The 283,105-nt window shown below is 48.3% G+C and overlaps 7 protein-coding genes and 1 pseudogene across 43 annotated transcripts; 4 read left to right on the forward strand and 4 right to left on the reverse strand.

Moving 5' to 3' along the window:
• Window positions 1-2,962: 2,962 nt before the first annotated feature.
• Window positions 2,963-4,934, forward strand: LOC309619357 (uncharacterized protein; the record flags this gene model as incomplete). Its single annotated transcript, XM_082374463.1, has 3 exons — window positions 2,963-3,113; window positions 3,159-4,008; window positions 4,858-4,934. 3 exons carry the CDS (start codon window positions 2,963-2,965, stop codon window positions 4,910-4,912), a joined length of 1,056 nt encoding a protein of 351 aa, XP_082230589.1. The 3' UTR covers window positions 4,913-4,934.
• On the forward strand, window positions 4,836-12,183 carry AMZ2 (archaelysin family metallopeptidase 2). 5 transcript variants are annotated; one of them, XM_082370498.1, is made up of 7 exons: window positions 4,836-4,931; window positions 5,475-5,757; window positions 6,072-6,245; window positions 6,331-6,459; window positions 9,043-9,206; window positions 10,538-10,714; window positions 11,918-12,183. In XM_082370498.1, exons 2-7 carry the CDS (start codon window positions 5,475-5,477, stop codon window positions 12,089-12,091), a joined length of 1,101 nt encoding a protein of 366 aa, XP_082226624.1. In that variant the 5' UTR covers window positions 4,836-4,931; the 3' UTR covers window positions 12,092-12,183. The 5 variants fall into 5 exon arrangements, with proteins under 5 accessions (XP_082226624.1, XP_082226625.1, XP_082226626.1 ...); XM_082370499.1 differs by having other exon boundaries at window positions 11,936-12,183; XM_082370500.1 differs by lacking the exon at window positions 11,918-12,183 and adding an exon at window positions 11,075-11,898.
• A 2,393-nt stretch (window positions 12,184-14,576) lies between these two features.
• ARSG (arylsulfatase G) lies at window positions 14,577-131,711 on the forward strand. 15 transcript variants are annotated; one of them, XM_082370464.1, is made up of 12 exons: window positions 14,577-14,921; window positions 60,240-60,911; window positions 84,208-84,395; window positions 86,792-86,839; window positions 87,895-88,006; window positions 90,889-91,026; window positions 99,020-99,216; window positions 100,671-100,751; window positions 109,951-110,059; window positions 117,013-117,133; window positions 122,603-122,693; window positions 130,680-131,711. In XM_082370464.1, exons 2-12 carry the CDS (start codon window positions 60,694-60,696, stop codon window positions 130,952-130,954), a joined length of 1,578 nt encoding a protein of 525 aa, XP_082226590.1. In that variant the 5' UTR covers window positions 14,577-14,921; window positions 60,240-60,693; the 3' UTR covers window positions 130,955-131,711. The 15 variants fall into 15 exon arrangements, with proteins under 15 accessions (XP_082226590.1, XP_082226594.1, XP_082226595.1 ...); XM_082370468.1 differs by having other exon boundaries at window positions 14,577-14,754; XM_082370469.1 differs by lacking the exon at window positions 14,577-14,921 and adding an exon at window positions 43,712-43,808.
• SLC16A6 (solute carrier family 16 member 6) lies at window positions 26,198-43,603 on the reverse strand. 12 transcript variants are annotated; one of them, XM_082370453.1, is made up of 9 exons: window positions 43,181-43,391; window positions 42,753-43,023; window positions 40,450-40,719; window positions 37,935-38,054; window positions 35,910-36,148; window positions 33,451-33,594; window positions 32,486-32,614; window positions 29,604-30,419; window positions 26,198-28,425 (listed from the first exon to the last, which is right to left on the reverse strand). In XM_082370453.1, the coding sequence occupies exons 5-9, from the start codon at window positions 36,139-36,141 to the stop codon at window positions 28,175-28,177; spliced, it is 1,572 nt and encodes a 523-aa protein (XP_082226579.1). In that variant the 5' UTR covers window positions 36,142-36,148; window positions 37,935-38,054; window positions 40,450-40,719; window positions 42,753-43,023; window positions 43,181-43,391; the 3' UTR covers window positions 26,198-28,174. The 12 variants fall into 12 exon arrangements, with proteins under 12 accessions (XP_082226579.1, XP_082226580.1, XP_082226581.1 ...); XM_082370454.1 differs by lacking the exon at window positions 42,753-43,023; XM_082370455.1 differs by lacking the exons at window positions 40,450-40,719; window positions 42,753-43,023.
• A 3-nt stretch (window positions 131,712-131,714) lies between the features above and the next one.
• On the reverse strand, window positions 131,715-162,913 carry WIPI1 (WD repeat domain, phosphoinositide interacting 1). 2 transcript variants are annotated; one of them, XM_082370473.1, is made up of 13 exons: window positions 162,734-162,913; window positions 158,181-158,263; window positions 156,665-156,834; window positions 152,614-152,710; window positions 145,730-145,827; window positions 144,988-145,080; window positions 144,229-144,299; window positions 143,007-143,114; window positions 137,052-137,216; window positions 136,145-136,252; window positions 135,408-135,526; window positions 134,883-134,983; window positions 132,021-132,209 (listed from the first exon to the last, which is right to left on the reverse strand). In XM_082370473.1, the coding sequence occupies exons 1-13, from the start codon at window positions 162,811-162,813 to the stop codon at window positions 132,162-132,164; spliced, it is 1,341 nt and encodes a 446-aa protein (XP_082226599.1). In that variant the 5' UTR covers window positions 162,814-162,913; the 3' UTR covers window positions 132,021-132,161. The 2 variants fall into 2 exon arrangements, with proteins under 2 accessions (XP_082226598.1, XP_082226599.1); XM_082370472.1 differs by lacking the exon at window positions 134,883-134,983 and having other exon boundaries at window positions 131,715-132,209.
• A 6,869-nt stretch (window positions 162,914-169,782) lies between these two features.
• On the reverse strand, window positions 169,783-179,365 carry LOC309618242 (AMSH-like protease pseudogene; annotated as a pseudogene). The gene has a single exon. The product of its transcript is annotated as an AMSH-like protease pseudogene (transcript).
• A 21,869-nt stretch (window positions 179,366-201,234) lies between these two features.
• PRKAR1A (protein kinase cAMP-dependent type I regulatory subunit alpha) lies at window positions 201,235-219,797 on the forward strand. 2 transcript variants are annotated; one of them, XM_082370443.1, is made up of 11 exons: window positions 201,235-201,565; window positions 204,755-204,934; window positions 210,181-210,351; window positions 211,198-211,289; window positions 211,500-211,561; window positions 212,394-212,440; window positions 213,117-213,275; window positions 214,691-214,751; window positions 215,846-215,967; window positions 216,893-216,974; window positions 217,316-219,797. In XM_082370443.1, the coding sequence occupies exons 2-11, from the start codon at window positions 204,761-204,763 to the stop codon at window positions 217,486-217,488; spliced, it is 1,143 nt and encodes a 380-aa protein (XP_082226569.1). In that variant the 5' UTR covers window positions 201,235-201,565; window positions 204,755-204,760; the 3' UTR covers window positions 217,489-219,797. The 2 variants fall into 2 exon arrangements, with proteins under 2 accessions (XP_082226569.1, XP_082226570.1); XM_082370444.1 differs by lacking the exon at window positions 201,235-201,565 and adding an exon at window positions 201,653-201,972.
• Window positions 219,798-223,625: 3,828 nt separating this feature from the next.
• On the reverse strand, window positions 223,626-275,393 carry FAM20A (FAM20A golgi associated secretory pathway pseudokinase). Of its 5 annotated transcripts, none has more exons than XR_014238125.1 (12): window positions 269,454-275,390; window positions 236,672-236,856; window positions 235,946-235,996; window positions 234,002-234,080; window positions 229,811-229,903; window positions 228,373-228,488; window positions 227,679-227,859; window positions 226,635-226,744; window positions 226,057-226,138; window positions 225,485-225,544; window positions 224,283-224,537; window positions 224,049-224,188 (listed from the first exon to the last, which is right to left on the reverse strand). XR_014238125.1 is itself a non-coding variant. In XM_082370438.1 (11 exons), exons 1-11 carry the CDS (start codon window positions 270,503-270,505, stop codon window positions 223,967-223,969), a joined length of 2,262 nt encoding a protein of 753 aa, XP_082226564.1. In that variant the 5' UTR covers window positions 270,506-270,551; the 3' UTR covers window positions 223,626-223,966. The 5 variants fall into 5 exon arrangements, 1 of the variants encoding a protein (XP_082226564.1); XR_014238126.1 differs by lacking the exon at window positions 224,283-224,537 and adding an exon at window positions 224,853-225,081 and having other exon boundaries at window positions 224,080-224,219; window positions 269,454-275,393; XM_082370438.1 differs by lacking the exon at window positions 224,283-224,537 and having other exon boundaries at window positions 223,626-224,219; window positions 269,454-270,551.
• Window positions 275,394-283,105: the final 7,712 nt, after the last annotated feature.

The raw sequence follows: 283,105 nt of genomic DNA on the forward strand, positions 1-283,105 counted from the left end.
GTTACTGGAAGTGAGGAGAAAATGGAAGAGAGTTTTCAGAATTCTGAGAGAAAATGATTTTCGACCTAAAATTCCACACCAATCCAGGGAAACTCTCAGTCAAGGATGAGGATAGAATAAAAACATTTTCAGATAAGCAAGATTTCCAAATATTTACCTCTATGCATCTTTATTCCCAAAGGTTCTGGGGGATGTGCTACAGCAATCAAAGGAGTGAGCCAAGAAAGAGGGGGACAAAGAGTTTAAGAATTGAAGAGACAGGGGATCCAACAGAGCAGAGTGTAGTTCCAGGGTGATACCCATGTAGCAGTCCTAAAGGGGACCAGTTCAGACTGAAACAGGGGGATGGAGAGCTCCAGAATAAAGATTCCCAGAAAAAAAAAAAAAAAAGCAACTAATGTGCTATGTAGAAAATATTATTGGCAAATGTATAACAGAGATGATGACGTATTTTTTAAAAAAAATTAGATCATATGAAACTAGGCTAATTAATCTTTTATAATTTAAAACAGAAAGTAAACTAAATAATAGAAATGAAATGATTATGAACTCCAGGCAAAAATAGAGTTCTACAGGAAACAAAGCATGGTCATAGTACACTACTTGACTTTGCAGTGAACAGTGTTTGCGTCATCGTAACATAAGCACTGACTAGAGAGTCAATCGAAATTTGTGATGTGCCCACATCAAGAGGAATGGGAGGGGGGGAGTGTGCGGATGAACAAAGAAGTCAAGTCCCCATCTATCATGGCAATAAGTCAGTAGATGCTACCTTTCATCAACAGATCAAGAAGTCTCATTACACACACGCTGTGTACACATATGGAGATAAATACCAGGGAAAACAGCTGAGGAGCTGAGATCAGAAGCCTCTGGGAAGCTGGCCAACGGGCTGGGGGCTACTCCTCTTCATTACAATCCTTTTCGTACTATTTGGCTTTTAAAGACACGTACTTGGAATATTTTCATAGATTTAGTAATTTTTAAATAAAATCAAAGAAGTAGGAAGAAGAACTATAGTTGATTGTTAATGCACAAGGATCTCTAGTGGAATGTCAGGGTGAGTAAAATTCAGAGATGGTAGGGAAGATGCACTGGGGAGAGGGTGAAGGGGTACAATTAAAATGAGAGTCCATACTGGTATGTTTTAATTGTCCTGTGGTTATTTATGAGAATTTACTTGGTTCTAGAAAATATATACTGAAGTATTTAGGTGTAAATGGACATCATGTCTGCAACTTACTCTCAAATGGTTCAGGGGGAAATATACTTATATTATATTATATTATATTATATTATATTATATTATATATAATAGAGAGAGAGAGACAGAGACAGACAGGAAACATAAAGAGAGACACAGAGGGAGAGACAGTGAAAGTAAATGAAGTAAAATGTTAATTGCGGAAACTGGCTGAAGATTACATAGGGATTCTTTATACTATTCTTGCCACTTTTCTGTAAGCTTGCAATTCTTTTTTTTTTAAGAATCAATTTTATTTATTTTTGGCTGTGTTGGGTCGTCGTTGCTGCACGCGGGCTTTCTCTAGTTGCGGTGAGCAGGGACTACTCTTCGTTGCAATGCATGGGCTTCTCATTGCGGCGGCTTCTCTTGTTGTAGAACACGGGCTCTAGGCCTGTGGGATTCAGTAGTTGTGGCACGTGGTCTCAGTAGTTGTGGCTCACGGGCTCTAGAGCGCAGGCTCAGTACTTGTGGCGCACAGGCTTAGTTGCTCTCCGGCATGCGGGATCTTCCCGGACCAGGGCTCGAACCCGTGTCCCCTGCATTGGCAGGCGGATTCTTAACCACTGCACCACCAGGGAAGTCCCAAGCTTGCAATTCTTTCAAAATACAGTTGACCCTTGAACAACATGAGGTATCAGGAGCGCTGACCCTTTGCAGTCGGAAAATCTGCATATAACTTTTCAGTCAACCCTCTGTATCCTCAGCTTCACATCCATGGATTCAACCAACCGAGGATCTTGTAGCACTGCCGTATGTACTTAGTGAAAAAAATCTGTGTATAGGGCTTCCCTGGTGGCGCAGTGGTTGAGAATCTGCCTGCCAATGCAGGGGACACGGGTTCGAGCCCTGGTCTGGGAGGATCCCACATGCCGCGGAGCAACTAGGCCCGTGAGCCACAATTTACTGAGCCTGCGCGTCTGGAGCCTGTGCTCCGCAACAAGAGAGGCCGCGATAATGCGAGGCCCGCGCACCGCGATGAAGAGTGGCCCCCACTTGCCGCAACTAGAGAAAGCCCTCGCACAGAAACGAAGACCCAACGCAGCCATAAATAAATAAATAAATAAACCCCCCAAAAAAGTAAAAAAAAGCAGAGGATACGATTTAAAAAAAAAAAAAAAATCTGTGTATAGGTGGATCTGTGCAGTTCAAACCCCTGTTGTTCAAGAGTCAACTGTAAACAGTTTTGTCACTTGATCGATAAGAAAAAAGTATTGGAATGGTTTTCATTTTACTTTGAGTAAAGTTGAACCCTTTTATGTTAAATGATCATTCAAAGTACCTGTTCTTTGCTCGTTTTCATGTCATGATGTCCATCTCCTTCCTACTGGTTTGTAAAAGTCATTTAAAAACCCTTCATCTGCCGTATACTTTGCATCTCTTTAACCCGTGCTGCAGCCTTCTAATCTTGTTACAAATTTTCTTTTCGGACAACTTGTATGATTCTAAATATGAGAGCCTCTTCCAGAGGTTGCTTTGCAGCAGTAGGACAGGGGCTTGGAATGAAAAATAGGATTTAGGAGTATCTTTGAGTTCACGCTGAGAGGGCAGGAGTCATGTCTGGGGCTGGCTCGGGGGGAGCTGGGCGTCCCTTTACATGAGGTCGTGAATAAGGGTTTGAGGAAACAGGATTACAAAGGGCCAAATGTTCCCCAGGTTCCTTCCTAGGAAGCCGTCAGGACAGAGGGGCTGGTGAGCGCGGTGCGAACCTGGGGAAGAATGACGGGAGCTGGACAGAAAGGAGCGAGTGGGAGGCGGGGGCTTCTTCGGAGGCCCCCGCCTCGAAGGGAGGGGGACGCTGATGGCGCGGCGCTGTCGCCTTGGCAGCACTCGGTGGCCTTGGCCAGCCAGACCGTCCACGCGTCCCGACGTTGAGATGAGCGCTGGCCGCACGAAGGGGTAGCACACGGATGAGATGAGGGATCCTCCGCTTCGATCCCGCGACCTCCCAGGGCTGAAGGGGGTCTTCGGGATCGCAGCTGTCCCCTCTCGTCCCGCACACAGAGGCCGCAGAGCTGCTTCAGTCCTACCGCCCGCGGGCGCCTCTCCTACTTCCCAGCCCGTCTCCAGCGCCTGGAGACACCAGCGGGCGCATCCCGGGAGAAGAGAAGCGCCGCCGAGCCGCGTGTCCCGGACGCCCCCTCCGCGCCGCCCGCCAGTGGGCGCATCCCCGCGCCGGGCCGTGAGTCCACCTGCGGCCGCCGCGGACTCGCTTCCGCGCCGGTGGACTGTGTCACGCCGAGGGCTCTGCTCACACCCACGGCCAGCCGAGCACGTGCACGAGCAGCTGACCCCGCGGCGCGGGCGCGGCCGGGGAGCGGCGCCCAGGAGAGCGGCGCCCCCGAAGGGCAGGGCGGAAAGGCCGAGCGCGGGGCTGATCTCAGCGCCTCGTGGCCCCCTCGTGACCGCGCTTCGCTCGAGAACCTGGGGCCACGGCGGCCACTAGGACTCGAGCCCCGCGCCCCCGAGACTGCCTCGCGCGGCCAGGCGGGGTGTAGAGCGCAGCGTGGGGCGCGCGGGCGGGGCGTGGAGCGCGACGGCCGGACGTGGAGCGCGACGGCGGGGCGCGGAGCGCGGCGGGGGCGGGGCATGGAGCGCGGGGCAGTGACAGGGCGTCAAGGGGCGGGGCATAACGGAGCGTGCGTGCTACGGTGGGGCGTGGCGTCGCGCGAAGAGGCGGGGCACGGCGTCGGGCGCCAAGCACGGCGCAGGGCGGGTGGTGTCGACGCCCGGCGGGATGACGGTGACGGGGTGAGGGTGACGGGGTGAGGCTGGCGGGGTGGGGTTGGCGGGGTGGGGTTGGCGGGGCCGGGCTGGAGCCTCCGGGCTGGGGCTTCCTGGCCGGGCGGCCGGCTGGTAGAGGATGGAGACGGTCGCGGTCGGTGGGGAGGGAGGAAGATGTGGGAGGAGCAGCCGTGGCGGAAGCGGGGAGGACGGCGGGGGCGGGTGTGTCTCGGGAGAGCCAGGCCAGGCTTCCTCGGGTGGAAAAGACGAAGCGAGAGTCCCCGGGGATCCCCCAGGCCGCCCCCTACCGGGCCGGGTCGCGCTGGCGCGGGGCCGAGCCCAAGGAGCGAGTTGCTATGGACACCCGGCGGGGGTGGCCGTCCGGTTCCGGTCCCGGCGCGCCGGCAGCTCTCGGGCCCCCATCCCCCGAAGTGACTCCCACCTGGGAGGCCGAAGGAGGCCTCCTGACCTTTGACACCGCTTTTTTACTGTTAGGGTGAAGGCGCCACGCGCTCCCTCCCAGGCCCGGACATGCCGGTCCTTGTGAGACAGAAACTTGAGAGGGGGCCGTCCTCTCCCTGAAGGTGGGTGGAACGACAGGACGTTGTCCTGGAGGAGAAGTCGCGTTTCGGCCCATTGTGGAGCAGTGAGGACGAGCCTCTGCTCGTAGGAGAGCTTTGACGAGAGAGAGCTTTGTTTTGGGGATTTCTTCCACACTCTGGAACTCCAGAGTTCAGATGTCCAGCCAGGACAGCCATTCGCTTAAACTTTCCCATCAATTGTCTATCATTAAAGTGGAGGAAATGTAGATAATTAGAAAATATGATAGTTCCAGACAGTGACGTCCAGTTTTTTCCTTTCCTCACTCACAAAGCCTCGCGGTGGAACAGCTGTCTGACCCGTTCAAAGGGAAGGATGAAATCTCTGCGCAGGCACGCGATGTGAATGGAAGAGGCCTGTCACGGTGGGTCTGGCTTTTAGTCACCTGGTGTCTTCCTCAGGGTGACGCGACCCGGAGACGATGAACTTCAGTGGCTGAGATATATTATCAGCCCGCAGTTAAGTTACAGAAACGGCAAGATTTACATTAGTTCTCTTTCCATTTGGTCGTGAGCATCTTTGAGTCACACTGGAAAGGATGAGTATTTTTCACGTGGCCCTAATGAGTCAGTTCATAATGTTATTACCCAAATGGCAGAAGGAAATGGGAAATCAGGTCGTGTCTTGTGGTTACCACTAGGTTTTATAATAGGAGCAGGTTCCCTAAGAGATGGAGGAATGAATTTCATGGTTGTCTTTTCACTCTTCCAGAGACCCTCCCCCAAGAAATTGATTAGAAATGGGCAAAAGCAAACAGTAATTTGGAGTGATCACTCCAAGGCATTGGCAATCAATCAGTCATTCCATGCTAGGGAGAAATAAAAGATGTCTGTGGAGGACGTACATTGATTAAAGTCACCAGTGTGGATATGCATTTTACATTTGACTTCTTGTGTCTTTCTGGTAGATGCAAACAGTACGGCACTCTGAACACACACTAAGGACAGCTCTCATCTCAAAGAACCCAGCGCTTGTGTCACAGTATGAGAAGTTAGATGCTGGGGAAAAGCGTCTGATGGACGAAGCCTTCCGGCCAGACAGTGATCTCTTTGGACCCATTACTTTGCATTCGCAGTCAGACTGGATAACCTCCCATCCTGAGGCTCCCCAAGACTTTGAAGAGTTTTTCAACGATCCTTACAGAAAGACGCCTTCTCCACAGAAGCACAGTATTTATATACAGTGCATTGGTATATATTGGCTTTGGTTTGGTTTTGCAATGGTGCTGTTGCCAGGGATAGTTTGGCTTGTCGATCTCATTCAAGCGGGCAGTTTTTATAATCATTTTTGACGTTCATTCCCAAGGTGGAAGTTTTGTAGCCAAACTGCCTTAAAAGGATGTTTTGTTTCTTTCTAATTCGTATTCACCTCAGTGAACGATAGAAAGGTGTATTGAAAATTTACAGTTGGTTTGTGTCTAATTCCAAATTTCTAATTCTAGACTGAGGTAAAGGCTATTTTAATCATCTCATAGTCTGTCTTTAAATTTTCTTCCACATTATAGGATTGCTAGGAAACACCAGAAGTATCAGTGAAGAATATGTGAAATGGCTCAAGGGTTACTGTGAAGCATTTTTCTATGGCTTGACGGTAAAACTCCTAGAACCGGTTCCTGTCTCTGCAACGAGGTGTTCCTTTAGAATCAATGATAACACGCAGAACCTACAGATTCATGCAGGTGAATTAAACAGCTTTACGACGTGAATTGAGCTATACGTATATGTGTGTATTTATATATCACATGCGCGTTTCTTTTTATATAGGGCAGATCCTGAAGTTCTTAAAAAAGAAGAAACCTGAAGATGCTTTTTGTGTTGTGGGAATAACAATGATTGATCTTTACCCAAGAGACTCCTGGAATTTTGTCTTTGGACAGGCCTCTTTGACAGATGGTATTCCTTTTTGACATTGTTGGTAGACACTTCCTCAACTTGAGACTATTTGAAGATTTTGAAAGAGGGAAAAAATTCCAACCAATTACAATTTTGATACTTAAGACTGTATAGTATTTCTGGTGCGGCATCCTGCCGTAAAGGGAAGGATGCTGTTGATAGACCCCTTTGATCTGGGTTTCTCCACAGGTTGGCCGTTCAGTGCCTGTGTGACCTTGAAGCTAATAATACCTATTTCCCAGTGTCAGTTTGAGATAATTTACATAGGAGTGCTGACCCGTAAGAAGTGTGTACATATGCCTGGCACATATATAGGCGTTCGCACAACAGGTGGTAAATGTAGGTAATTCAGTGGCAAGGTGAACTAAATAAGTTAAGGATATTTGAATTGTCATTAATATAAACGAAAATCTTGCTAATTGTTTTTCAGCTCTTTTAGTAATCTTGCACAGATGAGGTAGCTGTAGACTGATTTACAAGTGTGCTTCATATCCAGTGTCTCAGGACATTTTGTTATTTTATTTATGGTCAATTTCAGTCTTTGACTTGAAATAAAATAAACTTTGACTCATTGTGAACCCGCTTGATAACACTGGGGGTGGGAAAGGATCCAGAAGCAAATCATATTTTTGCCTATTTTGTGTTTTTTTTTTGCCTTCTCCCCACCCCTCTGTTTTTGCTCTTATTTTTCTACCCTTATCCCCCAGGATCTAAAACAGGTTTGAAGGGGAAAAGTCCAGTAAACTAAGGGGCATGATTGTCCATTAGCGTTCTAGGGATGGGGAGCAAGTACCAGGGCCTGTATGAGTACAGAGGTTATAGACTGGCTGTTACATCAGCCCCAGGGTTTGCTGGGGTGGGAGCTCTCGCTCACAAATGTTTCTTCCTGTTAGAGACACTCCTCTCCTCCCCGTTCATCAGAGGTGGGGACCCCGGGTGCCGCGGAGCCTCCTTCCCTCCCAGCCCTTCATCCTCCCCCAGCCCTTCATCCTCACTCTCCATTTACATTCTTACAGCGCCAGACCCCCTGCCCCCATGACCTTACTAACACACGCTCTCGCAGACTTGGGTCACTGCTGTCCCCCTGAGTTTTTGTACGAGTTTTCTATCAGAAATTTATATGAGCTCAATCTTTATTTCCCCTTTTATTATTAACCTGATAGAGATGGAACCATTAAAAAAATTTTTAAACAATGTGTTTATCTAGATATTGTTAACTAATATATCTTACGCGTTTGAGGAGGTCAGGAAGCACTCCCCCCAAATGTTTCTATTTCTTTTTTTTTTCTCAGTAAGTTTCTTAAATATTGTGTGACGTAAGAGAAGATGTAGTAGGAGAGCAGGGTTGATCTGCCGTGCAGTGAGGCAGTATCCTACTACAAGTGACTTCATTCTCTCCAAGTTTATAAAGATTGGTATTTTAAAATTGAGAAATATTTAATTACCAAAGGAAATAATCTGTTGGTAGGATTATTAGAAGAAAAAAATGTTCTTGCTGAAGGTATTATAGTGAAATACACCCACACTTGTTTGGTCAGAGGAGGTCACTTGTGAGTAGGTTTAGTTTTTTCTTAACTTCCAGAATGCTCTCTTCCCCTAAATCTCAAATACCAAGGTGGGGTGAGGTGCATTCTTTTTGAATCAAATTAGGTTGGACAAACTTACTATGAGTTCACTTCCTTAACACAAATGTTCCTTACTACTTTCGAAGAGCAGCTGAAAGAGGCATACATGAAAGCGACAATGTAAACAAGTGGAATTATAAAGCAGTCAGTGCCCTTTAGAATGAGTGGTGCGTCAGTCTGTTCTCTGGGCAGAGATGGTTGAAACTAGCCTAGGTGTCACAGGAAGTCAGTTACAGGGGTGTTTGTTCTGGTCACCGGCACAGCTGCAGAGAGAGTTGTGCTGTGTTTACAGGGGGGGGAGGACAGGAGAGGTTCTTCTGTCTGAAGGCAGGGTCCAGACATGGTCACCAAGGCAGTGGGGCAGTGGCCGGATGTCTTCCTGTATAGCAGGGCACAAGGGAAGGACGGGACCCTCAGTGACATGCACGGCACCGAGATCTGTTTACCGTGATCTTCCAGAGTGAGGTCATGAGCCTGCAGTTCAGTCACTCTGTCGCTCCTTTTGGAGTACTTGATTTGGCTATTTAAGAAAATGACTTCTTTTTTTTTTTTTTTTGTGCCACTTGGCTTGCGGGATCTTAGTTCCCCAACTAGGAATTGAACCCGGGCCCACGGCAGTGAAAGCGCAGAGTCCTAACCACTGGACCGCCAGGGAATTCCCCCAAAAATGACTTCTTTTGTGGGGAAAAAAACTCTCTGGAACTTACAATTTCTCAAGAACTTGACGTCAAGATCACTGAGTTTTACAGAGCAGAGCAGATTGGATAGCGGAAGATTCTGATCGGGAAATCTGGGGCAGAAGTTTCCTTTGGGCAAACCTTAGCCGAGCTTAGTGGGGCTGCGGGCACTCACTGGGACCGATGGGCACTCCCCAGCCAGGTGCCCGAGCGGGCTCTTTTTTAGTCTTTTCTTCAGGAATCTTCCTCTTATTCTGTCATTGTTTGTCCTCTTTTCCTAGGTGTGGGGATATTCAGCTTTGCCAGGTACGGCAGTGATTTTTACAGCTCACACTACGAAGGCAAACTGAAGAAGCTGCAGAAGAAATCTTCAAGTGACTACTCAGTTTTTGATAATTATTACGTTCCTGAAGTGACTAGTGTTTTTCTGCTTCGGTCCTGTAAGGTGAGCCGTTCAAACCGTCCCCCAGGAGTGTTTTTTTTTTTTTTTCTCAGGAGTGTTGTTTTAAGAGATCTCGATCCCCTGAACTTAGGTATCCGCGGTCCTTAAGGTGGTTTCATAAATGAGTTTGTGTCATTTGTATACTTCTGGTGGATATTGCTTGACTGAAGTTACCAATAAAACCAGAATGTAAATGGTACCTTCATACTGAAATGTACAGTATCTGTGACAGTTTTTTGTCCTGTTAGTTACACGCGGCCTTGGCTGTACCCGTCTCCTGACCATTAGCTTAAGTCCAGAATTCTGGGCGGGTAGGGACGCCGTGCTCGTCAAGTCGGGCTAACTCCCGGGGGCCTGCGGGACCCCTGCGCTCTGGCCCCTGGCGGGGAACGGCCTTCCCCTTGGGCTCCGGGCCGCCTACTGCAGCTGCTGGTTCCTCGTGGCTCCCCCTGCCCTGCTCTGTGGAAAGCCTGTCTCCTCGTTTCCCCGCTTCTTCATAGCCAGACGGGCTTTTCCGCTTTCACCACTGCTGTGTGTCGGGGTAGAGAACGACACCTGATGGAATGACGGTTTCAGAGTACAGCCGACCCTTAAGCGACATGGCTTTGAACTGCATGGGTCCGCTGCCGTGTGGTGTTTCTCACTGACGCCATAGGTACTGCCCTACCTCAAGGGCCCGCGGAACTGCGGATGCAGAGGGCTGACTGTAAAGCCAGAGCAGGTTCTCGATTGCAGGGGGGTCGGTGCCCCACCTCCGCTTGTTCAAGGGTCAGCTGTACGTTCCCTGCATTAATGTGCTTGTTAACATGCAGTTCAAGCTCCTCCCCTCCTACCTACCAACTCGGCATCTCTGGGGGAAGGGCCTCAGAATCTAAATGTTAGCAAGCACCCCTCTGGTCCAGACCAGTGGTCTCAACCAGGGGTGATTTTGCCACCCAGGGAATATTTGGCCGTGTCTGGAGACATTTCTGGTGGTCACAGCGGGGGAGGGCATGCTACTGGCGTCTAGTGGGTAGAGGCCAGGGCTGCTGCTCAACACCCTACCGTGCTCAAGACACCCCGCCCCGCCCCCACCAAGGAATGATCCTGTCCAACGTGTGAGTGGTGTCGAGGTGGAGAAGCCCTGGTGGGGAAGTAATGAAGCCCAGAGAGGAAGGCAGTAAGACATTCAGGGAAATGAGGGTCTAAGTCTTTGGGCAGACTGAGGTTTTGGTGGTGATGGTAAGGGAGCTCATTCCTGTGAATTGGTTTCTTGGAAGAGCATGCAAAAGAAGGGGATGTACCTTGTTGCCGATGACCGTGGCGCTGTAAGCCTCCATGTGAATGTCTTGCAGACTTTAACCCATGAGATTGGACATATCTTTGGACTTCGGCACTGCCAGTGGCTCGCATGTCTGATGCAAGGCTCCAACCACTTGGAAGAAGCTGACCAGCGTCCCCTCGACCTTTGCCCTATCTGTTTACGCAAGTTGCAGAGTGCTATCGGCTTCCACCTTAAAGACAGATACAAAGTAAGTGGGGGAAGCCATAAAGGGGGAAGTGGTTATTTAAGTAGCAAACTACCATTTTCTATTAGGCCCTTCTCTGGAGGTGATTTATCAGAGGAAATTAGTGCAAAGGTAGGCAGGAAGCTGTGGTTTAAAAAAAAATGCAAAGAAATATCTTTCTTAAAAACTTTGACTTGCCTTACACTTAAAATTCAATGAGAAATGGTGGAAGAGGTTTCTGTGTCTCCCGTTCGTTTAGGGCCAGAGAGCTTGACTTCGCAGAGCAGAATAAATATTGATAAGCGAGGCAAAGTTCATGTTTAAAAATTCTATGAAGGGACTTCCCTGGTAGTGCAGTGGTTAAGAATCCGCCTGCCAATGCAGGGGACACGGGTTCCAGCCCTGGCCCGGGAAGATCCCACATGCCGCGGAGCAACTAAGCCCGTGAGCCACAACTACTGAGCCTGCGCTCTAGAGCCTGCGCGCCTGCAGCCCGTGCTCCACAACAAGAGAAGCCACCGCAATGAGAAGCCCGTGCACCACAATGAAGAGTAGCCCCTGCTCACCGCAACTAGAGAAAGCCTGCACACAGCAATGAAGACCCAACACAGCCATAAATAAATAAATAAATAAATTTAAAAAATAATAATAATAAATTTACATTTAAAAAACCCCACAAACTATGAATATGTGGAAGTGATTTATCTTTCCACATATGGGACAAGGGTATGATATTCATTAGGAGGAAGGCGTGATTTTAAGAAGGAGGGAAAGTAATCTCGATGTGCAAGTGAATGTCCACAAACATAGCGACTGCAGTCCATGTCTACATGTGTGTCTTCACATATGTATATGTGCCATGCCTATGTGTACACTTAACAGGTGTATACATATCCCCGTCAAATTACAACCACGGTATAATGCCTTGTGGAACACTTAGCAAGTTGAGAAAAGAAAATAATTATCGTCCCACCTTCAAAAAACTGTGAGGACTAAGTGTAATTCTTTCTAATCTTCTCTCCTGTGCATCCTCATGACTGTCCTGTGTGCTCACAGCTGGCGTGTTTCTGGTGCGTGCCGTTTGACAAGCATGGTCTCACCTTCATGACCATCTTTATCAAATGGAACATCTCCGTGGGGTAGCATAAGTCACCGATGTAGATAACTTGATTCGGAAGCTAATGTTTTTCTCTTGCCGAAGTCTGTTTTGCTGGGATTTGTTAAAAGGTGAACGTGTTTTTCAAGGCGCTGGTGAGGTGGGTTGATGCCGAGTCCACTGACACACCTACAGTTTCTCCGGAACGTAGCCGTGAGGATCCTCTGAGTTTGCCCAAACCTGTGGAAGCCTTTAAGGAATGGAGAGAGTGGATAGCAAAATGCCTTGCTGTTCTTCAGAAATAAGAACCTTCAAATAGGAGTAATTAAACACTTGCACTTTATGCTTTCATTTGGGTGGAGTACTGTACTGCATTGGAATAAACTGTTACACTGATTCTGCGCTGTGTCAAAGTAACAGAGTGGAATTTTTTTTTAAAGCACTGGAACTTCGAACTGAGGCTCATTTACAATGATAAAAACTCGAAACTCTTTCTCTTCTGTCTTAGTAGCCTGGTCTGTGGCAGCAAGCACAACATTTCCATTCTTCAGATACATTTATGTCTCCTGAGAGAGCTAGGGCCAGCAGTAACTAGTAAGTAACAAATCCTGTAAAAATAGCTCTCCCCATCCTGAGAAAGGATTTCCAAGGAACATAATTTCCAGAGGAGGATTTCTGGTGGTTTTTAGAAAGAGGTGCTCCGGGTCTGCTGACTGGGCCAGGTCACTTTCTCCATTCACACCCCTCTGCTGTTCTGCAGACTTTTCCGCCCTTGGGCGCTGCCTTACCTCTTCTTTTCCTTTGCTGACTGTTAGCTCATCCCTGAAAGAAGCAGCAGCTCGCTTCAGTTCTAGCAGCTTAAACTATGACCTCCTCTCAAGAACATTTTCCAGTGAAAATGCCCGTGGTACTTGCATTACGCCAGCCTTGGATGCTTGTGGGGACATTGCAGTTCTCAGCTTTAACAGAGAGAGCCCTTTGTGAGGGGTCTTGCAGATAATTTGTTGTAGTTGTTAACGAGTCCAAGGTTGTACCGCTGGCCGGCACAGCAGGCCAGTAAGTCGAGAGGAGAGTTTTGGGGGCAAGGAATCGTGACCTTATTCAGAAAGCCAGCAGACCGAGAAGATGGTGGACTAGTGTCCCAAAGGAGTTAGAATTCAGGCTGCTTTTATACCAAAAGGGGCGGGGGCGTGGTTGGTTGTTGCAAACTTCTTGGTGTCAGAATCCTTTGTTCTTGCAGCTGTCCCCGTAGGTCAGGTCACCATGTTCCTGTAAACCTCCAACAAGATAAATGTTATTCTGTTCTGCAGCTTTTCCTCTGTATATGAATGAAAAAGTGTTACACCCTTAAAGGTCAGAGCCTTGAGAATGGGCTCTTCTGTATATTTCAGGCTCTAGGCAACATTCTTAAATTGGAGCAAAAGCTGTAGAGCAGGAAGGTTAAAGTGAAAGATACAGATCCAGTATGGAGTCAGGTTTGTTCTTCCCTCTTACATACTGGTCCTTACGGTTGTGAGTGTTGCACTTTTTCTGTCGCATTGTTTCTTTGAGGGAGAGTGTCGGGTGGGGTTCCCCGTGGGTGTGCCAGCAATGCCCACCACAGCCTGTCTGGCTGGGAACATGGGCTGGATTCCCACCGTAGGGAACAGGGCGAAGACCTCAGACCTGAGAGCCTGCCTCAGCTGCATCCGCGTCTCCCGGAAATCTAGAAATTAGAGCAAAGCACATGACTGCCTGCTGAGCAGAGCTCCCACTTCTCCTTTAATCTTGAGGGTGAAACTAAAGGTAATTTTTTAACGTCGATGCCTAAATCCTTCCACTGTTATTATTTATTGCAGTATGATTTAAAGCACATTTTCGAACCGAATCAACGGTTTCTCTTCCATTCACTCTCCTACTCAATTAAACCTCCCTGAGTCATTTAGAAAATGGTGGTTTGCTGTTAAAACTAACTGGAGGGCAGACACTTGGTCATTCTGATACTGCAGAGCGAACCCAGTGCAGCGTGGACTTTGATGGATTGTATTGCGGGTTGTGTGTCTTCCTGGAGTTGTGTGCTTTAGCTCTTCTCCACTCCCGTTCAGTTTCCTTTCCTTTTCCTGCAGGGTAAGCACAGCTTTAGTCCTGTGGTCGGCGTTAGTTACAAGCCTAAAAGAACTCAGATTTGGCTGTGTGTGTCATTTGGGGGTTACAGTTATTTGGTCAAGATAGAAGCCTGTTTGCACCGCCTCTGCACTGTGAGACCAGGAAAAAGGTCTATTGAAACAAATCATTCACTCTTGTCACAAGTTGGACCAGCAGAAGTTTTAGGTCATGGGCACTTATTTAGAAATCATCACTGAAGTGTGTATAACCAATTACTGCATTGCATTTACTTTTGGAACATTTCTTAGGGTTAAATTACAAAAGATAATTTGTTTCCTGCAACTAAATTTGTACACTGTAGGTAAATCTTTGTAGTTTTTAAGAATGATTTTCACTTAGTGACAAACAGAAACCTACGCAGCTTTTGCTCTGCAAATGCTGGAGGAACAAGGTATTTGGGAGTAAAGAGAGTAATTTTCCACGGGTGAACACCATTCTAGAAGACTGGAGAGTTCACGGTGGCGCCCAGGGACTCAGCAGTGTCTCTAGGGTCAAGGGAAGGGTTACTTTTTCAGTTCAGGCTGCAGAGACTAAAGCGGGAGGCCAAGCGCGGACCCCGCCCCGCAGCAGAGATGCCCGCGCCGCGAACGAGCGCGCTCCCATCCCGGTCCCCCGACCCCCCTCCTCCCTCTCTCCCTCCTCCTCCCTCTCCCCCGCAGGAAGCGCCCGGCAGCTTCCGCCCGGGGCTCCTCCGTCCGGACCGACCGGACCGAGGGGCGCAGCGGGCCTCCCTGCTGCGGGACCGGACAACCGAGCGCAGCGCAGCCACGTGGGCCGCAGGCGGGGCTGGAGGCCGGCGGGCGAGGGGCGCGGGCGCAGAGCCGTGAGTGCATCCGCGCGGACCCAGCGGTGCCGAGGCCTGTGGAGCCTTAACCTCATTCCCTGCCTCGGTTCCGATGGGTGATCAGAGCGGCTCCGGCCGGTGTAACACAAGCCACTGTGGCAGGGCATGTTTCTAGGAGCCCCGTGAGAGCGTGCAGAGAGAAGCAGGTGAAATTAATGTAATCATGTAGTCTGCGTACTCCAGTACGTCCAGAATATTACCAACGGGTGATGGGTATAAGACTTACATATTTTGCATTCCTTGCATGTGTGTGTGTGTGTGTGTGTGTCTGGGAATAACTAAGACCTAGTCTTCTGGCAGGTTTGATGTTTATAATACGGTATTGTTGTCTGTGTCATCCCTGTACTGTGCACTAATCTCCAGGATTTATTTATCAACTAGTTGCGAATTTGGATCCTAACACCGCTTCGCTCTTGTTCGCCCTCCCCTAGCCCCTGATAACCACCATTCTCTTCCCTATTTGTATCAGTTCTGCTCTTGTAAAGCCCACGTGTATGTGATGTCATACAGCATTAGTCTTTCTCTGACTTATCTGAGAACTTCACGTTATTTTCACCTACTAAGTCTTCAAATTCCGCATGTATTTTACTGGGGCAGCGCCTCTCAGTTCCCATTGGCCGCATTTCAAGTGGTCAACAGGTCCCACGGGTCCTGGCTGCTGTATTGGACAGGGCGGAGCTCAATTAGGACCGATTTCTAGTCTGCATGGAAAGATGTCCCTATGAAGCTGAAGTAACAAGGGAGTGAGGCTTTTGAAAGGAAAAGGTCACGGGGTCTTTGGACAGTGTGTACATTCAGGCTGAAAGGTGGGGAACACTGTAAGGGCCTCTGGATTCCCTGTAGATTTGCTCTGGGGTCTTGGAGTTATTCCCTGTGGCGGATGGTTCTTTACTCTCTCCTCCCATTGCCAAGGGCCTGGTGCGTCCTTTCCACTTTTGGAAAGCAAAGTTGGGAAGTGTTTATGTGCAAACAAGCCCGCAGTAGCGAAGTAAACTCTTGTGTAGTTAGTTACGCCAATGGCAGAAATGGGACCAGATCTCCCCAATTTCAGGTTCTGCTCTGTTGTCACCGTGCTGTATGACCTCATAAGAAGTAAAATACCACAAGCCAGACACCTAACCAATTTTTTTTCACATTGTTTATAGAAGAGCTTATAAGATTAAACTTTCTTTCAACCTCTTTTCTATTCAAGTTGGGCCATCTGGGGTTGCTCAAAGTCAGAGAAATCACAGTGCTTTGCTTTAGCACCAAAAAAAAAAAAAGAGAGAGACTCAATATATAGAAAAGCACTTGCTACCAGTTGAGCCACTGGAAAAAAAAAAAAAAGCATCGTGAGGGAATTCCCTGGCGGTCCAGTGGTTAGGACTCCGTGCTTTTGCCGCCAAGGGCCCGGGCCAGGGAACTAAGATCGCACAAGCTGTGTGCGGTCTGGTGCGGGTGAGGGGGGGGGGAAGGCATCATGAAAAAAAAGTCTACTGGAAAATAGGTTAAGTTAAAACAAATTCCACACCAGCAGTATGTTCAAACTCACAGCATTCCGTTCGCATTCAGTCTCCCTGTATCTGCAGGAGGATTGGTTCCAGGACCTGCCCCTGCCCCCAGTACCAAAATCTGTGGATGCTCAAGTCCCTGATATAAGATGGTGTAGTATTTGTATATTACCTATGCACATCCTCCAGTATACCTTAAATCATCCATAGATCACTTATAATACCGGATACAATATAAATAGTTGTAAGTACAATGTAAATGCTATTTAAATAGTTGCCAGGAGTGTGGGAAATTCAAGTTTTGCTTTTTGGAACTTTCTGGAAGTTTTTTTTTTCCAAATGTTTTCAGTCCTCGGTTGGCTCCTCAGATGTGGAACCAGCAGATACGGAAGACTGACGTACCTACCCTAGTGGTGATTTCTTCCCACTGTTTGTTTAGTCTCTGATGGATTTATGTTTTCTTCCTCAGAGCTGACCTGCCCATATAGGACCTTACTGCCCTTTGAGACCCATCTCAGATGTTGGACCAGCAGGGTTTTTTTTAACAAATTTATTTATTTAGTTTATTTTTGGCTGCGTTGGGTCTTCGTTGCTGTGTGGGGCTTTCTCCACTTGCGGCGAGCGGGGGCCACTCTTCATTGTGGTGCACCGGCTTCTCATCGTAGTGGCTTCTCTTGTTATGGAGCACGGGCTCTAGGTGCGCGGGCTTCAGTAGCTGTGGCATGTGGGCTCAGTAGTTGTGGCTCATGGGCTCTAGAGCGCAGGCTCAGCAGTTGTGCTGCACGGGCTTAGTTGCTCTGCGGCATGTGGGATCTTCCTGGACCAGGGCTCGAACCCATGTCCCCTGCATTGGCAGGCGGATTCTTAACCACTGCGCCACCAGGGAAGTCCCTGGACCAGCAGGGCTTTTTTTTTTTTTTATTTAAACATCTTTATTGGAGTATAATTGCTTTACAATGGTGTATTAGTGTCTGCTATATAACAAAGTGAATCAGCTCTGCATATACATATATCCCCATATCTCCTCCCTCTTGCGTCTCCCTCCCACCCTCCCTATCCCACCCCTCTAGGTGGCCACGAAGCACTGAGCTGATCTCCCTGTGCTATGCGGCTGCTTCCCACTAGCTATCCGTTTTACATTTGGTAGTGTATATATGTCCATGCCACTCTCTCACTTCGTCCCAGCTTACCCTTCCCCCTCCCCATGTCCTCAAGTCCGTTGTGTACATCTGCATCATTATTCTTGTCCTGCCCCTAGGTTCTTCATAATTAGATTCCATATATATGTGTTAGCATATGGTATTTGTTTTTCTTTTTCTGACTTTACTCTGTATGACAGACTCTAGGTCCATCCACCTCACTACAAATAATTCAATTTCGTTTCTTTTTATGGCTGAGTAATATTCCATTGCCACATCTTCTTTATCCATTCATCTGTTGATGGACATTTAGGTTGCTTCCATGACCTGGCTATTGTAAATAGTGCTGCAGTGAACATTGGGGTGCTTGTGTCTTTTTGAATTACGGTTTTCTCGGGGTATACGCCCAGTAGTGGGATTGCTGGCTCATATGGTAATTCTATTTTTAGTTCTTTAAGGAACCTCCATACTGTTCTCCATAGTGGCTGTATCAATTTACATTCCCACCAACAGTGCAAGAGGGTTCCCTTTTCTCCACACCCTCTCCAGCATTTGTTGTTTGTAGATTTTCTGATGATGCCCATTCTGACTGGTGTGAGGTGATACCTCATTGTAGTTTTGATTTGCATTTCTCTAATAATTAGTGATGTTGGGCAGCTTTTCATGTGCTTCTTGGCCATCTTTATGTCTTCTTTGGAGAAATGTCTATTTAGGTCTTCTGCCCATTTTTGGATTGGGTTGTTTGTTTTTTTAATATTGAGCTGCATGAGCTGTTTATATATTTTGGAGATTAATCCTTTGTCCAATGATTCATTTGCAAATATTTTCTCCCATTCTGAGGGTTGTCTTTTCGTCTTGTTTATGGTTTCCTTTGCTGTGCAAAAGCTTTGAAGTTTCATTAGGTCCCATTTGTTTATTTTTGTTTTTATTTCCATTACTCTAGGAGGTGGATCAAAAAAGATCTTGCTGTGATTTATGTCAAAGAGTGTTCTTCCTATGTCTTCCTCTAAGAGTTATATAGTGTCCAGTCTTACATTTAGGTCTCTAATCCCTTTTGAGTTTATTTTTGTGTGTGGTGTTAGGGAGTGTTCTAATTTCATTCTTTTACATGTAGCTGTCCAGTTTTCCCAGCACCACTTATTGAAGAGACTGTCTTTTCTCCATTGTATATCCTTGCCTCTTTTGTCATAGATTAGTTGAGCATAGGTGCATGGGTTTATCTCTGGGCTTTCTATCCTGTTCCATTGATCTGTATCTCTGTTTTTGTGCCAGTACCATATTGTCTTGATTACTGTAGCTTTGCAGTATAGTCTGAAGTCAGGGAGTCTGATTCCTCCAGCTCCATTTTTTTCCCTGAAGACTGCTTTGGCTATTCGGGGTCTTTTGTGTCTCCATACAAATTTAAGATATTTTGTTCTAGTCCTGTAAAAAATGCCATTGGTAATTTGATAGGGACTGCATTGAATCTGTAGATTGCTTTGGGGGTAGTATAGTCATTTTCACAGTATTGATTCTTCCAATCCAAGAACACGGTATATCTCTCCATCTGTTTGTATCATCTTTAATTTCTTTCATCAGTGTCTTATAGTTTTCTGCATACAGGTGTTTTGTCTCCCTAGGTAGGTTTATTCCTAGGTATTTTATTCTTTTTGTTGCAATGGTAAATGGGAGTGTTTCCTTAATTTTTCTTTCAGATTTTTCATCATTAGTGTATAGGAATGCAAGAGATTTCTGTGCATTAATTTTGTATCCTGCAACTTTACCAAATTCATTGATTAGCTCTAGTACTTTTCTGGTAGCATCTTTAGGATTCTCTATGTATAGTATCGTGTCATCCGCAAACACTGACAGTTTTACTTCTTCTTTTGCAATTTGTATTCCTTTTATTTCTTTTTCTTCTCTGATTGCCATGGGTAGGACTTCCAGAACTATGTTGAATAAAAGTGGTGAGAGTGGACATCCTTGTCTTGTTTCTGATCTTAGAGGAAATGCTTTCAGTTTTTCACCATTGAGAATGATGTTTGCTCTGGGTTTGTCATATATGGCCTTTATTATGTTGAAGTAGGTTCCCTCTATGCCCACTTTCTGGAGAGTTTTTATCATAAATGGGTGTTGAATTTTGTCAGAAGCTTTTTCTGCATCTATTGAGATGATCATATGGTTTTTATTCTTCAATTTCTTAATATGGTGTATTACATTGATTGATTTGCATATATTGAAGAATCCTTGCATCTCTGGGATAAATCCCACTTGATCATGGTGTATGATCCTTTTAATGTGTTGTTGGATTCTGTTTGCTAGTATTTTGTTGAGGATTTTTGCATCTATGTTCATCAGTGATATTGGTCTGTAATTTTCTTTTTTTGTAGTATCTGTCTGGTTTTGGAATCAGGGTGATGGTGGCCTCGTGGAATGAGTCTGTGAGTTTTCCTTCCTCTGCAATTTTTTGGAAGAGTTTGAGAAGGATGGCTGTTAGCTTTTCTCTAAATGTTTGATAGAATTCACCTGTGAAGCCATCTGGTCCTGGACTTTTGTCTGTTGGAAGATTTTTAATCACAGTTTCAACTTCATTCCTTGTGATTGGTCTGTTCATATTTTCTATTTCTTCCTGGTTCAGTCTTGGAAGGTTATACCTTTCTAAGAATTTGTCCATTTCTTCCAGGTTGTCCATTTTATTGGCATAGAGTTGCTTGTAGTATTCGCTTAGGATGCTTTGTATTTCTGTGGTGTCTGTTGTAACTTCTCCTTTTTCATTTCTAATTGTATTGATTTGAGTCCTCTCCCTCTTTTTCTTGATGAGTCTAGCTAATGGTTTATCAATTTTGTTTATCTTCTCAAAGAACCAGCTTTTAGCTTTATTGATCTTTGCTATTGTTTTCTTTGTTTCTATTTCATTTATTTCTGCTCTGATCTTTATGATTTCTTTCCTTCTGCTAACTTTGGGTTTTGTTTGTTCTTCTCTAGTTCCTTTAGGTGTAAGGTTAGATTGTTTATTTGAGATTTTTCTTGTTTCTTGAGGTAGGCTTGTATAGCTATAAACTTCCCTCTTAGAACTGCTTTTGCTGCATCCCATAGGTTTTGGATCATCGTGTTTTCATTGTCATTTGTCTCTAGGTATTTTTTGATTTCCTATTTGCTTTCTTCAGTGATCTCTTGGTTATTTAATAACGTATTGTTTAGCCTCCATGTGTTTGTGTTTTTTATGGTTTTTTTCCCTGTAATTGATTTCTAATCTCATAGCGTTGTGGTCAGAAAAGATGCTTGATATGATTTCAATTTTCTTAAATTTATTGAGGCTTGATTTGTGACCCAAGATGTGATCTATCCTGGAGAATGTTCCGTGCACACTTGAGAAGCAAGTGTAATCTGCTGTTTTTGGATGGAATGTCCTATAAATATCAATTAAATCTATCTGGTCTATTGTGCCATTTAAAGCTTGTGTTTCCTTATTAATTTTCTGTTTGGATTATCTGTCCATTGGTGTAAGTGAGGTGTTAAAGTCCCCCACTATTACTGTGTTACTGTCGATTTCCTCTTTTAGAGCTGTTAGCAGTTGCCTTATGTATTGAGGTGCTCCTATGTTGGGTGCATATATATTTATAATTGTTATATTTCTTCTTGGATTGATCCCTTGATCATAACGTAGTGTCCTTCCTTGTCTCTTGTAACATTCTTTATTTTAAAATCTATTTTATCTGATATGAGTATTGCTACTCCAGCTTTCTTTTGATTTCCACTTGCATGGAATATCTTTTTCCATCCCCTCACTTTCAGTCTGTATGTGTCCCTAGGTCTGAAGTGGGTCTCTTGTAGACAGCATATATATGGGTCTTGTTTTTGTATCCATTCAGCAAGCCTGTGTCTTTTGGTTGGAGCATTTAACCCATTCACGTTTAAGGTAATTATTGATATGTATGTTCCTATTACCATTTTCTTAATTGTTTTGGGTTTGTGTTTGTAGGTCCTTTTCTTCTCTTGTGTTTCCCACTTAGAGAAGTTCCTTTAGCATTTGTTGTAGAGCTGGTTTGGTGGTGCTGAATTCTCTTAGCTTTTGCTTGTCTGTAAAGCTTTTGATTTCTCCATCGAATCTGAATGAGATTCTTGCTGGGTAGAGTAATCTTGGTTGTAGGTTCTTCCCTTTCATCACTTTAAGTATATCATGCCACTCCCTTCTGGCTTGAGATTGTCCTCAATTCTTTTCATTCTTTTTTCTTTACTCTGCTCTGCGGTAGCTATTTCCACTATTTTATCTTCCAAGTCACTTATCTGTTCTTCTGCCTCAGTTATTCTGCTATTGATTCCTTGTAGAGAATTTTTAATTTCACTTATTGTGTTGTTCATCATTGTTTGTTTGCTCCTTAGTTCTTCTAGGTCCTTGTTAAACATTTCTGGTATTTTCTCCATTCTATTTCCAAGATTTTGGATCATCTTTACTGTCACTACTCTGAATTCTTTTTCAGGTAGACTGCCTATTTCCTCTTCATTTGTTAGGTCTGGTGGGTTTTTACCTTGCTCCTTCATCTGCTGTGTGTTTCTCTGTCTTCTCATTTTGCTTAACTTACTGTGTTTGGGGTCTCCTTTTCGCAGGCTGCAGGTTTGTAATTCCTGTTGTTTTTGGTGTCTGCCCCGAGTGGGTAAGGTTGGTTTAGTGGGTTGTGTACGCTTCCTGGTGGAGGGGACTGGTGCCTGTGTTCTGGTGGATGAGGCTGGATCTTGTCTTTCTGGTGGCAGGACCACATCTGGTGGTGTGTTTTGGGGTGTCTGTGACCTTATTATGATTTTAGGCAGCCTCTCTGCTGATGGGTGGGGTTGTGTTCCTGTCTTGCTAGTTGTTTGGTATGGGGTGTCCAGCCCTGTAGCTTGCTGGTCATTGAGTGGAGCTGGGTCTTAGCGTTGAGATGGAGATCTCTGGGAGAGCTTTCGCTGTTTGATATTACATGGCGCTGGGAGGTCTCTGCTGGACCAGTGTCCTGAACTCTGCTCTCCCGCCTCAGAGGCACAGGCCTGACACGGGGCCAGAGCACCAAGACCCGTCAGCCACACGGCTCAGAAGAAAAGGGAGAAAGAAAGAAAGACAGAAAAAAATAAAATAAAGTTATTAAAATAAAAAAGTTTAAAAATTATTAAAAATAAAAAAATTAAAAAGTAATAAAAGAAAGAAGAGAGCAACCAAACCAAAAAACAAATCCACCAATGATAACAAGCACTAAACACTATACTAAAAAAAACCAAAACAAAACAAAAAACGGACAGACAGAACCCTAGGACAAATGGTAAAAGCAAAGCTATACAGACAAAATCACACAAAGAAGCATACATATACACACTCACAAAAAGAGAAAACGGAAAAAGAAATAGAAATATAAAAAAAAAAGGAAGAGCACAACCAAATCAATAAACAAATCTACCTATGATAATAAACTCTAAATACTAAACTAAGATAAACATAAAACCAGAAACAAATTAGATGCAGAAAGCAAACCCTAAGTCTACAGTTGCTCCCAAAGTCCACTGCCTCAATTTTGGGATGATTCGTTGTCTATTCAGGTATTCCCCAGGTGCAGGGCACATCAAGTTGATTGTGGAGATTTAATCCGCTGCTCCTGAGCCTGCTGGGAGAGATTTCCCTTTCTCTTCTTTGTTCGTACAGCTCCTGGGGTTCAGCTTTGGATTTGGCCCTGCCTCTGCGTGTAGGTCACCTGAGGGCAGACAGGACGGGGTTAAAGGAGCAGCTGATTAGGGGTCTCTGGCTCACTCAGGCAGGGGAGAGGGAGGCGTACGGAGTGCGGGGCGAGCCTGGGACCAGCAGGTTTTGAGCACAGTGCTTTCAGGCCGTCCAGCTGCTTCATAGAAGCACCAGCCTCTTGAGTGTAATCGTAAATAGGTACCATTTTTTTTTTTTTGCTCTTGAAAAAGTCAGTGAAAAATGAGGCACTCATTAACTCATCCATTCAGCAGTATTTTTGGAGCATCACCTACAGTGTGTCAGGCCCTGCTCAAAGCCTTGGGAATATAGCGGTGAACAAAAAACTGCTATGCCTTAATGATAATAAGTGAGTAAACAATACTTTTATAACATCAGAGTAAAGGGGTAGAAACAAGTGTTGTTTTGGATAGGATATTCAGGCATGCCTCCTCAGGGGGGTGACTTTTGTGGGGGGGGGGACCAAATTGAAGGCTCATGTCATGTGCACATCTCAGGGAAGTGGGACCAGGCAAAGGGAACCACAGATGCCAAGGCCTGAGGCGTGTGATTTCAAGGAACAATAATAAAGCTGGTGCAGTGAGAGCCGGGCAGAAAGTACTAGGCTCAGGCATGTGGTCGTGTACATTCATGCTTTAAAAGGATTGTTGCAAGGCTTCTGTCTGGAAAACGAAGGCCAGGGTGGGCTGGGGTACATGTGTGGCGAGAGCGGAAGTGGGCAAACCTGCTGGAAGACGATTGCAGTGATCGAGCGAAGATGACATTGACTCGGATCAGGGCTGCTGGCGGAGTTGGCAAAGGCAGTCAGGTTCTGGATATATTTAGAAAGCAGAGCCAGTAGGATGTGGGGAGGAGGATCAAGGCTTCTGCTGAGAGACAGGTTAAGGTGGCATTGCTGCTCTCACACAATTGGGAGATGCGCGGTGAAGTCGGGACTTAGCAAGAGAGTCCCCAGTGTAGAGAAGGTAAAGTTTGGGTCGAATTCTAGGGGAGTAAGTTGCTAGGATGGTCAGCGTGCTTGTTCTCTTCCTGAGTTGCTGGAAAGGTAGATAAATAATGTAAATTCATGGCCACAATTTGTATTTTTTTCCCATAACCTTGGGTGAGCTATATTTTAAAAGCCTTTATAGATAAAGTGTTCTGGGGTATCAGTTTTGCTGTCCCATTTCCCCTCTAGGAGATCCATAGTCACTGTGGTCATTGTGATTTGGCCGTGAGAGTTTTTCGTTCGTGAAAAACGAAATTTTGCAAGTTCCTGACCTTGGCACTTCTCTTGTTCAGCACCCTCAGGCGGTCATGACGGACACTGAACACCAGGGGGAGCTGGTTCCCTTACTTATGCAACAGAGTCTGGCCCACCTGTTGGAGACTGTAGGCCTCCCGTGTATTAACCATAAACCTGAAACCCAGGACAGCTTCTCTTTTTGCAGTGAGGTGTATACTTATAGGAGTGATCTTTTAGCGTGTACCATGTCTGAATTGTCTTTAAATTGGTCGTTTTAATTAACGCTCATAACCATTTAAAATTTTAAGGGCAGTGGCTTCTAAACTCTAGGTGTATTAGTGAGCCCCATATCTGGGAGCTTTTAAAAATAAGGATTCATGGGACTTCTTTGGTGGCCTAGTGGTTAGGATGTGGCGCTATCACTGCCGTGGGCTGGGTTCAATCCTAGTCGGGGAACTGGATCCCAGAAGCTGCGCGGTGCGTTGCGGCCAAGAAGAGAAAAAAAAAAAGAAAGAAAGAAAGGATTCATGATCATTTCTGATTTAGAATATTTGAGAAGTACAGAAATCTAAATGTAATAAATACCTCAAGTGACTTGAATGGATGACTCGGCCATGGAACTCTGAGTTAGAATCTATATTTTATCACCAGGTATTGAGCTAAAGGAAAGGCAAATAAACGTGCAAAAGCTACCCTACACATTATTAGAGTGGAAAATTGATAACCTGGTTAAAAAGCTTGGAAACATTGTATCTGTTAAGGATGCATTTGTCTTAAAAGAACACATGATCTTATCTCATTTTTACAACTGGAATGATTTTATTTTGGGAAGGGAAGTGGTCTACATTTGTAGTGAAATTACTTCATCAGTAACGTGGAAGCCAAATCTCTTTAATCAAGGCAATGAAACCTGATAATGTGCTAGCAGCTGTTTGATCTTTCCTATCTTTGGCACCTGTGATCTAAGGCTCACTTTGACCACGATGATCCTTTCCCATCAGTTAGGACAGCTAGTTTACAGTTTTGCTACTGGTGGTACCTGTCCGATCAGTGTCCCAGGTGCGTGGAGCAGGCCCGCAGGCCCAATCCGGTCCACTGCCGATTCTTCTTGACCTCCTGCAAACTAATAATGGCTTTTACATTTTTATGTGGCTGAAAAAAATCAACAATATTTCATAGTATGTGAAAACTCTATGGAATTCAAATTTCAGTATCCATAAACTTTTATTTAGACAGCCATGCTCATTCATTTACATTTTGTCTATGGCTGTTTGCGCCCTACAGAGGCAGAGCTGAATAGTTGTGACCAAGCCTGTGTGGCCCGCAAAGCCTTAAATAGTTACTATCTGGACCTTTGCAGAAAAAGTTTTTGCAGACCCCTGGCATGGGAAGTCCGTGCTGTTTACTTACAGGTTAGAGCAGTTCTTAGGCCTGTTCTGTAACCACGTATGGTTAGTCTTAACTATTTTCACTTATTACTTTTGATAGGCTGAGCTATCTCTCTGTGGCCACCAGGATATCATTTCATTCATTTATTTATTTTTAAATTTTTTGCCATGCTGTGTGGCATGTGGGATCTTAGTTCCCCAACCAGAGATCGAACCCGTGCCCCACTGCATCGGGAGTGTGGAGTCTTAACCATTGGACCACCAGGGAAGTCCCCATTCATTTATTTTTCATTTATGAAATAATGATGTTCAACTAACACGTCTTGGAAACGTTTATGCGTCTCCAGTGCAGTTAAAAGATTTTGCACAAAAGGTTTTAAAAACGTTATTTGACATGAATCTTACTTGAGTTTTTATAACTTTAACTGGATCCAACAATGAACGCCAAGGAGTCAATAAAAAACCGAATCACTCTCTTTAAATAAAAAAGCCATACATTTATTGCAAATCTAGAAGTACCAGAATGTCACAGAATACAGAACAAATCAGCAATCCTGTTTTCATTTTCTGCCAAACATTTAAAACCTTGATTACTGACATACTGAAATTGGCATACATTTTTTTTTCCATGCAATTAACAGAATGGACGTCTTGAGCAGATCGCTCTGAAACCAGATATAAATACTAAATTGTATTGAACATTCATAGTAAAAAATGCTGTAAAGTGCTGAAGTCATGAAGTCTGCAAAAGTGCCACAAGCTCCAAGTCCTTCTCTGGTAGTGACAGAGATTTGCTACATCCAACTTGTTCTAGGTGTGTCTGTTTTTGACAGACACGTTGTCATTTCCTCCCCAGGTCCTCCCCAAAGTTTTACAGATTGTCCTATTTCTATGGCTGATCAAACACTATACAAAAACGTAGCAGGTGGTGATGAACTATGCCACTTTCATTTCAGTGCAGAGAAATATTCAAGCTTGTGTGTACCTGTAACCAAACTAGGCAAACTAGGCTTGTTATATTTTTTTTCCCCCTGAGTTGTCATAAATTAACAGTAAATGAATAAAGATGGAGCAGCGGTACTGACCGTCACCTGTGAAGTGAGATTCAGGACATTATGAGTACGTAGCCAACCTGTTACCCTCATACTTGCCCTTTTACAGAAAAATGTGCACATGAGAAATACTATACATGTAATGTAACTCCAAAAAAAAAAAACAGTGACCAGTTGCCCCGATAACTCTGGTAACATAGAGCAATCAAGGTTTATAGGATATAACTCATGATGGTAAAATAAATGTCTCTGCTATCCCACGTGAAATACAGAAATGCTTCAACGGTGAGATTAAAAAAAAAAAATCAGAAATGCTTCAACAATTCAATGAAATATAATTCTGATCAAAGAAGATCCTCAAGTATTCTTAGGTGATAAAACAAACCATTTAAAAAAGCTACGGCGATTTATTTGCTCCTCATCGTTGTGGCCCCCTTTAAATGACGCACGTCGTCTTTCATCAGACTGAAGAATCCTTACAACTTGGCCTTTTACGAGAGTCACTTTACAAGTTAAGAAGTATTCTTTCAGGCATGTAAAGGATTGCAGAAAGGGGGTAAAAATTCTGCTTATGTCTCAGATTTTCTTTCTTTTGATTACTTTATTCATTCTAGAATAACTTAATAATAAATAGTGGTTTAAATTAAAGACACTACAATCACATATTTCTGAATAATTAAAAGGAATAGGAAACACATTTTTGAATGCTGTGCTGTGTATTCTGTATTGAAATACTTCTGGTAGTGACTGGCCATAAAAAGAAGTGGTCATCTTCACATTTATGAAGTTCAAGTTACATATATTTTTAAAATTTCCGTTTACTAGCCAAATGTTTGGTCTCAAACTGTACTTCATTTCCATGAACTATGTGGAAAATTCAGAGGCCCTAATTTGTTAATGGAAACCTCAGTATTTTTCAAAGGGTTTTAAACAATTTGTTCATATTTCTGAAAATGAGAAATGTTTTAAATGATGTAAGATTCTTTTTTTTTTTTTTTTTGGAATGGCCAAGTTCATTTCAATGGCCTTGGCCAGATGTCCTTTTCCAAGATAGTAGTTTATCACATGTGAGAGCTCTTAAAACCACTTTGCCAATTCATGTCACTCTTTTAAAACCGGAATGCGAATCCGAGAGTCCTGTGCATCTTCGTATTGCTACTGAATACAGCCAGGTTGATGTACGGAAAGGGTGTTCAGTGGTTTTTGTTTTGGCTTAAAAAACAAGCGAAAAGGAAAACTTACAAGAAAAAAAAGAAGGATGTTGGTAGTGGTGTTCACGCATACATTCCCTTTAGAGTGTAGTCTGGAAAGCGGGTGGGTGGTCCACGTCTCTGCTGCCCTGGGTCCCCTGTCCCCCACCCTCTGCAGCCCCCAGGGAGGCTGGTGTGAATGACAAGCGTGTCACACGGGCTCCGTTTTCATAGGCGCTCTGTGCTCAGTCTTCCCCAGGTCCATTTCAAGAAAGTCTTCTGGGATGTCTTGTAAAGCTTTCGCACGGTGACTCTCGGCCTTCCCTTCCCCGGCTCGGGGCCGGCGGCACAGCCCCCTTTTACAGGGTCTCACGAGGGCGAGGCACACAGCGGCCACCAGCATCCCAGCCGCGCAAGAGTAGAAGGCTCTGCTGTAGATCCTGCTCTGGTCCACCAGCAGCCCTGCGGGAGCATCGGCACGTTAGCCACGAAGACCTCACCCCCCGGCTCCCCCAGACTCAGCCACTTCTCAGGCTCTCTACCTTCCTTGTTCTGTCTGGGGTTTTTTTGTTTTTTTTTTTTAAGAAAAAAACACGTGGAAGGTAGGAGTCTTTTCTAGACGGGAGAGAAGATGTAGACAAACATACAGCCTACTTAGCACCTGAGAAAATTCTGTCACTCAGATGTTCTTCGTGGGCTGATCTGTCCTAGCTGACAATCTAAAACTTGGGAACGGTGAGATGCCCACTTCTTTGGAAAGCTGACATCCTCTCCTAAGAGGAAAGAGCTCTATTATTTTCACTCGAGTTCACTTCAGGTATCTTTTCACATGGAGTAAGATTTCTAATCACAATAACCTCAAGGACTTATTTCAGGGCTAAGATGTAAAACAAACCTATGTCCTTCCTACAGGGAAATATTCTGTAGTGATGAGTGAAGTTCTCTGCAGAGTGCAGCTCTAGGTTCAGTTCCCTAAAACCCCTCCCTAGAAGGGAAGCTGGCTTACGGAAGACCCTTGGTTCTGTTATCCCAAAAGTCAGGGTGATGAGGTCAGAAATCCAAGTGTTCCCCCCGCCAAGCATTTTTCAAGGCCAACTGGTAGAAAAAGCCCGGGCAGCTTGGTCTGCAGACCCAGGTTCTAATCCTGACTTGGTCACTGATTTACCATTGGGCTGTAGGCTGACATTCTCTGGCTTTCACTTTCCTCATATTTAAGTCAAGAGAGGTGGCTCGGGTAATCTCTATCCCAACACCTCTAAAATTCTCTGCAAGTATAAAAATCAATAGTTTTTTTTTTCATTCGACTCAAATAGGAAGCTGGCATTAATAAAAGGACAGCATCCTACAGGTGGAATCTAAACTGTGACACAGATGAACTCATCTACGAAACAGAAAGACTCATAGACTTGTGGTTGAGAGAACAGACTTGTGGTTGCCAAGGGGGAGGGGGATGGGGGAGGGATGGAGTGGGAGTTTGGGGTGAGCAGGTGCAAACTCTTAGATACAGGACGGACAAACAACAAGCTCCTCCTGTAGAGCACAGGGAAGTATATTCAATATCCTGGGATACACCATCATGGAAAAGTAAAGTATTGTAAAAGGATAGCAGACAAGGGTTTTACTTTGTGTATTCAACTTACCTGCAAGGGGCGGTCCAGCCAGTCCCGCGATGCTCTGGAAGAAGACGTAGACGCCAGCCGCTGAAGACATCTTCTCGATTCCCACGACGTCGTCCTCAGCGAGCAGTGGGATGTGGGTCCCTGCCACCGTCCCGACCATAATCCCGGAAAACACGCTGCAGGACATGAGACCCCAGAATTCAGTGGCAAAAGTGAAGGCGAACAGGGACACAGTCAGTAAGACGACGCAGATGAGCTCGATGTAGATCTTGCGGATGGGCTCTCTGTTCAGGACCAGCCCAGCCCCGATCCTCCCGAACACTTCTGCGATCGCCATTGCGGACAATAAGAGAGCAGCGCGGTCCCGGTCCAGGCCCAGACTGAGGCCCAAGGGGATGATGTACAAGGACGGGGCGAAGAACCCCAGGGTGACGAAGAGACCGAAAAACGCGTAGCAGATAAAACTTTTCTCTTTCAAAACGGAGAAGTCCAGCAGCGGGGCCTTCTGGCGGCCGGGCGTGCAGCCGGGCTGGCCCAGGATCTGCTGCAGGTCGGCCGTGGGCTCGAGCTCTACGGTCGTGTGACCAGGCACGCTTTTAGGTGAGGTAGTTAGTTCTACTCCTGAGTCAATGGAATCTATCGAGGTGCGGGTTTTCTCGTTCTCAAGCATGTATTGCGCTTCTTTCCGATTTTCGTGGGCGGTGGTTTTGGGGGTCCCGGGTCCTCTGATGATGATGGGTCTGAGCAGCGCCCCGCAGACCACGAGGTTGAGCTGCAGGAGGCCCACGAAGAGGAGGCTGTACCTCCAGCCGATGGTCTCCTTCAGGGCCGTGATGGCTTGGGTGGGCAGGAGCGAAGGAGAAAGAAAAGCCAAGGTCAGAAACGAACTCCAGACCCGGGGGTGGGGGGAGTGGGGGGGGGAGAAGAGCGAGAAGAAACGCGGACTGGGAAACAGGTAAACAAAAGTTACTCGGCCGTGGGAATGCAGTCGACAGGCACTACCCTTTCTTCTAGGTTTGGGGGCTGTTAGGGCTCGAGAAGGAGGAAGGTGCGTAAGGATGAGTAGAGATACACGTTTTCAGCCCAGGCCTCTGAAAGAGCTCTGGTGGGTGCCTTCCGCCAGGCAGAGACTCAAGAGATGAACTAAGTCCGTGACCCACGTCGAGGTTCGGCAGACAGCCGTCTGCGGGCCAAATCCAACCCCCGCTGCCTGTTCTGGATGATAAACCTTGACTAGAACACAGCCGAGATCATTCTTTAATGTCGTCTACGGCTGCTTCTGTGCTGTCACCGCAGAGATGAGTGGATCCGACAAGGACTTGTCCATGAGGCCTGAAATATTTCCTCTCTGGCCTCTTCAAAATAGAATTTCCACCCTCTGAGCTAGATCGTTCTCCATCCACTCCTTCAACCCTTAGTAGTAACAGATGAAGGAGAAGATAAACTAAGAATCTAAAAGCTCATAGGATTATCCTGGAATTAAGACACTTATTTTGTGGATACAGTACAGTCCTGTGCAGTAACTATATTGCTACAGTTCTCCGCTTTCTACTTTGTGGAATGTTCTAACTACCTTCCTGCCAGCCCAGAGGCACCCCGGAGGGGAGGACTGGACCCTGGCTGGGGTCCTCTGGGGGTTGAGGGGTGTCAGGCCAAAGGGGGCTTCAAGCCCCCTAGTGACAATAGGATAATGCAGGCCCCACGAGACCTTCAGGAATTTTCGTCATCATCCCACAGAGGTGAAATGATGTTCATTAGAATTTCATTTCACTAGATTCTCATTCTCTGAGAGCTGACAGTCAGGTATAAGAGACATGGTAAGTTGGTTCCCTAGAAAGAAGATCAGCTTAGCAAGACAGCCCCGAATTCCGGGGCAGGGGGTCTCCATTTACCTTTGTAGCATGCTTTGCTCACACCTCTTTTCCCCCTGTTGATATGGAAAGCTCAGAATTGCAAAGTCTTTCAGGCTTGGGTATTTCAAAGTGCTTTCCCCGCCTCTGGCAATGATCGGTCTGCTCTTCTTTTCTCCAATTCACGTTCCTTGAGTGCCTGCCTACCAGGTGCCAGGGATGTGCTAGGGAACAAAGCCGACCAAGATGCAGTTTCTACCTTCAGGGCGTGCACACGCCACTGATTCTCCCCTCAATGTTTTGTTCTGAAAAATTTCAAACGGACGGAAAAGTGCGAAGAATGATACCTGCCTGCCTGCCCGCACTTCAGTGAATTTCAACAGTTAACATTTTCCTCTGTCTGCCTATTTATAGGCAAGCATACATTAATTTTTCTGAACTATCTGAAAAGCTTCAGACATGACATGTCACCCCGAAATACTACTACATGTATCTCCTTTGAACAAATCTGCCGTGATCCACTGACACATTCACCAAGAAACGGCAGAGTAAGAGGTTAATCTGTCTCCAAGGTGATTTGTCTACCACTGGCTAGTGAAATTCACAGGTTCTCGTTAAGATAGGGAAATAAACCAGGGATAAAAATCTCCCTGTGAGATTATCCACACACGGTTAACGAAAGGGACTTTACTAGCACAATTTAAAGCCGCAGTGAATATGGCTCTTTTGACCAAGGAGAGAAATAGAATAATAGGAACAATCCGAAATCATTAAATCATCTATTTTGGAATGGCTGTTTCAAGCCTTACCACTGAATATGTGCCATTGTATATTCCTATTTATGTAAACTTGGACCAGTATGAAAATGTTTGAATTCCTAAAATCGGGGTTAGGGAAGACAGATCCTGAAAATGTGCTGGAGAAGAGAAGACAATTAACCTTTCCTTCTGCACGCAGTCGAAGCTGTCAATCTATTAACTGACGGTTGGCAAAAGTTAGTGTAGCAAGAAGAGCTAGTTCACGTGAACACGTAGACCGTAGTCATCCACTTACCTGGTGCAAAAGCAAACATAGCGAAACATTCTCCTGTAGAAGCAACAGCCGTGACCACAGAGCGTCTTCTGTCAAAGTACTGTGACAGAATGGTGACAGTTGGGAGAAAGCTAAAGCAGTATCCCAGACCTGTGATGGAAAGTCAAAAACGATAGAAAGGACCACATCCTCATTGATGCTAGAAGAATGCATTCAAAGATCTGGGATTTTTGTGTTCATATTTAAAATGATAAGTTCTGGGAGCCCAGAAATTCATTCTGGAAAATAGTGCTGGAGCAAAAAAAAAAAAAAAAAAAAACAGGTTTCATCAGAGGTCTGGGGAAACTGCAAGAGCTGTTTTGGAAAGCTAGGAGTTAAAAAAACAAACAAACCTGTTTTCTTTTTTTTTTCCCCTACTTTTCTGCAATTTTTTCCCCCCAAATTTATATAATCCACAATGGACAGAACTCTTATCGAATATAGTTTTTATACATGACTTCTATTTGGAAATAAATGAGTTTTGGTATGTGTAGAAATATATGAAAAGATTTAAAGTGTTTTGAAAGGGAAAAAAGTTTTCTCAGACCCCTAAGAATAAGTCCAGCACAGACCCCTCCCCTACAGCTCAGGATCCTCACAGCCCGACTTGGGAAATCTCAGCTAAAGAAATTCAAACCTTACTTTGTGAAAATGATGTCTTTTGGCTGCAAACTATCACAAAAGAGAAGTTCTCTTTCTCATTGGTAAATATTAAAAAAAAAAAAAAAAAATCAGAAAGTCCTGGGCATTGAGAAGAGGTTCCCAGGGGAATACCTGGAGCCCATACAGCCCAGTTCAAAACGACTGAGCTGGGACGTTATTAATTTTAAAGAAAAAAAGAGAAAGGGAGAAAGAAATACACTTTGGATTTGATTCCCTCCCCCCCCCCCCCCTTGTTCTAGAAGCTAAGTCTCTGGAGAATGAGGGAGCCCAGGAGAAGTGCTTACCAGAGATGATGCCGATGGCAATGTACATATGGTAGACCTTCTGTGAGAAGGAGGCGATCACCATGCCCACGCTGACCAGCAGCCCCCCGACCATCACCACCAGACGGTGTCCAAACCCAATGCTCAGGACAGTGGACACAGGAGCTGCAGAAAGAGCAAAACGGGGTCTCAGCTCCCAGAGGCAAAAGCCTTAGCCTCCCTAGGACTCCTTTTTTAAAAAAATTTTTTAGCATCTTTATTGGAGTTTAATTGCTTTACAATGGTGTGTTAGTTTCTGCTGTATAACAGAGTGAATCAGCTCTACATATACCCTAAGATTCCATCTTGTTTAATTTTACATTTTCTAACGTTTAGTGAAGTGTAGTTGGTTTACCACGTTGTGTTAGTTTCGGGCGTACAGCCGAGTGATTCAGTTATACATACGTGTATATACACTCGTGTTTTAAAAATATTCTTTTCCCGTATGGTTTATCCCAGGATGTGGAATGCAGTTCCCTGTGCTACACAGTGGGGCCTTGCTGTTTCTCCATCCTGTATACACTCATTGGCACCTGCTCACCCCACCCTCCCTCCCCATCCCTCCCCCTCCCCCTTGGGAACCACACGTCTGTTCTCTGTGTCCGTGAGTCCATGGTAAGATTCCATCTTTTAAGCCTTGAACATGGAGGTGATGATGTAAGATACAGAATACATTTTGTGCAATGGTTCCTTAAGTCAGTTCAGGACTTATTTTACTATTTGCACAAGCTGGACAATATATTTTGGGGGCTCCTTGAAGAGAAATCAAGAGTCATAGTATAAAACATATCTTTCGTCTCCGATGAAAGATTTTGACTCACCAGGAGCCCCTATAAAATTGGATATGCATTAAATTTATGTTATTCTGTAATAAAAATGGGCTTTTCCTGTGATTGTACGAGGCTTTTTTTTTTTTTTTTTCTATACTCGCTGCTTTGGATTTTTTTTAAAAGGCTCCGTTTAGGGTCAAATTCCAGCTAAGTTCCATTTGACTTTTTTGCAAATGGTATGAAAGTATGGTGAATTCTGTTATGCATACCAAAAGGAGGCTAGCTATGGGATAGATAGTTCAAAGTGGCTGATGAATTACAATTGGCGTAGCTTCTGTGCTCTGTATCCTCCAGGACATTTAAATCTGGAAGATGAGCTTCCTAGTTAGATGCTACTTAGGTTCCCACTGATACCGCCTTGAGTACAATGAGATAAGGGAACCCTCCAGAGTTGGGGGGAGGAAGAATTTTGTTGGGGTTGGTGCATACCTATCTCTTATGTGAGTTGAATGTAAACTAATATATTAATATAGCGAATAATGAAATCACTAGGATCATTTTTAGGCAGTGTGTAGACTCAAGGCATTAATGACTAGAATAACAGCATGAAGAACAATTATCTTCTGGTATAATAGTATTAGCTGGAAATTTCTTGTTGACTATATTATCTTTGGTTAGAAAACGGCTAAAAGTTCAGCTTTGGGATTTTCGTTTTATTTTGGTTACCAAATGTAAAATTTTGGTTCTAATTCATGTAAGTTATCTTTCCATGAAAGTAAACATCCTGCCAATTAAGAAATTAAGTATCTTAATACTCAAACCGGAACTAGGAGTACTTCCATGAACCGTGTAGGAGAGAGTATCAGGGCTAACGGGAGAAATTCTGACTTTACCCGGTAGCAAAGAACAATGGAGCTACCTTTGTGAGACAGTATAGGGCTGAAAACTAAGTACCTTTAAAGACAGGCTTAGAAAACTTCAGAGGCAATGGTTCCATGACAGGATATTAGGGTAAAGTTAGGGAAGCTGAAGTTCAGCCCCGTTAACTGTCAGCGGTAAGTTCAATGGCCTTGCTTTCTCAGAAGACCCTGGCGCGGCCCCTGACAGATGGATGAACCGTCATGAGACCTCAGAGATGTGTTGAATTAGGTCTGAATGGGACCAAGTGAAAATTAGAATGTTAAGAATTATACTACAACCCCATTCATCTGATGCTGTTGGATCTGGGAGCTGGGCAGACTGATTAGCCAGTGAAGTCCTTTAGGGAAACAGGTGTTTGGAATTCAGAATATCCTCTCTGGACAATATGGGTAGTTTTCCCATATACCCTTTTACACCTTCCATCTTTCTTCTTCATGTAGCCACATTTTCATGTTCCCAACCTGTTTCCTCAGCTTGTTTTTACGAGACCAGGACCCAGGATGCCAAGAACTTTTAATGCTGCTTCTTTAGGAAATGACCACATTCCCATTGAACCGGGGTTTGCTATTGTCCTCAAAATAATCTACAGTATCCTAAGAGAGTGCATACAGTAGGTGTTTAACACATGTGCATTAAATGAAGGCAGTCAAGTCTGGCAAGCAGACTTTTTCCTTCAGCGCCTCTTACATAATTAGGCAGACTGAAAGAGGCATATGCTTATATAGCTCTTAAGCTGGAAGATGTACTAACCTGTAAATGTTAAGACAAACACACAAATGGATATTATCCATGAGATCCTGCTATTGGATTCATCAAAACTGTCCATTAAGTCATTGAAGAAGACACCAAATGACTTGATGATGCCATAGGTGAAGACTTCAACGAAGAAAAAAGAAACAGCTACCACCCAGCCCCATCCTCCATCAGGCACTTGAGTATAAACATTGGCTCTGGAACAAAGCTGTGATTTCTTTTGGGTCATTCTTAATCTAAAAGAAAAAGTTAAAAAAAAAAAAATTAGACCAGCAATGGCATGAGGGTGGATGATTCTAATACTCAACATAACAGATGAGAACTACTTACTACATTTCTTAGGTTGATGAATATTTAAATCATGTGCAGTTAGTATAAAGTCTTTGAATAATACTATCTATCTATCTATACATCTATGTCATCTTTTATCTATCATCACATTTATATCATTATCTGTCTCTGTCATCTATCATTTTATCTATCCATCTTATCTATCTATCTAATGAACTAACTATGTTTGTATTGTATATGGAGCCCCTAAAGATTCTGGGAAGGAAGACTTCCAAGCTATGGCAGTTAAATGGAAAAACTAACCAAAAAAAAACATAAAGAATCTGGGCAGAATATTTAGAGGCACTTTGGAGGACAAAGAATGGCCACCAGACCAAGGATCAGTGCTGACCTTGAACCTGAAGACAAGTTAGGTAAAGGAAGATTGAATTGACCGTAAGGAATGTGGATCAGAAATGAAGCCTAGGGCTTCCCTGGTGGCGCAGTGGTTGAGAATCTGCCTGCCAATGCAGGGGACACGGGTTCGAGCCCTGGTCTGGGAGGATCCCACATGCCACGGAGTAACTAGGCCCGTGAGCCACAATTACTGAGCCTGCGCGTCTGGAGCCTGTGCTCCGCAACAAGAGAGGCCGCGATGGTGAGAGGCCCGTGCACTGCGATGAAGAGTGGTCCCCGCTTGCCGCAACTAGAGAAAGCCCTCGCACAGAAACGAAGACCCAACACAGCCAAAAATAAATAAATAAAAATAAATTAAAAAAAAAAAAAAAAAGAAATGAAGCCTAGGAAGAGAGAGGCTCAGAGGCCACCTTGCAGGGGGCAGCTAAGTGCTGGAGACGTCCTGCATCTCTGCTTGATGCCCCTGGTCATTCAGACCATCCTACTTCCTACTCAGCAACATTCTGATTATGGTCTGGAGTCCCATATGGCTGTACCTACGGGAACGGAATGTGGCTACAAATTAAAATTTGGGGATTCTGTCTTCTGGGTGTTGGTTTAGCATGAATGAGTTCCTCAAAGTCAGTCACCACGTGGTGTATGAGAAATGGAATTTCTCCACACAGGACCAGTACTCTAGGATATAGTGACCAAATAAGGCACTACCAATTTGCGGGGTCTGGACAGCCAGGGAACTTAAACCAAGTTACTCCTGACCTCGCTATGCTTTTCCATTCAGGTTGCAACAAACATCAGAACATCAGATCCCTGTGCCGTATTGCCACTAAGGGGAAACAATATTTAACACTGGAGGCAGGGTCGTTTAAGGCTTCTGCGGCGGGCTTAAGCGCATAAAACGCGGACATTTTCAAAACCTCTGCAATTACATACACTTTGAAATAGTGATGTGTGTTTTTAACCCAACTAAAAATTAATACCTATAAATAACAAATGAGTCTGTGGTCTCCGCGCTCTTAATGGCAATACACCTTGAGTTTAAGAATTCTCTACAATTATGCAGTTGTATCCAGGTGAACTTTCAGGATGCGTGGGTGGCCTAGCCGCGAGTTGTCGTGCTCACATACTAAGGCAGGTTTTATTGAAAATGGAGAGCAATTGAGAAATAACAGGACAAAACCTCATCTAGCCAGTAGACTTTCCAGTTTCTGATACGGGGATCCAGTATTCGGAATCTGCTCTGAGAATCTTACAAAGCAGCAAATCTGACCGAATTTCATATTGTTCAGCCTATTGATAGCATGGTAGCCTAGTACTCTGAAAGGACTGTATACTCACTTTTTACTCTCTGTTGGCTATTTGGTTGCATAAATAGGGCATAAGATGCTTTAAGACGCTATGCTCCCTGCAGCAAAGGCCTCTGCATTTTGATGTGTGTCAACGTGTCATGCCTGAGAGCTGAGGGCAAAGGTGGGAAGAGCACTTAAGTGGCTCTGGGTGTAGGGTAACAATTACACACCAGTTTGTCATTCATGTTCCCAACACGGAAAGCGGCTGATTTAACATGGGAACCCCGAGCCCTCCAGCAGCTGAGGTTTTCCCAAGTCCCCTCCTCCGTTAAGACTTTCAAAGTTTGCTCCCAAGATGAGGCAGCTGGGGCAGAGGAGCTGACAACGGTAGTGGGCTTAAGATTGAGAAGGAAAAAAAAAAAAGTACATGCCGGTGTTGGCTTTGGAACCGTGTTCAGCCCTAGGGAGCGGGGTAGGAGGGAAGGAGGGGGAGGGCGGGGGGGAGTCCACAGCTCAGGTCACCCTCCCATCTCGCCCCCCCTACTGGGCCACTCCTTTGAGCTTCGCCTTGGAAGCCCAAGACTCCTTCACTGGTCTCTCAACTGTCTGGTACGATTAATCTTTCTGAAATGCTGCATCGTCATGACATTTTTCTGCTCGGACTTTTTCAGTGGCTTTCCTCTTTCTGAAGGACAGAATCCACGAGCTCAGCTTGACTTTCAAAGTCCTTCCTAATTGGGAGCCCCTGCCCCCCACGGATCTCGGCAGCCTTCATTCTTCCTGCTCTGTCACTTGCCTGGCCAGCCACCTTGCCTGTGGCCATGCCCCTTCCTAAGGCTGGAGGCCCCCCTCCAGCTGGCGCCCATGAGGGCCTGCTCCGTCACACCCTCCTGCTCTACAGGCTTCCTCTGATCCGCTCAACCAACCGAAGGAGCCCTTGTCACGTGACAGGCACCCTTTAATAACGGGGTACTGTTTACTTGCATGCGTTTATCCTATTTGCTCAGTTAAATTGCAAGCTCACGGAAAACAAATCTGGGGCCTATTTCTCTTTGCATCCCTTCCCCCCCCGCCCCAGGTACCTTGCACACAGCTTTAATTAATTCTTTCCAACAAAGTAACTGCTGGGTGCCAGGGCCTACGCTAGGGGGGACAGTGAAAATAGAGAGATGGCCTCTGCCTCCATGGATGAAATTGTTTGTTGATGATAATGATAAGGAACCTTAAGACTGAAATCCCATCACATTTTAAAACCATTCAGCCATGTCCTCCCGGAGCTCAGGACATTTCTGACAAGCAGTGGCGACTAAGTCCAAGGCCACATTGGCACGATCTGACGCAGAAGGGTGCCCATAAGATCTTAGCATTTTAAGAGAGGGCTCGGGGCCAACCTGAATAAAAACACATTGGGCTAAAATTGATAAAGGCCCCAAAGAGACAAACAGAAGCCCTCTCTAGCCTAAAATCACTGCAGGACCAAGACACAGAATCTTTCTGTTGGGTTGCATTTTAGAGGATCAAGACTAGACTGCAGTTTTTGTACAAAGACGAGGTTTCCTACTATCAGAAGGCCCTGGGTGAGGCCAGCGCTTCAGTTCTGGTGATGGGTGCCCATCTCTCTCTTTCTTTGCCTGTTGCCGTTGGTGGTTTGAATGTGCAAGATGGGTGGGGCTGGAGGCCCCGGGGTGGGTGGAGTTAGAATTACAGAATGTTACAACCAAAATGGGATTTGGAGCCCATCTGGGTCCATCTCCTCTTTGTAAAATCCCACTCATTTTGCAAAATGGGGAAACCGACCCCCAGAGAGGGGAAGGGACTGGACCGAAATGGTCCAGCATCTGATCTCCTGTCTCCCCGGGGCCCCGCTGTATTAGGATGCAGAACAACATTCTGAAGCCCAGGGAGGGGACGCTTCCTATAGAGATTGTGAGGACTCTTTCACCACGTCACTGTGTGACCCGGAGAAAGTCACTGCACCTCTCTGGGCCAGAGTGCCTCACTCGTCAAATGAAGAGGTTGGCTTTGGGAATCCTTAAAGCTCCCCCAGCTTTGGCAGCTGACAGACACTTCGGTATTCAGCACTGAGTTCTCAACCACCTGATTGCTCAGGTTAAACCTACTGGCCCAAGGAGAGCTGGGAGCCGGGAAGAAAGTGCAAGTGCCAGGTGGTTCTTGCAGACGTGGGTGTAAAGGAGCCGGACGTTGGTTAGATCCGATCTAGGACAGCTGGCTCGAAGATGGCAGCTGTCTGACTGCTTTCCTTCTGTTTACTCTCTGAGCTCCTTCTGGGTGTTCAATTCCTTTGTTTCTTTAAACTTTACATCTGGGCTACTCCCCTGGAGCTAGATCCAAATATAACTCTCACCTGCATTCTTAGGTTTGGGGAGGACAGCTTTTTTATTGTTTTACTGGGATCATCATAAAAGAAAGATGACACCCCAGAACCCACTGATACTCCCAAGTTTACGCCTTCATCATCCTAAAGCATCCTATGCCCTGGTATATTGAGCTTTGAAGATCACAATACAGAATGATAATAGAAGAACTGGGTTTCTGTAACATACAGTTGAGGACGCCTTGCACACAGGGCAGTCGGCAGCTCTTTCCAGACCCAGTGCCTGGCAGTGTGTCTGGCACATAGTATGTGCTCAATAAAAGTTCACTAAACAAAGTATTCGTCTTGGGGCGCTCCTGAAGCAATGCACGGCTCTAGCCTCCTAAAACCCAGTTGTCAAGTGAGGAAGTCCCTGCTTGCAGAATAAATCCTTCCCCTGGACTCTTTCCTTTCTGCCATCCCTTCAGCAGGCCGACTGGCTTAACTAACGGGTTGGCCTCTACAAACGAAAGAGAGAAAGGCCTGTGGCTTCAAAGGCTCTAAGAATTCCAGAACATGGAAATAATCTGTTTTGGTTTTATGGGCATGTGAATTTCTCTGACGTGACGGGATGGGATATTCGTTTTACTGTGTGGGGATATAGCCAAGCGAGGAGCGACCCCACAGCCTTGGGAGAATCACCTTGCTCCTTGATTTTCAGTGTCAAGAGGTGAACAAGGGAGTTGAACTAGACAGAGGTGATCTCAGATCTCTGCCTGCCCTAAAAATCTACATTTCTCTGATAGCCTTTGACCCCCACTTGCTCCAAGTTACCCTTTCATCTTTCTCAATTCATTTTTGAGTCCTTTGACGCAAGGTCCACAGGTCTGTCTTCGTGAGGCCCTTGTGCGTTATTTGTTGAATTTCTATTTACCATTAACTGGCTGCACACTCATGGGGAAATGACTTTGTTCCTGAGTTTCATCCTCTACGAGCAGGGGTGAGACACGGAGGTCTGGAGGGTAAAATGCTGCGACTCGGAGCGGGGGTTCCTGGCAACCGTGTCGCCTTCCCCCTAATGTTCTCCCAAAGGAAGCAGAACGGACAAAATGCACTGGGTCGTTTGGAATGACTTCCTATGAGCATTTGGTTGTCTAATCTTAAATAAACGAGAATCCTGCCAAGGCTTGGGAATCTGCTATAGCTGGGACTCCCTCTGCGATTTGATTTCTTGAGAAAAGCTGTCCCCTGGAGGCACGAAGGACGCAAAATACTGGACTGTGATAGACCGTCAGCGTGCCAGTCCAGGGTCAGGTCAGAGCAGGGTTCAAAACGCAGGCTCTGGGTGGGCAGCGGTGGCAGCTGCTGGTGTGGCTGGTGTGAACAAAGCCTCAGCGAGCCACTGCCAATCGCCATTCTTCTTAAAGGCGTAGCCTGGAGAACAGCTTTCGACAAGTTGTTTCCAGCCCTAGTTGTCAAAACCAGTCTGTATTTAGGTGAAGCTCACTTCAGTTCTCTATTTTAAAAAAACAAAACAAAAAACAAAACCCCCAAACCTAACCTGGACGGCAGCCTCAGCTGCTCTGAATCCCTGGAGAGCACCGATTCACCCCCTTTTACAAGATCGTGATGTAGAAACCTAACCCCTCATTTAAGTGTCGTCCTCAGGAGTTCCACCGAGCAAAGTCCTTTTTGGGAAACCACAGAAGGAAAACTCAGGGTTGGTGGTTCTCATAGAGAAGGAGCTTTTCCACTTGGCTGCACTGTTTATATACATACTGGAACTATCTTGGACACTCTTAATGATGAGAAGAGGTATTTCTGTATCCACCAGGCAGGATGTATTGTTGATCGCCCCCCCCGCCCAGTGACAGGGACTGGTGCTTGGACATGGGCAGATGCATCACTTCGAGATCTCTGCATAGCACTTGGGATTGTTTTTGCAAACAAGACCCTCCACCCAATCCACTTAGTATGATTTGCAAAATAATAAGATCACCGAGAAATCCCATTCCCCGGGGTAGAAACCGTCTCCTTTGAGAAAGAGCTGGCCTGGTGTGTCTATAACCGAGCAAACAAAACCAGCTTCCAGGATGACAAGGTGTCATTGCTTGCTCTTCCCCGCTTGGCTCCGGGGAGCTTTTCTCTAAGACTGACGCCCCCCGTGTTTGGTGACATGTTACATGCCACCTAACAAACTTCTATCACCTGTCTGCTGGGAGAGTGTGGCGGTCTAGTTTAAAAAAGAAACAGAAGGAAATAACCCATTTCCTCTGCAAAACCATCCTCCCTGGCCACAGCGCCGCTCAGCTACCCGGGCGCTTTCCCGTGGTTGGCAGCCCTGGGAACCTTGGAAGTTGAGCGGGACCAGCCGTCAGCCGCTGACGGCCCTGACGGTCAAGGTGGACGAGCTGCTCTCGGCGGGGACATGCCTGCCTCCCCGTCGGCCGCCCCGGGTGCGTGTGTCAGGCGTGGGGAGGCCGGGAACCCCGCTTTCCCTGCGCTGTCTGCGGGGTCGCCCTGCGCGCGCGCGCGCGAGCCTGGGGACGGTACCTCTGACATTTCGCTCCTGTGACGCGCGGGCAACTTCATGCGGAAAATCCATGCAGGGGGCTCACCGCGGCGCCCCCCTCGCCCGACAGCCCGGAGCCCCTCGCCTGGGCCGGGGGGCACCCAAAGGCCAAACCTGCCTTTACGTGTTTTCCGGACACCGACTGTACCCGGGCCACCGACAGGCAACTCTCGGCTGCCCGCACTGGTGAGAGCGCGCCATCCCGGTGGACCCGGGCATTCCCAACTGTCAGAGAAGATTCGGGGAAATAACCTATCCAAAATGTTAAGCAGTTAAGTGGTTTCCTCTTCCTCCCTCCAACCTACCCCCCCACCAGCCCCCAAAAGCTCCCAACATAGCTTAAAAAAAAAAAACCACCCACACCCCACCATCAAACTTTTAAACATGTAAAATGATAAAACCAACTCACCAAGTTAGAAGGGAAGAGAATAAACCCCAAAAGGCTCCCAATAAGGCGGAGGCCAGGCCGCCCCCTCCTTATAAGCCGCTCGGGAACACGAGAGAGGATTAACCCCTTAGGGCGTGGGCCCGAGCCTAGGGCAAGTTGGCTCCGGCGGGCGAGCCCCGGGCGCCCGCCCCGCCGCGCCCGGCTCCGGCCCCCCGCCCGCTCCCGCGCCTCGGGCCCCCGCGCCGCGCCCCCCGCCCCCCTCCCCGCCGCCCGCGCCGCGCCGCGCCGCGCCTATAGCCGTGCGTGCCGCCGTCCGCGCCCCGGCCCCGCGTCGCTGCCTATCGCTTATCCTATACCGGCTGCAGCCGGTCTCCGCCGGCCTCGGGGGCGCGCCGCCGACCATGTGCTGCGAGCGCGGAGCGCCGCCAAGGAGGGGGCCGGCCCGGCGTGCGCGCGCCGGCCCACGTGGACGAGGCCGTGCCGGGCCCGCGCCCGCCCAGGGCCCGGGTCGGGGGTCACGGAAGGTAACGGCCTCGCCGTGCCAGACCCCAGACCGGCCGTGGGGTCCCGTGGGGCCGCCCCCCACCCGCCCCGGCCCCGCGCATCCTGGCGCGCCTGGCCCGACCGGACCCAGGCGCTCGGCCGCACTGTAAGCGGGGCGCGCCGGCACCCACTCTGCGGACACGTCCGGCCGGACGTGCGGGGTCCCCGGGCCGCCTCCCTTCCCGCCGGCCCCGCCCGCGCCCGGAGGGCTTGGGCTCCCGGCTGCGGCGGCTCTGCGCCCGCCCCGGGCAGAACAGGTTCCTTCCAGTTCGGGTGTGAGCTGCGCGCGCAGCGCCGCGGACCCCGAGTTCCTCCTCTCGTGCCCGCTTCCCCCGATTTCGTCAACTCGCGCACCCCAGCGGTTCCCCTTGGGGGGGGGGTGTGGGCCCTAGGAAGCTCGCGGCCGGCTGCCACGGGCGCTTTGCTTTCCCCCCTTTGCTGCAGAAGCGACAGCATCGCGTTGCGCGCGAGGGATGTGGGCGAGCAGCCGGGCTGAGTCAGCATCCCCGGCCCGGGGCGCGCGCGCATCCTCCCCGCCAAGCGGGAGGCGACGTCCACACAGGTGCCAGGCTGCAGAACTCGCGGGGAGCTCCGGTGGGCGAGGGACCCGGACGTCGAGGGGGTGCGTGCCCCTCGTCCCGGAGTCCCGGACCCCAGGGTCACAGGGGGCTCAGCAGATTATGCTCGGGAACCTCAGTAAGGAGCTCGTCACGGGGACAAAGCCATGTGTCGGGTCCCAGGCGTTTCGGAGCCCGCGGGGGCACAGACTCGCCCGCCTGGTGTCCACCTCACGTCCCCAGGGCCTCTTTGAGAACTGCTCGGAAGCAGAAAGCCTTATTCTCCGCGTCCCCCTGCCGACTCTGGCACCAGCCGCTCCCTGCATTGGGTTCGGAGAATGTGCTTCTGATGTGAGAAACTCGGGAGAGCCTACTTTGGGGGGTGCGTGTACGGAGGGTCGCCACCGGGAGGAGTCGGCGGTCTGAATCATAACAAAAAGCCCTTTGCGGTCGCTGCCTGATTTCTCCCGTGATTTTGGCATCGGGTCTACTGGGTTAAGTGCCATTTTGTGCTGTTAACAAGCTCTGGCGTGGGTTAGGGGAGCAGGTGTGTTGGCGCAGAGTGCCTGCTTACGACCGGGACGGTACAGCCGGGGGCCACTGATGAGCTTTGCAACCTTGCCCGAGAAACCTAACCTCCTGGAGCATGAATTTCCAAATCTCTAAAATGGGGACAATCATGGTATTCCCAGAATCAAAGGATTTAATTGATGATGCCGGTGAAGGACGGATCACAGCGACTGGCGTTGTGTATGGTACGCCCTGACTAGCCAGTAGCTCTTATTGTTACTGCTGTTTGTGGCTTTCCAAGTCCAACAGCTGACTGCAGCACACATCCTGCACGCGGTCCTTTTTCGAGCTGTTCTTCCAGGACTCCACACGTAATGAAATTTAGAATGTGACTTTAACCACCGGCATGAAAGCACTTAATGCTAAAATAGGAATGCCTGTAAATATAATCTTCCATGTTTAGGATCTTACAGTGCCTTGGGACCTGTCCCTGCTCTGAGTGTGGAAATGTCATATTTAACATGACACAGCACATTACTGTATTGAGATCTGCTTAGGAACCTAGGTGTGCAGTCCATTAATTATAGCTGAGTGACTCCAAGCAAGTCACCAAAGATCTTGGTGCTTCAGCTTCTTGGTTTTAAAAATTAGACAGATAATGCAGAAAGCCCTAGGGGTGAATGAACGTTTGGGAAAGTCGCATCTGAGTGTTTGACCAGGTGAGATGAGTAGCTGTTGGAGGAGCATGGCTGTAGTGATAATAACAATAATAATGTAATGCTATTTTATTCATATTAATTGTACCTATTAGTATTTTTTTTTGCATTTTTGCTTTGTTCCCTGTATTAGGTGCCGTTCATGTGATCTAATTTTAAGCCCATCAGCAACCTTCTACAGTTGACACTCATCTCCATTTTACAGATTAGAAAAGTTGAGGCACAGAGCACGGAAGGGATTTTCCCCAAGGTTCAGACACACTGGCTCTTTTTGCAACTGAGAGCTCTTCCAAGTATGACATTTGCCACCTGCGTTTGGATAACAGCAAGCTGTCTGGAAACCCAACCTCTGTCCAGTCTTGCCAGCCACAAAGCAGTGACATTTGTCCACCGTGGTTAGAGGCTGGCTTCACCTTGTTCCCTGAATCCTAGTGAGACCAAGTGTGAAAACCCCTGTTTTTCTCTCTCTTCAAGGGAAAGCAAAGGAGGGAAAGCAAGGCATTACCATGCTAATCAATTACCTCCCCCCCCCACCCCCCCAAAAAAGAAAAACAAAACTAACTCTGTTTAGTTCTAAATACGAACAAAAGGACCTTTACAATCTAGAGTACAGAACCAGAAAAATCAGGAAATTAAGTTCAGGGTTCAGCTCCCCTCTTAGCCTCTTCTCTTGTGTCTGTCGCAACCCAAGTGGCGGCAGAGCCCCTAGGGCCCTTCGTTTACAGGGGGCAAGGCTATAATGATGCCTTTAGAAAGTCCCACAACATCTCTGGAAATCGTTGGCTCCCGAGAACTGTCCCCACTGCTGTCTCTTTTCTAGCCCTCCTGTTTTGGCTCATTTGCATGAGAACAGATTCCTTTGTGCAAACTTGGCCTGCCTGGTCTCTGTGGACGTTCCGAGTCCTTCTAGTCTTCATGTTGGGTTGCTAGGCAGATATGACCCTGGCTTGCAAATAAGCTCCCTGCATTTACCAGCCCGTGAGAACTTCAACTTGGGGTAAGTAGGCTGAAAGGCATCTTGTCTGGAGCTCAGGGAAGTATAAGCCTGCTTTTAAGGGCTGGGTCTTCAGAGCAGCCAAGGAAGAGGGGGAGCCCTGGAGGGGCTTGTAGGGAGGCCTGGACGGCCTGCCCACCTGCCCACTCTCCTCCTTCCCTGTCTCTGCACCACGTGCCTGTCTTACCATGAGTATTCGATGAACTCAAACTCCTGCTTTAAAACTTTAATATCTGCTTCTCCGGACAGCACAGAACTTCACAGACTTTTCCCTCTAGGAATCCTGACTTTCGAGGCGGAGGTGCTGGGTTTATCTTGAGGTTTATAGGATTTCCCCCAACCCTGACATTTGATGGTTTGAGGGAAGGCAGGGCCCTTCAAACAGAAATGCATGTTTTGGGGAGAATTTGAAGATTTCCCAAGGGGAAAATCTGTTCTGAGGCACAGTTTTGGGGGAATCACTTTTCAGAACATCAGCTCTTTCTTGAAGCTGATTTGTCTGAGAACCCACCATGGGGCAGGCCCGCTGTTGCTTTATTCCTGCCTGGTGGGCCTTCTCTTGCTTAGCCAGAGCCAAGATCTCACTAGGGTGCCCTGCTCTAGCTGTAAACACCTCTGGGGGGAAGATCAAAATATTATGTCAGGGAAAGCTCCTTTCTTCAAGTCAATATGTCCCATCTCCCAAGTGCATCTTGTTAAAGATGCATTTCCAAGAAAGTTACCTTGTGCCTAATAATAATTTGTCAAAATTTATAATATATGTTGTTTGATTATCAACGATTACTTACAGTAGTAATGATAGTGGCTCGATCCAGAAGGGATTTTTTTTTTTTTTTTACACTTGGAGCAAAGCATAAGCAATTAAATTTCAATTTCTACACAAAGTCTGTGTTCCAGAAAAGTAGGATAAGGTAATTCAGTACTTCTGAACATAAAGTTCTAGTATATTGAGATAGAATGGAAATACAGTTTTGAAAAAAAGAGAGAAATGATAGAAAATTTCCAACCTAATGAGAACTCTTCTCAAGTAATTTTTGAATGAATGATGGTGAGAATTCCCTGACGGTCCAGTGGTTAGGACTCGGCGCTTTCACTGCTGGGGCCTGGATTCAATCCCTTGGATTGGGGAACTAATCCCTTGGTCGGGGAACTAAGATCCTGCAATTGCTCTGGTGTTTATAGGACATTGGATACATTGAAAAGCGTGGTTTAATAGTTTTGTTATAAAAGTCAACATTTATGGATACAGTTGAAGTGATAACTTTTGCAGCTATTTAGAATTGGGATGAAACAATGAAGGTAACTTAACACTGTGAGGGTTTTAGGGGCTGAATGTTTGTGCCCCTCACCATTCAGATGTTGAAGCCCCTCCCCCTCCCCCCTCCCTCTTGCAATGTGACAGTATCTGGAGGTGGGGCCTTTGGGAGGAATTAGGGTTAGATTAGGTCATGAGGGTGGGGCCCATATGATGGAATTCTTGCCCTTATAAGAAGAGGAAGAGAGAGAAATCTGTCTGTCTCTCTGTGTCTCTCTCTGTGAGCACACACTGAGGAAAGGCCATGTGAAGGTGCAGTGAGAAGACAGCCATCTACAAGCCAGGAAGGGAGCCCTCACTAGCACCTGACCGTGCCGGCACCCTGATCTCAGACTTCTGGCCACCAGAACCAGGAGAAAATACATTCCTGTTTTTTAAGCCACCTGGTCTATGGTATTTTGCTATGGCAGCTTGAGTTAATACAGAAGGGGTTTTTTGTTTTTCCAGATTCTTTTAGAGGCTACCCAAGCAGAAACATCTGCAGGCCAATGAGGAGGATCCACGTTAGTACGAGGACAAGAAAGATGTGGTTCCCTGCCCTCCCGGATAAGTTCTCCCTGGAGAGAGAAAACAAACCCAGGAGTCACCATAGCGGGCTGTGAAAGGCAAGGGAGGGGGCTGTGTCATTGAGAGGTTTGGTGGAAGATGCTGTAAGTGGTAAGGTGCACGTGAACATGGACTCCAAGGCCCGACTGGAACCCCAGGTCTGCCCTGGTAGCTGTGTCACCTTTGGGCGAATTAACCTCTCTCTACCTCAGTCTGCTCATCCGTGAAAGGGGGATGGTAATAATAATAATACCTCCCTCAGAGGGTAGTTGTGTGGGGAGCTTAGTGCTGTGTTGCTACGTTAACTGAATTAACCTGTGTAAGGGGCTGGGGGCGTTGAGGAAGACGGAGCTCGGTGGGCCTAGAACGGGTAGGAAAGATCTTGCAAGCACTGGCAAGGCGGAGGGGTGAAGGGTGAAGAGAATGAGAGGAAGGTGGTAGTGGGGGGGAGAGCATGCTGGTTTTGGGGACAGGGAGGTCACATCCCCACCCAGGGTACCAGGGGCCTCTGGTGATCTGAATTCTCTCACGTCTGGTTACCATTCTGGGCAGTGTTGATGTCTCACTGTGTGCATTGCGTTCACTCTGGAGTCACTTTTACTTGGATGTCAACACTGGTATTTGTCCTTTTTTGTCCTCATTGTTTACTGCTCCTGTAGTTTTGTCATCTTCTCGCTGCTTATAAAGAAAAAAAGTGAGAGAACAGTGGCCTTGAGGAGGCCTCTATAAATGATCTCAAGCCTGTTGCAAAAGTCCTAAAAACAGAACAAAACAAAAATTAAAATTCTCGGAACCAAGTAATTTTAATCACATTGCTTTCAGGAACAAATACATGTCATATTAGACTCTTATGGCACGGTTGTGAGTCATGAAGTTTTGGAAAGTGCTGGGTGTGGGACCACTGGGTTTTGTCCCCAACCAAATCAGGCTTCCTTTGGATAATTGTTGAAGTCCCACCCATCATGTTCCTCAAAGTCCAAGGAATGAAAACCTGCTCTCCTGCTATGTTTCTTGCCTAAAGGGAGATGCTGGCTTTCCCCATCTTGTCTAAACATGCACAGCCGGTCTGGCTGCCCCCTGGAACAGGACACACTGTTAAGCTGCTATTTTAACCCTGTCAGAGCAGCGCATCCGTGCATTTCCAGGCGGCTAGCGGGATGAGGCAAAGAAGCTAGACGGATGCTCCAGGACTGTGTTAGGGGTTTGAGGCAAGCAGGGACCCTGCCCTGCCGTGGTCGGTGGAGGGCTCTGGCCTCTGTGTTGAGCTCAAATGCTTAGTAGGGATCCGGGGTGGGGCTGGGTACAGGGAACATCCATCCATCCTTCCATCCCACGTCCATCGCTCCTCTGTCCGGACAGCCTCTGCTCATACAGCCCACTCATGCGCACTGGCAAGTGCAGTAGTTTCCCAGGCCACAAAGCCACACCTCGGAGGATGTGGTCCATACTCTCAAAGTGTTTACTCTCTAGTTTAGGAGAGAGGACACATATGTGATTATCACCTAAAGCAGCACCTCAGCAAGGGCGCTTTTGCAAGTGAGAATCTCAGAGGCAGGGGAACTGAGAAAGGTCATCTGAATTTAGGGAAGTGATGAGATGAAGCTGGGTTTTCAGGGTGGAATGGAGGCTCGGCCGTAGTGGTTCAGGTCAGATGCACTCATTTGGCAAATATGGGTTGAACACTTCCTGGGTTGGGTAACCCAGAATTATGCAGTGTGTGAAACAGATAGACATCCCTGCCCTCATGGAATTCACATCTTCGAGTTGTGGTGTTTTCTTGTTGGAGCAGTTAGCTCAGTGTCATGGACAGATAATCCTTTTGGATGTTTCTGATATTAAAATGTAATTCCCACTTTCTTTTTTTAAAAAATTTTATGGGAGTATAGTTGATTTACAATGTTGTGTTAGTTTCAGATGTACAGCAAAGTGAATCTGTTATACATATACATATATCTGTTCTTTTTCGGATTCTTTTCCCATATAGGCCATTACAGAGTATTGAGTAGAGTTCCCTGTGCTGTACAGTAGGTCCTTATTAGTTATCTATTTTATATATAGTAGTGTGTATATGTCAATCCCAATCTCCCAATTTATCCCTTCCCCTGTTACCCTGGTAACCATAAGTTTGTTTTCTACATGTGTGACTCTATTTCTGTGTTATAGGTAAGTTCATTTGTACCCTTTTTTTTTTTAGATTCCACATATAAGCGATATCATGTGGTATTTGTCTTTCTCTGTCTGGCTTACTTCACACAGTATGACAATCTCTAGGTCCATCCATGTGGCTGCAAATGGTATTACGTAATTCCCACTTTCAATTGGCATCATCAGCAAAGGACGATTTCCCTCACAGCCCCTCTACATCTTGACCTCGTACTGTTACGTTGTCCAAAACCAGATTTGCTGGTAGGCAGTGTACTCCAAGGACCATGCTAGGTGTCACCAGAGTCTGCCCGGGACAGAAGGACCCAGCTCAGGTTTTCCCAAAACAGCACCGACAACCATGGGATTGTGTGACCAGGAACTATAGTTTGGAGCTTTGGAAATGCAAATCAGGATGACTCTTCACTTTCCCTTTGGCCTTGTTGTAACCATAGTGTTTGTATCTTTTACCTTTTCTGGGTTCAGAATCCAACAGCCAAGAATGCTGACAGACAGTTATGACAAAGACTCAGCCAATAGCTGCAGGGAGTCTGGTTTCACCGTCTATACTCGGAATAGTTTTGCTTAATATTAATTGTAGTAACGCTTTGGCTTTGCATGGTACTTTTTCAGAGTATTCTCATGTTTGTTATCTCTTTATCCTCAAGCCATTTGAGAGAGGGGAGAATAATAGTCCACATCTCTGAGCGCTTATTGGGAGCAGGCACTCGTGCTGGGTTATTTCATCCTCATGTTGGGTTTGGGGTGGAGGAGCTCTTCTATGGCTCTGTTTTTCAGGTAAGTGGGGAAGCAGAGGCCCAGAGAAATTCCATAACCGATCCAAAGTCACGGAGCTAGGAAATGACTCTTCTGGATCCTGGAGACATATTCTTCTGCAGACAGGCCATCACATCCCCAAAGCCAATTCTCCAAAAGGCAGATTTGCCAAGTAACTACTTCACTTAATTGAGCATTTTTTTTTCTGGCCAAACCACGTGGCTTGTGGGATCTTAGTTCCCCGACTAGGGATCGAACCCCGGCCCATGGCAGTGAGAGCACAGAGTCCTAACCACTGGACCGCTGGACTGCCAGGGAATTCCCTGAATTAAGCATTTTTTTCCCCCAAGTTTTGGTCTTATCCTTACTTCTGCCCCTGCTTCAGCCTCAGAGGTTCTCAGATAAAACTTAGCTCGGGGACTTCCCTGGTGGCTCAGTGGTTAAGAATCCACCCGCCAGTGCAAGGGACACAGGTTCGAGTCCTGGTCCGGGAAGATCCCACATGCAGCGGAGCAACTAAGCCTGTGCGCCACAACTGCTGAGCCCGCGTGCCACAACTACTGAAGCCCACGTGCCTAGAGCCCGTGCTCCGCAACAAGAGAAGCCACCACAATGAGAAGCCCGCACACTGCAAAGAAGAGTAGCCCCCGCTCACCGCAACTAGAGAAAGCCCGCACGCAGCAATGAAGACCCAACGCAGCAAACATAAACAAACAAACAAATAAATAAATTTATTTTAAAAAAACCAAACTTAGCTCGAATCTCTCTTAGCAGGCTTGGGCTGCCGTACCAAAACACCACAGACTGGGGGCTTACACACAGAACTTTGTTTCTCACAGTTCTGGAGGCTGGGAAGTCTAAGATCAAGATGCCGGCTGATTTGGTTCTTGGGGAGGACTCTCTTCCCGGCTTTCTCACAGCTGCCTACTTGCTGTGCCTCCATCTGTGAGAGAGAGAGAGAGAAAAAGCTCTCCCCTGTCTCTTCAAATAAGGGCACTAATCCCATCATGAGGGCTCCCCCCTCAATGACCTCCTCTAACCCTGATTGTCTCCCAAAGGCCCATCTCCAAAAACTATCCTATTGAGGGGTAAGCTTCCAACATAGGAATTTTGAAAGGACACCATCATTCAATCCATAATGGAATCTAACATATTTCATTGTAGAGGTGCAACAGATCTGGGGAAAGGATAAATCTGCAAAAATAGAAAAGACAGTAGGTAGCATTTAAGAGAAAGTTTTCCCTCTTCTCATGCAAAAATGACACAGGAAAAAATGAAGCTTTGACACATGAACCCCAATCAGTCTTCTTTTTCTTTTTTTACACATTTATTTATTTATTTATTTTTGGCTGCGTTGGGTCTTCGTTGCTGTGCACGGGCTTTCTCTAGTTGCAGTGAGCAGGGGCTACTCTTCATTGTGGTGCGCGGGCTTCTCACTGCGGTGGGTTCTCTTGTTACAGAGCACCAGCTCTAGGCACGCGGGCTTCAGTAGTTGTGGCTCACGGGCTCAGTAGCTGTGGTGCACGGGCCTAGTTGCTCCGCGGCATGTGGGATCTTCCCGGACCAGGGCTCGAACCCGTGTCCCCTGCATTGACAGGTGGATTCTTAAACCACTGCGCCACCAGAGAAGCCCCAATCGGATTTTTGATGATACTAACAAATGATTGTTTATTTTAAAAATGGGGGCTTTACTAGAATTGCAATTATACTCTATTTTATTTTTTAATTTTTGAATGTTTTTTAAAGCCTTTATTGAATTTGTTACAATATTGCTTCTGCTTTATGCCTTGGTTTTTTGGCCGTGAGGCGTATGGGATCTTAGCTTCCCGACCAGGGATCGAACCTGCACCCCCTGCATTGGAAGACGAAGTCTTACCCACTGGACTGCCAGGGAAGTCCCTGTGATTACATTTTAAAATAATTCTTATAATTTAGAGAGCCACATAGAAATGTTTGTTGATGAAGTTGTATGATATCTGAGATTTGTTTCCAAATAATCCAGTATAAGGGGACGATAAGGGAAAGACAAGTAGGAGGGGAGATGGGTAAAACTAGACTGGCCCTGTGTTGATAACTGTTGAATCTAGATGTTGGGTAGGTATGTGTGAGTTTCTCAACTTCTGTATTTTGACAACTTTCATAACCAAAAGTTTAATAAGTAATAATAAACACTGCTTTGTAAAAAGTCCTTAAACATTTGGCAAACAGGCTTTAAGGGAGTGGATTTCAGGTAATTGACTGTAAGCCCTTTTCATTGGATCCCACCCCTCATGATTTTTCTTCTCAAGTGGAGGATGGAGTTTTATAGGAAGGATGTTATTCAGAGGCCCATCTACTCTCTCTGTTTTTCTGACCTGTGTTCAAGGACCCAGATATAATTTCTGCAGGGCTACTGAGTTTTAGATGCGTGGTGTGATGTCACCTCTGCTCTCCCAAGTTGGCTCCTGCCACGTGGCTTCCTTCTGGGACAGTCCCAATAAGTGGTTCCAGCCTAAAGCCAGGCAGGATGTCATCTGTCCCTGTGGATGAGTTTCCTGGCATCCCTGTGGTCACAGAGGTTGATATTCCCAGCAGGGTGCGGCTATAGGTATTCAAGCTTAAAATTTTTTTTAAAAATTATCTAAGTGGAATTGCTCTCCCAGTTTGGATGGAGGTATTCAAAGATTTCTTTTGCTCCAGTTAGAAGATAAATGAGTCGGGGGATGTAACGTACAACAGGATGACTATAGTGAACCTGCCGTGTGGAATATTTGCAAGTTGTTAGGAGAGAAGATTCTCAAAGTTCTCACTACAGGAAAAAAGCATTTGTTTTTCTTCTCTGTCTCCCTCTCTCTCTGTCTCTCATTTTCTTGTATCTATATGAGATGATGGATGGTAACTAAATTTACTGTGGTCATCATTTCACAATACATGTATGTCAAGTCATTATGCTGCATGCGTTAGACTTACACAGTGCTGTACGTCAAAGATATCTCAATAAAATGAAAAGAAATAAAGATGACAGAAAAAAGATTTCCTTTCCATCCTCTGTTGAGCTAAGACTGAGGCCCCGCACATATGCTCTAAGAAATCTTTCCGAGTTGGGCCAGCCCCAAACTGACATGTTGGGGTCTAGAGGCAAAGGGAAGGGGCCTTGAGGATGTTTAGTACACATAGACGTTAAATGACCATCTGATGTTGGCCACCAAGGTAACTGGATTCTCCTCTGCCCTTGGGCTTGGATGAGGGCGAGGCAAAATTGAAGGAGGTGCTCACCATCAGGGCTGCGCTTACACGGTCAAGGCACCTGAGCTGGAGCGCCACCTCCTTAAGTTCTGCGCCCTGGGCACTTGGCTTGCCTCACCTGGACTCACCTGGGCTCACCTGGGCTCACCTGGACTCACCTGGACTGCGGCAGTGACTCCTAATCTCCCAGTAGAGCAGCCAGAGGGATCCTGTTACGCTGAGTCGGAGCTTGCTGCCCTTGCTCAAATCCTCTGGCTCCGGGGAGGCTGTCTTCCTCCCGATTCCAGCTAATCCGCGCCCTTCCTCACTCCGAGGCTGCTCCTGCGGCTTCTCGGCTGCCCTCACGTGCCCCAGCCCTGCGCCCTGCTGGGCTCTCTGCCCGCGGTGTCCCTTCCCTTCCCGACTGAACCTCCCAGCGGTGCAAAGCTTCCTCCCCTTCTCTCCTGGATCCACCTAGAAAGACCACCTTATCAGTGAGGCGGTCCCTGCCCTTCTTCTTTAACTCGCATCTGCTCACCAGCTCGCTCTCCCCAATCCCCCTCCTGTGGTGGTTTGCTCCCTGATGCGTTTCCTGGGTCCATGTCTTCCCCTCCTCCCCGCAGCAGGTAAGTGGCAGGAGGGCAGTGGGTTCTGTGTGTTATTCACTGCCGAACGCACAGCGCCCAGATGGAGACCTGTGCCTCGGTCCCCGTTCGCTGGGTGGATGACTGAAGGCACGGGGTTGGAGGGGGGGGATCATTTCCGACAGACGTGGGCAGCTGGTGCCCTGGGACCCCCGCGTGACTCCTGGCTGCAGCCAGCGCCCCCAGTGACCGTGGTCTGACTGGGCGGGTGAAACCACAGAGCTCTGCAGCCGGAGCTCACACTCCCTCTGCGCCTCTGTCTTTCTTGGCCTCAGCTCATCCGAAGCTTTGTCTTTGGAAAACCAACAGAGCCCTCTGCCAGAAAGGTCTGCCCGACTGTCTTGTTGCTTCAGCTGTTTGCAAGGCGCTCTTGCGGGCTGCTTGGCCACGGGGGGCCCACGGGGAGCCAGGGTCAGGTGATGGGCAGCCGGCCCAGGTGTGCAGCCTGCAGAGCGCATCTTCGGGGCAGCTCCTGCTTTCCAAGGCTCAGCCCTTCTGGCCCACAGCCCGCCTGTGAGTCGTTTCCGTGATGAGTACCCTTCCCCATCAGCAAGCCCGGAACCCAAAGGGAGGCCCAGCGGCCTTGCTCTACGGCGGGGTCGTGGAAAAGAGCGCAGACCACCGCAAAGCTGATTGGCAACCGGAGCTCCTGAGGACACGGGCAGGGTTGGTGCTCGCGCCCAGCAGAGTCCACCCCAGTCAGCTCAGATGGACCTGCCTTGGCGGTGTGTGTGGAGCACCTTCCAGCCCAGTGGAAAGAGCGGTGAAGGCTGTATTTGTCAAACGCTCCCCCTTCTTCCTAAGCCCCCAGGAGTGCTCCTTGCCTGTGTCCACTCTCCCTTCTTTTATTTACTTGGCTGCGTCGGGTCTTAGTTGCAGCGCGCGGGCTCTCTAGTTGTGGCACGTGGGCCTAGTTGCCCCGCGGCATGTGGGATCTTAGTTCCCCGACCAGGGCTCGAACCCGTGTCCCCTGCATTGGAAGGCGGATTCTTTACCACTGGACCCCCAGGGAAGTCCCCACTCTCCCTTCTGAGATGGGGAGTGTGATGTGTAAAGAAAGTTTGGGAAAGTAACCTCAGATAAGACACTGAGCCCATAGTCCTTAAAAAAAGATCTTTAAAAAAGATCTTGGATCTTTAAAAAAAAAAAAAAAAAAAAAGCACAACTACCCAGCTTTATTGAAGTAGGATCGACAAATAAAAATTATATACAATGTGATGTTTTGATATACACATACATTATAAAATGATGACCACAATCAAGCTAATTTAACACATCCGTCACCTCACATAGTTACCTTATAAATTTTTTTGGTGGTGGAAACATTGAAGATCTACTTTCTTTGCAAAATTTCAACTATGTAATACAGTTTTACAAACTCTAGTCACCATGCTATACATTAGATCCAGTCACCATGCTATACATTAGATCCCCAGAAGTGATTGATTCTTTTTTTTTTTTTTTAATATTTATTTATTTATTTGGCTGTGTCGGGTCTTAGTTGCAGCACGTGGCATCCTCGTTGCCCCGTGTGAGGTATTCGTTGCGGCATGCGGGATCTTTAGTTGTGGCATGCGAACTCCTAGCTGTGGCAGGCATCTAGTTCCCTGACCAGGGATCGAACCTGGGCCCCTTGCGTTGGAAGCGGAGTCTTAGCCACTGGACCGCCAGGGAAGTCCCAGAAGTGATTGATTCTATATAACTGTTTGTACTTTGACAAACTCCCTTCCACCTGCCCCACCCCCCAGCCCCTGGCAACCATCATTCTCCTCTCTGCTTTTGTGAGCTCTACTTTTTTAGATTCCACATATAAGTGAGATCATGTGGTATTTGTCTTTCTGTGCCTGGCTTATTTCACTTCACATAGTATCCGCCAGGTTCATCCAGGTTGTTATGCATGGAGAAGAATCTCCTTCTTTTTTAAGGCCCAGTAATTCCATTATGTGTGTACAATGCACACAGCACATTTTCTTTACCTATTCACCCATTACTGGATACTTGGGCTATTGTGAATAATGCTGCAATAAACATGGGGGTGCCAGTAGCTCTTCAAGATATTAATTTCATTTCCTTTGGATATAGACCCAGAAGTGGGATTGCTGGATCATATGGTTGGTCTATTTTTAATTTGAGGAACCTCCATACTGTTTTCCATAATGTCAGCTTGGATCTTAATCAAGGTCTGTGGCTTGAAGTCCATTCTTTGAATGTCTGACTTGCTTTTTCCCTTTAGTTAAAAACAATAAGTGGGGAAAGGATTAAGTGTCTCCCTGGAGGTGTGGGCGTGAAGGCTAGGGCAATGGTGTACTGGCTAAATTAGCTTATTTCCATGCCATAAAAATTTTAAGTATTAATGATTCTGTTTGAAAACCTCAGAGGAATGTTTTATCCACAGAATTCTTAAGAAAAACAATCTGTTTACTTATGTTCCCACCTTAATTTTAACTTCCTTCTTAAGTGGTTTTTTTCTGCCCCCCCCCCGGGGCGTTTTGTGTTGGGTCATTCTGCAATGCATTGTGGGTGAAGAATGAGGCCGCTCTGGTGTTCCAAGCTAAGTAGCTTTAGGAAGAAAAGCTCCCTGCCACTGTTGCTCATGGTCAGAAGCCAGTAGAATAAGGCAGGTCAACAAGTGTTTGTTAGGCACCCTGCTTGTGCAAAGCCTCTTTCTTCTAGAAAGGGAGAAGTCTTTGGGGCCTCAAGATCAACAAATACCAGTTGAATCTAATTGAGTTTGAAATAATAACTTTCCTTTTGGAAAACAGAAGAATTTGCGTTGCTGAACAATTGATTCATTGCCCTCCAGATGACATGACTGTTGACTCGGAATTCCTTTTATTTTGATTAAGTGCATAGCTGCCTATCCTTTTGACTTTATCTGGATCTTCCAGAACTTACATACCTCCAACCACTCCCATCCATCTGGGTTGGCCACTGGGTTGGCTGGCTGGCTTGGTCGGCTGTGCATTCCTTCCTCAAGGGCAGGGATACACAACTGGAAATGGCATCTGTCATAACCCCAGCCCTACTAGCACCTTTATATATTAGTATTACTGTTATTTTTTGAAGAATGTGACTGTTCATTTATTTATTTATTTATTTATTTATTTGGTTGTGCTGGGTCTTAGTTGTGGCTGGCGGGCTCCTTAGTTGTAGCATGCGAACTCTTAGTTGCGGCGTGCATGTGGGATCTAGATCCCTGACTGGGGATTGAACCCGGGCCCCCTGCATTGGGAGTGCGGATTCTTAACCACTGCACCACCAGGGAAGTCCCGCATCTTTATATATTATAACTTGGTTCTCCTTTAATGGGTTGGGTGTTCCATGGAGGTTTTTAAAATCTGATCCAGAATTTCAAGTCTATGTCTCCTTACTAACCTAGTCAATTTAGGGCTTTTAGGTGAACTAGGGGTAATATGGTTTTATTCTGTGTTTCCATTTGCAACCTGCAGTTGAAAGCATAACCTTCCATTTCTGTCTTTCAAAACTCAACCTGATTTATTGTTTTGTGTTTTTCCGCTGAAGCTGAATCATCTCTAGCTAGGTCTCTAGTTAGGTTAAGTATCAGTTAGGTTAATCACCTCCAGTTATGTTAGTTTTCTTCTCGGACCAGAATCTGGATATTTTTTCCTAAGCATCTTGCTACTCAAAATGTAATCTAAAGGCTATGTTAGAAATACAGACCCCAGGTCCCAGCCTCACCTACTGAATCTACATTTTAATAAAATCTCCAGCTGATTTGTATGTACATCTAAATGTGAGAAGCACCGGTTGAGCATGTTCTTAAGATTTTCTTATTAAAAATTACATTGTCGGGCTTCCCTGGTGGCGCAGTGGTTGAGAATCTGCCTGCTAATGCAGGGGACACGGGTTCGAGCCCTGGTGTGGGAAGATCCCACATGCCACGGAGCAGCTGGGCCCGTGAGCCACAACTACTGAGCCTGCGCGTCTGGAGCCTGTGCCCCGCGACGGGAGGGGCCGCGATAGTGAAAGGCCCGCGCACCGCGATGAAGAGCGGTCCCTGCACCGCGATGAAGAGTGGCCCCCACTTGCCTCAACTAGAGAAAGCCCTCGCATGAACCGAAGACCCAACACAGCCAAAAATAAAATAAAATAAATAAATAAAGTAGCTATAAAAAAAAAAAAAAAAAAGTGCAAAAAAAAAAAAAAATTACATTGTCAAGATGTAAAGGGACACATTTCCGTTAAACATTTTTTGGACATTTTTTCCTAACATTTTATTATGAAACATTTCAAACATACAGCAAAATGGAAAGAGTTCTACAGTGAGCTCCCTAGACTGTCCACCTAGATTCTACCATTAACTGATTTTTTTTCCTTTCCTTTTCTTCCCAATTAATTTCTATCAAGAATTTTATATAGAGGGACTTCCCTGGTGGTCCAGTGTTTAAGACTCTGAGCTCCCGCCGCAGGGGGCCTGGGTTCAATTCCTGGTCCAGGTACTAAGATCCCTCATGCCACACGGTGTGGCAAAAAAGCAAAAACAAAACCAGACTGCTCCTTTATTGGGGAATTCCCTGGCGGCCCAGTGGTTAGGACTCAGCACTCTCACTGCCGAGGGCCCAGGTTCAATCCCTGGCCGGGGAACTAAGGTGCGGCCAAAAAGAAAAAAAAAAAGAATTTTATATAGAAATGCTAGTTTACAGCATGACTGTTAGAAAGAATCATGTCTTGGTAATAAGGTAATAAGGGTCTCACCCTTTCTTCTAGAATCCTTGATGGTTTTGACAAGGTCGCACTCAGTTTGGGAATGTCTTGTGAATCAGAGAAGCACAGTGAGGTAGGAGTCGGGGACCAGGGGGATTTCACACAGTGCGGTGCTGGTCCTTGCCCCTCTGTCCGGAACACGGGGCCTCAGAATGTTCTCCTCTATACGGTGAGCGGGTTATGAGAGATCATCTCTACTGTTGCTTCCAACCCTGTAATTATAGGTCTATTGCAAATATCAGCATCACTGTTTCTCAGGTGGAGAAAGCAATGAACCTGTTCAGTAGTCGAATAAGAAGGAAAACATCTGTCGGCCTGGAAAAGTGATTATTTCCTAAGCTACTGAGTAAAACACAGCTGCGCTGGCAGTTTTAACTCTGTTTTCTCATCAATTTCTGTTCTTTCAGGAAACCTTACAGACACACGAAGCCTTCAACCATCTGGAACTCAGAAACTCAACTGGGACTGACTGTGGCTTCTAGACTGTCCAGGTGTTCTGCAGATGTGAAAATTTATCCCGCACTCGCCAGCTGGAGCCCCGAATGGATGCAAGGCTTGTGCTCCGGCTCTCACATCTCTGAGCACAGAGGGGTCATTTCCTAAGTGGCCAAAGAGCAGTTGTTGACACTGAGGTCTGATTGCTGCACACGACCCGTCACCTTACGGGGCTGGGCTGGAGAAAGTCAAGTTCAGGGTTGTGTGTTTCCCGACTCTCTTGAATCACGATTCCAGACGGGGGCCTCATTTCTGTAGCGCCCACCATCCCTGTGGGCATCACCACCACCACCGTCACCGCCAGCAGCTTCTTGCCAACTCCACCACTGCACCACTCCACACAGCTGGAATCCTCCCCTGATCGCCATGGCCTGGCCTTTCCTAAAGGTTTTGTTGGTGGGGGTGAGTTTCCTGGGATGTCTTTATCCTCTCGTGGATTTTAGCTTCAGTGGGGAAACAAGAGACCAGAAACCGAATTTCGTGATCATTTTGGCAGATGACATGGGGTGGGGTGACCTGGGAGCAAACTGGGCAGAAACGAAGGACACTGCCAACCTTGATAAGATGGCTGCAGAAGGAATGAGGTGAGTCCTGAGATGCCAGGAGATGCCAAGCCAGCATCTCTTTGGATATTTTATCCTGACTCTTTTGGGGGGAGGGGGCCGCATAAAGCACTTAAAGAGCAATTGATGGGTCCATGTTGATTTAATTAATTGATTGATGGCTTTGGTTTGAAGCCAGTACAGCATCATGAAGGAATCCATCCATCCATCCGTCCATCTGTCCATACGATAACTGTTCTTTATTTGGCCACGCTGCACAGCTTGTTGGGATCTTAGTTCCCTGATCAGGGATCGAACCTGCGGCCCCGGCAATGAGAGCACTGAGTCCTAACTGCTGGACTGCCAGGGAATTCTGATAACACTTATTCTGTGTGTGTCTGTGTGTGTGTGTGTGTGTGTGTGTGTATTAGGAGCTGGGAACACAAAGGTGAACAAATAACAATCCTTGCCCTCAAGCTCTCATAGTGGAGACAGGTTGAAAGGAAAGTACAGATTACAATCTAGTCCGAGAGGCTGCATCAGGAATTTTTGGAGTCTGTGGGGAGGGTGTGGACCCCAGCCTGGGGGTGTAAGGGAGAAGGTGCCCTTGAAGAGTGACTGAAAGTCAGCGGGGCGCATGAAGGCCAAAGGACTTTCTTATCTGTGAGCGGACAGGACTTACTGGTCCATTTAAGGCGCACTTAACGCTAAGGGACCACAAAAGGGGAGGAGGTGTATATCTGAACTGGTCGAAGTTTTATGAATATTTTAGATCGGTTTTCTTCTTGGGCTGACGTTGATCTGACTGGCCCGCTCAGATCCCACCTGCCTGGGTTAAACCCCTCCTGTTGGCTCCGTGGGAATCATCTCAACCGGCTGGTTAGGACAACACATGGGGTGTCTCTGGAGTTTCAGCCACTTGCATCCTTAAGCCGGGAGCTTTCCCCTGAGATAGGGACCCTTGGTGTCCCTGCGTCTGGTCTCACCCTCTCCAATCCGTCCTCCTCACCTCAGCCAAGGTGAACTTTCTAGAAACACTTCTCTGCTTCCAATCTTCAAAGGCATTTGGTGACCCTAAGAATAAAATCCAAACTCCAAAGAACAGTGTACAAGCCCGGCCCATCCTCTGCACCGGTCCTCTGCACTGGTCCTCTGCACGGCCCCTCCTGTCTGATGGCTTCTTTAGCTGTTGCCTCCCTCTGTTTGGGCCTCACCTATGTGATTAGTTCTTCTTCTTCTTCTTTTTTTTTAAATTTAATTTTTATTTTATATTAGAGTATAGTTGATTTACAATGTGGTGTTAGTTTCAGGTGTGCAGCAAAGTGATTCAGTTATACATATACATATACCCATTCTTTTTTTTTTTTTACTTAAAAAAAAAATTTATTTATTTATTTTTGGCTGTGTTGGGTCTTCGTTTCTGTGCGAGGGCTTTCTCTAGTTGCGGCGAGCGGGGGCCACTCTTCATCGCGGTGCGCGGGCCTCTCACTGTCGCGGCCTCTCTTGTTGCGGAGCACAGGCTCCAGACGCGCAGGCTCAGTAGTTGTGGCTCACGGGCCTAGTTGCTCCGCGGCATGTGGGATCTTCCCAGACCAGGGCTTGAACGCGTGTCCCCTGCATTGGCAGGCAGATTCTCAACCACTGTGCCACCAGGGAAGCCCCTACCCATTCTTTTTCAGATTCTTTTCCTACACAGGTTATTACAGAATATTGAGCAGAGTTCCCTGTGCTGTACAGTAGGTCCTTGTTGGTTATCTATTGCATTGATACATATAGTGATTAGTTCTTCTTGATGCACTTTCCACTACTCCTGTTTTAGTTTCTACTCACCATCTGGTTCCTAACTCCACATGAGGTCCTCAGGAACCCTTTCTTGGATGCCTCAGGTGTACCTTTGCTGCTCTCCATGGTGACTGCTTAGCCACTTGTGTTGGGTTCAACAGCGTCACCCCCAAATTCATGTCTACGCAGAGCCTCAGAACGTGACCTTATTTGGAAATAGGGTCCTTGCAAATGTCGTTAGTTAAAGACCTCTGTGATATCCTACTTGATTTAGAGTGGTCCTAAATCCAACGACCGGAGTCCTTGTAAGAAGAGGAGGGGACACAGAGGGACGTGCAGCAGAGAAGGTGACGTGAAGAGGGGGGCAGAGGATGGGGTGATGTGCCTACAAGCCAAAGTCACCACCAGAAGCTGGAGAGAGGCCTGGGACGGACTCTCCCTCTGAGCCTCCAGAAGGAACCAACCCTGCTGCCATCTTGATTTCAGACTTCTCGCCTCCTGAATCGTGAGAGAATACATTTCTATCATTGTAAGCCACCCAGTTTGTGGTAATTTGTTATGGCAGCCACAGGAGATTATACACTGCCCTTCTAGCTCTGGGCTTCAGGAAGAAAAATGCCTCGTCTCTTCTTCCACCCTTGTATTCCTAGCACGGTGCCCGGCACCTAGTAGGCTATTCAGAAGTATTTGTTCGTTAGTAAATGGGCTTCAGGAGTTCAGGGTGCTTTGAAATGTCACCCCAAATTTTGCATGTCAGATTTTTTTTTTCTCCCTAGGGTTGAGTGTTAGTGCAGAGCATTTAACAGATCCTCAAAGGGAACTGGGTTGCCAAGTGCTTAAGAACTTCTGCTTTTCGTGTCGAGTGGGTTTGTGGGGAAATATCTGGCCCATTATTTAAACCGCAATTTGTGAGCCTCGGGATTCTTCTTATGAGCTGTCCCCACCTGCACGCTCTCAGCTGAGCGGAAAGGGCATCTCGGGGACCAGAGCAAACACAGTTGGGTGGGCTCTGCTACTTCTTCCTCCCTTGGATGAAAATATTCTCTCCATCGGAGTCTTGTGACTGTGGCCAGGCAGACAGCCCTCTGGCCTGAGGTTGACGGCTTTTCACCCTGTGCTTTGTTGACAGGAAAGCAAGCTTCCTGTGAGGCCAGGGATTGATTCATCACGGGCTTTTCCCTGCCTACTCACCGCCAGTGGGGAACCATGACTTTCAGAAAGAACGCTTATTGCCAAACAGGGGCTAAGGGTGACTTGAGAAACTATCTTTTCTATTGTCTCCCTTTTATTAGTGTGTTCGTTTCCTAGGACTGCCGCAACAAATTACTACAGATTAGGTGGCCTGTGTGAAAAAGAACGAAATATTGGGACTTCCCTGGCGGTCCAGTGGTTAAGATTCCGCGCTCCCACTGCAGGGGGTGCGGGTTCGATCCCTGGTCAGGGAACTAAGACCCCACATGCTGCACATGTGGGATCTTAGTTCCCACGTGTGGGGAAAAAAAAAAAAGAATGAAATAGTGCCATTTGCAGCAACATGGATGGACCTAGAGATGATCATACTAACTGAAGTAAGTCAGACAGAGAAAGACAAATACCATATGCTTTCACTTATATGTGGGATCGAAAATATGACACAAATGAACTTATCTACGAAACAGAAACAGACTCACAGATGTAGAGAACAGACTTGTGGTTGCCAAGGGGGAGGGGTGGTGGGGGAGGGATGGAGTGGGAGTTTGGGATTAGCAGATGCAAACTATTATATAGAGGATGGATAAACAACAAGGTCCTACTGTAGAGCACAGGGAACTGTATTCAATATCCTGGGATAAACCATGATGGAAAAGAATATGAAAAAGAATATATATATATATGTATAACTGAATCACTTTACTGTACACCTGAAACTAGCACAACACGGTCAATCAACTAGACTTATAAGAAAAATTGGTGGCCTCAGATGGGCCACTAGTCATATTTATCCTCTCAGAGTTCAGAGGCTGGAAGTCCCAAATCAAGGCATAAGCGGGGTTGGTCCTTCTGGAGGCTCAGAAGGAGAGTCCGTTCCAGGCGTCTCTCCTGGTTTCTGGTGACTGCCAGCAGCCCTTGGCTTGCAGCCTCACCCCTGCGTCATCCACCTCCACAGCTCACATACCTCCCTGCGTGTGTGTCTAAACCTCCCTCTTGTAAGGACACCAGTCATTGGCGTTAAGGCCCATCTTGATCCAGTATGACCTCATCTCAACTTGGTCACGTCTGAAAAGACCCTATTTCCAAATAAGGTCACGTTCACAGGTTCTGGAATGATATGAAATCTGGGGAGACACGATTCAACCCAGAGACATTACTGCTACACATATAATTTGTACTACACCCAGAATACTATGATTAGCCATTATACGACCCATATCTGTGCCTCTGCTCCTAACATAGTCTGAAACGCAGCACCTACTCATGAGATGTTTGTTGCTTTGAAGATTAAGCATCCTGCTTAAGAGGGCAGGCTCTGGTGCCACATGGCTTGGGTTCAAATCCCAGCTCTAATACTTTCCACCTGTATGACCCTGGACGGGCCACCTCATTCCTCAGAGGTTTGCTTTCATTTTTTGCAAGGGGGCAATGGTAGCACCCACCTCATAGGATGTTGTGAGGGTTACATGAAGAATTAGCTATGTAAGCATTAGCACAGAGCCTGGCACACCATAGACGCAGATAAATGTTAGCTACGGTTATTTTTGTTATTGTTATGAGAAACAATATCCATCTGCATTGTCAGTGTGAATTTGCTACTCTGCCTATGGAAAGGTCTAAGTGATAACTCATGGAAGGAGGAACGGGGTCCAGGGACAAACCCCAGTAAATCTCTACGTGGACCGTGCACGCCGGGCCAACAGCTGTATTTGAATCAACCCAACAGCTGTGACAGTAACTAACCCGTACCAGTGCTTGCAAGGCACCAGGCTCTGGGCATCGCCCCGTTCAGGTCGTTCAACCACCTGATGCTTCTCTTCTTTCACAGATGAGGAAATCCAGGTAGTAACTCGCCCAGAGTTAGCGAGTGGCTGAATCAACGTGCTCTCACTCTAGAGCCTTATCGTTAAGGGCTGGGAGGTTGAGGTGAATTTACCGAGAGTGTCCTTCAAGGCCTGGGCTGGCTTTGCCACGAAGAGGGAAGGAGGCCGTCAAAGGAGGTGCAGATTAGAGTCTCCATAGTTCCTCTCCTTCTGGAGCTGACAAAGGATCTCTGTGCCGTGAAGGTGGAAGAGGCAACTGAGAGACGTGGTTGAGATGTCAGTCACTGATGCAGCCGTTGGACAGGAGACTCCACCGGCCGAGAGCGTGTGGTTGCCAAGGCTGCAGATGCCTGCGATCTCCCCCTGCTGGCTCTGACTTCATCTCCAAGCCCCTCCCCACGTTCCGTCTGCCTCAGGGCCTTTGCACTGGCTGTTCCTTCCCTCTTCCTGGCAAGCTCTCCCCTCAGGCTCTGAGTGGCCGGTCAGTCTCGGCTCCAGTGTCACATCCTGGAGGAGGCCTCTCTGACCTCCCTAACCCTTCACCAAGCGTGTCTCTCACTTTTTCTCCTGATTTGTTTCCATGACCCATATCACCACCGACATGATCTTTGTTTACTTCTTTATTGCCTGTCTCTCATCCTGGAATGTCAGCCCCCTAGAGGAACCATCTAATCTATCTTGTTCATGGCTCCAGTGCTTAAAACAATGCCTGGAGCATGGTAGGTGCTCGACAAAATCTGTGTGCCTGGGTTCGGACTTCTGGATCTAAGCTTCTGGACAGGCAGAGGCGAGTTAACCGCAGCGGGACTTGGAACCAAGCTGCCCGACTCTGTCACTTACTAGCTCTGGGACACCAGGCTCGTGACTAAACTTTGCTGGGCCTCAGTCTGACCATCTGTAAGATGGGACAGTAGTGGCATCATCGTGGGTCATTTTGAGGAGGAAATGGGTTAAGTCCTGTAAGACGGCAGCAGGTCCCTGGTAGGTGTGGGCGCTTATGTGTCCCCTGAACCTTGGGCTCTGCTGCCCTGGTCTCCTCCCATCCCCCTCCCTTGGCTGGAGGGTCAAGCATGTTGGCTCAGCTTTTGTTCCAGAAGCTCCTCCCTCTGTCTGTGCTGGACCCTCATCCTTCCCCAAGCTGGGCCGTGAGACTCAGCTGTCCTCTGGGAATCTGCTTGATTCTGCTCATTCCTCCACCAAGTCCCCAAGTCATTTTTCTTCCTTCCTCCCTTCCTCCCCTCCTTCCTTCCTTCCTTCTTCCCTTCCTTCCTTCCTGCCACGTGGCACGTGGGATCTTAGTTCCCCGACCAGGGATTGAACCAGGGGTCCCAGCAGTGAGAGCGCTGGGTGGGAGTCCTAACCACTGGACCATCAGGGAAGTCCCCGTTCATGTTTTTTTCAATCTATGGTCGATGCAATTTGCCAGTTTTGTGGTCAGAAGAGGCACCATTCACAACATAATTATGATGTCATCATGGTTGCAAGAAAAAGGAATCCTTGGGGAAAGAAAATCACAATTTGGGACTTCCTGGGCGGTCCTGTGGTTAGGACTCTGAGCTCTCACTGCTGGGGCCCCGGGTTCAATCCCTGGTCCGGGAACTAAGATCCCACAAGCTGCATGGTGCGGCCGGGGGAAAAAAAAGAAGCAACATTTTCAGAGCCTTGGTTTTGGGGTCCCTTTTCAGACTTCCTAAACTCCAGTTCCACGGAGATAGAATAGGGGTTGCGGCCTAAGACCCCATGGCCTTGAACTCGTTTCCAGCAGCTCACATCGGAGAGCGCCCACATCACACATCACGTGGGGGAAACTGGGGCCCAGAGAGAAATGAAGAGTTTTTGCTCTTACAGTCAGCTCTCTGACATGTAGGTGCGGGTTATCCAGCTTGCAGATTCACCACATTAAACAATTTATGATGATGACGATGAACAATTTTTCTTTTGACTAGCATTTTTCGGGATCCACTTTAATGAGGTCCAGTTTACATATGATCAAATGCCCCCATTTTATTTTTATTAAGAAAAACATTTTATTGATTGATTTAATCTTTGGCTGCGTTGGGTCTTAGCTGTGGCGCATGGGATCTTTGTTGCGACCCGCGGGGTCTTTCACTGTGGTGCTCGGGCTCTTCATTGCGGCGTTCGGGCTTCTCCATAGTCGAGGCAGGCGGGCTCAGTAGTTGTGGCTCGGGCTTCATTGCTCCGCGGCATGTGGGATCTTAGTTCCCCGACCAGGGATCGAACCCGCGTCCCCTGCATTGCAAGGCGATTCTTAACCACCGGACCACTGGGGAAGTCCCAAATGGCCCCGTTTTAAAAGTACATTTTGGTGAGGGTTTTTTTTTTTTAATTTATTTTTTATTGAAGTATAGTTGACTTACAATGTTGTGTTAATTTCTGCTGTACAGCAAAGTGATTCACTTATACATATACATACATTCTTTTTCATATTCTTTTCCATTATGGCTTATCACAGGATACTGAATATAGTTCCCTGTGCTCTACAGTAGGACCTTGTTGTTTATCCATTCTATATTTACCAGTTTGCATCTGCTAATCCCAAACTCCCAGTCCATCCCTCCCCCATCCCCCTCCCCCACCTTGGCAACACCAGCCTATTCTCTATGTCCCTGATTCTGTTTCTGTTTCATAGATATGTTCATTTGTGTCATATTTTAGGTTCCATGTATAAGTGATATCATATGGTATTTGTCTTTCTCTTTCTGACTTATTTCACTTAATATGATAATCTCTAGTTGCATCCATGTTGCTGCAAATGGCATTAGGTCATTCTTTTTTTTGGCTGAGTAGTATTCCATTATATATATGTATGTACCACATCTTCTTTATCCATTCATCTGTCGATGGACATTTAGGTTGTTTCCATGTCATGGCTATTGTAACTAGTGCTGCAGTGAACACTGGGGTATGTGTATCTTTTTGAATTATGGTTTTCTTTGGATATATGCCCAGGAGTGGGATTGCTGGATCATATGGTAGTTCTATTTTTAGTTTTCTGAGGAACTTCCATACTGTTTTCCACAGTGGCTGCACCAACTTACATTCCCACCAAGAGAATGGTAAACAATTTATTTGTGAAACACATGAAAGCTGCCGCATCTCTTTCTCAGGGGGCATTGCTGTTTGGGGCTCCCTATGTCCAGAGATGGCCCACATGTGCACTGCAGCGCAGCAAGGCCTCCTGCCCTTGTCAGTAGCTTCAACAGCCAACGTGTCTCGCCTTCGACATTGTGGGCTCCCGTTTTGCCAGTGTCCTGTGCAAATCTGAGCTGGGCAGTGCTGTTGAACATTTGCAAGTTTAAAAATGATATGATAACCAGAAGAAAATCGAAATGTTGGAATTTCAGTGACAATGCCAGGGACTTCGTAATCCACTAAAACCTAAACTTTTCAAGCACTTAGAAAACTTGCATCACAATAGGGGTTAGAGGAGTGCATTGCTCATACTTTAAAAAAGAGAAAAGGACAAATACCCTTCATGGGCATCTCAGCCAGCATTTCAAGTGGTCTGAACAATGTTTAAATCTCTGCGAGAACCCAGTGGATGAGCTTGATAATGCGGCACTAGTTTGGGTCTTGCCCACAGAGCATCCAGGGAAAGGCTGGTGCTAGTTTTGAAACAGGAGGGAAGGGGGTAGGGCAAAACCTTTAAAAGAATGACATAGTCCAAGGACACTACATAAACTGATTAGAACCAAATAGGTCCAAGATGGCAGACAGGTCGACTTCCACTTGACCTTGAGCCTCAGTATACACTCACTGTAACACATCAGCAAGCTAAATGACACACCCACAGGTGCAATGACAGTTCCAAGGCAGACAAGTTGACCTCCACTTGACCTTGAGCCTCAGTATACACTCACTGTAACACATCAGCAAGCTAAATGACACACCCACAGGTGCCATGACAGTTCCAAGGCCGACCATAAAGATCAAAAAGTGGGGGCAGTGGCCCAATTTCTGGAAATCCCCACCCCTTCCCCAAAATAACTGGAATACTCCTCCCGCTCATTAGCCTATGAAATTACCCACCCCTATAAAAACTGACAACCCCATACCCTGGGGCTGCTCTTGCCTTCTGAGATGGCCCACACTCTGGAGTGTGTTTCTCTCTAAATAAATCCACTTCTTACTTATTACCTTGTCTCTCACTGAATTCTTTCTGCGATGAGACATCCAGAACCTGAGCTTCATTAAGTCCTGAGACCAGGTGTGTGATCTCGGTTAAAAGACCGTGCGTTCAAGTCCCAATGTGAGTTGTGTGGTTTCAGTTTCACCTGTGATGAGCGAGCAACGTATTTCTTGAAAACTCTTGGGTTGAGAAGTAACTTGAATAAGTCTCCTGGCTGGGTGACTGGGTTCAAGCAATGCCTTAGGCTGTCCAAACTGGGGTTTGAGGACCTGAGCGGTTATGAGCCATAGGTGTCTCGGAGGGAGGAGGATGACCAGTGACAGTGGGACAGCAGTGGCCCCACCGGCGAAGCCCAGATACCGTCCACTCACTTAAGGTGTCTGCCAGGCTGGCTCAGAAATGAAGTTGGCAGTGTATCGTTTCTTTTTTAATTTTATTTTTCTTTTTTCTTCCAGTGCTACTGAGATACAGCACTGTATGCGTTTAAGGTGTACAGCATGATGATTTGACTCACATCATGAAATGACCACAGTGAGTTCAGTGAACATCCATTGTCTCACAGAGATACAACATTAAAAAAATAGAAAAACATTTTTTTCTTTGTGATGAGAACTCAGGGTTTTGCTCTCTCAAAATACATAACGTATATAACGCACAGCAGCGTTAATTATATTGATCATGTTGTACATTCTATTCCTGGCACTTATTTATCTTGTAACTGGAAGTTTGTGCCTTTTGACCCCGTCATTCAATCTTTGGCACACACTCCCTCCACCCTGTAACCACAAATCTGATCTCTTTTTTCTGAGTTTGTTTTTGAAGTACAATTGTTACTGAATGCAAGCTTGTGTGCCCGGTGCCCAATGAGGCCAAACCAACCAAAAAGTTCAGATGCCCAAAACACAGGGAGGCCAAACCAACTGAAAAGTCAAGAGTTGGAGCAGAAAAAGGTTTGTTACAGGGCCAAGCAAGGTGAACGGGTGGCTTGTGCTCAAAAAACCCGAATTCCCTGATGGTTCTAGGGGAGAAGTTTTTACAGGCAAAATTCGGGATGAGAGCTGCAGGGCGTGTGGCTTTCTTCTGATTGGCTGGTGGTGAGGTAACAGGGCAGGGCTCCAGGGATCTGGTGCTCATCCTGAAGTTGGCTAGGTGTGGGAGTTCCTACAGAAGAGCTGGAAGATATATTGTTATGTATATTGTTTGAGGGAGAACCAGGACCTGCCCCAAGGCTTCACTACTCTTTCTTGACTGCCCCTCCCTTGCTTCTGCATCCCCTCCCTTCCCTGATTAACAACTATTTGAATCTGACCTTTGGAACTCAGGGAAGGTCAAGGAGGCTGGATGAAGCCTATTTCCTACAAACAAGAAATGGGGGACATGGAAAGGCTTTTGTGCCCAGGAGTGCCCCACGGGTTCCTGCTTGTTTTCGTAATTCACCTACAAGCCTATGTTATTTCCTGGTGCACAGCAGAGCAATTTGCTATTTCTGTACATATCGAAATGATCATCATGATAAGTCTATTTGTCATCTGTCACCACACAAAGGTATTACATAGTTAGTGATTATTCCTCACACTGTACTTTTCATACCTGTGACTCATTTATTTTGTAACTGGAAGTTTGTCCCTCTTAATTTTCCTCACCCATTTCACTCATCCCTTCTCCCCTTGGGCAACAACCTGTTTGTTCTCTGTATCCATGACTCCGTTTCTGTTTTGTTATGTTTGTTCATTTGTTTTCTTTTTTACATTCCACATATAAGTAAAATCACACAGTAATTGTCTTTTTCTGTCTGACTTACTTCACTGAGTATAATATTGTCTAGGTCCATCCATGTTGCTGCAAATGGCATTATTTCATTCTTTTTTATGGCTGAGTAATATTCCACAGTGTGTATATACCACATCTTCTTCATCCATTCCTCTGTCGATGGACACTGAGATTGCTTCCATATCTTGGCTACTGTAAATAGTGCTGCAATGAACATAGGGGTGAAGGTGACAGTATATTGTACATACGTTTCCTTCTGTAAATTGATGTGTAATCTGTTAACTGTGTACCTTGATTTCTCTTCCTCCCTGCTTCACGCCTTCTCTGCCCTCATTTTAATTTTGAGTCAAGTCCCGGCAGCACTGAGAGTTCTAGGCAGTGGCTGAGCCTGGAATCAGAGATCAATGTTCACCCCGGGTAGGTCAGAGGCTCCAGGCGCTTGAGGCGGTTTCTCTAAAGGGCCCCCGTGAGGAATGAACTGAGCTGTCAATGCAGTCAAAAGCCGGGTGCGACTTCTTTTTTCAGAATTGACTTTTTGCAGAAATTCATGTACTATGTTACCTCTCAGGACTTTCTCAGCCGTTCTGCTGCCTTTGGGATTTTGCAGGAGCCAGGCTGGCGCTGGAAACTGCAGGGGAGTGAGGTCTGATAGACGCCCCGAGAGCGAGGGCAGAAAGAACTTTCTGAACGAGACATATCAGCAAGAGAGAGACCCTCCCCCCACCATGCCATCCCCTTACAGCTTTGTCCACCCCACCCCCTGACCCCATACAGTAATTCAGGTTTGGGGTGCAGGACCCTCACTGGGGAGAAATCCTCTTGTCTGTGATCTTCACCTCTGAGCTGTTTGCTCTGGGACGTCCCATCCTGTCTTCCCCTTGTAAATGCTCAGCATCACGGGACAGGCAGTTTTACCTCTTTGTTCTTGGGTAAGTAGGTCAAATAGACATAAAAATCACGTGATGCCCACCTATCCACTGGGGCAAGGTGAAGACTGGGGGTTTTATCCTTGTATAGCAGACGGGGACGTGCAGGAATGTGGTGATCTAGGTGACAGCCAATCTCAGAGAAGAGGAGCTGAGATATTCTCCAGTGAGACCTTGGTGCCAGCCTGCTTCACAAGTGTCGGTGCAAAATGGCGTGTCCAGTGGCTGCCATTTGTTCTGTTTTTAAGCCTCCCAACTACAGTAATTCAACAGCAAATCTCTACTAAGGGCAGGTCATGAGTCACACTGGGAGACCTCAGCCAGCTCTGCCTTTAAGAGGGTTACAGCCTGCTGGCAAAAAAAAAAGACAGGAAAGCCATCCTTTAGAAGGAAGAGCAGGAACTCTTGACGTCTCTCCCACCCCTGGGGCTTTTATAAGCTGAGTTGGACGTAGTTGAATTGACATTCCGGGGGACAGAATTAGCACATTACGAATACATCGGTCACAGGCGCAAATGAGAAAGGTCCATGCTGGGCTTCTCACCTTTTGGACGATAAAGCTCGGAGCAAGAAGCATGTGAAAGATAGTGCTGTGGGACCATAGGAAAGAAAGACCACTTCTCCAGAGGGAAGCCAGGAGGGACTCCATAAAGCTTATTGGTTAGGACCTGAACGCTGAGCCCTTAAGGGTGAGTAGGAATCAGCCAGAAGGGGGACGAGAGAGTATTGTAGGCAGAGGGAAAAGAAAGGGCAAAGACCCAAAATTGAAAGGTGCCCATTCACTCAACAAATATTCGTAGAGGGACCCCAGCCTGCAGGCACTGTCCTAGGTGCTGCAGATGCATCGAAACAATAAACAACCCTCACTCTGCGGGGTCAGGCTGGCATTCTAGTGGGAGAGGACGGCTGGGATAGGGCATTTTAAGGCTGGACCCGTGGACTGAGCAGCTGGCGAAGGGCATCCTGTGTGTCCTCAGACGTCTGGGGGGCCCTGAGTGCTGAATTCTTTGGCTGCATTTGGGATGGCCTGCTCCACTCGCTAGGCCCGGCCCGTGCTGGTGGCTGGGAGGGCAGGGGGCGTGTTTCCAGGATGGCTCAGCTCAGGGTTGTGGCAGTGGGCAGAAGTGTCCCATCTAGGAGGCCCCGTGATGCCTGTGTATCCATCTTGTTGTTGCATATCTTGTTGGTGTCCTTCCTCGAGAGTGAATGCACACATGTCCACTGCAAGAGTGTGGAAAGGGAAGGGGAGACTTGCCAAGGATTATACCAAGCTTGGCTGGCAGGAGCCCTTTTATTGAAAAGAACGAGAGTAGGAGTGGATGGTTGGATGGATGGATGAATGGATAAATGAGTGAATGAGTCAGCAAAACACACCAAGTTGGCTATTTGCTGCCACATTTCTTTTAGCTTTTTTTGTTTGTGGTTTTTTTTTGGTGTTTTTGGCCGCGCAGCTTGTGGGATCCTAGTTCCCCGACCAGGAATCGAACCTGGGCCCCCTGCAGTGGAAGCGTGGGGTTCCAACCACTGGACCACCAGGGAGGTCCCTGCTTGCAGTTTCAAAGGGCCTTCCTATTGGTTGTCTTAATGGTCTCACTTAACATCCTTCCCATTTAACAGAAGGCAACGTGGAGGTTGAGCTGAGCTGGTCCATCTAAGTCCTACTCCAGCCTTTTCCAGGTCTCACTACCCACCTGTGTCCCTCTACACGCAAAGGCCTCAGCAGATGATTTTAAAAACCCATTTCCACCTCCAAGCCTTTAAATTATGAATGGAGCACAGACAGCTTTTATTCCAGTCACATAGCAATTTAGAGAGTGGCCACAGCAGACCTCATCCTTTGTTTTAAATTCCTTATAAATGAAGGCTGGACACGCTTCGCTTCGCAACGTTATATCTCTCCGAGGCTTTTGGGGCGGCGTTTCCTGCGCTCACGTTCCCCGATTCTAATATGCGTAATTGATGCAATGGCGAGTTGCTTTGGTTTCTGTCTGGCTGTGTGTTAATTTGCGTTGCTTTTCCTGCTCACGGGCTGCTGTAATGTCTGGCTCTGTATTTCTAGCTTCGCTTTACAATGTCGTTTCAGACTTTAATTAGGACCCCTGTTGGTGAACGGGTCTGAGCCTGCCCAGATAGATTTGGGGAAAAACAAAGGAAGCTTTCCAAAGAGCAAGACCATTTTATTGCTTATTAATTAGTCCCTGCCCAATGCAGGCAGGGGCGGGGAGGGGGAGGGTGACACGGAGGTCAGTGCATCGAGCTGTGTGGGGTGTTGGTAGGTATTTTGGAGAAGGAGGTACAGCCAGGGCTCGCTAAAGACTTGGAAACAAAGGACGTAAGATTGTTCCTGAGAGTTAAGCTACGAACTTTAACACAGAGTGGGGAAGGAACTGAGCCCTAAAAGCATCAGCTTAAGCGATTATGTGGAAAATGGACTAATGTGTCTTTTCCAACCAGATGACGGGGGCCTCTCTCTTCAAGTTTTGTTGGTTCATTCACCAGATTTTGCTGGGGCGGCCCTGTCCCACCAAAGCACTCTGTTTGGGGCTGGAGTTGCCCCTCGAAGCCCCATCCTCGTAGAACCTACAGTCTAGGGAGGAACTCAGAGTTACATCTTGCCATAGAAATATGCTATAGCATATAGCTATATGCTAGCATATAGCTATAGCATATAGCAAAAGGATGGCATTAACGTGTTCAAGGAGAGACCATGCTTAGCACAGGTGGTAAAAACAGGCAGGCATGATGGTATCCAGGAAAGGTATTTTTGGCACTGCCCAGGTGTATCAGTCAGCTTGGGCTGCTGTAACAAATACAACAGTCTGGGTGGCTTAAACAACAGACATTTATTTCTCACAGTTCCGGAAGCTGGGAAGTCCAAGATCAGGGTGCCAGCTGGGTCAGGTTCTGCTGAAGGCCCTCTTCCTGGCTGGCAGAGGGCCATCTTCTCCCTCCATCCTCACGTGGCAGATAGAAAGCTCTGGTCTCTCTTCCTTTTCTTATAAGGACACTAATCTCATCATGGGGGCTCCACCCTCAGGACTTCATATAAAGGGAATCACCTCCCCAAGGCCCCACCTCCAGATACCATGATACTAGGCAGAAGGGCTTCCACATATGTATTTTTTGGAAGACACAAGCATTCAGTCAGTAGCACCAGGCAAGAAGAAGTGGTGGTCACAGCCTTTGAGCATCCCAGCCCCACTGGCAAAGGTCAATCCACGGTGGACAAAAGTTCCCTAAGCTTAGCACACAAGGACTTTTTCTATGACCCATTTGAACTCCCTTTGTGTTCATTAACTCCACACTCCCCAAGGCAAACTTTGGATTCTGATTTCGTGTGCAGGAAGAAGACACACTGACCTTGCTGATGCTTTGGTTCCTCTGTCTGCCCTTGGACGTCAGCTGGGAAGTAGGCATTCCGATGTCCCTCACGAGCTCACGTATTTTGTGTGGATGTGAGTCAGGCTGTCAGGGTTGGCACCAGCAAGAGTGAGTCTCAGAACTGTCCCAGCCCAAGACCAGTGACTAGTTTTAAGGTAGTTCCTTCTGTGGACCAGCCCGGCTGCAGCCAGCCTTCTCCCAGATGGAAAGGGACCTGGGAAGAACATGGTATTTGGGGCGGGCTGGCCTGGGTTCAAGTTCTAGCTCTGTCATTTCATACGTGTAGGGGTCTACGGTCTTTGATACTGAACAGGGATTAGACAGAGTAAGGTGCATGTTCATGCCAGCTGCATGGTCTTGGGAAAGCTACTTACATTCTCTGCTTTACCTTCCTGATCTGTAAAATGGAATTCTGATGATTTGAAATGATATATGTAATATGATTAGGGTGGTAGCCACATGATAAGTGGTAGCTATTTTTAGTATCCTAAGACAAACATACATAAAGTTAACGGATATTTATACTGTATTTATTTATTTTTTTATTGAAGTGTAGATGATTTACAATCACTTATACGTGGAATCTAAAATATGGCACAAATGAACCTATCTACAGAGCAGAAACAGACCCACAGACACAGAACAGACTGGATGTTTATACTTTGTGTGCATCTGTAGGTCTCAGCTTACACGAAACTGTCTTGAGGAGCGCTTGACCCTCAGAGGCCCCTCACATGCTGGGATTACCCGCCTCTGACTCTGAACCATGTGCAGCTTGAGGGCAGAGATTGACCTTCTTCTGTTACCTGTTGCGTTCCAGGCCCCTATCCTGTTTCAGCTACAGTGAGATAGCCAGGAGTCTCTGGTTGTAAACAACAGAAGTGCAGCTCAACCAGCCCAAGCACAAAAGGGCACAGCTTTGGCTCATGAACTAAACTCTGGAGAGACTCGGTCTTCCGTCTGGCCTTCTGAGCCAGTTGACCCATTCTTTCAGGCTCCTGGTTAGGGGGAGAGGTGAGGCCCTTGTCCTTCTGGGATTATATCATTTTAGCTTGAGATTCGAGGCGGGGAGAAAAAGCTATTCCTCTCTGCCTGGTTCAGAAAATGCCAGTTTGGGATTCTGAATAGCCCTGCTCAGGTCGTGGGCCCGGTCACTGAGGAGAAGGGTGTGCTGCTCCGATGGGCCCACGTCGGGGTGCGTGGATGTGAGGGCCGGGATGGGCACCAGCAACCCCACGGAAACCCCTCTAGTAAGCGCCCAGATACCGTCAGATGAACGTCTGCATTCAGGCTGCCAGGAAGGTTCAGGAGCTCCAGAGGTCAGAGTCAAGACCCATCTTTCTGGGGAATAAGGGAAGACTTTGTGACAATGGGAGGCTTTGAAGGTTAGGTAGGGATTTGGAGGGGCGGGAAGAGAGGCCGGGCCTGCTGGCTGAGATACAGCCAAGTCGGGCATGGGGCTGGCGAGCTGCACGTGGGGTGCGGGATGGCAGGGAGGGGGATGGGAAGTGTTCCAGGAAGAAGAGTCCTGTCGGGCTGAACTTCGGGGATTTGTAGGCTGGTGTGTTCGTTTCCAGGAGCTGCCGTGACCAAGCACCACAAACGGAGGGGCTGAAAACAACAGAAATGTGTTCTCTCACGCGGTTCTGGAAGCTGGCAGTTAAAGGTCAACGTGCTGGCTGAGTCACGCTCCCTCTGAGGCTCTAGAAGAAGCTCCTTCCCCCTCCACCGCCTGGTAGCCCCAGGCATTCCGTAGCCTGTGGCAATCCAACTCTAGTCCTTGTCTCCTCAGTCACTTGGCCATCTGCCCTCCGTGTCTTCACCTGCAGGTCTCCTCGCTGTGTCTCTCTCCTCTTTTCTTTTTTTTTTTTTAATTTTATTGAAGTATAGTATAGTGATTCAGTCATACATATATATATATATATATATATATTCTTTTTCATATTCTTTTCCATTATGGTTTTTAAAATTGTTTTATTTTATTTATTTATTTTTTAAATTTATTTTTGGCCACGTTGGGTCTTCGTTACTGCATGCGGGCTTTCTCTAGTTGCGGCGAGCGGGGGCTACTCTTCATTGCTGTGCGCAGGCTTCTCATTGCGGTGGCTTCTCTTGTTGTGGAGCACGGGCTCTAGGTGCACAGGCTCAGTAGCTGTGGCTCGCGGGCTCTAGAGCGCAGGCTCAGTAGTTGTGGTGCACGGGCTTAGTTGCTCCGCGGCATGTGGGATCTTCCTGGACCAGGGCTCGAACCCGTGTCCCCTGCATTGGCAGGTGGATTCTTAACCAGTGCATCACCAGGGAACTCCCCTCCATTACAGTTTGTCACAGGATATTGAATATAGTTCCCTGTGCTCTACAGTAGGACCTTGTTTCTCTCCTCTTGTTTTAAGGACACCAGTTACATTGGGTTAAGGACTCACCCCACTCCAGTATAACCTTATCTTACCTAATTACATCAGCAATGACCCTGTTTCTAAATAGGTCGCCTTCTGAGGTATAGGGGTTAGGATTTGAGCTTATCTTTTGGGGAGGACACAGTTCAACCCATAGCAGGCAGGCAGGCAGGCAGCAGTGGCTCAGGGGCTGGAGAGGGAGGTTGGACCTGTGCGTGGTGAGTTACAGTGGACAAGCAGAAGGAAGTCACTGAAGACCGGGAGCCGGGGGCCGGCATGACCCATCCGTGGGCAAACCCGGGCTGGAGAGAGCGTACCTGGCTTCTCGGAAGGTCGCTGAGGTGATTCAAGTGGGGGGACAGCAGAGGGACTCGGAGGTGATGCCAGGTTGACTGGAGGGGGTGGACGCTGGCTCTCGCAGGGAGGATGCATGTTGGGGCCGGGGTGACCTGCGAGGTACGGACTTGCGGCGCGAATAGGATGCCCGAGTGGTCCCGCCAGGAGCCGAGTGCCACCACCCCTAGGATTCCATCCGTTTATACCTGGCACGCTGCTCCCCTATCACACCTGAAACGCGCTTTTCCTCCCCATTTAGCTAGTGATGGTAACAATCACGCAGACTACGATGAATTAAAAAATCTACTCTGACCCCGGAGCACCGCTAAAGGGCTTGATGCATATCGTGCCATCAGATCCCTCACATAACCTGGTGAGGTTGGTCCGGCTGTGCCCACTTTGCAGATGAGGATACTGAGGCCTGGCTGGAGTTACCTGTCTTGTCTCACACTAGAGGGAGACGGGGCCAGAGAGGAACCCACGCCTGTTTGCCCGCACTTTTATCCCTCCTGCCCTCCACCTCCCATACCTCACTCACTGTGTCTCTCTGACCAGGCTCATCGTATTTTGTCTGGTTACCCACATAGGTCTTGACCCTTCTGCTAAAGGGTACGCCTCTGATGGAGAGGGCTGTGGTCCCCTCCCTGTCGTCCTTCCGCCAGGTATGGCTGGTGGAACTAAGACCAGCAGCTCAGAGTGAAGGGTTTGGGCTGAGCGGTGCTGTGCATGTGTGTCTGTTGAGAGGCACAGACGGGTGAGGGCAGGAGTGAGTGTCCACTGGGAGTGTTTCAAAGTCTGGTTCCCGCAGGGAACCCGGTGGAGGAAGCCCTAGTCCCCCCAGATGGGAAGAACCATCTCACCGGTGGAGTGCAGGACTCCAGCTGCCCAAATCAGAGAACCCGCCTTCCTGAGGTCGGGAACCAGCCCCCGGCGGGGCGGCGGTGGGAGTGGGCAGACACACGCCGGCTCTCGGGGACTCCATTCTAGAGGGGCAGCCGGGCAGCGAGCAAGGAGACCAGTCCATGAGCAAGTTGAGGTCCGAGTGGGTAAAGGCTCAAGACGGAATAGAACAGCGATGCAGTGGAGAGTGGTCAGGTCAGGAAAGCCCTCCCCGAGTAGGTGAAATGAGAGCTGAGACCCGGATGAAAAGAAGGGGCCCGTCGTGCGGAGACCAGAACAGAGCCTTCTGGACGGAGGGGCCGTGAAAAGGGCCTGAGGCAGGGACAAGCTCGGGGTGACCTGGGAAGGGCCGCTCTGGGTGGTGTGGCTGCGGCGGGAGCCTGGGGTGAGGACAGCGACGATGATGCACAGGTCCAGATCCCCCGGGGCGTGGCGTTCCCACCTTTCCGCATGCTGTCAGGACCTCTGCACCCCGTTCCAGGGAACTCCACCCAGGCTCCTGGTGGTTGGAGGCGGCCAGCGTGGGACTCCCACAGGGATGCCTGGCGCCCCACCTGCAGGGCTCTCTCCGTCCTCTGCTCTAACGGGATCGCTCCCCTGGGACTGTGCAGGGCACGGGTGCCCAGGAACCTCCAGTTGCCCGGGGCCCCGCCTGGCTGCCCCCTGGGGCTGGGAGGAACTGGATCTCAGAAAACCTACTAGTTATCAGTATTTGGCTGTATCTGTGTGCTCCAGCTCCCTGCTTGAGAAGCTCTGCTGGAGAGCCTGTAGACCACGACCGTGACTTGGGATTTACCTAAGTTGCAATGAGAACTTATTTGTGGGTTTCCAGCCAGGAATAATGTTAGCTGATAAACAGTTTTTAAGATTACTTTGGCTGCCCCATGGAAAATTGGGAGAGGAGGAATTGGGGGCAGGAAATGTAAATGGGGAGCAGGGCTGCCGCGTACAGGTGGGCGGGTTGCGCACTATTCAACTCCGGACCATGGTGTGGATGGTGGGTTACTGCTCTGCTGTCGCCATCTTGAAATGCTTGGTAGGTTTTGAATAAGGGCCCTTGCATTTTCATTTTGCACCGGGCCCTGCAAATCGTGCAGGTCCTCCCACTGTTGTGGATAAAGAGGTGACCCCAACAAGCTTGGGTCAACCCATACAGAACTACACCTGCAAACCAGAATGAGTCCAGGGACAATGGGTGCTCATGACTTAGAGAAGTGCCTGGATTCTAGAAGCTTGATGAGCATTAGCTGTGAGAGTAATAAAAGTTGCCGAGTGTATAGTAACGTAGTAGTAATCTAGTCATAGTAATAGTCATTATTATCTTAATTAATTTATTTTTGGCTGTGTTGGGTCTTTGTTGCTGCGCGCTGGCTTTCTCTAGTTGAGGCGAGCAGGGGCTACTCTTCAGTGCGGTGCGCGGGCTTCTCATTGCGGTGGCTTCTGTTGCTGTGGAGTACGGGCTCTACGGCGCGTGGGCTTCAGTAGTTGTGGCTCACGGGCTTAGTTGCTCCGCGGCATGTGGAATCTTCCCGGACTAGGGCTCGAACCTGTGTCCCCTGCACTGGCAGGCGGATTCTCAACCACTGCGCCCCCAGGGAAGCCCCAATAGTCATTACTATAAGGAACATTTAGGAGTGTGAACTAGGAGGCGGTTTGTGCTTTAATCTTGGGAGGAAAGGAACGGAAGAGGCTGGGTACAGATGAACGTTTTCTTGGGAGAAAAGTATGAACACTGAAGTGCAGCTCAGTTTGGGATTCCAAGGGTAGCAGTTGCCAGCCACATGCAGCATCCAGAATCCTGGATTTTGCCCCAGGAATTGAACTCCCTGCGGCCCCAGCATGTGGGCAGTTGGGGCTGCTTTGAGAGAAGCCGGTGCCTGGGCAATTACCCAGGGGACCAGCAGTCGATGGGCAGAAGGGAGGCTGCACGTGCTCCTCCGGCCCCAGGGGACGGAGAGACAGGAAGGAGGTGCCAGCAGGGGTGTGAAGCCAGAGCCGGGGGCCCTGGAGCTCCCTGGGGCTGGAGGGAGGCCTCGCCCAGCACCCGCGCACCCAGCATGAGCGCTGGAGCACTTCGCTCCCGTGCCCTCATTCTGTCAGCTGGAGGCATCGCACGTCTGCTTGAGGAGCACGGCTCCAGGGCCGGGCCGGCGCTTTCCGGCGGGCATCGCTGGGACCTCTCGGTGCGTGTCACTGCTCTGTGAATTCACCCATCCTCTGGGACTGAGGCCCAGGTCTCTTCAGCAGAGACTCACCATGTTGTACAAAAGCAAAGAGTACGGTGGCATCACCCTCTCCACAGGCGCTGGGTGGTGCCCACCTCGTGCTGGGCTGAGGACTGAATGGTCCGGAGAGGATGGTCCAGTGGGAGACAGAGGCTGCTCTGGTGGTGAACTGCTGGGTAACAAACCATCCCCAGAGTCAGCAGCTCAAAACAACAACCATTGTATCCCGTCTCATGGTGCCGAGGGTCAGGAATTCAGGCATCTCTCGGTTGGGTGATTCTTCACCGTGTTGTGTTGACCAAGGCGGCTCTGGTGAAATTCAGCAGGCAGATGGCTGCGCTGGGAGGTCCAGGGTGGCCTCACTCACACGTGTGACGTTTAGACGCAGTGGCCTCAGCCGGGGTCGTTGGCCGGAGCACCTACAGGTGGCCTGTCCAGCTGGGCAGTGTTGGGGGAGTCGATTTCTCACCCAGCGGCTCACAGAGTGTTTTGAGGGAGGAGATGGAAGCTACCAGTCTCGTAAGGGCTGAGCCCAGAAACTGGTGCAGTGTCACCTTCACATCGTTCTGGGGGTCAAAGCACTCACAGCGTCAAGGGCGGGGCGACCTCAGACCCCGCCTGTCCCTGGGAGGCCTGTCGAGGGATTCGTGGCCATCTGGAAGCTGCCCCAAACAGGAAAACGAAGAATTAGAGTTCAGTGTTGTAAAGGAGATGCCAAAGGCTATCTAATCACGTAGAGAAGAGGGGGCCTTGATTCCACGTGGGGTGGGGAGGTGCAGATTGGTTGGGGGAGGGGAGAGGCGGGGGGGATGACCTGGGGGGTAACATCTGAGTCTTTGAGCGGGGTCTTGAAGACGACTGGGACTGGTCAATGAAGATAAGGTGGGACACTGGGGGGAGGGCTTGGGGAGTGGGGGAAGAGCATGGGCAAAGGCACAGCGGACAGGAGTAAGTGGGGGGTTGGGAGGATGTGAGGAGGCAGCTCAGGCAGGAGGGGGGCAGCAGCTGAGCCCCGAGAAGCAGGCAGAGGGAGATTGTGTTTTCCAGTAAGAGACTGGTGTGATCCGATTCCCACTGTGGAAGGACATTTGCATCAGTGTGGAGGATGATTTCGGAGGCGGGGAAGAATGGGTGAAGGTGGTGACGACTTCTGGGCGTAAGTCATGAGACGTGATGCACAGCATGGGGACGAGAGTCGACAATGCTGTCTTGTGTATTTGAAAGTCGCTAAGAGAGGAGATCTTAAAAGTTCTCATCACAGGAAAAAAGTTTGTGACTATGGGAGGTGACAGATGTTAACTAAACTTTACTCTGGTGATCATTTCATAATATGCACTTATATCAAATTATGATGTTGTACCCCTGAAACTAGTACAAGGTTATGTGTCAATTATATCTCACTAAAACCAGAAGAAAAAGAATAGAAACATTCTCCCACATGGCCATAATCCTGAAAATGAGCGATAATCCCCTAATATCATTTTATATCCAGTTCATATTAAATTTCCCTCCCTAATTAGCCCTCAAATGTGTTGCCAGCTCTTTTGAACTGGGATCCAGTAAGATTCATGTATTGCCCTTGGTTCTATCCCTCTAGTCTTTCCTTATGTAGACTATCGCCCCATCCATCCCATCGTTCCCTCAGATGTTGACTGTTTGAAGAGATGGGACTGGTTGTCTTATCGAACGTCTAGAGAATGGTTTGGTAAAGTCTTTTCTTGTGGGGTCATTTAATTTGGTCTTGCATTAGCTTTTTTTTCCTGTAATGTGGAAATTAGGTCCAGGGGTCTGACTAGATTCAGGTTAAACATTTTGGGTAAGAATCCTTGGTGTTATGAATTCATATTGCATCCCATCAGGAGACACATGAAGTCAGGTTGCCCCTTCATTAGTGACATTCAACTTACTCACGTTCCTTGAGGGTAAGAAGATGGCTAGACTCCTCTGTTTCTCCACAGTGTCTGAAAAAGGGTTGGGCTTAATATGAGGAGTAATAGATAGTCAGCTCTCGTATCAGCAGTGGTGACGTTCTATAAAGTCCCTGTGAACACTGGATCTGTGAGAGCCCAAACAAGAAGGTCACCTTGTCCAACCTCGGCTGGAAATGTGCCAATTTTCACAGGTCTGCGTATATCCATGAACTATCCCTTAAGAGCCACGAGTATTGATTCTGGGGGTTACAGATACATTAAGTGAGTAGGTGAATTCAAAATGTGGAACCTGCAAATACAGGGGATCCATTCAATATGCTGGATCAAATCCATCTGAATTAGCTGTGTGACCTTGGATTAGTCGCAGAACGCGTCTCTGGGCTTCATTTTCTTTACCTGTCCCACGACTGGGTGACCCTGGAGCTTTTCCCCAGCCCTGGAACTCCAGGAGCTGAGACCCCGGGAATTGAACTTCTCTCGGCTTGGCTCTCTGTGGCCGGGCAGACCCCGTTGCTTCCCTTTCCGCGCAGGTTTGTGGATTTCCACGCGGCCGCGTCCACCTGCTCGCCTTCCCGGGCCGCGCTGCTCACCGGCCGGCTCGGCCTCCGCAACGGCGTCCCTCGCAACTTCGCAGTCACCTCTGTGGGGGGCCTTCCGCTCAACGAGACCACCTTGGCCGAAGTGCTGCAGCGGGCTGGCTACGTCACCGGGCTGATTGGTAACATGGCCTCCACCGCCCGGACCCCCGTCCTCCCTGCATTTACTGTGGCGGCTGCTTTGTGTCTGCAGGGCTGCCGCCTCTCCTGCTCGTGTCCGCTGTTCTGCTCATTTCTTTTTTTTTTTTTTTTAAATTTATTTATTTATTTATTTATTTTTGGCTGTGTTGGGTCTTCGTTTCTGTGCAAGGGCTTTCTCCAGTTGCGGCGAGTGGGGGCCACTCTTCATCGCGGTGCACGGGCCTCTCACTATCGCGGCCTCTCTTGTTGCGGAGCACAGGCTCCAGACGCGCAGGCTCAGTAGTTGTGGCTCACGGGCCCAGTTGCTCCGCGGCATGTGGGATCCTCCCAGACCAGGGCTCTAACCCGTGTCCCCTGCATTGGCAGGCAGACTCCCAACCACTGCACCACCAGGGAAGCCCCTCTGCTCAATTCTTGCTGTAGCAGTTGGGAACGCTTTCAGCTCTAAGCAACTGAAACGACCTACCAGGGGACTAAACTGTGTATGGAGCTAGTTTCCCCTGGTCCCCCCCACAGAGGCCAAGGCCACCCAGCATCCCGACGGCATCCTCAGGCTGTCTGTGCTTAGGATCCGGGCTCTCCAGGAGCTGGGCCCGGCGGGGTTCCCCCCTCTCTCCACCACGTGAAGTGGCAACGAGGGTCCCTGTGGGGATGTCCTCGGGGCCCCGGGCTCCCCGTTAACCTGCAGGAAGCTGGCATTTCTGGTGCGTCGGCCTGGCTCCTCCTCTGGGTCAAGGAGCCTGACATACTTTTCAGAAGATCAGACTGCAGTGTGGCCTTCCTTGTCCTGGGAGGACGAGACCATTAAGGTCCCAACCGGCTCTCCTTTTCGCCCCTTTCTCTCCGTACCCGGAGGTACGAACTATTCTGAAGCTCTCACTATGGGCCGAACATCCTCACCCGCCCTCTCCCACATCCATGTAAGACTCCCAGCCCGGGGGGCGGGAGGGCTTTGGTCCCTGGGCTCTCTGACCCTAACACTTCATGCAGTGTCAGGGGCACTGGATTCTTCTCGAGCTGGGTTCTATCTCACTTGCCCCTCCTTCTTCATGCCTTTAAATCCCAAGAAGGCAACTGATTACAGATCGACTGGTCACCACTCATGACACCTTTTGCTTTTCTAGGAGAGGATATTGAAGCGTATCTCCTTGTTGAGATCGTGAATTTCCTAGAAGCACGCTTACAGGGAAAATGAAAAACCTGCTGAAGGAATACCGAGTCCATTGACAGCACTCACTGTTTGCTTCTAATCTTGCTCTGTGTTAATGTGTTTGTCCCTAGTTGTACATGTTATCACTCGGCCCTACTTTTCTCCCCCTCCTATTATTTTTCTATTTCCTGGTGATATAATTTTACACGTTTATTATAATTTTAGAAGTAATTTAAAAATTGTACTATAATTTTATATTTCCATGTCATGCTGAATCTAAGCATTCCACATAATGCTTAATCCACTTCCCTCAACTTTTTATTACATTTGTTTTCAAACCTACAGACCAGTTGCAAGAAGGGACTCCTAGACCCCCATATACCCTTCACCTCGATTCACCGTTGTTCGTTTTGGCCACAGGCATTTGTCTTGAAAAGATGGTTTGGAAGTATTGTACTGAGGCCACGTGAGATAATTTACTGAGTCAGACTCCTGTGGTTGCCTGTTCATTTCCGTCCTTGGTGTTGTTTCACGCTGCCGCCGTTTCGGTCTTCGCACCGCATTTTTGATTCATCCCCTCGCCTCGTAGCTGACTTCCCTGGGATCTTCACCCAGAGAGCAGGTCAGGGAGTTCCAGCCTCGCCTCGCGTCCCCCAGTGAACGCGTTTACAGAGCGAGGAGGAGCGGTGCGGCTGAGGTTCCTCATTGCTGGCCTGCGCTCCGGCGGGCGGCAGCAGGGAGGTGGTCCCCCGCTCAGCTTCTGCAGAGGAGGAGGATGAAACCAGGCGGGGACGGCATCTCTGGGACTGTCTGGGCCGTGCACCTGCTCCTTGGGTCCTTTGCAGGGCCCCAGGCAGGAGGGCCGAGCGGAAGGTGTGGTGGGCCCCGGTGGGGGGGGGTTGCCGTGGGCACTGCACCCTCTTTGGGGGGCAGAAGCCCAGCCTGCTCACTTCTCTGCGCTCCCGGTGATGGCTCGTCGTCCCCCTTCCCTGCACGCGTTCCTGCCTGGGTCGTGAGTCATCCTTGCTTGCTTTCTGTCTCCCTGGGGACTCCCTCTCGGTCCCAGAGAACGAGGCTTGGCTGTCACACAGCATGTGAGCCTCTCTTTGCTTGTCCTCGGGAACGGGCAAAGCTGGTGGAGACCTGAGTGTGTGATCAGCTCCGCCAAGGGCCTGGGAGCCCCCACGGGGATTCCTCTCAAAGTCTCTCTCTCTCGTTTTCCTCCAGGCAAGTGGCATCTTGGGCACCATGGCTCTTATCACCCCAACTTCCGTGGTAAGAATTCTTTGGAGGATTGGTTACCTGGGAAACAGAAAATAAAGGTCTCTGTGTTAAAGGACTCTATGAATGTTTAAGCCATCCTGCCCCTGAGGGACGTCTCTCCTGAGTCAGGACACCTTCGTTCACAGGGTCACTTGGGTGGGTTTGAGGTGCCAGGGTTGCCTCTGTTTGCACATCCCTCTTGCCGGCACCTTTCCCGGCCCCCCTCTTTGGTGCCTGCCTACCCTTCGGGCTCCCCCAGCCTGAGGCCATCAGTGTTCTCCTCGACCCAGTCCTTCACGTGTCCGGGAACACTTGGCCCCCGAGAGGCCCCGCGTGGTAAGAAGTAAAAATTGTTTGATGGGTTCACTGAAGCAGGGGCTCGGGGGGGAGTAGGGAGTTCTGTGGGAAACTTCACACTGAAGTTGTGCTGGAGAAGAGATGGGATGAGGGAGGGTCTCAGAAAAAAGTCAACACAGGGATTTCAGGTCTCAGTTTGACCCTCACATCCTCCCTCCAATACCCCTCCCCCCTCTCAAGCCAGCCCTGCCAGCCCTCCGCGTCCAGCTGACGTGCCAGCTCTGCTGAGAAGCACGTTGAGAGTCCCGTCTCAACCACATCCCACCCCCAGCCTCCAGGGGTAACGTCCTCTGACCCCGCTCATGGGCTTGCTGATAATCCATCTCTCAGAGCTGAATCTCTACTTCTTACCCTCCCCCTCTGGAGGGCAGAATATATTCTTTTATCCCTCAGAGCGTCATGCAGGTAGTAGATTTTCACCAGGTATTTCCCAGCAGTGTCCATCATCGCACTGGGAACAGGAGGTGTTCAAGAGTTCTCGCCACTTCCTTCCACGCAGGGTTAACGCTAATCACAAGATGTTTTGCAAATCTAGTCTTGCAGCCAGAACCCAACAAAGTGTTTTCTTTGCGTACTACAAAGGGATATTAGTCAAATCCTCTTTTAATTACATACTCCATAACACTGCAGAATTAAATCATGGAAAATTAAATTTCTGTCCTGGGTGTAAGAATGCAGGCTCATAGCCTAACCCGTTCCTTCTCTTCCAGGGTTTGATTACTACTTTGGAATCCCGTACAGCCATGACATGGGCTGCACTGACACCCTCGGCTACAACCACCCCCCTTGCCCGGCATGTCCACGGGGCGGTAGACCGTCAAGGTAATCCTAGCCAAGGCATCGGCTCTGGGCTCCAGAGCAAGGTGAAGTCCTGGGGGTGTGGTCCATCAGAAGGAAATGAGAGAGGCCCACGGGGATCAGTTACAATAGCAAAAAGGGATCGAGTACCTGGGACTTCTCTGGTGGCGCAGTGGTTAAGAATCCGCCTGCCAATGCAGGGGACACGGGTTCGAGCCCTGGTCCGGGAAGATCCCACATGCCGCGGAGCAACTAAGCCCATGGGCCACAACTACTGAAGCCCCTGTGCTCTAGGGCCCTCGTGTCGCATCTACTGAGCCCGCATGCTGCAACTACTGAAGCCTGCGCACCTAGAGCCCGCGCTCCACAACAAGAGAAGCCACCACAATGAGAAGCCCATGCACCACAACGAAGAGTAGCCCCCGCTCGCCGCAACTAGAGAAAGCCCGCGCGCAGCAATGAAGACCCAAATGCAGCCAAAAAAAAAAAAAAAAAAAGATCGAGTACCATTAGTGCAAATTTAAGTGCATTATTTGCATGGAGTGCAAGAACACTTTTCATGAAGATGAGGTGAACAACATTTTTTTAATTGGCATTTTCCAGGTTCCTTGGACTGTTTAGCTCAGCTGGGGAGAGGCTGGTGCGACCCAGGGTCTCATGCAGGTGGCCTCCCTCCTCTGCCTGCTGGCTTTGCTCCTGGACCACTCATCTGGCCCTGACACCGGACATAAGGAAGGAGATAGAGAGAGAAAAAGTCCACAGGGCTCCCTATAAGCCCCACCCCCGCCCTGAAATAAGCCAGCGTTTCGACATTGGAATGCTGTGCAGGCACTCAACAGGATGTTTTAAAAACGTATTCAGTGAAATGGGAAAATGCTCACAATAGAATAGTAAGTGAAAAAAGCAGGAAACAAATCATCTACACTGTGACCTGAACTACCTCTGTATTTATGCCTTTAATAGCCCTGAAGGAAATACGCCAAAATGGTAACCATGGTTCATTCACTCTGATTGTGGCATTAAGGAGTTTTCATTTTTTTCCCCTCCCGTATTTTCCAAATATTCTGTAATGAGCATGCAGTACGTTTATTATCAGAGAAAGGTAATAAACCTTATTCAGGTAATAAAGCAGCCGAAACCAGGTGCTGTGCTGTTCAGATGGTGTACTGGGATTGTTTATAACGTTGCAGGTGTCTGAGCCGCCCGGGGAAAGCGTGTCTCAGGTGGCTTATTAATAACACAATAGTTAGTATAATAATGGCCATTTGTTGAGAAATTGTTACATTCTAAGCACTCTGCGCTCTTATCCGTGATCCACCGGACCACTGAGTGAGGCAGGTGTTTCTCCTGACTGTCCAGGGAAGGAGGCTTACCTGGTGGCCCAGGTCACAGTGGAGTCCTGAGAGGGAAGGATGGAGAGTCCCGTCTGGGTCTCTGAGTGTGGAGCTCAGGTCCCCTCTCTCCTGACCACTCGGAGGGTGGTCGCTGGACCAGCATCATCTGGGCGCTCGCTAGAAATGCAGGTGTTCAGACCCCTCCCCGAGGGCTGCCTTTTCACCAGATGCCCAGGAGATGCAAGAGCCTGTTGGCAGTGGGAGGAGTGACGTCGCCACGTGAGAACCTGCCACTGCTCTCCTCACCGCCGGGCGCCTGGGGCTCACACCTGTGGCACCCCTGCCATCTCGTGCTGTGATGACCACAGCCGCCTGGTCCCTTTTCCATCTGTGTTAAATCAAATAGAAGAAAAGTGTTGGCTGAAGGAGGAAAAGGGGGAGAAGGTTAGGGATGATAGAGCAGCCACAAGATCATTCAAAGCTGGAAGACTGGACACGAATGATGAGGTTAGCTTTGTGACACCTGGGACAGCACTCTTTTTCTCTTTTTAAAAAATTGTGGTCCTTGGTGATTATTTACCCATCTGACCTTGTCTCTTAAGCTTCTGGCACAAGTCTGTGTGCACATAGATGTGTGACGGGGGCTTTCATTTCTTCCCAAATTCTTCCCTGCAGCAGGAGGACAGTTTCCCTACCCAAGAGGCCCCCCCGTGACCACCCTTTTCTCTCCATTGTTCTCAGCTTCTCTTCCGGTTCTCCGTGGCCCTCAGGACAGAGGGCTTGAGTTTTTACTGCATTCCTAGTGTGCTGAGTAGTGTGAATGCTAACCGCTCCTTATCCCTGTAAGATGCCCGGGCAACCCCGCACTTTCCATACGGAAAGTCAAGCTCTGAGAGCTTAGGTAACTCACCCAAGATCACAGCCGGGGTCATGATTCAGCTGCTCTGCTGGGCCATTCGTATGTCAGATGCATTTCCATCTGTAAGACCAAGGACTGAGTTTGTTTTTTTCCAGGAGATACAATTGGTTTGACCCTCACTTTTTCCAGTTGCTAAAGTTTCTCCAAATTCTCCAAACATGGTTTGAAATTCCAAAGTTGTTCCTAACCATCTGTCCTCTTGTCAGACGTCTTGTCACACAAAGTCCTGATTGTTGACTTGGGAAAATACCAAGCGTTGTACCCCATGGACGGAAGTCATGATTTAAGGGGGTCAGTGGAAAAAAACAGGGCTACTGATTGCCTCTGGGACTCTGCTGTGTAATGTAGTTTGTTTAACCTCAGTCTCTCCGCCAGCAAAATGGGTATAATCATATCCCTAGCTCAAAAAAGTCGTGAGATTTACGGAATGGCCAGGCTTGTCCAAGGAGCATACACGTCTATTCAAAGGGAATAGAAGAAGGTATTATATTGGTTTTGCACTTGGAGGAAATGGCAGACTGGAAAAATCATTTGAGGCCAGGCTATTAAGTGTTTGGTATTTATGAGCCTCAGTGCATTAAAGCGTTTTGTTTGACTCCATGACTGCTTAGGTCGTGGGAATGAGTGCTCTACCATCTGTGATTTCCACACAGGAACCTTGAGAAGGGCTGTTACTCTGACGTGGCCCTTCCTCTCTATGAAAACCTCAACATCGTGGAGCAGCCCGTGAACTTGAGCGGCCTCACTCAGAAATATGCCGAGAAGGCTACCCAGTTCATCCAGCGGGCGAGGTGAGCCCCCCAGGGTTGGCCACCATGGCGGAGTTCCATTGCCTGACAAAGATGCATGCGTGCATGTCTCCTGGAAATAAAGCTAGAAAACAGTCTGTCCTGGGGTCTCCAGGCCTGGGTTACAAGTGCCTCGGGTAAGTTCCCAGGGTCCCTGCTCAGACCACACTCTGCCATCATTGTCAGGTGTCCTCTCCTGCTAGCGTATCACCTCCCTGAGGGCAGGGTCCATCCACTGTCTTCTGGGCATTCAAGGTGTTTGTTGAGTTCATTAGTTGACAGGCTATGTTCGTTTCTTACGGCTGCTGTTACAAACTGGCCACGAACTTACTGGCTAAAACAATAGCAATTTATTCTCCTACAGATCTGGAGGCTGGATGTCTGAAATGCGTCTTATGGGGCTAAAATCAAGGTTATCAGAAGGGCTGTTTCCTTCTCGAGGCTCCAGGGAGGATCGTTTCTTGTCTCTTCCAGCTTCTGGTGGCTGTTGGCATTCCTTGGCTATGGCGACATCATTTTTTTTTTGGCGGCACCACTGGGCTTGCGGGATCTTAGTTCCCCAACCAGGGATGGAACCCGGACCCTGGGCAGTGGAAGCATGGAGTCCCAACCACTGGACCACCAGGGAACTCCTGGCCACATCATTTGAATCTCCACTTCTGTGGTTCGCTTGCCTTGTCCTCTTGTGTAGTCAAATCTCCCCCTGCCTCCTTCTTATAAGGACATTTGTGATTACGTTCAGGGTCTACTGGGACGATCCAAGATAATCCCCCTATCTCAAGATCCTCAACTTAACTGCATCTACAACGTCCGCTTTGGGGACACTCAAAGATTCCAGGGATTAGACCCTGAGTATCCTTGGGGGCCAGTTATTCAGTATAACACACAGGGGTCCAGCATCTACAGGGCCCAGGTAACCTGCAGCGGGAAGCAGGCTGACTTTGAGGCAGTAGGGAGTGGTGGGGCCTGTGGTGAATTTGGAGCACCTGTCCCATCTAAGGCCGCCTGCTGCTGCTTTGTGGGAATGGGGGCCTGGCTTCTCAGGCCTTTCCATTTCTCAGGAAAGACAGGCTACCTGGCCCTTGGCAAATCTCCTGATCGCTAACTGTTAGCAACCACTAATTGCAAATAACAAAAAGCAGAAACCCCAGAGCCATACCACAGTGGGTCTCTAGCAAGCTGTCTCTGTGCAAGAGCTGCTGGTTTACAGCCTCTGTCAGATCAGAGATCAGCACAGAGAGTAGATTGTGCGAGACCACAGTCAGCTCCCAGATGACATACACTGACCTTGGGGTGCATGTACATAGGTGGCGGGGTGCAAGCCCAGACACACACACGTGCACACACGGTCACCCCACCTGCTGCCTCTCTCATGTGCACTGGTGCATCTTTTTTTTTTTTTAAGATTTTTTTTTAAAATTAATTAATTTATTTGTTTTTGGCTGTGTTGGGTCTTCGTTTCTGTGCGAGGGCTTTCTCTAGTTGTGGCAAGTGGGGGCCACTCTTCATCACGGTGCGTGGGCCTCTCACTATCGCGGCCTCTCTTGTTGCGGAGCACAGGCTCCAGACGCGCAGGCTCAGTAGTTGTGGCTCACGGGCCCAGCTGCTCCGCGGCATGTGGGATCTTCCCAGACCAGGGCTCGAACCCGTGTCCCCTGCATTGGCAGGCAGATTCTCAACCACTGCGCCACCAGGGAAGCCCAACACTGGTGCATCTTTCTCCCAAGATTGCATACTCTCTCTCTCTCTTTTTTTAGGCCGCGCCATGCGGCACACGGGGATCTTAGTTCCCCAACCAGGGATCGAACCCGTGTGTTGGGAGCATGGAGTCTTAACCACTGGACTGCCAGGGAAGTCCCAAGACTGCAAACTCTTCAAGGGCCGGGGAACACTTTCCAACACGTCCTTTGGTATTTTGCATGGCCTTTGCCTAAGTGGGCAGGAGAACGTGTGCTGCACACCTGTCTACTTGCGCAGAATTAAAAATAGACTCCACCTTGGGATAACTGATCTCATCATCTCCTTGAATGTGCAAGAATTCCCCCAGCCCCTCGCTCCACCACGCTGGACTTTTCTAGGGAGAAGGGCAGCTGGGAGGGTGGAGGTATAGCCATGTAGTAGATCCATTTCTGGTTGATCACACGACCTGCTAAAGGCCCACATTCTGAGAGCAGCCCCTTAGGGCTTCAGAGATTGCATCTGACCAGTTTTTCAGGGCTTTCTGAGAAACACTGTTGTGTTGGTTTGTTCATTTTTGTTTTTTCAGATGGTTGATATGAAAAGTGCAAAGCCCCTTCTCCCACCTGGGGGTTTGAGCACGTATATGCTCCCTGGATGGCTTTGGGCCCCGGTGCCCTATGACAGGTGGACGGTCTGTGGCTGGTGAGGAAGGTCTACCCCAGCTTTTGCAATGAAAGCCCGGTGTTCTCAGGGGACGGTAGCGGGTGGCAGCCGGCTGGGGACTGATTAACTCTGAAGAGGACATGGTGCTGTTCATCTACCACTTAATTAACCAGTTGAAAGACAAATCAGCGAACAAACTCTTTATCACAGGAAAGAGGGGAAGAGTTTGCTAATTTATTAATTAGTTATTAAGTGAAAAGTCACATGAATCCTGTTGGCTTTTTGCTTGACAGAAAATAATCCTCAGGCATGTTGATTTCTTTAGGATTTGACTTGCCAATTCACCCATGATTTTTGAAGTGTCAGCAGAAAAGCCCCCAGATCTGTGCCGTTTTCTCCGCCATGACCCCTTACACCACCTTGACTTGTTTGTCAAAACTACCGGGGGTCCCTGGAGTGTGGTTTCCTGCCCCTGCTCGGCAAGAGGGTCTTCTCTGAACGTTTTTCCTTGGGGCTTCACTTGAATTTAGACCCCTAACCTAGCAGTGATGTTGAAGGCTAATTCCTAAAAAAAAATTTTTTTTAATTGAAGTACAGTTGATTTACATTTTTGTGTTAATTTCTGCTGTACAGCCAAGTGATTCAGTTATACATATATATACATTCTTTTTCATGTTCTTTTCCATTATGGTTTATCCCAGGATAGTGAATATAGTTCCCTGTGCTCTACAGTAGGACCTTGTTGTTTCTCCGTCCTGTATATAATAGCTGACATCTGCTAATCCCAAACTCCCAATCCTTGTCTCCCCCACCTCCCCCCACCCACTTGGCAACCACAAGTCTATTCTCTGTGTCTGTGAGTCGGTTTCTGTTTCATAGACAGGTTCACTTGTGCCATATTTTAGATTCCATATACAAGTGGTATCATGTGTTATTTGTCTTTCTCCTGAAAGCTAATTCTTGATTCGAGTTTTTTAAACAGCAGGCAAAGCTCCGAATTGGCAAAATAAATAAGGAAAAGAAAGGAGGTAGCGGATGGCCTGGGCGTCTGGGCTTCTAGGTCATGGAGCTGGCTGGTCCTCTGCTCCCTACAGGGTCTAGGACGGCGCATTGAACCCGAGTTGGGAATACAGGGCTTGATGGGCAGAGCGTATTGGGGTAGGTGTGAGGTGTAGTTGAGGATGTTTGAAATCGGAGTGTATGGTCCATATTCCAGGGAATTCCGCACTTAGAACTAGGTCCTGGAGAGGCGCAGAGGACAAAGAAGCCCCAGCCTTCCTGGGCTGGAGCCCGGAACCCACATCAAGGGCTTGATTCCTTCTTCTCCTTCACCCAGCCCCTCCCCCTGCATTGCTCTCCCCCTGCTGGTCTAAGCCTCCTGCCCCTCCTCATCTCCATCCTCACCATCTCCCACCTAAAGCGCACCACCTGCCACCCACCTCACGGCTCCGGGTTCAGCCTGAAGATCATTCTGTCCTCCTGACCCCTTCTCTCTTCTTTCTCCTGTTTGGGTGTTCCGATGAATAACGGGTGAGGACATGAGTGACTGCACGCACCTCTGGGCAGTGGGACGGCCGTCCTCCTCCTGCAGCCTCTCCCTCTGCTGTTCTGTCTGCCTTGAAGGGCGACCATGCACTGTCCCCCTGCAGCCCCCCGTCCTTCGGGCCACACTGTCTCAGAGGTGCCTGCCCTCTCCCCCTCACCCCCGCCCAGCCTGGGTCCCCTGTTATGCTCCTCCACAGAACCCCGTATTTCTCCCCCATCATCCCTACTACTTACTGTACATCTGTAATAATGATCTGATTCATTTCTTAGTTACATCTTTCTCTCTCCTGTTTCCAATTGGATGTGAAGCTCCAAGAAGGTGGAAATCCTGCTTCTGTGTTTATAGCTCTCTCCGCAGTGCCTGGGGCTTGGTTAGCGCTTAATAAGTATTCATTGAATGAGTGAATGAAGAGTGAGTTGCTTGATCTGGCGCCAAGCGTGTGCCGGTGTTGTGTTGGGAATACACACGTGGATTAGATCTGTTTCGGCTTTCGAGCGTCTCCCAGGCTAGTGGGGAAACGGATGATGTTCAAAAGCTGGCTTTCGCGTAGGCTGCATTATCAATACTGATCAGTTCTCTAAGGGAGGGGCAGCAGGGGCCAGGGAAGAGGAAGCCACCTATGAGCCACGAGCAGAGAGGGATCTTGATGGCTTTGGAGTGGGATCTTAATGGATTAATGGATTAAGCGTTTGCAGGCAAGATACCAGGCAGGGTCCTGCCGGGAGAGGAGTGAACAGGCGCAGGAGGACGTGAGGTGGCCCTGGAGTGGGGAGGACGGCTGGGCTGGGCTGGAAAGGCCGCGGATGCCGGGCTGCGGGGTTTGCACTGCGCGCGGGCTCACGGAGCCCCGGTGGGCTTCTGACCCGGGAACTGTCAGGCCCAGTCTGGGTTCCAGAAGGTTCTCTGTAACGCTGGGGCCCAGAGGGTGACGGTGAGATTGGGGAGGCGGGGGCGAGTGGCTATTGCAGCGATGCGTTCCAGAGAGACTCCTGGACCGGTCAGCCCCGGGGGCCGCTGCGGGGGGAGCCGAGGGAGCCCGGGGGCAGCGGGGGGAGCCGAGGCCGCCCGGCTCGAGGGCAGCCCTGCCACCACCTCCAGGCCTGGCTCTCCTGCCAGGAGCCCACTGGGGACACTTCCTGAGAGGTGGGCGTCCCTCACTTGCCATTTGCTATTTCAGGTCAGGAGATTTTCTCCAGACTTGGCTTCCCCAGGTCTCAGTCTCTGTGCATCTCCACACCGCGCCCCACCCCCCCTCTGCTGGAATGTCCCCTCCAGCGTCTTAATCCCTCTGATATCTTAACCCCTTTTGTTAAATCTGAACGTGTTCTTCTAGCCTCCTTCTGTGCTGGTGAATAAACACACACACACACACACACACACACACACACACACACACACACGTATATATCTATATTTAAATAAAAATGAAATCATACTGCCTTATAACTGGCCTTTTTTTTTTAAAGCACCAAGTCTCCTCCACTTTTTTTTTTTTTTTTTTTTTGGCTGGGCCGCATGGCTTGTGGGATTTCAGTTCCCCAACCAGGGATTGAACCCGGGCCACGGAAGTGAAAGCCCAGAACCCTAACCACTAGGCCACCAGAGAACTCCCCATCCTCCACTCTGTATTTGCCGTTCAGCACAGGGGTGGCTCAGGGGATAGATGCCCCCAGGGAGCTAGTTTGTGTGGTTCCTGCAACGTGCCATCTTTATGAGTTCTAGCATGGTGTTAGGATGCAGGGAGAGAGGTACTGCCCTGGGTACCACGGATGCTTACTACTGCAGACTCGTATTATTCATACTTATTAATAAAAGGTAGCACTTACGAAAAGCTTACTACGGCATTAAATACTCACAGCTGTATCGGGGAGGCATAGCTGTCCCCACTGTGGAGACGACAGAGGTGAAGTGAATTGCCCAGGGTCAACACGACCATGAAATAAAATTCCAGGGATCCGGATGCCGGTGTCCAATGCCCGTCTTCCCTCACCTTCACAGCCCAGGGTGCTAACAGGATTTTGATAATGGGTGGGAATTTGCAGGATAATGATGGGGGTGGGAAGAGGGTGGGTGATGGGACCGCGCCCCCAGCCCATAGGTGGCGATGAGCTGATAAATGTTTAACAACCAGCACCCAGGAAAAAAGCCCTGATTTGCCCATTTCTGTGGCGTAAATACTCTCACTGCGGCTGAATTCAAGATATCAATGAGATGTCGCTGACCGTGGGGTTGGGGAGAGATGTGCGGTAGGACCGCATCACACGGTATTCCCACCGCACAGATTCAGTGGCCGCAAAGTAAACTCCAGGGCATAGATAATATTAAAATGTGGTAGAATAATTAGGATGTGATAAATCGTGCAAGTTTATTACCTTTGGGGTTTTTTTTTCAGTTGATTTACAATGTTGTGTTAGTTTCTGTTGTACAGCAAAGTGAATCAGTTATACACATACATATATCCACTCTTTTTTAGATTCTTTTCCCATATAGATTCTTTTACAGAGTATTGAGCAGAGTTCCCTGTGCTGTACAGTAGGTCCTTATTAGTTATCTATTTTATATATAGTAGTGTGTATATGTCAACCCCAGTCTCCCAATTTATCCCCCCACCTTTGTTTCTAATATCATTTATTTAATGGTAAGTTGACTTCATTTAATTTTTAATGGCAGCCATGTTTAACAACTGGCCTGCAAAATTCCCGAAATCTGAGCCAGCTCCACCCAGCATACTGCTGCCATGTGGTATTCACCTGCAGATTAGGACAGGCATCCCCGCTGAGTGTATGCTGACGTGTGCCAGAGTGCCCAGCTCAGCCAGTGGATTGTGGGCTGGCATTAAACTCCCATTCGCTCTCTCAGCAGGATGTCCTCATGCTGAAATTGTGCACAACCTACACAACTGTACATGATCGTCTTTGGGAGATCAGGCAACAGACACTCTTAAATCAGCACCATGCAATAGCGCTCTCTGCAAGGAAGAACATGTTCTCTCTGTGCTGTCCAGGATGGTAGCCACTGGCCTGAGCATTGGAAATGTGGCTCAGGCAACTGAGACACCAGATAGAAGGATAGGGAAAGAGATAGACATAGATAGCTAGATAGATAGATAGACAGATAGATAATAGATATATGATAGATGATAGATAGATGTAAACTATACATAGCATAAAATTTTCCTTTTCAATATATATATGTATAACTGAATCATTTTTCTGTACACCTGAAACTAACACAGCTTTGTAAATCAACTCTACTTCAATTAAAAAAATTTTTTTAAAAACATCTTTATTGGAGTATAATTGCTTTACAATGGTGTAAAAGAGTCGCGCTTCTGTCACCACCCTATGGACTCGCCTGAAGTTCCCCCCTTGCCCTCCCTGTGTCCTCTGAAAGATCCCCCACAGGGGTGGGCTGTGGGAAGGGGCTCCCTGAGGGTCCCTGCTGCTGCCCTTGACCCTGCCCCTGGCCTGGGAATGCAGGTGGGGAGCAGGCAGGAAGCAGAGGCCCTCCCAGGGGAACCTGCAGGATCAGAGCAGGGGCAGCCGGGAGCCTGGCCTCTACCAGGACCTTGATCTAGACGTTCCCAGCTATGGCCTTGGAATTCCCTGTGGTCCATTTCAGTCATCCGTTCATCTCCTAGAAAGAGCCAAGGCTGGGAATGGAAACGATGGCCTGGACGCTGCGGAAGAGCAGCTGAAACTTAAAAATATGTTTGCACCGGACACTAGACTGACGCTGCCAAGAGCCAGGGCTATGCTCTCAGCCAGACCTTAGTTTAAGCCCAGACTGGGTCGCTTACTAACCTTGGGTAAGTCTCTCAGTTTCCCTGAGCCTCTGACGCTTCATCCGGAAGAGGGAACTTGGGGGGTTTTATGAGGATGAGTTCAGGCAACGTGAGTCATGTTTAATAAGCTCTCGGTAAATGCTAAAGGGCAGAAGCAAGTATTACAATTACTCTCAGTCTTTAACTAGCTTTATGCCCCCATTGCCTTTGCAGGCTGTAGACGGATGTGTACTTCCTGAGCACACAGGGTGGAAGGGGTTCTGGGCTCTTCTCTGAGGCCACGGGACCCTTCTGGAGAGTCACCTCCGGCTCTCTCGTTTCAGTGCCAGCGGAAGACCCTTCCTGCTCTACGTGGGCCTGGCCCACATGCATGTGCCCTTGTCCAGGAACCTGCTGTCAGCAGAAGCCGGGGGTCGAAGGCCATACAGCGCGGCTCTCCGGGAGATGGACAGCCTCGTGGGCCAGATCAAGGACAAAGTTGACCTCACAGCTAAAAACAACACATTCCTCTGGTTTACAGGTGAAGTAGTAAAACCCAGCCAGCCTCACTCGGCTCTAATGGATAACCCCACACACGCCCCACTCCAGAGCAGAGTCTGGGCGAGTGACCCTCTTCAGCTGGGCAGGGGGCTTGCCTGGAACTTGGGGCCCTGCTCGCGTTCGTTGGCCTGCGTGCTGAGCACCGTCCATCGGGGCCACCAGGGCTGTGCCCCTGGGAAGGCTTGCACGGGAGAGCGGGTGCCCTGCTGGCCCCTTGGGTGCTGATCAGGGCCGTCTGGGTATTGCCCTTAATTGTTAATGAGTGACTTTGACATTGTGGACCTCTGTAATCCTTGGGCAATTCCAAGAGTCCTTCTCTACCGTCTTCCCCCATCCCAAAGGTTGCCACCGGTCAGCAGGTCACGTCTTCTGGCTGAGAGGCGCTGGACTAGTGAGCTGTTTAAAGGGCCCACACAGGCATCACTGGTCTCGGGTCCCTGTCTGGAGCGAGAGTGGTGGACACTTGGGTTTGAATCTCTACTCTTGGGAAAGTTACTTTATTTATTTTTTATTTTTTATAAATTTATTTATTTTTGGCTGCGTTGGGTCTTCGTTGCTACCTGCAGACTTTCTCTAGTTGTGGCGAGCGGGGGCTACTCTTCGTCGCGTGGGCTTCTCTCATTGCGGTGGCTTCTTTTGTTGTGGAGCACAGGCTCTAGGCGCGCGGGCTTCAGTAGTTGTGGCTTGTGGGCTCAGTAGCTGTGGCTCGCGGGCTCTAGAGCGCAGGCTCAGGAGTTGTGGCGCATGGGCTCAGTTGCTCCGCAGTATGTGGGATCTTCCCGGATCAGGGCTTGAACCCGTGTCCCCTGCATTGGCAGGCAGATTCTTAACCACTGCGCCACCAGGGAAGTGCCGGGAAAGTTACTTTAACCTCTGTTAATCCTCTCCTTCCTCATCGGCAGAATCGAGCCAACAGTCAAATCTATTCCGTAGCACGTTGGGGCATCAGGAGGTGATGTATGTGGAGCGCTGTGTGCTTCACAGGGGCTCAAGAAAGAGTTGCTGGGCCTTCTCTGCTGGTGCAGGGGTCAGGACTCCGCGCTTCCACTGCAGGGGGCACGGGTTCGATCCCTGGTCGGGGAACTAAGATCCCACATGCCGTGCGGCCATAAAAACCCCCCAAAAACAAAAGGAAAGAAAAGAAAAAGTTGCTGGGCTGAAGATAATGGTAATGGAATTGCTGAGCCCATATCCAAAGGCAAAAGCCTCAGTGTGGGGCGAGCTCGGGGCAGGACAGCCCACCTCTCTGAAAGCCCATGGGAGGCAGCCCCCTCTAAAAGATCCTTCAAGGGTAGGGTTGCATGTGTTTTCACAGGTCCTTTTTCTCTCCAGTCCCCTGCTGCGCACAGGGATGTGGGACCCGAGAGAGAGAGAAGCGGGCGGAAGCATCCTCCAGCCTGTTGACTGCTGCGTGTTGCTTTTTTTGGTTTCTAGGAGACAATGGCCCGTGGGCTCAGAAGTGTGAGCTGGCAGGGAGCATGGGGCCCTTCACTGGATCGTGGCAAACTCGTCAAGGTAGAGGCTCACAGCTGGGGTTGGGGCATCTCCCCGTGGGTGCTGAGTCCAGGCTGGGGCATGAGATCCGGCCTCTGGGAGGACCAGTTTATAGCCGGGTCTTGGGACATCATTGTGAAATAGGGACAGATTACTCACAGCCACTAGCTCCCAGAAAAGAAACAATTTGGAGCGGAGAAAGTTCATGTTCACCCGGGGGGGTTCCCTTTCCTTCCCTCCCAGGGCATCGGCCCGCTCCCTGACAGGCCAGTCCAACAAACACGCTTCACCTTTACCTTCATCCTGATGCCCTTGCTCTTCCTCCTTCCTTTCTTTTCTTTCCTTTTTTAAAAGTCATCCCTCCATCCATCCAAACATTAATTCATTTCATTCATTCAAGAAATATTTAATGCACAACTATGCAAGGTTTCTATATGCATTATCTCTAAACCTTAGTGAAAGGCAGGTAGTAATCACTCCATTTACAGCTGAAGAATGAGAGAGGCTAAGTAACTTGCCTAGAGTCACACAGCTCGGGGGGACGGAGCCAGGCTTGCTACCAAGTTAAAGTTGGTGATCTTCCCACTACACCGTACTGCCTCTCTTGATTTAAACATCCTTCAGCCCTCAGCTCAGCGCCCATCTGCTGGGAAGGTTTCCCCAAGAGGACCTCACTCTCTGAAAGAGCAGTCCTGCTGGGGCCAGTTCGGCAGCATGGACCAAAGTCTTGAAGAATATGCATGCTGGACGATGCATTAATTCCTCTTTTAAAGAACTTGTCTTCAAGAAATAGTAAGCCCAGTGCACAATGATGTGTGTAAAAGAATGCTCGTTGCAGTAGGTTTTTTTTGAAAAAATTAGTTAGACATAACCCAAGTGTCCAGCAAGAGAGGAGTGCTCAAAGAAATTATGATTCACGCATTTAGAGAAACACTAAGGAACCACTGAAAATGGTGCATATGATTGACCTGGAAACAGTTACATCAAATACTTTCCAGTGAGTAAAGCAGGTCACAAAACCATATGTAAAGTACGATTTTATTGTATAAAACTAAGTGCATGTATTCTCGGAAAAATCTTGTGAGAGGCAACAAAAGGTATCGATAACAAAAGATTAGCAGTGATTACCTCTGGGTAGGGAGGAAGGGTTTAAGTGTAGTTTTTCCCACTTTTTTTTTTTTTTTAACCAATTAAAAAAATTTGTTTTTAATTTTTTTAAATTAATTTTTTTTTTTTAGTGAAAAAATTAAAATAAAATTTTCAGAAGGTGCTTGTATCCGAGGGGTTCAGAGGTGGACTTGGCAAGATTACCCCCTGGGGCTGGGTTTGCCCTGCTGTCTGGCTGGCTTCTGACCTGTGGCCCCAGCTGTGTCCAAGTCGGAGGACACGACTTCCCTTTCATATTAGTCTGGCAGAATATTCGTAGTTACCTAGAAGCTAGAATTTTCGTGTGTCCCACAGCTAGCTGTGAGAAGGAAGTGCTTTACCCTGGCGTCCCTTGGATCAGATCCCTTGAGAACTTTCCAGGTGAGTGGCTGCTGAGTTGTGGCCACATCTCGTGTGTGGACATAAGTGGTGGAAGTCAGGAAAACGGGGTGCTGCCCAGTGACCAGACGACTTCGTCCCACTGGGTGCTGGCGTTCCTCTATGCGTGGATCTCTCTGGCCCATCCAGTTCAAGAGCGCTGTAATTTAGTTCTGGTTCCTGGAGAGCTGGACCAGGAAAAGATGCTAGGACCAAAAGTGGTGGAAATGTGTCCGGTAGCTGCAGCCACAGCCTAGAGAAATACAGTGCCAACTGGGAGTGGTTTTTTTGCATTCGCTGATGATAATTCCTCCTCTCTGTACCTGGGGTACCCTCGGGCCAGGCTGCCATCTTCAATGCTCAGTTAGAAGAGCCTGGAATTATTTTTACTCTCAAGAGTAAAAGTCCTAAAGGCACAGAGACCAAGGTTGAGGGGATAAAAATCTGTCCGTAAGTGGTCCCTCTGTGGGGATCTTTCTGTTTCCTAAGAAGACGACCTCTGGTCTCCTATCTGAGGACCTGCCTTGTCCTTTCTCTTCTCCCGCTTAGGAGGCAGTTTTAAAATAGTGAACCAGTTTACGGGTGTGGACTGTAGCCCATTCTTCGCGGGAAGAACTTTATGAGAAACACATGTATCAGCAGGGCAGAATCCTCCTTTCCTTCTATTTCCTTCTACTTGTTGAGCACCTACTATGTGCCAGGAACTGTGCTCAGTGCTGGGGACACAAAGATCAACAAAGCCCCGGCTTTAAAGAATGACGGTCTAGAGCAGTGTTTCTCAGACTTTAACGTGTAGTTGGTCCCCTGGGGATCCTGCACCCAGTAGGTCTGGGTTGGTGATGCAGATGTCGCATTTCTAACCAGCTCCTGGGTGATGCTGGTGCAGCTGGTCCAGGGACCACTCGGAGAGCCACCAATTTGGGATATCCACATCTGGCGTCCTTCGAGTCTAGAACTTTCAGATCTAGACCAGGGGGTTATCAGGTGAGGTCCCAGGACCAGCAGCATTGGTACCCCCTGAGAACTTGTTAGCAATGCAGATTCCAGGGCCTCACCCCAGACCTACTGAATCCGAAGCAACGTTGGGGATGGTGTGGACAAAAAGGAGTGCAAGTTGGTGCAGCCACTGCGGAAAACGGTACGGACGGTCCCCCCAAAATTAAAAGTAGCGCTACCACGCAATCCAGCAATCACACCGTTTATCTGAAGAAAATGAAAATACGAATTCCAAAAGATACATGCACCCCTATGTTCATTGCAGCATTATTTACAATAGCCAAAATATGCAAGTGACCTAAGTGTCCATCAGTAGATGAATGGATAAAGAAGAGGTGGTACATGTATATAGAGACATTTCTATTGAGTCAAAGACGATAAATAAAGGGAAGCGAGTGGCGGTCTGCAGGAACCTCCCCGCATTCAGACAGTGCCAGGGGGGCCTCAGCGAGCTCTACTCCAACTATCTTGTTGGCCAAATGAGGGACCTGGGGCTGAGCAGGGCAGAGGGCTTCCCCGGGGCCAGCCATCGACTGAGGGGGCCACATGGTCTGACCACCACCCGGCTCATTCCTCAACCCACGTTATCACTATCCTCACGTCCTGTTACACCCGACTGACTGCTCAGCTGTCTGCAACGTCCTGTCCTACTTCTTTGCCCCCTCCGTGGTTGTCAGGGAGAACCTCATCAGCCCCTGTGACAGTCTGAGTCTTTCTAAATCTATGGGAGGCAGAGTGGAGAGATGGAGAGAGGGCTTTGGAGGCGTGATTCTCGACTCAGCTGAGGACCTGGTGCCCGGCGGCCCCTGCCCCTTCCAGCCCTGCGTCCTCCTCAGTGAGGGCAGTGGAGACCCACCTCGCGGGACGGTGCAGGGCCAACTGGGACACTGGCCGGGAGGTGCCGCGCCTCTGCTACCCCCATGCAACTCCATCTCTTCACTCCCAGCCGAAACAAACTGGGGTGGGGGGGTTGAGGGTTCCCACAAAGAGAATAATTGGAAGAAATGCCCTGAGAAAGATTTTCCTGCTGAAGTACATGGGCACCTTAAACAACATAAGGATCACTTCCCAAGAGTTCTGGGCCTCTGGTTTGGAAAACTGTGCTCCGAGGCTGGATTTCCTTCATGTCAAGATGACACCCTTTGTGGGGGGCAGGGCCTTGCACAAATGTTGTGTCTGGATGTGGTATCTGTGGGACACAGCACTTGAATTTGTGGTGGGACTGGATCTGGTTACCTTTTTCTTTTCCCAGGAGATCCTGAAGACGCACTTTGCGGAGGGGTAAACGCTTCCCCTTCCTCAGTCTCCAAACTGGCTTCCCGTCAACCTCTCCTCACTGCCCAGGCCACTGCTGGGGGCTCCGGGAAGGCGGGCAGAGCCCTGGGTGGAAGGGGCATGGCCAGGGGGCCCGGGTCACGGGGGAGGGGCTGGGGGTCCCTCTGGACCACCTGCTCTTCTTCGAGCAGGTTCCTTGTCAGTGGGATGCCTGTGTATCCTGCTGTAAACGGGGCCAGTCTCGGGAGCTGGTGAGAGAGAGAAGACAGTCAGTGTTTTCGCAGTGGAGCAGGACAAACAGTACCCAGAGCCCTGCTTCTTTCTCGCCGCAGCCGCCCCGGCGCATCAGGCCACACGCTGCCTTCCCCTGTGCCCAGGGCCCCCGGGCCGCCCCCCACCCCCTTTCCTGGCTGAACCGCTTTGCTCAGCTGATGTGATGAGGCAGCGTCTCTTGCAGTCATCCCTTCATCCCGTGCTGGAGAGAGGCTGCTCCACCGGGCTTGGCGTGCGTCCTGTCGGGGCGAGAAGAGACCGAAGCGGGGGCCAGCGGGCACAGCAGGGCCGCTGCCGACCCCGAGCCCGCGGCCCCCCGGTTCCCAGCCGCCGGCCCTCCCTTCCCTGCTCCAGACCTATTTCCTCTCCGGGACAGAACCAACACCTTGTTTGTCCTCTAACTGACGGCTCCTCTGTCTGGAAAATCTTTTCTTGTTTTATTTGAAGAGCAGAACTGTTCCTTCCTCCCCCCCCGGTGATGAGGAAACATGCTGTTGAATTTGGCATCCTCGGCTTCTAGGAGACCTTGGTTGTCACTTGATGCTGTCAGGCGGTTACATAACCTTTCCCACTAGTGTGCTCTACATCCTGGGCCTTCTGTCCATTTGGGGCAGCGGTGGGACGGAGAGGGGTCGGGGTTGGGGGGACTGGGGAAGGGAGGGGGGGCAAGGGAGGGGCTCTCGGCCCCAGCTGGGGGCAGGGCCAGCTACTGGGGACCCAGTGGAAGTCAAATGATGTCCCCTGCCGGGCTTGGAAGTCCCCATCCCCACACTCACGGCCGCCCCAGGGCAGCCAGAGTCCTTGGCCCCAACAGAGGCCTGACTGTCCTGTGTTTCCAGAAAACTAGTGTGTGCGCTCTGGGCAACCTTGGCAAAGGCGTGTATTTATATTTAGAAATGAAGCCTGCTTCTTTAGAAGGTTATAGAACGTGTGCTCCTCAGAACACACGTGTTCCATCCGAGTCACAAATATAAATGCCTCGAGGGGCCAGGCAGGTAGTGTAAACGAACAACTGTTTGTTTTTGTCCATTGTGGCCAGCATTAGGGACTCGGCAAATCGGATCGAGGGCTCTGTCTAATGACATTCAAATTTAGTTTAAAAAGAAATACGATTCGTGCCAAACCAAACTGTCAGGGGGCTGAATTCAGTGTATGTTTTGCCAGCTTGCAGCTTCTGCTATTTTCTATCTGTAGGTAATTTTGTTTTGTTTTTGATCTGCTTGGGGTTTCTTTGGATGGCATTTATTGGGCGCTTCCGTGGCAGGCACTATGCCAAGGGACCTTGCTTGGAACTTTGTATACATTATCTTACGTCACTTTCCCACCATCCCGTGAGCCCAGTACAGTCACTTCCCCCTTCACGGCTGAGGAGACGGACGTGCAGTGACATTAAGAATTCTGCTCGAGGCTTCACCGTGAGAAGGCGTCCTCCCATTTCCCTTACTAATACTTCTCAACTTCTGGTCCTCAGAGACTGGTGTCAGAATGACTTGGAGTCAGACCCCACCCAAGACTTACTAAATCAGCATCTCTGGGTGTCCTTCTGGCGGCTCCATGTACTAAGAAGTTTGCCAACCTCTGTATTAGCCACACTGCCTTTCTGACTCAGGCAAGCATCGCATTTGGGTCCTTTCTGGGAAGGAGCTCTATTCCTAAGCGTAGGTCGTGGTGAGCCTTCCTCAGGCTGCCCTTTTCTCCATGCATCATGGAGTGGCATTTTCTTCTGTAGCCAGGGAAGAACAAGCAAGCAGTTTCATGAATCATGGTTCTGTTTATATTTTGGTTGCTGAGGCTAAATATTGATTGCTTTAAGTAAGAGGTTCTGCCTTAAGTAGAGTCATAACTAACCGCAAGGGCACTGAAGTGCGTTTTCATGACCATCAGACTTGCGCTTCTCAACAGAAAGCCAAACGCAATGGACCCTTTTGATGTGCCACTGCCGCTGATCAAAGTATGAACGTTGCTCTCAACTAACGAGTAGCTTTTGAAATTAAAAAGTGCCTATTTGACTTTGTGGACTTAACCATTGTTCTTACTCACTGTAACATGTAGGGTCACATTCACGCTCCGATGGCGCAAAGTTATAAAGCTGTGGGCCATATAAAACCTGTCATTAAAAAGCACATAAGCTACAATTAGTTTCAAAATGCATTGTGTCCACTTTCTGACTCTGCCCCTTGCTCTCTTCACGCTCGGCCTGGAACTGGGCACGCTCTACATTAACTCACCAGGAGAGCTTTACAAGGTACTGGTATCCAGGCCCCACCCCCGGCCAATTTAAATCACAATTCTCTGGGAAAGGGACCTTGGCATGGGTATTTCTTAAAAGCTAGTGATTCGAATATGCATTTGGGGATGGGAACTGCTGTCCTAAAAGGTCCTAGAAGGTTTAATGGCTGAGGGTGCTGGCTGTGTGGTTAGACTTGGATTCAAATCCTGACTCTAGTGTTTCTTTGCTGTGTGACCTTGGGCAAATTACTTAACCTCTCTGAGCTTCAGCCTCCTCATCTGAAGAATGAGGATAACAGGGCTTAGCTCACAAAGTTGTCCTGAGGATTAAGGGAGATGATGCCGGGAAGCACTTAGCATTATGGGTAGGTGCACTTAGCTTGGTGCTTAGGAGGGGCTCAATCAATAGGAGAAATTATTGTTACTGTTATTATTGTGGTTAACGGAGGATGAGTTTCCATTAGTAGGAGCAGGTATCACTGAAGGGCATCAGGGGACCAGGGCCAGCTGCTGTGGGTTTCAGTGTTTGCTGGTGCAGATGAACCACAACAAACACTGTTAGATGTTTCTGATAATCAGATGCTTGGTTATCAGGCATCAACCCTGGGGACCCACAGAGAATGCTGGTCGGATCTTTTAAAGTTGGCCCACCCCTAGCAGTGCCAATGAGATACTGGAATTTGGAGTGGGAAGGTGTCCACGCTCTGGGGGATATATTTTTTATAATTGCTTACCCACACTCTGGACTCTTTTAAGATAAATTCCTTTTGAGTACAAGGATTGTGGGCATGGCTGGAATATATAATCGTGTCTTTCTGGTAAAGCCAGAACCCAAGGTACAGCCAGGTACCAGCTGGCCAGTCTTGACAACATGGAGGAGGGATTGCTCTCCGCACCCCAAGTGTCCACACCGAGCCGCTTCTCTCAGCCAACATTTTCCTCTCTTTGTCCCAGTTCCTGGTTCTTTGCAGGGCACTGTCCACTCTGTTGACGTATACATGTTTTATAACTGGCCGAATTCCTTCTAACCTCTCCAGCTTTCAACTCTCTGCTGAAATAAGGCAAACGCATTGACATATTTTTCTCTGAAAACGAATTAGGAAAGTTAATCGTCTGAAAAAGAACAGTACAAAAAGATTATGGCAAATGAGCAGAACCCCTAGTGGTGAAGACCAATTAGCAGATTTATTAATTAGGGGCTAGTGTACCCTTCTGGAAACACCCTGGAGTCGGGAACGCAATCCTGGTGCTGACTCTGGACTCTGGCGCCTGTGGCCCCAACACAGTGCAAGCCCTCAGCTTGGGCCTTCTGGTCGACCCTCAGAACCATTGGCTTGTTTCTTCGAATTGAAACCTTTGCTTTTCCTTAGCATCTGGCCTCAAAGGCTAAGCAAGTTCGTTTGAATTTTGTGCTCCATGGACTTGCAAATAAATGGACTCCATATTTTCACCCACCTATTCCCCAAGCTTCCGTAGAAACGCCCCTCATGGGTGGTGGTGGGGATTATCTGCAGAGTTCCCGCACGTGCAATGTTAGATGCTCCCTGCCCGCTCCTTGGCCTTCAGCTGAAGCATAAGTCATGCATTCCAAGGCCACGTGGGAGTGCGATTTACGCTTGCTGTAGCTCTGGAGTCTCTGTTCCATATGCGTGAATAATTGGGAGTGGGCTCTAGGTATTTATGGGCGGCGTGGCTCTGGACGGGAAGAAAGTATTTGAGACATTTTGGGCCAAGTCAAAGAGTTTCCCATTCGCCCCCCACACAACTCCACTTGGTTCCGAGAGCCCCACCCCTAAACATAAACGGTCCATAGACATGAGTTGTTTTGTGTATCGTTTCTGACTTCAACACTTGGGGGGACTCCAAAGCTGGTTATGAGAAAATTACAAGAATGCCGAGCATTTCTGGTGTCATGTGCTGGGCCAGGGACATCAAAGGTTCCGTTCTCTGCAGGGTGAGTGAAAAGTGACGCAGCCTTGGTCTTCTCGCCCCCTCCCTCCCCATCGTTGTTCCCGCCAGCCAAACATAAGGATGTTGCATGACCGTGGTATGTGTGAGACACACACAGCATTTGCCTTGGAAGGGCTCTCTACACGCTAACCGTGTGGAATTCCTGGCTCAGCTGGGATGAGGTCGGGGTGTGTGTGGGAGGGATAGGGATGGTCATGGTTAATTCAACGCAACACGTACTCAGGATGTTTCCATAAAGCATGACCTCATCCCTTCCAGCCTGCTGGTCATCGTTACACTGGTGGTCACTTTTGACTTGGTGGTTACAAAAATAATTCCTTTAATTACCCAGTGGAAATTCGTAGATTGCACGTAGATTGTTCTTACCACCCCCTGAGAGGCAAGAGGTCGGAGCTACCACAACATCGGAAGAGCTCATTCATTCAAAAAAAAAAAAAAAAAAAAAGGAAATCAAAAAAAGTAAAGTAAAGCAGAGTGAACAAAATACAACAACAAAATCTATGCCAGATCAGTTGTTGGGCAGATCGAATAACTGTGGGAATTTCCGCCTTTATCTCATTTCAAATAGTTTTATGTTTCCATCCTAAACATGATCTGTAGGAAGACACATTCATTCATTCATTTATTCAACAGATAGTTGTTGAGCACCTACTATGTCTCGGGTGCACAGGACTGATGCCAGTCTGTAAACAAGCCAGACAATCTGAAGTGGCCAAAGTGGCATGAAGACACTAAGTGACGTGATTCCCTAGAGAGGGACAGACACAGCTAGTTACGCGTGTTGAATCCGGTAAAATAAAAGCACGTATTGAAAGAGATTAACTACATGAATAAAAATAGCTCGTTGCTAAAGGAAGTCATTGCTTTGTTGGAATTATCAGAAGCTCTTAGAGAGTCCCCGTGGAGAAAGACTGTTTTCCCAGAGAACCAACTGTCTCCCCTCTTCTCACAGGGGGAAGTCCAGCCAAGCAGACCACCTGGGAAGGAGGACACCGTGTCCCGGCTCTGGCTTACTGGCCCGGCAGGGTCCCCGTCAACGTCACCAGCACTGCTTTGCTAAGGTACGAGACCCAAATTACCTTGAGATGTAGGAAAAAGTCATGGATGCTTGCATAGCTAGAGACCTCAAACATCACCTGGCCTGGCCGGGTGTCCCCAGATACTTCCCGAACTCAGATTGTAGCAGCGTGGAGCTGCCTGTAGCAGTCGTGCAGTGGGACACTTTTCAAGCCATCCTCTGGGGGGCCTGTCTCTGGGAAGAGGGCGCTGGGGGCCGTCAGTGCTGGGTCGTGCTGGTGTGCACTGAGGACAGAGGGGCTGCAGAGAGGCCAGGGGTGTCCTCACCACGTTTGGCCTGGGCCAAGCTGACAGGGGTGCGGGGAATGGATCTATTGGGCCCGAAGGATCCCTTCTCTGGGGGTAGGGCAGGTGTCCTGGCAATGGCTCTGTCAAGCATGTCACTGGTCATCAGATGGCACAAGAAAGGAGTCTAGATGTTGACGTGCCCCCGAGGGGAGGGAGAAGGAAGCTGGATCCACCGGGCTGGGAAGGAAAGGATGAATCCTTGGGCGAGGATCTTCTTCCTACCTCTGGCAAAGAAGCTTCTACAAGGAAGGACGATTGTAAACGTGAGCACATCTCATGATTACTCTGATCTCCTTATTAAGGCAGGCTCAGGAGGCCATCTCCTTGGCACAGAACTTGGCTGTGATGTGCCATCCCGAAAGCAACACCACGCAGCTCTGCAACCATGACTTATAACGAGGGCTTCTCACTGGCCTGGAGGGCCCGTCGTCTCCGTGGTTCTGCCCTGAATCCATGGACAAGGGGGCCCCTCCGTAGACACAGGTGCTTGCTCACACGCTCAGAGGTCTTATTCTGGTTAAAGACTAATTTCCTAGTTCCAAAGGTCCTTCACCGTTAACCAAGTGGGTTCTGGCCTAGAGAACACAGCCCAGTAGAGGAAAGCAGGCTTCACTGGTTTCCTCTAGCATCCCAGAGGGGAGGTGATGGGGAGAAGGCGGGGAGACTGAAGCCCGGGGTACAGGAAGGGTAAACAGCGGTGACAGCCAAAGTCGGGGGTGAGTAGGCACTGTCCCTGGCAGCCTCTGGGCCCCCAGGAACTCCCTGTCAGCCCCGTACAATCAGGGGTGGGTATGGGGACGGGGTGCTGCCAGCAGACGTGACAACAGCAGCTCCGGCTGGAGTCTGTGATGTCAGGCTGGCCGGGAAGAGGGCCAGGCGGGTGCTTTTCATGGGCCTGACTTGCTGCAGTCAGGCCAAGGGTTCACGGGCTGGGCTGGACGTGCCGTCTCTCAAGTGACATCACCGGAAACCAAGCTCGTGCTTCTCAGTTGAGAGTGGCATTCTCACCTTCAGTCAACTACGGCTCCGTGATAAAATTGCATCATTTTGTTGATAATTCCGGGCTTCAGAGGTGACAACTGACTTAGGGGATATTTTGGTGAGTGTCCAAAGGAAGCCAGCCTTGGTACGAGGTAACATTTGCTGGGAATTTTACCAGGACACTACCGATACACCAGATCAGCCCCTCTTAGGATATTTTTGGTGTTAAATTAGTCCTGATTGCAGCAAGACAGTTTGTCTCCATACAGTTCATCCTCTTGCTATTTTCTCACGTGAATCCATGGAAAGCAAACTTGGGTGGAGCGCCCTGAATGCCAGGGCCCCCTCAGGGTCAAGTCTCAGGAGGAGGGTGGTGTGATCGCTCTTCAAGAAGCTGATGCTATTATGCTTCATGTTCTTGGAAGCCCAGGCAGACACTCCCACGTATTAGGTACTTAATCACCTCTTCTATCACTTAGTCTACTACTTTATTCCCCAGAGGATATACATCTCCTTCCAGATCAGAGATAACTCCCTCCAGCCACTCTGAGCTGAGGCCATGATCCCTTAAACCAATATCCCAGTGGCCCTACGGGATTACGGACACCAGAGAGTAAAGTTGATGTAAATACTCACGTGAATACAGAAAAAGTAGAAAGGTGTGTTAGGGGGTCAGGGGAGAAGGGGTCGACACTAATCCTATTGGTTACCTTTAGACGTAACTAGTGTGTTAATAATCAGGTGTGCACTGAGGTGATGTGATAAGATCAAAAGAAAGGTCTTATAGATGCCCTGGCCCCAAAGCCCAGTGACACAACTGCAGAATGGGGGAAATTCATTTATTCAACGGAGATGAATTGTTGGGTCCAGGTATGGGTCAAGCATGGCTCCAGGGACCGGGGATGTAAGAACGGTTACATGGGACAGAAGGCTTCTGTTGTTGAGGAGCTGACGTCCCTTCAGGAGGGCAGCACGTCTGGTGATTTGACCCTAAAATTCTAGAGCGGGGTATCTCAACCTTGGCACTGCTGACACTTTGGGCTGGACCACTCTTTGGGGTGGAGGGTGTCCTGGGCATTTAAGGACGTTTACTAGCATCCCTGGCCTTCACCCACTGGATGCCCATGGCTCCCCCAGCCCCAGTGTGACAACCAGAACGTCCCCGGGCGGCTCCAAGTGTCCCCTGGGGGGGACAGACTCATGCTGGTTGAGGGTCACAGCTCTCAAGTGATTCCTCTTGGTCATGGACAAAAAGGGGCGGGGCCTGCTCTGCCTCTGAGCTGGGAGGCCCCCATCTCTGTTCAGAACGGAGGAACGCTGTCTTGGAGGTTCTTGGGGCAAGCCTACAGCGACTCGACGGGTACGGAGGACTTGCAGTAATCTCATCTGAGAAACAGCTAAAGGTCTGCTTCGCCCGGAGAGCGGATGCCCCACTGGGGGACCCCGAGGCTGTCTTCCCATATCCCAAAGGCAGGCAGTTATGTGGAGGGCGATTCGGCTGGTTCTGGGCTGTCTTGAGGCACAGAACTGAGTCCCGGGAGTAAATCTGCAAAGAGACGATGCTCACGCCGGTGTCCTGTGGGCTGGGTGTCACCGCCCCCCAGCGAGGCCCAGCTGGCATCTCCTCTCAAGGCCCCCCGCCCGCTGCTTTCCCGTATCTGGCAGCGGGTTATGGGGGGAGATGGGCAGTGGACCCTCCCTCACCCGCACTCCTACGTCTCTCTGCTCTGTAACGGACACGCACTCTTTGGTGTTGGGGCTTCCTGGTGCTCTGGGCCCCCCCGTGCTCCCTGCAAAGTTGCTGCCGGGCCCTGCTGGTCTCCAGGAGGGACCTGAGGCCGGGGGCCTGGGGGACCTGCAGCCTCTCCAGTCTCCGCAAAGGGACTTAGGCCAGGAAGGGGTGGGCGCCTAGCTTTCCCGGGAGGTAACGCGAGCGAGTTTCCCGCAGGAAGGAACTTACAGCCAGAGGCTAAGGAGCTCGCTCGCCACACCCCAGGACCGTTCCCACTCTTCCACGGCCTGGAGGGGCTCTGCTCTCCTCTCCCTCACTCTAGGCCCGGAGCCCAGGCCCGCACACCCCAGTCTACACTCCAGCGGCCCTGGCCCGTCTCACTTCCCGTCTTCAGATCACACCGGCCACTTCCCAGATGTAATGTCCGCGCTTCTAGGAAACAGCCTCCCTTCCGCCCCCGGCACCCCAGCAGGCACCCCAGGGCCATCGACACGTGCCCTGAGATCCAGGCCAGGCCCTCGCAGCCCTGCAGCTCCCCGCACCCTCCTCGCAATTGCCCAGGCCCCACACGCAGCTTCTGTTGGCAATTCCTTGGATAAAAACACAAATATGCACACTTCCTCTGAAGAGCCTTCAGCGCCTTGGGCTGGCTGAAGCCGTGTGAAGAAAATCTTCTCACGGGGGCAACAGAACCTGCAGTGCGTGCCCCCCAGAGCCGACACGCTCAGATGGCTCTCTTCCGGGTCGCCGTGCCTGCCTGGCCGCCAGCAGGCTCTCGACGGCCCTTCTCGTAACCAAGGCCTCCAGAATCCAAGGCCCACTTGCCCATCAGGGCCGGAGGCGCGGTGCTGGGGGCACACGACCTTTTCATTTTCTTTGAAACCAGAAGAAAAAACAAAAACTTTTAGGTTGAAGAAAAATGGCTTAATATTTCCTCTTTATATATTTATCTTTTTTATTTTTTTTTAGTTTATTTATTTATTTTTGGCTGTGTTGGGTCTTCGTTTCTGTGCAAGGGCTTTCTCTAGTTGCGGCGAGCGGGGGCCACTCTTCATCGCGGTACGCGGGCCTCTCAGTGTCGCGGCCTCTCTTGTTGCGGAGCACAGGCTCCACGTGCAGGCTCAGTAGTTGTGGCTCACGGGCCTAGTTGCTCCGCGGCATGTGGGATCTTCCCAGACCAGGGCTCGAACCCGTGTCCCCTGCATTGGCAGGCAGATTCTCAACCACTGTGCCACCAGGGAAGCCCCTATATTTATCTTTATGTCAACAGAATTGTAAAATATAATTTTGAGTATTTTATATGGAATAAGGAACCACAAAGGCAAACGGACTGAGGTTCCATGAAAGTCAGAACGCGCCTTCCCAGGTATTAGAATGAACTGTGGAAACTTGAAAATTAGGTTTGGGGTTTTTTGGTCTCTTTCCCCAAGGTTTCCAAGACTCCCGGGACCAATTTCTTAGGGAGGGTTTGGAGTAGCGGGGTCCCTTTGGTAGCCTTTGCAGGACTGATGCTTTCTCCAAGTTCACGCAGGGGCCCAGGGTCTGGGGCTGTGTGTCCCGGGAGGATCTCCCTCCTCCAGGGCTCCCCTCGGGGGCTTGGTTTCCTCCTTTACATAAGGAAGGACTCTTTGGTAGCCTGAGCTTGGACTGGCAAGTCCTGGAGATACAGAAGCTTTTCTCACGGACCCGAGCTTTCCTCTGTGCTCTGGAGGCTCCTGCCCGATTCTGAGACACGAGGACTCCATGAACATTAGACTCCGTGCTGTATAATGAAGATGCCAAGCCTCACGATGACGGAGGGGGGAATAAGACGGGAAAAGAAAATGTACCACACCCCCCCCAAATCTAAGGCAGATCCTGTTCTTCTGGCACCGACCTGACCCCTCTGGGAGGCACGCCTCTCTTAGGGGTGCAACTGAGAGAAAGTGCCGAAGCAGCCGTACCAGCCGCCCCGGCCTCTTCAGCCTGCATTGCAGTCCTCCGGACTGCCTGGTTTGTGGCAGGGACCTTGGACTCTGGACAGGTTTCTGGACTGTTCTGTACTCCGCAAGGGCTTACTGCGTACTTCTTGCACTTGCCTGTGCGTGGGGTGCCAGCTCCTGGAGCGTGCATCGCAAGAGATAAGCCACCGGCTCTGTGGACTGTGGAAGCCAGAGGCACACCAGAGACGCTCTGTACCGTAGTCGAGGGAGAGATCCTGCTTGGGGCTGTAGACAGAGCCCCGGAGCAGAGGAGAAGGGGAGGCGGGCACGTGGCAGGTCCCTTCCGCGGCCCATCTTGGGGGGCGAGCCTCCGCTCCCCGGACCCTGGGCTGGGGAAGCAGCAGGTGGGGCCTGGAGGCCTCCCCACGAGCCCAGCCTCAGGTGGACCCTCTTTCCCGGGATGTCCAGCCTCGTGCGGGCCTGGCCCTCTGGCTCCGTCGAGTCCCACCGACTCTCCGTTAGCCTGGCCCTCAGATAAACAGCTCTGTTCTTGCCGAAGAGTTTTTGTCTGACCTGAGCACAGCAGGCTGGAGGGAGATGTGCCCTAGAGTAGCGGGAAATGGTACCACGTGACTTCAAAGAAAATCAAATTCACAAAATCCACCAACGTGTTCACAGTGGCTGCCTTCGGGTGAGGGGCTGTGTGTGTGCTGCTTCTTCATATTTCTGGATGTTATGCTTTTTCCCACCCTGAACACTGACTATTTTGTAACAGGAATAAAAGAGCTAAATGAAAGCGGATGGAATGTGTCACACATGACGGCATTCTAGACAAAGACTAGCTATTTGCGACACGGAGACCCAGGGTGGGAAAAATGAAGGAAATGTTCTCTTGCAGACACCTGTCACACACTGTTCCCTCTCAGCGGGTGGCAGTGGCCTAGGTGGTGACAGGTAGAGCCCCTTGGTTCTTTTTTTTTTTTAACTTTTATTTTATGTATTTATTTTTTAATTAATTTTTATTGGAGTATAGTTGATTTATAATGTTGTGTTAGTTTCAGGTGTACAGCAAAGTGAATCGATTATACATATACATATATCCACTCCTTTTTAGATTTTTTTGGCATTTAGGTCACCACAGAGCATGGAGTAGAGTTCCCTGTGCTATACAGTAGGTTCTCATTAGTTATCTATTTTATACATAGTATCAATAGTGTGTATGTCAGTCCCAATCTCCCAGTTCATCCCACCACCCCCCTCCCCGCCTTGGTAACCATAAGTTTGTTCTCTACATCTGTGACTTTATTTCTGCTCTGCCGATAAGTTCATCTGTACCGTTTTTCTAGATTCCACATGTAAGCAATATTACACGATATTTGTTTTTCTCTTTCTGACTTACTTAACTCTGTACGACGGTCCCTAGGTCCATCCATGTCTCTGCAAATGGCACTATCCCATTCCCTTTTGTTAGAGCCCCCTGGCTCTTAGGTAGGTCTGCAGGGATGTCCCTGCGAGTGACTCTAACACAGACATCCAGTGAGCACCCTGAGTGCCAGGGCCTCTACGTGCATTACCTGTGTCTTTCATCCACGCTGCCACCCAGTCAGGCAGGTACTATTGTTATCATGCCCATTTTATTTTTATTTTTTTGGCCACACTGCGAGGCTTGCTGGATCTTAGCTCCCTGACCAGGGATTGAACCCGTGCCCCCTGCAGTGGAAGGGCGGAGTCCTAACCACTGGACCGCCAGGGAAGTCCCCTATCATGCCCATTTTAGAGAACAGAAAACTGAGGGCTAGAGAGACAGATGGCCGAGCTGAGATTGGAGCCCAGGCAACACCTGGCTGCAGAGCCTAGGTGCTGCCCCTGTAGGAAATGCAGGTGGGGCCTGAAGGCGGAACAGGTAGGCAGAGGGGGCTCGGTCTGGGCTGGGCTGGGCGGCTCTTGACGCCAGCACGGCCAGGGAGAGAGCCTGGGGGCAGCTGGGGCCAACACTGTCTCGATCTTCCTGCAGCGTGCTGGACATCTTCCCCACTGTGGTGGCCCTGGCTGGGGCCAGCCTGCCCCGAGGCCGACGCTTTGACGGTCTGGATGCCTCAGAGGTGCTGTTCGGCAGGGCGCAGGCCGGGCACAGGGTAAGTGGAGGTGGCGCGTGTCCCACCTGGGCTTCTCCGGAGGCGGGGCGGGCCCCCTGCCCCTCATCGGGGCCTGGCTGCCTCCGTGCAAACAGAGCCATCGTCAGAAGATGCCGGCAAGCGGCCACTGGAGATGCAGTTTGTCAGCCGCCGAGGGGTCATTCCTTTGGGAGGAACGTGTCCTTCCGCTCCCCCCTTCTTCCCGAGTCAGTCCAGTTCATCAGTGCAGATTTCTGTGCGGCAGTTTTGGTGTAGGGTGGGCGTCCGTTGGGGCTTATTCCCTATACCGAATGACTTTTTTTCCCCTCACCATCATTTAATTTTCTGACATGCCCTAGGCACGCGGCACATCTTTGTTGGATGGGGTGCATGACCTGCGTCTGTGCGTTGTGTATTGTGGGGCTCCCCCGCCAGAACGGAAGCTTCCCAAGGTCAGGGAGCTCACCATGGAATTCTCAGAACACCTAACACAGGGTCTGGCGTCCGGCCAGCGTGCAATAAACGAGAACTGGATGAGTAAACAAATGAACGAAAGATGCCCTGGGTGGCAGGGCCGGGTCCTGGAGGGCTCAGCACACACACGGCCCTCCAGCCCCCAGGGTCCCCTCTTCGGGGTGCTCTGAAGCCCTCGGTGACAGCGACAGCCAGGAAGTGTCAGGCCGGGTGGCCTTTCCCTGTCTTTCTGTGTGTTTTACTTTTGCCAAAAGGAAGAGGAAGTGGGAGGAGGGAAGGAGACCGGCGGAACCCGGAGCTCTTCTGGAAGGCCCCGTGAGCCCGGCTCCTCAGTTAGGGACCCACACATCAAAGGGTTTATTTCTGGCTTTACTGCGGGTCACATGGAAGTGAGTCAAATGTCCTGGGGCAGTTCCTGAGGCTGCCCTTCCCCACGGCCGGCACACTGGTCCTGAGCGGCCACCAGGGCTTCTCCGCGATGCTCGGAGTGGCCCCTGGAGCAGGATGGCTCCTCCCGGCCTACCTGACCCCCTGGAGCTGCAGCCCCTTCCAGGCCGAGCCCTGCTCCTGCAGGACAACCAAGCAGGAAGGTGGCTTCCGCCTCTGGCTGGGAGTTCGCAGTATGTGACCCTGGGGGGTTATCGACGACGTCAGCGGAGAGATGCTCCCGCGTGTTTATGACCACGGCTGCGCGCAGAATGATCGGGGTCACCAGGAAGCGCTTCAAGGACTGTGGGCTCCTTGACGTTGTCCGTCCACGGGGGGAGGCCAGCGCCCGGGCGCGGAACTTCCGCTTCCAGACGGCAGAGAGCTCGCCGTCTTCCTCAAGCCGCCGCTTCCCGCGGACCCGCGGAGGCCCCGCTCGGGGCTTCGCCGTTGCTGGTCTGGGCCCCCAGGGGACTGGGCCCAGGGACCGGCAGGAGAGCCAGATACGAGCCGCAACACCGGCTGGGGTTTTCGTGGGGACATGTGATGTGTGTGGGATACCCCGTGGCCCAGGAGGGGACAGCTGCCACTCGCCGCTCGCCCAGAGCTCTGGTGGCACCTTCCAGGGTAGAGGCACGTGGGCACTGGCACCTGTGGGCCCGGCCCAGCCTCCCAGAAGACTGGACTCCTGCAGCGTTAGTCCAGACACCTTAGAGGTCAACGTAGGTCGCCGCTGGCCCCAGATTCAGCCGCTACGGAGACAGGAGTACGTTGTCTCGAGTCTGCTGGTGGAGGGCCAGGAGGGAAAAATACATGAGTGACTGTAGAAATATACATACCTATGCACACATATACACGTGGGTACACACACACGAGCACACATTTGCGTGCTTTTTGTCTTTGGTTTTTGGTTTTTGGTTTTTGGTGAAGCATGCAGGATCTTAGTTCCCCGACCAGGGATCAAACCTGGCGCCCCCAGAGTTGAAGCGTGGAGTCTTAACCACGGACGGCCAGGGAAGTCCCTTGTTTTTGTTTTGGTATTCAGTAATCATTTATTGAGTAACTATCACGTGCAAGGCACTGTATCATTCTGGGACATCCAACTGTGTATAACCTTAAAGCCTTAAAGGTTAGACTTAAACATTGCCACCTGTTTGGAACATTCCTTAATACTCAAATTAGAATATATTGATTAGTTCCCACAGCATACACATATGTATTTTAATAAACACAGCTGTGTTCACCCTTAGGTATATGCTGGGCTTACAAGATTCGAGTATGGGTTGGTTTAGAAAACCATTCCAGTTTCAAGAAGCTCAAAGTAACTCCTAGACCGTCATCTCAAAACAATATGCAAAAAGTCTCAGCGGTTGGGTTCTTCCCTATTTTGCAAACGAGTAACGGAAAGTCGAAGAGCTGAAGCAACCTAGGGCCACGTAAGCCCTGGCACCCTCCCCAGGTCCTGCGCGGAGAGGTTTACAAGCAAATGCTGGGCTGTAGGTCTTCCTGCTGAGCGGTCTCACCACCCACTTCATGGACAGCTAGGGTCGCTGATGCCATGCTGGGTATTCCTACACCTGCAGACCGTTCTGCTTCTGATCTGGAGGGGTCTGTGTCCAGGCAACGAGGGCAACCACAAAGGGGGAGAGGGGAGCGGGCAGGAGAGGGTGCACAGCCTGGGGGCAGGCATCCCACTCTAGGCTCGCCTGCTTCCCAGATGGAATTTGGAGGTTGCAGCTCCACTGCTGGTCAAGTCCTACTACCTCAGCCCCAGGTTGCCATGACCGAGTCCAGAAACTGTCAGCCGAGGGAAGGCTTCTTAATGGCTCTGCATCTGTCCCGTCACGACCAGTCTGGGGCTGTGTGGTCATACAAGGCTTGGTCCATCCCTGGAGACCATACATTGTAGAAACGGAAGTCGGGTCTTGGTCTCTGCACCGCTGATCACTTCTCTTAGGGATAAGGGAGGCCCCCTAGTGGCAAAAGATGCTGTCCGGAGCGGCTGGCATGAGGCTGACGGCCTTTGGAGACCTGGGTCTGTGCACCCCGACCTGAAGGGGTGGGAGACCCCTCCTTCTGGGGTGGGCACCAGCCTCCAGAGAGGTAAGGAGGTGCTCCCTGCTTGAAAAAGCAAAACAAAAGAAAACAAAGCAAACAGGTAAGAAAGGCAACCAAGAAGATGCAACATGTTTGCAGAAGATAAAGTTATCTTTGAAATTCGGACCGGGTGTCCTCTGGAGAGGAAATGTCTTCAGCTGTGATTCATGTGTAAATTTGCCAGCCTCCTTCCTATGTTGATATAAACAAGAACGCCATAATCAGTCTGCTCAGAGGGGAAAAGAAGGGCATATACAAGTTCTCCAAAATCCATCCGCCCTCCTGAGAGCGAGCCATTCTGCTTGCTCTTGGATTCTGGAAGTGGCGCCTGGTAACACCAAATGAATGTCCAGCACACGGCAGCCCCCGCTTATGGAATTTCTGTTTCTGTTACTGAGCCATAATGTCAATGGCTCGAACCCGCGGGCCTGGACTCCCATCTCCTGGATGTCTGAGTACATCCTAGATCTGTTGACAATAGATTTCCCAAGTCCCCCACTTCCTGCCCTCTCCAGAAGGAAACAAAACAGCCTCCTGTGGTGAGAGGCTTGGCTTCCTTCAGGGTTGGAAGAAGTGAGGGTTTTGAGTTACGACTTCTCTTCCTGTTTGGAAGGAGCCTGCTGTCATCACGCCGGCTGGGGACCTGGCAGGCCCTGTCACAAGAGCACGGAAGCAGCAGGTGTGGGAGGAGCCCCACCCTCGCTGGCATCCTTTCAGAGCCGGGAAACTTGGGGGGACAGCTGTTTACCGCTCCAACAGATGTTTCTCATTTTTTTTTTTTTTTTTTTTTTTTAGCTCCATGGAAACTTTGAATCACGTAAGCGCCTTTCCAGTGATATATATCGGTCATGATTCATACCAAGGCGGTCTCACGTTTCCAGCCCAAAGCCACCAACTTACCAAGGATGCTGGTCATTTATTTTCTACCACACCTTGTCCTTGGGAACCCTGAACTAGGTGTTTCCATTCTGGAGGGTGATTCTTTTTATTTTTTTATTTGGGGGGCCACGCCACTTGACTTGCAGGATCTTAGTTCCCCGACCAGGGATCGAACCCGTGCCCCCTGCAGTGGAAGCGTGGAGTTGGAAGGTTTCCTTCATTGATGACTTGCTCGGTCTGAGTGCGGTAGGACGGAGTCAAAGGTGATCTGTGTTTGGAGGGAAGGCCGTGCCCAGTTCTGGAGAAATCACACGGAGACACCCTCACGTGAGAGTCAGAGAGTCGACTGGATGCTGAAGAAGCCGTTTTTCAAATAGATCCAAGGATCACCACCAATCTGTGTCAGGCTCCCTGGGAATATTTCTAAAACATGCAGATCCCAGGCCCCGTCTTGACCCTGAGGGGTGGGGCTCAGGCGGGGGCCGGCCTCCTGGGTGGGTGACCCCTGCTGTCACAGAGGGACCCGCACTTAGAAGGACCCTGTGTTTGCTTTAAAGCACATGTGCTGTGGCCACCTTGAAATTCTTAATTTTTTGTGTGTGTGTGTGTGTGGGGGGGGTAGTAATTAAAAGAAAATAGCTTTTTAAGAAATTTATTTTGGGACATCCCTGGTGACGCAGTGGTTAAGAATCCGCCTACCAAGGCAGGGGACACAGGTTCGAGCCCTGGTCCGGGAAGATCCCACATGCCGCGGAGCAACTAAGCCCGTGCGCCGCAACTACTGAGCCTGCGCTCTAGAGCCCGCGAGCCACAACTACTGAGCCCACGTGCCACAACTACTGAAACCCACGCGCCTAGAGCCCATGCTCCACAGCAAGAGAAGCCACCGCAATGAGAAGCCCGAGCACCACAACGAAGAGTAGCCCCTGCTCGCCGCAACTAGAGAAAGCCCATGTGCAGCAACGAAGACCCAACGCAGCCAAAAATAAATAAATAAATGAATAAAAATTTTAAAAGAAAAGGAAATTTATTTTGCTGAAGTATAGTTGATGTACAATGTTGGGTTAATTTCTGCTGCACAGCAAAGTGATTCGTTTATACACGTATATACATTCTTTTTCATATTCTTTTCCATTATGGTTTGTCACAGGATATTTAGTATAATTCCTTGTGCTATACCGTTGAAATTCTTAATTTTTGGACAAGGTTTCTCTCATTCTCATCTTGCACTGGACCCTGCAGATGACATGGCTAGTACTGGCCTAGGAATCCAAGCAGAGCTGTAACCCACTCCGATTAATTGACTAGCAAAAACAGCTCTTTCACACAGGCTCCCGGGAGTTGGATGGTGTAGACCACAGGCCTGTGTCTGTGTTTGGGGCTGGGCTGGGTGTCAGAGGGTGGGTTTGGCGGGTGATGGGGAACAGGGACGCTACAAAGAAAGTAATGCTGAGACTTCCCTGGCGGTCCAGTGGTTAAGATTCTGCGCTTCCAATGGAACTAAGATCCCGCGTGCCGCGCAGCGCGGCCAAAAAAAAGAAAAAAGAAAGTAATGCTTTCCAGGGAGCCTCTAGCATGGTTTTCTTATTTGTAAGCCCTGCCCCCCTTTCCCAGGTGCTGTTTCACCCCAACAGTGGGGCGGCCGGAGAGGACGGAGCCCTTCAGACTGTCCGCCTGGAGCAGTACAAGGCCTTCTTCGTCACCGGTGAGTTACTGAGGGGCCCTGTCCCACCCAGACTCTCGCTCAGGCCTCCGGATGATGGGGGCTGCCCCCTTTCAGGGTGCTCTCAGCATCTCCGATGGTGCCGCCCCAAACCCGGGCCCAGAAGGAGGGCTCAACACACAAGGGCCCTGCCCAGGCCCTCTGTACCTACAGGTACGCTAATAAGGCCTTTCTGCTGTTCGCCTAGGTCTCCAGCCAGCTCAGAGCTGGTCCAGCACATCCACAATGTCCACTTTTTCACATGAAAAACATTTCATCCCACGGTTATGCTTTCAATGCCAGTCTGGCTGAACATTCAGTGCGAGCTTAGAGATATTTTGAAGCAAGAGACTGTTTCAGAAAATAGATGTTAGAGGTCTATTTAGCAAACCCAGGTCTCTCTCCTTCTTGGCTCACCCTGTGACCGTCTTAAACGTATATTTTAGAAAGGTGATAGCAGATCAGCATGGTTCTCAAAGTCTTGCAATGGCTTTTTGCTTCCAACTGAATTCGGACTCCCTCCACCCTGGGTCCCTATACTTTCCTAGTCTTAGTTCTCCAAGAGCGACGGTCCTTTTCCTTGGCCTCCAGATTAAAATCCCTCTCAGCTTTTAAGGCCACCTGCATTGTAGAGCTTCTCGTCTTCCCAGCTGGGTAGGATATGGAGAACGCCGGTATTTACCACATTCTGCCATATATGCCAGTTATTTAAGTACATCTTTTATTTCTTCTAGTAGCTTTAAGCTCTCTAAACTCAGCCTCTGTAAGCTCTTTAATCGTTGTTGTCTTGACATGCTTGGCACAGAATCTTGCATCTGGTAGGAACCCTAACACTTTTTTTTAATGAATGAAAAACAAGCTCCCTCCAACGCCCCACACCCCCCCAAAAAAAACCCTCACCCAAATCTGGGATCTGATGTGGATTCCAATTTGATTCAGTTATTTATTCTTTTTAACTCAATTTCTTTTTTTAAAATGAATTTATTTATTTATGTATTTATTTAATTTATTTATTTTTGGCTGTGTTGAGTCTTCGTTTCTGCGCACAGGCTTTCTCTAGTTGCGGCGAGCGGGGGCTACTCTTCGTTGCCGTGTGCGGGCTTCTCATAGGGGTGGCTTCTCTTGTTGCGGAGCACGGGCTCTAAACACACGGGCTTCAGTAGTTGTGGCTCTCGGTCTCTAGAGCGCAGGCTCAGTAGTTGCGGCGCACGGGCTTAGTTGCTCCACGGCATGTGGATCTTCCCAGACCAGGGCCCGAACCTGTGTCCCCTGCGTTGGCAGGCGGATTCTTAACCACTGTGCCACCAGGGAAGTCCTGATTCACTTATTTAAGGTTAGAGCTTTCCAAAGAATTATATAATAAAGAAGAAAAATTTATTTGCCCTGAGGGTGAATAAGTGACCCCAAAGAAAATGTGGCATAAAAACCAAACAAGTTCTTTGAGTTCATCACTTGAAGGATATTAAAAATGCCACAAGAATCTTCGACTTTCCAAGACCTAAAGTGCAAACCAGTGAGATGTTTGTTATTCTTTCAGATGGAAAGTGTCTAGATTACAGCCCTTACATTACTCTGTCTCAGAGGTATGGTCTCTCCAGGCTGAGTTAATTTCAGAAGTCATAACCCAGCCAGAAAGCCCTTGTCTTCACGGTGCTGGGATCATAAACGCTACTATGAAGTAATAGGACTGTTTGAAATGATCACAGTCAGACAGGAATTATGATACCCAGGGGAGGTCTGTTCTTCTGAGGCATCACCAAACTCCCAGGAAAGTTAGCAAGGGAAGAATGGAAATCTCAACAGATGGGAGGCGAATAGGATGAAATAGGATGAAGCCTGGATGTGCTCTGATTCCTCCTTTCCCCCATCCCCGTCCCTGAAAATCTGCGTGCTAATTACATAAAACTGCTTTGGGATAAGTGAGGTGAACTGACATCTACTCCATTAGATCAGAGAAAGATGTGTGTGTCCCTCTATGATGAGGGTGTGATTTTTGGGGTCGTGAACTAGGAGCAGCTTTAAAAGGCAGCTAGTCTGTTTTGGTGTGTGGCCTAGAATTAAGTGATCTTATTGTTTTTTCCTTTTTCAAAAGAGTAATTGAGGAAAACTTTACACACAGTGAAAGCCACAGACCTAAACGGCATGATTTGATGAGTTATTATAAATGTATATACTTGCATAAGGACCCTCTTAATGCTGTGAATTACATCGATTGGTTTTCAGATGTTAGGTCAACTTTACATTCCTGGATAAATTCAGTTGTGATGTATTCTTCTTTTTATATATTGATGGATTTGATCTGCCGAGATTTTGTCTGTAATTTTCCTTTCCTGCAATGTCTGTCGGGGTTAGGTATCAGGGTTTTGCTAACCTTGGGAAATTAGTTGGGAAGTGTTCCTTTCTCTGTTTTCTGGAAGGGGCTATAGGAGATTGGTATTATTTCTTTCATGTCTGATTGAATTCATCTGTGAAACTCTTTGGACCTGGAGGTTTCTTGATGGAAAAATTCTTGGTTATCAATTTAATTTCTTTAATAGGTATAGGGCTATTCAGATTTTTAATTTCTTCTTGTATCAGCTTTGGTAAGTTGTTAAAATAATTTGTCCATTTCATCTGAGTTGTCAAATTTACTGGCCTAAAATTGTTCATAATATTCCCTCATTATCCTTTTAATTAATCTTTAATGAAGCAACTTTTATCTCTGTTAATTTCCTTTATCGTTTTCTATGTCATGATTCCTGCTTTTATTTCCATTCCTTCTTTACTTACTTTACTCTCCTTATTCTAGTTTACTAAAGAGGACATTTATATAATTAATTTTAAACCTTTCTCATGTTCAAATATAAGCGTTTATAGCTACAGTTTTCCCTTTAAGCATTGCTTTATCTGTATCTCCCAAATTCTGTGTTTTACTTTCATTATCTAGTTGGAAATATTTTCTAGTATCTTGTCTAATTTCTTCCTTGACTCATAGGTCATTTAGAAAGCTGTTGCTTAATTTCCAAATTTTGGGGGCCTTTTTTAGCTCTCTTATCTTTGTCATTTCTAATTTAATTTTATTGTGATCAGAAAACATACTCTGGAAGTTTTCAATCTTTTGAAACTTACTGAGACTTATTTTATGGCCCTGCAGATGGTCTGTCTAGGTGAACATACCATGTGGAAGTGAAGCAAATGTGTATTCTGCAGTTCTTGTGTATAATGTTCCATAAATTTCAATCAGGTGGAGGTGTTGATAGTTGTTTAGATCATCTATATCCCTCCCGGCTTTTTGTCTAGCTGTTCTATCAATTATTGAGAGAAGCGTTTTAAAAATCTCCATTTAGGATGTAGATTGTCTATATTTCCCTTTAGTTTTGTCTTCCTTAAAAACTGACTCTTGATCCTTGTGAAATATCCCTCGTTATCTTGGTACTCCATATCGTGAAGTATGTTTTGTCTAATGTTAACATAGCCACTCCAGTTTCCTGTGCTTACTGTTTGTGTGATATATCTATTTTGTTCCTTTCAACTCAACTGCTTTTATATTTAAAATGCATCTCTGTAGGCAGGAAAGAAAGGAATCTTGCTTTTTCACCCAGTTTGATAAGGCTCTGCTTTTAAACTGGAGAGTTTTGACCATTTGCTTTTCTCTATATAAGATCATTTCATCAACAAATAGAGGTGGTTTCACTCTTTCCTCCCCAGTCTGCATGCCTTCTGTTTCTGGGTCTTGCCTAATTTCTCTGGCTAGAACCTCCAGTACAATGTTGAATAAAAGTGGTGACAGTGGACATTCATGTCTTGTTCTTGATCTTAGGGAGAAAGCTTTCAGTCTTCCCTCACTAAGTATGATGTTAGCTCTGGGTTTCCCACAGATAATTTTTTTTTATAGAGTTTTTTTTTTTAATTATTTGCTTTATTTATTTATTGTTATTTTTAAAATTTTATTTATTTATTTATTTATCCATTTATGGCTGTGTTGGGTCTTCGTTTCTGTGCGAGGGCTTTCTCTAGTTGCGGCAAGTGGGGGCCACTCTTCATCGCGGTGCGCGGGCCTCTCACTATCGCGGCCTCTCTTGTTGCGGAGCACAGGCTCCAGACGCGCAGGCTCAGTAGTTGTGGCTCACGGGCCTAGTTGCTCCGCGGCATGTGGGATCTTCCCAGACCAGGGCTCGAACCCGTGTGCCCTGCATTAGCAGGCAGATTCTCAACCACTGCGCCACCAGGGAAGCCCCTCACAGATAATTTTTATCAGGTTGAGGAAGTTCCTTTTTATTCCTAGTTTCTTGAGTGTTTATATCATGACAGAGTGTGGGATTTTGTCAAATGCTTTTTCTGCATCTATTGAGATGATCATTTTTTTGTCTTTTGTTCTATGAATATACATTGCTTTACACTGACTGATTTTCATATGTTGAACCAACCTTGCATCCGTGGGATAAATCCCACTTGGACATGGTGTATAATCCTTTTTATATGCTGCTGAAATCAGTTTGCTAGTATTTACCGAGGTTTTTTTGTATCTCTATTGTCTGCAAGCCAGGGAAGAGAACCCTCGCCAGAAACCAAATTTTCAAGAACCTTGATCTTGGACTTGTAGCCTCCAGAACCATGAGAAGATAAATTTCTATTATTTAAGCCACCCAGTCTATGGTATTTTGTTATGGCAGCCTAGGCTGACTAAAATAGCATTTTAAGGCTTCTCCACGTCTTTTCATGGCTTGAGCTTATTTGTTTTCAATGCTGAATAAAATATTCTCTTGCCTGGACGTACCACAGTTTATTTATGCATTCACCCACTGAAGAAAATCTTGCTTGCTTCCAAGTTTTCACAATTATGAGTAAACCGTTTTGACAGTTATGCTGTAAACATCCACGTGGGGGTCTTTTTGTGGACATAAACTCATTTGACTAAATAACAAGAAGTGTGACTGCTAGATCGTATGGTTAGAGTGTATTTATTTTGTAAGAAACCACCCAGGTGTCTTGCAAGGTCGTGGCACTCTTCCGCATCCCCCACAGCAGTGAGCGACAGTTCCTGCTGCCCCACAGCCTCACCGGCGTTTGGTGTCGCCACTGTTTGTCGTTTTGGCCACTCTAATAGGTGTGTCGTGGGGTCTTATTCAGTTTGCAACCACTGATGATGTACAGCGTTGCGCACCCTTGCATACGCTTGTCCGCTAACTGCGTGTCTCCTTGGGTGAGGTGCCGTTCAGGTTCTCCTTCTCACCATCCTGATTGTTGAGATCGAAGAGTTCTTTGTGTATTTTGGATAACAGCCCTTTATCAGATATGCCTTGTGAAAAAATGTTCTTCTCGTCTGTGGCTTGACTTCTTGTTCTCTTGACAGGGTCTTTCTCAGGGTCTCTGAGCTTCCTTGATCTGCGGTTTGGTGTCTGACATGAATTTGGAGGAAATCTCAGTCATCATAGTTGCATAGATTTCTTCTGTTCCTTTCACTCATTCTTCTCTTTCTAGGGTTCCCGTTACACTTTTTGTAGTTTCCTCACAGTTCTTGGATATTCTGCTCTGCGTTTTGCAGATTTTTTTCCCTCTTTGCTTTTCAACTTTGGAAGCTTCTTTTGAGATACCCTCAAGCTCAGAGATTCTGTCCTCAGCCGTGGAATCTACGAATGAGCCCATCAAAGGTATTCTTATTCTTATTTCTGGTACAGTGTTTTTGATCACTGGCGTTTATTTTTTTCTTTTTTCTTAGGATTTTCATCTAAAAGATGACTCCCACCCCCCCATGGGGTTTTTAACTCTTAGACTCACCCACACTGAGCCTCCTGCCATTTGTTAATCACAGTTCGGATTTTCCTACCAGGGCACTGGTTCCCAGAGGTGCCTGCTTGTGGGTTTCTGCTCTGGTATGTTGTGATTCTCTGTATTCACCTGTCTGTCTCCAGTTTGGGGGGCAGAGGTTTGCCCTGTGACCTCACTTCTCTGATGGATCTAAGAAGAGTCACTGACTTTTTAGTTTTGTTCAGCTTTTTACTTGTTAGGATGGAGGGCTGACTTCCAAAGCTCCAAATGCTGGACCAGAAACTAGAAGTTTCCTATTGAGTCGTTTTTAAAAACTGGACATTGTGTGTGATGCATTGTAGAGATTCTGACTTTCAGTCTGAGGAGTGTTGACTTTGGTTCTCACGGGCAGTTAATTACTGCCTAATCCCCTTAAACTTGAGGAGGCTTGATTTTATGCTTTGTCAGAACTGGGCTCTGTTGGATTTTATCCTTAATCTTAGGTAAACGCCTTCATTCCGGGATACAGTCTTTACTCCTAGCATGAACCTTTTGGGACTTCAATGGAAAATATGAAGTGTTTATCAAGCCTTTCTAATTTAACAGAATTCACACTCTAAATTCTACCTTCCCTGCACTGGGTAGCACAGAAATGCGTGCTGGGCTCTTCAGACTTGTAGCTGTTGCTAGAATCTGTGCATGCCCAGCTCAGGGGTCAGCCAAGGTTTTGAAGGGAGTTTATTTGCAGATCTTAAGCCTTCCCCTCTCCGGCTCTCTCCTTCCCAGGATTTTGCCCACCAATTTTCATCCGTGGTGGCAGCTCTGAACTCTGTCCCCTGACACCTCATGCCAAAGAGACCGCAGCCCCCTCCTGGGGCTTTAGCTGCTCCACGCTGCTCTGACTGGGTGGGTAGGGGGTTGTCCCCAGGGGAAAACACTTAAACACAGACCCCGCCCCGTGCGGCCTCCTGCTTTCAAAAATCAAATTCCTTTCTGCCTGCATGGATGATTTTCTGGTGCCTTCAATTGGTTGGGTTTTTTCCGTATGTTGCCTAGAACTTAAAATTGTCATCTATGGGAGGATGAGTTTTATGTGAGCTACTCCACTATTCCCTTAAGTGGAAGTCTTTACTTTTTATAAGAGGAGTCAGTCCCCACCTTCGCTTGACTGATTGCCAGAGCTCACGTCACCTCTGTTTATTGGCAAAGAAGAAGAGCCAACTTCAGCTCCAAACACTAGGCAACGACTCTCTCTCTGTTGGACAAACTGAAACCCATCCCAGGAGGAGAAGCAATACCAGAGGGCTTCCTGAAGGCGGCGTGATCTACCCATTCTTCCCTCTCAGTGTTTCACACTTTACGTTTCTGTTCAGATTGGCCCAGAGTGAAAGCTGCGTCCTCCCGTGGTGTGACTGTGGCTCCTCCGTGGAGATTTGCTTTTACTGAGTTGCACTTGGGCTTCAGGCTCTCAGCTTGTAGCGGGGGGTGGGATAGAAAGTTGTCAGCTGGACCGTCCTCATCACACAGCTGTGCTTTTCGTAAGGATGCTGTCGAGCGTTCCATCCCACAGGGTCCCCTGTAGGAGGGGCCGGTGGAAAAAATTCTCTCACCCCTCAGGGCTCTGCTTCCCCCTGAGCGGCTGGTGAACGTCTACCTTGTTCACGTTTCCCTGCTAAGGGGACCAGAGGCAAAGGAAATGTTCAGGATTGCCTGTGTGTCCCAGGGCTGTCCTCTGCCTGAATTCCTTTTGTTGATATAATTATATTGTATTTATTCCTGTCAGAAGTCTTAACTACTTTTAGTACGGAAAAGGGGGGAAAAAAAAGTCATCTGAATCATTAACAGCCCAGGAGGCGGCCATCGCTCCAAACGTTTTCGTCACCCGTCTTCGGGGACCGCCATAACAGCCAGATTCTAACTCAGGCAAGAAGCTGAACCGCAGCCTAAAGGGAAACGACTTCCCTGGCCTCCCTGCCTAATTTGCCAAATTGAGTGTCCTGTGGACTCAAGAAATCAATTTTCAAAAGACACATTTACTCCCAGAGGGTAGAGGGGACAGATACTTGAGTCAGTGTCTTAGCGGCTCTGAGGCAAGTCCCAGGAGCAGGTCCAGATGGTTCTGGATGATGGAGCATTACGGATGCTCGAGGCAGTTGCTCTGGCAGGGAGCGCGGTCGCTGCAACACTGGAGTCCTGCTGTGTTTGCACTCGCTTGTAATCAGGCGCTGGGCTTGACGGGGTCTCTGTTGTCACCCGCTCCAGGTGGGGCCAGAGCCTGCGATGGCAGCGTCGGGCCCGAGTGGCACCACGAGCCCCCCCTCATCTTTAACCTGGATGGTGATGTCGCAGAAGCCGTGCCTCTGGAGCGGGGCAGTGCCGAGTACCAGAGGGTGCTGCCCGAGGTCAGAGCGGCTCTCTCGGGGGTCCTTGAAGACATTGCCGGCGACAACATCTCCCGGGCGGATTACAGTCAGGACCCTTCCGTGGCTCCCTGCTGTAACCCCCACCAAACCGCCTGCCGCTGCCAGGCCGCGTGACGGAAATACCGGGAAGCGAGACGGGCGGGCTCGCATCCCGACTGCGGTTTTGCCCGCTTCGCAGTGATGTGTGCTGTAAAAATGAGGCTCCGAAGTTTGTTTTGAAGCCACCACTCCGTGTCCCCCCCCCCCCGCCCCGTCCCTTCCGCGTGCCGGCGTGAGGGCATGCCGAGCCCGAGCTGTAAGGAAAGGCACCTGGGCTTTGGAGTCAGGAGTCAGGCCAGGTCCAAGCCCCAGCTTTTGAACTTGGGCCATTATTTAACCTAACCCGCAGGCTGACCTTGAGGATGAAACGGGTGACACGTGAAAGCGCCTGCCTGGCACGTGACGTGACGCCGAGCAGGCACTCGGTACGTTTTAGTTGCCGTTTTGTTTTACACGCGCTCAGTTCTGCCGGTCGTTTGAGCAGAGGCGCGTCCCGGCGGCCGTCCAGAGCGGCACCTCGCTGTCTTCCGCAGGCGCGCAGATCACCTGGGAGCTTGTGACCGTGCACACTCTGACCAGGTGGGCCGCGGGGCCTGAGGGGCTCCGTGTCTGGGAAGCTCCCTGGGGGTGCTCCCCTGAGCAGCACGGGGGGTGCAGACCTGACAAGGTGAGAGCTGCTTCCAGGTCACGAGCAGCAGGGCCCACAGGAGTCCGCGGCCCTCCCCACCTGCCACCACCCCGTGCGACAGGTCAAACGGCTGTATTTTAAAGATTTTAGGGGTGCTTCCTGCTTTCTGAAACCACAAAGAAGTAAAGTTTTAAAGCCTCAAAAGAGATTGCCATGGTTTTATTATCAGTGTCCTAAATGGGACTGAAAGGTCATAAATGATTTATTCCAATCACTGCAAAAACCTTTTGCCTGGCTAAAATAGCCTCTCTATGTCATATACAAGAAATACCGTTCAGAGAGATTCTCCTGTAAGTACATTTTTACGCAGCATACGCTTTCGAAAGGATGCTCTTTGTAATATAAAATTAGGGTTATAGACCAAGATGGTTCGTCCACGTGGACGCTCTGGCTGGGACACACTTGCGACAACGGCAGGACGTGGGTTCGCAGCAGCTCCCGCGCCCACCGGCCACCGGGGCTGAGAAGAGCCTGCTGGGCAGCGAGCCGCGTCCCGGGTTCCTGACCCCCCGTTCTGCTCACACAACCGCACGCCTCGCATCCGCCTTCCCCGGCGTCTCCAAAACCGCCTGGCGGGGGCGGTCTTGCTGCTCATCAGGACTGCTTCGTTTTGCCCTTCTGATCGCCGCGGCACAAGATTATCTACCGAAATCAAAACAGAACGGCCTTACTCTTTCCGGGAAGGGGCTGGCGGGCAGGCTGCACCGCCAGCAGACCTGTGCCCACGCGGGGGCGGCGGGGGCAGGCCGGGCCCGGCACAGCTTTCCCGCCTGTGTCCACAGGCCGACCCTCGCGTGTGGTCACGGAAGAGTCACCCGTCTTCTTTAGGTGTAGACGAGGTGGCACAGTTTCTGAAAATATATGTGTGTATGGATATGTATGTGGGTTGCTTTTTGTTTTTTGTTTATTTTTTTTAAGGCTCATCTTACTTGTAAACACAGACTGCTAAATCACCATGAAAATGTCAGTAAATACCCTTGGTCCCAAGAGTAAGACGAATGTCAGAATATATGCAGACTTGTCAAGGTTGGCTTGTTACTGAAACCAAAGCTACTCCCTTCCTGAATACAACATCTTTCTAAGGGACCAGAAATGATCAATTCTGTTTTCTCTCATTGTGCTTGGAGCAAAGTAAATCCCGAGGAGATGAGAGGGATCATACCCAGGTTAGTGTCAGTGTATTTGAAAAAGAAGACCAGCAGTGATGACCCAGCGAGCCCCTCCGGAGATTATCCGAGCAAACCTAGGCTCGTGTCCGGGAGAAGCTGGGACCCCAAGATCCGTCAGGATCCCGGAAGGTGTTAAGGAATGTGGGGAGAGATGAGGATTCTGGACAGATGTTTGCAACAGGCATGACAGTTCAGAACCGAGGCAGAGAGAGGAAGTTGCTTAGCGTCTCCAGCGGACTCTTACTGCCAGTGAGGACATGACTAATATGGTCCCTCTTGCGAGAACATCCCGGGGGCACTCAGGCCCCTGATCCTTGTGCGCTGAGATGCAGAAGCCCACCCGCTACCCCATCGCTCTGCCTGCAGGCATGAGGGCAGGGCTGGGGTCTGATGGTCTCCGAGACCCCTACCACCGGCGCTGCACACGGGGGCTGCTCCGAAATCGCTAGGGCCTAGCGACCATTCTGGGGAAGCTCGTTCAGTGATCGACACTCAATGGCAGGAAGCCTTCCTTCTACATAAATAAAAATCAACGCAGTTTAAACCGACTTCCACTCATTTGGTCCTTACGAGGGAGACAGGACGAATGGCTTGTACCAGGCTTCCTGGCACCGAATAAGCAAACAGGCCTTTCATTTTAGTGCTAGTTCTTAAGCGTCTCCAATTTTTTTTTTTTAAACTCCAAATGATCTGCATGGTGTACGTATTATCTGATACAGGTTTCTTTGGCAAGGGATCACCCTCTGAATGCCGATATCCAAATTCTGTAAATACAAGAGGTTTCGAGGTCTACTCTGATTACAGTTAAGTATCTAACAATCTAATAATCTTTTATAGCAGTCACAGACTTTTACCAAAATTGCTGATTCCATTAGATTCCACATGTATACCCACTGCATCTGACCTGCTCTGGTTCCCGGAAGATACAACTTCAGATAAATGACCACCAACTTTTGGGGGGCGGACAGAAAAGCTCCCGCTATAGCGAGTAGGGGCAAGAGAACCCAAAAGCAAAACAACTGGTCTCTTGGGAGGGCTACTGGGAGACGTTTTTAAATGTATAATTAGTATTTTTAAGAATGACTGCTTTCCACCCCTAAAATGTAAACTTTACTGGTTGGCACTGTATTTGACAACCTATTAAAAGCCAGAAATGCCAATCTTAAGCTGCAACCCACAGAGCCCTTTGGAAAGTCAGGAACACGGCCCTGCAGTCCTGCACGAAGGGTCCCACAGCAGCTTTTGTTTTTCTTTTACTAGACTTACTAGATTGTCCTATGGATCTCTGCAAGAGAGAAGCCAGACCTGCACTCCATCCTTTGGCAAATGGAATCCAACTGACCCAAAATCATGACCAAGAGAAAACACTGCAGCCCAAGGTCTATGCCCAATGGCTACTTCTCTCTGCTTCCAGGAGGGACAGTCAGCTGACTCTCCAAGCCTTGGCCTAAACACTGCTTCCGTCTTGAAACGACTTCAAGTGGACCGTCTGGGCTGTTTTCCGACTGAAGCTCCTAAGAGGGGTCCCTATGTTGCCCTGAACGGAAGCTTGAAGAATCAGAAGCAGGGGGACAAGCTTCTCTCCACCCCAGGCTGCTGAGAGGAGGCACGCCCAGCGCCCGGCTAAGCCTGGGCGCTCGCTGCCAGGAGGGCTGAAGCAGGACGCTGGCGAGCCCGGCCAGAGGTGCCCGGGGGGCTTCCCACCGCCGCTCCGCTCTCCGAGTGGCTGCTAAGTAACAGGGGTCGGTCCCGCCAGAGGCGGAGGAGGGCGAGCGCCCAGCCCTGTCGGAGCGTCACCTTCAGCATCACAAGAGCAGCGATACTCTGCTCAGAGCACCTCAGGAACCGCGGGAAACTAAGGGCTTAGGCGGACAAGTTTCTCCCTGTGAGCAGCAGAGAGAGTGCCAAAGAAGCAAAGGCAAGGGGTCCGGGCCTCTGAACGCGGGGAGGCCGCCAAGGCTCCCTGGGCGAGTACGTGGCTGTCCTACTGTCGGGGGGGCTAGTCTGGGGCGCTGAGGCTTCCCGGGTGTTAGGGGAGGAGCAGCTGTTACAGACGGGACAGCAGGGAGAGGACTCGGCCCCGCGCACAGGCGCGGCTTCTGTCTACGCGTGCGGACTGGCGCCCTTAAGGGTTCCCGACGCTCACAGGCGGGAACTCGTTCTCGTCATCGAGACACACCGGCCCCGCCGCAAACTCGTGTTCGGGGATGACCTCTCCTCGGAGCGCCCCGCCATCCTCAGAATAACCTGGAAACCAACAGTGAGACGTGAGAGAAGCCACGGGGTCTGTTCTTAGGCCGCGACCCCGGGGCCGGGCCCCAGCAAAGCGAGCACCCGGGGACCCGCGGGACAGACTGTGCTTCCGATGAGTCCGAATCCTCACCGTTTACGGCCCGAAGCCCCTGGGCGGCTGGTCTCCTCCACCCGCCCGCCCCCGGCTCCTCCAACTTTCCACCTGATTACAAACCGTCCAGGAGGCAAAGGGTTCCCACTACTTGTTGGGGAGGCGACCACTGGGGGCTCTGCCGGCCCTGTTCTGGGACCCGCGTTTAAGGCTATGCCCACGGCCTCATCTGGAGGAGACACGTGGTTCGGGGGAGCGCTCCGTCCACAGGCAGTGGTGACGGGAGAAGAGGGCCGCTGTCACACAGGTCCCCCCGTGCCCACTCACCTGGCACCGTGGAGGCTGCAGATGGGCTTGGTCTGGCTACAGTTGCTGCATAAGACTGAGGTAATGAAGGTCTGAGGTCATTTTCTTTATTCTCGTCGGCAGTTCCTGAGCCAAGCAAGCTAATTGCAGCAATGAAGGGGGGGAAGGAAGAGACAAAGAGGTCACCTCACGCCCAGGACGCTTCCAACAGGCAAAGCACCCGGAAGCCCGTGCTGGGCCCCTGGAGTTCAGGGCATACACCTGTCAGTTCCCTGCCAGGTCAGTGTGGACCAGCCTGACCTTCACCTGCCAATCACGGGATTTCTCATCTCTGGCGTTCAGTAAACCGAGATCGGTCCTGTGCTTCTCCTGGCACGCGCAGGCAGGGGCACCCGGGAGCCCCAGGTGAGGGGGCAGTGGCAGCTCGGGGCACCCTGTCCGCAGCAGGAGGTCGCCCTGCCCTCGGCCGCAGAGGTCAGGAGAACATCTCAATTCAGTTTGGTACACGGCTCTGAGCGCCTGTTATGTCTGAGGGACCCCGGGAGGAGGAGGGCCCAGCAGGGAGATCCCATTTTGCATGCTATTGAGCCCCACGTGAGCCCAGCACCGAGCAGGGCCCCCTCTGGCTCTGCCCCTGGGCCCGCCCCTGAAGGAGGAAGGGAAGCGAGAGCCCTGAGGCTGGTCGCTCTTCTGGACTGAGGGGCGCACGACACAGCCGGCTCTTGAAAGGCCGGCTTTCTGAAAACTGGGCTCTTCACCTGTGGGTCTTGATGAAGACGCAGTCTCCTCCATCCTGAGGGTCCAAGTTGTAGATGTAAAGGTGTCCACTGGATGATGCCACCAGGAGCCTCGGCAGCTTCTGGATCCTAAGGGCCAAGAAGACATGTGCTGGGACGACAACGTACATGGCCGCAGACCCGCTTCCAGGGACGAAGCCCCCCCCCCCCCAACCCCCCTGGGAGCATCACCGGCGTCTTGTCCCGACATCCACAAACCCGCAGCCCGCTGACCCCAGAGTCTGGGTTTCTGGTGATTTCCTTGCGTTGTGTCCTAGTGATCTAGCTTGAGGATGACTTCTTGTCTTTGACCATAATTGTGTGGGTGAGACAAAAGGATATGCATACACCCTGCTGCTCTGTGAGGTTCCCCTGCCAACAAAAGCGTCCGCCTACCTGCCTTATGTGTGTCTCTGCCTTTAACAGCAGAAGGAAGGACGCAGGTGCAAAACTGGCCCCCATCTTTGCTGGCTAGTTTTACAAAATTTTTCAAATGTTCGGCTTTAATAAACACTTTTTAACGTCTTAGATAACACACCTGTCGACCCCATAGGTATCTGGACCTAGACTTTGGAACCAGAGCCTTTTTACATAATTCTGTAAAAATGGGAACTGTCTTCAAGACAGTGTCACTGGAACGAGAGGGTTAAAATTCCCATGGCAGCTTCCAGCTCAGCTTCCCAGCCCCCGGAGAAAGGGTCCCACCGGACGGGAAAGCAGCTGGCCGGCCACGGGGTGTGCCGTGGGTCCTGACCTTGCGTGCCCTTCTTGGCTCCCTTCTCTTGCCTTTCTTCTAAACCTGTGTGTGTGTCTGGGGCAAGTAAACCTGTGCTTTGGGGAAGCAAATCTGTAATGGTTTGTGCCTGATGAGGGGTGGCGCTGCACGTACGTAGAGAGGGTACAGATGTTCCTGTGCCCAGAGAAGCCCAGGCGCCCGGTGGCAAAGGCCCTGTCCTGGTTCATCATGTCGGACACCTGGGTGGGGAGGTAGTTGGTCGCAGCCATGAACATCTTTCCCACGTAGCTGGTCCAGGTCGAGGGCTCCTCTGGTTGGCTGGGGAGCAAGGCACAGGCGAGGGTGAGGCCGAGCCGCCCCCTGGCAGCCGTCCAACATCCCCGGCCGACGCTGGGAGCCGCGCTCACCACAGCAGGAAGGGACTGTGCCCTGGCATGACGTCTGCCCACCCGAACGCTCGGGACGTGCCATTCCGGCCGTACCCAGAGGGCGTCAAGGGCTCGTGTGTCCTTTGGAAGAGCCATTGCCCGGCCGTTAAGAGGTTCCCGGTGCGACGGCCTTCCTGCATTAAGCGAGCTCAATCTGACCATCAGTCTGATTTCTAGGTCCCTGGAAGGGGGCTGGGCAGCGAGTGAGCTGGAATCAGTCCCTGCACTCTGTAACCTAAGCCCAGGCCTGTTCTGGGCTCACGGAAGAAAAGAACAGGCCGATCTCAGCGTCAAGGCCTCCCAGCCAGACTGCGTGGGAAGCAAACCTCCGGGCACAATGCTTGGACAGGTGTTTGGTTACAGCCCTCGAGCCACCTGGGTGGGTGCTGGCAACGCACAAAGGTGGGGGGAAATCAGAGGGACCCGGTGTGCCCCCTGCAGTCCCCGCGCCCCATCCTGGGGTCTCTGGCAGACAAGGGGGACGGCTCTGTGGTGAGACGCGGGTGCGCAGGGTGGACGCTCGCCTCTGCGCCGAGCGGCCCGGCGATGACCAGGGTGGCCGCGTGCGCCCCAGGCACCCCGGCCGAGAGGCCACTTGTCCGGGGGACGCATCCTGGCGAGGGACACGGCCCGCAGCTCCGAAGCCCTGGGGCTTGTTCCTCCCTGTGGCCACCTGGACAAACCTCCCTGGGCCTCGAGGGTCTCATCTGGGGGCGACGGGCACTTCCAGGCTCCGCCGTCCCCCTCACCTCCTGAGCGCTGTGGGACACACCTGCGCGGCTCGCCCTGGCGCGCTGCGCCGAGGGTGGGGTGTCACCGGGAGGTACCGACCACACCCAGGTCCTGCATCCGAGGCGGGGCGCAGCACAGATGTAGAAGGGAGGAGGCGTGAGTGCCCCAGGACAGGGCCCAGGCCGGGCGACTCCCAGACCGCAGAGGGGGGAGGGGTGGAGGGCGCTCCTTCCCCCCTCACATCCCGCCGTCCTCACTGGGGACGACGGGGACCATCAGGGTCCCCTGCCCGTGAGAACTAAAGCGGCAGTGCAGCATGGGGCTGGTGCATGGCGAGTGCTCTCGCATAAGATGGGGTCTCTGGGGCTGGCGGGACTGAAGAGGCTTGGGGGGTGGTCGCCGGGCTGGGCCCCGAGGCAGGTCTGTCTCCGAGCGGGGTGGGGGCAGCAGGAGGAGGGCCCATCAGAGGCTCCGGACACGCGTCCGAGAGTCAGGGCCACACTGGGCCGGCCCAGGGGGCAGAGGCAGGGAGGCCTCAGCTCAGGCAAGGTGCGGCGAGAAAAGCCTCGATATCATACGGCGCTTGCTGTTCTTTCTGACTCACTTCGCTTAGTCTGACCATCTATAGCAATCTAAACTGCGACCCAGATGAACTCATCTACAACACAGAAACAGATTCACAGACACAGAGAAGAGGCCGGTGGTTGCCGACGGGGAGGGGTGGGCAAGGGATGGGGTGGGAGGGTGGGGTGAGCAGGTGCCAATGAGTGTATACAGGATGGAGAAACAGCAAGGCCCTACTGTAGAGCACAGGGGACTGCATTCCACATCCTGGGATGAACCGGAAGGGAAAAGAATATGAGAAAGAATGTGTGCGTGTGTGTGTGTGTAACTAAATCACTGTGCTGTACAGCAGACATTAACACAGCATGGTAAATCAGCTCCACTTCGGGACTTCCCTGGTGGTCCAGTGGTAAAGAATCCGCCTTCCAATGCAGCGGACGCGGGTTCGATCCCTGGTCGGGGAACTAAGATCCCACATGCCGCGGGGCAAGGAAGCCCACGTGCCGCAAATTACAGAGCCCATGTGTTCTGGAGCCCGTGCGCCGCAACGGAAGATCCCGCGTGCCGCAACTAAGACCCGATGCAGCCAAAAATCAAAAAACCAAAGAAACACTATACTTCAACATGTGTTTGATATCTCTATAGTGATTGGGAAAACAATAATGCAGATTAAATTTTTAAGTGTGTTATGTCTGTAGCCATTACGTTGTGAATGCCAAAGACAAAGAAATATTCCTCTAGTTGTTTGGGAAAAGGGAGGGAGGGAGGGAAGGAGGGAGGGAAGGAAGGAAGGAAGGGAGGGAGGGAGGCCTCGAACGCCAGGCTGGAGGATCTGGGACTTTACTCCTGAGGGCAAAGGGGAATGAAGGTGTCTGAGGACGCAGGGGCATGTTCCAAGGATTAGTCCAGCAAGAAGACGTATGATGGTCAGAAGAGGCTACAAGGAGCGAGACCAAGGAAGGGAGGCCCGGGTCAGGGCGGTGGCCAGAGAGGTGGGAGCGAGGCAGAGGCAGAGGCGTCTCGTGCGGGACGAGTCATCGCTTCATGGACGGGGCGGGCTGGGGGGATGTGGAGAGGGACGGAAGGTGTGTTCCTGGTGACCTGAGACGGACAGAAGCAGGTGAGCCTGGAGGCGGAAGTGAGCCCAAGTGGCCGTTTCCCACCTTAAGCACCAATAAGAGACTCGGATGGAGATGTGACCAAGGCAGCGGCGTGGGGTCCCTGGATCCCGGGACCTGGGGGTGGCAGGGCGTCCGGCTGGTTCTGCCGCCACGGGGGCCCGAACCCAGCACGACTGAGGACGGATTAAAGCTCCGGCAGAGAGTGGGGCCTATGGTGTAGAGGCTGTCCGAGAAGGGATAGAAACGTCCAGAAGACAGATGACATCTATTTAAAAGCTTAGAGGGCGAGCAGTGTGCTGTAGGGCACGCGCACACGGGGGCGGGCGCTGGAAGGGCTCCAGGCGCAGCGAGGAGCGAGGGGGGCAGCATCTCGTGTTTCACGCCCCTGCGGGGCCAAGGTTCCAGAGAGGACGCGAGAGCAGCCCCTGGCCAGCGGCCGGAGCCAGGGCCCAACGGTCACTGGGTGCCCCGGGAGGGAGGGAGGGAGCTCCAGACGGTGTGGGACAGAGGCCGGCACCATGTCACACGCACACAGACACACACACACACACACAGATACACACAGACACACACACAGAGACACAGAGACACACACAGAGACACACACACAGACACACACAGACACACACACAGATACACAGATACACACACAGAGACACACGCACAGACACACACAGACACACACACAGAGACACACACACACAGACACACACACAGAGACACACACACAGACACACAGACACACACACACACACACACACAGAGACACAGAGACACACACACAGACACACATACAGACACACAGAGACACAGAGACACATACACAGATACACAGATACACACACAGAGACACACACAGAGACACACACAGACACACACACAGACACACACACACACACACAGCGGGGGCCGGGTTCTGTATCTCCCTGAGCCGGTGGAAGGGCTCTTCCCGTGGAAGCCCCACTCGGGCGGGGGAGCCGGCCTCTCGTGGTACCAGGCGAGGCCCAGCAGAGGAGGCCACACCTGGGACACGGAGCTGAGCGTCGCGGAGTCGCCTCCTGGCGGGGCGAGATGCGGCGCTTTCACGCGGACCCCGGGTTTGGAGACGGAGGCCGGCTCCAGGCGAGACGCGGAACTTCTCTGAACCCGTTCCCTCAGTCGTGAGGCTCCCAGCCCGCCTGCCTTCTGGGAGCGCCTGGGCAGCGCGGGGCCCGAGAGGGTCGGGAGGCGCCGCGGGACCCGGACAAGCGGCCCTGCTGCTGAGGCCACCACCGCCTTCTGGGCGTCCCTGAGCTAACCGCTAACACTTCACGTTTCCATTTCCTACAGCGACCCTGGGGGGGGTGTCAGGAGACACGCGGTGTCCGAAGGCCCCCTAGGAAGGTGTGAGCCGTGTCCTGGGCTGCGCGGGGCAGGGTCTGGGCCCCAGGGGCAGGCTGGGTGACGTGGCACTGCCACGGCCGAGGCCTGGGTGGAGGAGACCCTTCACCGCTTTCCCGGGAGAAACGGGCTGCACCTGCGCTGGTGCCCACACGACAGCGGGCGGAACCCCTAGGAGGGGCCCCAGGGTGCCACGGCCTGGTCCCCGGAGCCTGTGCCAGCGAGGAGGCCGCAGCCCCGTGACTGTGTCACGTCGTACGGCCCAGGTGACTGTGGGGGGAGATGACCCAGATGGCTTTAGCCAATCGCACGAGCCTTAAAAGCAGAGGGCTTTCCCCAGCCAGAGGCAGGAGGGAAATTCAGAGGAATCAGGAGCTTGAGAAGGAATTGGCGCGACCTTGCTGGTTTGAAGGCCATGTGAGGAGGGACGAGGAGCCGGAGGCCATCGGGGGGGCAGGGGCTTCGCTGCTGCAACGCGAGGGCCTGAATTCCTGCCGATGACCAGGACGACCCGGAACGGGGAGGGCGCCGAGCTCAGGCAGGCGGCGGGCAACACCTGCACCGCAGCCTCGCGACCCTGAGTGCAGCCCGAGCCCTGCCACCCCGGGCGGCCGACCCTGCCTGGCGTAAGGCAGCACCGCGGGGCCGTGAACGCGTGCTGCTTTACGCCATGAGGTGTGTGATGATCTATTGCAGCGGCAACAGGAAACAGACACGCGCACCCCTGGCTGCAGCCCAGCGCACGCTGTACGCTGTCGACCCCTCTCCTCTCCTCTCACGGGCACAGCAGCGGCCCTGGAAGGGTCTGCCAGGCCCCCAGCGCTGGGCGTGACGAATACACGCAGACCCCAGAGACGCTGCGGGGTCGGCTCCAGATCGCAGCGATAAAGCAGGTCGCACACGTGCGTATAAAAGTGATGTTTACACTATCCTGCGGTCTAGTAAGCGTGCAGTGGCATGATGTCTAACAAACAACGTGCGGGACTTCCCTGGTGGTCCAGTGGTTAGGACTCCGTGCTTGCATTGCAGGAGGCATGGGTTCAGTCCCTGGTCGGGGAACTAAGATCCTGCATGCCTCACGGCACGGCCAAAAAAGAAAGTACAGTACTTGGAGCCAGATTACAGAGATTCGTATCTGAGCCCCACCTCAAAAAAACTCAATTTGATAAAATAAAAAAAAAATGTGCATTCCTTATTTCTGACCATCATGTGGGCCTTCAGTGAGTCGTAATCTTTTTGCAATGGTAATGTCAAAGATCACTGATCACAGGTCACCACGACAAATAGAATAATCATGAAAAAGCTTGAAAAATGTTGAGGATGATCAAAACGTGACACAGAGACATAAAGTGAGCAAAAGCTCTGGGGAAAATGGCACCGATGGACTTGCTCGAGGCAGGGCTGCCACAAACCTTCAGTTTGTAAAAAACGCAGAATCTGCGAAGCACAACAAAGCTCGAAGCGACAACACGAGGTTGGCCTGTGCATCACGGTATTTGTAGCGAGACTAGCAAACACTCTCTAGCGTTTACTCCGTGCCCAGCACGACGCTGCGTGCCTTCAGCCCAGGCACTCACAACAGGCCTAAGAGGCGTATATGATCATTAATATTTTAGGTTTGGCGGACGAGGAAACAGAAGTACAGACAGATTAGATCACCTGCCCGAGGCCTCGCCGCTCACACGAGGCAGAGCTGGGCTGCAAACTCAGGAGGGCGACCCCAGCTCACATCACCTAGTCTTTGCTGACACTCACTCCCCACGTTGGTGGGGACAGAACGAGTAAAGCCAAGTCCGTGGCGTTGACAGAGAGAAGAAGTCACGTGCGCTGGTCGGACACCCAGGATCTGACTCCTTTAGTGTAACGAGCGTTTCGTGTCCTACCTGTTGGCGAGGTGCTCCAGCTTGAAGATGTGTACAGTCTCCGTGTTGCTTGAAGCACAGAGGAGTTGCGAGTCCATGCTGAAAGCCAGAGAGCTGATCGTCACGTACCTGGAAACACAGTCACACAGGGATGGGTGAGCCCGGGGAACGAGGGTAATAGCCTGAGAGTACAAAAGTCAGCTCCACGTATATGTGTAAGAAAACCTACATGTATCCCGAAGAGTTTGAGCACAGGCAGACCTCGTTTTATTGGGCTTCGCTTTAGGATGCTTCGCAGATACTGCGTTTTTTTTTTACAAACTGAAGGTTTGTGGCAGCCCTGCCTCGAGCAAGTCCATCAGTGCCATTTCCCCCACAGCCTTTGCTCGCTTCGTGTCTCTGTGTCACGTTTTGATCACCCTCAACATTTTTCAAGCTTTTTCATGATTATTCTATTTGTCGTGGTGACCTGTGATCAGTGGTCTTTGGTGTGACGACTGCAAACAGATTACGACTCGCTGAAGGCTCGGATGATGGTCAGCATTGTTTAGCAATACAGCATTTTTAAAATTAAGGCATGTACATTTTTTTTTTTAGACTCATGCCACCATCGCACACTTAACAGACTGCAGGATAGTGTAAACATCACTTTCATAGGTACGAGGAAACCAAGAAATGTGCGTGACGCGCTTTATGGTGATACTGGCTTTACTGCGGTGGTCTGGGATGGAACCCACGCCATCTCCGAGGTCTGCCTGTGTTTTCTAAAATCCCTTTGACACTGTATCGTTCATACTTTGAAATTAACATCGGAAAGAGTCACACTGGGTCGCTTCTCAGGTGAGAAGAAACCAAGCACTGCCCCTTCTGGTCACGTTGGAAGTCTTCCGTCTGCGAGCCCTACAGCGGATAGGACCCAGACCATCACACTTCTCTATTCCGCGGGGGGAGGATCCGCAGTTACTTTCGGGCCGCGACTCCCTCGCTCGTCTCACTTCTCCGCGACGGGCCGCCCTTGGGCGCGTCAAGAAAGGGCTCCCCAGGCTGGAGGCCCAGGTCACAAAGCCCCCCTCGGCTCTCAGGTGTTCTGAGTGCTCAGCGGGGCCTCTAGTCAGTCACCTGAGAAAGGACCATCATCCCTCCTCCCGGGCAGGGCAAGGGGCGCACACAGCCCCTCTGTCCTCTCCCCGGACGGCTGACCCCTGTGCGTACTCTACAATGGGTTCGTACGACGAGCACAGACCTTTTCATGCCTCTCCGAAACTCATAGAGCTTCTGCCCATCGGGAACCGAGAACACCCGGATGACAGTGCCCTGGAAGAGAAAGCAGGTAGGCGTTTCGCACCGTGAACGGCTTCAGGCAGACACGTCCCTTTGGAGACGAGCCTGTTTGCTTGGCTTTGAGCGTCCGTCTCAGGAGAGGAAGCAGCCAGGGCCGTGCACAGAGGCTCTTCTCCGTGCGTGCTGCATAAACCGTTCTTGGAAGGCGAGTGGAACAGCCTCTGTCTCCCTGCCCCTCCCCACCCGAGCCCAAGGCGCTGGCGCGCCCGTTCAGTCTGCTCTGGCCCCCGCAGACATTCAATCTCTGCCCGTCAAAAATACACCTGTTTTCCGTGGCATCTGAAATTCAACTCGATCACCTTCCCTGGTTATTCCAGACGGAAGATGTCAGTCTCTCCTGCTGAACAGCCAAGCGTTTTGTTTCTACTGTGTTTATGGAACGCGGCATCTCTCCGTATCTGTGATGATGGGCACGCACGTTTCTTAATCAGACCGCAAGGTTCTGGGCAAAGCGGCTTGTGCCCTGCACAGCAGAGGCCCTTGGTCGGCCGAGTTAATAAATGCAGCGCCTCACGCAGGGGCCGGAAGGCCTCCCTCCGGAGTGAGGTCTGAGCGCTGGGGTCACCGGGCCCCTTCCACCAGCTCTTTGGGGCCCAGCGCCCCCGGCACCCCGCGCCCCCCCTCCCCCAGCAGGAGGCGGGCGAGCCCCTGAGGAACTCACTTTCTCCGAGGCGCTGGCCAGTCTGGAGCCCGAGGCGTTGAAGGCAATGGCGGCCAGCGCCCCCTCGTGGGCAGCAATGGTGCAGACTGTCTTCTGTTGGCGAAAAGGAAAACGGAGGTTGATGCTGGGGCAGAGGGAGGACGCTTTTCGTCTCCTCTCCCTCCTCCTTCCTTCCGAGACACCCTCCCTCCTCTGCTGGGTTCCCTGTTTCCCTCTTTCCACCAGGCCGTATGCACAGAAGCTGCACGTGGCTTCCCGGTGTATCTAGAGGCTGCTGCAAGGGCTGCTGCGTTTCTGTCCCTTTTCCTGCCCTCGGGGAGATGGGCGACCAGCCGCGTGGCCAGAGCGGCGATGTGACCGTGCTCTCCGTGATGCGGCTCTAGGGCCCGGCTTCCTGCAGCAATCCTGCCCGCTCTGTGAAGCTCGGAGAGCAGAGGGCAGGACATGGGACACGGCTGCACGCTGTCGCAGGCCGCGCCACGGCCCGGCAGGACGCACTCAACCCCGCGATGGCCCCCAGCTGCCACGGCGTCTGTCCGGGCCTGGCAGGCTGCCTTGTGGCTACGTGGACGGACGGCGATGAGGGCGAAGGGCATGACCTTCCCGTCCACACCCCACAGCGGTGGCCGGAGCTGCTTGCGCCTCTGCACCTCGCCCCCCGGCCACCGAGCCCGCCCCTCACCTGAAACTGACCACGAGGCCCGGCAGGGGGCTGGGCCGGCCGGGGTCACCGCCAACTCACCAGGGCGTGTCCGTCGTAGAGCACGATCTCGCCTGTCGTCCGGCTCCCAGGATAGGCCACGTAGGAATTGGAATGGTTGATGGACAGGGCACACAGACCTGGCGGAGAGCAAACCGCACGTGAGAAGCCGGCGTCCACGCCCGGGAAGGGCATCTGGACACGGCACCACCACAGCGCCACCTGCTGGCGAGGGGAGGAGCGGCCCTGCAGACCTCGACTCCCAGTTGATTCTTCTAATCCAAGGACCCTGATCAAGTAAATTCCCGGGACGACCTCGTGATTGGACACTGACCGTGTCCACGCCACAGCTGAGAGGTCGGAAGTGAGACTATTTTAAACGTTCTTCTTCGCACTGTGCCCCAGGGCCCTGAAGTAACATCTACTTCTCTTCCAATTCCGTTACCCTCTGGGCTACAAGCTCCTCACTGAAATAAAGGGCAGCTTGTGGTGGCCTTTCTGCAGGTGATTAAATGTCATTTTAAATTGGAGGGTGGGGAGGCTGGGTGGCTTGAGGGGAGGACCTATTTATAAATTGTTTCAGAGCCAAATGTCCTGCCTCGATAAGGCAAATGGGCCCCTCCAGAGGGGAAATTCACTTGAGGGCAGCGAAGATGGTGTGTCTGCCGTCGGGACAAACAAAAGAAACAGGACATGTTGGATTTAAGAGGCTTCAACAATATTCTGGAAGAGTAAACACCAAGTCAAACCACTGAACCAAACCTAAGCCATTTTTATTTACATGGGGATTGGAGGGGCGGGGGAGGATCCTAATAGCATTTAAGAAAAGGATTTTCACAACAATGGTTTCCATTCATAGGCGTGTACGTGATAGAAGTGAATTCACGGAATTACCCGAACCAGAAGCATTAGCAGAATAGGAACTTCGAAATCAGGCAAGAGAGGCCCTTTTTAAATAGAAAAGGTAGCTTTGTTACAAGTTAGTCTGTTAAATGGGTTTCTTGTAAAAGCATAAGAGAAACTTCAGATCAGGCTAAAATGGACCTGACCCTCATCTGTTGGGGGCAGAGCAGAGGTTAAAACAAAAGCAAACGTCGAGAATGGGAACCAAGGTCCGACCTCCTGCTCGGGCTTTGCCGAGGACCCACCAGGCTGTGCCCTTATCACCTGCCAGGCAGCTGTGGGAGGAGGGTGACAGCCCAGCGCCCTTTCCCGCAGGCTCCCTGCAGCTCTCTCGCCTGTACAGGGTCACCCGGCCTTAGAAGAGACCACTCATGCCTTCTCAGTTTTGCTGAATGTTACACCCCCATGACTTATTTTTTAACTGAAAGTTTGTACCTTTTGACCCCATTCAACCATTTCACACCTCTCTTCCCCCTGACCCCCAGCCTCTGGTAACCACCAGTCTGTCCTCTGCATCTGTGAGCTTGTTTGTTTTGTTTGAAGATTCCACATATAGGTGAGATCATATGGTATTTGTCTTTCTCTGCCTGACTGAATTCACGTAGCGTGATGCCCTCAAGGTCCATCCACGTCATTACAGTGGCAAGATTTCATCCTTTTTTATGGCTGAGTAGTATTCCATTATATCTATACGCCACACCTTCTTTATCCACTCATCCATCGATGGACACTTAGGTTGTTCCCATGTCTTGCCTGTTGTAAATATTGCTGCAATGAACTTTGGGCTGCAGATATCTTTTTGAGTTAGTGTCTCCATTTTCTTTGGATAAATACCCAGAAGTGGGATTGCTTAACCATAAGGTAGTTCAGTTTTTAGTTTCTTGATGATCCTCCACACTGTTCTCCACAGCGGCTGCACCAATTTACATTCCCACCAACAGTGCACGCAGGCTCCCTTTTCTCCACACCCTTGCCAACACTTGCCTCTTGTCTTTTATTTATTTATTTATTTATTTATTTATTTATTTATTTATTTATTTATGGCTGTGTTGGGTCTTCGTTTCTGTACGAGGGCTTTCTCTAGTTGCGGCGAGCGGGGGCCACTCTTCATCGCGGTGCGCGGGCCTCTCACTGCCAGGGCCTCTTTTGTTGCAGAGCACAGGCTCCAGACGCACAGGCTCAGTAGTTGTGGCTCACGGGCCTAGTTGCTCCGCGGCACGTGGGATCTTCCCAGATCAGGGCTCGAACCCGTGTCCCCTGCATTGGCAGGCAGATTCTTAACCACTGTGCCACCAGGGAAGCCCTTGTCTTTTTGATAATAGCCATTCTAATAGGTGTGAGGTGACCTTCAGAGTTGTATATTAAAATGTAAATATTTCCAGAAAGGAAGGAAGCTTAAACTTCTTCAGCTAACATGGAACTTCCTGTAACACCTAATGGAGAGTGAGTTGACACGAGATTCTGACAAGAAGGGACCAAGGATGGTAGCGAGGGCAGGTACACCCTGCCACGTAACCACGTGCCTGACAGCTCTGCCTCTGGCTCGCACCTCGGCCAGCCCACCTGAATGTAGCCAAGGGGCCGTGCCTACCAACCTTTGCAACTTAATGACGGTCCCCAGAGATGCTGAACGTGAGCTCCTTTGGCTTCCTGTGTTCCAATTCTCAGACAAATCCACCCAGCTCTAAGAATGTACTTTATTTCTTGTGAAGCCCCCAGGAAAGTAGGAAGACTTTGCTATAGGCTTAGATATTCCCATCCTACTCGTCTTCTGTTTCTGTCACAAGTGTCCCCTGAAACCCTTTATAGGAAGGGAAATGAGCCTTTTCTTTTTTTTCTTTTTTTTTTTTTTTAAATTTATTTATTTATTTATTTATTATTTTTAGCTGTGTGGGGTCTTCATTTCTGTGCGAGGGCTTTCTCTAGTTGCGGAGAGCGGGGGCCACTCTTCATTGCGGTGCGCGGGCCTCTCACTATCGCGGCCTCTCTTGTTGCGGAGCACAGGCTCCAGACGCGCAGGCTCAGTAGTTGTGGCTCACGGGCCCAGTTGCTCCGTGGCATGTGGGATCTTCCCAGACCAGGGCTCGAACCCGTGTCCCCTGCATTGGCAGGCAGATTCTCAACCACTGCGCCACCAGGGAAGCCCTTTTTTTTCTTTTTTAAAATAAATTTATTTATTTATTTATTTTTGGTTGCATTGGGTCTTCATTGCTGTGCGCGGGCTTTCTCTAGTTGCGGCGAGCGGGGGCTACTCTTTGCTGCAGTGTGCGGGCTTCCAATGGCAGTGGCTTCTCTTGTTGCGGAGCACGGGCTCTAGGTGTGCAGGCTTCAGTAGTTGTGGCTCACGGGCTCCAGAGTGCAGGCTCAGTAGTTGTGGCGCTTGGGCTTAGCTGCTCCGCGGCATGTGGGATCTTCCTGGACCAGGGCTCGAACCCGTGTCCTCTGCATTGGCAGGTGGATTCTTAACCACTGTGCTATCGGGGAAGTCCCAGCTTTTTCTTTGATATTATTTTATAATATAAAAGTGATAGTATAAAAAATTTGTAGAGCCCAGAAAATATAAAGAAAGAGAAAAAAAAAAGCACCCATAATTCTAAAACCCAGAGGCTTTTCACTATGCTCAATATTTGAGTATATTTTCTTCCGGCCTTTTTCTTCTTTTCTTTTTTTTAAATATAAGGAGTTAGGTTTTGATGTGGCTTTTGGACTTCAGACTTGACACACATTTTCATAAATCATGGTCAGCTAAATTCCACTGAAATGGTTTGGCTGTAATCCTTCTGCAGCTGGAGAAGAAAAATGCCTGATTTCCATTCAAGAACCAATGGCACCATTGGCTGGAATTACAAGGAAATCCTGTGATTCTAAATCATTCTTACCTTGGTATTTATAGTATTATATGTCAAAATTAAAACAAGTTAACAGTGATTTAAAAAATGCAGTTCCCTCTGGGTTGATTAATGGAATATGCTTTCCAGTTTTTAAAAATAGAAAGGGGAGAAATCGTCTCTGTACTTACAGATGCTCTATGCTACCATTTACCCCCACCTGCATTACATTTCCAGAAAGAGCGCTCTCTGGGGAATAAACGGCTACTCTGTCCCATTATACACATTGCTGTGTGGTGTAGACTGTTCCCCCAATACTCCAGGAAAGCCTGTAAGACCGACAGCATCCCCAAGTTCTGCCGTTGGCGGATTTTTTTATGGAGATTTCCACCTTCAGCTGCTCAGGGCACAGACTGCTGTGCTAGCAGGAAATTAACTTCGAGCCCCGTCTGGCCAAACCCTTTAAAGGAAGCAGCCTGCGGTCTTTGACACAACAGGAATGGGCATGACACAAACAGACAGAAGGAAGGAAATTTACAGCCGCGGCCGGTACTGAGCGTGAAGCAATCACAGGCCTCTGTATATATCACGTATTCGAAGTTCACAAGGTCAAAAGACATTCAGAATTTGTGTGGCTAAGCCAGTCAGCCAAGAGGCCCCATCTCCCTGTGCACCCACGAAGATTCATCAAATCAAGGGCCAGAGTTTCCATCTTACAGCTTTTTGTTCAGAAAATACATGAGAGGGTGGGAACAAATAAAGGAGACTCCTGGCCTCTGAGGATCTTATCTTCGTGGTTTTGGCCGCTCAGAGTCTGCTGGGGGTCCTTGAGCGAGGGACGGGTCATGTCACTGCAGGGAAACTCTGACCTGTCCCGAGCCTGCCCTCCTGGCTGGAGATGGACATGATGCATGGAACCGGCCGGCGGGTGAGCCTGGCCGAGCCTGGCTGAGCCTCGTGTGCCCAGCAAATGGGACTTTGCTCTCACCCCCTCCCCGCCCTCGGGGAATCCTCCCCATAATAACTCTGTGGGGTAAAAAGGATCGTCCCCATTTTACTGAAGTAGGAAGAGCTCAGGGAAAGCTGAGAGGATGATTATAAATGTCAGGATTTGAAACTGTCTTGGTCTCTCTCTCCAAAGAACGTCAGAGGTGTAATAAGACACACGTTTTGGTCTTTCAACCCATCCCTGGGCTTTCAGAAGGAAAGGCTAAATCTCTCCCCCAGCCCACTGGTAATGTTTACCTGAGGACACCTCCCATCATCTCTAAGTTGTCTTGAGATAAAACGATTCCCTTTGTGAGGCGCACACATCCTAACAGGAAGCACAAATGGCCCTACACCTGCAAACCTCCTTTCTCCCTGTTTAAACTGCAAAACTGAGGCCATCAGTGCGTTTTCTGAGCTAAGACAAATGGCTGCATTTGCTCAAAGTTAAGAGGAGACGGGCTTTTCGCCAGAGGAACGGGTTTGGCCCTGGAGGCAGGCAGCACCATCCCCTGGGCTGAGCGGCTGACGGTGTGACCGCAGGAGTTAGGGGGGCTGGCGGCTGCCCTGACCTGTGGGACGCCCGCTCGAAAGGCCGCTGACGGTGCCCGGCTCCCCTCCTTTCAAAGAAACGGAGAGTCACAGGCAGCTTGTGAGCTTTCTGCCCACCTGGCATTGTCCCCTGCCCCCCTGAGATGTCCCCTGCCTGCCTGGAATGTCCCTGCTCACCTGGCATGTCCCCTGCCCCCCTGAGATGTCCCCTGTCCAAAGCCGCCAGGGTCCAGCCCAGGCCCGCGGCGCCTGTGGGTTCTGTTCGGACCCCATTCACCTCCCCCCCGCCGTCAGAAGAGCACATCTTCCTTTCAGCCGTCACCCCCTGGGTCCCAAACCTTCCAAAGACACCAGGGCACTTGTGCACCATGTCCCATGGGTCTGGGGTTCCTGGTGTGTGGTCTGTACCTACAGTGCCTGCTATGGTCCCGGGCACGTAGCACGTCTGCAATAAACACTTTTCCAGATTAGTTCAACCTCTCATTCCTGAAAAACAGCACAAAACAAAACTAACCCCCCACCCCCGTCCCCGGCCACGGTTCCTTCACTTACCACCCTCCACCTCCACTTGTGAAACAGGCTTTAAAGTTGTTCTCTCACAGAGCTTTCTAACGGCCTCGATGGCTGTGATCTTTTCAAACACAGTACCGTTTTGTCAGGGCTGAAATTTTAAAGCACTGAAGGCAACAGCAAGGGCTATCTGTATAACTCAGATGGAGAGAAGGAAATGAGGCCAGAGGAGGAATTACTGCCCAGCAGGCCGTGAGCAGGTCACCGCCACAGACGCCACCCCTGTGAGACGGGGGTTACTGTTCCATTTTACAGGTGAGGAAACTGAGGCTCAAAGAGCCTAGGTGACTGAGGTCGGGCCACAGGGATCTTGAAATTCAGTGAAAGTCAACGAATTAGAAAACTGCAGTGAACTGAAGCAATCATTTAACGACACTAAGCTGGAGCGCGATTCACAAATACTGCCCTGAACCATTAGACCCGCAAACTGTTCTGGTTCGGTGGCTCCTGTCCCACCACACAACTTCCTTCTCGTTTACTTCTGCTGCCAAGGGTTCACAGGATGTCATCGTCTGCCATTTCGACCTGACCGATCCCAGCTGCTCCCATTCTTAAATCAGGAAAATGTATTAAACAGTGTTACATCTGAGAATTTAATACAGTCCAACCTCCTAGCATATCACCCACGTGGAGAGAATTGTCTGTAACGTAAGAAAACACATTTCTTTTCAGTTTGGATTGTCTGTCTCCCGGTCAGGTAGAACCCACTTTTCATTATGACGTCTGCTCTATACTGAACAACCAGCAAAGAAAACTAGGGGTGAACACCTTGCAACGTCAGAGGCAGGACATCTCCTACATGTCTGCCTAAATGCTTTGACACGTTTGCTGAGAACGGGTCCCAGGGGAAAGGAGTTTCTCCCAGGCTACAGGGAAGGTCACACGGCCTTCCTGCAGGACGCATGGCCTAATAAAATCTGAATCTGCCGCCGTTAAGACAAAGCTTCAAGGCAAACACCACAAAGATTTATAAAGCAATGAAGGACAAACGCTGCTTCGGGTTTTCAATTTGGGTGGAAACACAGCTGGTGCAAAGGAGCGCCCGGACACGAGATCTGGGGGCACCTGGTCCGGGCTGGGGCTCACCTGTCGGGTTTGGAGGAATATCCAGGATGGTCTTCAAAAGCTTCATGTCCTTAATGTTGTGAATGTAAATGGACTCCTCCAGGCAAACGAGCAGCCTCTGAAATCACACAGACCCATCAATCTATCGGGGCTGATTCCTCGAGAAGGGCCCGACCATCCCGAGATCACTCCTCTTTCCTGTGAATCCTAACTCGATCGTAAGCCGAAAGGGGGAGGAATTTTCACGCTCAGTTTGAAGCTTACGTTACGTGCGCACAGCCGCGTATATATCACCATCCACCTGGACGGAAGCACTGAATACAGGATCTTAGGAAATTCCACTTAGAAATTGAGATTTCCTTTTGATTCTATTTTTTTTTTTACTTTTCCCTCTCCTCAGTCCAGGGAATCCTGGACACTTCCTGGTCAGACTCCCTTTGCCAGTGAAGACACTTTCGGGTAAACTTTTCGGTTCCCCTTCCCATCAGACGGGCCCCCTTCGATGTTCAGGGCCGAGTCCCATCTTGTCCGGATGTGGGTTCCTTGGCCCCCTCTGCATCTCCCGGGGTTACGTTCCCCCTCCCCACGTGACGCCAGCTGGAACTACGATCCACCCAAACGCTCGCCCAGACCCACTCGTGCGCCCTCGCTCCAGCCCCGGCGAAGGGAACCCGAGACACCCTCCAGCCCTCACGGGACACCCCGCCCAGCGCCCCTGCCCCGCGGTCCCCCTGGGATGGGCTCCTCTCCCCGGGGCTCCCCCTCCCCAGTGCCCGGACACCCTTCTCTTTTTCTTCAAAGGAAACTTGTCAGGTTTCAAGTCTCTTTCCGAGGGCCCCGCGGAAGCAGGCCTCGGGGTTAAGGTGTCAGGTGCCTAGAGGAGCAGAAAGCCCGGCTCCGCACAGCGCAGGTGCCGGGTGCGAGCGCGGGGCCCTTGGGAAGGGGCTTTTGGCGCAGGGGCTACTGCCCTTCCACAGCCCCCCCTGCTCCTGCCGCCTCGGCTTCCTTCAGGCCGGCGCTTCTCAGACCCCGATGAGCGCCTGGCATCCCAGGGGCAAGGCCTGGGCTCTGCCTGGAGACCCTCGTCCGGGGGGTTTCAACACGGACCCCAGACGTGAGGACCGCTGCTCCCGGGCCAGATCCTTTCATCCCAGGGAACAACTCTTGGAAAGGAAGGGACCTAAAAATACTACTAAGAAGCGGCGGGTTCCCCTTCTGGGAAAAGCCTGCGGTGCTGTTTTCCCAGTAAGGCTTTTCCCAGCTCAGAACTTTTCGGGAGACTGTCACTTGAACCAAGCGGAAAGATAACATTGAAACACTTTTCTCAGGTTTATTTAAGGCTCTGTGGCCACAGCGCTGGGTGCAGAGGGGTGATAAAAAAGATTCTAAGATTCTAACAGGGTCTCCAAATTGATGGCATATATCAGTGCTTCTCCGTAAAATATACAGTCCCTGATTTACCGCACCGCTTTGCCTTTCGCCTGCACTTGCTACGGTTTGGACTAGAGTGCTCTATGCTTGTTGATGTTTGTGGGTTCGGGTTCGCTCCTGTGTCCCCGCCCCGAGCCCCACGTGCGACCCCAGAATTCGGGGTCTTCACCGTGCCCCTTCCTGCAAGGGCAGCCTCCACTCCTAGCTTCTCTGGCCTCGTCTGCATCTTTCCCACCAGCTCTTACAGCACCATCTGCTCTGTGGTCCACTCGGCCGGAGGTCACCCCCCCGCCAAGGGAAACACAGAGGGAACAGTGAGGGGCAAAGAGGAGGCACTTCGTCTGTGTTTCACGTGAGGGCTCGTTCCTGGTGTGAGCGCAACCCTGGCAATGGCTCCCTTTACTAATCAGTCTCCGGTCTCAGGAGAACCCTGGGCTGGCCTCCAGCTCAGCTCATTCCCTGTCACCCTGGCTCTCATCTACTTGTCTAGGTCCTAGAAGTAAAAACTCCTTTTGTCAACTAGAGAATTATTTACAGCGTCTGCCCTTGGAGGCTTCCATCCAATCAATCTCCATCTGGGTAACGAGGGCCCCTCGGAACAGATGGTCAAAGAACTGTGGACATTTACAAATCCAAATACATCTGGTTTATTGTCTTTATTCCACAGAATACCTTTCCTCTATTAGTAGAAGGGGATTAACAGCAACTAAAAATGAAACAGATCACAATTACTGAATATTCTTCCTTTCTACAGATTCAGAGGATAATAGGGGTTTTCTTTCTTCTTAACTCCCCACACAAATCTTGGACTTTTTTCCTGTTTTTCAGAAAGGAACTGCACAGCCTGAGGACCTGATGAAATAGACAGAGCAGCCTCTATTTTCACGTCCTCCGGGGGCGGGGGGGGGGGGGGGAGCACCAGGACCCTGGCCTAGCAGGGAGGGGACTCTAGCAGCCCCGTAAACCAAAAGTGAAGTCCCAAATCTGAATGTTTTTAAGAGAAGCAAACCCCGAAGACTTCCCAGACCTGTTTCAAATCATCTTCTTAGCAGAAGAAATGCTAAAGGAAGAGAGCCCTGCTCGGCCTGGGGTCCAGTTGGCTTGGCTGTGAACAGCGGAGAAGTTCTAGGTGCCGTGATGTTCTTTAGGAGATGCGGCAGGGGAACTTTGAAGTTAATGAGTGTTTTATTGAGGAGAGGGCGGCACCTAAAGGTTAACAGTCCCATTTGCTGATGAAGATATCAGAGAGCAAGCAAGAGAGACATTATACAAATAAATACCGTGGATACCATTTGAGGGTTCTGATCATTACGGGATATTTGCCTAAACAGTCTTAATTTTTATACCCTGGCCATCAACGTATGCAAAGATAAAACGTCCTGCAAAGAAATTTAATGTGCAACCAAGAGATTTCAGAGACAGCACTGGAGCCAAGAATTGTGCTTAAAAGCCTTCAAGTTGAAAACCCTCAAACTGCCTTTCCCTCTCTTGCCAAGAACTGGGCTTATCTTCTTTATCTCCGGCTACTCCTTGCTTTTAAAAAACGTCGTATTCTATTTCTCAGGCCATTTTCTACCGCCCTGCTTTATACAGACTTGAATGGATAGGCAGTCAAAATAGTGGATCAACCCAAAGAAACAATCTCTTCCTTCTCATAAACTTAAGACAGCACTTTGTCTCATTTGTTTAAAAAAAAAAAAAAAAAGTAAGCACTTAATAGTTTAGGTACAAAGGAGAAAATGATGTCCTCAGTGAAGGCAAGGACCTCCAGCACCCTGGGAGTATTTAATTGAATACACAGATCTGCTCTGTCATATAAAGAACCGATTTATTTGTTTTTGTATTTAATAGGCAGCCAGGAAACAGATATTCACTGAGCATTTTTCTACCAGACACTGTCTTTTCTACCAGGCCTTACCGTAGTGAGTAAAATGGATACAGTCGCTGCCCTCAATGGATTTAAAATCTAATAATTCAAGGGAAACTCGGCTAATACCCCCAAATGCTTATTTAACAGGAACTTACAGTTTTCAAAAGAATGTATATTGCACGTTTGAGATAAGACTAAACCTTCCTCCAACAAAGAAAACACCACCAGAAACGTCTTCAAGGGTTAGCCGGGAGAAAGAAAAGGAGCGGCCTGGGACTCGGTCCCAGCAAGAGGAGGGGCAGTTTCACCGACTTTAGGGCTTCAGCACTAACCCAGGAGTCCCACGCTTTCTCTCCAGGAGCTTATTCTGACAGGAGTGACCACCAGCCGGCAACGAATGCCACCATCTAGGGCCCAAACCAGAAGGGCGTCCCTCTGGTTTAAGGTGCCCCTGCAGTGGCTCATGGGACAGATTCTGAGCCAGGGTTCCACCCAGCCTGGCTCCTGGGGACCGCGTTCGCCTAGCCGGTGGCGGCTGTTTGAGAAATCACACCAGGCGGAAGCACCGGGGCCCGGGGGCGGTCTCACCGCCTAGACAAGTGTGTGCGGCGTAGACTCAAACCACGTCCGCATAATCCTCGGCCTGAGTTTTAAACCCCCCGACAGAGCTGGATGCTGGCGAGAGATGACCATCCCGAGAGGTGCTCCTCTTTTTCCTTGGTCCCCAGCGGCGGGAGCCTTGCGACCCGGAGGGACGCCCCAGCCCCTTACCTGCCGGTTCAGCCTGACGGACAAGACGTTACTGGAGTAGCCGTAGCTGCAGATCTCCGTGCCCTTCTTGAAGTGGTACACGTTCATCTGGCGAGGCTTCGTGCGGCTCACGACCACCACGAGGCTGCTGGAGAAGAGGCGCTCCACGATGCAGACGTCGGGGATGTCATCTGCGGCCGGGGGGGCGCACACGTCAGCCGGCGGCCTCCTCGGGGTCCTCCCCCCCCCACCCCCGACCGCCTGCCTGCAGAGATTCCCCGCCCCTTCCCTCGACAGTGAACTTTAACCCGTTTCCCAAGTTCCCAAGCCCTTTCCACCATCGGCAGTCAGGCAGACCCCGGCGATCAGAACATAAAGCCGGGCTTTCCAGAACATCCCCCGATGCCCTCCGCGGCTGGAATCACAGCCCCGCCCCCGGGGCCGCTGTCCTCTCCGCAGAACATATCTGGGAGGTTTGGATCAATCCACTCTTTCTCCACGAGAGGTTTCAAAGTGGTAACTACTCTGCCGGGAGGCTCTGCTTTCGGAATTCTTCTGGTCCCTGTTGCTAAAAGGTACAGGTGCCACCATGATGGGGCAGGGGCGGGGGCAGGAACACAGTGAATTCTGTGCCTCGTGCCCGTCTTGCTGTGCTCCCTGACTCTCTCCGGAATCCCTTTCCTGTTGATAATACCCCGGACATCTGTGCTATGACCAGGGAAGTCCTTCTGCGCCCAGGAAGAAGGTAAATCAGGAAGCCTCTTGAGCGCCTGTAGACAGGAGGCCTCTGTGTCTTTCTGGGAACATTCTTTTCACATGCCTGCCTTTCTTGGGCTCCAGCAAGTCCCATAGGGAACAACGCAGGACAGATACAGAGCAGAATCTTCACAAAAATGTTATAATAAAAATAACATCTTACAAATGAATTGGGAGCCTAAGATATTATTTGCCAAGCCACTTTCTTTCCAGGGAATCCAGAGTGTGTTTTCGTCAATATGATGGTGGCATAAACAACAACCTTCCCTGAGACAATGAGAGAGGCACATGTCTAAGCTGGACTTGTTTTTAATATTCACAAGAAGTACTTCAATGTCTTTGATATGGACTCTGTGAATGGGAGACTACTGCTTTATTAAAACAAGGAAAATACTTACATGACTGAATGAATGTTACCAATATTCTACAGTGCCAATAAAAGGGCAAAAAAAAATCGTAAGTGAACTTTCAGTTCGACAGTTATAAAAACTGATAACCGTGCATATGAGTATACGAAAAAGTGTCAACAATACAGTTTCAAAGGATTTCTTAATGTAAAAAGAGAATGTGACTTAAGCTATTGCCAAATCTTACTAGTGTTTCATGGTGGTGTGTTTTTTTAAAGCAAGTGGAAACAATGATTTATATTTAAATCTGAAAAACTACTGACTCTGTAAGCTTGAGGGTTAGTGGAGGAAAACACAGAAAGCTGAGAAGCGCCCCAGCTTAGAGTCTAGAGGGCAGATTTGGTGCCCTGAGATTCTCACACACACACACTTACTGCTTCCATGGACGTGGTCAAGCTGCTCCACAGAACTCAAAGAAAACAGCTTATAACCAGATTTGGTTCCAATCGCGAGGGATCTGTGAAGGCAAGGACAGCCTGGGAATGACAACAGGTACTGAGTCCAACCATAGGTGGGTCTGAAGAGAGACACCCTCCGTCCCTCGAGCCTCATAGGGGACAGATAAACATACAGCCTCAGGAGCTGAGACATTTGATCACTTTCTAGACGGTGAAGCAAGCATGTCTTGTCAGGTGGGCAGGTCCAGTCGAAAGGAAGAAGTCAAAGACAACTACATACAAGCATGTGAAATGGTTAAGAGACCTGAAACTGAATGGGCTCTATCGTCAAATGAAGTGTCAAACCCACCAGGGACCATGCTTTCCCAGCTGGGCAGAAATAGGAAAAATGGCACGTTTGACAATATTCATCACAGTGGTACCAAGAGGTAAATTATTTTTTTTCTTTCCTTCCTTCCTTCCTTCCTCCCTCCCTCCCTTCCTTCCTTCTCTCCTTCCTTCACTTTCTTCCTTCCCTCCCTCCGTCCTTCCTTCCTCCTTTCTTTCTTTCTTTCTTGCTTAAAAAAGAAATACGTGGGGCTTCCCTGGTGGCGCAGTGGTTGAGAATCTGCCTGCCAATGCAGGGGACACGGGTTCGAGCCCTGGTCTGGGAAGATCCCACATGCCACGGAGCAACTGGGCCCGTGAGCCACAGCTGCTGAGCCTGTGCGTCTGGAGCCTGTGCTCCGCAACAAGAGAGGCCGCGATAGTGAGAGGCCCGCGCACCGCGATGAAGAGTGGTCCCCGCTTGCCACAACTAGAGAAAGCCCTAGCGCGGAAACGAAGACCCAACATAGCAATCAATCAATCAATCAATCAATAAATAAATTTAAAAAAAAAAAAAAAAGAACTACGTGATCTTAGAAGACACAGTAGGTCATTAGCAGGCAAAATTTAATAGATGCTTCCTTCCATCACTTTGCATGAAAGCATCTCAGATACTTTATACCAGTGGTTCTCATCCCTGGCTGCACATTAAACTCACCTGGGAAGTTTTAAGAAAAATACTGATGACTGTCTACCCTGCTCCTCCAACCCTGTGCTTTTTATTTAATTGGCTTTCTTTCTTTCTTTTTTTTTTTTTTTCAGTTCAAGTACTTTCATGGGCAGCCATGGTTGAGAACTCTGCCTTATCCTCAGCTCCACAAAGCCAGCACTGCCACCTACCAACAGAGCAAAATCTAAACCTTATCTGGGACAACGGGGGCTAAAAGAATTTTTTTTTTTTTTTTTTTTTAATTTTTTGGCCGCGCAGTGCAGCATGTGGGATCTTAGTTTCCTGACCAGGGATCAAACCCACGTCCCCTGCATTGGAAGTGCAGAGCTTTAACCACTGGACCGCCGGGGAAGTCCAGAATCTTGTCTTCTTTAGTTTTCACTCTTCAACCGATAGATACAGAGTGTGCACCCAGGTTTCCTTGGCCCCAGGATGAAAGCAAATGGGTCAGTTTTGTTCGGCAGCTGAGAATTCCTATCCAGCTCTCTCCTGCTTTGCCCTCAACACCTCAGCGATGATCAAAATCTTACCCAGAGCACCCTCAGAATAAGCCATCGGACCCTGACCCCTGGGAAATTGGATGTCAGGGCTGAAATGGACCTTAAAATGGTCCTACGTAGACCTAACAAGTAGTCCAACTCCCTCATTCAAAATAAACGTATGAAAAGGTGAGCTTCGCTCTTCACAGGGAGACATAGACTAAAATAAGCAGCTTACTGCTACAAGCCTGGATGGCCAAGGCTCTTGTTTCACTAGCCTAAAAAAGAGAAGGTCATATGATTCTCCCTGGAATTTTTTTTTTTTCAACCCTAACATTTGTTCTTCCCTGGGATGGCAGTTGACTTTTAATCAGCAAGGTGGCTGCTTCTGCCGCTTCGCCCCCCGTGCCCCCCCCCACAACTGACCTGCTGAGCAGCTAACCTGGGGGATTAGACGTTTGCATCAGGCAACAGTGCGCTTAGAACTGGGGCTTGGCTTCTAATGACAACAAACTCGAAAGGCCAGCCAGCCGCATCTTACAACTTCAAAATATACATACTCCATAGGGATCACTGCTCCTAAACCTTCTTCCCATAAACTTTTTTCACATAAATATGTGTGCATTTAGTTGCAAACCAAGGTTTCTAAAGCTTGCAAGTAAGGGGAAAAATGTTGTAATTAGAGTCTTATAATATTAACCAAAAGATCTGGCAACTTAAAATAACTTTCAAACATATGCCCTGCTCCACACGAATTTTAAATATGGGAAATGGCAGTGTGATCACTGTTGTGCTTTAAATGGTTGATCAATGACCACAAAAAACTCTGAATCAAGGAATTCAGACTAAACCCTTATTTCATTCATAAGGCCTTTTTGTAGGAAGAAAAAAAATTCTCATCACCTCTCATGAAAATGGGATTTGGGACAAATACATACCACGAATCAAATGAAAAAACACACCCAAATTGTCTGGCACAGGGCCAAGCAGGAAGGATGAGTGAAGACTGCTAAAGGTTAGTTGTCTTCTAACTAACCTTCTCCAGAAAAACTGGGCCCTAAATTTGGCCTATACTTATAGAAAAAGACACGCTGACACTCCGAAATGTATTCGGCAAGGGGCTTGACTTATTTTAAAATCCAATGTCATACCCTCTGAGGCTCAAAGCAACTGACTGTGACAAAAACTTTTATTTATAGGTGCAATAGAGCTGCCCAGCAAAGCCAGGAAGACAGAACTGACCGTAGGGACTAAGGAAATTAACTTCCCAAGCACCCCACGGTTTTGAAAATAACATTCTTATCCAACTGCTATAGAAAGCTGGGACTTACCTAGAGTAAAAATTAACATCCCTTTAAAAAAATGTAATAAACAATGCTACAAAGCAGAATTGAGAACATTTCCTACTAAGAAGCAAACTAGCTAGCTCCCCTCCTTAACCTGCTTTCAACTGGGAAGGCAAACGCCCAGGCATTTCAACAGCCATCCTCTCTTGCAAAATGTTTCTTACAAAACATCAGAAGTGTATCTAGACCATCATTTTTGTAAACTGTGGCTCTCAACCCATGAGAAAATAATTTAGTAAGTCACGAATGGCTTTAAAAAAAAAGAAACACAAAATACCAGAGGGTATTGCACACATTAAGAGTAAACAGCATGTTGTGAATTGCTTTTCAGTGATATTATACATATATATATGTGTGTGTGTGTGTATATACACACACATCTATATCTGGATATTGGGTAATGTTGTAATATGTATTTCTTATTGTGGGCTGTGGTCAAGGAAAGCTTGAAAGTCCGTCCTCTAACCCAGTTGCCCAGCTACTGGATTACACGATTACACATACAGCTTTTTCGAACAAAGGTATATTGTTTGGCATAGGGTGTTTTTAAACAGAAACACAAAGGGAATGGAAGCCAGGGTTGCTTATGGTACACGATGGCCTTAATTACACCACTGAATGTTCAGTATTAGCATAGCCCAGGCACAGACGGCCAACACACACCTGAAGCCGACTCCAAACAAGGAGCACAACAGAGACTGGTACAGCAGGAAATGGGAAACTGGGAAGAGGTCATCACTGCCTAATGCTCTGGGTGCACATTCCAAAGAGATTATTCCATACGGTGCCCAGAGCTGGCGTCTAACAATCCCATGAAAAGAGGTAAGGGAGCAGGAGTTTTCTTCTAAGGGACATCTTCCAGATGTCTGAAACACAGTTCAGCAACTCCCGGCTCTCTGGCCAAAGTCCCAATGGGAACATCAAGGTGAAACGTTAAAAATCCAGTCAAAAAGCAACAGAGTGGAGCTCGTGCTTCTCCCGGAAGGCAGCCTGGGCCCGGAAAGGGCTCCGGACTCCCAGGAGGCGGCCCGGCCTCTCCAGTGGGCTACGTGAAGACACACTGAGAGCAGTGGAGAGGTTCCTGACACCCAGATCCGGCGGGCGAGGTGCCCTGCGCTGGGGCTGGGACCGGGGCTGGCCTGGCCGCAGGGATAGGCTGCCTCTGAGTCACTGGCCCTGCCCAGATGCCACGTTGAGATGCTCAAGGACAAATGGGAAAGTTTTTCCTGTACTCCCATCTTCCTGGGCCCCAACTACCTCGCCTTGGGTCAGCTTGCAACTTCCCCGTCCTCTCCCATCTCCTTTGCTTTGGCCTCTGCCCCTCCTTCCCCAGACCCCCACTTTGGTCACTACCCCGCCCCCCCCGTCCCCCCACGTACCTTAGCCTCCTTCAGCCCCACTCCCCCGGCTAACTCCCTCCTTCTCCCCCGGCCGGGCCCTCCTGGCTCTCCGCCGGCAGCGGGCGATGGGGGTGCTCAGCCCCCTCCTGGAGGACGGGGAGGCCGAGGGGGCGGTCCGGGGACCCGCACCGGTCCGGGCAGCACCGGCCGTCCGCCGAGGCCTCTGGGGGCGTAGGCCCGCGCCTCCTGCACAAGTTGCCAACTGGACGACACCCCCGATCGCGACTTTTCTCCCCCACCTCCCGGCAGGGCAGGCGCCTCGGCTTACGTGCAGTCCTGGTTGAAAGAGAAGCAGCTGAGCGCCTCCTCGACCCCGCCCGAGGGGCCGTCTGGGGCCCCGGCCTCCATCAGGGGCTCGACCCGGGAAGCCGCCGCTCCGAGCGGGGGACAGCCACCTCAGCAGCCCGCTGGCGCCGGCCCCGCGGGCCGGGTTGTCCGCCCCCTCCACCCCCGGCCCCGCCCCCGGCCCCGCCCGGGCCCCGCGTCGCCCCGCCCCTCCTCGCTCAGCTCCGCCCCACCCCGCCCCCTCCTGCCGGTCCCGCGGACCCAGCCACCGAGCGGGCGGGGTCCCCACTGCCGGCCTCCATTGGTCGTGAGCCCACGCCCCGGCTCACTCTTGGCCAATTGGCGACGGCTGTGGGCGGAACCGCCCTGCTGGCGACCCGCCCCCAACTCCGAGACACGGCTTGCCATTGGGCGAAGGCGCGTGACGCCAAGGCTTCAGGCCACGTGGCGGTGTTTTCATTGCCAGGGCGGCGGGGCAGCTGGGCCCGGCCTGCAGGCTCCGGTCCGGCGTCTGCGTCGCGGCCGCGGCAAAGCAGACAGGCGGGCGCGCTCGTTCCGACCCCACCCAACCCCGTGTCCTGGGTAACACTCCGTTTATTAAACTTACAGTTTAGTAGAGAGCGTTGGACGCCAAAGCCCCACCTTCTCGTAGAGTCTTCAAGCTGCTTAGAAAACTGTTTCTAACAGGAGGACGCTGAGGCCAGATAGGTAGGACGTCATCTTATCCATTGTCCGTTGAGAACTCTTACCACAGGTCAAGCACCGTGTTAACAATGTGTATTATCTCGTTGAATTCTTACAAAACTTTGGGAGGAAAGTATAATTATGCCCAATTTAAAGAAGCCGTAACTGAAGCACAGAACTGCTAAACAATTCTGCCTGAAGTAACACAATAAATGGTAAAATGTGGTTTTGTCTGATTTCAAGACCCGTGCACCAACGATTCTGCTAGACAGTTTTTGGCAAAACCTATCTGATCTGTAGCTGAAAAAATGAAAGAAAATGTGTATAGGATGTTGTATTTTATGAAAAGGATGAAGTCTTGAAGACAGCACAGTAAAAAACTCATGTAATTCGAGGTGAATCCAAACGGTCTCTCTTCCCAAGATGAATACATGTTGCCATGTAGAATTATCAACACGACTAATGAATCAGTAGCTCTGCTAGTTTTGGATGTATATAATTACTGACGAATTTTTTTTTTAAGACTTTCTTTTTTAAATTAATTAATTATTTATTTATTTTTATTTATGGCTGTGTTGAGTCTTCGTTTCTGTGTGAGGGCTTTCTCTAGTTGCAGCGAGCGGGGGCCACTCTTCATCGCGGTGCGCGGGCCTCTCACTATCGCGGCCTCTCTTGTTGCGGAGCACAGGCTCCAGACGCGCAGGCTCAGTAATTGTGGCTCACGGGCCCAGTTGCTCCGCGGCATTTCGGATCTTCCCAGACCAGGGCTCAAACCCGTGTCCGCTGCATTGGCAGGCAGATTCTCAACCACTGCGCCACCAGGGAAGCCCTACTGACCAATTTTTAATTCATGCTTTTCAAATTTTGAGACGAAATGATATTTTATTGCTGTTGTTGTACGACTGCATTTCAGACTGGTATAATTCAAATTTTCTATTTTGTGACAAAACTGTGTATATATATATAGGAAACTTGGACCTACAGTGGGTGAGCGAAGAGCACTGTTTCTCTTAAGCTTTTCTGGTTGACTCCTGGTTTTGGTTTTCTGAAATGCAAATATAACAGTTTCTTCTTTCAGTGCTATTATTCTTTCTCTCAACTGATGTAAAAATAGTTCAGCTAACACATCTACAGATGTCGATTGCTCTTTAGTTGATTGTGAGGTGTTGTAAAAATCATCGTAAGGGAAGGAGCTGCTGCTTGGATGCTTTAACTGTGTTATCCTTGTAACGTCTCAGCTCAGAGGTGCTTTCCCTCTCCCCTCCCAGCTCAGGCAAATGCTGCAGTCCTTTTTGTTCTATTTAGAAAGCAAAAAGTCTGACATTCTAGTTGTTAGGTTGTTGGGAGAATTACATAATGTGCACAATAGGTTTTTAAAGTGGAAGCTGTTATTACCAAGAATTTGGACTTTATGGGGTAGAGATGGGAGCTGGTGTTAGTTTTTGAGCAGGAGCGTTTCATGATAAAAGTAGTGTTTTAGGCAGATAAACTCAGCCCGGGTGTGCAGAGCAGATTAGAAGGGAGAAAAGCCTAGACTAATGTGAAATTTTAGGAGCAAAAGCATGTGAGAAACTAGGCTATAGGTTGGCAGCAAGGTCAGAAAGGTTAGGACAAAGCCAAGAGAGATTCTTTTTTCTTGAAATGTATTTGACATATAACTTTGTGTCAATTTAAGGTGTACAACGTGTTGATTTCGTACATTTATGTGTTGTAACCTGACTGCCATTGTAGCGATAATTAGCACCTCATCACCTCATGCGAAGAGATGTTTTGAAGGGCGCTGTCCAATAGAGGGATAATGTGAGCCACAAATGTGAACCCCAAATGTGATTAAAATTTTTCAAGACGTGTCATTTAAAATTTTCTAGACCCCATGTTAAAAAGGGTAAAGAGAAATGGGCAAGTTAATTTTAATAATATTTAACTAGTTAAATATTATTTAATATAACCCAGTACGTCAAAAATATCATTTTAGTAAGTAATCCACGTAAAATTATTAATCAGCCAGTTTGGATTATCATTATTTTTTAGCATAAATATTTAAAATCCCGTGTGTCTTTTTCACTTACGGTATATCTCAATTTGCACTAGCCACATTTTAGGTGCTCACGTGTTTGGTAGCTATCTTATTGCCCAGTGGACTTCTGAGAGCATAAGCCTCGGGGCATGGCAGCTGATGGGGAAGGAGGGGTGGCAGGGAACAAAAGCGAAGACTTAAAGCCGATTCCATGGTCGGAAGGCGTACTGTGCTGCCTTCAGAAACCAGATGTCTGGCAGGTATTTAGGAAGCTGCATTTAGTTTCAGACACGTTGAGGTGGTAGAACTGAATGCTCACTGGAGTTAAGGTTCAGACCTAGAGATGTAGATCTGGAAGAAAACAGGTCACCTTCCCAGCCCCAATTTTTCCTATGAATGATCTCTCTTGTATATTTCCTACTGGGTTAATGGTTCACATCCCCCAAGGACCCATGTGGAAATAACATCCCAGGGCTGCCTCATCTGGCTTTATTTTTCCCAAGACAATACAGAAATCTGTATTTTATGTAAATGTATATTTATAGAAATATTTATTTCATAGAAACCTGTATTTTTACGTACAAATGTTAAACGCTGACAACTAATTCTTCTTTTTAAAAAACACTATGTGAGCCAAACTAAATACATCAGCTGGCTGGATGTGGTTTGTGGAGGGCCAGTTTATGACTTCTGTTAGAGGCAGAAGGAGCCACTTGGAGAGGTTCCACCCTCAAAAAAAAAAAACAGTCCCAGAAATCCGTTTGGATAAAAGGCCAAGGAAAAGGTTATAAATAAATTCAGAGGTGCTGAATTCATTTAATGCCAGGCTGGTTTTTCTTTTTTTAAGTCCTAGTTCTCATCTAGGTTCTATAGGAGTGGAAACTCCTGATTTGAATATCAGGCTTATGGCATCTTAATCCTTCCACATTTTTGGAACAGAGATTTCAAGGCTAAATATCAGAAGCAAAGGAATTTTGGGGGAGGGGCAGAGAACACAAAGTTTACTGAAATGGGAACAGGATTTTGACTCTTTCTCTTTTTCCCAATTGTAATTCCTACGTGTCCATCTTTTCCCAGGGAAAATGTCCATTCTTTCTAGGGAAACAGTAAGTCAGCAAAATCTTGGGAGAATCAAGCCAGGGTCTGGGAATCAAACATCCTTTGTCAGATAAAATTGCAGGCCACAATTCAGCTAATGGGAAGACTTCCTATTTGTGTAACAGTCAGGTTGTAATTTAAAGATGCTGACCAGGGCATACACAGGGCATTAACAGGGGAAGTTGGAAATGAGAAATCCTGTCTGATGCAACCTTCCGGTCACTCAATATGGTTGCCTGTGACACCCAACCGTCTATAATTAGAGTAACTACTAGGTGAGTGAATACCACTCCTGGCTGCTGCTTCCTTATATAAAATCCATTCTATTTTTATAAAATCAAGTCACAGGAAATAATCTCCTTTTTCTCTTCTTGTTGATGTGTTTCAACACTCTGAATGTGAGCTGAGAAAGAGTAGAACCACAACGGAGAAGGGTGTATGGTAGTACTTGGAGAAAAGAGGAAAGGAGGAGGGGCAATAGAAAATAGGTAAGCCTTTGGGGTTGGGGAGAGGGAAGGGCGATGGGTTGTGACATGAAGGAAGCTCAAGAAGTTAGCCCCACAGTTCTAAGTAGGAGAGGAAGGAACAGGCTGTAGGGTGATTTCTGGGAAAGGAGATGGTCCCATGGGATTGGCAATCAGGAAGTCCCCGGCCAAGGGTCTGGTTGAGCAAAGGCACACCTGGGCTTTCTTGTTACTCACCATGGGCACCGTCTGTGTGGGAGAGGGGTGCTGCAGTGAGTGAACAGCCCCTGGGATGTGCCTTTGTTCCCCAAACGGAACCATTATTTCTGGTTTTTCCGCTTGAAAAAAGGGAGGGCAGGGAGTAAAAATTAACAACCTTTCTAATATTCCTTGACTTACGTATTTCCTCTCAAGGGTAAGAAACAATGATATTTCACTGAAGAACTGGTGTCTTTGTCTTCACCCCCTCCCCGATCTGTCATATTTTGGCTTCCAGAATAATCTTCCTAAAACACCAAAGCAAATCACAAGTTCTCCATAGATAGTTGCTGGTCAACTGACATTTACAAAGACAGTAGCTTTCTATGCCTGCATTTGCAGACTTACCTTGAGCAAATGGTCTATTATTCAACACAATGTGGGGAGGTTCAACCATCGAGTTTCTGTTCCCTGGGACATCTGAAGACCAGCCGAGATTACAGACATGGGTTCATCAGATCAGCCAATCACCCTGGCTTAAGTGTTAGAGTACCTGGAAATGGAAAACAAAGCTTTATAGAAAACTTGGCTTGAAGCCTCATACAGCTTCACGTAATGCTCACTACATCTGTTCTGTCCAGGACATTTTATCCCCATCATGCAGCCATGTAAACCCATCTTGAGAGACGTTGGATAAGTTTCTCAGGGACCCAGGAGATGTTGTCTTCACTCAGTTCCCTCCACTAGATTCTCGGGTCACCATTTCATGCTGCCTCTCGCATTGCTGTGGCTCAAGGTTGGAAACAAAGCTGGAATCTTAAGCTCTACCTCATTGGCTAGAGAGGCAGGGCAGAGAGGAAAAGACAGGATTGTGCTAAGAAGGCCATTGGTCAAGCTCAAAGGGGAGGCGTGGAGTCCTGCAACTTTTCAAAAAGGTCCAAAGCTTTGCTTACGTTTGCCAGGGTACTACTCCAAGTAGAGTTGGCCCTCTGTGTCAGTGGATTCCGCATCCATGAATTCAACCAAACTTTGATCGAAAATATCCCCCCAAATTTAAATAAATAAGGAAATAAATTCCAGTTTCAAAAGGCAAAATTAGAATTTGCCACGTCAATAACTATTTACATAGCACTTACATTGTATTAGGTGTTATAAGCAAGGTAGAGATGGTTTGAAGTATTTAGGAGGGTGTGCCTAGGTTATGTGCAAATACTATGCCGTTTTACATAAGGGATTTGATTTTGATATGGGGCAGGGGTCCTGGAGCCAATCCCTGCGGGTACCCAGGGTCGACTGCACTAAAAATATCTTTTGCTCCCAAGCAAAGTGTTAACCTGTGCTCCTGGGTGGGAGTGGCTAGTTGATAAATGATGCTGTAGGACTCTGGGTTTCTTCCTGGTCTAGAGAGATGGCCTAGGGAGTGGTAACCATTCCTTGGAATACTTGTCTCTAGGAAAAAGGTGATTTCCGAGGTCTTAGGACGGCGGGGCGACGGCTAAGAATCCAACGATGCGTGGTGAACAGCGCCATCTAGCGGTCCACAGTATTCGGTTCCAGGCTGGTGGGTGGGTTTTGAAGGAAAGACTGACTTCAGGGGAAAGATCTGGGGATTTGATTCTAAAGCTTTGGAAGAAGAGTCCCCGAGGCTCCCCATGTGTTCTTCCAAAACCTCTTTACTGTCTGTACATCGAAAACGCAGAGGCCCCACTCCCCACTTCCTGTGCTGGAGGAGACGTTTGGAAGGGGTTTGCATATTCACTCATTTGAAAAATCTTTATCAGGTGCCTACTATGGGCTTGCCACGGTTCCAGGCCCTGGGGATGCACCACGGGACAAAATCCTTAAAAATCCTGCCCAAAGATCTAAACAGACATCTCTCCAAAGAAGACATACAGATGGGCAACAAGCACATGCAAATGTGCTCCGTATCACTAATTGTCAGAGAAATGCAAATAAAAACTACAACGAGGTATCACCTCACACGGGTCAGAATGGCCATCGTCACATCTACAAATAATAAATGCTGGAGCGGGTGTGGAGAAAAGGGAACCCTCCCACACTGCTGGTGGGACTGTAAAGTGGTAGAGCCACTATGGAGAACAGTATGGAGGGTCCTTAAGAAACTAAAAATAGAACTACCATATGATCCAGCAATCCCACTCGTGGGCATATATCCTGAAAAACTATAATTTGAAAGGTTACATGCACCCCAATGTTCATTGCAACACTATTTACAATAGCCAGGACATGGAAGCAGCCTAAGTGTCCATCAACAGAGGAATGGATAAAAGTGTGGTACATATGTATTGATACAATGGAATATTACTCAGCTGTAAAAAAGGATGAAATAATGCCATTTGCAGCAACATGGATGGACCTAGAGATGATCACACTAAATGAAGTAAGCCAGACAGAGAAAGACAAATATCATATGATATCACTTATATGTGGAATCTAAAAAAAAATGATACAAATGAACTTATTTACAAAACAGAAACAGACTCACAGACTTTGAAAACAAACTTATGGTCACCAAAGGGGAAAGGTGGGCGGGAGGGATAAATTAGGAGTTTGGGATTAACATACATACACACTACTAGATATAAAATAGATAAACAACAAGGACCTACTGTACAGCACAGGGAACTTTACTCAATATTCTATGATAAGTTATATGGGAAAAGAATCTGAAAAAGAATGGATATATGTATATATGTAACTGAATCACTTGGCTGCACACCTGAAACTAACACAACATTGTAAATCAACTCTACTCCAATATAAAATAAAAATTAAATTTTAAAAAATAATAAAATTTTAAAGATTTTTTTAAAAATTAAAAAAGTCCAGCCCACATAGGCAGAAAGACCACAAAGAAAAAAATAAAATAAAGTGCAGAATACCTTAGATGTAATGAGTGCTCAGAAGAAAAATAAAGCAGTGAAAGGGCGTCTGGAAGAGTTGAGGAGGGGGTTGATTTCACGGAGAGAAAGCAAGGAAGGCCTCCCTGGAAGATTCCCTTTGAACAAAGGCCTGAGGAGAGGTGGGAACGGTTTCCACAGGCCCGTGGGGAAAAGCATTCCGGGCAGAGGGAAGGGAAGTGCTCACGAAACACGGCGGAGGCCAGGGTGGTTGGAACAGAGAGAGGAGGGGGCAGAATCCGTAGGCAAAGAGGTCAGAGTGGAAATGCTCGGGGTGTGGGAGAAGTATGAAAAACCACTGGACGTTCTGACTTACATTTGAACAGAATCAGGCAGCTGTGTTGAAATAAATGGCCGGTGTTTCAGGAGATTCACAAGTCACCTTAGCGTGTTCAAAGCTCCCGAAAGCCCAGTATTGTGTTTATTTACTATTGTTTCACAGGCTTATTTAGATCTCTTGTTTTCCAGGAACACCCACTAACTTGTGGGACTTGAGAAAGTAAAAATCAGCCCCGATAAGCCGGCTCAGATGTTCCCGAGAGTCATAAACACGTCCCGTGCGAGGCCACAGCGCAGCTGCAAAGTGCCTGTGAGTGGCTCCTGTGTTCTTATCACTGCCTCCCTCAGAGGTGCTTTGCTCCTGTCACCCCCGGGACAGAGATTTTGGAGATACCCAATGGTTAAAGCACGCCGCTTCAGGACCACCTCCAACCCTGACCTGGCTCCTGTTTCCCCTACCCTTCCCACCTTAGAATCACTCAGCACAAACCCAGGTCCTACAGAAGCCCCTTGCCACACAGCCTCTTACTGAGACAGCCCATCTGGTGTACACCCGCCCTTGCTGCAGTAAGTGAATAAAACCAGCACTGACTGGGTGAACCTGGTGGTCTTTACCTCGAACGGTTAGCAGACCCCAGTGTTTTGTAGACGAAAGTTGGAGAAAAGCTGGACAGAATGATTACTTCCTACACTGAAGTTCCTCGAGTCTAAAGCTGAAGCGTCGCATCCCACCTGAAATGTCTTATGTACTTGTTGGAAAACAGTGCGCGGTCAATGAAAGGGGTGAGGACTGTCAAATATTTTTAAATTTTGTCAAATATTTTAGAAATGGTGAGTGGGTATTCTTTTCATTAGTTGTCTCTTGTCTGTCTGGTCCCTCCTGCTGCTAACATTTTTGGCTGAGCATTTGTGCTACAGACCCTCTTGGCTTGATTGGGGGCTTCATACCCACCCCTCCTACCCGGGGCATTTTTCAGACAACACTCGGATGTCCAGAGAAAGAGCAGAGTGGTTCTAGGCAAACACGTCCACGTCCACACCTGAGTCACAGGGAGAGTGTACGCAAAGGTGATTCGCAAAATCGGGCTTGCACCTTAGAAAGCTCATTGCAGAAGTCGAGGGTGGAGCAGAGACAGAGATGAGGCTGGAGGCTGGTCCATCAGTCCCAGCTGGAGGTGATGAGACCTGAACTCAGGTGACAGCTCGGGGGGAGGTTAGAAGTTTCAGGACTCAGTGGCCTATTAGACCAGATGCTGGTGTCCATTGTGACAGCACCAAAGTTTCCTTGTTCCTTTCCCATACTTTTTCTGCTTTTAGTAAAATGGTCATTTATGTTTTCTCTGATCTTAGGTTCATGGGGTGAACTACATTGATTAATTTTTTTAAATTGAGGTGAAAGTCACATTCGGTTAACCCTTTTGTTTGTTTGCAGCACAATTTATTATCTGGTCATAGTATTTGGGTATATTACTAGACATAGATTTAACACCATTGTGACTCCTCTTGAGACAGAACAACCCCAAAAGAAAACTTCAAATTGTGCAAGAGCGATAAATACCAAACTTTCTGGTCTACAAATGTGTACATATAAAATGCCAGCCATTTCTGGAATCATCCAGCGACCACGTGTTCACGGCTAGGTATCTGGTTTTGGCAGTGCTAATTGTTGGAACACGTCACATGCGTTGGCCCCAGTTATTTTTATGTCATTTACCAAACATGTTTGCGGGGACGGGACAGCCTCGGGCCCTTGGTGGGTGAAAGCCCTTCTTTTTACAAGCAGAAACCCCAAGCAGCTGGCCGCTCTGGTGAGCCTGAAGGTGTCACTGTCTTTATGCTTTGGTGAACAATCAAATGTCAACAGCCTCTGGCGACCAGGGCGGGACAAGACTGCAGTGTGGGTCGAATGTGTCTGGATCCATCCTGTTGACCCTAAACACGGAATAATTCTTCCACTTTCTCCGTGTCTCAATTGTCTGGTCCCGCAGACTGCTTCGGCATGACCACATGGATAACAGTAAATTCATCTTGTGTCAGTTTCCACAGGTTTCCATTCCTCTTGCTGCATTAGATCTGCCAGCTGCAGAATGTGTGGCCAAGATCTCGTGATAAAACTGCACATCACAGCCCTTCAACCGCTGAATGATGTGCAGCACTCAGATAAGCAGCTGCTTTAAGGCCCTGTTTAGGGGAGGAAACTGACTAGTGTAATTGATCGCATCACTTTTATCGGGCTGATCTGCAGATACATTCAGCAAGGAATTGTTCTGGGTTGGGCGAAAGCAGGACAAAGCAGTCCCATGAATCTGCTCGTGAATCTGCTCTCACAGAGAGGGGTCGGGGGAGTGGGGGGCTTGGGGGTGCCGTTCCTGGCTCCCCTTGTAACCGCGGGCTAATTCTTGCTTCTTGAGTTGATCTTCAAAAACCAGAAACTGCTCCCATTCAAGCTTCTGCTGGCGCATCTGAGCAGTTTGCTTCCTTTCTGTCTCTGTCAATCTCACAGGTGTCAGTTTTTTTGAAAATTTCAGCTTTATGTTTGTTTTGCTTTGCAAATATTCTTGATATTCCATGTTATATTTCTTTAAAAGGTCCCTTTTCAATTCATCTGTCCTTGGGAATGCAATCTCCTTCAGTTTCTTCATAATATCCTGCTGTTCAGGTACTCCACGTTGCTGGTAATCTTAATACCTGGGAAGCCTTTCTACAAACAAGATAATAAATTGATTATAAAGAACAAAGGCATTTTCCAAGTTTCCTTCCTTCAAATACACAAATGCCATCCTCTCCATTTCTATTCCAGATATAAAGTAGCGCCCCCTCCCAACAGACATGGAAAACAAACTTAACGTTACCAAAGGGGAAGGAAGGGAGGGGATAAATTAGGAGATTGGGATTGACATGTACACACTACTACATATAAAACAGATAACTAATAAGGATCTACTGTATAGCACAGGGAACTATACTCAACATTTTGTAATAACCTATAATGGAAAAGAATCTGAAACAGGATAGATATATATATATGTATGTATGTATTACTGAATCACTTTGCTGTACGCCTGAAACTAATACAATATTGTAAATCAACTATACTCCAATAAAAAAAATAATTACCAAGAAAAAGTCATGGCCTGGAGTGATATTTTCATTGATGGTAACATTACAACCAAGGTGGCTCAGAACATGGACTCACTCTTCTGGGCTGAGGGGAACATCTCATTGTGAGGCATAGATAGCAGCTACTTTTTCCCCAGAATTCACAGAGAATTTCTGATCCGTGTTGTCCTGTCTAAAAAATGAAGGTGTTCACTGTTTCTTCTCAATTACGTCATCATATTACTTCAATCTAATCAGAAATATAGTGGGCCATAAGAGTTAGATCACCCATTTATTAGGAAAGGATGTAACTCAGGAACAGGCAGATGGAAGAGATGCTTCAGGCGAGGGATGTGGGAAGGGGCTCAGAGCTCCCCTGCCCTTTCCACACGCTACGCTCCCAGCACCTCAACATGTTCACCAACCTGGAAGCTCCAAAATTAACCTTTTTAAAGTGAACATTTCAGTGGCATTTAGTACATTCACATTACTGTGCAACCATCCCCTGTATCCAGTTCCGGAACATTCCACTGCTCCAAAAGAGAACTCTGGACCCACTAAGCAGTTACTTCCTATCCCCCCTGCCCCCATCTCCTGCCCATTGCCAGCCTGTTTTCTGTTTCTATGGAATTACCAATTCTGAATATTTCACATAAATGGGGGTCCTACCATATGTGACCTTCTGTGTCTGACCTCTTTCACTGAGCATAATACTTTCAAGGTTCATCCATGTTGGAGCATGTACAGTATTTCATTTCTTTTAATGGCTGAATGATATTCCATTGAATGTATATACCACAATTTGTTCATCCATTCATCAACTGATGGACACTTGAGTTGTTTCCACCTCTTGGCTATTGTGAATAGTGCTACTCTGACTATGTGTGTACATGTAATTATCTGAGTACCTGTTTTGAATTCTCTTGGGTATAGACCTAGGAGTGGAGTTGCTGGGTTATATGATAATTCTATGTTTAAAATTTTGAGGAACTGCCAAACTATTTTCCACAGATGTGGAACCATTTGACAGTCCATAACAATGTATGAGGGCTCCAATTTCTCCACATCCTTGCCAACACTTGTTATTCTCCGTTTTTGTTTTCTTTTAAATTACTGTAGCAGGCCCCATGGATGTGAAAAACACTGAAGTTTTGTGCCATGTCTGCACAATTGCAAACACCTGGGACGTCCAAGTAGTGCTGGATCCCCCAGCTGAGCCAAAGCTGCGCTATATTCTCAAGTTTCCCATATCTATTCTGGGTCACACTCTGGGCAACAAAGCTTTGTGTCATATAGAAAGTCGTTCAGCTTCAACACGTAAATTCAAATGTGAATCCACGGGGCCAAGTCAAGGGACCAATATCTGAAACAGATCCTGCGCTGCCACCTCTAGCTTGTTCTTTCCATTCTGATCTTTTATTCTCCAGGTAAATCCTCTTGATGCACCACTGATTCTCCAGATATGCTGGGACGCACTCCTCAGATAAGCTGGGGTATGGTTGCATCCCAGCTTTGGTTCAGCCCGGGGATCTCTGCTCTGTAGGTTTCTTGTTAGGGTGGAAAGTAGTGCCAATCACAGCTGATACAGGAGGACAAATCGCTTTGGGAACCAGAGACTTTGGTTCCTTTGACTGTAAAGATGCTGCGTGACATCAAAGAAGGAACGTCTTAGAGGTAGCTGCTACCTGTATCCCGGGCATAGGGTAGAAATATGGGATGGAGAGAGAGAGAGAGAGAGAGAGAGAGAGAGAGAGAGGGAGAGGGAGAGAGAGGGAGAGAGAGAGAACCAGATCATTGGCGAAGAGGTAGTGGCTGAAGCCATGAGAGCAGGTAATGTGTAATGGAACATGTGTCAGTTGGTGAAGAACTGGAATGAAATGTCCTGGTTTGATGTTTGGAGTATTCCTTTAATTTTAGTTACACTATCAGGAGGGAGGCTGGCTTGTGTGCTGAGCCGGTCAGGGCAGCTCTAAGTCACACATTGCTGATGAGTGAGAACCTCTGTTATAAATGGAAATGTGAACTGTCAAATGCACCTTGGCTGAAACTAAGTGCCGCACAGGATCGCCTATTTTCCTTATTGATTGCAAATACACGCAGGGAATAAAAAGCTGGTGTGTCTTCCAAAAACACGACTGAGAGTTTTCACGGCTGCATATCTGAAGTGGGTGTGATTTAGACGTTTCATGATTTCTCTGACACCAGAAACATCCTTTGGTGGGGTTCTAATTTCTTATGGAAGTTTGGTTCCAGAAGCTATTTAAGAGCCTTTAGGAAAGACATCAAGTGGATAAGATGTATCTTAAAATATTGAAAGTGGCAATTTCCTAGGTCCTCATTTCTTCCCTTTCTGGTCTCTTCCCAGGGATCTGCTCCCACACTTGCCGGTTTAAGTCAGCCTCTATCTACAGTTGACCCTGGTCTGACCTCGCTCTCTGGAATTCTCTGCATGTCAACATGCACTCCGATGGCATTCCTGACGAGCTCTTGAAAGAATCCTGCTTCAGCAACTCCCAGGGAATGGTGGGAGAGGTGTTTTTTAAAAAGAGATTTGTCACACACCAAGGACAGCAGTCATTTACTTTGCACCCTTTTATGCACGGACTATTTGCATGGTAGGCTGTTCATTTCCATTCTCCTATTCTCCCAATCCATGAACATAGTATAGATTTTGAGATCTTCTTGACCCAGGTCTGAAATTTCTCATGAACACATAGCCCAATGCCTTACACCCCCCAGGGATTCTTATCACATTAGCCTGTGTATTTCTTTCAAAGCAGTTATCACAACCTGAAATTATCTTGTTTATTTACCTGTTTACTGTCTATCTGCTCCATCTAGAAGGTAAGCTCCATGAGAGCAGGGTCTTCTCCCAGCATCTAGAGCAATGCTTGACCACATAGTAGGAGCTCGTGAAATATTTGCTGAATGACTGACTTACAGAATCAATAATTTTAAAATCATATAAAACTTAATTAAATTTATAAATTTATAAATTAAAGTTAAGCTTTCCATTAACTCATCATCAGTGTCTTTTTTTGTCTCTCTTAAACAATGATATTGTCCAAATTTAATTGGTATTATGACCAAATGTCAATTAACTATATTAGTGGCTCTCAAAATTTTTGGATTCCCTTGACACTCAACAATTATTGAGGGCTCCAAAGGGCTATTGTTTGTGTGGGTTATATCTATCATTATTTGGTGCAATAGAAATGAAAACTGAGAAGAATTCAAAATATTTATTAATTCATTCATTAAAAAATAATAAACCCATCATATATTGACATTAATATCATATTTTTTCTGTTTCCAAAACAAACAAAAAATGGGGATGAGGGGCTTTGTTCTACATCTTTACAAATCTCTTTAATGTTTGGCTTAATAGAGGACAGCTGGATTCTCATAGCTACTTCTGCATTCAGCATGTGGTGACATCACATATCGTGTAGCCTTCAGCAAACCCCACTGTGCACTTATGAGAGAACAAGAGTGAAAAAGGTGAGTCATTCCTTGGTATTATTCTGAAAATAGTTTTGAGTTCACAGGTGCCTCAAGAGATTCTTGAGTGGCCCCAGGGATCCTTGAAGCACATTTTGAGAACAAATGAACAGTATTAATGGAGAAGAATATACTTTTCTTTTCCTTTGAACTGCATCACCTTTAAACACTGTATCTTCCTCTTCAACATCCGTAGCTTAGGTTAGTATTAAACTGCTTGTATTCCTCAAAAATGTATCATTGCCAAGGGCAGCCAGGATGCATAGTGAGGGATGAATGATGGAAAAACGAACCAAAGGTCAATGTTTATTGCACTCTGACTCATTCACACAGAAACAGAAACATCAATTATAAAAACATGAGCCTTTGCTGCATGGTCCATATTCTCCAAAGACTGTCTCTACTCTTTATAATAACACTTCCATGTAGGAATTACTAACCTCATTTTATAGACAAAGAAAGGAAAGCTCAGAGAATGTAAACAATGTGTCCGAGGTCACCAAGCTAATGAGTGACGGAGTGCTGACTCTGGTACTCCAAAAGCATTTAGATTTTTATCATCAAATACTAGATTACCATCACATGGGGAGAAAAAAACACCGAAGCAATGAAGAGTTCACTGTATAAATGAATCAAAGAATTTTAAAAATACAGTTTTTTCTTTCTCTTTCAATGATGTGTAACTAAAAAGAAGTCGATGCTTTTTTTTCTCTGATCTGAAAAGTAATACATCTACAGCAAGACTGAAGACCAACAAAATATCCATCGATAGAAGACAGGTTACATTCACTGTGGTCTGTGGATAGATAGACCATGATGCAGTCGTTAGAAGGAGGAAGGCACCTCTATGGGTACTGATAGGGGACCATCTCTGAGAAATGTTCTATGAAAAAATAAGGTAGCGCAAGGTCTGTTTCTATTTTAAAAATGTGTGTCTTAACGTGCACAAGTCACCAGTGTCTTCCATGAACTCAACAAGAGGACCAACAGGAGACGGCTTATTTTTCTGTGATTCTAGTCCCTTTCTCCCCCATGTGCACACCTCGAGGTATTGTATGGGCAGATCCGTAACTTTTCAGGTCCTTCCAGAGAGTACAAAGTGTCCCTCTCACAGCCAGTTCAAAACCACCATCTCTGCTTTTTCTCCTTCCCCACCTCCTCCTTCCCACTCCATCTCCATCTTTTTCTGAGCTGGGACCAGGAGAGATTAGGCGACTGGGGTGAAGTCTGCATCAGAGACATCCCTGTAGGTTTCCCCAACCCCCCACCCCTCGCCCATTAGGGCAGCATCTCCAAATGCCTCCAGAAGCCTGTCTCTCTCAAGGGCCCCATCTGTGGTTACTCAGAGGGCCTCTCACGGGACCCCCGCACTACCTCCTTCCTGATCTGGGTGATGTGCTCTTTAGCAGACCTCCCATGGCTCTCCTCCTTGGCTTCTTCCTCCAGCACCCATCCACAGCCTCTCTCTTCTGTTGCACGGTCAGGTGGCAGGTGGAGCCCTTCAAGTGGCTTCTGCCTTTCTTATCCCATATACACCACTATATATAAAATAAATCATCAACAAGGATCTATTGTACAGCACAGGGAACTCTACTCAATACTCTGTAGTAACCGATATGGGAAAAGAATCTAAAAAAGAGTGGACATGTGTATATGTGTAACTGATTCACTGTGCTGTACACCTGAAACTAACACAACATTGTGCATCAACTATAATATAAAATAGAAATTAAATTAGAAAAAGAAGAGATGGCTTCTGTCTTGACAACTCCTCCAGCCTCCGTTACCCCGGGAGCTCACCAGTCCTCACCTTGACACGGCTGGTGTAGAGACTTCCCCACCGCTACCCTCCCTCCACTCACCCTGCTGGTAAGAAGCAGGCACTAGGCTCTGTATGCCTCCATCTTTCTCTCCCATCTTCTAGGGGACCCAGGCCAAATTCCCGAGAACATTCCCGCGGTCTCTGCTCAGACGCACAGGGATGGTCCTGAGAGTCTTCCCAACACAACCAAGCTTCCAACCAGGGCCAGTGACCTAATTTTCAGGACCCAGTGCAAAATGGAAATGCAGGGTCCTTTGTTCCAAAAGCAAGGAAAAGTACGGTTAAAGGCACTAAACTATAAAGCTTTTTCCTTTAAAAATGTTTTATTAGTTATAAATCATAATGGGGATAAGAAAGCTACATGAGTAGCAATGTAACTTACAAATAGCAAAAAGTACCATTCTGGGGTCATAATTTTATCTAACGCAATAATTTGCTAATGTGATATCTTGATTGATCATTAGGATTTTCTGGCTCACTTTTCTGCACATTAATTTATTAAGTCATCGAATGTTATACTTTTAGTAACTTCATTTTTAACTGACATAATTGAAAGTGATGTCAGTTGCTCTTGGAAAATGCCTGACTGTAAATATAATTTTTAATTTTGAGAAGGCTTATTCTGTGGATGCAAGTTGCAGTTGCTTGTGTGATCCCCATAAGTTACAGGAGACATCAGATGAAACATTGAAATCGTTACTGTGCAAATTTACATTTAAACTTAAATTCAGACATACTCAGAAATGCTTAACATGAAGAGATAGAACTATTGATCTAGGTGCTGATCTATAACATAAATTTACCCATCAGTTGGCCTATCTCTCTTGGATATGCGTTGTTGATTTCTGGAAAGAGGGGGTGATTTCCGGCTTGCTTCCCATTCCCAAAGCCTTGGAGATTAGGAGGAATGGAGTGAAAAGGAGCTTACTCTTTTATTTGTAGGATTTGCCACTGTTTTTTTTTTTTTTAATTAAAAAAAGTTTTAAAATTTTTGTTTGGCTTTTTAAACATGGGCATATCTTAATTGTTCAATAAAAAAACTCGTTAACAAGAAAAGGAACTCTTTAAGCAAGAAATGCGCGGTGACTTACAATCTCAGTACTTGGTTGCTCATTGGTAATATTTTGATTCTTGCTAGTCTTTCCAACACCTTGAATGGTTACATTTTTATAGTACTCTTTTTATATTAGACGTAGCTATCTATAGTCCAGCATCTTCAATTCAGCTAAAAAATGGTAAGCCTGAAAACTTGCCAACTGTAGAGCACTGTCAGATCAAGTCTGCTTTTTCCTGGGGCTAAGTTTTTGGAAAGGTAAGGAGTCATCTGTCATTTTGGTGGTGTTTTTTAAAAAGATAAGGTGTGGGGCTTCCCTGGTGGCGCAGTGGTTGAGAATCTGCCTGCCAATGCAGGGGACACGGGTTCGAGCCCTGGTCTGGGAAGATCCCACATGCCGCGGAGCAACTAAACCCGTGAGCCACAACTACTGAGCCTGCGCGTCTGGAGCCTGTGCTCCGCAACAAGAGAGGCCACGATAGTGAGAGGCCCGCGCACCGCGATGAAGAGTGGCCCCCACTTGCCACAACTAGAGAAAGCCCTCGCACAGAAACGAAGATTCAACACAGCCATAAATAAATAAATAAATAAATAAATAAATAAATAAATAAATAAATAAAATTAAAAAAAATAAAATAAAAATAAAATGCGCTTTATTTAAAAAAAAAAAAAAAAAAAAGATAAGGTGTGTTTGCTAACGAATGAAGAGGATGCCACCAGAAGGTTATTTCCTGCGCTGGACGTTCCGTGTGTGCATACAGGAAGAGTCAAGGGCCGGCTGCTCTGGACAGCGGTACCCCAGGGGCTGCGTGGTCTCCAGCTGCCTGACGTCAGGCACGGCGAGAAGGCTGGCACCAGGCAGGCAGGCAGGGTAGCCCACGGTCGCGTGAAGCAGGGGCAGCTGCAGCAGGGCGTCAGGTGCTTCCTGTCATAGCTGTTCCCCATCAAGGCCTCTCCGCTAGCTCCTCAAATAAAGACCGAAGAACACCGACATGCAAAATCAAACCCCCTGAGTTTTCCCATTTGCTTAAATAAATAAATAAATAAAACATTTAAAGTGTCTTTTTAAAAAAGTTACAAAATCCATCAGATTTATTTCTATTGATTTCCATTTTCATGGAGTATCTTTTTCCTTGCCCTCACTATCAGTCTGTATGTGTCCCTAGACCAGAAGTGGGCCATATATGGGTCTTGTTTTTGTATCCATTCAGCCAGTCTATCTGTGTCTTTTGGTTGGAGCATTTAATCCATTTACATTTAAGGTAATTATCGATACGTATGTTCTTGGTGCCATGTGTTGATTGTTTTGGAGTTGTTTTTGTAGGTTGGATTTATTTCTATAATGAAAGGATGGTTTCACATTCAAAGACCAGTGAATACACTTAATGCAACTTTAACGTATTAACGGACAAAGTAGGGGAACATAATCCTCGCGATAGATCTTCTGGTCGATTGATAAATTCCAATTCATTCAGGATACGAATTCTCAGCTAGCTAGGAATAGCAGGGAATTTCCTTAACCTAATAGAAAGTATCTACCAAAAACTTCCAACAACTAGCGTACTTACGGTATAAGCATGGCAAGAATTTCCTAGGAGTCAGGCCTGCATGCCCTGTGTCTCTGCGTAGCAGTTAGATAGATGAGATAATCTTCATCGGTCAATAAAGCCTCAAGAAACATAATGCTGAACAAATAAAACAGGCAACAGAAGGATGGGCACAGCATGAAACATCGCCTCTAAATTCTGCTTTAGCTTCAGACCAGCCATTTCGATACATATTTTTGTCATCCTGCTCGTGTCAAAACATGTTCTAATTTCCATTATGGTCATATATATATGTGTGTGTGTGTGTGTGTGTGTGTACATATGTACATAAATATTTAAAGGAATGCTAAAAATTTTACTTTTTTAGTATTTATATATGTATATATATATATATATTTTAGGAATACTGAAAAATTTCTAAGCATGTCAAGTTTTTATTTGTTGTTGTTGCTATCTTTAAAGTGGATTTCAAATTTTACAGAGAACATGATGATGTCATGTTTATTTGGGGGTCGCTTGGTTTTCTTCTAGCTTAATGCATCTGTGTGTGTGCGTGTGTGTGTGTGTCTGTGTGTGTGTGTGTGTGTGTGTGTCTGTGTGTGTGGCCTGGTCAATTCTGGTAAATGTTTTATAGCATTTAAAAATAATCTGAGTGCACTAATTGTTGGGTCTAGAGATCTCTCCATATGTTCATCAGATCAATCTTTGAAATTGCTCAAACCTTGTATTTTCTTGCTAATATTTTGGGTTGCTTGATCCGACAAATACTAGGAGACAGGATGTTAAAAAATCACTTGCTATGGCTATAAATTGTCATCACATTCTATTTAGCATTACCCGGTATTTGTCGCCCAAAGGACTTGTGGACATCTAGTCTGTCACATTGGGGAAAGTAGAAGTGTCTGTTTTCTCCCTTCTTGATTATAAGAGAGATTTTTGGGGGAGAATAGATAATATATGCACATGGCTCATAATTTGAAAGTACAGAAAGACACGTAGAACCCCAGTCTCTCTCCCTGGGGGCATCTAGCATTACCCATTTCTTGAGACTCCTTCCAGAGATTGCCTGTCTGTCTGCCTTTCTCCATGTCTAACATAGTCATTACCACTTACAGTATAGATGGTTCTCTTTTCTCGACCTTGTTTATATTTTTTATTTATTTTTTATTACTTTTTAAAAACATTTTATTTTTTTATATTTATTTTATTTATTTATTTGGTTGCACCGGGTCTTAGTTGAGGCTCGCGGGCTCCTTAGTCGTGGCATGCAAACTCTTAGTTGCAGCATGCATGTGGGATCTAGTTCCCTGACCAGGGATCGAACCCAGGCCCCCTGCATTGTGAGCGTGCAGTCTTAACCACTGCGCCACCAGGGAAGTCCCTCTACCTTGTTTTTAATCCTTTAGAGATGTTCAGTGAAAAAATCTCACCATATTTGCCTCATCTTTTGAATGGCTGCTTTTTCCATTGTGAGAAAAATATATATCTTTATACATTATATACATTATTATATGTCTTATATCTTATATGTATTATTTAACTATCTCCCATTAACGGCTATTTGTAGTGTTTCTAATGAATATTCTTGCACCCATATCATTCCTGTGTGTATCTGGCGAAAGCATTTCTATGATAAGAGCATATCAAAGGCATGAGCATCTTAAGTTTTTCTGGATGACTGGCCAATTGTCTCAACATCATTTATTGGGTAGTTCATTTTCCCCTCATCTATTTGAAATGCTGTCTTTATTGTAAGTGAAATTTCTATGTGTTGGAGTCTATTTTGATATTTTTCTATTCTGAGCCTTAGTTGTGTGTTTGTGTGTGTTTGTGTGTGTTTGTGTGTGTCTGTGTGTGTGTGTGTTTGTGTGTGTTTGTGTGTGTTTGTGTGTGGGTATTGATGGGCCGTGCTTGGTAATAAATTAATATCTGGAGGGGCAGTCCCCCCTCATTATTTGCTAGACTATTGTTAATTTTTCCAAATGAGCCTTAGAATTAGTTTGTCTACTTCTGCAAAACAAAATCAAAACATAAAACAAAACTATAAAACTTTGTGGTTTTTATTAGTTAAATTTAGAAATTTATTTAGGGGTCATCAACACTGCTGTGATGTTGCAGAACAATGAGATGCTTTCCATTTGTTCAAAGCTGCTGTGGGGTCCTTCAGGGGTGTTTCTAGTTTTCTCCATGTGGATCTGTCATGCTTCTTGTTAAACTGATCTGCAGGTCCTTCATGCCTTTGTCACGCAGCTTCATACATTTTCAGGCCATGTGGTTAGGGATGTACCAGTACAGAATTATTACCTCTTCTCTTTTTCTTGCTCTTTTATCATTATGTAATATATCTCTATTTCTAATACTATCTTTTTGTCTTAACTACTGTATTTTTCTCCAGTATTAATAGAGCTGTATTAGTTTTTTTTGACTAGTATTTACTTAATATACCTTTTCCCCATTTTTGGCTTTCAACTTTTTAGTGTCATTTTTAGGTATACCTCTTTTTTTTATTGCGATGTAATTGATATATAACACTATATATTCTTATTTATTTTATTTTTTTATCGACGTATAGTTGATTTACAATGTTGTGTTAATTTCTGCTGTACAGCAAAGTGACTCAGTTATACACACACACACACACACACACACACTATATACTGATATATATATGTACATCCTTTTTCATATTCTTTTCCATTATGGTTTATCCCAGGATACTGAATATAGTTCCCTGTGCTCTACAGTAGGACCTTGTTGTTCCTCCATCCTCTATATAATAGTTTAGCATCTGCTAATCCCAAGCTCCCACTCCATCCCTCCCCCAACCCCCTCCCCCTTGGCAACCACAAGTCTGTTCTCTCTGTCTGTAAGTCTGTTTCTGTTTTGCAGATACGTTCATTTGTGTCATACTTTAGATCCCACATATGAGTGATATCATATGGTATTTGTCTTTCTCTTTCTAACTTACTTCACTTAGTATGATCATCTCTAGGTCCATATCCACATTATATTAGTTTCAAGTATACAGCATGATTTGATATTTGTACATATTACAAAATGATCACCACAATAGGTGTAGTGAACATCCGTCACCACACAGAGTCACAAAATTTCTTCTGTGTGTGATGAGAACTTTTAGGACCTACTTTCTTAGCAACTTCCAGATGTACACTAGAGCGCTGTTAACTACAATGGCCATGTTGTACAGTACCCTCCGCGTTTATCTTATAACTGGACGTTTGTTCCTCTTGATTCCCTCCATCCATTTTGCCTGGCTGGGCAACCACCAATCTGGGCTCTGTATCGATGAGTTTTTTGTTTTTGTTTTTTTTAGATTCCACATATAGTGGCATCATACAGCATTTATCTTTTTCTGTCTGACTTTTTTTACTCAGCATAATGCCTTCAAGGTCCATCCATGTTGTTGCAAATGGAAAGATTTTCTTCTTTTTTATGGTTGAATAATATTCCTTAGTTTCCTCTTTTAAAAAAAATTTAAATTGAAGTATAGTTGATGTACAGTAATATTATATAAGTTACAGGTGCACAATATAGTGTTTCACAATTTTTAAAGGTTATAGTCCATTTCTAGTTATTATAAAATATTGGCTCTATTCCCTGTGTTGTACAATATATTCTTATAGCTTATTTTATACCTAATAGTTTGTACCTCTTTATCCCCTATCCCTATATTGCCACCCCCGCTTCAATCTCCCCACTGGTAACCACTAGTTTGTTCTCTATATCTGTGAGTCTGTTTCTTTTTTGTTATACTCACTAGTTTGTTGCATTTTTTTTTAGATTCCACACATAAGTGATATCATACAGTATTTGTCTTTCTCTGTTAATATTCCTTATTTTCTTTATCCACCTATCCATGGATAGATTCTTAGGTTGCTTCCACGTCTTGGCTATTGTAAATAATGCTGCAATGACCATGGGGGTGCAGATATCTCTTCAAGTTAGTGTTCTCATTTCCTTTGGATAAATACTCAGAAGTGGAACTGCTGGATCACAAGGTAGTTCTAGTTTTAATTTTTTGAGGAAACTCCATACTCTTTTCCAGAGTGGCTGCACCACTTCACCCCAGAGATAACATTATTCTGGGACTATTTAAAAGGTTAATTGATCAGTTCAAGAGTTCCCAGACAACCCCGCTACTATACATTTGAGGCCCAAATCCACTTGAGGCTGGAGGTTTCAGGGGAAATTTTCCATTTTACCCAGAACTCAGAGGAAGACAAGCTTTGCCTTTCTGAGCTAATGGATAGTTTTTCTCCCTTCTATAGGGCGGGTAGACCTTCAAAGACCTTGCTTTCATGCAGGGGTCTTAGTTTCAGTTCCCTGCCTCATGTAGGTCTGAGGCTTCACCTCCCATTTCTGTGCAGGCTATGCAATCCAAGCCTGCTGTTTACCAGCTCTCGTAGCCTGTCTCACCCTACCACTCACAGCATCAGCTCGCCCCCTTCCAGGTCTGCCCTTTTTGTTTGTACTTTTTTTTTGCCATGTTTGCCTGTGTCATGTTTTGGCTCCTGAGGTTTCCCTGTCCTTATTGAGAACTTAGTCATATGTTAAAAACGTTGTTATATGGGATCCAAAATTTCCGGGTGATGATAACCAGAAATTTTCCCTTTTATCATAATCTTCCATCTTGATTGTTACTCATCCATCCAGCCATTCATTCATTTATTCATGTGCCTAATATGTGCCAGGCACTGGTGATACAAAGATGACAAGAATACCTAAAACCTCAGGAGTTAAGAATCCACCTGCCAATGCAGGGGACACAGGTTCAAGCCCTAGTCCGGGAAGATCCCACATGTTGTGGAGCAACTAAACCCATGCGCCACAACTACTGAGCCTGCACACCTAGAGCCCGTGCTCCGCAACAAGAGAAGCCACCGCATTGAGAAGCCCACGCACCACAACAAAGAGTAGCCCCCTCTCGCCTCAACTAGAGAAAACCCGCGCGCAGTAACAAAGACCCAATGCAGCCAAAAAATAAATTAAGAAAAACCAAAAAAACCCAGCGTCACCACACACACACACACACACACACACACACACACACACGGTCACTATATTAGTGATGGCTGTGTTAATTAGCTTGATTGTTTAATCATTATATAAGGCATACTTACAGCAAAACATCACATTGTACAACTTAAAAACATGCAATTTTTAAATTTGTCAATCATACCTCAATGCAGCTGGGGGACAAAAAGACGATAGAAGCTTGAGTTGACAAAGAAACCTTTTTGGAGGGGGTGGAACTGAAGCTGAATCGTGAAGATTAAGGGCAAGGAGACCGAGGTGTATTGAGTGCTCATTGTGCTGGGTGCTGCCCTAGGTGCCGAGGTACAAGATGGGAGAGAAGCTCTACCTTTAAGTAGTTTCTAAATGAGTGGAGAGAGCCGGAGATGGTCGAGGAAATAGGTCCTGGCAGTGTGGCATGGGCCATGTGCTCCAGTGGGGAGGCATAGACTGCCAGCGGAGCAGAGGAGAGGTCTTCAAGGAGATGTTTAAGTTGAATTTTGAAAAATGAGTGGCCATTCGCAGGATGAAGCCATAATGAAAGAGACTAACAGTTTTGACTGCATACAATTGAAAATTTACATATGAAAATAATAACGGTTGATATTTATTGAGCATTTACTATGTGCCAGCTATAGGTTTTTCAGCATTGCGCTTTATCAGGTTGAGGATGCTCTACTTGGGTCAGTTTTAGAAGCTCATCAACTTAGATAGAAAGGGCTGATCATCAGAATAGTGTCCTCCAATAGAGAACAGACTTGTGGTTGCCAAGGGGGAGAGGGGGTGGGGGAGGGATGGATTCGGAGTTGGGATTAGCAGATGCAAACTATTATATATAGGATGGATAAACAACAAGGTTCTACTGTAGAGCACAGGAAACTAGATTCAATATCCTGAGATAAACCATAATGGAAAAGAATATGAAAAAAGGACATATGTATATTATAAGTGAATCACTTTGCTGTCCAGCAGAAGTTAACCCAACATTGTAAATCAACTCTACCTCAATAAAATAAATTTAAAAAAAAGAGAATAGTGTCCTTCACCAGAATGCAGCAAAGCACTAACAAATCAGTGGTCTAGTTTGTAAGAGACTGCTGAAATATATTAAGACATCACAGATACATCTGTTTTGCCAAGGACTCAAAGAGCAGCCTGAACTTTTATGATTTGCTGGATTCATGGACAGATGATGGGCTGCCTTTCTGCTGATTAGATTATTTTACCCACCAAATCGTCGTGGAGAAATCCTGAGAAGAGCAGTAGCTTATGCACACAGTACTATTTGTCTAGAGGCAAAGGTAAGCTCAACAGAGAAGGAGAGTGGGAGACCATGACCAGCTTCATTTCCCCAAAAGTTGGATGCCAGGTGACCTCTTAAACCAGCTATTGCTGTCTGCACCAGGATATCATCGTAGATCTCGGAGCGACTGCATGTCCGTGGATTATGTTGTATTAATACAGCAGTGGGTTTGCTTTGTGAAAGAGGGAGGGAAGAGTAAAAGGGAGAAGACATCTGTTACTTCTAGTGAGTTAAGCCTTCTAAAAATATTTCTTTTTTAGTGACCACTTGTTCTTTTGACCCTTTGATCTTTTACTCTGAATATAGGGCCTTTTCAACTCCCCCACTTTTTCCTCTCTGTGTTTGTAAAATGGTGATAATGCCTGAACCACAGAAGGAGAGACTTCACTTTGCATCCACATTTTTTTGGAGATGAGAGGTTGTGGCGATAAAGGAAGAAACCTTCTGATTCTTCTTGCAAAGACGGAAGAGCTTCATTCACAAAAATTGTGTTCATTCCATTGATTCTCAGGAAACACTCTTGAAGCTCCGTGATCAAGTCTGACATATTTAGTGATTCAGTGAACAGCTGATTGATCAGCGGGAGAGAAAAGATTCTCTCAGGAACCAGCCAACTTTGCAATCAATTTCACATTCGTCAGGCTGACGTTGGGACTGGGCAGAGAAGACCCCTCGAGGTTTTGAAATGTCTTCATGAGTATGGAGTCTTGAGAGCGTCAGTGGCTTTCCAGGGGACTGTCCTATGAAGGTCACTGGGCTGTAGTCTGCTATGATGTCAGGAGATGCACGCTCTTGATTTTAAGGAGATGCTTCTTCTCTGTTTTCCTCTCTCTCTTCCTCTTCCTCTCTCCTCCCTTCCTTCCCCCTTCTTCTCCCCTTCTCCCCTTTCTCCTCTTCCTCCTTCTCCTCTTTTTCTTTCTTCTTCTTTTAAATAAGAGTTCCCCCTCCCTCTTCATATTCTAAGGATAAATTATGCTCACCGTGGAAAGCAACAGCACGGTATGGCTGTTGCTCCAGAATCAAGCTTGAGTTAGAAATCTGGCCCCATTATTAACGAGCTGTGTCAACTTGCAGAAGTCACTCATCTGGTCCACCCCGGTTACCCAGGTGTTAATGGGTGTACTCAGGCTAGTTACAGCCCAGAGCTGACGTCATATGGATTTCACCAGACTTTCATGTTCACACATATGTGCCAGACACATAGCGAGAGTTCCAAATATTGTGCTATTAATAAAAAATCCAAAAAACACAGACAACTAAAGCTACCTATAATTCGATGGCTGGGAAATACATTTTACCTGCAGGTACACTTTTACCATCTAAGGTTTTCAAATGAAGGTCAACCAGATGAGTTAGTGAATAGTTATTTAGCCAGACACTCTGCTATGTAGTGAGAGGCATGTGGTTGTAATTTAGTCAACGTTTTCTGACTTTCTCCTGAGCTAATCATCTTTCTAGTAGTCATTCATTCATCACACTCTTTCAAAGATATTTTTAGCACTTTTTGTGTACCAGATGCTATTCTAAGTATTGGAGACACAACAGGGATCAAAGCAAAAACTTGGCTCTTGTGAGACTTACGTTTCTGTGTGTGTGAGAGAGAAGAAGGGGGAGAGACTAAACAAACTAGCAAAATATATATAATAAGTCATACGGTGGTAAATATGGAGTAATTGTGTGTAGGATAGGCTTCGTGTTGGAGGTGGGTGGAAGGTTGCATTTGGAATAGGACAGTCAGCTGGCATTTGAGCACAGACCTGAAGGAGGTGGGGCTCGAGCCCTGAGGCTGGGGGGGTAACTCAGCCTTTCAGGTGGACCGAACGCCAGCACCGAGGCGGCTCTGCCTCGTTTGAACAGCAGCAAGGACGACGATGTGGCCGGAGGGTGTGCAGGCGGGAAAGCAGAAGGGCTGAGATCAGAGGGCCGTGCAGGCCGCTGTGAGTCTTCTCTGCCCCATTTCCAGAGTCACTGGCCCGAGATCTGCTTTGACCAGTGAAACGCAAGAGGAACTGATATGGGTCTTTCCTCTACAGAAGCTTTAGGAGCTAATGCTTCTGTCCCGCTGCCAGGATGTTCTAGAAAGAGGCCACTTTTAAAAACTGAGATCTGGTGTGAAGATAATATGGAACCATATTTCGGGCCACCTGGTAGATTTGTAGTGTGAGTGAGAAATAAACTTTCATATGGCTCTTTTTCCAGGCTGTTTCTGGATTGGGCTTGTCCTGAAGTTGCATTTGCAAAGCACTTTGTATAGCATTTTTAAAAGTTATATTGTCTATACCCAAAAACGAAGTGGGGAGAAGCTCCTGGAATCAGTGGACCCTCCCCTTGCCCCTCTCCTGCTTTCTGCAGCCAAGCCTGGGGGGTCATAGCCTCCATTACATCAATAGCAGCCCAATTTGTCTCCCTGCCAGACTCTTCCCACACTGAAGCCAAAGTAACATTTCAACATGCAAATTTAATACTGTCTCTTTCCTATTTAAAGTCCTTCAGTGGAAAAGAAAAAAATAAGTGGAGGGTCTGAAAAGGTGAAGTGTCAAAAATTTTAAAAGGGAATTCTTCACAATGGTATGTGAACGTTTCTGGGTAGTGGGGTTGCGGGTGATTTCTAATGTTCTTTTTTGTATTTTTCCACACTAAAAATGTTTTTAAAAACCCCGCATAGTCCAAAAAAGAAAAAAAAAGCCCCTGTTTCTAGATGTGGCAGATTAAAGATGGCCCAGGAGCTTTGACACACCTTCCATTGAGAGATTGGCTTCAGCGCCCTTCCCTTTGGAACCGGGCTGGCTGAAGTCTTGTGTTTGACCAAGAGCATGTGGCAGGAATAAGCTCTGGGACTTCCGGGTTAGGTCATCAAAAGCCACGCAGATTTTGCCTGGCTCTCTCGGGATACTCTCTCTCTCTGGGAGCTCTGGGCCCTCGTGGAAGAAGTCTGGCATCTTGAGACGTCCGTCCTGTGAGCAAGGCCATCTGAATCCTTCAGGCCAGCCCATCCTCTGGCTCAACACCACCCAGTGACCTCAGTGGACACCACACGGAGCAGAAGAATCACCGAACCGAATTCTGCCAAAATTCCTGATCCACAAAATCAGGAGATACCACACTGCGATTGTTGCTTTAAGTGCTGGGTTAATTCGTTCGGTGGTGATCAATAAGTAGAATTCCAGACGACAAAGAAAGGCTTGTCAGCAGGGCTGAGGTCCTCCCACGTCTGGCTCCACCTACGTTTCCCCTCCTCTCTCCCTTCCCCTCCTACCGAGCTCTCTGCTAATCTCGGACTTCTTATAGGTTCTTGAACCCGCTATGGTCTTCACTCTCCGTGCTTTTGTCCATGCTGGGCCTCTTTTTTTTTTTTTTTAAACAACAGCTTTATTGACGTCTAATTGATATTAAAAAAAAAAATGACATGTTTAATGTATGTGCGTGTGTGGTAAGAAAGCTTAACGAGATCTACCTTCTTAACAAATTTTTAGGTGCATAATATTTTAACACTAGACACAAGGCTGTACAGTAGATCTCTAGAATTTACTCATCTTTTAAAAAAAATTTTTATTTTATATTGGAGTAGAGTTGATTGACAATGTTTTGTTTCATAAGAACTTACTTGTCTTGCATAATGGACCCTTTCTACCCACTGAAGGACATCTCCCCGCGTGCCCCTCCCCCAGGCCTCCCCGTTCTAGTCTCTGCTTCTATGAGTTTTGACAGTTTAGAATCCTCCTAGCAGTGGCATTTTACATGCTGCGTGAAATAAGCCGGTTTCAGAAGGACAAAGCCAGACGATTCCACTTGCATGCTGGGCCTCTTTTCTCCTGTTTTCCATCTGCCTGGACTGCTCGTGCTAATGTTGTACGTTGTACCCGCTTCGGTGGTGCTCGTCTACGCATCACATCTGTTCCCAGGTCCTTCTCTTCCGTTGGTCTGTGTATCAGTGCCTGTTGCTGCTGTATCAAATTACCACAAACTTAGTGTCTTAAGACGCTGCAAACTTATCTGGAGTCCTGGAAGTCAGAAGTCCTGAGTGGGTCTCACCAGGCTGAAATCAAGGTGTTGGTAGGGCTCCCTTCCTTTCTGGAGGCTCCAGGGAAGGATTTGTTTCTTGCATTTCACATTGTCTAGAAGTTACCCACGTTCCTTGACTCGGAGCCTTCTCCATCTTCAAAGCCGGCAATGGCTGGTCTAGTCTTTCTCACGTTGCATCTCTCTGACACCGGCTCCTCTGCCTTCCTCTTCTGTATTTAAGGACCCTTGTGACTACATGGGGACCACTCAGATAATCCAGGATAGCCTCCCTATCCTAAGGTCATCTGCAACCTTAACTCCGTGTGGAACCTTGACTCCCCTTTGCCATGTGATATAAAATATCATAGATTCTGGGGGGTAGCAGGTGGACATCTTTGGGGGCCATTATTCTGCTGACTACAGTCTGTGAGCTCTTGCATTACAGAGGCTGTGACTTCTGCGTGACTCTCCTCCAATGTAGAACAGGAGCCTGCTGCATAAGAGACACCCACGAATAGGTATTCCAGGATATGGACCTATAAATAAAATAAATAAAAGATGGGAGATTTGTCCAGAAGGAGCTTACATGCTAGAGCAAGGGTCAGCAAACTACGGTCTATCCTTTTTGAATAGCTCACAGGCTAAGAGTGATTTCCCCCTTTTTAAGTGGTTGAAAAAATCTGAGTAATATTCTGTGAAATGTGAAAACCATAGCGATTCCAGTTTAAGCATCCATAAATAACGTTTTCTGAAACGTAGCCATGCCTGTTCATTTACGCATTATCTGTAGCTGTTTTGATGCTACATTGGCAGAGTTGAGTAGTTGCAGCAGAGACCATATGACTGCAAAGTCTAAAATAATGACTGTCTGACCCTTTACAGAAAAAAAGAAAGCCAATCCTTGCTCTAGACCCGTGTCATCCAATATAACTTTCGTGACAATGGAAATGTTCTATATCTGTCGTTGTCCAATATGGTGGCCACCAGCCACCTGTGGCACTTGACATGAGGCTAGTGCCAGTGAAGAACTGACTTTTACACTTTATTTTAATTATAATTGATTTCAGTTTAAAGAGTCACCTGTGGCTACTGCATTGGACGGCTCAGCGCTGGGAGAAGAGGAGACAATAATGGGGATGAAGATGCCGATAATTCAGGTGCCAGGAGCCCTACTAAGAGAACAAGGACGATGTTCTTCTAATGCCCATTTTACAGATGAGAAAACTGAAGCTAAGGAAAAGGGAGTGATCTGCTTAAGGTTACATGGCTTGTCAGTGTCAAAGGTAGAACCCAGGTAGGTTGACTGTGAAGTTGTCACCCTAACCACAAAGCCACCTCAGTAAGATGAGACATGTACACATTGAATTATAACGTGGAATGTACTGAGTGCTATGAAATAAGGGAAAACAAGGCAGGGAAATACAGGAGGGGAGAACATCTGCCCAGGGAGGAAAGAGGCAACTTCATCGTGCCAAACTCCTTAAGCTGAGCTTTGACATTTGGGCAGGATTTTGACTGATAGCTATGTGCTTGTAGGCAATGACCTACATCAGCGCGTGGCCTTGGGAAAGCAGAGGGCGCTAAGGTCCTGGAGGGCAGGGCCGTTGTAAAACCCATGTCAGAACTTCGCTAGCCAAGGGCCACAGAAGTTTCTCGACAGATGGGTGCACTTCCTCTTTTCTATCAATAACAGCCATGTAAATGACCTTGTCTCCCTTTCACTTTGACTGGAAGCTTAGCATCAAACTTGAACTTGACAATAGCAGCAGTAGGAGAATCTTACAGCTTGAATATTTGTGTTTCATTGTCACTCTCCCGCAACCCAGCCTGATTTCTGCCCTTCATTATGGTTTTTTTTCTGATCTTAATATTTGTTCTTATTCACGTTCTAACATAATTCTGTTATGTGCTTATTTGTCGCGATGCTCTTTCAATCGTTTCATGAATGTGTCTGGGTATAAATAACAGAGTAGGTCCTAGTTGGATGAGGATAGAAGGTGAATTCAGAAAGTTAAGCTGGAAAAGATAAGTTGGTGTCAGGCCCCCGGGCAGTCAGACTCAAGCAGGCTGCTGGCTGTTTCTGCCTTGAAGAAATAGCCATGAGCCAGCCCGGTCAATCCCCTGCAGCCTTGGCTGCCATCGGGGCAGATCGCCACTCCGTTCTTAGAAACCTGGCAATTGACCCCAAAACTGTCGCGTGCTACTGCCCCCTTGCTTCCTGGGCTGGCTCTGATGTCTGCTGGCATCTTCTTTGAGGGTTAACTCCCAAACATCCTTGGTTTCCGCCTCGTTGTTGGCACCAGGGAACAGGAGGGCATCGTATACTCTTTCTATAGGGACACCCTGATCGTGTCCCTCCCCTCCCTGAAGGACTCAGGTGAAAGCCCCGGTGCATTAGCTTGACTCAACGTCCTGGCTCACACCCCAGCTCTACCTTTCCTGCTATACATACAACTCGGGCAAGTTCCTTAACTTCTCCTGCCTCAGCCTCCTCATCTGTAAAGTGGGAATAACAATAGTACTACCCACCCCAGAAAGTTGTGATGAGGATCGGCTGAGTCAGCCTGTGTAGAACACGAGAACGGTCTGGGGCACAAAGTACGTCCTCTGTGTGTGTCGGCCTTATTGTTGTGAACTGCTCAGACTCATCTTTTACTGGGTCCCCCCCACAGTTTCTGGATCCACGCATCCTAAATTACTTGCCGTTTCCCAAATGCCCTCCAGCTGGTTTCCCTCTCACCTCTGGGTGTTTTGTACACGTTTCCTCTGCCTGAAAAGTGTTCTTTCTCCACTCGTCACCAGCTCTTCCTTATTCTTCTTATCTCAGTTTAGATGCCACCTCCTCTGGGAAGCCCTCCCTGCTTACTCTCTGTCCTCCCTCACCCGTGTGTATTTTTCTGTCTCTCCCCCTAGAGACCAGGGACCATGTTTGGGACCCTTGTAAGGACGATCACAGTTCCTGGCAGAGTAGGTTCACATTAAACTGTCATTGAATGAGTGGTCAAGGCAAAGCATAGTAGAGACAAAAATATATGCGTTAGTTTGATGCAAATCTAAATAAAATGACCTAAAGTTCCAGCCGCATAATTTCAAAGCTGGAGCGAATCCTAAGCTCTGTTTATACTATTGCCACTTGGTGGTGCCAGTTTAGTTGGTGCCCGACAACACCCACCAGCCTTCCTCAGGATCAGTCTTCAGGAATTTGTGCTTTGCATAAAATGCTAACCCCTTATACTCCGAACTAGGGCCAAAGAGAGCTGGGTGGTAGAAAAATAGGGAAGAACAAGGGAATGCCAGGACAGGAACTCAGACTATATCAAGGGGATAGGAGGATAAGACGGGTCTGTAAGAACATGGGCCTGGAGGCCAGCTAGCTGCAAATCCAGAATCCCAAACTCAGTGCAGGGGGCAGGGATGTTATGGGGGCAGGAGAGAGAGGACGGAGATGGTTGAGGATATATGACCAATTCAGCAAGAAGGGATAAGAAAACATTCAGACATGGGGCACCGATTTCCATCCTGCAATCCAAATCGAAGAGCAGGCAGGGCTGGGGAAGCAAGCCAGGATTCAGTCCAGAAGGGCCAGCCATGAGAGCTGCTTAGTAAAGCTCACCCATAACCACGATTAAGAGGGTAGAATGTTTATTTCAAAGTGGAAAAGACACACAGGGTTTCTCAGTGTAGGCGCTGAAAAATTGTTCATGCTTTTCTCCAGCTTAGAGAGGAGAATCTTTTTGTGTCCATCCTCTACAGTGGAGATGGCCCCTGCACTGTAGAGTGAAGAGTTGTTCAGTGATGGCCCCTGATCGGCGCTCGCTTCTCTGGCTGCCACCTTCAGGAATGGGTGGATCAAGGGTTGACTAAAGTGTGGCCAGCCAGCCTGGACCCTCCACGCAGTTGTGACTTTTGACTGGGTGACCACAGTCACCGTCCAGTGGTTTGTTTGTTTTTTTTTCCTCTTGGTTGACATGAAGACTGCACATTAACGAATAGGTCATTTCCTAATTATCCAACAAGAGTCTGGAGATTTTTATACTGTTATTTTCCAGGACAGGATAAGGGACATATCACTCAGAGCTCTTTTATGTAAGCAAAGAAACAAACCCTTGATGACATAAGTAGAAAAGGAATTTATTGAACGTATATTGGGTGACTCACAGGACTTCTGGGAAGGCAGGAGAACCAGGCTCTGGCAATGTGCCAGTTGGGGACAACACCCGAAATCACAGTGTAGAAGTGGTTGGGTGAGAACACCATCCAGGATTCCCTCCACGGGATGTGAGTAGGAAAGCAGTTGATAGAAACAATGCAGTCTTGACATTCTGTGTATTTTCCCTCTGCCTTTGGAGGGATACAAGTTTCCAACGGCTTTAATCAGCCCAATAGCCTCATGATGATCTATTCTCTCATCTCTTGCTGGCTGGTCGTGCAAAGGAGTCCACGTGGAAAAACAGCTCTGAGCATCATTTCCCCCTTGATTGCAGGTCAGAAGTGTCATCTTGGTTCCTGGTGCTGTGAATCGCCCTGACCCTTCACTTCTTATTCTGTGTCTTTGCAGCATCTGTCTTCTTCTCGAAACACTTGCCCCCCTCAGCTTCTGCGACCCCCATGCTCTCCTGGTTTGCTGCCTGCTTTCTAACATCGCTTCTTCCCTTTATCTTCTTGTTCTCGGTCTTCCTCATGCCATCTTCCTTCTTCCCTTTGCTTCTCTCTCAACACCTGCTACCGGGAAGGATGTCATTCACGCCCATGGCTTTGAAATTAATAAGCTGATGATTTCAAAGCCCTTAACTGTCTCCTGAGCTTCCAACCAGCACACAACTGACAGCCCCTCGTGGATGACTCACGGCCCCTCACCCCGCCCACCCCCGCTGCTCCTCCCTGCTTCTCTGACTCAGTGAAGGGCAGCAGCATTATTCATTGGCTAAGACAGAAACCTAGGGGTCATCCTTGAGTCTCCCCTCCTCCTGATGCTCCACAACAATCCCTAGGTTCCGTCTCTCCTAGTTCTTTAGTATTTCTGGAATAGGCCCAGCTCTACTCACTTGCATCAAAATTTTATTAGTTTAAGCCATTCCCACCCCTCACCTGATTCTGGCAACAAACTTCAGCAGGTGTCTTTGTTCCAAGCTCCCTCATACACCCTGGGCCTGCCCTCGCTTCACTAGAGTCAGAGTGATAAAGTGTGTACTTGACCATGTCTCTTCCCCGCATGCGACCATTGTATGATTCCCCAGTGGCTCTAAGAAGAAAACCCAAACTTCTAAGGCAGGGCTTGCCAAACTATGACCTGTGGGTTGACTCTGGCCCACGATATGTTTTTGTACAGCTCACAAGCTACAAATAATTTTTACATTTTAAAATTGTCGAAAGAAAGCAAAAGAATGTGACGTGAACATTATATGAACTTTATTCAAAATACACAGAGAACTCTTAAAAGTCAACAATGAGAAAACAAACAACCCAATTCGAAAATGGGCACGAGATCTTCACGGGCACCTCATCAAAGAAGATACACAGATGGCAAATAAACATACAAAGTGAAGCTGAACATCATAGGCTATTAGGGAACTGCAAGTTAAAACAGCAACGACATACCACTACATACCTGATAGAACGCCTAAAATCCAAAACGCTGACAACACCAAATGCTAGTGAGGACGTGGAGCAACGGGAACGCTCCTTCACTGCTGGTGGGAACGCAAAGTGGTGCAGCCACTTCGGGAGACAGTTTGGAGGTTTCTTACAAAAGTAAACATACTCGTACCGTGTGATACAGCGATCGTCCTCCTTGCTTTCGAGGGCGGGGCCATAGCTCATCCCTCACCTCCTCTGTATTCCAGGTACCTAGGGCCTGCCCTGTGATGCTCAGGAAATACCTTTTAAGGCTTCTGAACCTGACGTCCAGGCATGGATGAGCGTCGGTATCTGTGGACCCACTGAAATCAGACGATGAAGGTCATATGTGTGTATGCTTGGCATATTTTCTGGGGAGAAAGAAAGCCCTTGTTTTCATGAGCTTCTCTGAGGAGACCATGACTAAAATTGTTTTTATTGAAGTGTATTTGATTTACGATGTTGTGTTAGCTTCAGGTGTACAGCAGAGTGATTCAGTTGTTTTTTTTTTAAATTATATTCCATTATAGCTTATTATAAGATATCAAATAGAATTCCCTGTGTTATACAGTAAATTCTGGTTGCTTATCATCACTATCTTTTTTTTAAAGCCCTAAATCTGTGAACTACTGATTTCGGGTTAGCATGAGTTAAAACTAGCAAAGGCATAGGAGAGCCATATCTGGGAGAAGAATATTTAGAAGAGATTCATGCAAATATCTGGGCTAGACTTGACTCATGCTTGTGATGATTAATTTTTACGAGTCAACTTAGCTAGGCCCTGGTTCCCAGTTTTCGGTCAAATACTAGTCTGGATGTCGTTGAGAAGGTATTTTTTAGACGTGATTCACCTTTAGAACAGTAGTCTGTAAGTAAGGCACATTACCCTTTGTAAACGCCTTAAGAGAAAAGATTGAGGTTCCCAGAGGAAGCATTTGGGCCTCCAGACCCTCTTCAGAGTCAAGGCTGCAGCATCAGCTCCCCCCTGGACATTTGCCAGTGAGAAAAGCAGAAAGACTTTTGGCATTGGAATGCTTGCTGGAATTAGGTTATCTTTGAAACCACAACCTTGGGTTCCACAGGAAGCATATATACTCAGCACAAATAGGTGGTGATAGTCTGAAAACTACTCCTTGGAAACCTGAACTACGTGCATCTGGCCTCACCCAATGGAAACTTGAAACATAAGAAACACTAAGAAATGGCATGCCAAAATATTCCTTCCTTTTATACACTGGCTTTCTTTTTTTAAAATTTTTTTTATTGGGGTATAGTTGTTTTACAACGTCGTGTTAGTTTCTACTGTACAGCGAAGTGGAGTTCCCGTGCTATGTGGCAATTTCTCATTAGTTATCTATTTTATACATATTAGTGTATCCATGTCAATCCCGATCTCCCAATTCATCCCACCACCACCCCCTTCCCCCCTTGGTGTCCATATGTTTGTTCTCTACATCTGTGTCTCTATTTCTGTACACTGGCTTTCTTAGTTCAACTTCTGCTTACTAAAAGCATTACTGATGTTTATTTTGCTTTTAAAATTGTTTGCTGTTGTTTGTTTCACAAACATTGTAACAGCAATTAAGGAATTCTGTTTTGAAGAGAAAAATTTACTTACAACACCACTACCGTAGAAACTCATTTTGTGGAGCTTTTCCAAGGACACAGATTAAAAAAAAAAAGAAAAAAAAAAAAAAAGGGCTGACAGACCTTGGAATCCAGGGCTGAAGGCCTCTGGAGAAGGGGAAACCACACAAACTAGGGTGGAACCACTGTCATTTCTGAAATGAATTTGATGAGTTGAAATTCTCGCAGCGGCACAGCCGGCTGCGCTGAAACAGCATTCGCAGCATTGGGAAACCACCGAGGCTGTTTGGCTTTTCGCAGCAGCTGTCTCAGTGAACTCTCCCCAGGCTCAACTATCTCCTGCACATTTCCCTTTTTGTCTTTCAAAGCCCTAGCCTAGGAGGATTTGGCAGCTAGAACAAGGTTGAGTGCGACGGACACAGGAAACGACGGCCCGTGGCTGGAGTGGCGCCTGAATGCAGCTGAATGGGGACACAGAGCCAGGCCTCAGCACAGAGTCAGCTGCCGCTCAAAGCACAGGCTCAATGTCACCAGCTTGCTGGTTTCCCTATTCTAAGCGTCTTGACTCTCTTAGGAAGGTAACACTGAGAATGGGACACAGTGCAACTCAGTCTTAACCTAGTGGTGTGGGTAGCTCCCGAGGAAGGGGAGAGCAGCCAGGAAGCAAACAATATTTATCTATTGTATCCCACCCTGTGCTGGGCACTTTCTTTACATACAGCGCTGCAAAGGGCAGTGATTACGCTCACTGCCTAGGTATGAAACATAGTAGTCGCTTAACTGCTCCAGGCCTCATTTTCCTTCCATGACAATAACATCATAATAATACTGATGCTAGAGTTTATTATGAAGATTCAATTAATTATTATGAGTGAAGCACTTAGAACACGGCCAGGAACACAGCAAGTGCCATAGACGTGTGTGCCGTTATTATCTTTATTGCTTCATTTTAGCACAGCCCTGCTCATCCTTTATGATTGAGGAAACTGAGGCTCATGGGGATTAAGTCAATTACCGGAGATGGCAGAGCCTGAAACCAAACTCAGATTTATCCGACCGCAGTGTTTTCCTCTCAGAACGCGACCGGGCCTGCTCAGTGCTATCGAATTCCCTCTCCTGCTTGCCAGCTTAGGGTTCAGTTTAATTAGCCTTTCTTTGTACTGACAAGGGTGAAATCGTATATATACGACTGAGGCTGTGCCTTTAATCTCCCATTCCACCCATCCTTGGCGAATGTCCCATGGGGGCGTAGGTGGGAGAAGAAACTTTCCCCCTACATTCCCCTCTTACAGGCCTAATCTGGCCTTTCTGATGTTGTCTATGCTTCTTCTGACTTTCAGAAAGCCCGTGGGGGGGGGGGGGTGGAGCGGGGGAGAGATAACCACAACTAAATAAAAGAAATACTCTGATAAGCAGGAACCTTATCGTACTGGCGGATTTAGGGTTGCACCTGGCCTGTTAGGACAGTGATGTCCAACAGAAATACTATAAACACGAGTCATGGAGGAAATTAAAAATTTTCTAATAGCTATATTAAAAAGGTAAAAAAAAACGCGAAATTAATCTTAATATTTAACCGAATATATCCAAAATATTACGGTTTCGGCCTGGAATCAGTATAAAAATTATTAGAGGTATTTATATATTTTTTGTATTATGCGTTAAATCCATTGTGTATTTTACACATACAGCCCTAGAGCTATATACCCCAAGGGTACAACAGGTACCAGCCAGACACAAAGATACGTGTGTTGCAAGGGCCTTCTTTATTCATTTAGCGACGTCATTTGTCCGAAAGCGTCCCCTGCCTCCCACCCCCTTTCCTCTTCCGCGGGCGGATACTTGCATGGGGAAAAAAATGGCTGAAGCAGTAAAGAAGTCGCTGCCCCGCCCTCCCCTCCATCATCCCCGATGAGGGCAGTTTTTACAGGCGGTTGAGATTTCTCGGTCTGTGCCCACCTACACGTTTTGTACTTCTCATTATGCGGGGTCGGGGCGAGGATGGGGGCATTTCAGGAGCTAGAAGGACTCAGGCCTCTCTTGGACTCCCACAAAGTCCTTTCCAGCATTTTGTGCCCACTGGGACTGTGTGGCCTCCACTTGGCGACAGCACCCCCGAAGGGGAGAGCGGCCCGCTTGGCCAAGCAGACACTTGGCAGGGCTCGGATTTCCTGGACCGGATGGCGGCCCGGAGGCCGCGGCGCTGGCCGAGCACAGGATACGCGGCGGGCGTGCGCATCCCGGGATCCGCCCGCGCTCGGCCCCTGGTGCAGCTGCCGCGGATCCGCCACCTCCTCCGGGGCTTGGAAGCGGCAGGAATTCCCCCTCCCCGGCCCCGCGTCCCCCTCCGGCCGGGGCTGCGGGGCGGAGTCGCCCACCTGTCATCCGAGACGCCCCACGTGGGTCGGCCTGGGTGGGGGGCGGGGGTTGAAGGCAGGGAGAAAAGGCGGAGGCGGCGAGGGAGGTGGGAGTGAGGGTGGGGAGAAGAGAGGAGAGGAGGAGAGAGGGGAGCTGCCCACAGCCGCGCGGAGAGCGAGCGAAGAGCAGCAGAGAGAAAAAAGAGGACCTGTGGCGTCCAGACTGGAACAGGTAAGGGGCGGCAGGTGTACAGAGGAGGGAAGCCCCGGGCTAGAGACAGTGAGGAGAAGACCAGAGGCAAGCGCGAGGAGGGCTGCGGACGAGGGACGAGGCAGGACGGAAAGAAGAGTAGAAGGGGGACCATTCTAGGCGGAGGAGGGGCGAGGGTCCTTCAACGAGTGGCGGCGGAGGACCCGGGGCCGCTGCCCCTTTAAGGTTGCCAAGGCGACGGCTCTGGCCAGAGCGAGGCGCATTGACGTCAGCAGCCGGGCGCTGATTGGCTGCGGCGCGGCCGTTTCCGGTGGAGCCGCCGCGGAGCAGCTGTAGCCGAGTGCATCCAAGCTGGGAGGGGAGCGCTGAGGTAGCTCCGCCGGCCGCCGCCTCGACCGCAGTCCGAGCCCGCCGCCGTCCGCCCGCAGGTGAGAGGCCTCGGCGGGGGCCCCCGCGCGCCCAGCTTCGCCGCCAGCCGCCCGTTTGGGGGCGCCGGGCCGATCCAAGATGGCGTCGCGGGGAGCGACCTGCGGGGGACGGCCGCACCCCCTGCGTCTCCCGGCCCGGCGCCTCCAGAGGGCCTCCCGCGTGCCTCGCTCCCCGGCCTGGGTCTGCGCCCCCCAGACCCCCCGGGCCCGCTCCGGCCGCCCCGCCCCCGCGGCCTCCCCGCTCGCCCTCCCGCATCTCCTGAAGGACGGTGGCGAGATGTCCCCGGAATCCGCCATCGCCCCCCGGCCTTTCCGGCTGCTCCGGGGACCCGGCGGTCCTCGTTTTCCTCCGTCCGGCCTCCTCCCCGGCCTCTCCCGCGGGCGCTTCCCCTTCCTTCCCGGGATTGTCGCCCCGCCCCCGCGGTGGTCGTCGCCCGGCCGCTCCGTGGCTTTCTGTCCCCTCTCCCCTGCCCCCCTTTCCCGGTCCCCGCCCCCCAGGTCTCCCCTTGGCCTTCCGACCAGAGCGGGATGCAGGATGGGCCTCCCTTCCGCTCGTCGCCGTGACTGTGGCCTAAGTGGAGTGAAGGGCACTTCCGTGTCCTTGCCCCCGAAACGTGCGCGGTACCTGTGACCCGCCCCCCCCCCCCCCCCCCCGGCAGCTCAGTGCAGGCGCGACGCCGAACGGCGTCACCGCCGGAGGGATGCGCGAGAGATGGGTCTTCTCGGTGCTCCGAGGATGACCCCCAGGAAGGGCTCCTGGCTGGTGTGAGGGTCTGCGGCCTGAATCCGCGAGTTTCTCAAGGTGTCTGACATAGCGCCTCGCATGTGATCCCTTTGAAACGGAATTGTGTCACAACCGACTTTCCGAAAGAAAGAATCTCAGTGTCTTCTTAGGAGGAGAGGCAGTGCGGTGTACGTTTTGCAGCAGTTAAATAATTGGGGGCGGGGGAGCTAAATTGTTAAGCTTTTACTACCAAGTACGAGGACGGGCTTAATCTAGGCATATTCGATTAAAAAATTAAGACTGTGAAATACGGATATTCCGGGGTGTACACGGTGACCTGACTGCGCCAGTCCTGGGGCGTTTACGTTAATATGCTACCTTATTTCCGTTGTCCTCCTTTCGGTGTTTTAAATACATTGTTGCAAACAACAAACCGGTCTCACCGCTTAGCCCCAGGTCTCGCATTTCTACCACAGACCTGATCTTCGAATGATTTCTCTGATCAGTTGAATACATGTATTGATATTCCTGAGATGGCTCTGAATGTTTTGAAGCATAAAAAGATCTGATTGATCATTGTTCTCGGTGGCTTTCAGTCCAGTATTTTTTCAAATGCAGAAAATCCTACTGAAGTGGATTCTCAGTTCATGTGGTTGTCTGAGCTGGAAAAGAGGCTGGTGTAAATCTATCCGAAAGTAACGTGTTTTTTTGTGTTTGTTTTGTTTTGTTTTTTGTGTTTGTATTAGAGTGTTTATTTCTGAAGTAGCAGCATGAGTCTCTTTCTGTGGCCTCTAATTTACGTGCTTGTCAGGGAGCTACAGACTTTCTCATGGTCTGTTAATTAGTTTACTCGTTATTGACCCTTACCATGAAAGTTGTCTAAAACAAGATGCCTAACAGCACGTAGCTCTTTACTCTGCTGATTCTTTCTCCTTTGAAATTTACAGTGTCAGCTCAGTGGTTTTGTGTGTATTATATTTGAAAAAGACCAATTAGTGTTGAATTTAGTTGCAAAGTGGAGGAGACCTCACTTTTATCTTCTAATCTTAATTACTTAATAATTAGGAGTTGAAAGGAAAACAGTTTATGGCTCTTTTGTTAAATTAGTAAGCTTTTAATTCCAGGGTAAGGTTAGCTGCCCATTCTTATATTTGTTTATTTTACTTCACATCGAGGTAGTTTGAACCGTCTAAAATTCACTAAATGCAGTTTTATCTATTGAGTGTTCATGTGAGTTTCAAACTTAATGTTTTAACATTTTCCTGTCCAGATGAATAAAATGTTTTTTTTCCTGTCCAAATCTTTTATCGTTTACTTGGTAAGGTGTTTTTTCATTTATGTGGTTTTGGTTTTTGTTTTTTTCTATTAAGGATTTGCCCTCTTACTAGTGGGTAAGTGTGTTATCATCTAGAGCTGGAATCTGGTAAAAAGAGTCTAGGATTAAAAGTTGCTTTTATAACTCATCTGGGGTTTCTTTTGTGTTTTAAAAAATGTTGATTGCGCTAGTAGTTGGCTAACCAGAGCCTTTGCTCCAGTGGTTTGCTGGGTGAGATTAGGACACTCCCCTGGGATCCGGGTTACGTATAGGGAATGTCAGATGTTCTGTCTTGTGCTTTCTTGCTTTCACTTAGAGCTGACTTGTGTGCCCTTGTAATTCTCTGTCCCGTTTGCCGTGTACACACTTCGCACGGCATCATGATTTCTTCTGTAGGAGGAGAATTGAATGAAATTCCCTTAAGGGCCTGCCTCCTCAGCACCCCGCCTCTGCCGGGGATAAGTGGCTCATACTTGCTCCCGGGAGCCGAGGTTCTTCTCACTGTTGCTGCCTGCAGAGCCTAGATCCTGTGCAGCAGGACCTCAGTGAAACACGACTTTGAGAGAATGCTATTTCTGTACCTACTTTACTCCCTAGGCCTCACCTCCCTGTTTTAAAAAAAAATCTACTTAGAAAGAAATCCTTGTGAATCAGTTGCCTAGTGAATTTGTTAGGTCAAAGGCCAGATTGACATTTGCTCTCTGTAAACAGTTTTCACAAGCATCTGTGTGTTTTCCCCACAGCGAGCCATGGCGTCTGGCAGCACCGCCAGCGAGGAGGAGCGCAGCCTCCGGGAATGCGAGCTGTACGTGCAGAAGCACAACATCCAGGCCCTGCTCAAGGACTCCATCGTGCAGCTGTGCACCGCGCGGCCCGAGAGGCCCATGGCGTTCCTCAGGGAATACTTTGAGAGGCTGGAGAAGGTAAAAATAAATGGGGCAGAGCATGAGCTCACCCTGACGATTGTTAAGGGGGATGCCGTAGCGTGTCGCTGATTTGTATCCTTTGGAAGAAAAGGAATTCTGACCAGATAATAATTGATCATCATCATCATCATCTAAAATAGAACTTCAGAAAAGAAATGTAGTTAACACACTTGAAGTAATTTTTAACTTTGTAATCAGTAGAATTTATCAAAACCAATCTGTATGCTGAGTTTACTTGGCTAACAGGTTTTCGTTTTCCAAACATAGTTCCTTGTAACTATTTAAATTAGTACATAAAACTGACTAAATGAAATAACTGACTAGATACAGTTGATCAGAAGTAGTGCGGCACTGTACCGCAGAAACTAACACAGCATTGTAAATCAGCTATACTCCAGTAAAAATTTTTTAAAAGTAGTACAGCAGTGGTATGAAGTGAGAAATTCTACAGTACTTGAAAGCATTTAATGCTTTTTTATTCAGCAAAGCAAGTGAACTTGTAAGTTTTATCCCACCTTTTGAAATCACTGTAATGAAACAGTTGAGTCTAGCTTGTGACTGAAATTTCAGAAACTCTGAATTAGTGAAGTGTGTTTTACTGTAGAATATGTCTCAGGTGAATCGACTCTAGAGCAGAGAGATCAAGATTGATGGTTGTCAGAATTTTACTTCACAGTTTTGGTCAGGACTTGTTTCCTCTTGAAAAAAAATTAGTGCAGTTCTTAGTCGTTGTTGTTCACCCTCATTCTGTGTATGTCAGTGGGACCTAAGCATGTGGTGTGTGCTTTTCTAAGCAAAATGATCATTTTTCATCAAGGTCGATGCTTCACTTCACTTCCCTCAAAAAATGATGAATGAGAAAGTTTGGATTGTTAAATGTTTTGAGTAGTTTGGTTTACTTCTGAAATTCAGCGAGATAAATTTACAGGTTTTCTTAAGCATATTGAAGTTTTGATGTGGTTCGTAATGATTGTGAACCAGTTGGGAGGCATTTTCTTAGGTATATGATTGTTAATTATCTAATTGTATTGCAGAAATATTTGTAATGTATCCCACTGGTTTGGACAGTTTCTTAACCAGCATAACTTACTAGTAAAAGAGTCTGTTTTACTAATGTTTAAAAAATGTTTGGGTGGCTCAGTGATGAGGAATTTTCTACTGTTTTCTTGAAAAGCTGTTTGTTGAAATTGGTGTCTAGTACCATGATTAGATTAATCAAAAACAACAACAACCAAAAACTAACCAGTCCCGGTGAACGTAGCCTTGCTGTCTTGGAATTGTGGTAGAAAGTCTGGTTTTCTCTCATTTAAGCAGTTTCCTGATAGTGAAATGCTGTAGCGCCAGGCTGCTGTGGGCCTTCCCTGTTTTGAAGTGAAGCGTGTTGCTGGAGACCTGGTTCTGAAATTGGTCACTGTAAGGGGATCCCTCTTCCCTCTGGACATCAGTAGAAGCCGTCTGATGAGGGGTGAGGTTGGTGAGACGTGAAGGGCGTGTCTTTTTATAGAGAGTGTTGAGTGTGTGGCGCTCATTTCAGAGCCTGTGCTCTCATGGCCCTGTTGAAGCACTGACCAAGGGGAAGACAAGAAATGATCATTAAAGTAGTTTCTTTGCACGTGGGATTTTTTAATTTAATGTGTGTTGGCTTCTTTGCCTTTTATTTATTTATTTATTTATTTATTTTTGGCTGTGTTGGGTCTTCGTTTCTGTGCGCGGGCTTTCTCTAGTTGTGGCAAGCGGGGGCCACTCTTCATCGCGGTGCGCGGGCCTCTCACTGTCGCAGCCTCTCTTGTTGCGGAGCACAGACTCCAGACGCGCAGGCTCAGTAATTGTGGCTCACGGGCCCAGCCGCTCCGCGGCATGTGGGATCTTCCTGGACCAGGGCTCGAACCCGTGTCCCCTGCATTGGCAGGCAGATTCTCAACCACTGCGCCACCAGGGAAGCCCGGCTTCTTTGCCTTTTAATAAAAGTCACAGCTTGACACTTTTTCCTATAATTCAAGGATCTTTGTTCATTTGCATACATTCCTTTAGCCAGGGTTGAATGTAAATATCTGGACTTTAAAGTAACTAGGTTTTCGACTTTTCAACAGGTCATTGTTCTGTGCATTAGGTGTTAGGTTATATGTGTGAAAATATGGTCACACTCTTGTCACCTCTTTCCCTGTGTTAACCAGGGGTCATGTTTCTGCTACCCTCAACTGCTCAATAACAAATGCACCAAAAAACTCCATTGAAAGCTTCTGCGTTTTATTTCAGACTGTTACCTGTAATTTGAATCCTCTTTTCTGCATATATTTATTAGAACCTCCCTGTCTGATAGATCAGAGGAATTTCAATAGCTCCGACCATGGAGTGTCTTCTGTGTGCCAGGTACCGTGTGAGCACTTTACACACCTACACACATACTCATTATTCCAGTTGTGTGAGGTTGATGGTCATCACCATTTTACAGAGGTAGCAGGTAAAACTGAGAGAAATCAGGTAACGTGGCTGTGTTAGTAGCTTTATGTTGCAGTACCATACGACCCCCAAATTTCAGTCGTTTACTACCAAAGTCCTAATTTCTTGGTCATGTGCAGCTCTTGTGGGCTCAGCCCATCTTCTCTCCTTGGCTCCATGTGTCTTGTCCTGAGGTCGAGTGGAAGGAGCAGCAGGGAAGAATGGAACGGCAGGGGCAGGGAGGGGACAAATAGCGATGGTTGAAAGCATATTAAGTAAGCGGTGGGCACAGCATCGGAGCTTAATACTCGAGGATGTATTGACAGTAAGTGGACTGGGAGGGGTTCTTTTGTCTGTTCTTGTTTTAATAAGTGAGAGAACTGAGGAGGGAGGAGACTGACCGAAGAATGAATGACAACAGCAAGAAAAAGGGCGTAAAAATGTATACTAGAAATCGGTGATCTCAGTAATGGCTCTGAGTCATCAGGATTAGGTTCTAGCTGATAGCTATTAAAGATGAAAACCCATGGAACAGTGTTAAAATCAAAATGCTTTTGGTACTTCAAAATTGTCTTAAAAATTCAGTTACAAGACAGTTCCAAATGAGATATTACTTGTGAAACTTTACATGAAATTTTTGTGAAATATCAGTGACAGATTTTGGGGGTAGAATTTGTGTTTCCATTTATACCCTTGAACTTTAGACTTTGGGGAGACTTGAGTTTTAAAGTTCTCTGTTAATATGGAATGGGAAAACCTTACCTGTTTACTGGAATTACCAGAATGAAAATGAAGTGGGTTTTCTTTAAAAATGTATTTTTTAAAAAAATGGTTCTCTATTTGCACATGGTTCAAAATTCTGCAGGTGCAAAAGGATATGACAATAAAAAGTCTTTTTCCCACTTCGTTGTCTTCCTAGAGTGCAGCCTGTGTTCCAGGGACAATATATGGGCACTTACAGATTCGTATCCAGCACGTTCTTATCCAGCATGTGCGTGGTATTCCACTGTATGGATGTACTACAGTTTATTTAATCACCATGTTGACGACCGTTTTGGTGGTTTCCAGTGTTTTACTATTAAAAGCAATGATATAATAAATAACTTTGTATATCTGTCATTTCACACACATGCATATTTTAGAATAAATTCCTGGCAGTAGACTTACCGGATTATTTGGTCAACAGGTAAGTGCATTTGTAACTAAATATGCAAATATATTAAAGTCGTTTTTGTTATAGGCTTTTCTTACTGTGTTTTTAATTGAAAATTAGAAAATCTAGAGAAATGAGAAAAATAAAGCCAATTCCTCCCTCCAAAAAATAAAAAAAAAAAATCAAACATGAGTCTGTAATAGAGATAAACACTGTTAATGCCTTGATTGTTATCATTCTAGACTTTTCTTGCTGCGTTTATATGTTCTTTTATTTGTCTTGATGCCAAATGCAGAGCCGAGTACCATGCAGGAGAAAAAGTAGGCAGCTCCTTAGTTTCTTTTTTATCAAAAAATTTTCAGAAATAGTAAATGCTGAGTTCATTTAGAATTTGAAAGACGGCTTAGAAAAATAATGGAGAGTGAGTCAGATGAATGAGAATGTAAATAGCTCACCATTCTTGGCTTTTTTCATTCTGATTTTACGTCAGGCATAACTCATTCTTTACTGAAGACCTGAGAGGAATTTCGTTTTAAGGTCCTAGATCTGAAAAATAAGAATGTTAAGTAGTTGATATCACTTTTAAACGGATTGGTTTAATAAGTTTTTAAAAGTGGGTAAACTTTTTTTTGTTTTAACTTCAAGTGTCAACCTTGACCGTAAAGAATGCTTCCAGCTCTGTTAGGAGAAGTATTGTTGCAGCCGGTCTTAGTTAAATTCTAGGTTGCCGTCACGTTTTATGATCTGTTTATAACTGAGGCTCCAGCTAGAATATGAGCTCCACAGGCTCGGGACTCTCTCCTATTGGTTTTTTGTTTTTTTTTTAATTTATGTATTTATTTATCTATGGCTGCGTTGGGTCTTCATTGCTGTGCGCGGGCTTCTCATTGTGGCGACTTCTGTTGTTCCGGAGCCCGGGCTCTAGGCGCGTGGGCTTCAGTAGCTGTGGCTCGAAGGCTCTAGAGCGCAGGCTCAGTAGTTGTGGCGCACGGGCCTAGTTGCTCCGCGGCATGTGGGATCTTCCCGGACCAGGGCTCGAACCCGTGTCTCCTGCATTGGCGGGAGGATTCTTAACCACTGCGCCACCAGGGAGCCCTCCTATTGGTTTTTATATTCCCCTTGCCTAGTGTAGACTTGGCGTGGCAGATCCGGAGAATACATATTGAATTAATGGAGTAACCCAGTGATCTAGACATTCTTCTATCACTTTGCTATGCCTGAGTGATTATTCCTAGATGGCATTCTTGGACGCGGCAGGGATCTCACACTAATTTCCCAGCCTTTTGTTTTGCAGTTCATTACTGTTGAGTGCATTACAAATCATTGTCAGTATATTATCATAGTGAGTATATAATTTTTTATTTGCATGTTACGTGCCCTGTACCAGTGGCTTTTGTTCATTAATAAATATAGCATCTGTTACCCTCTGAGAAACAGTAAAGTCCTTTCAGAGTATTTCTTTTCAAGCTTGACTCTCCATTTCCCCCCCACCCCATTTGTAATTGACCTTTGCCCCTTAACTTTCACCTTGGTAATAGAGGGAGAGATCTGAAGTGACTGAGAAGGACCGTCATTGGAGTATGAGAATACCAGCTGAAGAATACCATGCTGAAGGGTCTCATTTTATAAACTTATAATTTTTTTTTTTCAGGAGGAGGCAAAACAGATCCAGAATCTGCAGAAAGCAAGCTCTCGTGCAGACTCGAGGGAGGATGAAATCTCTCCCCCTCCACCCAACCCGGTGGTAAAGGGCCGGAGGCGACGAGGTGCCATCAGTGCCGAGGTCTACACGGAGGAAGATGCCGCGTCCTACGTTAGGAAGGTAGTTTTGATAGCTGAACACTGAGGAAACGGCTTTGGGACCCACGTGGTAGCCATCCAGTCTCCTCTGACGAATGCGTGCACTATTTCGAGGAGTAAAACACAGACAGGATGGATCGTACTCCGTCCTGGACAGTTCCTGGGTACTTGGGGAACAGGTTTCTGTAACAACATGCCATCAGAGGAAGTAACTAACAGTAATTATAAAACAGTGCATAAGTGAGTTTTGGGGGTTTTCTTTTGCATGTTGTTGTTTTGCAGTAGAAGAGCAGGCAGTACTCCTTTTTCTCTTGAATCATGGTGTCAGTTTCTTGACATCCTGTAATTCGTGTTGTGGCTTTTAACCTTTTACCCCACAAGCGTCATTTGTCTCAGTTAGAGCCAGTCTGCCATTTCGAGTTACGCTGTTAGCCTGAAGGGGGAAGAGAATTGTGCTCGCAAGAGGTTGTGAGACTAACAGTACGTGATCACAGTTTAGAGGTTGTGAGACTAACAGTACGTGATCACAGTTTAGAAAATGACCAGTTGTCATAAAATGCTTAGTTTTGCCTCACTAATCACCTTGGGCAAGGTGATTTTGGTCTGTTCCTTTAGTTGTTGACTAGGAACCAAATACTAGCCTTTAAATACAGGCCTAGATGTAGGCAAAGGGGATTATTGAGTCAATATTTGTTGAGTACTTTGTGGATCAAAGACAGTGTGAGAGTGTTGTGTTGAAAATGTTTCACTCAGGGCAGCTTTGTTTAAATACCGTGATGTAGCTTGACATTTCATTGTAATTTAGGTTGCAAGCATGAAGTGGTCTTGCTTTATGGAATTGTCATTTTGCCTTTCTGTTCTTTCTTAGGTTATACCAAAAGATTATAAGACAATGGCTGCTTTGGCCAAAGCCATTGAAAAGAATGTACTGTTTTCACATCTTGATGATAATGAGAGAAGGTAGGTACAGGTACTTTGTTATACTATTTTTCCAGTACAGCTGGTGTCCCAAACTAGTCTCATCACTGTTGCAAGTTTTAAGGCTCTTAGTAATTGTTCACCTGATAACAATCCAGGCTGAAAATCTGGGAGCTTTAACTCTAAGGTTAATGTTTGAAATCCACAGAAGCAGCACATGAAATGTAACGCGAGGCCTTCTCTCCCTTGCAGTGACATTTTTGATGCCATGTTTCCGGTTTCCTTTATTGCTGGAGAGACTGTTATTCAGCAAGGTAAGGGTTGCTGCTTTTATGGCACGCACTATGATTATTGAAGTTTGTTTTCCTCTTTAAGCCTACCATTTTCCTTCTGTTATACCACTGGATTTTCTTATTTCTTTTAATTAAAATCTTCTGAGCTAAAAGGCACACTTTGCCTAAGGGACTAATATTTCCCTAACATCTGATATAGTTTTGTTTATGGTAACTGTTAAAGGGAATTCATGCATTTTTACTTTGTATGGAGTTCCAGAACCTCACTTATTTCATATATCCTTTATATTGATTATTAACCACTTACAAAGTAAAATAAAGTAGAAAATAAGCAAAACACTTAATATTCTTCATCATCTAGCCCGTCTCTTTATAAGGTTCTGTGCCTTCTACTGATGCTTGCCTTTTTTGACCACATATAAGTAACATGGATCTCATCTTTTGGTGTCCTCTCTTTTTTCCTTTCTTATTTACTCTCGATATTTTCATGGGTCTTCATCATCCATATATTTTCTTGTTTAGTGACAATCTGATATTTGTTGCTTACTATTTGAGTTGTTTCTTGTTTTGTTATAGGTGATGTAGTGTTTAGTGTCTTTGTACACACAAGTGGCTTTTTTTTTTTTTTTCAGAGGCATTCTTCACCACGAGATGACTAAAAACTCGATCAGTTTTATGACTTTTAAAATAAATTGCTGGACTTTTTTTCTTGAAAGGTTCTGTTAATTTGTAATATACTCTTTTCTCTCACAGCACCTCTCTAACATAAGTTCATTATTTTACATTAATTTGGTTTGATTTGTGCTTCTTTAATTAATATGCTTCTAACTTTTTTTACTCTCCTCGCTTTTAGGTGATGAAGGGGATAACTTCTATGTGATTGATCAAGGAGAGATGGATGTAAGATTTAATAATTGCAAAAATATGTTGATAATCTTAAAAGTCAACTTGTTGATATTTATTGCTTCTAAGAGTTTCTGAAGGGCTATTACATCCTTGTATGTTCGATTCCTTTTGCCAAATATTTTACTGACACAGATACTTTCTAAAGGTAATTTCTTCAGCTAGACCTACAGTTCAGAACTTTTGCCAGATTAGTGGTTAAGGTGCGTGTGTGTGCTGTGGAGTAAGACAGGTGTCAGGGAGAGTCTGGACCGGTCGTGAGCTGGGAGACTTGGTACAGCTTTCTTGGTTCTGGAAGTCTTGTTGCTCCCGTAAGATTATTAGAAAACTCGGCACCTCCTGCAGGTAAAGTGCTTGCTTAGCCCGGTGCCTGGCACCGTGCTCTGTAAGTACATATAGTTAATATTAATGCTTAGTTCACTTTTTTTGCCCTGGTCATCCTTACAGAGAACCTTTTTCTTATCAGATAATTAAACTAGGTAAGCTACAGACACTCTGAACTTACTTAACTCATTGTCAGAAGTCAGCTGTTTTGCTCCGTTGTGTACCGAAAATGTAACACATTTTATTTTTTAAAACAAAGTTCAGGATTCTGACCTCTTAAAAAGGTTTGCAGGTTTTTAATACTTACGTATTTGTCTATGTAGAAAAAAACAATGCTTTTGTATTTTAGGTCTATGTCAACAATGAGTGGGCAACCAGTGTTGGGGAAGGAGGGAGCTTTGGGGAACTCGCTTTGATTTATGGAACACCTAGAGCAGCCACTGTCAAGGCAAAGACAAATGTGAAATTGTGGGGTATCGACCGAGACAGCTATAGAAGAATCCTTATGGTAAGATACATGGGTTTTGGAGTGTGGCTCACAATCCAGACTGTGTAACTAATGTTTAAATAGTATCACCACATTAAAATGAGAATATTTTTTACTTTTAACGATTGAATGCTTGTATTAAGCCCAACTTAGCATCATTCATTATACCGTTTGAGACAGTGATCTTTTAGAACAAAGCTTTGGCCAGAAATAACATGGGAAACAAATGTGGTGTATACGCAGTGGTCAGCTTATGTTTGGGAATCTCTCCATTCGTCAGTCAGTGCATCTTCCCTTAGCTGATCTTTACACATTACAGTCGGCCTGAGAGGTGCTGCTTCCGAGTGCATGACGTTATTGAAGCCCACTCAGAAGCGATCAGCTTCTCTAAATGGAAAGGAGGTTAGCGGTGATGCACGTTTCATGTCCCCTCTCACTGTAAAGGAATAAACGAAGTAGTGAAACCATTGGAACGTTCTGCTGATGTAATTAGACTCTATGAGAACTTTCTGACAAATTTATGGAGTAGCTTGGGTGTTTAAGTCCCAGTAAATGGCATTAGTCATCTTAAATGGCTTTCTTAAATTTATGTATTACATGTCTGATTATTTGACAGTACGCGGTTGGACGTACTTAGAAAATTTTCTGTACTGGGGGATGGAGATACGTATATCTATTGTGTATATACTTATGTATATGTAATAGATACATATTATATAATAAATATTAAATACGTACTTAGAAAATTTTCTGTACTGGGGGATGGAGATAATGTGTATCTATTGTGTATATACTTATGTATATGTAATAGATACATATTATATAATAAATATTAAATAATATAAATACATATTATACATACATATTTATAAGTATATAAATTGCCAAGGCAATTTACTGTGTAAGGGATGTTTATTATAGAGGAACTGTGTGTTTCCCCCGTTCTGTCCCCCAGATATATTTAGCAAACCTTGCAGATAAGACATTTTGGTTTAGTTTGGGGTTACGGCACTTTTTTTTGTCAGGGTGGGGTGTTGTTTATATGGTAGCAGTTGTATATCCTTCCTTCTGTGGAGAATCGGGGTTGTGGAAAAGGACCCTGGGCTGGAAATATATTCAGCCGTAGTCACATATATTACTTGGGTTTTTGTGTTTTTGTTTTGTTTTTTTTGGAGAACTGATTGTTTGCTTTTTTGACATTTCACTAACTCGTGAATTCTTTGGGCATATGCGTGGTGTCTCTTTTAGGAGCAAGTTACTAAGAGCTTTTGATTGCACTGAACAGAGGGCTTACCGTCTTCAACAGGAAGAAAACAATCATGTATCAAGCAGCAGCAGCAAGCGTTGACTTCTCTGTTGTTGTTGTTCATTTACTTGAAACAGTATTTCTTACTCCACAGCATTACGTGAATTACACTTTCTTTTTTCATTTATAGGGAAGCACGCTGAGAAAGCGCAAGATGTATGAGGAGTTTCTTAGTAAAGTGTCTATTTTAGGTAAGTTTTGGAAGACTGCATGGAGAATTGTTAAATTGAAGTGTTAGTAATGCTTAAGGAAACTGATTGTATTTCATAAAGATTACTCCAGTTATCAACTCTTTCTCTTTTTTTAATGGTAACAAAAGCCACATGGAATGCAGAGTTGAAGTTTGACTAAGTTAGAAGTAATTTAAAGTGTGTTTAATTTGCTAGTATATGACAGCCCTCTAACTCAGAAGTAAGTGTTACTTACTCCTCCTGGAGAGACAGAGGACTGGAAGTGTTCTCCTGCGTGTGGACTCCCACAGTCAGTCCCCCGGGACTTGTTTCTCTGTTGCTCCATCAGTGAGTTTATTGGTTCAGGAAAGTGAGTATTTCCAAGAATGCATTTCCTCTGTAGAAGGAATAGGTGTCATTTGCTTGCTTTCTCTGAAAAAATGCTAGAAGTGTGGGGGAATTTAGAGTAAAGTAGGGTAATTGGAGGCATTTCTACATATTTTGTTATGTGGACTTAGAGACATTATTACAAGCTGTTCTTCATTGGGAGGGGAAATGGCGATTTTTATAAGGTAATATAGTCTTGAGTCGTTGCTTTGTTATAGTGAATTGACTTTTTTGCTCTTATTTGTCCTTTCTCTGGAATGGTTACATTTGTTTAGTGTCTTGGGTGTTAGTTTGGCCTTTGGGAACAAAAGTTATTTTCTAGTTACTCTTGTTGGTTTTGTAAATAAATTCTACTGAGGATTTAAATTGATAAATTATTTCTCTTAATCTCTGGAACTATTACTTTTGGGTCCTGTAATTGTAGGTTCGATTTGCATTGATGGCAGTCTTTAGGAATACTTAACGATTACATTTTTCTTATCCCTGTACCATCGGATGCAGTTGGTATAGGTTAACCTGGCTGGCCACTGGGCTACTGAAAGAAAGCTCTGGGGTCATCTGTAAGTAACAGGAGGATCTTGGTGAGACAAGAGGTAGTTGAAGACAGGTGCCATGTTGGATTAGAGCCACTACTAGAGTATTTTGGTTGACTTCTTTATACCTTTTGTTTTGAGATTTTTAGCAATACCAAATAATGCAGAGAAATTCTTTTGATTCTTGCCTTTTAGAATCTCTGGACAAGTGGGAGCGTCTCACGGTAGCTGATGCGTTGGAACCAGTGCAGTTTGAAGACGGGCAGAAGATTGTGGTGCAGGGGGAGCCGGGAGATGAGTTCTTCATTATTTTAGAGGTAAAGATGGGGCAGCACCGGGCGGGGAATAAGGGGGACACCAGTTCTCATTTACAGCTACCGTTCTTAAGATAAACAGTTTTATTTAAAAATGATCGTTCCCTTTGAAATGTCGTTGTTTGGTTTTCGGCCAGGCCACCACATTTTAAATGAGGGCTTTGCATGAAGTAATAGCCGAATTCTGACCTACTCGAATTAATTCTCCTCACAGAAGCCAAACAGAACTCAGCCATTTAGCACACAGGCTGTGATGTACTGCACCGTTCTTGTTAAAATCATGCATTTGGGCTAATTTGGCAAACAAGGATCAAAGGCAGGTATTTAAATTCTAAATGTTACCATGTTTTATATCGTCACAATCCATGGAAATGTATAGCAGATACTCTTGCCAGCCAAGGAGATCCACAGAGCAGATTCGCTGTGAATGTGGCTCAGTAGATGCTAATCGGTGTTGTTTAAACCAGGGGTTGAGGAACTCTTTCTGTAAAGGGCCAGACAGTAAGTAATTTAGGCATTTATGAGCCATAGTGTTTCTGTTGCAGACTCAACTCTTGTCATAGTGGGAAAGCAGCCATGGACAGTATCTAAATGAATTGGTGTATTGTTCCTATACAATTTTATTTATAAAAGCAGTGAGCTTGGATTGGCCCTCCTGCAGTTTGCTAACCTGCGTCTGAACCCTCAAAGTACCTCAGCGTGATGAGAAGTATCTCCTAGCAGGAACTGCTGGGGTAAATAAGGATCAAGCCTGTAGTGACTCTTTTCAATTACCTTTTATCACATGAACGCAGAGGATTTGAAATAACTGCTGAGTCCTTTTTTTTTTTTTTTTTTGCAGAGTAGCTAAAATTGCATGGGATATTTAAAATGCCACCCAGGATTTGAAAGTATTAATGCGTTTTGCGTTTTGGTGATTTTGTTATAGGGTTCAGCCGCTGTGCTGCAGCGTCGTTCAGAAAATGAAGAATTTGTTGAAGTGGGAAGATTGGGGCCTTCTGATTATTTTGGTATGTGGATTTCCTCACAATAAACACATAGTTTCTGTAAGTCACTTCTCAGTGAGCTATCACAGTCTTTCATAATCTTGTCTTTTCTTCTCCTGAATTTTATTTTTTATTTTACTTTTTCGGCTCTCAGAGAAGTAGTGTGAGATTTTGACCTTGACTCAGTTAATTAAGTTATTGATTGTCTCATATCTGTCAGTTGGTTTTTTCCTGAGGTGCAGATGTAGTGTGGCCTGTACTGAGTTACTAGGAGGAAAAATACGGTTTTCTTCTCCCCGGAGGGCGCCCCTCAGAAGACGTTTCTGAGGGAGCTAGCCTACTCTCAGCCCTTTCCCCTCCTCCAGGCGAAATCGCGCTGCTGATGAATCGTCCTCGCGCCGCCACCGTGGTTGCCCGTGGCCCGCTGAAGTGCGTCAAGCTGGACCGCCCGAGGTTTGAACGTGTTCTTGGCCCGTGCTCGGACATCCTCAAGCGGAACATCCAGCAGTACAACAGTTTTGTGTCCCTGTCCGTCTGAAAGCCGCTTCCCGTGCCTCCCTTCCGCCTCTCCCTGGCCAGGCTTCCCCACGCAGACTGCTCTCTGGCCCCTCTTTGCAGCGCCACGTGGCCACTGGCATCGCAGCTTCTTGTCGGTTTCTGTTCAAAGTTGCTCTTATTGCACCGTTTTTATTTTGGAGCATTAACTGAGTGCTCATACACAGTTAAATAAATAGAAAGAGTTCTGTGGAGACTTGGCTGTTCCTGCTTCTCTCTGTGCAGTGTTAGTGTTCGCCCTGGGCCGCGCGCGCCGTGCTTCCTGGTGAGGGCAGACCCTGCGCCACGTGAGTTACCGTAGAGTCATGATGTCACCGTGCAAGATTGCCTTTCAAGTGACAGAAGTTTCCTGTTATCATAAGCAGATTCTAGACTGTGGCCATATATGCTGTATTTCTTTATAGAATAAACGATTTCTCATTAAGCTCTGAGGATTAGGAAAAACAGATATAGAAAAATCTTAGTATAGTAGAAAGACATCTGCCTGTATTTAAACTAGTTTAAGGGTGGAAAAATGCCCATTTTTGCTAATTATCAGGTAGAAATGATCTGTTCAGTTCTTTTTCTTTTTAACAAGAATTTTTATTTGTCAAGCGACTTTGCCTGGTTTTGTTTATATCTTCTTCTTAATGTTTCCTCTCCAATTCTAAAATATGTTGAGGTGTGGCTATCTATACCTACCTGCCTTTTAAGGTTCACACCAAATCATAAGCTGCAAATATTGGGTAATGATTTAACTGCATCTGCCTCAGCTCACAGATTCTGATTCCACCCTCATTTACCCCGCTAGTGCCAAATGTTGATCATCAGATGCTGAATTGACAATAAGAATTTGAGGTCTGCACTCCCGGTTGTTAACTTAGAGGTTTTGGTTAATGTATATCCTTCAGTTGAGTCCAGGATAATAATCTCTTATGGTCTTTAAGCACTGATTCCAGGAGATTGGATTTACTGGGAATAGACAGACTGAATGTCGTAACCGAAAATGGAGGTGGGCTTGCTGAAGGGAGAAACGGCAGGGGGACAGAGTTCAGCGTTGGGAGCTTTGCCCCACTCAATTCCCTGGGGCGGGAGGTGTGGGAAGAGGTTTTTTACTTTGCTTTAACCTTTCCTCCCCTTTTTACATCAACTAGAATTTATGGTGGGTTGGGGGGTGGGGTAGGATGTGTCTGTGTTTCAAATTGGTCTAAAAGGCCATCCTACTGAAAAGTTCTGCTTTCCTATCTACCACCTTACTTCTCTGGCAGACTTTTTTGTGTAAACGTGTGTTTTGAGTCTTAACTGTATTTCAGTATTTTCCAGCCTTATCAAGGTTATGTGTTGTTACATTATTCCATGTGCACCAATGATACCCAACTGTTTATTTTTATTACTGTTATTTTTTGAAACAAAATTTCACAGTTCCATAATGTAGGCACTTTTATTTGCATTGTGATTTATATAGTATACAGGGTTATACTGGGGGTGACTGCAAGCGTTTTTTCCATCTGTGTGCATCTGGCTCTGATTTTTAATCCCCTCTCCTTCCCCTTTCCCAGGTAATTTAAATTGGTCATGGTAAATTGTTTTCATAGATTTGAACAGCTTTTGGGTTGTTACTAAGTTTGGAGTATAAATCTGGGAAAGAGATTTTATTTACATTTTAGTGTGGGATAGAAAGCCACCTTATTTCAAATTTTTTATTTTTCAAAATAATCTTTACTAAATGAGGATTTTCTGGTCTGTATTTTGTGTTTAGCTTTTTATATTTAAAAGATTAAAAATAAAAATTATGTTCTTATTAGCTTAAAGCTTGATTTGATCTTTGTTTAAATGCCAAAACTGTACTTAACTAAATTATTTAGAATGCCATAAATGTGCAGTTTCATATATGTATATAATCATGCTCATGTATATTTAGATTCATAACAATGCTTTCTAAATGAGTTTTGTTCTTAAGTCATTTGGCTTTGCTGTTTACTCCCTTTTGTAGTTTTTAATCTAAGAAAATTTAAGTCTGAATTTAAAAATGATCACATTTAAAGCTTTATCTTTGTGCAGTCTATGTGAGAAATCACGATTGGCATCATTTGTCTCAGTGGATATTCAGGGCTTCAGAAGGCATTATTTCTGGGCTTGGTGAGTGGGTTTATGAGCTCCACTGCTCTAGAAAGCATAGGTGGCCAAAGGACCATTTTGTATTGTTTCCTGGTCACTAGCCTGATTATACTGTGTGTGCTGATATACCCTCTTCTCTTTGTTATAGATTGTCTTAATGGTAGGTCAAGTAATAAAAAAGATTAAATAATTTAATTCTCTAACGAATCAGTTTTTCTTCCCTTTCTCCTTTGCTTCTCTTCTCCCTCTCCCCGCAGCCCCCGAAGCTGCTAATTGGTGGGCACGAATGAAAATCGAAAGTGAATTAGGGGATCGGTGTTTTGAAAGAATAATATGTTTGTTTTCAGTGCTTTCCAATTCAGTTTGTCAAAGAATGAATCTAAAAACCTTACTTTAAGGGTAATTGAGATGTAGCAGATCTGTACTGAGCAATGGAAGGAAAAGAGTAAATCAGAAGTCAAAGGTTTCCTTTTTATTGAGGGTAGACTGGTTCTCTGGCTTTGGAACTTTCCCAGACTCAATGGGGGAATGTCATTTCTAGGTCAGCATGCTCTTTGGTTTAAATTTAATATGTGCATTCATATATTTAGGTATGCTTCTATATTTTGCATGCATATAAAGTCATTTCTAACATTTATTTCTCAGATTTCTTAGGCGGGGACGATTAAATTGAATTCATTCGCATATTGGAATTAATTTCTTTATATCCAGTGAAGTTGAAGATAATGTTGTACTGCCTAGAACATTGCTTAAGTTGTGCTGCTTTGTGACACGTGCACTTTGTCCAGATTCAGTAATCCCCTCCCTCAACCCGCTGGAGTTGGAACCTTTTGAGTCACAACACAATATAATTGAAGAAAATTTTCCTGGGTTGACTGTACTGGTTGTAGTTTAATTTTCCCTCTAAAACACTGGCTTATATGAAATCCCTTTTTGTTTTTTGATGACTTAAATATTGACAGTATAAAATTGAAGTAGTATGATGTTAGTTTTCTTAATATTGCTTTATCTCCAACCACAGATGAACAGCTGAACCCTTTTTGTATTTTTGTTAGGCCCTGGCAGTGTATTTCTAGATGGGCTAAAACTAAAACAACATGGAGAAGCAGTGTGTCGATCACCATCATAATAGCCATCAGTAAAGACTGTGGAGAGGAGAACATAAAAGGGAGAATGGTAAATCTCTCCCTTCTTACCCTAAGGAATTTCACACAGCAGTCAGTGTTACTGTGTACATATAAAGTTGAAATTTGTGTACTGACAGAAGTCCAGAGCTGTGACTTCATCCTGATGCTGCCTAAAAACCCAGACCACTAATGAGCAGAATTTTTTCGTTTTGCGAAAGCTCTCTGCCAGTGTAGCTTAAGTAGCTTTGTGGTTTTCTAAGCCACCACTAGATGGAGGGCTTTTTATCATCTTTGTTAGCCTCAAAGTCAGTTACAATTGGTCCTCATTATTCACGGATGCTGTATTTGCGAACTTTGCAGATTTGCGTACTTGCTGAAATGCATTTGTAACCCCCCAGATCAGTACTCCCGGCACTGTCACAGTCATTCCCGGACTTGAGTGGAGAGGGGCCCGCGTCTCCCGACACGCAGGTGCCTGGCGGAGGTCAGACCAGGCCCACTCTGCCTTCTAGTTTCAGCTGAAATCAGGCGCCCTTGTTTTGGTCTATTTAGTGCCACTGTGTTGCATTTTTGTACTTCCTGTTAGTGATTTCTCTATTTAAAGTGGCCCCCAGGGAGTGCCCGTGCCCTGGCTGGGGTCCCGAGGGCGAGAAGGCGGTGGCGTGTCTCTAGAGGGGTGTGTGTGAGCCAGCTTCTCCCAGGCGTGAGCGGTAGCGCCGTTGGCCGAGCTCAGGGTCCGTGAAGCAGCAGTGGATGCTAACTGAGGTGTCTTCAACACACCGTAACACAGGACTCGAGATCGTTATTGGTTGGTTGACAGAAATGTCACCAGAGGCTCAGCGCACAGGAACCTACTACCCTGTATTTCTTCTAGGGGCAGATGGTTGTCTCCGCCAATTCCGTGTCCTTGGTGACCTCATCAACCATAAAACTACCACAGATAAGAGAATCAACTACCCTTTTTACCATCTTCAGACTCAGATTGTCCTCCTGACTTTGGGGGAGGCTAAGTGAGTTCCTCCAGACCCCTTCCTCCACCAGCTCGTGGGCTGTCCGTTCCCTTTCATTTTTTAGTTTGCTAAAACTAAACATGAAAAGTTCTTACATAGAGACAGGAGAGTTTTTATGTCGTGGAATATTGAACAGTGGTCCAAAATGAACGTGTTGGAAGAACTTGATAGTTCTAAGACTGGGGTCTTTTGCTTTCTGGTATTTTTGACAAATGGTAGAGGCTTAATTTTGGTATTAGTGAAAAAGTAATGAATGGGTGAATAATGAGATATCTAGGTACGCGACATACTGTGGTCAAACTCGGTTCTGTTACTCTCAGTCTGTAAAGGACGCCAGCATTTTTATTATAGGCCATCTGAAAACTAGTCCGTTGTCACAGAAGAGGCTGGGTTAAGGTGGAACTGGACTTAACTTCCTGAGGCTCTGCAGTTTGGAATTTCAGACCATTTTGTGCAAGTCTTTGAACACCTTTGCCTGAATATTTTCCTCTCGTCCCACTGTGTGTAATTACCTGGCTCCCCCTCCAAAAGGAAATGTAGGCTTGAAGTAGAAGAAACCGTTTGTGAAGTGGGAAGCCCTGAGCGGCAGTAGAGACACCAAAGTAACGCAAGGCTCTGGGATTAAGATTCCTCTATTAAAGACTGATTTTTGTTTTAAAGCCAACGAATACAACTTCATAAATTGGGTGAGTTACTGTTGAGTTTTTGTGTTACAGTGGAAAGAACGCTTTGGGATAGTTTTGAATCATTAAGTTGCGTGATTTTAGTTAACCTTCCTGAGCCTTAGTTTTCTTGGAGGTACACTGGGGGTCAGGGATTCTGCCTGTCGGGGAGGATTGGAAGCCTGCGTTTGATTTTCGCACATGGAGAAGGAGCTCCGTGAATGGAAGTGATGTTAGTATCATGGGGACATAGGTTCGGGGCAGTGTACGAGTAATGGGGGGAGCCAGGGTGGGCCAGAGGAACCTCTGTCTCTGGGCACACGTCAGAGGTCTTGGATGACGTCTAGAGGCATCTTGACCCGATACCCACTTTAGCGACAGCTTCTTCCCACCCCACTCGTACTGGTATTTGTGCCTCTGGCCTGTACCAGAAAAGCTGAGCTGATGAAATCAGCCGTTTTTACTTGCTGAGTGATTAATGTGAATACACGCCTATCCCGTGTGTTTTCATGGATTGTTGAATAAGAAACAGCCTCCTATTCAGACACGAGCAGGTCAGCAGGGAGGAGGCTGAAGAGACAGGAAACCCCTGAGATGCCCACTTTTGAGGGAGGCTTGGAAAGTAAACTTGACTTAGTCCTTTCTGAGTGAGCGGTGGAGGGGAGTGGCACCCAGAATGTCAGACTTCTCCAGATAGCCTTGCTCCTCTTGGGGATGGGTGGGGGACAATTCCTGAATCTTAGGGGAAGGAGGGCTGTCACTGGTGGGCCCTGGTCGGCCCTGGCTGTTCTGCTGTCTCAGTGCAGGCTCATGTGCCTGCTGGACCCATTCTTCTGCTGTCCCACCTTCAGGGCCACCCTTGTTTTGCCTTCTGTTGTTACTGGATGCTAGCTTTGACAGCCTTGATGTTATTTCAATTGATGTTTACTCTTCGGATTGAAATATCCCTTTTCTGGTACTCTGAGCAAATCCCTATGTTATTTTCACCTCTTGTAATAACGCTTCTGAGAAATTACTTTAGGACCAGTCAGTAGGGATTATTGTGTTCAGACTGGGCCACAGTGCTTAGAATATGAATAGAAAGTGTGCAGACTACTTTGAACCAGTTGGAGAGTTACCATATTTAGGTGTTTTTTTTTGGTCTGCTTGTGAGATGCCAGGTGTTTATTAATCTGGGTCGGGAATTATCCGTGTAGATCTAATAAAGACCTGGGCGTGTCCACCTGATGTCCCGTCATTTTATTTGTGACAGTTAATGCTCTCTCCCGGGAACCAGGCTTCCAGGCCGGTCCCGCGTCCAGATTTCCCAGTGGGCTCAGCAGGTGGTGTGTGGCCTTGAAGCAGAGCTTCTGGGGAGAGAAGGAGCCAGGGCAGTGCTCCAGGGAGGAAAGTGCAGTGGGTCCCACTTCTTTTGCTCTTTGGGAATCATCCCAGTGCCCTGCCTGCTTCCTGAGCTCCTGACCCAGGCCCCAGCCTGGCCGGGGCCCGCGAGGACACTGTGGTCCACACCCCAGAGTCCACCGCGGGCTCCAGGCGTAGTTTCCGAGGTTGGACTCGTCCAGCCCCTAGCTGGGGCCGGAGTCGGGGGCCGACTGTCCCGTGGGGCCGTTGGCCACGACGCTGCGCTCTCCGTGGGCCTCTATACAGCCCCGCACGGTCCTGAGGACAGTCTGGAGTCTGCGATCCAGGGCGAGGAGGTGCGGCTCTGTGAGCACAGGGGTGAGCTGGTCTTGCAGCAGTGACTCCCTCATTACGTCGCTGAGTCTGTAGTCGGCTCGGGCCAGCAGCTGCAGGTGCGAGAGTGTTTTCCTTTTTATTCTGGAAGGACAAAGTCAGGGGACCAGGTAAGTAAACGCAAAGAAAGAAACTTCTCGAACTTACTTCCTTCCCCGCCGACAGTGCTGGGGGCTGACGTCTGGAGAGCCTTGGCCCCCAGTGTCTTCTCAGGCGCGTTTTAGTGCAAACCCGGTAAGAAGGGAGTGGATGAAGGGTGACGGCTAGGACTTCGCGGTTCTTGCCCGAGTCGCCCCGCCAAGCATCTGTGCTCTAACAGCTGTGACGCCACAGCATCGGATGCTCCTCGGGGAACCCGGACAGAAGTGCCATGTAATAGTGACTTCTCAAGGACACTGAAAGCTAACGAGAGAAGCTTCCAGTAGGTGAAATGGTGAAGACGTGTGCCGTCTCAGAGGCCGCGGGTACCGCTGGGTTCCAAGTTGTTTCTGCTCGACTTTGTAATTCTGATTTCTCTGTGTCAGATTCTAAAATCAGGGATGGAAGTGGGGTAGGGCCAACCTTGCCTTTAGGAGTTTGATTTCTTTTTATGTGGGAATGTGACTTGGACTCAGATGTGTAAGCAGCTTAGGTGTCCACGCATCGTCATACACAACTCCTGCCTTTCCTACTCGGGAGGAGAGGAAGGGGATAGGGAGGGAGGCACACGTCAGTTACCCCAAGAAGTGGAGAAAGAGAGTTCCAGCTCTGCTCTGAGTTTTCCAGCTGGAAATAGAGACCGTTCTGCTACGTGTGGACCACATATTTCTAATTAGCTCCGGACCCTGCAGCTGTGCAGGTGGGCCATCTTGACCAGCTCGGCTGCAACACCGGAGAGGTGTAGAAGCAGGGCAGAGATTCTCTGGAGAAGTGTTGGCCAGGCAGGGGCCTGAGTACTTCCTCTAACCTGACATGAGTTCATGGGACTTCAGTCAGGATTTTGATTTTGCTTGGCCGGCGATCAGGCAGTCACACTTATGCGCTCACGTGAGTGCGGGGCGCAGCAGAGTTCTGGTTAGTCCTGTCAGGGGCCGCGGGGCTCTTCGGAAAGTGAGTGATGATCTGAGTGTGTTATTAAAGCGGGCGACCGAGAGGTTTTAAAAGATTAGATCCTAAGTCATCTGCTGAGAGATGAGGGTGTGCGAAGTGCTGGGGGCGGTTCTGTGGTTGTAGCATAAGGAACGAGGTCGTGCCTGTCATTCCACCCACCCGCATCCTCGGGCAGTGAAAACGGATGCAGACCTGCGCAGCTTGGTGGCAAGCAGGACGAAGTGTCACAGCTGTGACCCGTCCCTGAACGGAAAGCTCACCGGCAGCACTGCGAGAGCGGCGAGAGGATGGAGATTTCGTCGTGGGAGTGCCGTCCGAACCTGCGGGGAGGAGAGACAGGCTTTCACGGGGGCGCCGGGGGCGGCGGGGGGCGGCGGGCACCACCTCCCGCCTCAGTGCTTCCTCCTGCCTCCCCCTCTGCCGTTTCTGAATCCCAGCTTGGGGTAAAATGCCAGGGGTCACGGCGGCTGCCTCTCCAGCCCTTCTCCTCCATCAGGTCACAAGAGCCTCCGTCCACAGCTGGCAAAAGCAAGCGTCCGTCCGTTCCTTTATTCACCGGCCGCAGAGGCCAAGGCCGAGCACGAGGGTGAGCCGCGCGCTGGGTCTCCGGGAGGGGAGCGTGGGGTGAGTTACGGAAAACGTGGGTCCGCTTCCTAGCGCGCTCAGGCTGGAGGAGAGTCAGGCGGCGCTCAGCCGAGATCAAGAGCAGAGGAAGCGGGGCCCGCAGGGCCCGGAGCGGACGGGACGCGACCGCGGAGGCCCTGGCTCGGGCCCGCCGCCCCTGGGCCGCTGCACGGCGGCGCCGCCGGAGAAGGGCCGTGGGCACGCTCACCCCCTGGCGTTGTCGAGGTGAATCAGGAAGCCGTCGTCCCCAAATTTGCTGAACGTCTCGTAGTGGTGCCGGTCCATGTTTCCTGTGGAGGAGGGAGGCGTGGGCGCGGGCTCCCGCCCCGTGAGCCCCGCGGGGCACGGAGGCCGGAGCCGGAGCCCGGCCGCCAGCTGTGGCGCCCCCAGCGTGGCCGGTGGCATCGCGGAGGGAGCAGGAGGGAGCCCGGCAGGCGGGCAGAGCCGGTGTGAGCTGCTGGCCACTCGGGGGCTTTGCCCCGGCGCCCCCGCTCAGGCGCGGCCCGGGCTCCAGAAGCACACGGGCCGCCTCCCGGGGCGCACGGCCGCCTTCCTGGCGCGCCTGCCCTGGGCGCCTCCCCGCAGCCCCCCGGCCGGAGCGGAGCCCGGCCTCTCGGGCAGCTGCGTCCCCGCCCTCACAGTGACGTCCCCTCCCGAGGGCGGCCCGCTCGCTCCTGTCCCCGGGGCCTCTACCACTTGGAGCCCGTGGGTGGCGCGACGTTACTGAGGCCGGTGGCCCAGGCCACCAGGGTCCCCGCCCGGCCGAGCCCCGCGGGCAGCACCCACCCGTCAGGAAGTCGAAGATGGCCATGTCGATGATGTTGAGGAGACGGCCGCTGCCGCTGTGCGGGTAGACCTGCTTCACCGTGTCGCAGTAAAGAGGGTTGACCTCCCACCTGGGGGAGAAGAGGACCTGGGCTGCAGAAGCCGGGCGGCAAGGCGTCCGCGCCCGCATCCAGGCCCCCCGGTCCTGCCCGGGCCGCTGGCGGCAGGCGCCCCCCGGAGGACCTGGGCAAGGACCTGGGCAAGGACCCGCCGGAGCCGCGGACTCGCTGGGCCAGAACGGCTGGGGCCCGTTCTCTGCGCGTTTCCCGAGCGCCTGCCCGGCTGGGCGCTGTACTGCCCGTGTGCCAGGGGGGCACCTGCTCCCTCTGCGGCCCCCCGCCCAGCCTCTCGGGCGCTGGCCCTCCACTCTCCCAAGCTGCTCGCAGCGCCCCTGCCAGCCATCCTCTGCCATTTCTCTGCCACATGGGCTCCTCCGCCGAGAGTGCCCCCAGGTCCCTTTTCGTCTGGGGGGGGGGTCTTCCTCAGCCTTCACGAGTCCCTAAGGATCTGTCACATCCCCCAGAGATTCTGGCCCGGTTACTCCTCTTCCCACCACGGTTGGGGTGTCTGGATCAACGAGCCCATTCATTCAGTCGCCTCGTATTAACTGAGGACCTGCCCTGTGCCCGGGAGTGTGCCACGCCCTGGGGAGCAACCGTGAGGTCTCGGCTTCACGGCGTGGGCTCAGCAGGCCCGGTCCCTCCCGCGGCCTCCCCGTGGGCATCTCTGCGGGACAGCAGGTGGGTACTGCGTTCCCACAGCCTGGCCACCGTCTGCCGCCCCGCTGGACCGCAGAGCTTCTTGAAGGCACAGCCCTGGTCTGTCCTTTCTGTCTCCCCCAGCATCTAGTGCTGGGTACGCAGTGGGCTCTTTATAACCAAACGCGTGAAGTAAAGGGACGGAACGGACAGCGGGCCCCACGGGAGACGAGGCAGAGGAGGACCGAGGCAGCGTCAGGGCTCCCCGAGCCAGGCGAGCAGGTCCTTGGTCCAGGGGCCCACTCACTCCTCTTTGCCCACCAGCGAGTAGGAGCGGATCCAGGGGCTGGGGACGGACAGCCGGGGGGCCAGGTTGAGGGACGGCAGGAACGCAGACAGCGAGCCCTCCAGCAGGTGCGGGTTGCCGCACACGGCGTACTCCGTCTTGCACAGGTACGGGCACTTGGCGAAGAAACACACGTTGCTGGCTAGAGGCAGAGAAGGAGCTCAGTAAGAGGAGGACGCACGCCGTCCTCCTGCCCCACGAAATCCATGAGGCGGGAAGGGAAACCCAGAACCCACGGCTCGGGGGGAAAAGGCCGGGGAAGAAGAAAACAGACCTCTTCCCGACGTAGGGGCTTGTGGATGCTGTTAAACTGAACATCCTGGGGACCAGCTCGCAAATGTCTCAGAGTAGAGACAGTGTGGCGGCAGCCTCGCTGCATTGCGCCCACGCGGCCAGCCCGGCCTTCGTTCGGATGGGTGGCATCTGACTCGGGGGCGGCCAGCATCAGAGTTCAGGGCCCAGGGTGGTGAGCGTCTCATGTCCAGCCGTCTCCCATCCCCACGTCACCTTGTGTGATGCCCAGGTGGCCCAGGGTGCGAGTGTCTGATGGCAGCATGTAGCCGCCTGATAGGGGATGGGGCCACCAGCAGGAGGTCAGACCACACTGGCCAACCACATTCTTAGACCCAGAGTGTTGCTTTGGCCAGAAGCCTACCTGGAGAGATAAAGAAAACACTCTGCAGGATTTCATTCTTGGTGACCTCCAGGATTTCCTTGGTGACATTGACTAGCCTCCCTACGGTCGGTGGTACCCGTCGGAAGTCCAGAATCCTGAAAGAGGGGGAGCCCAGTTCAGATCTGGGGAATGATCGCCCATTAGAAATGGACCTGCTGCGAATTCCCTGGCGGTCCAGTGGTTAGGACTCCGTGCTTCCACTGCAGAGGGCACGGCTTCGATCCCTGGTCGGGGAACTAAGATCCTGCCCTCAAGCCAAGCGGCAGGATCCAAAAAAAAAAAAAAAAGAAAAAAGAGAAAGAAATGGACTGGCCTTCTGACCACACCCAGCCGAGGGCGGGGGTCTCCGCAGTGCAGAGCTGACCGTGCCGAGGGCAAGCCTGCATCTAAGGGGCTGGGAGATGGGGTAGGAAAGGAATCCTTATCCCATGAGGCCTCCTGGGCAAAGCTTCCGCCCTCCAAGCTGTGTCCTAGCTCAGTGCTTCTCAGGCTCCAATGTGCACATGAGTCACCCGCGATCTTGTTCAGATGCAGCTCTGAGTCAGTGGGTCCAGGGTGAGGCTGAGAGTCTGCATTTCTGAAGAGCTCCGAGGGGGTGGCCAGGCTGCTGGTCCCCAGACCACACCTCTAGTAGCAATGACAGGCAAACAGAGGGAGCTAGGAAACTGAGGAAGGTGCTCTCACCTTTTAGTATCGTGACCTTGAGACCCTTTGGGGAAATGGCCGTGGGCACATTCTCCCCACTTTCAGGGCAGGAAACTAGAGCCAAATCACAACGTCAGGTTCAGGTGTAGCTTGGGCAGTCTGGCAGGGTTAGTTTTCTTACTAAGTGACTCTTTTCATTACATACAATAAAAGGGCTTGTGGGGCTTCCCTGGTGGTGCAGTGGTGAAGAATCCGCCTGCCGATGCAGGGGACACGGGTTCGATCCCTGCTCTGGGAAGGTCCCACATGCCGTGGAGCAGCTAAGCCCGTAAACCACAACTACTGAGCCTGCGCGCCCTAGAGCCCGTGAGCTGCAACTATTGAGCCCGTGAGCCACAACTACTGAGCCCACGAGCCACAACTACTGAGCCCACGAGTCACAACTACTGAAGCCCGTGAGCCTAGAGCCCGTGCTCCGCAACAAGAGAAGCCACCGCAGTGAGAGGCCCCCGCACCGCAACTAGAGAAAGCCCGCGCGCAGCAACAAAGACCCAACACAGCCAAAAATAAATAAAATAAATAAATAACAAAAAAGGCCTTGTGATTTTCGATCCATGGGGTTGGATGGGTCGTGTTGGGTTTGAAGGTGTTGGGACCCACGAAGAAGATGAAGTGCCAGGAAGAAGTCGGGGGGGGGGGCAGTGTCTCCCTGGGGCGCCCTCTGGGGATTGGCCTCTGCAGTCAGCGCCGCCTCCCTGGGGCCAGACCCTACCTGTCCAGGTGGAAAGCTGCAATCTCAGCGTTGTGTCTCTGAAAATCAATGAAGTAGAAGAAGTCCTCGGGCGTCTCTTCATCTCGCAGCTGTCTAGAAGGAAGGAATCACGCCCCGGACTCAGACCTCAGCTGGGGGCCTGAGAAAAGAGCTGACACTCATGACCAGACAGAAAGGAAGACACGCCTTTATGCTTTTCAGCGAGGCACGGATGATGGGACAGCACATCAGGAACAGCCCGTGGCTCCCTCGGCTGGGGAGACCCGCAGGCGGGAGGAGCGAGGCTTCTTGCAAGACGCGGACCATCCTGGAGGCCCCCCGGTGCCAAGCCTCCTTCTCGAGCAGCTCTGGTGACGGCCGCTGATTCTCTGAAAAGCCCAGTGGTTGGAGGGAAGAAATCCACTCTTCCGCAGAGACACAGAAGGCAGGGCACTGGCTAACACACCAGAGGTTGTGTACACCCGGGGGCCAAGGATTAAGAGAGGTGGGGCACGAGACAGAACTTTATAAAAGGAAAAGTGCCCTACAGGTGCGATTTAGCATGACTGACACGGAAGAGCGAAAAGTTCTGGGTCTGTGCATCGACCGTCTACTCAGAGGCACCTCACCTGGGTCGTGAGAGCGGGTCCTGCCAGAGATTGAAGGGAGGCTAATGCAGAGGATATGTACTTATATACAGTAAAGAATCCCTACTAGATTCCTGCAAAGCACCATCCTGCCTGGTCATGAAGGGCCGGCTGGCTATGTACGTTTAGGTGCCTCCCAGTAATATGAAGGGCATCCCGGCTGCTGGGCCCAGGTTGACTGGCCTCAGTGCTGATAATCCTTGGAAGAAGGATGATCTTCGAATAATTTTATAATCCACCGTGCGGGGCTGCACGAGGGCTGCGAAAGCAACGTGAATGTAAATCAGCGTAATGTTGTGTAATGAGCTGTAAGTGCGTGGCGCCCGAAATGGAAACAGTGACGGGCGCTTCGTCCCAAACACCAGCCAGTCCTGGAAACCACGGCAGGGGGCTGTCCGGAGCGGGCACTCTCCTTTGAAAGGTGCCGCCACACTTAGAGTACAGCCCAGGCCTGACCCAGGGCTGCTTAGAGCATGGCCGAATGTCCAGGCCAGCAAGGACTGTCCGTGTGTCCCCAGCTCGTTTGCATTCCTGAATTCTCTATGTAAGAATACACAGTCTGGGAATTCCCTGGCGGTCCAGTGTTTAGGACTCGGCACTTTCACTGCTGCGACCCACGGGTTTAACCCCTGGCCAGGAAAAAAAAAAAAAGGTAAAGAAAAAATAAAAATAAAAAAAAAAGAGAGAATACACAATCTCTGGGGTGCCCTTTAGCATTTTCTAAACCATCATTTCTTCATTTTTGTATGGCATATTTAGGCATGATTTTAAATTTGAAAATCATTTCTCCTTTACGTTGGTACTTCCCAAAGCTTGAGAGCACAGATGTATTTCTTATTGCATCCATTGAATTATATTACATTAAAAGTATAATCTTTGTGGTCATAATTTGTACTACCCAAAGATAAATTTCTACTTTCCTTTTTTAAAAAGGGACAAATGCTGTTTACTTGTAGAAAAAAAATGCATGCTTTTTCAAGAAATACATTTTAAAATGATAATGTGGCTTGGGACTAAATTTTAGAAAATGCAGATTAAACTTTGTGTTATGGCGTGAGCATAGATCAAATGGCTTTTGTGACCTAATGTTGGAAGCTTTTGCATTATACTCAGGGAGACAGCTGGTTCAGTTGAGCACTTTTTGCGTTTTGTTCATAATTGACAAGGCAGAGAAGAGATTTCAGGCCGTTACTTCATGGGCTTTCTTGCAAATAAAACACTACAAGTGTGAGTAGTTTTTCCTCCCCCAAATAGAGCTCATCCACTTTCCATTAGCTTCCAGTTTTAAAAAATTACAGACATCTTAATGTGCCACATATGAATTTTTCTCAGAGAACGCAATTGGTGGATCTGGCAATAAATGGTGAATTTGCAGATTTATCATTATTTTGACGCTTCTCTTTAACGTCTCGTGTTTCTACATCAGTGTTCCTTCTGCTTCCTCTCTAACTGATGCTCAGTTAGGACTCTACATTAAACATGTACGACTAACCATAACGATCATTTAAAACTCTCCAGTGGCCCAAACACGACGGTGGCTCTGTGTTCAGCTGAGTGGCACCCAAGAATCTTGTGCCTGCTTCTGGACCTGGGCTGATTGCCCTGTGTGTGCAAAGCTGTCACTCTCTTTTAAAAGGAACACAGTTCTTTTTAGTACTTGATAGGCTTGAATATAAGATGAGACCCCCCCCACCCCAAACTGTCCCTCAGAAAAGGGAGTCTTTCCATATTCAAGGGCTCCCTCTCAATTTCTTTATTTTGTTTGGGACAGATTCATTCAGCTGAGATGCTGCTTTTATTACCTGACTGAACTGGTTAAAACAGGCTGCTGGTGGTGACAGGGCAGAATTTAACATGGGTTTAACATTGACCCCAAACTCGACTCCAGCGATGCTGAGGACCAATGTCAAAAATTTTGGACGAGTGACATGTGAGACTGGGGTGGGGGGGAAGCAATATTTCCAAATCTCGGTATTGTTTTATATGATGAGATTTTTCTTCATCGGTAAATTAAATACAGGCAGACATTCCCTTGTTTCCTGTACATCATTATATATTTATTTATTTATTTTGTAGTACTCCGTTTCTTTTCTTTTTTGAATTTTATTTCTTTTTAATACAGCAGGTTCTTATTAGTTATCTGTTTTATACATATTGGTGTATATATGTCAATCCCAATCTCCCAATATATCGTTATATATTTAAATTGACCAAATAACTAGATTTTTGGATTTTCACATGGAAAAATGGAGGATCTCCTCGTGTGGCAGTGGTTTTCAAGACTGTCCTTGCCTTGGGATTAGAGGGGGCCCCCAGACCAATCCTATTGGACCCCCTGAGGGTGGGATTCAGGCATCGGGGTTTTTCAAGGCTTCCCAAGTGATTCAACGCACAGCTGATGTATTATAAAGCTCTCCTTAGTACTTTATATGCCTAAGTATGTAAGTGCTTAGTGCTTAATAAGGGTTTTTGCTAGGGCAGTGCAGGGATCAGAGCTAAGACTCTTTATTTAGTGCTCATTCGACCATCAGACCCACCTACAGGGCCTTCAGTATGCCTCTCCGTTGACGGAAGTTTTGGAATCTAAGTCAGCCGAATGGGATTCCACCGGAAGACCGTGCCTTCTGGCAGAAAGCATGACTTGGGTAACGGGACCCCTCCTGGGCCATTTTCTCTTGGGCGTGTCGTGTCCAGGGAACCATTCCTGATTCAGGAATCTCAAACCTCTGCTGCAGACCCTTTGGGGGCCAGGAACCCATACGCACACCAAGCTCTGTCCATAGATTGAATACATATTATTTCACCCACATAGACACACTACAAAATTTTAAAGGCATGTGTTTGCTGTTGTTACGAATAAAATAGAAATTAATTTAAAAGTGTGATTGGCTGTAGAGAACAAACGTATGGACACCAAGGGGGGAAAGCGGGGAGGGGGGTGATGGTGGTGGGATGAACTGGGAGATTGGGATTGACATATATACACTAATATGTATAAAATAGATAACTAATAAGAACCTGCTGTATAAAAAATAAATACATAAAATTTAAAAAAAAGTGTGATTGGCTTCAGGGGAGCCTTTCTTCATGGTCTAGTTTTTCAATCAAAACAAGTATTATTATGTAGATACCTCTAACCTTTTTGAGGGTCCTAGCCCTGGAAAAAAGCGAGGCTCATTTCTGGAGGTAGAGTGTGAATCTGGAAGTCCAGCTGCCTGGTTTGAATCCTGCTTCCACTGCTTGCAGCTGGGAGGTTGGGGCGAGCTGGCCTCTCCCGGCCTCAGTGTCTTCATCCATAAAGTGGACATTATTAGCAGTCCCCGACTCAAAAGATAGTTGATGATCCAAAGGCACAATGCATGTCAAGTGTGTAGCAGAAATACTAGCAAAGACCCAGCTCTTACTATTTTGAATCATTATCACCAAAACAGCTGTATGCTTGTGCAGATGGCCCCAAAGAGAGTCTATAAATGCTTGGCTTAGACCACCTTTATTCATTTTTGGCCAGAACTCCCCCAGGGCTGCCACAGCTGTGCATATGGAGGTGAGGGAAGCACTCACTTACCTCATAGGTTTGAACATGGCCTTCCCGAAGTCCGAGAACCTCAGAACCAGTTTGAGGTGGACCCCGCTGGGCTTCACGACTGTTTGGGGAGAAGGGGGAGTTAGCGATGCTTCTGGGCCCAAGCTCCGGGCTGTGATCATTTCCTCATTCAGTAAACCCAGCCCATTGCTTCTCCTCGCCCTTCTTCCTTGAGACCCTAAAGGGCAGGATTTGCTCTCAGAGCCGGCAGGGTACAGTTCATCGGGTCAGGCCGTGGAGAGTGTGTCCGGGGACTCAAGACAAAACTTCCTCTGCTGTTACAGGGAAAGGGCAAGACAGTGCAGCTTTCCCCAGAGGGACACTCGCTGAAAACCCCAAAGGATGTTTTCCTAAGAAGAGCTGACCCCTTCCTCTTTGCTTCAGCTGTGCCTTAGAGACTCTGATTATGCCCCCTGTTACATGGCATTAGACTTGGTTATTGATATCTCTTCCTACGTAAAACTGGCCACCTGGGCTCTGATGGGGCTTGGTGACACCTGAGGTGCACGTGCATGATCTTGACAGTGGGTACTGCCTCCTGATGTGTGTCCTGGGCACCGCACTCGCCTGGCCCTGCCCCGGCCCTGCCGTCAGCCCTGCGAGGGGCGGGATAATGCCTCCCTCACCTTTGCCTTCTAAAAAGTGGCAAATGGCAGGGGCGAAACTAAAGAAAACGGAAGCCCCAGGCCCTACAAACTTGTGTCTTTAACAAGTCGTGACACACGGAAATTTCTGACGTGTGCTCAGTTCATCGAGGTCACTGGAGGGGGCTCCTCGTGGCCGGCAGTGGCTGGTGGGACCTCAGTGTCCAGGCACACCTGTACCCAAGTCACAGCGCCCTGGCAGGGACCGTGGTGTATCTCACGTCTATCTTTTTGGTTCTACTCATCATTTACCCCAGGGGGTCTCAACCTTGGCTGCATGAGGATCACCTGGAGCGTTTTTATATAAAATGCTGATGCCTGGGCTTCCCCCTGGCAATCGAATCAAAACCCCTGGGGTGGGGACCAAGACGCAGCAATTTTTAAAGCTCCCTGGGTCACTACTCTGCCGCCGGGTTGAGAACCACCGTCCTGCACCATTGCTTCTTAAATCTGAAAATGTACTCTAGTTCCCTGAGGATTTTGTGAAAATCCAGATTCTGACTCAGAAAATCAGGGCGGGGACTGAGATTCTGCATTTCTGACAAGCTCCTGGATGGTACGGAAGATGCTGGGCCAAGGACCGCATGCCGCCCAGCAGGGTCCTACCCAAGAGCTCCTCTTAAATGCCGTTTCTTTTGTGCGGGGAGGTGGGGAGAAATGCAGGTTCTCAGAGATGAGGCAGAGGGACTCATGCGCCTCAGCTCCTGACGGATCCCCATGGAGGGGACAGCTGGACCTCCACGTTCCTGCCAGGTACTGGGGATCACAAGGCAGTGAGGGGATGGAGGGGGATGGAGGTGGGGCGGGGCCACGGTTGGGCCAGGGCATGGGCGTGGCGTGACTGGGGCGCGCGGCCAGGGCCTGGGGCGGGGCTGGGAGTGGGGCAGGGCCGGGGTGGGGCGGGGTTGGCGATGGGGCGGGGCCAGCTCCCGGGGCGGGCCGGGCCAGGGTGGGGTGGGGCCGACGATGGCGCAGGGCCAGGGCCCAGGGGTGGGGCGTGGCCGGGGATGGGCGGGGCCACGGCATGGGCGTGGCGTAGCCGGGCACGCGGCCAGGGCCGGGGGCGGGGACGAGGCCAGGGGCCGGGGCGGGGTTGGCGATGGGGCGGGGCCAGGGCCCGGGGCGGGCCGGGGATGGGGCGGGGCCACGGCATGGGCGTGGCGTAGCCGGGCGCGCGGCCAGGGCCCGGGGCGGGGGCGGGGGCGGGGCCGGGGATGGGGCGGGGGCGGGGCCAGGGCCCGGGGCGGGCCGGGGTGGCCGCGGGTGGGGCCAGGCCACTTACTCTGGGTGCAGTCGCAGGCTCCAAGCAAGGCTTTCTCGTCCTGACTGTAGTCTGTGAAGGAGGAGCAGGACGCTGAGAACCCTCGACTCTGGTTCAGACCCCAGAGGGGGAAGCCTGGAAGGCAGCCTGGGGCCCTTGCGCATTCAATAGGGGACCTCCCCGAGCCCCATTTGGGGCCGCAGCCTCCCAGCCTGCTGCATCCAGGCCCCATGCTCTCTAGCCCTTCCATGGACGCTCCAGCAACAGCTGGTGGGGAAACCGGTGCTGGCTGGTGTCTGCAAATCCCTCAGTGTGTCCCTTTGGCTGGCGTAGTGCTCGAGGCCTCAGGCAGCAGGCCACCACTGGGTCCTCGGCCAGGTCACTTTTAAACCGTCCGAGCCTCAGTTTTCCCATCTGTAAAGCGGCAGTGATAATGTCTACATCACGAGATCACTGTGTAAGAGGGAGTCGCCAGATTCAAAAGGAGCACTGGATCGGTGGTGGCCATCGCCTTTCTGTAAGCTACGGAACACCTCCTGTGCCTCCCTTATGGGGTTGTGATGAGATCACGGTTGTAAGATCTCTTTCAAAGGGAAAGAGATCACTGTCTGTGTTTTTCTTCTTCTTTCTCTCTTGGGTGTCAGAATCAACCCTTTACTCTTTCACCCTGGAGCCTGGCCTGATTGGGGTTTACCCAGCCTCTCTGGGAGAGAGTCAGTCCATCCCGCCTGGTCCTGTGACCCTCACCAGCGCTGATGGTGGGAAGGTGCCTCATGTCGTGGAGAAGTTTGCTGACGACAGGACTGGACCGGGAGTACAGGCCGTGGCGGCTGATCCCCAGGTGGAACTGGACCCAGCTGGTCTCCAGGCGGAGCTGCAGCGGGGGATCCAGGGAAGTGAGATTCAGCTGCTCCTTGTATATCTTGTGTCTCCTGAAAGAGCAGGAAGAGTTTTTCTTCAGCTGGCGGAACAAGGGCGCAAAGACCTGCCGAGGCACCTTGTCTGGACTCTCCGTTCTTTCATTCATTTGGCAAGAGTATGAAGCACCTGATATGTAGGAGGCTTGATGCTATGCTTAGGGTACCATGGGGGACAAAGCGGCCACAGGGCTTCCCTGCCCTCAGAGAGTTTACAATCCAGTGAGCGAAACAGGCAAACAGTTACACAGTGCCACACACACACCCACAAATACCTAACCACAGACCATGACGAATACTGTGAAGGAAAACGGCAGACGGTTAAAAGGCAAATTAGGGTCCTCGTATAATCTGGGATCTCAGGGAGTGATCCTGGGCCTCCTCCGGCACTTTCCCATGAAAAAGTCTGTATTTTATATTTCCCAATATTTCCTGACCTTAGGAGTCAGGAGGTAGGAGAGAGAAGGTAATTGATGAGAATGAAAAGAATGAGGGTCAGGATTGTTAAGGAGAGCTGGAAGCTGAGTGAGATTAATCAATACGTCCTATAAGAAAAGAAGAATTGGGCTTCCCTGGTGGCGCAGTGGTTGAGAATCTGCCTGCCAATGCAGGGGACACGGGTTCGAGCCCTGGTCTGGGAAGATCCCACATGCCGGGGAGCAACTGGGCCCGTGAGCCACAACTACTGAGCCTGCGCGTCTGGAGCCTGTGCTCCGCAACAAGAGAGGCCGCGACAGTGAGAGGCCCGCGCACCGCGATGAACAGTGGCCCCCGCTCACTGCAACTAGAGAAAGCCCTCGCTCAGAAACGAAGACCCAACACACCCAAAAATAAATAAATAAATAAAATTTTAAAAAAGAAAAGAAGAATTAATTAGCCATATACTGTTGGTTCTGCTCAGGACACTTTTCTGCCAGGGTAAAAAGAAAAAGCTGAAAAACAATGCCACTGCCATGCAGAGGCTCAGAGCCCAGTCTGGGAGACAAGCGGTACATCTGTGAAATCATCAGAGCAAAATATAAGGCAGTTGTAATCAACTGCTGGACATGTGTTCAGACAAAAACGCCTTAACATTTTGGGGAAGGGAAAGACGATTATATGGTGAAGTAGTCAGAGGAAGACTCCGATGGGAGAAAGTGGACTTCAGCTGGATCCACATGGGTGGTGTTTGGATTGAAGGGGAGACGTGGGGTGTGCTCCTGGATTGGGGACAACATGGACATTACGAGAGGCAGGTGAGGGACAGGTATATCTGAGGATTAGAGAGGAAGGATGGAGAAAATAGATGGCTGAGTGAAAAGATGGAGGTCTTCTGACTGGAAAGCAAGGCGAGTCGGCACGTGTCATCTGGCGAGGTGAAGCTGACCGGGGCGGGCTAGGTGGGATTATGGGGCAGGGTTTGGGTGTCCCTATACATCCATATTTCTCAAACCGTGATACCTTACCTCTGAGATCTGTGGTGGGGTACATAACAAAACAAACACGGCCGATATTCTTGGCGTGTCAAATGTTCTCACTGGTAAATAGTTTTAAAAATTCCTTTTATATTAAAATAAATATAGACACGTTATGGGGAGGAAAACGAAACAATCATTTTTAATAGAAAACAGTAGTTTTCCAAGAAAATTTCACTTGGTCACCTCAGACTTTACCTCCAAGAGTCCAGACCCTCAGGAGGGAATGGAGTTTTGTTTTGTTTTGTTTTGTTCTGCACTCATCTCGCCCTGTGTGAATACAGTCAAATAATAACGCTGTCCTGGGTGAGAGTCAATTGTCTTGAGGAAGAGGCTCAGTTTTATAAACTGACGTGGAAGGAGGGATGTCTGGCGGCTCTTGGTCCTAGCCTTCTTGGTACCTGCTCCAGGGTCCTGGTGGCCTCTGGGTGCCCCTACTTTTGGAGACCTTCGCCTTATACCATGTCAAACATATTAAAATCCACCCCTCATTCAATATTTTTTGCTATCCCTTTTTTTTTTTTTTTAATTTTTATTTATTTATTTATTTATGGCTGTGTTGGGTCTTCGTTTCTGTGCGAGGGCTTTCTCTAGTTGCGGCAAGTGGGGGCCACTCTTCATCGCGGTGCGCGGGCCTCTCACTGTCGCGGCCTCTCTTGTTGCGGAGCACAGGCTCCAGACGCGCAGGCTCAGTAGTTGTGGCTCACGGGCCTAGTCGCTCCGCGGCACGTGGGATCCTCCCAGACCAGGGCTCGAACCCTGTCCCCTGCATTGGCAGGCAGATTCCCAACCACTGCGCCACCAGGGAAGCCCCTGCTATCCCCTTTGAGAGTTTTCTTTTATCATTCTGAATCTGTTAAGAATAAAGTATCAAAGTAAACAAACAACAACAACAAAGAATAAAGTATCTAGTAATATAACCAAGTCAACAATACCGGGCCAAAGTCTTTCTAGAGCTTCCATCAAGGAGTCCTGGCTCTATCCCCTGGATTTATGCAGAACAAATTCCTTCCTTACATTGTAGCCTTGTAAATATTTGAAGATGGATGTCACGTGACCTCAGTTCCCATCTTCAGGTTGAGTTTCTGCATTCCCTTCACCACCTTCCCAGAACACGGTGTGAATCCATTTGTGATTTTGGTTATGTGGATCTGTTTCCCTCTTCTTTCTTTCTTTCTTTTTTTAAATATTTATTTGGCTGCATCGGGTCTTCCTTTCGGCACTCGGGATCTTTCGTTGCGGCCCGTGGGCTTCTCTCTAGTTGTGATACATGGGCTCTAGAGCACATGGGCTCAGTAGTTGCGGCGTGCGGGCTTAGTTGCCCCGCGGCATGTGGGATCTTAGTTCCCCGACCAGGGATCGAACCTGCGTCCCCTGCATTGGAAGGCGGATTCTTAACCCCTGGACCACCAAGGAAGTTCCACTTCCCTCTTATTTCTGACACCCAGAATGAAATGCAAGAGCCCAACATGGATCGCCCAGTGCAGAGCAGAAGAGGATAATTACCACCCCCATTCAAGATGTTTTCTTTCTATTAAGGTAGCCAAATAATGAATAAATGTGGAGAAACCACATCACATATCTCTGAGAAAATAGAGATGTTGTGGTTGGCAGAATTCTAGAACTGGCCTTCAAGGTTCCACGCCCTCATCTCTAGAACCTGTGAACATGATGACCTGTCACTCCCAGGATTATTCTATGTTGCCTGGCACAGTTGACCGGGGATGAGGAGATTATCCAGCAGGGCCTAATGTAGTTACATGACTCTTGAAAGCAGAGAGTTTTCTCTGGCTGGTAGCAGAAGGAACCGAAATGTCCGTCGATGGATGAATGGATAAAGAAAATGTGGTATATACACACAACGGAAGATTATTCAGCTTTAAAAAAGAAGGAAATCCTGCCTTTTGCAACAATATCAGTGCACCTGGAGAACATTAAGCCGAGTGAAATAAGCCAGACACAGAAAGACAGACACTGAGTGATCTCACTTCTATGTGGACTCTGAAAAAGTCAAATTTAATAGCAGCAGAGAGGAGAACAGTGGTTGCCAGGGGCTGGAGGGCGGGGGAAACGGGGGGGGGGGGGATATTGATCAAAGGGTGCAAAGTTTCAGTTGTGCAGGATGAATAACCCCTGGGGATCTAATACACAGGATGGCGACTCTAGTTAATCACACTGTACTGTATACTTGAAATTTACTAGAAGTGTAGGAGATCTTTGTTCTCCAAAAGGAGGTGAGAAAAGATGGCTGGGACGTCCCCCCAAGACAGCAAGCTCTGGGCAGGCAGCCTTCCAGCTGGGGGTGGAGGGGAGGCTTGAACTACTGGTATAATTATCCGAAGTGTCTCATGTTAAACTGCTTCAGTCCTAGCAGTTTACTAGGTCTGCAGGCCACCGGCCAGCTCTTCCTTACTTTATTCACATTTATTTTTATTTTAAAAGAGAGCCGGGCCAGGCTCTAGTTCCCAAGGCTACTTTGAGGCTTAAACGCTGGGACTGCTCGACTCCCCTGGGAGTCTGATGGAAAAACTGCAAAGTCCTGAGCTGAGTTAGTCACCCTGAGCTAGAGCAGCAGAAAGAGAAACAATGATTCTGGGATTTGGGAGCAGGGCTGGGGAAGAGGTGGAGTTTTCTTAAGTGGAGCTGCAAGCTGATGGGTTCCAGCTACAACAACAGTCCAACAGTCGCGGCTCCAGCCTCCAAAGAGAAAAACAAATGTGGCAAATTGAGTGTAACTTCCGCAGGAGGACGGCTCGTTCTTGAAAACGTTCATATTTACTGTTGGGTGGGGAGGCATAGCTCTCTGGTTAGCGATTCTGCCCTTTCCAGGGCCAGTGTCACAGCCTGGGCGGGGGCAGGGGGGAAGCACAAAGAAAGGGCATCACGCGGTCCTTCCCACTGGGTTTTTGTTTGCTTGTTTTTGGGTTTTTTTAATGGTTAAGGTAGAGCTGCTCAGAGTTGTCTATTTTTTTTCTTTCTTTCTTTTTTTTTTTTTAATCAGAAACGTTGTTTGTGTGCCCTTTGTTCCTTGGGGACAGCCAGCAGGGGTGTGCTGGAGCTGGCTTGGACAGGTAGCTTGACATCTGCCGTCGGAGAATTTACACCATGGAAACTGGCAAATGTGACAGGCCGGGGCTTTTTGGCCCCCAGAGGAGAGCCCCTTCTGCAGCACACTGGCTTGTGCTCTGATTATGGTTGTGTGCTTGCAAACATAACAACGGTAAAAGAGATAACCAACAAGGACCTACTGTACAGCACGGGGAACTCTGCTCAATCTTCTGTAATAAGGATCTAAATGGGAAAAGAATCTGACAAAGGATGGATATATGTATCTGTATAACGGAATCACTTCTCTGTACACCTGAAACTAACACAACATTGTTAATCGGCTATATCCCAATATAAAATAAAAATTAAAAAAATATGGCGAATACAGAAATTACCTGCTTTTTTTTACCTGTTTGTTATACCCAAGGAAAAAAAGAAAGTAGATTTCTAAAAACGCAGCTCAATGTGGCAAAAGTAAATATCACTATATTTTAAAAATATTACATATATAGGGGGAGGGATTGTTATGTAGAGCATCAGCCAAGATAATCCTGGTCTTTAAACTAGCCTTACTTTTAAAGGAAGAAATAAAGTAGATACCAAAAAATAAAGCACAAAGTATTGATGGGATGTTGCTTTCATTCATAAAAAGAAAACCTCAGTTACAAGTCCCATGACCTTAAGGTGAGGAGTAAAATCCACTCTCCTCATTACCCTCTGAAGTACTGGAGTTTTCCACAAAAATTGTTTTGAATAGGAAATACTTACATGGTTCAAAGTTTTAAATTTCAAAAATCTCCCTTCCATCCCTGTCTGCCCGTTCACCGACTTCCATCTCCAGAGGTAACTGATGTGGCCAGTTTTTTCCCGTTTCTCTCCCCTTTTACCCTTATAGGTTTTGAGGCATAAAATCCACGCTGTCCTGAAACTTGCTTTGCTCTCGTCACTAGGTTTTGGCAACTGTTCCAATTCAGCACCCAGAACGCTCCTTATTCCTTTGTAAGGCTGCCTAGTATTCCAGTGTTTGGGAATCACAGAATTCACCTTATTCCTTCTTGGTAAAAATCTAGGTTGTTTGACATCTTTTGTTACTGCAAGCGATGTTGTGAAGTCTAACCTGTACCTGTGACGTTTCCCTTGTGCGGGAGGACGTCTGTACGGTGAAATTCTAGAAACGTAATTGATGGGTCAAAGGTAGATATTAATACATTTGTCATTGTTACAGAAATTACCAAGCTGCCCTCCTCAAAGGGTGAGCAGTGTCTGAGACTATTTTCACGAAGCTTTGCCAACAGTGTTACGACACTTTTTGATCTTTGTCAACCTAATAGGTGAAAAATGGTATCTCCGTGTATTTTAAATGTGCATCTCTATCTTGCTAGGAGTTAAGCTGTGCTGACCACGCAGCTGAGCATCTTTCCACGTGTTCAAGAGTCATTTCTATTTCCTTTGCCCATGTCTGTGCTGGGTTGTTCATCTTTTTCTTATTGGTTGTGCACATGTAGAAAATCAGCTCTTTTTCCCTACTATGATTTGCAAATATTTCCCCCACCCCGATTTTTGGACTTTATTTGGGATGATCTTTTTTCATGCAAAAATGTTGATTTTTATAAGGTTGAAATGACCACTCCTTTTATTCAGGCTCTGACTTCTACATTATACTTGGAAAAGCCAGTCTCACTTTGAAGTGACAGGAATACAAAGCCAAATCAAAGCAAATCATGGTTCCTTCTAGTATTTTCTGGTTTCATTTTTTTCCATTTAAATATTTAGTAAAAGGTATGTAAAAAATATTTAGTATGGTATGCACCTTTTTCCCTGCTAGATAGCTAGCCAGTTCTCTAAAAATCATTTATTAAACAGTCCATTTTTAAAAATCTCACTGATTAAAAATGTCATCTTTTTTCACACAATAAATTTCCATTTATAGTTTTGGGTCTATTTCTGGGCTCTCCATTCTGTTTCATGTTCTGTCTAGCCATGCTCCGGTATGATAGTTTGAACTTTTAAAAAACTTCATAAAACACTTTAATAGCTGGTAGGGCTAGTCCCCCTTTATTGCTCTTTTTAAGAGTTTTCCTACGTAGACCAACTTGTGTAGTTACCTACATGAATTTTACAATTATAAGATGCTTTTAAAATGGAAACTTTAAAAGGGTTTAAACAGGCTTATTGAGTCACATCGAGTATAATGCTTTCTTGCATTATTGATGAAAGTATAATTGGCACATCTTTTCAGAGGGCAGCTTTCCATTTCAAAATTTATAATGAGTTTACCCTATGACTCAGCAGGTGCCCAAGGATGGTTGCCATTTTTAACTATTATTACTGCTAGAGAGCAGGTAGATCATCACATTTGCAGTGGGTCACTAGAAACCACCGGCTTCACAAGCCATAGCAAAATCCTCGGAACATCCTGTAAGCAAGGGAAGGACCTCTGTCTTACTGCTGCGCTACACACTGCCCTTCGCCTGCCCTGGCACGTCTGCAAGGTCACAGATCATCCCAGGGACCCGGGAATCCCACTGTGGCTCGTCTGCGGTCTCCAGCTGTGCTAAGGAAGCAGTAGCCAAGTTATCTTTGGGGCATTAGAGAAAAATGCTCTCTCCATCCTTTGACTGTTCAGGCAGGTCTGGCCTGGGGCTGGGTGGGAAGCCTGGAGCTGGGCACCTCAGCTGCTGCCGCCCAGCTAAGTGAGGGCCTGGGTCCTCTTCCTGGGATGTGGGGAGCCAAGAGCGCGTGGAGGACGCCATCCCGGGCTCTGGTCCCTCCTGGGATCCTCAGGGCAGAGCCCCTGGGGTGTGGTATTCAGGGGCCAGATGCTGGCAAGGAGGGGAGACAGCTGCTGTGACTCAGAGGGTTCAGGAAGGACCTGGAAGGTTCTCAGAGGCTTGGGCGCCACCCTCCCCCGCCCCACGCTCCCAGCCGCTGAGCGCACGGCTTCAGGCCTGAAAAACTTCCTCGGTTTCTCGATTTCCCGTCTGGAGGAAAGACAAGGGGAAGGATAGGCCCCCTCCCCACACCTGGTTTCAAGGTGTAGATGCTTCCACTGTATTTAGGTTCCTCATGGGGCGGGGTCAGGCCCTTTGGGGATAATTTTGGCACCAGACCCTGCAAAGAAATACGCAAGAATACTGTCTGATGGCCCATAAAGCGGAGAGGCTGGGGCCGGAGTGGCAGTCGAGGCCCCATTAGTTCCAGGAACAAGCTAGTCACTGCTCAGGTGACCTGGTTGCGAAGCGCGGGCACCTCTGACTCCTGTCCCCCCCAAATCGTTCCTCAAACCCGCAGTTTCGCCTCTGCAACCTCTACAGTGTTCCCTTGCCTCCTGCTGCCCGGCCACCTCCGCCCGCACGCCTCGCCTGGAGCCTGCAGTGGCCTCTTAACGGATGTTCAGGACTCGTCTCCCCCCCCCCCCCCCCCCCCCCCGTCTCTCCAGGCTCCGATCTCGGCCGAATTATCTGGAAATCGGAGCCCCAAGCACGCGTCTCCCTCCTGCAAAATCCTTCGCCACGTCCTCGCTGCCGGTGAAATCTGGTCCAAAGCCCTGATTCTGGTATCCCCCAAGAGCCCCTCTGACCCTTTCTAGTCTTCCCCCGCCATTCCCTTCCTACCTAAGCACTATGTTTAAGGCTCCCAGACCTTCCTCCCCACCTCGGGCTGTTTCTCCCATGGGAATGCCGACTTCCACGTTTTCATCTCCAGATTCCAGGGTCCGACTCCCAAGGAACGTCCTCTTTGAAGCTTTTCCAATTCTGCACCTGGATGTGAGCTTTCTCTCTCGCTCCTGCAAATCCGTATACACCTCCTGTCCCTTCTGTTGTTCTTGCTGTATGCAACAGGTGCTCAATAAAGTTTGGGGAACCAGTGAATGTGCTCCTTATCTCACCCACAGTGGGCGCGCAGCTCTGTAAGAACTACCCTCTGTATTTTTCTGGAAAGACAATTAATGGGAATCACAGGCTTACTTAAGAGCAGCTGATTTGCATGCTTCTTGGATAGCGTATGTTTGCTCTAATGCTAAAGTTTCCAGAAATCCTGCCTGCCGTCCTTCCGTCTTTCTAACCGGAGCACCTCGTAAATTTCCTGGTTCTCCTGAGTCAGGACAGACTGAACCGATCCTGGGAATTAATTTCTGTCCTTTCCGGCTGAAATAACTAGTCTCTCTTTGGCATTTGGACCCACGTTCCCTGCCAAAAGCAACGATGCCAAGCCCTTGCAAGCAGAGCTATTTCAGCTGCATGCCTGAGAATTTATATTTTGCTACATTCTCTCGTTATGAAGCTGTGATGAGAGATGACATACTCTCTGCTTTAAGGGCTCACACTGAGGTCCCCTGGGGAGGAATCTGGTGATAATCCATTAATTATTTTCTAATTGGCTGACCCCCTGCTTGTTTTTTAGAGCTGTTCGTTCCCAGCATGGCTGGGAGATGCCGCGCCTGGTGGAGAAGTGTGATGGGGCTCCCAGAACCCCATCAACCTGGCTTAGGACAGATCATCTGCGGAGGTTCACAGAGCCCAGACCATCTTCTCCCAGCATCCTGAGCAGCCGGAGGGAGGTGGGGCTGTCAGGCACTCGGGCAAAATTCCCTCTTTTGGAAACTCAGTTGAGTGGTCGTTGTGCTGTAGCATCGGGAAGGAGATGGGGCGACAGTGAAAGATTTCAGAGCCATGTGGGTTTTCTTCCCAACAAAGCTCTACGTCTCTCGAGGGCTGGAGCCTGCCTAAGATTTTTACATCTTCCTTAGCATTTGACAAAGTGCTCTGCGTGCAAGAAATGTTCTATAAATAACTGATTCTTAGATGCCTGAACAATTTTCCTGCTGCAAAAACTCCATCAGACTCCAAAATACTAGTATCAAAACTTGGGGCGGGGGGGGGGGAGCGAGAATCTCTTGAACACAGGAATTGCACTAGAATTCTGTCTCTGTTAGAAGGGAACTCATAAGGTTACTTATTGACTTATTTATTATCTTACTCATCTTATGAATTTCCAAAAGCACTCTGCCATGAAGAAAATTATAAAAGCATGACAGTGAGCCTCTAAGGGACTCGGCTTTCGACCTCAATCTGTGCCTCTGTTTGATCCACGGGTCTGTTTCAATATTCTTAGCCTTGACCTTGGTCTTAGAAAGAACATTTTCCCAGAGTTGCTTCGTTTGGGCAGTGACGAGTTTGGAAAAGCCTTCCTTCATTTTGTCCTATTTCTCCTGTGAATAAGAAGGAGCTGGGTTCAGTGGGACCTGATGCTTACACATTTGGAGGACCACTTCTAGGAAAAAAAGAGTACAAAACTGTGAATACAAAATTAGACATGCGAGTGACTATTTCTTTGGAATGAGAAAAGATATCAACAAATCACTAGTGCCCTGAGGATTTAGATCCCTTTTCCCTGAGATTTCATACTTAACGTAGAAGCTGCCTCTTCTTCCTAGTCAGCACCCCACTCACCCCACTTACAACTTCCTGCACCCACAGGGGAAGCAAGAGGCCCTGGGCTGAAGCTTTATCAGCTTCGTGGTAGACCTGCCTCAGATGGGCAATGACACAATTCACAACCCAGAGCTTTTGACTGAATACCTGGTATGAATATCACGGGCAGGCACATAACTTTAGGGAACTCAGGGCTTTATGTAAAGGACCTCCTTGCTTCTCCTAGCCAACACTTGATAGGGGAACATTAGCACAACAGCTAATGAGGACAAGTGATGGAGGCCAAGAAGGCCGTGGGCTTCTGGAAATGGTTTTTCTGTTTATTACTCGAATGGACTTTATTTCTGAGACCATCGGGTCCCTGCAGGCTGCATGTTCTCACTACAGAATTATCTGGAACAGCCAACTCTCCCCAAATACACCTCAGCAGACTGGTGGGCTCACCATCAAAATCCTGTGGCTTCAGGGAACTATATTCCATATCCTGGGCTAAACCATAATGGAAAAGAATATGAAAAAGAATATATATGTGTGTAACTGAATCACTGGAAAAGAATATGAAAAAGAATATATATGTGTGTAACTGAATCACTTTGCTGTATAGCAGAAATTAACACAACATTGTAAATCAACTCTACTTCAATTAAAAAAAAAAAAAATCCCGTGGCTTTTCGCAAACAGGGCCAGGATGCTAATGGGCATCTCCCCACTGCTCCATCCCACGGGTTCCAAGAGCACAGCCCCCATTGCAGCCCTTTCTGTTCACCCGCCTCCCTCTCTGTTTATCCCTGTGCCCTCGAGGCCAAGGCAAGTCCACGGAAGCTGTGAGCCAGATGGATCTGCCACCAGCTGTCAGACCCCAAAGCGGGTCCCCAATCCCGCCTCACCTCCTCATCTCACTTCCCAAGACAGAAAAGCATTCACCCCCTGGAGTCCTTCAGTCTGAAGGAATGTCCGCTTCGCTGAGCCCATGGGCTGCGGCTTGACTCTTAGGGGTAGGTGACAGGTGACGATGCTGCCGCATCTGTAACTCAGAGTCACTGTTAGTGCCGAGCCTGCACATCCAGAGAGACAGGGCGGGTAGGAGAGGCAGGTCCCTCATCCAGAGTCCCAGCTCTGCCACGCTCGGCTGTGTGACCTAGGGCTGGTTCCTTGACATCTCTGCACCTCTGAAAAGTAGGGATAATAAATGTACTACCTTAGGGGGGTTTTAGTGAGGATTAAATTAATTAATAGGTGAGTGAGTTATTACTATGATTTCTAAGATTCCATTTGTATAGGGTGGGGAAGGAGGGCCGTGAAGGATTATTGTGACCTCTGCTTCATTTCCCAGTTCCCCGAATTCTGCTCTATGCTGCATCCCTGCGGCGGGTTGAGTGCTGGGCCGAGATATCCATATCCTCGCCCTGGGACCCGCAAATGTTTCCTCACACGACCAGAGGGACTTGCAGAAGTGATGCAGTTAGGATCTGGAGGTGGGGTGCTGAGCCTGGATACCTGGGTGGGCCCCGGAGGTAACCACAAGTATCCTCATCCGACAGGCCCTCGGCGGATACAGAGCAGAGCAGGAGACCACGTGGCCCTCGAGGCCGACCTTGGAGAGGAGTGACCCGGAGTCAGCAGAGGCTGGAAGCCAGAAATGAATTTCCCCCTGGAGCCTTTGGAGGGGGCATGGCCTCACCTACACCTTGAATTTGGACTTCTGCCCTCCAGAAATGTAAGAGAATAGATTTCTGTTGTGTTAAGCCCCGCAGGGAGTGGTGACCTGTGATGGCAGCTCTAGGAAACGAATCCAAGCAGCTACTGGGGCCACAGCTGATGGAGCCGATGGGAACCACCAGGCAGGGAGTGGTCCTGGGGCACCGCTGCTGCCGGGAGCAAGTCCACGGGGCTCCCCGCAAGGAACCGACTCCCCCATGCCCAGGAGCTACCACTGGGTGGGGGCAGTGGATGCTATTAGGTTGGAGAGAGGCTTCTGCTTCTCCCCCCATCCCAAGTTCTGCAACGTGGTTGCCCACTGAGCCCTGTAAATGGACCTGGCTGGCCAGTGGAACAAGCTCCCAGGAGAACACGAGAGCCCTGGCAACGGCTGGCCGGCTGTCTGGCCCCCTCCTCACGGCTGTCCCCAGCTCTGCTCTCACGTGAAGTCATCACGCCAACGCCGATGGGGCTCCGTGCCCGCCCCCCCCCCGCCCCCCGTGAGCAGCCCACACCCACCGGCTCGGGACCCTCCTCCCCCTCCTGAGGGCGCAGGGACACTGTTGGCCTTATCTCACAGACAAGGAGGCCGGCACGGGTGAGCTAGCTCAAGGTCACCTGGCTGGAGAGTGCCACCACAGAGCAGCCGTGTGAACCTGGCCAGCTGGCTTCTGAGGTCAAGTTCTGCATTCCCACTCGACGGGCCTTCCACACGGGGGCCCACGCCCCGCCCTCCGCTCCCCGCGTGGAAGCAGCGCCGAGCCCAGGCTCCCTCTGACCTCCCGGCTCGTCCCCAGGGAGAGGGATCCATAGGCACGTGATGCCACCAGGAGCTCCATCCAGACGGGGAGCGTCGCTGGAGACAACGTCCACTCACCTGGGGGCTGGCTACTGCGGAAGACGTTACTACGTGGAGCTGGGGGTATAGGGACAAAGGGACTTGCTGGACTCACTCAGAAATCCGAGATAAAGTGAGGAACCTCGGTCCTTATGACCCAAAATGTGGTCTTTTTTTTTTTTCTTGGTCTTATCAAAGTGGTTAGACTTGCCCGTTTTGCTCAGACCTTGCTGATTTTTTTTCCTATTTATTTACTTATTTTTAATTCTATACAATTTTTAAAGGTTACTTTCCATTTACAGTTATTACAAAATACTGGCTGTACTCCCTGTGTTGTGCATACATCCTTGAGCCTGTCTTACGCCCGACAGTTTGTACCTCCCACTCCCCCCCACCCATATTGTCCCCCTCACTGGTGCCCACTAGTTTGTTCTCTGTATCTGTGAGTCTGCTTCTTTTATGCTCTATTCACTAGTTTGTAGTGTTTATTAAGATTCCACATATGAATGATATACGGTATTTATCTTTCTCTGTCTGACTTATTTCACTAAGCATAATACCCTCCAAGTCCATCCGTGTTGCTGCAAATGGCAAAATTTCGTTCTTTTTAATGGCTAATATTCCATTGTGTATACATATACATATATGCATCTGTTGATGGACACTTAGGTTGTTTCCATGTCTTGGCAACTGTCAACAGACCTTGCTGATTTTGGATGAGCTAACAGAGCGAGGACACTCCTGGAGCTCGGACTATGGGCTCAGTGAGAAACCTGCATCTCCACCCTCGCAACAACTTCCAGACCTATTGCCGAAGATGAGGGCAGATTGGACATCCTGCAGAAGATGGCAGGTCTTCTTAGATCCTGGTCTAAGGGATCCCCAGAGTCAAGGTAGGGACCTAGCAGAGAACTTCTAGCTGGGCCATGTTGCCCAGATTCCGGTCCTGGGCACAAAGCAAAGCACCAGCACAACTAACACACATCACTTGCCCCATGCAAATAAAATTGGAAAGAGTTGCAAACTGCAACCGCTCTGGGAGAGTCACAGTTACATGAAGACAGTAAAGGCTCTGAGAAGTCCTGCAGTCAGGCTTCCTGTGCAGAGGGCACTTCCTAAACCTTTCCTTTACAGAGCCCATGACGACATGCACTGGATTCTGTGTGGCGCACAACGCATCTTGAGAAACATTAAATATTAACACTGAACCCTCAACCTCATCACGACGTGACCATTCACAGAGCTGAGGTCCCACAGCTGTGAACTACATTGTTCCATGGGATACGGCCTCCATGGTGTAGACCAGAGGTTGTCAACTAGGGGCAACCTCACCCCTCACGGATGGCAATATTTGGAGACATTTTTGCATCTCAGTTGGTGGAGGGGGGTGCTGACAGATACTGCTAAACATCCTCTAATGCATTCTCCTCTTTTATTTAATTTTCTGTTGAGCCTAGCACGACGGAAAATCATCTGCCCCAAATGTCAGTAGTGCTGAGGTTGAGAAACCCTTGGCTGGAGTTACAGAATCATGAGCACAGAAAGCACTTAGTCCTCTGATAATGACCTGAAAATTGCTATGATGGATTCTGGACTCTGCGCAATTTAATATTTTCCATAGACAGCATAAAAGCCTTCCTCAGGGTCTCCTACACTCCTCCGAGATCCTCTGCACAGCAAAAAATCTAAGTATTATTTAATTGTGTAAAAAAAAAAAAAACAACAAATGTGAGTCAGCCGTCATTTAGTTGTCAGGCTTATACTGACCTAACAAGCATATGGATAAAATACCAACACACGTGTTACTTGCAAAGGATGCACTACTAAATTCTGGTTCTTTCCTCTTCCAACTGTGCAACCTCAAATAGACAAATATATGTTTCACACACACACACACAGTTAGCAAATGACACTGACATTGGAATTGGATGGCTGTGTATCGCCCCTCCTCCACCATTTTCCCGAGTGCAAAAAGCAGAACTGAGGTCTAAAGGCAGCGCTCAGCGTGGACTAAGAACAAGGAGGAGACTAAAAATCCACACGCTGGGTCCTTCAATAAACAAAGGTTGAAGGGAATATACATCTTTTCAAAAGTGTTTGAACTTTGCCTTACTGCCTGTCACCAGGCATGTGCATCCAAAGGAGAGAAGGATCCGACTGTAGGGGCTGGAGGCACATATTTTCATGGTTTGTAGGCAAATTTCCTTGTGGCTTCCCCACAGATTAAATTCTTTCAAGTCCTTGGCCCATGCGCTGGTGCTAATTTGCATGGTGTTATTTTTCCATCTGACTTACACACGAAGAGGATAATTGGCCTCTTTTCCTCCCGAGCATGAGAAGTCACCCGTGGGGTAGGATAAGTTATTGAGATATTAATGTGGTTTTTGTTCTTGTGGAATTTTACCCACCCCTATTCTAAGAAGGGGCCGGACTTTGTGTTTCCCTGTCTTAGCGGGTGTTTATGATCCAGGACCAGGCAGACATTTAGACAGGATTCCCCACTCCTTCTCTGGCTTTTAAAATGGTTTTATTTTCGGAAAGCCTAAACTCAGCGAAGGGAGAGGCTAGACAGGGCAGAGAGGAGGGAAGTGCAGGCAGAAGCACACGCTTTGGGGGAACAGGCAGATTCGCCAAGATCAGGAAAGGAAAGTTGGCTTGGGGTGGTGAGTCCTGGAGGTGACCCCAGGTGGCGGGAAGCGGCTGTGCGGTGCACCTGGGAAGGCGCATTTCAGGCACCAGCAAATAGTCCCGCGCCCGAGCTCGGCACAGAAGCAGCCCTGCCACCCTCATGCACGGGACCAGGTGACAGAATGAGGACCTCAGACCTTCTGCTACCTAAGACCCTAAGGACATTCCCCCGACACTAGGGGGTCTAGGGAAAGGAACACCAGTGACAACTGAGATTGAATTTCCAACCAACCTCACGGGAAACGGGCTTACAGTCCCACTGGGTGTGATTTTAGAAACAGGAATCCTAGGTACATCTCTTTGACACTTGCATTTGGAGAGTAAAATCAGGTTCTGGGGAGAAACAACATGGTCCTGACAGCTCAGTGGTTTCACACAGCAAACGTTTATTTCTTAGTTGTGCTGCTTCTCTAACGAAGGTCACTCAGTAGGGATTCCGCTCCACAGAGGGCCTCAGGGGTCAGCTGGATGGACACACCAAGACCCCCGCTTGTGGTCTCCCAGCCAGCAGGGCTGCAAAAGAGAGGAACTGGAGGGGTTAGGTCCCGGCTTCTAAAGGCTCTGGCCAGGAAGTGACGTAGATCATTTCCACTCACATCCCACGGGCTGGAACTCGGCACATGGTCCCCCCAGCTGCGAGGGGGCTGGGACACCCGTGGATCCCGAAGCCTCTCCCACAGCCTTGTGGTACTTATTTGACGTAGAAGGCATCGTTGTAGTCAATAATATTGATCTCTGCATTTGCGAAGAGCTTATTGCGAATGTATTTTGGGGGTTCTCTCCCTGTGCTGTCGAAGCCCTGTGACTAGATCACCCCTCCAATCCACAGAGGAGGAAAGGAAGGTCCGCACAGGGGAAGCGGCAACACGGTCCGTGGAAAAGGAGAAAGTAACAGCCAGGGTTCTGACCTAAGCCTTTTCTGCCCTTCCACGGAGGCTGCAGAGACGGAGACGCTTTGTCAAGGTGCATCGAGAACGCTGAGGGAAACTCCTGAAACACCAGGGTGGTGGTGGAAACTCTGAACCTGCTTATCTGTTTCCTGTTGAGAAAGTAATAACTGTACGGAGATTTCACTGAGATTTTGCCAAACGGGCTGATTTCCCGGCACAAACCCCTTGCTTTCTGGCTGAAATACAATCGCTTTCTCCTCTTGGAGCTGTGTCGCAATGGGCCACTTGTTTTCACTCCGGGCTTCGCTGGGTCCCTGGCCCCATGCTGCTGTCCCAGAACCACAGCTCTGGCCTGGCTGTGGAATAAGCCCTGCCCAGAGATCAGGGCTTCCGAGCCGGAGCGGACGGAACGGGGAGGGGCACGTCAGAGACCATCCCATGTGTGGGAGCCACGGGGACCTCTGTCCCTGTGAACAAACATCAGGAGGAAGAAGAGCCAGTGGCCCAAAGGGGTCCACAGGTCTGAATAATAACAAGGAACGTAGCTCACCCTCCCCTGGCACTTACATTGCACCAAGCACCGTCTGAAGCACTCTGCAATTTTAACTCTTTGAGGCCTCCCAGGAGCTCCACAGAAGGTCAGTATTATTGTTACTACCTCAGGACCCAGATGAAGGCGGTCCAAGTGAACTGTCCAAGGTCACTCTGCTAAGAAGTGGCAGACTTGTGATTAAACCCAAGCCTGGAATCAGGACATGGGTGAGAGATTCTTCCAATAAAGCTTTTTACCCTGATGGTAAAAAACAAAACTTTTTAAGTTTAAAGATCAACAGCAGCTCTACGGTGTACAAGGACGGACAAGTTGGGCTCTTTGTGGAGCTTTTGGGCTTCGTGACAACGTCCTCTCCGGGAGGACCACGGCAGTCTCCACCTGCAGAGGCCAGCGCCGGAAGCAGCTCTGCCCTTCCCAGCTGTGGGCCTCGCAGGGCCGGGACTCTGATCGCCGCCCACTTCGCCTCCCGCGCTGAAATCGCACCAGGATCCGACCTAAGACACGGGGCACGGTCGGCGTGAATGCGGCACCTCTGCCTTGGAAGTCCGGGTTCCGCTGTGACCCAGCCGGTCTGAGCCCCGCACCTGAGGATGGGCTACAGCGCCTCTCTGGGGCGGCTCTGAGGCTAAAGGAGACGGTCCAGGGGGGGGGTCGGCTCTGCGCCGCGCACGGAGGGGGTGTCCGCGCCCCCAGCTCAGCAGAGGCGGGGCCCGGGGAAGGCCTCCAGCCAGCGGGGAGCGCCTTGCTCAGGGGGCTTGATGCAGGCTTCGGGAAAAGGAGAGAAGAGGAAGGGAAAGGGGGTTCCTGTCGCGCCAGTGAGGAACGTTATAGCTGACTGGTTCCCTCAGAAGGGGGTGTGTGTGTGTGTGTGGACGTGTACGTGTGTGTGTGTGTGTGTGTGTGTGTGGATGTGGACGTGTGGATGTGTATGTATGTGTGTGTGTATGTGTGTGTGTGGAGGCGTGTATGGATGTGCGTCTGTGTGTTTATGTGTGTGTGTGGATGCATGTGGATATGTGTGTACATGTGTGTGTATGTAGAGGCATGTGTGTGTATGTGGACGTGTGTGTGTGTGTGTGTGTGTGGACGTGCAGATGTGTGTATATATGTGTGTGTGGAGGCGTGTATGGATGTGCGTGCGTATGTGTGTGTATGTGGACGCGTGGAGGTGTGTGTGAGGATGTGTGTGTATGTGTGCGTGTGTGTGTATATGCATGTGTGTGTAGATGTGCGTGTGTGGATGTATGTGGATATGTGTGTACATGTGTGTATGTGTGTGTATATGCGTGTGTATGTGGAGGCATGTGTGTGTGTGTTTGTGTATGTGAGGATGTGTGTACGTGTACACGTGTGTGTGTGCGCACACGCACGTATGTGGGGATAGAATTTCGGACATCGGTAGACTAACTGCAGGCTGCCCCAGGTCTGTGTCTTCCCCCGCCCGCAAGCTCTGGGTATCTGAGGTCAGAGTGACTGCGGAGAGGTGAACACGCGCACTTTCTCTGTGGCAGCAGCTGACGCTGAGGCCAGGCAGGCCAGGGGCTGGGCCGGAAGCGCGGGTGCTTTTCCTTGGCGTCTGGGGACCACAAAGGCTGTTTCTTCCTCCTCCCCTCGACCCAACTGGGCATCAAACATCGATGAACGCGGCTGGCTGTTGGCGGCTATCAGGTAACCCATACGGAGCGTACAACAATAACTAACTAGTGGTCCCTTACCTACTGGTGACTCAGGGCCGCAGGAAGCAGGCGCGCCGCCCTGTGTGTTACACATGTGACCTCACTCTGCCCTCCTGACACCCTCAGGGGTAGGTATGCGCCCACTTTACAGGGCAGGAAACAGAGGCGGGAGGAAACGCGCTTCAGGACTCCCAGTGCTTCAGAGGCAGAGTCAGGATTGAAACTCAGAGCTGCCCAACTGCAAAGCCTCCGAGGTGCTCCCTTATTCATTCGTTTACCAGACACTCAGTAAGCACCTGCTATACACAAGCAGCGTTTTAGACCCCGGGGTTACACTGCCCAAGAAGCAAACAAGCATCCCGCCTTCTGTTCATTTCCTGTGGTGGCCCAAACAAATGACCTCAAACTTGGGGGCTTTACAGATCTCAGAGCTCTGGGGCCCAAGAGTCTGAAATCATGGCGTGGGCCAGGCCGTGCTCCTTCTGGGGGCTGCAGGGGAGACTCCGTTCTCTGCCTCTTCCCGTTCCGGTGGCTGCTGGCATTCCTTGGCTTGCGGCCACGTCACTCCAGCCTCTGCCTTCTTGGTCACAAAGTCTCCTCCTTTTCTGTCTGTGTCTACTCTCGCTCTGCTTTTCTGTTACAAAGACACGTGTCATAGGATTTGGGGCCCACCCACAGAATCCAGCAGGATCTCCTCACGTCAAGATCCTTAACTGCATCTGCAAAGAATTTTTTTCCGAAGAAGGTAACGGTGACACGTTCTGGGGATCAGGACATGGCTATATCCACTCGATTCAATCCATCCTTAAAAAGCTGACAACCCAGTGAGGATACACGCAAAGCATATCAATAAACAAGAGGGCATGTGTTAAGAGCCCTGATGAAAGTAAAGCAGGAGTTGGTAAAAGAGGGTCCTGGGATCCCTTATGTGGGAGGGCAGGAAATATCTCTCTGAGTGGGCAGTTTTGCAAGTTGACCTGAAGGACAAGAGTCAGCAGATCATCTCCAGTGGGGCCCAATGTTCTGGCCCACCTGGTTGTTTACTTATACCTTAATGAGTAAGTAACATTTCTGGGGGGCTTCCCTGGTGGTGCAGTGGTTAGGAATCCGCCTGCCAATGCAGGGGACACGGGTTCGAGCCCTGGTCCGGGAAGTTCCCACATGCCGCGGAGCAACTAAGCCCGTGCGCCACAACTACTGAGCCTGCGCTCTAGAGCCCGCGAGCCACAACTACTGAGCCCATGTGCCACAACTACTGAAGCCCTGCATGCCTAGAGCCTGTGCTCCGCAACAAGAGAAGCCACTGCAATGAGAAGCCTGCGCACCGCAACGAAAGAGTAGCCCCCGCTCACCACAACTAGGTAAAGCCCGTGTGCAGCAAAGAAGACCCAGTGCAGCCAAAAATAAATAAATAAATAAATAATTAATTAAAAAAACATTTTGGATGCGTTAGGCACAGCGTCCCCTGCCTGGAGAGTGAGGAAGAAGCATTTTCATAGATGCAGATAAAGTGGTTTTAATATCACAAATTACAAGTAGCCTAAACAGACTGCTGGCTTGGTTCCTGCCAAAAAGAAGGGCTGCAGATCAATTGCTATAAATCCAAGATCATCGTTTTTGGCCGACCCTCCCAGACCTTTCGATGGATTTACAGAACAGAACGCCACCTCATCCAGTTACCTGGGGTGTACAGTTTGCAATGAGTTTAACCCAGAGTGGTCCCTGGTAAGTTACACTGCTCACGTTAGGCCTCCAATGGTTGCTTTATTGATGGTTTTTTTTTTTTTTTAATTAATTAATTTATTTTTTTGGCTGTGTTGGGTCTTCGTTTCTGTGCGAGGGCTTTCTCCAGTTGCGGCGAGCGGGGGCCACTCTTCATCGCGGTGCACGGGCCTCTCACTATCGTGGCCTCTCCTGCTGCGGAGCACGGGCTCCAGACGCGCAGGCTCAGTAGTTGTGGCTCACGGGCCCAGTTGCTCCGCGGCATGTGGGATCTTCCCAGACCAGGGCTCGAACCCGTGTCCCCTGCATCGGCAGGCAGATTCTCAACCACTGCGCCACCAGGGAAGCCCCATATTGATGTTTTTTTAATACCTAAGGTGGGCATTGGCTTATCATCTATTTTTAATATTTTCCCAGCCAAACATTTTGCAGTCGCATTCCACGGCACACGGCTTTGATGCACTGATTACCCGCTGGCTCACCTGTCACAGCAGGTCCAAAAGAATTGTCCGAGGCGAGTCCAGGCTGCTCCCGGCCCTTCGGCCCCTCTCTGGACAGAGGTCTGTGGCTTGAGTTCGCTCACTGATCCCGTTTGACTCCGCGACCTTCGTAAAGAACCTTTGTTCCTATGTCCAAGTTCAGCTAATTACTAGATCTGTTCCTCTGTTCCGAATGACAACCCTGACGACCTACATTCCAGGCACCGCCAAGCGTTTCATCCTAAATGCACTGCCCCTCAATGTCTATCAGAAGCTCTAGCAGAGAAAGCCAGATCTGTAATGTAAATGATAAAATACTCCTTTTATGTAAATCTTTTAGGTAAACGATAAAAGTCTTTTTAAAAAAATAAAAATGAAATGGCACCTGCATGGCCTTTATGGTCATCGTGAGACACGACTGTAGTGGGCCGCACGGTGCTCCACCAAAAGATACGTCTGTGACCTAATCTCCGAAACCTGTGAAAGTGACCTTCTTTGGAAAAAGAGTGTGTGCAGAGGTAAGTAAGGCTCTTGAGATGAGATTGTCTTGGATTACCAGGTGAGTCCTAAATCCACGACATGTGTCCTTAGAGGAGAGAGACAGAGATAGAAGAGGAGGTTATGTGATCAAGCAGGCCAGAGCTGGAGTGATGCAGCCACAAGCCGAGGGATGCTGGCAGACAAAGAAGTTGGAAGAGGCACAGAATGGATTCTCCCATAGAGACTCTGGAAGGCCTGCTACCCTGCCCACACCTCGATTTCAGATCGCAGCCTCCAGAATTGTGAAAGAATAAACTTACGTTGTTTCAAGCCACCAACAGTGACTTAAACAGTGGCAATCTGTCACGGTAGCCCTAGGAAACAAATACAGTGACTGAATTCTCTTTTTAGACCCTGCTCAGGAAATGCCAAGAGATCCGATGGCTTAAAGACTTGACTTCCAGCTTCCTAGAAGTGGGATGTCTCAGGCTTCCAGCTGTTGCTGTGCAGCTCATAAAGGGATCGCTGAAAGGGGTCCAGGTTACTGAGGCAGAAAAGTTTGTCATAGAAAACCCATCCTGGATGGCATATTTAATTTTTTAAAAGCAAATTACATGAGAAGATCTCAGCTTCTCACCATTATATTATAATAACATACTGATTATAATAAACAGGGAGCACACACTTTTCCCTGTGTTGCTTTGAGGGCATCGAGTTGCACTGACGGCGTTTTTGTCCATTTCAGTGGAGAGTTCTCTGACAGGTCTGGCCTCTTGAGGGTCTCAGGACAAGGCAGCGCTTGTGGTTCTTGCCGAGTTTTTTCATCAGGGGTCCTACACGGAGCTCACTGAAGCCTCGCCAGCCTGGGGCAATGCCAGGGGATACTGCTTTATAATAAAATACGGATTGACTGGACATCTTTCCATGGGGATACGCCGGTCAACCTCTTACTGGCTGCAAAGTCCAATCTTTTTCAGTAATGAACTAATTATAGCCTGTTTAAAGAGCTTCAGGAAGTAGAAAGGACTCTGCCTATTCATGGTGTTAACAATATTAACAATTATTTTCACAGATGCCTTATAGATAAATGGACAGATAATGGCCTTTGGAAATTTGTTTATAAAATATAGGCTCTTGGGGCTTCCCTGGTGGCGCAGTGGTTGAGAATCTGCCTGCCAATGCAGGGGACACGGGCTCGAGCCCTGGTCCGGGAAGATCCCACATGCCGCGGAGCAACTAAGCCCGTGAGCCACAATTACTGAGCCTGCGCGTCTGGAGCCTGTGCTCCGTCCGCAACAAGAGAGGCCGCGATGGTGAGAGGCCCGCACACCGTGATGAAGAGTGGCCCCCGCTCGCCGCAACTGGAGAAAGCCCTCGCACAGAAACGAAGACCCAACACAGCCATAAATAAATAAATTAATTAAAAAAATATATATAGGCTCTTAATACACCTGATAAGGAAGAACAAACCTTCGTTATTGTTCTAAGTATTATGTTGCTTAATACAAAAGGTTGGTTGATATGAAAGTGTTTAAAAATGTATAAAACAAGCTTTAAAATCCTTGTGAGAGGATGCTGTGTACTCATTCCAGTCAATCAGAGCATCTGTGGCCTTGGGGAGGACTAGGGTTACTACAGGAGGAATGCAAAGAGAGACAAAGGACCAGTTTTCAGCTTTTGACCTCAAAGATGGTCTGCAGAAGAAGGTGGAGCTTAAAGTCTATCCATAAATAGATAGGTTGAAAAGAGAATAACTGAAGAGCTAAACACGTGGCCCCAAGGAAGGGATTGAGCCCATCATGTCTGGGAGTCAGGGAGGCCGAGAGGCCTCTAGAGGCTGGAAGGACCATACCGGGAGGAGGGAGACAGTTTCAGAGATGGCTTTCAGCACCCTGCCCCGGGCACTGAGGCGGAGCCGAGCCTAAGTCAGCACAATTTGTGGGGACACAGTTCAGTCCATAGAAGCTTCACTAGATTTGTGAAGGGTTATATTATTTTTCCCATTGACACACAGGAAGGGCTCTGACCCCTGACAGTTGCCTGTCCACCACCCAACAACTCACCAGGAGAAAAGACTACCCTCAAGCCTTTGCTCATTAGAAGAGTACGAAGTTGTGCAGACCACCTCCACTTCGATGGCCATGGTACCTGCATCTCCCCAGGTGGCCTTGGATCTACTGGGGCCAATCGAATGTTGCAGAAGTGACATTCGTCAGGTTTTGTCCAGGACCTCAAGAGGCTACGCACAGTTCCGCTCTCTCTCGGTACCCTGCTGCTGCCACGTGAACAAGACCGATTGGCTGGACTGGGGGATGAGAGGCCACGTGGAGCCGAGATCATCATCTCAGCCCAGGTCCTAGACACGGGACTCCATAGGAGGAAGTACATCCCAGATGTAGACCATGGATGCCTGAGGGAGCCCAGCAGAGACTAGAAGAACTGCTTGGCTGAGCCCAGCCCAAATCGCTCACCTGCAGAATCATGAGTTAAGTAAATGGTTCTTGTTTTAAGTCACTAAGTACTGGAGTGATTTGTTAGGAAACAAAAGCAAAGAGTACACAGGGCCTAAAAGTTGCTCTTTTATGCTCGAGTGGCCAGAAGCGTTGGCAAGGTCATGGTGGGGGCTTGGTTATCAGAGAGAATGAGTGATAACAGCTGGGGCTGGGAGACGAGGGGAGCAGGAGGCTTGGGTTGTAGGCACATCGATTTTAGAAAAAAAGGAAAGAAATCTACTCTATTTCTGTATATGCCAAATCAGTGGTTTTCAAATTTTTTCTAGAAGTGGAACTTTCTTTTCAAAAGAAATCTTACACAGAATCCCCAATGTATAAAATAGGTCAAACTTTTAACTTTTTGGTATAAATTGAATTTATATGGTCAAATATGTAAAATTATTTTTAAAAGTTAATAGGAACAAGAGGGATAATAGGATTATGAACTCAAGCACTCAAAATCGGGGGGTAATGGAGGACAGGATAGTCTTATTTCAGTACCCACTTAATTTCTGCATATTATTTTGGGAGCAGAGTGTAAAAAATCCTGATAAACACACAGAAGTCATTGGGACCAGGAGACAGTTTTTAACAGCTCTCCTTGCAATGTCGGGACACTCCTCAATGAAACAAAGATGGGAGGAAAGTCATCTGTCCACATAAATTACCCGTGGCAGGCTCAGTGTGCTACAGTGTGCATAACACAATCAGGTGTGCATTTTCTCATATTACGTCGAAATTGCCTTAAAGTATATACTTTCAAAATGCAAATTCAATCAATCATTTGCAGAACCTGTGAAGCACCTCCAGGGACCCTGGAAGTTCATGAAACACACTGGGAAAATGCTTGTCTCGTATGTTCACTCAGAAGAAATCCTGGTTGAAGATGTGCAGAGCTTGGAAAACAGCTGTCAGAGCCCTTGGGAACCACAGACTCACCCTCTTCATGTCAAAAGGAGGAACGTAGGCCTGCAGAAGGCAAGTGTTTCTCTTGGGATTAACACTCAGGCATCTTGGTTCTCAGTTGGGTTTCGGGAGAAAGAGACACGAGCCCATTGATGGGTCCACATGAATTCCTTCTTTAGGCTCCCATGAAGAGAGCACGGCTGATTTAAGAGAAAGCCCAAATAAAGATTCCTATCTTCTTGCGGTATTTTAATGGTTGGTGTAAAAGTTCTGCACATTAGGAATCTGTTACGAATGAATTTGTTTTGAAAAAGTCTGATTAAAACTCCAGAACAGTGGCTATAAGAGTCAGAAACTGCAGCAAACACAAGTTGAGAAACTTTCTAGCATCACTCTGGTCACGTAAGTTCTTCTGGGTCACTTGAGGTCTGGGCACCCAGCCAGGTTTGGGGGAACTGCTCTTCCCACACTGAGCCACGTGGCTTGAATGGAGAGCTCAGTGGAGAGTTTCCAATGACTCCACCTCCCCGGCGTCAGTGATTGGTTGAAGCCTGGGCATCCTCTTCAGAACTGGACCAGTCATAACCCTCTAGAGCCTAGTTGTATCCCCAGGCCTGGCCAATCAGTGGCTTTGCCCGGGATCTTTCTTTTCGGAAATTTTAGAAGCCCTTTTCTCTCTCTGGTCCCAGGGTTTTTGGGGCTTGAAACCGCAAGAGGGGATTAAAACAAGAGGAAGAACTAAGCGTATGGAGAGTAGAGACAGCTGACTTCACCGAATTTTGGTTACTTGATTCTCTACATTTCCTTTAACTGCTTGCGTTGGTTGGAGTTGGGTTTCTGTCATTTGACATCAAAGTACTCTGATGAGTGTAGGCAACACTTTGCAAATACAATGTACTGTTTCCTAAGAAAATAAACATATGCACAGAATGCAACGTATGCATAAAATGTAAGGGAAACAGAGACCTCATCACCTGAACTCAGTAGGATCCAATGACCCCAGTTTAAAAAAAAAAACACAAAAAAACCCTGCAATAAAAGGGTGGTTCATCAGGGCTTGACTTGATGATGGAATTGTGGCTGGTCAGTCTGACTTCCCCTAGCGTCTCTGAGTGCTCAAGAGGAGCACAGAAGGCATAAATAAGCAGCCACTGGTTGTGCAGAATTCTTTAACTCAGAGTGAAAAAAACATGAGCTGGGCTGTGACGGCAGATAAACACACTTTCCCTACAGGATTTGTCACTCTTCAGCCACTGAAGAAAATGAATCAGAAAAATAGAAAGCCCATTGAAATTGACGAAACTGGGATGACTGCACTGACCAGGAGAGAGAATCTGTCCCTCCATACAGGCTCCGTTTTGGTGACCATCACGAAAAGTACTTACACATGAACTACAGAACTTGACCCAGGTACAGACAGCTGAAGGCAAGTCTGCTCTCTGAGAGCTGAACTTGACTTCCCAGGGCTGAACAGTTCCGGTCTTCTTCTACCAGCAGAGCTCTTTTCTAACCCATCCACTTCTCCCAAGCTGTCTAAATTCCCATCTCTCCCCAGGCCATCTTGGTTTTTATGGTCCAGCGCCTCAGTTCATCTGCCCCTGTGCCAACGACTCCTCAAGTTTCTCTCTACTCTCCACATTTTGCTGAAATTTTATTACAGGTTTCTCTCTACTCTCCACATTTTGCTGAGTTTTATTACAGGTTCCTGGCTTCTTGGGAACCATAGTCCTGAGCTATTTTCTATCCCCTGTGGCTTCCCAAATTTACCTGGTTTGTTACTAGAGAATCTGATCAAATAGGCCCTTTTCTGGTTCTTAACTTTGCCTCTTGCTCAAGCCCGATGATGCTGGCGGTCTCCAGTTCTTGGCTTCCAAGGTCAGCCTCCAGGGATCGACAGTCTTGGATGTTGGCATCTCCAAGGCACTCAAACTCAGTTCTGTCTTGATTTCACGCTTCAACCACAGGACATCCTGCCAACTGTCAGGCCATAAAAAGAACTAGGCCTTTTCTTTTTCCGTGCTATGGTTTTCCTTAGGCATATACGTGTGTGCCTGCCTGTAATAACAGGTGCGCAGACGCTCTCACTCCTAGGAACTTCTACTCCACTAAAGCTGCAGCTGTGTAGAATCCTCACTTGGCTTTTATTTTTTATTTTTTAATTTTTTTTTAAAGGTAAGCAGTCCATTTCTAATTATTTTTCTTTTTTAAAAAAATTTATTTTATTTATTTATTTTTGGCTGCGTTGGGTCTTCGTTTCTGTGCGAGGGCTTTCTCTAGTTGCGGCAAGCGGGGGCCACTCTTCATCGCGGTGCGCGGGCCTCTCACTATCGCGGCCTCTCTTGTTGCGGAGCACAGGCTCCAGACGCGCAGGCTCAGTAGTTGTGGCTCACGGGCCCAGTTGCTCCGCGGCATGTGGGATCTTCCCAGACCAGGGCTCGAACCCGTGTCCCCTGCATTGGCAGGCAGATTCTCAACCACTGCGCCACCAGGGAAGTCCTCACTCGGCTTTTAGCCACGCGAAAGCCGACTTCAGCAGAATCCACAGGTTCTCATCGCCCTCCAGTTTAATGAATAATCACAAGGAAAACACAGGTCAGCACCTACCAAGGGGTGAGTGGGGGTTGCTTTGGCTGAGTCAGGGTCTCTCTGTGGTTCCCACTTTTCTTGAATGCATGACTTTTTGGCTGCTCTTCCTCAGAAAGTTCAGGAAGCTGAGGAAATTCTCTCTTCTTGGCAAACGGCACCTCCTCAACTTTCCTTCAGGGCTTTCTTGTTTTGGAAATTGATTTTATTTACGCTACTGCAGTAGGGAGAGCGCCCCAGATCCAAATCCCAGGATGTCTCAGTAGGCTGGCTTTGCCTTTGACTTTTAGAGGGAGGAAGAGCCAGGTTATAGGTGGGATAATTTTACGGTTAAGATTGTTTTTGTTCAAGGCTTCTTCTCTCCCATAGGGGCTAACAGGCCATTGACTAACGGCCCCCAAATCCTGAGGTCGTCTGTCCCCCATTGTTTGTCCCACAGATATTTACTCTGGCTCTCCCCTATGGGGAACCATGAAACAGATGTATTCGTGCAACCGTGTGCAAGCTGGGGGCTTTTCATGCCGGGAGCAGGTGGCCATTCATGCTCACACGACAGCTGCCATGAAGCTGCACGGTCGTAACAATGAACGTGATGGTATATGGAGAGGATGAGTCTAGTCAGGGAAGGACCAGAGTGGGTGGAAGTAGTCAGAAAAGCCTTTCCAGGAGAGGAAAAGCGAGCACCTGTGGACGTCCAAGGATGCAGAGGGTGAGAGCTGCTGGTCAGAGAGCATGGATTCTAGAGCCAGACCCTCTGGGTGCAAAGGCTGCCTGAAGTTTGCTAGCTGCCTGACTTAAGAAGGCAAGTTATAACCACCTTCCCATCCCCCGTTTCCTCCATAAAATGAAGTAAACACAGTGCTGAATTAGTTTTCCAACCTTGTGGCTTTAAACAATACCCACTGATTAGCTCCCTGAGCTATAGGGCAGAAATCCAGCTCAGCGTGACTGAGTTCCCTGCACAGGCTTTACAAGGGTGAAGTTGTCATCAGCTAGGTAGAGTTCTTCATTTCTTGTGGCTGTAGGACTGAGGTCCCTGTTTCCTGGCTGGCTGTCGACTGGGGCCCACCTTAGACCCTGAGGGTCACTCATCTCTCCTGCCACATGGCCCCTCCATCTCCAAGTCAGCAACGGGACATCCAACCCTTATCATACGTGGAGTCTCTGACCTCCTCTTCTTTGACCAGCCAGAGAAAACTCTGCTTTTAAAGGACTCATGTGATTAGGTCCCGCATACCTGGGTAATCTCCCTATCCCAAGGTCAACCGGTCTGGGACTTTAATTACATCTGTAAATTCCCTTTATTGCAGTACCTAGATTAGCATTGGATTGGATAATGAGGTGTGTGTACACCCAGGGCCTGGCCTCTAGGGGGCGCATCTTGGAATCTTGCACCTACTTCTCAGGAAATTGTGAGGCCTGAGTTAGCAAGTGTATGTCAAGTACCTGGCACCTACCAAGCATGTCTCAGGTAGGAGGATTTGCATGCAAAGAACTACCCAGTGGAGTTCCCAGATGGATGAGAATTTGGTTGCGGTAAAAGGGGGCTGTCGGCGGTTGGGACCAATGGAACAGCTGATGAGCATCTTTCAGTTCTTGGCCCACGGGCTTCATTCTGATGCAGCTGGAGACCAGAAGTGCCGTCCTCCTTGGATGAACGCTGGTACCCTCCCTGGTTTAGGTCTTTGCTGTGCTGACCGAAATGAGACCTGAGCTTTGAAGTGAGGGAGCAGGAACCTGGAAACGGCCTCTGGATGAGCTCTCTCTGAGACCATCTGCTTGGAGCTTTTGGCTCTGAGAAGAGTGGAGAGGTTTCCTCCAGCTACAAATCCAGGGATTCAGAAACCACTACAATCATAGCTTTTCCCAACCGGCCAAGCAAGGCTCTAATTGGGAGAAAAGAGAAATGGAAGTCCAGATTCCCACTTGTTCTGCTAACCACATACAGGTGGTGACTGAGGTCCCTCTTCAAATCCCAGGAGGCTCATTTCCTTTCTCAGCCTGGCATCACTGGCGGAAGAATCGAACAAGGGGCCCAGGTCCTGCTGACTCTGGGTGAATGGCAAATGGCCGGCATCCCTGAGTGAGACCCCGGGCTTTTATCTGCTCTGTGAGCTGAACTGCCTGTTCTCAATAACTCTGCGCTCCAAACGATCTGGGGCCAGTGTGAGATAAGCAGGAAAGAGATAAAAAGGAGGGGGTGAGAATAAGGAGATTTTATTTCCTATTCCCCTGATGCCACGGTGGGAAGAAGCTTTTTCTCCAGCAATTCCTAGACCAGACCACTCTCATGCCCAGCTGAATTCTGGCCCGTCTCTTCTGGCATCCCCCCCCCGGCCCCGCCCTCCTCTGCCGCTCTCCTACAACTGCTTTGGCTTCTGGATCTTCTCATAGCTTCTCCGGGAAAAACCAGAGCCAATTTACTTCCCTCAAACAGCTGTCATTTTTGCAAAGCTGTGTCTTTGCTGTGATTTTCAGAGGGAGACTCAGGGCCAGCCTTTCTTCAGTGAAGGCAAGAGGTGGAGGTGTGAAGGCGGAAGACAGGGGCATCCGATGGAGGGAAAGACACAGGTACGCACACGTGTTTGAGAAATGCTGACTCGGTAAGTGCAGGAAAATATAACCTTCTTGATACCTGAGGATGAGGTCAAGAAAGAAAAGCAGAGAGTGGAAAACTTGCATGTGTGCTGTAGCTGCCAGAGTTCTTACACCAGGCAGGCATGACCCTGTCTGACCTTGACTGTCAGACCAGAGGGTTACAGAGGAACCGACCAAAGATATGAGGGCAAACGGCCAAGCCAAGGTGACCGGCTTTGACATGTCAAAGGACAGATGCTGTCTGGCTCAGGGCAGCTGCTGGGCGGGGAAGGAACCCAGAGCTCAGCCTCTAAGATGTAAGGGCAGCAACAGCATGAACCTGGGCTCCAGGTAAGCGCCGCCCTCCACCACTGCTTTGAAAGGAAAAGGCTTCGTCTGGCTTGTTGGCTTAAGGTCTGAAATAGTGACGACCCCACTTCCCGGGCTCCCTGTGTGCCCTCCTCTTCGCCAGTCAAGAGAGGCGCCAAACGTGTTGGACTGCTCGCTGTGATCAGCGGCCAATGGCCCGACAGAGATATTTTCCCCAATTGCATTTTTAACTTGGATTGCTGCCCCACTCAGTTACATTGCGAGGGGGAAAAGAGAGGAAGGGAGGGAAGAGCAGCTCGTCGAGGAGGTCTGCAGAAAGCTTTGTGACAGCACGAGGACAGCATACCCTACCCATCGTGTCAACTACATGTTGACGTCCCGCGGACAAATACCGATCAAGAACCTGAAACATTCAAAACAGTGTATAAGCTCCATCTGCCACTGAAATCAAAAAGAGACGTGCTGCGGAGGAAAAGGCAGGCCGTGTCCTAACTCCTATCGGTGACGAGCTCAAGTTATAGAAAGATACGTTCTGACTTCATACCAGTACTTATTAGTGTGGTGGTTTAAAATTAAAAAATCATTCACTCAGACTAATGGGCTCCTCTGGGCCACTGGGGAGGAAATGCTGATTTAGTTAGTTTATTACCTGCACCGCTCCCAGTGAGGCAGATTGGTTTACTGCTACAATTATTCTGGATAGCAGTTAATGAGGCTAAGTAATTACTGGTAGGGTGGCATCCACATATGTCTAGAAAGCCCTGGCTTTTCAATACTGGCTGGGTTGTGGCTACAAACAAGGGGGGCTTGTCTGTGCAAGAGGGAAACAATTGGCAAGGTCCCTCCCGGTTTTTTTTTCCTTTGCTGTTCGTTCTAATTGTCTGCACTGAAATCTGGAGCGTTGGTTGGCCCTGCACATCGTAGCAGGTACTTTTTAATGTGTCCTCACATCGTCAGGGCACTGTCTCACTTAAGGTAATGAGTGACTATCTCTCACAATAGAACTTTGAGTGCAATTCCAATGCACCCTGGCTAATGAGTCTTCCACGTTCTATTTTTAGCCCTGGTATATACACGTATTAAAATCCTTGCCTTGACATTTACAATGCAGTTTGGGTGAAGGTTCTCTGCCTCTGGGGTCCGGTTTCAACACTTGTAAGTGTAGCTCCCCTCCTGTTACAGCCCACAAACCTCACTTGAGATCTCAAGTATTAAAAGGCAGTGATGAATAGGTATCACAACTGTCACGTTCAACCAACCACACGAAACTACTCTGTTAGCGCCGAATACAGCAAGGTCACCAGTCCCCATCAAACCTCTGTTAAATGCCCAAGATCATTCCTGGTCAGTAAATGTGTTTTTCTGACATATAATGGCACAGAACTCAAGCTCAAAATTGTTTGTAGGCCAGATTGGTGAGAAAGACTTTTGCTTTTCTGACAAAATATTCCCTTCGACTCTCCTTAAGGACAAAAGTAATATAGGGAAGTTTAAGGCCACAGAAATGTGAGTAAGTGAATATTGATCGACATTGACAAAAGCAAGCAACTTCTCCCACGGTCCCCCCTCAAATCCTCAATGGACGTGGAGATAATTTTCCAAGGGCAAAATTTCCTAGCTCACTGATCTGCACGTTATTGATGAAATAAAGGTAATATCGAAAATGACAGTGTCTGAGAAGCAATCTCAAACTGCCTTTTTATTGCGTCCAATTAGCAAGAGAATCGAGAACCACTTTCTTTTTAATATAAAATCATCAGCCAGTTGCAACTGAAACGCACCACAGTGACTTCAGCCAGTAACTCTCAATTTTTTTTCTTTTTTGCTTTCTGAAGGCCCCCTCCACCCCTGGTCAGTCTCAGCACTACAGAATAACGAGCAAACAGTTAAACTGGGCTAGCGCTGAACTTCCATAGAGATTTATGTCTACCCATCCTCCAGAGGGACTATAAAACCAGCGAAGACATCTCATTTGGAAATCTCTTGTATTAAGAAAAGTGATGGGTGCGGTCCAAAAGTGGACTGAATGATCTGTAGACCAGTGTGTACTTCAAAACAGAGTCCTAACTCCTATGAAGGCCTTCTGTCATCAGCTGAGGATCTCAGAACTGACCATTCCAGCTTCTCCAAAGGACCCTCCCACCCTGTTCTTTCACACACAAAAAAATCCTTCTTAATATTAGCCTAAATATGTTTAGCATTTTTTTCCCTCTTTATTTTGCCTTGGATTTAAAAAAATTCCCAGGTAGATTTTTATCTCCCCCGTGCCCAAATCCCCACGATAATAAAACTGCCTGCAGGTTGTAACACTCACGGGACAAGCCACGTTGTAAATAGCACAGCGTGGCGACCATTTCAGGAAACTGACCACTGACTTTCTGCCCGGCTGACCTCTCGTGATCTCTGACCCCGGGCAGAGGAATAAGCAAAGGGGAAGAGCCGGGTTGCGGGTGTAGCCTCGGTTCGTGGAAGGCGCCCAGGTCTAGAGGTAGGTGCCGGATTCGAAGCAGCTCTCTCTCGAGTTGCTCTTTTGGGGAACCTCATTCTGGAAAACCGAAGTCCGGCAGCGGCTTTCCACATCAGGACCAGGAGAAAGAGGGGGGAGATGGCCCGGGGAACAGAAGTGGCTCAGGATGGACCCCCAGGGGCTCGCGGGGAGAGGAGCTGGGAGCACCTCCTGCTGGCGCTGCTGCCCAGAAACTCTTCCTCGCGCGGAGGTCGGCTCGGGGCCGGGCGCCGGGCGCCGGGGCGCGGGGGTCTCACCTGTTCCAGCGGGCCACCTTCCTCCGGTAATAGCGCAGCGCCTCGGGGCCGGCCAGGAGCGAGTCCTCGGGCCCCAGCAGCGGCGGCTCCTCCGGCTCGTTGTACAGCGGGTGCGCGAAGAGGGCCCGCAGCTTGGAGCCGGGGCCGCCGCCGTCCGGCTCGGCCGGGGGAACGTGGCGCGCGGCCGGCCGGGGGGCCGAGGGGGCGGCGCGGCGGGCGCACGGGCAGCCGGGCGGGCGCTCCCGGGGCCGCAGCCGGCGCCGCACCCGGGGCCCGAGGTGGAAGTAGAGGTCGGCGGCCAGCAGCGCGCCCAGCAGCAGCAGGGTCAGCAGGCGGTCCCGGCGCAGCCCCGGCATGGCCCCGCCGCGGGGGGTGGGGGGGGCGAGGCGCCGGAGCCCCGGGACGGGCCGGGGTCCGCGGGGCCGGGGCGCTCCCCGCGCGGAGAGCCCCCTCCGAGGGCGGTGGCCCTTGAACTCGGGGCCGGGGCGCCGGACGCGCGGGGGCTGGCGGCGTGGAAGGGCGTCCCCTCTCCGCGCGGAGCGGTCCCCGGGGCCGCTGTCTCCCGGGCCCCTGTTTCTCGCACCTTCTCTGCCCCGCGCCCGGCCGCCCGGGAGTCCGCGGCAGGTGGAGGCTCGGGGCGCGGGGACGGGCGGCGCTTGCCTCTCGCCTCTCGGAGGAGGGGGAGGGCGGCTGCGGAGCCCGGGGTGTCTCTCCGGAGGATGCGGTCGCTCGGGCTCCTCCTGCGGGCGGCGGGGACGCCCGTGCCCCCGGCTCCGCGGGCCGAGCTGGTGTGCGCGCCCGGCCCCCGGAGGAGGGTGACGCCGGGTCGCCCCCGCCCACTCCCGCTGGCACCTGCCTCCAGCGCCGCCCGCCCGCCCGCCAACTCCGAGCCCTCTTCCGGCCCTGCCGGTCCACCTGGTCACCCGCCCCGCCGCGCGCGCGCCCTCCGCTCTCGCCCGGGACCCCCGCTGGCCCTGCCCGCGGCTCAGGCCGGGCGCTCGGTGCGGGGAAGGGGGCTCCCGCGGTGTGTGCACGAGACCTTCGATTTTCATGTTGATTTCCTAGAAAAAAGACAGCTCCCGGAAAACCTGTCTCCTGTAAGATTTGCCAGGTGTGTGTGTGTGTGTGTGTGTGTGTGTGTGTGTGTGTGTGTCTGCGCGCGCGCGTGTGTGGTCTTTTCTCTCTTGGCATCTTCCCGCAGAGCGCCCACTTGATCCATAAGGACTACATGTCGTGTGCATGTGCTTGGCACGTAGTAGGCGCTCGGGAAACAGCCGCTTAACCAAGGAAAAAGTTTGACCTTTAAAAAGAAGGCACCGGTTCCACCTAGCATCTTGGCGACTTCCTGTTTGGAGGGAGTTTGGTGCCAACTGCGCCTGCACTCTCCCGAGAGGAAATCTGTCTTGCAGCGAAGGAGGGGGGCGTCCACCCCCGCCCCCATGACCCCACTCCGAACTTTTGCGGTGAGCTGGGTGTGAAGGCGGGTCCGCCCACATGAATCAGGCTTTCTCCCGATATCCTGTGAGGTCACGTCTACTTCCCCACTCCATTTTCCCGTTGAGGAAGAGGGGGAGCCAGTTGTCTGGCCCTGAACTCCGGGCTCCTCTGTTTAATGACCTGGTGGGATGGTGAAGTGCTCACCCAAACCCCCCGCCTGCTGGATGTGGAGCGAAAGGCATCTTCGCCTGAGCCGCCCGCCCAGGCAGCAGCGGTTCCCTCCCGCGTCTGGGGACCCCGTTCTTTAACCCCGTCCTTCCCTGCTGGAGTCAAGAACCCTCAGACACACTTGGACTTGTGGGTTCTGACCAGAGTTCTTGCTCCTGTGGTTCGGCGGGAGATCCTTGTGGCCTTTGCCATGCCCATCATTTGTAAGGGAACATGGTAATAGAACCTACCCCGCAGGGTTATTGTGTGGCTTGAGCCACTTAAAGCCTGTAACTTGCTTTGAACAGCACGTGGTAAGTGTGAAAGATGTGTTTGCCAGAGTATGATTACTTCCTGGTTCCTGTCGTACACCGGGACAGGTTCGAGATGGCGAGTGGGACAAAAATAGAAAAGTACTGAAAAGGAAGATGCCAAAAAGGGACCATCGTCAGCAACACAATGTAGTGGCCTAAAATGCCTAGTCCGAGTGAGCAGGTCCGAGATGACACTATTGCCAGCTGCTCCGCTCAGCTGGGTGTGCTGGCAGCATTTTTTAGGGGGTTTTTTGAACCACCTTCTTCTTTTTCTCTGCAATTAATTTCGAACTGGTCTGCAGTTTCTAAGACACTTTGCAGCTTCGGATGTGTCTAATTAGGCATCCATGCCAGAGGGTGAAGAAGTCAGGCGTGGGTTGGTGTTGCGTCTGTAATAACTAGACTGCGTTTCTGGGCTGGCAGAGGACGTGGGCATGAAGCCACCACACGTCTTATGACTTCACTTCTCGCGCACCCACGGGGTCCTGCTCGCTCAGTAGACTCTTTTGTGGGAGCTCAATTCAGGAAGCAGTATTCCTGACTCAAGTAGGGACTGTCTCAACGTGTTCTCCCTGCCCTACAAAGGTCAAGGGCAAAACCGCGTGTGGAAGTCAGATATGAAGTGTGAATAAGGTTGGGGTGGGAGAGTGGAAACCCTACAGGCAGAGTTGACCAGGCAGAGGTCACTGTCCTCAGGGTTTGTCTAAATCTCTCCTTCTCTCTCCCAGAAATGAGCCTTTCCCTTCGGGTTCTGCTCTGACTCTCCACGTTTTGGGCCCTGGCTTCCTCACCAGCCTCATCTGTGTCCCTCATGTTGAGTTTAGTGGTTTATTTGCTTTATGGTTTGAATTTTGTACCCCCCCCCCCAAATTTATATGTTAAAATCCTAGCTCTTAATACCTCAGAAGGGGACCTTATTTGGAAGTAGGGCCGTTGCAGATGCTATTAGTTAAGATGAGGTCATACTGGAGTAGAGTGTATGACTGGTGTCCTTATAAAAAGGGGGACTTTGGACACAGAGGCGTATGCACATACGGAGAATTCCACGTGAGGGTGAAGTCAGAGATCAGGGTGTTGCTTCCAGGAGCCAGGGAAGGCCAAGGACGGCTAGCAAACCTCCAGCAGTTAGGTAAGAGGCATGGAGCAGACGTGCCTTCATAGCCCTCAGGGGAGACCAACCCTGCCAACTCCTTGATCTTAGACTCTGGCCTCCAGAACTGTGAGACAATATACTTCTATTGTCTCAGCTACCCAGCTTGTGGCCCTTAGTTACAGCAGCCCTTGCAATCGAATCCAGTGCACGTCTGCCTTCCTCGCTGGAGCACGACCTCCTAAAGTGTAGACGGAGACTGTTACCTAAGGACTGGGGGCTCTGAGGACAGGGTTATTGGCTTGGGAAATGCTTGAGAAGTTTTTGCGGAAGGAATGAAGGGATATCATTGGAGGCAGGGATCTCAGGCTATACCTCTGCAGCTGTAGCCTCTCACACAGAGCCTGGTATCCCGGAGGGGCTGAACTATTGGTTACAATAAAATAACAACTTGGGACCATGTAGGAGATGAAGAAGAAATACAAGGCATGGTTCCTCCCTTCAAGCATCTCTTCTGGTTATTAGAGAAGCCAGATCTGTCTGTATCCAGGAGACAATTAAGACAGAGGACCCTGGGCAGATGAGGGAATCTGAGCCACGGCAGGTATTACGAGGAGCAAACGCAAAGGGCACTTGTGTTTCCTTTCAGTCTAGCTAAATATCAAGCCCTCTATTTCCAGGAATTAAATCATGAAAACAACAGTCAGCATTTAAACACAAGAGCTCTTCAATCTGTGAAGGTTGCACTCTTATTTCTATTGTGCACATGTTCATATGTTCCTTAAAACACGACTAGTTGTTTCTTGTTTGTGTGGTTGGTTTTCTACACTAGGCGCTAACTCCACGAGTACGGGGCCGACCTGCTCCCCCTCCTTTTCCTGCTTTCATAGGAACTCTTACATCGAAGGCATGGAGCTGAAATTAACAAACACCTGTGGAATAAATGATGCTTGTATATGTGGGTCTGTGTGTGCTCAGGTATCCAGGAGGTGGTTTGAAAAAAGAGTATTAAAAAAATCTGGACTTTTGGGACTTCCCTGGTGGTCCAGTGGGTAAGACTCCACGCTTCCACTGCAGGGGGCACGGGTTGGATCCCTGGTCAGGGAACTAAGATCCCGTATGCCGTGTGGCGTGGCCAAAATAAAAATAAAAATAAAATTTAAAAAATCGGGACTTTTAAGATCTGACCCCAGAATATGTTAAATATTATATTTAGTTAGAATATCTAAACCTTAGGAATCTTGATGGACCTATTGAAAGGGCAATAGGTAAGAGACGTATAATGAAATAACTGTGCTAACTGCAGACATCTGTGTCCCTAAGAGATTTTGTTACTGTATAGATGTGTATGAGGACAAGGTTACCTTTACCTGCTGTCTCAGTAACCAGTGAGAGAGGAGGGAAGCAATTAGACTACTGTCAATGGCAGATCCAGAATGGAGCGGGATTCAGAAAACTGATACTGATTTGGTGTTGGACTCACTCTTATCTTATTCTGAGCTAGAAAGTCCAGAATTTTCTATTCATGACCAAAACATAGTGCCTCAACACAGGCCAGAGATTTCTCAAAGTGCAGCCTGTGGATCTGAATTACCTGGGGTGTTTGTAAAAAGGTAAATTCCAGGGTCACTCCCTAGATCTAGTGAATCGGGGTCTTTGGAAGTGGGACCAGGAATGTGCAGTTTCAATAAGCTGATTCTTACCAGCTCATACGGTTCTGCACACACTGAGGTCCAATTCTGATACACGCTGAACTTTGGGAATCATTGGTTGAGAGGATAGTGCTAATGAGAACAGAGTTATAGATTTGATTCCAAACGGTCCAGCTGGGATGCATTGCCCAGGGCTGGCGTTCTGACTTGTGTCGTAAAGTTGAGAGAGAGAGAGAGAGAGAGAGAGAGAGAGAGAGAAAGAGTGAGTAGGGGTATAAGTTAGTTTGGTCCAGTGCAATCCATCACCACCACTAGGGAACACAAACAAACAAATAAACAAGCAACCCCAGTGCTTGCTTTTTACAAGTGTGATCTTGCTATAAAAGGTCACGGCTTTGCTGAATTACCTTCCCTGGGCCTCGGTTTCCCCACCTGAAACACAAAGCACAGATATGTCATCTCTGAGGTCCTTCTCAGTTCTAAAAAATGATAATTGTACAGTTTTTTCTTGTACTAGCATACAATAATCCAGCTCTTTTTGCACGACTTTATTTCCAGTGTAAAGTAAATAATAGAGGCAACGTAAGAGCACTGAGCTGGGAGTCAGGAAGCAGGAACCTCGATCCTGGCTCAGGCAATAACCAGCTCGGTGACACGGGGGCAAATTATCTGATGCCTCTGGGCTTCATTTTCCTCATATGTAAAATGAGTTCTTTAAGTTAGACAATTCCAAAATCCCCTCTTAGAATTATTATCCTTCATGAATGGTGATGAAATACGAATAAAAAAAACTAAGAGAATTCATTGCCAGCAGGCTTGCTCTAATAGAAATGCTAAATCAGTTTTTCAGATGGAAGACAAATTCTACCAAAGGGAAACCTGGAACGTTGGGAGTGAAGGAAGAGCAACAGAAATGCTAAATATCTGGGAAAATATAATAGATTCTTTTTCTCCTCATAAATTAAAAAAAATATGTATGATAGTTGAAAGCATGTCTGATGGAGTTACAACATCTACAGACTTAGTGACCACTAAACATAAAAGGAGGAGGGTAAAGTAACCTATAAAGCCGGTAAGGGTTCTATACTCCCCTTGAAGTGGTAATATTAATGCTAAGTAGACTGAGAAATGTTACATTCATAGATTGTAATCCCTAAGGTGACCACAAAAAAACCTCAGTTCACCAAGAAGGCATAATAATCCTTAATGTGAATATTTTAACAAGATGTATGTTAACATGTATGTTTTTTTTTTTTGTACTTTGCATCTTTTCTAAGAATTTTTCCATTAATCTAAGTGATCTAATTTATTGGCATATATTTGTTCATAGGAGGTGAGTATTGGTTTAAATGTCATAGACTCTTTCTGTTCTTAATGAGTTTTAGTAGATTTCCTTGAATATGTGTTTCTTCATTTTCTCTTTGTCCTTAGGAAAATTTGCAGAGACTTAGAATTTTTATTTATTTATTTTTGGCTGTGTTGGGTCTTCGTTTCTGTGCGAGGGCTTTCTCTAGCTGCGGCAAGTGGGGGCCACTCTTCATCGCGGTGCGCGGGCCTCTCACTATCGCGGCCTCTCTTGTTGCGGTGCACAGGCTCCAGACGCGCAGGCTCAGTAGTTGTGGCTCACGGGCCTAGTTGCTCCGCGGCATGTGGGATCTTCCCAGACCAGGGCTCGAGCCTGTGTCCCCTGCATTGGCAGGCAGATTCTCAACCACTGCGCCACCAGGGAAGCCCAACATGTATGTTTTTAACAACATGCAGTAAAACTAATAAAGCCAAAGGAAGGAATGGACAAATCCAACAATTATAGCTAGAAACCAATTTTTTTCTTCTCTGCAAGACAAGGATATCGTAGAACTGAACAGTGCTTCAGCCAACTGGATCTAATTGACATTTACAGTATCCGCCACTCAACAGCAACATAATACATATTATTTTTAAGCGTACATGACATACGCCAAGATAGACTATATCCTGGGTTATAAAACAAACCTTAAAAAATTTAAAAGAATCAAAATCATACAAATTATGTTCTCTGATCATAATAGAATTATACTAGAAATCCATTACAGAAAGATCCCTGTAAATTTCCAAGAATTTGGAAAGATAAACGCAAACTTACCGTTAGACCCAGTAATCCCACAGCTAGGTATTTACCCAGATGAATCGAAGACTTCTGTGTGCACAAAAACCTGTCTGTGAAGGTTTAGAGCAGCTTTATTATTAATTGCCAAAGTTCGGAAGTAATGCAAATGTCCTTCGATGGGCAAAATAGATGTAAAGTGTTGTACATTCATACAATGGAATACTACTTAGCAATAATAAGGAACAAAGTATCGATGCACGCTACGGCCCGGATGCAGCTGCAAGGCCTAGTGCCCAAAGGAAGCAGCCATATTAGTGTGATATCCTGGAATTGGAAAAACTACAGTGACAGGGAATGGACCAGTGGCTACCAGGCATCGGGGCAGCGACAAAGGTGTGATTACAAAGGAGGAACCTGTCAGAGTTGTTTTGGGTGACGGACCTGCTCTGAATTCTCCTTGTGGTGGTGGTCACACCAGTGCGCACATGCCTTAAAACTCTCAGAGCTGCGCCTTTTTCAAAAAGGTGAATTTTATTGGTCATAGTATTCTCTTATCTATACATTAAAAACAAAAGAAAATAAAAAACAAAAGATGCATACGTCTACCCCAAAGAACTTTCCCTGCAGCCTGCCTTATAAATAGCAAAGAAGTGCAAAAAATCGAAATGTCTATCCATAGGAGAATAAGTAAATAAATTGTGGTATGGCTGTACAATGGGAAACAGCAGTTAAAATGAAGGAACTGTATCTTCTGAACAGAGATACATCTTCAAGTAGAGAAAGGATGGGAATATTTATATATGATATATAGGTGTGTGTGTGTATAGTAGTAGGATGCTATTTAATAAACTTCAAAACTGGCAAAGCAATTCTCAATATTATTTATGGATAAATACAGATTTAGTGAAATTATAAAAACCTGTATGAGAAGGATGATTACCAAATTCAGCATAGTGGTTATATATGGGATTGAAGTGAGACCAGTGGGATGGTGGAAGATTATACGTGGGTCTTCAATAATGTTGGTTATGATTTATTTCTTAGAAAAAGAGATCTGAAGTGTATATCACAAAATGTTTAAATCTGACAAAGTTGGGTGGTGAGTATATGGATGTTAGTCATATTATTCTCTATGCTTGTTTGTATACTTACAGTATTTCCTTAAAAACTTGATTTTCCTTGTGGCTCATATCCTGGGGTATTCAATCTTCTTAAAGAGACAGTTGAGCTAAAGAGTTGGGCTTTGATATTCAGATTAAGCAGGTTAATAAAAATCCACAGTCAAGAAACTTGAACCATTTCTTTAAAAAGGAGATGCATGATAGAGGGCAAAGAATACGTGTGAGGGCCATCTTGACTTAAATCAGCTGCATAATATTAAATTCTATTTTGAATTGGAAGAAATCCATAAACTTACGTGTAGCTGCTTCCAAATCATGTAATTCTTCTAAGCAGCACACTTGTGCATGTTATGTGAGCTTTATAATCCCACCGAACAACAAAAGATGTGTTTTCTCTGGTTCACTTTTTGCTACTTTGATAGCATAGCTGTTTTCAGAAGGTGGGAGGTTGGGATTTTGGGGGTCTTTAGAAAGCCAGGTCTTTAAGCATTTTTCACTGTTCCTAACCCATTATACGAATTCACAGCTAGTGGGTGAGACAAACATTGGACAGATGTAACACAAACAAATATCTTGTTCCGGCTCAAAGTTCAGCCACAGGACATCAACACAGCTGAAATAAATAGAAATGAGTCCAAAAGGCTTTGAAAATTAACCTGCCTTCAGTCAATGTCTTTTGACGGGGTGGAGAAGTGAAAATTACCTTACCGGGGTTTTTGATGATTAGTGTACCTTTCTAAACATCTGGGTAATTAAAGAATCTTTCCTCCCTGAAAGGAGGATTTCAAATATTTGTAACACAATATTGTCATATTTTGGCCCCATCAGACAGAGAATTATACAATTCTCAGTTGTGATAAGTACAATTCCATCATCTTAACTCTTCATGGTTTTTGGTTTTTAAACATTTTTAAAATTAATTAATTAATTAATTTTTTGGCCACGCCCCGCGGCATGTGGGATCTTAGTTCCTCGACCAGGGATCCCACCCACGCTCCCTGCAGCAGAAGGGTGGAATCTTAACCACTGGACCACCAGGGAAGTCCCAGGTTTTTGTTTTTAATTGGGAAGCAAGGATGAAAGGTGTGAAAGATGACTAATCATTTTGGAAGGAGGTAGATGACTGTAGCCCATCCCTGGGCTGAACTAATCATGTCCTCTTCTCTCTGGGTTAGACTAAGTCCCACGTTTCAAAATCTCCAACCGTGTTCACCCCATAGTTGGGAAAAGGCACTTGGACCCTATATTGGTCTCTGTATTCTCCTTTTTTTCTCCCCAAGAGGTATGGTGACCATATCTCATGAACTAAACATCTGAACTTAGGGTCCAGCCCATGGTTTCATATGTGCTTTAACAATGTCCCATCCCCCGAAATACAGGAAGTAGAGCTGCTGTGACCAAGCACATATGCTGGGCCCTCATTTCCTTTCGGTGTTCGAGATGCAGCCTTAGAGAGATGAGGGCTGGAGCCTGCGGTTACAGGTCTAGATAAGGCACTTCCAAAGTCGGTTGCTCAGCTCTGCTAATGAAGATTCTGACTAGTACCAGCTAGAGAGAGGTTGCAACAGCACGTTGCTGTCATGATGGATATCTGCTTAATTATAGAAGTAATCAATTAACGTCTTCTCTGTGGATAGTATTTGGACAATATATAAGATTTTAGAGTAATAAATGGACGGCCCCCTTCCACCTCCGTCTCCTTAACCTCAGTCCCTTCCCCGGGGGAAAGTATTATTGGTTGGATATAACTCCTTCCAATACAGCATACACTCACATAGTCTTTCCTCCACCTTCCTAGTAATCAAGGAAAGGCAAATGAAAGCAATCGACAAGGGATACTTTCTTTCTTATCCTATTGTCATTGCTAAAAATGAATGAAAATATCCAGAATTGGTTAGAGCTTGGGGAAGGCATTGTACATGGGCGCAACTGTTCTGGAGCTTAATTTGGTCACGTCAATGCATTGAGACTTGATTATCAGCCAGGCTGAGTTAGGAGACTGAAAGCACATTGGTTATTTGAATGAGAAAGATTTAATCAAAAGGACTGTTAGCTAGTAAAAATGATAGGACACCTTTCAAGGATCCAGAAGTAGCATGTGCAGAAAAGAAGCTCTTGCATCTAGGCTGAGGAAAAGTAGACAGTGAAGGAATGAAGGCTGAGGAGGGGTCTTCCATCCCCTACGCAAGACTGAGACTTAGATCTCCTTGAAGGTCATGTGTCCACTACTGGAAAACCCAGCCACGGGTAGTGGAGAAACTGTGCACACAGCACGCCGTGTGGATCTGTAGACGTTGTCCATGGAAGGTGAGACAGATGTCTGAGGCCATGGCCAGAGTGGCAGTGGAAACAGCTACAGTGTGGAGGTGTTCACGTGGCTGAGCCTGGGGTTGGAGCTGGTCTGTGAGGGCGGCCTCTCTGCTGCCTAAAAAAAGAGGCGCTGGGACCCAGAAGGAAGTGTCTTCCTGCCACTGCTGCCTTGCGGTTTTTCTATGGCAGCTTCTGTTGACAAAGCCCCACATTGTGCCAGCTGGTAGAGGAGAAATGTTTACAGGGTCCAGCTCTGGTTTCACAAAGCAGGGGAAAGAAGGGTAGATTTGGAACTGAGACAAGAAATTGATAACTGGCACAGACTTTGACCTCTAAATTCCATTTTTAAAAATTTAAGGAAATCATCACATGTGTACGTAAGTAGTTAGATAAAGAATGGTTACTGCAGTATAGAAAAAAAAAATGGAAATAAGGTCAATGTTCCAAAGTTGAGAACTGCTTAGGCAAAATCTCTAAGATGAAGCTCTGTGTATTTATTATCACGAACATGTGTCTAGATTATTAGGTAAAAAGATGTATTAATAGCAACTTTTACATTATAACCCATTAAAAATATATTTATGCATATATTTCTGTGTATGGGTAGAAAAAGACTTTGAAAGGTTTGGTGTCTTATTCTTCAATTCCTGGGTATAATAGCTAGTTCACAGCTGTTGTTCAATAGTTACTGAACAGATGTATTGTATTAGCTTCCTAGGGCTGCTATAACAAATGGCCACACACCTGGCACCTTTAGACGACAGAAATGTATTCTCTTGCAATTCTGGACACCAGAAGTCTGAAAGCAAGGGCCATGCTCCCTTGTCTCTTCCAGCTTCTGGAGGCTCCAGGTGTTACCAAAAGTGGGGTGTGTCTGCTCCCTGCACGAGAGGCTAGGTTGGTGGAGAGGAAAGTCTGCTTTATTCCCGAGGCTGGCAACTGCGGGGAGGGCAGGCTCGTGCCCAAAGGCCAGCTCCCTGACTGGCAACCAGGGCGAGAGGTTTTAAAGGGGAGTTTCGGGTACGTAGGCAGAGGAGGGGGCTACGTGTAGAGAAAGCACAGCCAGCTTGACACTCATCTTGAAATTGGTCCTGTGGTATCTGATCAGCGTCATCTTGACTGTTTTAAGTACAATAAATCTTCAGTTCCAGGGTAGGTTTGTTCCCATTTTCTTGAGGACTTGGAATTATGGCAGCTTATGTCGCAGCTACAGTCTGGTCATCATGGAGTTAACTTCCTCCGCTTGGTGGGGTTTCAGTATCTCTAAGGCAGCTCACAGGACATGGCTCAGAATATTATCTAGAGCCCTTGAGAAGGAACCAAAGGTCCTTGACCCTGTTTCATGACTCAACTGCTATTATTTTGGCCTGTTTGCTTTCCTTTGCTTCTTCATTTCCTCACTTCTCTGATTAAACTTATTCTTTGGCTAAAGTTTTTCTACAGACAAAAGGCAGGTGGAGGACGTGGGGGGAAGGACCTTAGGGTCCTGCTCCGGTCACAGGCATTCCTCGGCCCATGGCAGCGTCACTCGAGTCTCTGCTTCTGTCTTCACGTACTTTCTCCTCTCCTTATGAGAACACGAGCCATTGGATTCAGCACCTATCGGATAATCCAGGGTGCTCTCATTTTGAGATCCTTAACGTAATTACATTTGCAAAGAACCTTTTTCCAAATCAGGTCACATTTCCAGGTCTAGTTGACATATCTTTTGGGGGCAGTGGATGAGCACATTTGACCCACTACATGTATGACCAAATACATAGCAACATGTTACAGTGGCTTCCTTGGGTGGTAGGATTTATGGATAATCTGAATTTTCCTTTGTCTTTTTTTGCTTACCAGTATTTTTATGATTTTTATGCAAAGATCTTTGTATTACTTTCGAAATAAAAAGTAAAAAAACAGTTGGCGTATGACAAATGAGGGACCACATTGAGAAATGCCGATCTCATCCTCTTGAAGACATGGTTGAACCCACAGTTCACAGAACCCCAAACAACTGTACCCACTTAGAGAAGGAAACAGGGGGAGGAAATCAGGCAGCTCAGGAGGAGGGGCCAGTTCATCACGCAGAGACCTGTGTTCATGTATGCTCTAGGGCAAACCTGAAGAGCTCCCAGCTCAAAGCTGGACACGGAAGTTGGTAACCAGACGTCCACGCTTAGCCTCCTGGGCATCTGAGTTGAGCAGACTTGTGGTCTGTGCAGCCCTCACCGCCTATAGCAGCAGATCAAGTCTGGAATCTCCCTGCATCTCTTTCTTTCAGTGTAGACCTCCTCCTCCTCCTTTTCCATCTCATTCTCAGGCTATGATTCATTGATTAATTCCTAAGAAGATGTTGCACCATTAAAATAAGAAGGTCTGTGACGTCAAAAGATCCAGGGATAAAAGGCATTTTAAAAGGCTGACATCTTCTTTTATTTAGAGAGGCAATCTTTCCAAAAGGAAAGAAAGGAAAACACGGCAGTTAAGGCATAATTATCTTTCAACTTTTTTTAAAGCTGTAGTTTTATTTTCAGTCTCTTGTGTAGGTTAATCTTTTTTTTGTTTTAAAGCTTGAAGTTTAAAGCTAACCTAAAACATGGATGAATATAGAGTGCTATACTCAAGATTCTAAATGTCTTCTTGGTGATAGATTTTTTAAAATTGGGTTCATTAAAAAATAATAATCACATATTAATCAAAAGAAAAGAAGAGTATTCATTATGATCTTCAAAAATCATTGCTGATTTCAGATTGACACATTAACAATGATGTTAACATGTTAAGGTGTCCGTTAAAATGTGAATGGATAATGATGAACGAATAAATACCTGAAATGTGAGAAAATGCCATGCTTTTTAAACTAGGACAATTTTTGTTGTTGTTGTTAAGAGCCAGATAGTAAATGTTTCAGGCTTTGTAGGCTAGATGGTCCTTGTTGCTATGATTCAACTCTGTCATTGTAGTAGGAAAGCAGCCAGAGACAATACATAAACAGACAGCATCTCTGTGTTCCAGTAAAACTTTATTTACAAAAACAAGTGGTGGGCCAGATTAGGTGCATGGGTGGTAGTTTGCTGACCCCTGAAAGAAAAAATCAGAAAGTTGCAATAGGATACCAGTAATACAGTACTGGCTGTCTAGAATCTGGGAAAGCAGATTTTTATCTGCTTTGTTGTTTTTCTTTTTCTTTTTTTTTCTTTTTATTTATTTTTGGCTGCGTTGGGTCTTCGTTGCTGTGTGCTGGCTTTCTCTAGTTGTGGTGAGCAGGGGCTACATTTCGTTGCGGTGCGCGGGCTTCTCATTGCAGTGGCTTCTCTTGTTGGAGAGCACCGGCTCTAGGCACGTGGGCTTCAGTAGTTGCAGCACGCGGGCTCAGTAGTTGTGGCTCATGGGCTCTAGAGCTCAGGCTCAGTAGTTGTGGTGCATGGACTTAGCTGCTCCGCGGCATGT

Source organism: Balaenoptera borealis (assembly GCF_965194805.1).
Source record: "Balaenoptera borealis genome assembly, chromosome: 20".
Lineage (NCBI taxonomy): Eukaryota > Metazoa > Chordata > Mammalia > Artiodactyla > Balaenopteridae > Balaenoptera > Balaenoptera borealis.

Bases quoted from the DNA above. Each gene is read 5' to 3' on its own strand.
- AMZ2 (XM_082370498.1), top strand. From the start codon at position 5,475: ATGCAAACAGTACGGCACTCTGAACACACACTAAGGACAGCTCTCATC. The intron at 6,460-9,042 runs GTATTCCTTTTT...CTCTTTTCCTAG, and splicing joins ACAGGCCTCTTTGACAGATG to GTGTGGGGATATTCAGCTTT. The intron at 9,207-10,537 runs GTGAGCCGTTCA...AATGTCTTGCAG, and splicing joins TTCTGCTTCGGTCCTGTAAG to ACTTTAACCCATGAGATTGG.
- SLC16A6 (XM_082370445.1), bottom strand. From the start codon at position 36,222: ATGTTGAGTATTAGAATCATCCACCCTCATGCCATTGCTGGTCTAATT. The intron at 32,615-33,450 runs GTAAGCACTTCT...TTTCCATCACAG, and splicing joins TGCCATCGGCATCATCTCTG to GTCTGGGATACTGCTTTAGC. The intron at 30,420-32,485 runs GTAAGTGGATGA...TGCCCACCCAAG, and splicing joins TATGTTTGCTTTTGCACCAG to CCATCACGGCCCTGAAGGAG.
- ARSG (XM_082370464.1), top strand. From the start codon at position 60,694: ATGGCCTGGCCTTTCCTAAAGGTTTTGTTGGTGGGGGTGAGTTTCCTG. The intron at 60,912-84,207 runs GTGAGTCCTGAG...CTTTCCGCGCAG, and splicing joins ATGGCTGCAGAAGGAATGAG to GTTTGTGGATTTCCACGCGG. The intron at 122,694-130,679 runs GTGAGTTACTGA...CACCCGCTCCAG, and splicing joins CAAGGCCTTCTTCGTCACCG to GTGGGGCCAGAGCCTGCGAT.
- WIPI1 (XM_082370472.1), bottom strand. From the start codon at position 162,813: ATGGAGGCCGGGGCCCCAGACGGCCCCTCGGGCGGGGTCGAGGAGGCG. The intron at 158,264-162,733 runs GTAAGCCGAGGC...TTGCCTTCACAG, and splicing joins TCTTTCAACCAGGACTGCAC to ATCCCTCGCGATTGGAACCA. The intron at 137,217-143,006 runs GTAGGACACGAA...CTTGCTCCCCAG, and splicing joins CTGGAGCACCTCGCCAACAG to CCAACCAGAGGAGCCCTCGA.
- PRKAR1A (XM_082370443.1), top strand. From the start codon at position 204,761: ATGGCGTCTGGCAGCACCGCCAGCGAGGAGGAGCGCAGCCTCCGGGAA. The intron at 213,276-214,690 runs GTAAGATACATG...TTTCATTTATAG, and splicing joins GCTATAGAAGAATCCTTATG to GGAAGCACGCTGAGAAAGCG. The intron at 215,968-216,892 runs GTAAAGATGGGG...ATTTTGTTATAG, and splicing joins AGTTCTTCATTATTTTAGAG to GGTTCAGCCGCTGTGCTGCA.
- FAM20A (XM_082370438.1), bottom strand. From the start codon at position 270,505: ATGAAAATCGAAGGTCTCGTGCACACACCGCGGGAGCCCCCTTCCCCG. The intron at 234,081-235,945 runs GTAAGTGGCCTG...CTCCCCAAACAG, and splicing joins AGCCTGCGACTGCACCCAGA to TCGTGAAGCCCAGCGGGGTC. The intron at 226,745-227,678 runs GTGAGTGGGCCC...CTTCTCCCCCAG, and splicing joins TCGCTGGTGGGCAAAGAGGA to GTGGGAGGTCAACCCTCTTT.